At 37.4% G+C, this 288,358-nt stretch overlaps 5 protein-coding genes across 7 annotated transcripts; 3 read left to right on the plus strand and 2 right to left on the minus strand.

The window, feature by feature from the left end:
- Positions 1-32,335: 32,335 nt before the first annotated feature.
- Positions 32,336-40,201, plus strand: atp6v0b (ATPase H+ transporting V0 subunit b). The gene is made up of 8 exons (XM_083541891.1): positions 32,336-32,625; positions 35,317-35,365; positions 35,713-35,796; positions 36,350-36,427; positions 36,538-36,607; positions 36,759-36,810; positions 36,925-37,115; positions 38,576-40,201. Exons 1-8 carry the CDS (start codon positions 32,556-32,558, stop codon positions 38,600-38,602), a joined length of 621 nt encoding a protein of 206 aa, XP_083398017.1. The 5' UTR covers positions 32,336-32,555; the 3' UTR covers positions 38,603-40,201.
- Positions 40,202-50,591: 10,390 nt separating this feature from the next.
- On the plus strand, positions 50,592-196,073 carry b4galt2 (UDP-Gal:betaGlcNAc beta 1,4- galactosyltransferase, polypeptide 2). 3 transcript variants are annotated; one of them, XR_014533697.1, is made up of 9 exons: positions 50,592-51,150; positions 71,706-72,148; positions 111,286-111,521; positions 160,073-160,260; positions 167,959-168,081; positions 181,362-181,466; positions 192,516-192,677; positions 192,884-194,303; positions 194,453-196,073. XR_014533697.1 is itself a non-coding variant. In XM_083541814.1 (7 exons), exons 2-7 carry the CDS (start codon positions 71,812-71,814, stop codon positions 192,664-192,666), a joined length of 1,140 nt encoding a protein of 379 aa, XP_083397940.1. In that variant the 5' UTR covers positions 50,592-51,150; positions 71,706-71,811; the 3' UTR covers positions 192,667-194,312. The 3 variants fall into 3 exon arrangements, 2 of the variants coding, with proteins under 2 accessions (XP_083397940.1, XP_083397941.1); XM_083541814.1 differs by lacking the exon at positions 194,453-196,073 and having other exon boundaries at positions 192,516-194,312; XM_083541815.1 differs by lacking the exons at positions 192,516-192,677; positions 192,884-194,303; positions 194,453-196,073 and adding an exon at positions 181,713-181,905.
- A 2,859-nt stretch (positions 196,074-198,932) lies between these two features.
- On the minus strand, positions 198,933-209,308 carry LOC310726369 (von Willebrand factor C domain-containing protein 2-like). Its single transcript, XM_083541889.1, has 3 exons — positions 208,762-209,308; positions 201,203-201,332; positions 198,933-200,223 (listed from the first exon to the last, which is right to left on the minus strand). The coding sequence occupies exons 1-3, from the start codon at positions 209,095-209,097 to the stop codon at positions 200,042-200,044; spliced, it is 648 nt and encodes a 215-aa protein (XP_083398015.1). The 5' UTR covers positions 209,098-209,308; the 3' UTR covers positions 198,933-200,041.
- Positions 209,309-209,355: 47 nt separating this feature from the next.
- ccdc24 (coiled-coil domain containing 24) lies at positions 209,356-228,541 on the plus strand. Its single transcript, XM_083541808.1, has 11 exons — positions 209,356-209,787; positions 209,949-210,022; positions 210,182-210,371; positions 211,255-211,412; positions 219,166-219,291; positions 219,808-219,912; positions 221,884-221,938; positions 226,007-226,064; positions 227,570-227,669; positions 227,787-228,277; positions 228,354-228,541. Exons 3-10 carry the CDS (start codon positions 210,219-210,221, stop codon positions 228,232-228,234), a joined length of 1,203 nt encoding a protein of 400 aa, XP_083397934.1. The 5' UTR covers positions 209,356-209,787; positions 209,949-210,022; positions 210,182-210,218; the 3' UTR covers positions 228,235-228,277; positions 228,354-228,541.
- Positions 228,542-228,672: 131 nt separating this feature from the next.
- On the minus strand, positions 228,673-267,439 carry slc6a9 (solute carrier family 6 member 9). The gene is made up of 13 exons (XM_083541743.1): positions 267,075-267,439; positions 251,123-251,279; positions 249,587-249,718; positions 248,843-249,116; positions 245,900-246,032; positions 244,014-244,148; positions 243,810-243,913; positions 243,154-243,391; positions 242,859-242,993; positions 240,558-240,657; positions 240,369-240,469; positions 240,069-240,239; positions 228,673-233,668 (listed from the first exon to the last, which is right to left on the minus strand). The coding sequence occupies exons 1-13, from the start codon at positions 267,114-267,116 to the stop codon at positions 233,456-233,458; spliced, it is 1,935 nt and encodes a 644-aa protein (XP_083397869.1). The 5' UTR covers positions 267,117-267,439; the 3' UTR covers positions 228,673-233,455.
- Between the last annotated feature and the right edge of the window lie 20,919 nt (positions 267,440-288,358).

Here is a 288,358-nt window from a genome sequence, read left to right on the forward strand (position 1 = left end):
CTTGTGGACCATGTTTGTTCAGTGACTATTCCATTAAAAATAATGTTGAATGTATATTTTATTAGCAAATAATATGTAAATAAAATATGTTTTATGTTTATGCCCATCATTGAAATTGTAATAAATATTAACAATCAAATTAAAAATTTACAAAATGCTGAGACTGATTTATTTCTAAGACATAGAGTCGATTTATATGTTCATTCGTATCTACATGCATGGACTATAATTACAGTAAAACACTTTCTAGATTTCACGTACATTGTGGCCGTCATTTGGATTTTGTTACACATGATCAGCAGTCACTGTGAAATATAGTAACAGATGTAATAATGGGAAGGTCATGGGTTCTAATCCCACCACCACCAAGCTGCCATTGCTGGGCTCTTGAGCAAGGCCCTTAACCTTGATAAGGACATCTTCCAAATGAAAAAAAAGTAATGTAATGACAATGGAAGTGTTGTATTATTTGCTTGAACACATATTTTATGTTTTTGTAATTAGCAGAGGTGGACAGTAACAAAGTAAATGTAATTGGTAACTAGTCTTAAGTAGCTTTTTTTTTTTTTTTTCTTTTTTTTTTTTTTTACACGTGTCTGTATTTCACTGAAGTATTTCCTTTTGTAGAGATTTTTACTCAAACTTCACTACATTTTAAAGTCAAATACTGTATCTTTTTACTCAACTACATTTTGCGAAATCCGATTTATTAGTGGATAAAAACTTGAGCAGGGTACCAATCAGGGTAAAGCGCCCCCTCTGTTTTAAACTTGTTTTGATTGCCGCTTGGTGGTATCTACTTATCATGAACATACACTTCAGCATTAGTTCAACAGCAAGCAGATAATTTTTGGTAGAAAAACAAAATGACAAGTATTTCTTGGCTCCAACTTACCACAACACCTGTGGCCTTATTTGTGCAATTTTTTTTAAGTAGTTAAAAAGAATGTTTTGGGCTCATTAAGATTTTAAAAGACATCAGTGTTTTAATATCATTCTATTAATAGATTGGTGTGCTAAGAGTAACATTAGAGTATTTTCACATAAACTAAGTTGAATAATTAAGAGTCTTGTGACAAAAATGATAATAAGAACATTATAGCCATAATAAATCATAGTACTTAAAAATAAATATACGTTATTGTAAAAGTACATAAATGCAAATACATTTGTGCTTTTAATCAAGTCAAAGTTTAAAGGGAGCACTTTTACTGAAGTAATATTTTACAGAGTGTATCTCTACTTTAACTCAAGTGCATAGTTTATATTCTTCATCCACCAGTAATTAGATACTAAAATGAAATAGACTTAAGCACACACTGTCCAGAAAAGGTTTAGTGCCCATGTTTAATGAAAGGATTACAGGTGTCCTTATCACCATGTTTGTCATTTAAAGGAAAGATGGCATGAACATGCATGGCATGGTACATTAGGTACTTTGAACAAAGAGAATTTTAATTGTGCCATATAAAAGACATTTTTGCCTTTGGGAATTTCTTGTCCTCTAAAATTAATTTCTATCTCTATTTATACAAAAGCACTGGAAATCCAACAATTATATGCTATTCATTTTTCAGCAAAAACATAACTGAAAGCTGCCTGGGGCTGTTCGGCCTTAAACATGCTGCATTTCCCACAAGCATTGAAAGGTCAAATAAGCAATACACATGCTGCATTTTTGCATTTTAAAAGATCTACCCCTGTTATTAGATTTTTTTTAACCTTTAAAAAAGCATGTTTTCCTTTGCTGCACTTGTTGTGTTTGCAATGGGGAATGTTATTTTTACTGCTGTTGTGTGCAAGTTTTGTCATCAGATAGTAAAGAGGTTAAATCTGTCAAGTGAACCCTTAGTGATAACAGCCAAGTCCAAAAACTCAACTTTTATAACACAAAGAAACCTGGTAAGAGTTATACTTGTTAAAAATACTTGCTTTTTGCACCATCCTTAACTCACATTTGCACTACTGAACATTCTACCTATATTTATACTGTATATACTGTATCATACATACTGTACACTCATACTTGTACATAACTATCATCATGTAATCTGAGTACATTACATGTCTGTCTATGCATAATCTTTGCACAATGTATTATATATTGCATAGTACTATATATATATCATATATATTTCCTACTGCACTCTTCTGTACATTAATCACCCTCATCCCTGTATATATGGATCTCATACCCTATTTATCTACTGTTATTTATTGTAAATAGGCCACTATGCGCTTCTGGTTAGATGCTAACAGCATTTCATTGGCTCTGTACATGTACCTTGCACAATGACAATAAAGTAGAATCTAATCTAAAAAGCATTAGTTTGTTTCAGTACACAGTAATTGACCTGATTGAACTGCCGTTTTATTGCCATGGCCAAAATGTGATCCAGCATTTTCTATCTCACACACAAACACACACACACACACACACACACACACACACACACACGCATATGCACATGCACTGTCCCAGAATGCCTGAACAACCGCTCTGCCCTCGGCAGCGTGCAGCTGGCGCTCCACATCACCTGAGCACTGACACCTGCAGCTTATTTCCTGTATTTTAGGAGTTTTTTAAGAAACACCAGCCATCGTACCATTTTACCACGACACAGAATTTTCCTCTCTTACATTTATCACTTAATATTGATCGTTTTCTTGCTCTCTCTGTCGCTTTGCCGTTTCTTGTTTCTGTTGCCTGCAGTGCTAAATCTTTTTTTATTTTTATGATAAAATGATGAATCATTTTCAGGCTACAAAATATCAAGCCTAGAATCTCAATCAAGCATGCCGGAGGCTGTACTGAGCTGTGAGTTTTATTCGAATACACCACGGGGCAAAACAAATTCAGAGAATTGAAAATAGGTCAAACATTCATGTGTGCTGATGGTCCCTACAGGTTTGAACTGTGTCATGCCTGAAATGCATTACAAAATTTTCATTTAGAAAAAAAAATCATGTCAGCTGTCCAATGCAAATCTATTCTTATAGTATACAGTCCAATTCAAACCAGTTCAAACTCGTTTAGACCCCTTGCCATCAGTTATAATGGAGCAGTGAAGTGGTGCACACACAAGTGTTTGCCCTAAAATCCTTTGATAAGAATTACCAGTTAGGACGTCATGATTGTGTCCCGTCATCACAACGATGACCCGTGTTGTCGACAGGAGCAGTGAGGGCTCCGCATGATGTCAGCTTGAACAGCCTCAATAATCTCTGTGGTACAGGCCATTCAAACACAACCTGAGGACTTATTTTTATATAGCTGAACCCGTTTCTTCCAAATTAGCAGACAGGACACCATCATGACATCCTAACTGGTAATAATGCCAAAATTCCCTTTGTGCAGCACTCACACTACCACCAGTCCTATAAACACTTATTAACACAATTATACATTAACAATCGTTAATGTCTTCTCAAACTTTAATACTTAATTTTTATTATATTTTTCAGATAGTCGTTAATAATGGCGTGAAAAAAAAAATTCTTATTGCTGGTGTAGCAGGGATATGTTGTTACACCAGATTATACTTTTTTTTGTTAATTTTTTTTATTATATTATTTGTTTTTATTACCATCTGTTTTGGAGTATTTTATTTTGAAAACGTTACGGGCTTTTATTAACTATAGTATGTACGCCAGCTCACGTCATACGTAGTGAGCGGTTTAACTGGCAGCGCAATTAGAAGTTCGTCCTCTTTCCTGCAATGGCACTAGAGGAGAGAGGTACGATTTCATGAGCCCTGTTTATCTGGTGTTAAACAGTGTTATAAGTGTTTGTCATGTTTAAATGTGAGGGAATAGTCTATGTGATGTTATGTTTGACCATTAGTTCAAGTTATTAATGTGGTAAATGTAGTTTATTTGAGTATTGTAATAAGTGAACGGAGCATTGTGTGAGATTGCAATGAGGAGTGTGCGTTGCACGTGTGAGAGATGTATTAGCAGCTAAGCGGCTAACATCTCAAATAAGTACTGCTTACGTGTATTTTCGGGGCACACTAACGATAAATCCTAGTGTATTGATATCTATTATACTCTGCATTTATTGTGAGTTCTGTTGGTAATTATCTGTTGTACTTAATATATATTTTGTATACATTGCGGATAACAGTGCCTGTCTGGTTATATGTTTTGCTACACAGGTATTTATAAGACAATAATACTGTTGTGTTTCTACATAATAATTATAATGCTGTTGCATATTTCTTTATGATAATTATAAGGTTGTGAATTATTTTTATATAATGTGTTTTGTAAAGTGTGAGTGGTTGTGTTACTCTGCGCTCTTTCCTGCAATGGCACTAGAGGAGAGAGGCAGACTAAATGAGCATTGCGGATAACAGTGCCTGTCTGGTTATATGTTTTGCTACACAGGTTTTGCAACACAGGAGAGAGGTACAGAGAATAAATCTCCCCGTAAAACCAGCTTTTGTGTGGAAGATCCCTATTTATTTACCATCAAAAATTAACACAACGCAGAGGAACAGCCGCTACAAAACTGGTGCCGTGACCCGTCGACTGGTTGATCGTTGTTGACCGCCGGGTTTGTTGATGTGGAGTGTGACTGCTAATGGGATGCTGGAGATATTAAACGTTAAAGGTGCAGTTAGATGAATTATAGACTGTTGGACTGGTGAGTGGTGACCGAGCTAGATCGAGTGAGCAGCGGACCGGATGGTCGAGGAGAGTCACCATCTAACTGTTTTAACAGTACTGTGTGTTGAAGGTACCTCACTTCATAAGTTGATTTTTTTTGGAGGACTAAGAAAAATAAAAAGAATAAAGTGGACTGCGTCTTATATAGGGTTAAAGGACAATTGATTTTTTTATTTTTTATTTTTTTATTTTATTTTATTCCATTGTGAGTCTAAAAGGTTTCTTTAAATATTAAGTTTTGTTAATATTTTTGTGTTTTGAGAGTATTCTGATGCCTGAGCAGAATGGCTGACAAACGAAGTGATTCGGGGTGGGACAATGCATTTACAGCGGGTAGAGGGCGGGGCAGTCTTGTAAATACGCCTAACAAAACAAGGCCATTTGAAGATCCTGAGTACTGTAGTACAGGACGGGGTAGGACAGTCAATGTTTCTGCCAGTGAGAGAGCTGAAATGTGTGGTAGTCCAGTCCAGGCTGCAGCCAGTAACTGAGTTCTGCCCTAATGAGTCAGAAATGTCTGGACAAATGAGTAACCTCATAAATCAAAATGGTATTGAGATTGGGCAATCAATTAGAAAAAGTATGATGATGACTGAATTTTCTAATCATACATCTGCTAGTGTGTTTCAGGAGGGTGTCGGTTCGCAGGGGACTGACCCATCAAATACTACGGTCATTGATGCGTCAAAAATGAACTTGATCCTGAGAGCTGAGGTGTCCGCACCACCACACTTTAGAGGAGATAGTTCAGACAAATACTCAGTCATGGAATGGGAAGACATGATGAGGGTGTATTTGAACAAACTTGATATGACAGATTCTAAACTTGTTGATGAGATAATGAACAGAGTTATGGGGCGGGCCAGAGATGTAATGAGAGTATGGCTGCGTAATGGTTCAACAACTGCTACTGTTGACTCGGTATTTTCTGTTTAGAAGCAGCACTTCGGGGACCAGAGCAGTTCTGGTATTCCATTGGCTGACTTCTACTCTGTGAGACCACATCCCAAAGAGAATGCTTGGGACTTTTGGATAAGACTTAACAAGGCGGCAGATGTAGCTGAGCAAAGTTTAAAATGGGAAGGCAGAACTCTGGATAACCGAAGCAAAGAGGTAGCGGTTATGTTCATTCGTAACTGCCCTGACAAAGAGTTAGCTTTTGTTTTCAAGAGTAAGCCTGTACAGTCGTGGAACGCATCTGAGGTGCAAGAGCAGCTTGATGAGTTGTTAAGAGAACGGAAGTTGACAAATCACACTGTCAAACAATTCACCACGGTTGTCTCAGAGCCAGACGTTGATGTCTCTGTCTCGTGTTCTAAGTCTGAACAGGGTGTGGGCGTAACTGGTGGGAACGCATTGGATAAAGTTCTGTCTTTGCTTGAAAAAACGTTGTTGTGCAATACTCAGTCTGCGCGGGGCCCCTGGCCTAAACGAACGGGCAATAAGATTCGAGAATGCAGAGTGTGTCAGAGCAGTGACCACAGCACGACTGCTCATTGTAAAATGTATAATTTGTGTTTCAAGTGTTTTGCAGCTGGACACGCGAGCTACAACTGCGAAGGTCAAAGAGTAACATCCAGGGTGGGTTCCGGTCAGCATGACGGTCATGCCTCAGGGAAACTAGATAGCTCCCTTCGGACAGAGGGCGAGGTGGGGCTGTGTAGTAATTCCTCTGAAAATGATTTTGAGTCTGTTTATTCCTTCTTCTGTGAGAGTATTGACAAATCAAAAAGTCATTTTTTCAGAACAGTATGCAGGTTGATCAAAGTAACAAATTATTTTATGCAAGTGTGTTATTACAGGACAAGGTTGAGATTCAGGGGATGTTGGACAGTGGCTCCATGGCGACCACTCTGAGTGCAGAAGTACTTCCCCAACTTAGGGATGCTGGGGTGCTGGACGAGAATATCCTGTGCCCTTCTGATATTGTATTGGTGGGTTGTGGTGGTAAACAGACTACTCCGGATGGAGTGTGCAATCTGAAGCTTGAAGTGTACGGGGTCAGTTTCATTGTCCCAGTTCTGATTGTGAGGGGTCAAACAGACCCAATCATACTTGGCACAAATGTCTTGAAACCTCTAATAAGTCAGATGAAGCATACAGACCAATTTTGGAAGGTGGTAAAGAGACCAGATTCGACTGTGCATTCTGAAAATGGCCAATTTTTGTGCATGCTGTCATGTATAGAGAGAGAGAGGGGTGATTCGATTCCGGACAGGGTGGGTACTCTGAGACTGAGGTCAGCTGTAACACTCCAGCCAAGAAGCGAACACCTTGTTTGGGGTCGTTTGCCTCCAGGGTCAGTACTGTCAGTAGGGAGCACAGTAGTCATAGAACCGAGTACTTCACGGTGCGTGCATCGAAATGTGCTGGTTGGGAGGGTTGTTTCACCTTTGTGGGGCGATCGTTGGCTGCCAGTAAAGATGATTAACCTGACCAACAATGAAATTGTGTTGAGGAAAAATGCGAAGGTGGCTGATGTGTATCCTTGCGTCGCCTTAGAGGACCTTGATCAAACCACTGACAGAGTGATTAGCCAAAATGCAGGTGTAGTACATTCGGACAGGTCATGTGGCAGTCTAACGGTGGGTGGCTCTAGATCTGGAGCAAGTTTGATAGGTGACAGCAGGTTGGATGTCCTGGGGCTAAGCGACCTGAATGTCAATGATTGTGAAGTGTCTCCGTTTTGGAAGAACAAACTGGTAGATCTCATTGAGAACTATGAGTGTGTTTTTTCCAGGCACAGTTTGGACTGTGGCGAAGCAAAAGGTTTTTGTCATCGTATCAGAGTTACCGATGACAGGCCATTTCGTCTTCCATACCGGCGTCTTTCTCCTACTCATTATTTGAAGTTGAAAGAGACTTTAGATGAAATGGAGAACAAGGAGATCATTAGGAAGTCGAGCAGTGAGTATGCGTCACCATTGGTCTTAGTGTGGAAAAAAAATGGTGACTTAAGGATATGCACTGATTTCCGGTGGTTGAACGCACGCACGGTGAGGGATGCTCATCCCCTTCCTCACCAAGCGGATGTTCTTGCAGCGCTAGGTGGGAACGCATACTTTAGTACTATGGATCTGACTTCTGGCTACTATAACATCCCGTTACATGAAGATGACAAGAGGTTCACGGCGTTCTGTTCACCAATGGGGCTTCATGAATACAATCGTTTACCTCAGGGCCTCTGCAACAGCCCAGCAACATATATGAGAATGATGTTGACTGTGTTTGGTGACCAGAACTTCCTGAGCATTCTTTGTTATTTAGATGATTTGTTAGTTTTTGGAAAGACAGAACAGGAGTGCTTAGACAGGCTTGAGATGGTGTTTCGCCGACTAAAAGAACACAATTTGAAATTGTCTCCTTCAAAATGTAGGTTTTTGAGGAAGTCTGTAAAATTCTTGGGTCATATTGTGTCTGAAGAGGGGGTGGCCAGTGATCCATCAAAAATTGAGGCAATTGTGAAAATATCTGAGCAGGACTTGATGGAGAGTGATTGTGTTACACCATCGGCAAGCAAGATCAGGTCATTTTTAGGCATGGTGGTGTACTACCAGCATTTCATAGAAAATTGTTCTATGTTGGCTAAACCTTTGTTTCAGCTGTTGACAGGACAGAAAAGACCTAGAGTAGGGTGACTACAGGACAGCCCTGGAGAGTTTAAAGTTTGCCTTGGTGAGTCAGGTTCTGCTTGCGCACCCAGATTTTTCTAAACCGTTTCTGCTGTCTGTGGATGCCTCCACTTGTGGGCTTGGGGCTGTTTTGTCACAGGTTCAGGAGGGATGTGCCGTGGCAAGGCCTATTGCCTTCGCGTCCAAGTCTTTAAATCATGCACAGTCGAAGTACCCTGCACACAGACTTGAGTTTTTGTCGATGAAGTGGGCTATTTGTGATAAATTCAGTCACTGGCTGCGGGGGGACAGATTTACTGTGTGGACCGATAATAACCCACTCAAGTACATTCTCACAAAGCCCAAGCTGGATGCATGTGAACAACGGTGGGTAGCGAAACTGGCGCCTTATGATTTTGACATTCAGTACATCCCCGGACCGAGAAATATAGTGGCAGATGCATTAAGCAGGGAACCGTTTGCAAACTTGAGAATTTTGCACAGGTTGACGAGGATACCTTACGACATTTTGCTGCATGAGGCTGAGTCTGTTGCCGTCGAGCAGGTGCAGGGCATGTTCCATCTTTCTTGTAGTCGTGCTGATGGTGAAACGAAAGATGGGCTATCAGAGCCTATAAATGTAAGAGAAGAAGTTTATGTAGGGACCACTCACTTTACAGGGAAAATCTCACATCAAGAGTTGTCAGCTGTTCTTCGCTCTCACAGTGACTGGGAGCATGGTGCGGCTGTTAGAAGCATGTCTTATGTGCAGCATTTAGAGAGTCTGGCAGACGTGGAGCAACGTGAGCTCTGTAGCCTCACTCATGATGAATTGCTGGAAAAACAAAGTCAGGATCCCGTCATTGACAGAGTGAAATTCTTCGTTGAAAGAGGGAGACGTCCTTCTCGCAGAGAAAAAGTGTTTGAGTCTAAAAGAACTGTGAAGATTCTACGTCAATGGGGTAAACTTACCTTAAAGTTGGGTGTTTTATACAGAGTTTCTAAGAACCCAGTGTCTAAGACAAAAACTTACCAGTTTGTGGTGCCCACAGCTCTTCGGGGTACTGTTCTAAAGGGGGTGCATGATAACGCTGGTCATCAGGGTCAGCATCGCACACTGTGGTTGGCTAGGCAGCGGTTCTTCTGGGAGTCTATGGAGGAAGACATTAAAACGTACGTCAATGAGTGTAAGAGGTGTATTTTGAGTAAGAGGCCTGAGCCAGAGGCAAGAGCCCCACTCGTGTCAATACACACAAGTGCCCCCCTTGAAATGGTTTGTATTGACTTTTGGTCAGCGGAGGATTCTAACAACAAGACGGTTGATGTGTTGGTGGTCACTGACCATTTCACTAAGCTTGCTTGTGCTTATGTGTGCCCAAATCAGACTGCGGAAGCTGTTGCACGTGTCTTGTGGAACAAATTTTTCTGTATCTATGGGTTTCCAAAGCGGATACACTCTGACAGGGGTGCAAACTTTGAGAGCTCGCTTATGGTAGAGTTGTTGAGATTGTCAGGTGTGAGAAAATCACACACAACCCCAAATCATCCCATGGGTAACGGACAAACAGAGAGATTTAACCGCACCCTGGGTGATATGATTCGTTCGCTGCCTTCGAGATCTAAAGTCAAATGGCCTCAAATGTTGAACACACTTACTTTTGCGTACAATTGTACAAGACACGAGACCACTGGGTTTCCACCATTTTTCTTGATGTTCGGCCGAACACCAAGATTGCCAGTGGATATTATGTTCGAAACTGTCATGTTGAACAATGAGACTGTTGATGTTAACAGGTATGTGCAGTCTCTTGAGAGAGATTTGAGGGAAGCTATGATGATTGCTCAAGAGCATGCTAAAAGACAGCAAGCCAAACAAGCTGAGTACTATGATCGAAAGGGTAAAGGTCATTCCCTTGAGTTGGGTAATGGAGTACTCCTTGCGAATAAGGGTGAACGGGGGTAAAAGAAGTTAGCAGACCGATGGGAAAAGGTTGTGTATGTTGTTGTGGGGAAAAGGGGTGTGCTGAACACTTACCAGATAAGGAATCCTGGGACAGGTCGTACCAAGACAGTACATCGTAATCTATTGATGCCTGTTAACTTTCTGCCAGTGCCGGCTTGGAAAGAAGGTAGTGATTGTGTTGATGTCGAGGATTCCACTGTCTGTGTATCGTGTGATGGAGATGATCAAACTCAGAGTGTTGATCGAACCTCTCGCTGGGTTGCAGATCTTAATGTTGCCACAGATGAGACACAAATAGAGTCTGTGGAGTTGCCCTATTGCTGATCAGAGTGAGGCTATTGGAGATACAGTCGTGAATTGTGAGTCTGAAATAACTGAAACTCCTGTGTGTAAGGCGAATTCGGACAATTCGCCCCACTCATATTTATCTGTACCTCCATTGGTGTCTGATAATTCTTCTGTTTTGCCGGTTCCAAATGATGGTTGTACTTCTGAGGTTGATGAGTGTATGTCAACTGTTACAGAAATTCCTATAACAGTGTCAATTGTGCAAGATCAGAGGAATGGGAGTGTCTCTGGTCTACGAGATGGCTTTAGGTCAAGATTTGGGAGATTGCTTAAGCCAGTTAACAGACTTATACAAACAATGTCTACTCAGCGAGTGTATGCAATTAATGATGTTTGTACTGTTTAACTAAGGAAAGAGAAAGGCTTGTTGAAGTGCTAAAAAAAAAAAAAAAAAAAATTATTTTTTTTTTTCGTTTCAATTAATTTTTCTTTATTTTTCAAGTGTACTGAGTATATTTACAGTAACTGACACTTTCTTGATGTCATGTGTTGAACTATGTACAAGGCATGGTTTTCTATGGGTAATTTGGGGATTAGCTACCCCTGGGTTTCCTTAATCTCGAAAGAGATGGTTGAGAACTGAACGAATCTAATGTGATTTGAGACAAAAGTGACATCCATCATTAATGGTGAAAGACTTTGTATCTAATGCATAATCTGGTGTAAAACAGTGGGAGTGGATGTAGCAGGGATATGTTGATACACCAGATTACACTTTTTTTGTTAATTTTTTTTTATTATATTATTTGTTTTTATTACCATCTGTTTTGGAGTATTTTATTTTGAAAACGTTACGGGCTTTTATTAACTATAGTATGTACGCCAGCTCACGTCATACGTAGTGAGCGGTTTAACTGGCAGCGCAATTAGAAGTTCGTCCTCTTTCCTGCAATGGCACTAGAGGAGAGAGGTACGATTTCATGAGCCCTGTTTATCTGGTGTTAAACAGTGTTATAAGTGTTTGTCATGTTTAAATGTGAGGGAATAGTCTATGTGATGTTATGTTTGACCATTAGTTCAAGTTATTAATGTGGTAAATGTAGTTTATTTGAGTATTGTAATAAGTGAACGGAGCATTGTGTGAGATTGCAATGAGGAGTGTGCGTTGCACGTGTGAGAGATGTATTAGCAGCTAAGCGGCTAACATCTCAAATAAGTACTGCTTACGTGTATTTTCGGGGCACACTAACGATAAATCCTAGTGTATTGATATCTATTATACTCTGCATTTATTGTGAGTTCTGTTGGTAATTATCTGTTGTACTTAATATATATTTTGTATACATTGCGGATAACAGTGCCTGTCTGGTTATATGTTTTGCTACACAGGTATTTATAAGACAATAATACTGTTGTGTTTCTACATAATAATTATAATGCTGTTGCATATTTCTTTATGATAATTATAAGGTTGTGAATTATTTTTATATAATGTGTTTTGTAAAGTGTGAGTGGTTGTGTTACTCTGCGCTCTTTCCTGCAATGGCACTAGAGGAGAGAGGCAGACTAAATGAGCATTGCGGAGAACAGTGCCTGTCTGGTTATATGTTTTGCTACACAGGTTTTGCAACACAGGAGAGAGGTACAGAGAATAAATCTCCCCGTAAAACCAGCTTTTGTGTGGAAGATCCCTATTTATTTACCATCAAAAATTAACACAACGCAGAGGAACAGCCGCTACACTGGCTTGTGAAGAAGATGATGCAAGATAGCAATGGTATTTAACAGTAAACAAGGCAAGCATGGACGTGTTGCTAAAAAGCAAAGAAGTGGACATCCATGAACATCTACTGATGATAGTACAACCAAAATGGACCTGCCTTACAGTGCATAATACCATATGATGTCTCTGACAACCTTAAATAATATAAGGATTTGTTTTAAATCTGCAATGCATGTCACCTCAAAGCAGCTTTACACAAACGTTTTAATCCCTACTGAGCACCAAGGACACCTTTCCCTTACTACAATCTTAGTAGCTAAAAGGATATCTCTGATTTTTTTTTTTGTGTGAAAAAAAATCTTTTATGGGGACAAGCCTTATATTCCACAAGAACAGATAGCCTTTTTTACCCAATCAGCTTGATAAATGGAGCTGGACTTTATCCTATCTACCTTGACTAAAATCTCTGTCCTGGGTGGAGAGAAGCAGCCCCAGAGCATGATGCTGCTGCTTGTTGCTTGCTGATTGTTGAAAGATTTATGATCAAACTCTTGATGTCACCCAAATGAGGATGGGTTCCCCTTTTGAGTCTGGTTCTTCTCAAGGTTTTTCCTCATTACATCTAAGGGAGTTTTTCCTTGCCACAGTCGCCACGGCTGCTCATCAGGGATAAATGCACACCATTCACCCTGACTGTTGATTTCTGTAAAGCTGCTTTGAAACAATGTCTGTTGTGAAAAGTGCTATAGAAATAAACTTGACTTGACTTGACTGCTAACCAGTCACTCACATATGTATAGGTTTCCACTATACTATATGAGTGTACTTCACTACTTCACAAGGACTTTTGAAGTTTCTCTCAGTGGTCACTGTCAAAAGTTTAAATGAAATAGGTATTGACTTCTAAAACCTGCAGTGCTTATAGGAATTGTTGATTCCTGCTTGCTTACAGAAAAATACTTTTATTATTATTATTATTATTATGAATGTGTCATTATATTATTAGACTGTATATGAATGTGTTAGAACTAATTAGTTGGATATTAAAGGAGTATTATCTTACATAAGAATTTCTTAATTATCAATCTTGCTAAGTTAAACAAATCGTGTGGCCTGTGAAATTTATGGATTTAAGCAACTCTCTACTGCTGAACTAGTTTCAGTGTTTTTCACAGTCTTACATAAATGTTCACTTCCATTTTGTACATCTTTTCTCATAACTATGAACATCCATTAATATGAATATGCATGTAAATATGTAAATATTCACTCACAATCTTTCTTCTTTATTAAACTCCGAACCTGGGAATGTGACATTTGAAGTATGCGCCCCATTTAGTTACTGTGAGTGAAACTAGACGGCTAACATGCATTACTCACAGTTCAATTACACCGAATATTCACCCAGAGCGAAGTGCTTGAAAGAACTCTTGCGGGTGCACTTACCTTGCTTTTAGAGTGCTTCATACTTTTAAAACCAGAGAATGCATCAGGCATTTTTGGCAAATATGTATGGAAATGCTAAATAAATTGCATAAAATGCTGAGCAAATGATGTGAAAGTAGCTTATGTTTGCATCGAGCCAAATTTGAAATGGCATCTTTCAGCATGTCTCTTCGGTTTTTAATGGCATATGAGGTGTGCCGAGAGCCAGTGATATGCAAAACAAAATTTGTTAAGTCGCTGAAATGGGACACATCACAACTGCTTTGTGCATTTGATTGAATTACCTCAGGCATGCTTAGGAGACAGACAGGTATATTAAACAACAAACTGGTCAGAGCTGAAATAGCAAGATATTATTTATGTCCTGCTGTTCAAAGAGCGAATCGGGGGCTGCAATGTTAGATTTAATATAAGGACCTGCAACCAGATAACACATAAACAGCCACTGTCCATTATATTAGGAATAGATCTGTACACCTGCTCATTTTTGCAGTTATCCAATCTACTAATCCTCTCACAGCAGCACGATGTACAGAATCATGCAAATGCAAATGATATTCAATGTTCACATTAAACATGAGAATGGGGACAAGTCTATATCAATAAGTAATTTTTCAAGTTAAGCAGAAAACAAAACATCAGAATGCACAATGCATCAAAGCTTGACGAGGTAGACCACATCAGGGGTCACTCTTTTCCGCCAAAAAACAAAAATCTGAGGCTATAGTGTTCATAAACTAGACAAGACCTGCACATTTTTCACTAAAAAATACCCAGCTTTAGTTTTTCCGATTACTGTTTATGCAGTAATTTGTGCATGCTGAGATGATTTTCTGCTCAACATGTTTGTAAAATGTTATTTGAATAATATTTTTGGCAGGTTGAAACAATCTGGACATTTTCCTCTGACCTCTCAGAGCAACAAGGCATTTCCACCCACAAAACTCTCACTCACGAAATGTCAGTGGTGGACAAATACCATGTACTTGAGTTAAAGTAGAGACGCACTAGATAAATTAATTCTCGAGTAAAAGTAAAAGTGCTCCCTTTAAACTTTAATTTGAGTAAAAGTACACAAGTTTTTGGCTTCAAATATACTTATGTATCCAAAATACTATATTTTATTATTGCTATAATGTTCTATCATTTTTGTCACAAGATTATTTAATTATTTTATTTTAATAATTTAATCAGGTTTATGTGAAAGACTGTTACTGCGCATCAATCTATTAATGATAATAATGAGTGATATTAATTAATCAAACATTTATTGATATCTTTTAAAATTATAATGAGGCCAAAACCTTCTTTTTAATAATAAAATAAAAAATCATGCAAATGAGGTCATGGGTGTTATGGCAATTTAGAGTCAGGAGTTTCTTTCATCATTTATTAATCAAAATGTTATGTTTGCTGTTAAACTGATGCTAAACAGTAAAAGCCTTCCCAAATGAAAATACTTCAGTAAATTACAGATATGCAAAAAAGATACTTAAGTATAGTAACAAATTCCTTTTACTTCATATCTGTCCACACTGCACAACCAAAACGCAGGCTGAGACAAGTTTGAGATGTGAAACGTGAAATGAAAGGGTGGATCCATAAGACTTTGGGGAGTTTAGTCGGAAGCCGACAAAATTCCCCACAGAATTTAGCTGTGAATTGGGGTCCATGGTCAGACACAATATTGCACAGGAGGCCATGTTGGGAGAACACATGTTGGAGCAGGACCTGGGCGGGTTCCTTTGCGGATGGTAGTTTGGCAAAGGGAGTGAAGTGAGCTATCTTCAAAAAGCGCTCAGTGACGGTAAAAATAGTTTTGTGTTTGGCCGAGGTAGGGAGCTGGTGACAAAGTCCAGTGCAATATGAGACCGGGAATGTCTGAGAATCAGGAGAGGGCAGAGCAGCCCTGCTGGGAAGCCTTTGGGGCTCTTGTGTGAAGAACAGCTGGGGCAGGAAGCAACAAACTCACAGGCATCTCTTAGAGCAGTGGGCCACCAGAAACGCTTTTCAAGCAGGGCCAGGTTGTGAGAAAGGCCGGCGTGTCAGAAAATGGCGGAGTTGTGGCACCACTGGAGCACCTGGGAGCACAGCTGATCAGGCACAAAGAGTCTCTGGCATAGAAAACCCTCAGGGACTGGCTGACCCGAAGTGGCCTGCAGGACCTTGCTTTCAATGTACAGGCGGAGAGCACAGGCGGTTAAGGAAGGTGGGAGAATGCGCTTGGATGGTGGGGTGTCCTTTTATCCAGGAGAGTGTAGTCAGGGGAGAGGGCATCCGGTTTACCATTCTTGACCACGCCCAAAAGTCCCCAGCGAGCCTGATGGGCAGTCAGGCGTTTGGCCGACTGCAGGTACTCCAGAGATTCCACAGAGACGGCCCTTTTGGCTGTTTCTGAGAAACTGCATGCTGCTCGGTCAGCTAAGCTGTCATCTGTACTTATCTTCCTGGACCTTTCAGCAGCATTTGACACAGTCAACCAAAAGACACTTTTGTCAACCCTCAAAAACCTTGGTATCTGCGTAACAGCATGGGAATGGTTTGCTTCCTACCTGGAAGGTCGCTCATACCAGGTAACATGGAGGGGATCCACATCTGCCCCGTGCAGACTCACCACTGGTGTCCCACAAGGCTCTGTACTTGGTCCCCTCCTTTTCTCCCTCTATACCCACTCCATTGGTGAAGTCATATCCTCACATGGGTTTTCTTATCACTGCTATGCAGATGACACTCAACTCATCTTTTCTTTCCCTCCATCAGATACCACAGCTTCCGCTCGGATCTCAGCAGGCTTGTCAGACATATCTTCATTAGTGAGTGCTCACCAACTAAAACTTAACCCCAGCAAAACAAAACTGCTGGTCATCCCAGGTGATTCATCTCCAGGTCAAGATCTCCACTTAACGACTCTCTGCTCTCCCCTTCAGCCACTGCTCGTAACCTTGGGGTAACTATGGACAATGAACTGTCTTTCTTCCCACATGTCGCTAATGTTGCTCGTTCTTTTAAGTCAAGTCAAGTCAAGTTTATTTGTATAGCGCTTTACACAAATCAACAGTTAAGGTGAATGGTGTGAATTTGTCCCTGATGAGCATCCGTGGCGACTGTGGCAAGGAAAAACTCTCTTAGATGTTATGAGGAAGAAACCTTGAGAGGAACCAGACTCAAAAGGGGAACCCATCCTCATTTGGGTGACATCAAGAGTTTGATCATAAATCTTTCAACAATACAGAACACTGGAGAGTGAGAACTAACATGATTACTGGAGTATAAGATTATAAGTGATGTTCTTTCTGCAGTCTTATACAGTCTATATGGTTAGTAGCTCCTAGTTTTATAAGCTCAGCATTTGTGATCATCACAGATCCAGCATCAGCTTCTCCATGCCAGAGCCTTTAAACACTTCAGGAGGTCCAATGTCAAACTCCACACATGTAGCGGGATCCAAATGGCACTAGTACGTCTCTAGATGGTTCGGGATGTTTGCGAGTTCGGCATCTACTTCTTCAAAGGTCCGTAATCATCACAAGGTGGGAGGTGACTGGAGCTGGCCAAACCTCAGGGTGTCTCGGGATGGGGAGAGAAAGAGAAGCAGTGGAGAGGAATTAGCGTAGCTGCTGTTCATGATATTACCAGCACAAGTTGATAATGTGCATGGGATCAGATGTTCTGGAGCACAAAGTTATGATATGTAATGTGTGTTATGTGTAGGCTTTGCTAAAAAGATATGTTTTTAATCTACACTTAAACTGGGTGAGTGTGTCTGAGCCCCGAACACTGTCAGGAAGACTATTCCAGAGTTCAGGAGCTAAATGTGAAAATGCTCTACCACCTTTAGTGGACTTTGCTACTCTAGGAATTACTAGAAGCCCAGAGTTTTGAGATCTCAGGGAGCGTGGCGGATTGTAGCGTGTTAAAAGAATGGATAGATACATAAGGAGCCAAACCATTTAGTGCTTTATAAGTGAGAAGTAATAGTTTGTAGTCTATTCGAAACTTAACCAGAAGCCAATGTAGGGACGATAAGATTGGGGTTATGTGATCATATTTTCTTGACCTTGTGAGAACTCTGGCTGCTGCATTCTGGACTAACTGAAGCTTGTTTGTTAATGATGCAGGACATCCACCTAGTAACGCATTACAGTAGATTTTTTTAAGATTTCTTCTCTATAACATCCGAAGGATTCGACCATTTCTGTCCATACAGGCTGCCCAGGTGCTTGTTCATTTCAAGACTTGACTACTGCAACTCTCTGCTGGCAGGTCTTCCCCTGAACACTATTTGTCCACTGCAAATGATTCAAAACGCAGCTGCACGACTTGTGTTCAATCAGCCCAAGTTTTCCCACACTACCCCACTGCTGCGCTCCCTTCACTTGCTTCCAGTAGCCACACGTATCAGATTCAAAACACTGATGCTTGCCTACAAGGCCAAAAATGGACCAGCACCATCTTACCTCAGTGACCTCATCACATCTCGCACTGCACCACGCTGTCTGAGATCCTCAGCACTGCTCGACTGGTACCACCTTCTCTCAGAATGAGAGGTAAGTACACTTCAAGGCTCTTCTCTGTTCTGGCACCGAGGTGGTGGAATGAACTTCCCCTAGATGTCCGTACAGCAGAGTCCCTGATTATCTTCAAGCGACGACTGAAGACCTACCTCTTCCTGAAATACCTAATTTAGCACTTTCCAAGTTTGTAAAATTCGAGTTATATTTATATTAATTTTGTAATCTTGCATGTAGATTTATGAATTACTAGAGATTAAAAGCACTTTTGTACGTCGCTCTGGATAAGGGCGTCTGCAAATGCAGCAAATGTAAATGTAACAATAATCATTATTCATTCTAATTATTAAAGCCCCTTGTTATGAATGGTGTTGCCACGGCTGGAGTTTTGTATAAATCCACTGGCATATCTTTCACATGACAATACTGGTTTATAAAGCAGATGTAGAAGTTATATGTTCTAGTATTAAGAATGCAAGAAGCTTCACTTATAATTGCCATATTTCATAAAGTCTGAAGAGGGTTTCTTTTTAAATGAAATCTATGAAAAGTGCTTTCAAAGACACTGTCATTTGTTATAGCACCAGACCAGGGATCTGCAAGAAAGATTTCTCATTCATCTTCATTTCATACAGCACTGGAGCAAATCACATAGTCCTAGAGGTGTCTCAAAAGCAAAAGATTAGACACCAGAGCACTTAGACCTCAATGCATTTCCTTACTATTCAGTCTGTAAGTACCTGGTTGTGCCTGTCTCCATTTAATAATAAAGAATGGTTTGAATGTTAGGGCAAATGTATTGTATAATAAAAAAAATATATTTTTTAATGCCAGGTTAAGGAGGAAGAAGCAAGGACAGATTTACATGAAGCCTGACAGAAAAATCTGAACCAATATAGAGTTCAGTTTCTAAACCCTCCATAGTTCGTGGGAATTGTATCCTACTATCTGCTTCCAATTCTAAATTTTAATAATAATAATAATAATCATCCTCTTCATCATCATTTGTGAAGCAGATATAAGCAAGATTGTGAAGCCATTTTGAATGTACACTATTCCTGATTCTGCTAGTGTAATTGTTCTTTTGAAAAAGTTTTCATATTTACTGGTACAGCAGACTTTTAATAATATAACCTCATTAACATTAGGCACATTTTGTGTTACCACACTTTTGTTGTTTTTCACAGGTTCTTTGATTTTTCTCACACTCCCCAAAACAAGTAGATTTGACTGACTCTGCCTGATTGCTCCTAGATGTGAATGAGTGTGTGTGTGCTGCTCTGTGAAGGACTGATGTTTCTTTCATGTGATGTATTACCAAAAAATAAATGAATGAACAAAGGAACAAATGAATGACAAATGAATGTGTTTTCATTGTACCATTGTGTTAATTCCGTGTGGAATATTTATGTTCGAAAGTGGAATTAAGGCAATATTATAAACGGTAAATGAAGAAAATACAATAACAATAGACATTTTAATATATTTTAGTCTAAAAGTACAAAACATGTCATATTTGACATTATAAAACGTTGACAAATAAATGAAACTTTACATTTTATATCAATTACATGAAGACTAGTTTCTTTCAGCATGCATGACCTAAAAGTCATGAAAATTTTAATCACTATTTCACTTGGAGGAACAAAACGAAGAACAACATCTGAACTGAAATGATCACGGATTGAAATTATGCTAGAAAAAGAGAAATAACAAGGACTGCACAAATAAAATATTTACGTTAAGAGGAAAATACAAGACTTTCAGCTATCAATAAAGCCTTCAATTAATCAATAAAGTTCAGCCTTCACATAGCTGCTTCTGCATGCTGTTTAGTCACGTCTGCTTGACTTCAGATTGATGTTGCTGTGGTGATGGAACATGCACAGTGAAAGTAAAGGCAATTTCTCATTATATAAGTGAACTATATGTATTCATACGGTTTGCCCTTGGCTTTTCAACAGAGGTGTGTTAGTAAATGAAAACAGCAGTAATTTTATTATATCCACTGCATTGTGTCCTTCTGGAAAACAAAGTATTTTTAATGAAGAGAATACAATAATACACACAGACTAATTAATATAAATCATTATATATTATATGACTAACAAAGGTGTAAGTAATACTTAGTCATACTTTATGGGATGAAAGATTGGGTGTGTTGGCCTAATGGTGCAGAATTCAAGACAAAACATGCACTAAATGTAAAATAAATCACATGCTGTTTCTTCAGCATGTGAGCATATGACTTTCAGAATAACTTTGCCATGTTTACCTTTTCTAAAAAAAGAAACTTGTTTACTGCAATCACACTTGTAATGGAAATCTGAAAGCAGGTGTTTATGGCAGACAATAAAGATTTATTAATTTTTTTTTTGCTAAATACACTTCTGTGAAAATCTTTCATAATTGCATGATTCAAAGTAGGTTTTTGTCATTGTCATTTAAGATCTGCGTGGTCTAATCTTTCAAAGAGAAGATTTTTTTTTGCGATTATGTGTTACAGAGGCAGATATGTTAGCACAAAAATGCCTCAGATTTTGAGTAATCATGCATGGATACCACACAGCCTTAAAGATAACGATCTAAATTACTTTTTACTGTACTGCTCAAGCATATGAACAAATGTGATAAGATGTTTTCTCAAGTGTGTAGCATATTAATAGGTTATGAGTGTAGCAGTTATAGTTTGGGATTTCTTACAGAAAACCATGTATTTATTAACTGCTTCAGCAACTACATTCAGGACGATATCATATGTGAGTTACAGGTAAAAGCATCCTTTATTCCAGGATGATACGTCATTCATACGCAGTGGTACACAAGATAGATTTGACATTTATTTTAAGAAAAATCATTATTTCATTGTTAACCAGACTACTGCATATAAATACATATACAGTACCAGGTTTGCACACACCTTCTCTTTTAGTGTTTTTTTCAATATTATTAGTATTTTCAACATTAGTACACCAATGCTGTAAATTAATATTGCACATTTTTGTTGACTACATAATTTACATATTTGCGCTGTCGTAATTTTAATGTATTCATGTATTTATGTACTATGGTAAAAACAAGAAAAATAAAGAAAAATAACTGAATAAGAAGGTGTGTCCAAACGTTTGAGTGATAATGTACATATTATTCCACTACTGCTAATATAACACTCATCAAGTCCATCATTGATTGTTCCTGTGCGGATTAATCAAATTAAAGTCATAAGAAACTACCGTTTGAAGCTGTTGTTTGCTAATAAGTAGATTTAAGAAATTGTGTACATGCTTTCAATGCTACAGTAATCCCCCGTTTATCGCAGAGGTTACATTCCAAAACCGCCCTCGATAAACGCCAACCCAAAAATGCTATTTTATGTATACAGTACTGTACTGTATTAACATTTTACTTAACATGTTATAATAAATAATTATATTTTTATTAATAAATTTCATTATTTCAACATAAAATGCCATAAAAACTAAGTTTTTTGGTCTATGGTGATATCCGCGAGTGACCGGGAAAATTAGCCAAACATATTAGTTATGTCCTCTCAGCACCGGTCCCTTACGGTCCCTCCTGCAGGTGGTGAGCCCACGGGAAGGCAGCCCCACGTCGCTCCGACGTCACTGGTCGGTGCTGAGAGGATTGGGCAGCAGTCGAAGGCGGGGGCCTTGACAGCCCGATCCCTAGACACGGAGAAGTGTCTGGGGAATCTGCTTTGACCCCGCGACCCGAATTACGGATAAGCGGGAGAAGATGAAATTAAATGAAATATTATGAATTTTCATTATTTTGTTGCCCATGAGAAATTGTTCTACTGTATAAACCTCACTAAACAAAAACATTCAGCACTATACCCAAATAACTTTCTGCTGCTGTACTGCTGAGGTGTGCTCATTCTGCAGAGTAAAAATAAACTTCTTACCTTTTGATCTATAGGGTAGTCTTCTGGTTTGTATTTGGGGAATTTGGGAATTTCTCCATCTATTTCCTTGCTGTTCTTCAGATGCAGCAATACAAAAGGTCATCCTCAAGCACACAAGGTAAATGAATATATTGGAGTGAAACTCTGAATTTCATGTAGAAGTTTTCAACCCAAAACAGAGGGTCACATTTACTGATTTTGTAAGCCAAGTGGGTTCCATGGCTTCTTAAAGGCCATGCAAAGAAAGTGACCAGATGTTGGCTTGGCATCTGTTTTTTCATTGTGCTGAATCCTCATATGCAAATGGGACCCAGTGGAGTATCAGGCATGAATGACAGCCTGCAAGATGCCAATTTCCCTCTCCCTTGCATCAGAGATGGCAGACTAATTGGACCTTTTTCTTGCAGTGACCTACATTTCAAAGGTTTATTACAGCTGATCTGAATTGGCAATGTTCTGCCTGGATCTCAATAGATACAAATGCTGTATTTTAGCATTTTGATCTGCGTACAATACATTCACGAGAAAACATAAAGGCACCCTCTTCAATTCTATGTTTTGATTTATTAGAGCAATTGGGTAGTCCTCACAATCTTCTATAAACAGGTAGTGTGTCTACCTCATTAAAAGCATGAGTTTTGACAGTTAGATTTTTCTGGAGCACTCAGTGTGTGTTTACATCAGCCATGACCTCTATGAAGCAATTATTGCTTCTCATTAATGTGTGATGGGTTTCAAGGCCATCACCAAGCAATTTTAAAATACACTATTTTACAATGTTTACAAATGGAGAGCTTTCAAAACAGTTTCTTATTCCCAAGAGTGGGCATCCTGGCAAAGTCAGTCCAAGACCATACCATTCGAAGCTCAAAGGTAAAAGGAAAAGGTCTATTATTAAAGTTGGAAATTGAACAATTGTTATTTACACCCTGAGAGAGAGAAATGTAGAGCTTGCATCTCTGATCGTATGGGGCTGCATTTGTGTCTATGAAAAAATAATTCTGAGGATGGAGCTGCCAGGCAGGGGGAATAGAGGAATCCCAAGAAAAAGGTTTATGGATGTGGTGAGGTAACACATGCAGGTGGTTGGTTTGAAAGAATCAAATGTAAAGACAGCATGCTTTCTATTTTTCTATGTTTTCTATGTTTTCTACTGTGAATAAAATGTGAGTTTGATTGAATTAAATGATTGAATTCATTGCATTCTGTTTTATTTTACACAGCTTTCCATTTATTTTGGAATTGGGTTTGTACAGTGGCAACCCAGGAAAACTAATTTAAAAATTGTAAAATCTTTGATTCTCTCTGTATATTCATATTGAACCGTATACATAGCTGAATATATAGATGGTACCCAGGGATGTTTTTTTTATAAATACTTTGAAACAACTTTTTTATTTATATAGGGGGCATCTATGTAAATATAAATGTTAACATTAATATTATTCAAGTAAGGCATGGAGAAATAAGACATTTCTCTGCTTCGCCAAGACTCTAACAACACAAAGAGTGTGTGACTATTCAGTGTGTGACATGAATTCAGAATTGATTTCTTTTTGTTTTGCTGGCATGAGAAAATACATTTCTGAACATATAACATAACCTATTAGCTTCAGATTTCTCTAAGGACTAGCTATAAATATAAGCAATTACGAATAATTCAAAACAATACCAGACCTCATTCTGTTCCCACTGGTGGAGTATGGCAGCACATAAAAGGGTTAAACAAACTGGCTTAACATTGAAAAAGAACAGACCACAAGCTGACTATCTAATCATGGATCCCTAATGGCATCTGAAGTAAAGATTTTTTGTAAATTTGCTTGCTGAGTATTGGCACCATATTAGAGAGCTCACACTGGACAGCTTATTTGGCAAAGTTTCCAGCTATGGAAACGACATGTAACAATGCCAACAAATTTATAAATCACAGCTAATTTCATGTATTTTTCTGTGTTCTATATAAATCACACAGCTGCACTGATCATTTGAGTAATATTGCACTCAGAGCGCTTGGAAAAACAAATCATTCATCAGCCCTCTCAGTACACATCCTCATGTGTATATCGACCATCCATTAATAACAATCACTATATGCCCATGTGGCTTCTTTATGACTTGGCAATTACACAGGAAAAGCGTGTAACGTGTTAATGAACCTCTCTCTTTGTTCTCAACAAAAACAAACTGTTGTCCTACTGTGATGTCCTGAATTCAAGATGAAAGGACATTTTAGAGGGAGGTAATGGGTAGACTTATTTGCTTTACAACTCCAGGGTCTGTAGTTTGATCTCTGCGTAGAGTTTTGAATGCGTTTCCTTCTGAGTCTCTGTTTTTTTTTGACACTATATATCCTACAGCATATAATATGTTTAAAGGAAAGTGTTAATGTGCTCTGGTGTCTAATTAAGTGTGTTCCTACCCAGAATCCAGCGTTTCAAGGATCGGCTCTGGTTCCACCACAACTTCGATGACTGCCAGTGTTAGGGAGTAGCCATCTAAACACAATATCAAATAATGATGGCAAAAACAGATGCAATTACAAGTTAGTCAGACGAATCCAATCGGTAAAGCTGGTCGAATGTCAAAACCAATTAATAGATCAACGGGTTCAGGAAACAGGACGAACTTCAAACTGGGCAAAACAAAGAATGATCTTGGTATTATCAGGTGGACTAAGACAAACCTAAACGTATACTTTACAAACATAAAACGACTGAGAGTATCTTTTCAAGAGAGTGTAAGTGTGTGTATAATTAAGCACAGGTGTGCTCAAATAGAAACTCTGAGATTGCAAGCAATGGTTTTTGTGTGAGTAATGGGGATTGTTGTCCTTTAAGGTCTTGTTTAAAGGCTGTGGTCAGGGCTTGTGATTGAAGTTCGAATTGTGTTGTGACCATTTTCGGTAACCCTGTACTTTTTTTTTTCTAAATCAATTCACAGTATAGCGTTTTGTTGCACTACACAGCTACTCTCTCTTTATTCATATACAGAATATTTTTTTTTTTTAATATCAATAATATTTCTGCATACAGTTCTGCCTGCAGTATACCAGGACAGCAACAGAAACTGTTAAAATAAAAGGGTGAACATAAGCAATAGATTTTGATGCTTGTTGTGCAATACAATATCAATTCCGAAAAAAAATTATATAATAAATATAAATAATATCACAATGTACCATTTTAAGGAATAATGAGGTTATTATAAATTTGATGGCTGTAACATATTTCAAAAAGTAGCTCACTGGTTAATTCTCTGGGCTACTGATTGGAAGGTCAGGAGTTCAAGCCCTGGTATCATCAAACTGCCACTCATGGGGCCCTTGAGCAAGGCCCCTGCTAGTGGGGCACTATATAATGGCTGACCCTGTGTTCTGACCCCAGCTTTTTTACTAGAATATGTAAAGAAATAATTTTATTGTGCTGTAAAGTACATGTGACAAGCATAAAGAACCTTTCTTTCTTTCAAGAAAGTTGTGACAGTGCTATGTTAATCACTGTGTACCAGAGTTTTGGGAGAGGATCTTTGTCCTATTTGTGCATAATACATGTTGGCAATTAGTGTGGTAAATAACCAAAAGGTAAGTTGTCTACTACTGGCTGCCTGCTAGGAGACCTTCACCACTTTGAAAACATATAGAAGTGGGGTCGGAAACGCGTTCTTGCTCGACGTGAGTTAAGTAGAATAGCTTGCTACATTTTCCATAAGGGCACGATGATGGGCTTAATAATGCTGTTTTAAATCGTTTGCTCTCTTTGTTGAAAGAACTTGCTTAAAAAACTCTGTGTTTCAGGATAATTTGATCTCATGTGGGAAGTGCGGCTCCATGGTGATTTCTCTTCAATTCGTGTCAGTTGGCTTTGTGTAGCCATGACGGTATTGAAAGACCGGGTTGCTGACAAATTGGCTAAAGTGAAAAAAAAAAAAAAAAAAGGATTTTCTTCCACTTTGCTTGCCATTTCAATAGAAAAGCGTTTCTTTCGTCTTGGATCTCTTCTGATCAATAGCCGTTAATGGTAGAAGATTTCTTCTTCTTTTTGATGATTATAGCTACTAATATAACAGTTATCATATTGTATTACAGGTGTGCACCAAACAGCACTTCAGTGTGCTTTTCTTCTGAAACTGTGTAAAAGAACCTGACATTCGATTTCAATTATTTGTATTAATTCAATATATTTAATTTTACATGGCTTTTGTATATACAGTATGCTGAGAAATATGAAATGAAATGAAATCCCAAATGTTCTTTTGCTTTCACCTTTCAGCAGGCGAAATAAATGAATTATCGTGAACACATTAAAGAATTGTGAAGCGCTTTATAAATAATGTGTGTGCCGGGAATTCGGATTCTCAAGGATTCTCAAGATACGGGTTGATCGAAGCATTATGTGCAACCGGCCTCAGATGGAGAATAATTCAATTATTTATTAAGGTGCCATGCAGAATCTCATATATAAATAAATCAAGTTATTATTGGTCATGAAGGCACATGGGAGCAGGTATTTGTGCACTGTCCATCAGCAACTATAAACAGCCAGAGAAACAAAAATTATTCTTGATGAACTGGAGCAGCATATTATGTATGCAATTGCTTTATGTTTCCTTATTTATTTCCACATTGTGCCTTGTTGCTACAGTTACCATCATACATGACATCCTTCTTGTCACGATATCAGTGCCATGGTCTGACGATGCTCATTAACTTACATTTTATACATCAATTAAGCTTTTTTTTTTATTGCTCTCCAGTTTGATGCTATGGAAAGTGTTTGGAATCTATAAAAAAATGTTATCAAATGAATCCTAATTGTTTTTGTCTATACAAAGAAAGATTTTTCATGAATAAAACACTCTGATGGATAGAATCTGGGGAAATTCTGGGAAAAATATTGATATAAAGTATGGACTGAAAGTTAAGGGGGGAAAAGAGAGAATAAAGTTAACCCCACAAGAGAATATAAACTATAATAATATATCTTTTCTCTGGGCAGTTGAGCTGAGACAGAGCCTGGAACAAAAACACTATCGCTACTAGGCCAAGCAAAAGACATGCTGTGAAAACATAAAAGCAAGTATGGATTTTAAACAATAGTGTTTCAAAGTTTAAAGTCAGCCTGAAGGTCAAAGGTATTGAAAAATGCCAAGGACTGTTTGGACCTGAATTCAGAAAGCTTGTAATGTTTTGCCATATACGCCCTCGGTTTACTCATATGTACACAGACTGGAAGTTTATCTACACAATTATGCATCACATGCAGCAACAGCACATCACCGAGCCACATTATGCAAATCCTATGCTTTCATTCTATGCTTTTTAGTGCTGCTCTTGTGTCTTTGCCTTTTATTCCACTGAAGAAAAACCACTTTCAAATATTGTTTCTGTTCCCTTTCATTTTTGTCATGAACAAGATCTTTCTCAAGATCTATACTTTACCCAATTCCTGATGTTGTATACAATATGTGTAAACAAATCCTGATTTCTGTGTATGAATTGAATATATAGACTCTGGCTGCTACTATATACTAGCAGGTATAATACACAGCCAAGCTGCAAACCTGAGGGCAAATTAAAGAATGCATGCAGAGGTTTCACTGGTGGGGCATTAGCTTCAGAAAAGCAAAAAAATCCATCTCTCTGTCATTGTTATTATTTTATTTAGGAATTTAATTGAATTTTGGAAATAAAAGACTATGAAACAAAAAGATTGAAACAATAAATTTTAAAAGAACTTTGGCGCCATCATGTGTCTGACGAGGCAAATTGCAATCGTAATGCTCTGATACATGTAATTTTGAATCCACAATAAAGTGATTAATCATTATAACACATATAGATTTTTCAGTCACACATGGCAAAATAACTTATATGTCTGAAATAATACTTTAAATATCTGATCAAGCCAATCGAATTTTAATAAGGAAAAAAGAAAACCACATGATACAAGAGAATTTTTAGTCTTTTTTTTTTTTTTGCCTGACTATAAATTCATAAATAGGGTTTAAATGCTGGAGCCATTTTCTGGTAATTATATATGGTTGTATAATAAAGCCCCCCACCACCACCAAATGACATGCTTTGTTAATTTGTTAAAGTGAAAAGTAAATAAAACCTCAGTGTCAAAGTTAATACACAAATGCATATTTATATTTTATAAGCTTAAAAAGGGGAAAATAGAATCTTTCAACTACTACTCCTTTCTAGTTATGAGACCTTGTGCCATTTCGCAAGGACAAAATGACAGAGAAATAACAATCATTTTGCCTTGCTTAAAGTAGCTCTTGGTCTCTTGATTAACTCTGTCACATTGGCATCCACTATATGCAGATATTCACTGGAATCCGTTCTCCCATTTGCATGTACAGTGTTTCTTGTGCCACTGGCCCCATACACCCTCAAAATATCCACCCTATACATAATAATTGGCAAAGCCCAGGACCACACTGATGTCAATGGGGGACAGATTTTTTTACTGCAATAATCCCCAAACCATAAAACACTGCTACAGTACCTTTTGTTATTATACTTCTTTCTCTAATTTCAAACATTGAATTAGGACATACCTTTTCTTCAAACCCTTCCCTTTCTTATTTCCATTGGTCTTTGTTTTGTTTTTTCCACATTGCCCTTAGAATTTTTGGTTCAAATCTTAAAGTCTTGGCTGTTCCAAGGGCATCTCCTGTGCCCAGACTGCTTCAAGTAATTTTAAAGGTTTAGATCTGGGCTCTGACTGGGCCATTCCATAATTTTCCTTTGTTGCTTTGGAATTGTGCTTTGAGGCTTCCACCATCATGCTTCACTATAGGTGACATTTAGTGCCAAATATGTCTTTTAGAACTATGCCCAAATGTTTAACTATGATCTTCCAAAAACTCCAAAAATAGAGATCAGACCTCTATAGCAGACCATTCAAGATGTTCCTCTCCGATCCATGTAAAGCATATCTATATGGAGCTGGATTTGTGCACATGGGCATTGCCATGCAGGAACAGGTTCAGGTTTAAGAGTTCTAGTGAGTGCAAAATTTTATTATTCCGCATCCAAAGACATCCGATACAATTGTGTGCCTCCAGTTTTGTGGCACCGGCTTGAAAAAACCCCACATATGACAAGAAAAGGTCAGGTGTCCCAATACTTTTGTCCATATAGTGTATTTTATGTCCAATTGCATAAATGAACAAGTGATCTGAAGGGTCAAACAGTTCACACAGTGAGTTGTTATAAGATTTCATACTGGAGAAGTCTTATTTTTAGTACAATCAGCAAAATCTACTCAGGGCAAAAGTTTAATTTCTATAAGTACTACATTTAATTCAGTTTTAAATGTATGGCACATTTAACAGGACATGTCACAAAGTTGCTTTGTGCATGTTTGTTTCTTATGCAGTAAAGTGGTAACATTGAAAAACAAATTTTATTTTACAGATAAGAATCTATAGATGATAATAAAAATAATTGTGAGGTTGGAAAGGGATGTCAAACAATGGTAGACGGCATTGGCATAGTTTAGTGAGGATGCTGCACATTTTTTAATGAGGAAAAAGGTTGATAGAACCATCATTTTCTTGTTCATTTATTCCCTAACAGTAAACTTCATTGCTAGAAAATGAGTAAATACATTATACATATGGATACTGTGTGCATTTTATGTCATTTTCATCAACTAGAGCTGAATGTTGATGTTACAGATTCCTAAAGACAAATGTCATTAAACACACAATTAATTTATTACAATAAAGTATCAATACTAAATATACAAAAAATATATCAGTGCAGTGTAAAAAAAAGAAAAAGATACAGACGTTCTTTTTCCTGTTGTGTCTCTAAAAAGATGCAGCTCTACCTCTGCCATGTTAATCTATATTCAATGTGACTTTCAGGACATGCCTTGGTCTCTGTAGTGTTGTGATACGTAATTTTCACATAGCAGTGGTGGTGCTGAGAGAATGCGTTTGAGAAACAGGTTAGCAAGGAGAAATCAATATACATATAAAAATATTTTTCGCAAATTATTGGTCATTTTTGTTGTGCTCCTTTTACTTCCTTTGGCTGCTCCTATAAGTGGTCGCCATAGCGGATCATCCGTCTCCATACAACCCTGTCCTCTACATCTGCCTGTTTCAAACCAACTACCTGAATGTCTTCCTTCACTACATCCTTCACTCCTCTGAACAAGTCCAAACCATCTCAATCTCGCCTCCATCACCTTGTCTCCAAAACGTCCTACATGCGCTGTCCCTCTGATAAACTTGTTTCTAATCCTGTCCATCGTCGTCACTCCCAACGGAAACCTTTACATCTTCAACTCTGCTACCTCTCTCTAAATCAGAGAGGCTGAACAGGGCCATTCCTGGATGATGCTCCTCAGTAAGGTAAAGTGGGTTTAGTTAGTGAGGTGTTGGTGAGTTTCTGCTTCAGCAATTGTAGCTGTTCTGTATTTAATGTCAGATGAGAGCTTTAAAGCAGTTCTTGGACTTTCCCTGATAGGAAAAAAAAACAAAAATAAAATAAGCATATCTATTTATCAACTCTGTTTACAGTCTAAACTTAGTCGATAAATAGATATGCTTATTTTTGTTTTGTTTTTTCAACAGTAGCTCTGAGGTAAATGGAGGGAAACACATTCTTGATCTGCTAAACTAGAGCAATTGTACTCTCACTATATTGGAGTAGAAGGTATCAAGTCGACCTTGCAGCTAAAAAAAACCTCTTATCCAGCAACAGGGCTGTTCAGGTATATAAGTTAATATACATCATCTTTTTTTTAACTGAGTACTTAAAGATTTTCAAGTGGGAAGGAGCAAAAATAGACAAATACATTTTAATTGATTCAGCAAAAATTACATCTGCTTAATGCAAACTAGCTGTAAAGTGGTTTGTTTATGCGGGGATAAGAAACATGAAAGAGGCTATTTACCTGTTTGTCATCTTCCTTAAAATGTCCTGCATATACAGTCCCAAGGGCTCTTAAACAGAATCATTCAGTTAGGTGGAAATGGGAAATAACAGGTGGTCAAAAAGAGAATATGGTCAAGTGATATAAATAAGTAAAACAGGTCAATTAACAAAAGGTAAATCAGAGAAAGAAGGCTTGATAATGTCAAGTACACAAGTACAAGAACTGAGAAAATATTTTTCAGTTGGATAAGAAAGAAGTTCGAAACAAAGTGGCTACAATTTGGTCGTCTAAAACAATCGTTAAAGTTTCCTTTAATCCTAGACTAAAATCTGTATTCTTTGATCGATGGTTTGACACCGACAGCCGATTAATGATCACTTTTCACTTTATACAGCAAAAAGAAACTTATTGAGATATGGATGGAAAAGGAGTGTTTGTATGATGTTTTTATTATCAAAGCATGTCATGAACAATATTAACAATACACATTGTTGTTGTATTTTTTTTTGCTGCTATAGCTACCATTAGCAAGAGAAGGCTGGTCTAAATGTATCATGGATTGATGACATAAAAAACGTCTGACAAATCCTTTTGACTGTCGTACAGTCGGACATTATGACAACTGAGATTCTACTTAGGATCATGTTGGTACAGTCTGACAAGCAACAATCGCAAAGGACTATTTAAAATTGCACAGTGTGTGCCTGGCATTACACCTGATAGAAATGTTTTTACATTAAGAGAATAGACTATTATAATTTTTATAATTTATAATTATAAACTGTCTGTCTGCCTTTCTGTCTGCCTGCCTCTCTACTTGCCCAACTGCCTGTCTGGCTGCCTGTCTACCTGCCTGCCTGTCTGTCGATCTGCTTGTCTTTCTGCCATTCTGTCTGCCTGCCTGTCTACCTACCTGCCTGCCTGTTTGTTAACCTGCCTGTTTACCTGCCTAACTGCCTGTCTACCTGCCTGCCTCTCTGTTAATCTGCCTGTCTACCTGCCTGTTTGTCTGTCTACCTGCCTAACTGCCTGTCTGTCTGTTTGTCTGCCTGTCTGCCTGTCTGTCAATCTGCCTGTCTGTCTATCTGTCTATCTGCCTGTCTACCTGCCTAACTGCCTGTCTGTCTGTTTGTCTGCCTGTCTGCCTGTCTGTCAATCTGCCTGTCTGTCTATCTGTCTATCTGCCTGTCTACCTGCCTAACTGGCTGTCTGTCTGTCTGTCTGATTGGATATTCCAACATGGTGAAACACACATTACCCATTTTAGCGCACGCGCGTCTTCCGTGTGAACATGAGTCACGTGCTACAGTGGTGCTCATCACATGATCAGCTGATCTTCGCTTCCTCTCTGCATGGCTGCAGGACTGTCAGGCTCCTCCGGGTTAGCGCTAGGAAAAGGAGCCGCATCTCTCGTGTCGATTTTAATCTAAAAGCTCTTCTTTGCCACGATCGGCAGTGGATTTATCCTCGGACGCACGTTTAAGGTCGCAAACCTGGCGCTTTTGGTCGAGTGGATGATGAACGGCCACGCAATTCTCTACACTGGGGTCACTTTGGCCTTCTGGAGCACCATCCTCATCGTCGGTATGTTCAGAATGCACCGATATTCCTGTTCGTCTTTCCATTTCCTCGTGCTGCCAGTAATTTTATCGGGTAAATGTCGTGAAAGCGTGTGTTTGTAAGATCCTCGACACTACAGCTTTCTATTTCCGATGTGTTCAATCCTATACGGTTAGCATTAGCATTGCTAATCTTTGCAGCTAGCCTGTGGAAATGCTAGTCGAGCTACTGTCATCTGTCACACCGTGCATGAAGGCTTCATTGTGATAGAGATACTGCTGAATCAATATAATTAATATCGGTGTAATTATTAGATTATATAATAGATCTTTTGAGATACTTGATATGTTGCTACCTAGCACATAGCTAAACGGCTAGTTAGCGGCGGCCGCCTTATTGGTAGCGTTGGATAGTGTTTTGTTTTCATTATTTCCACAAACTGACAGGGTCACGGTCTTAAATGTCTAAAAACAAGAGCACTTTATATATAAAAATGTATTTTTCTGACACACATTTTCAGGGTTTACACTCAATATTCCCTCAACATGAGACTGAACTTCCTTCCTTTTGTGTGTGTGTGTATATATATTATACTTTCTCAAATTATCATAGAGATGTTTAAATTGTTTACTCATATAATATATTCATCCTACACCAGTTTATCACGTCATTCAATCTGCCTATAGTCAGAAATGATGCACATTATTAAATAAAGTAGTGGTTTTGCACACACAGCAGTAATGTGCTGAAATCTACTGTTTTATATTGAAGTTGATAAACTGAGAGTCTGTATCTTGGTCATGGTGATGATGGATCTGGGAATAGTGGGTGCAAGGACTTTCTTTCACACCTAAGGTCAATTTCGATCTTCTGGCATGTTTTGGGGAATCCAGAGAAGATATGATGTGTGTGTGGAAAGTGATTTTTACCTTAGCTCTGGGAGACAAACATTTTTTCAAATGCCTTTTTGTTCTGTCTAAAACAATATTTTCCGCAAATGCCCTTTTTTTCTTCTTTTGGATTCACGAAGTTTCCTCCAAAACGCTCCACACAAAATTGACCCTTAGTGTGAATGAAAGTTTCCCCCAAAAGACTGGAGTCAGAGTTCGGAGTTGCACCCACTATTCCCAAAACAGACCTCAGATCCACCATCCAGTGTTGTAAAAACGGCATTCGTGGAAAACCTTTTTTACCTCAACTCTGGGAGACATGAACTTCAGATATTCCATTTTAAACATAACGATATTTTCTTGCTCGAAATGTTTAAAAATATCTTGAGATACTTAAACTGTGTATATACACTGTAACGCATATACAGTGGAACCTCGATACACGCGAGTTCTCGCGAGGAACTCATGAGAAAAAAATCTAATTGTTCGCGAGAAGCCGCGAGAGGCTCAAAAGTTCGGATTTCAAAACAGTTTGTACTCATAAATTACATAAATGTTTGAAAAACTATTTTATTATTCATTTAAAGTAGTAAATAAAACATTTATGAGAAGTTATTCACAATTTTTGTTGTTTTTACAGAACAGTACATGTACAATTCCTTTTGAAAAAGGAACCATCAAAAAAAAGTCAAAACCTTGCGATTTTTTTGTTATTCAATTCAATTCAATTCATTTTTATTTGTATAGCGCTTTTAACAATGAACATTGTCTCAAAGCAGCTTTACACAGATAATGCGGTGATTAAAAATGAATATGTTCTTTATGAGTAAGTTTGTCCCTGATGAGCAAGCCGGTGGCGACTGGCGACTGTGGCAAGGAAAAACTCCCCGAGATGGCATAAGGAAGAAACCTTGAGAGGAACCAGACTCAAGAGGGAACCCATCCTCATCTGGGTTACACCGAATGTTATGAGTCATGGATTCATTATTCAGCCTACACAGTCAGAAGAGATCCACAATATCAAATAAAATAGTGGTTTTACAAACAAGGCAGTTGTTATATACTGAAACTGTCATGCCTTCATTCATTTTCCATAACCACTGTATCCTGAACAGGGTGTTGATGGATCTGAAGTCTGTCCTGTGAATAGTGGGTGACTGGTTGGGAATAGTGGGACACCAGTCCTCTCATGGGACACTTTCATTCACACCTAGGGTCAATTTCGAGTAGCCACTCCATCTAGCTCCATATTATTTTTTAAATCTGTAGAGAAAATTTATACAGGATGCTACCCAGAATAATACTTAAACCTTGGAGTCGTGAAGCCGTAGATGTACAACGATGCGAAATATATTTAGGGTTTCATGTAATTAATATGTATAATATAATATAATGTTCAAAATGTTGGTGTATGGGATTATATGCAACTCCCAGCACACATTGTGTGGTTGGTTATAATGAGGTACTTTGTATTCATTAGTTATTTGTAGCTGTTGAAGCATCTGATGTCTTCAGAGTATTTGTAACTTGTGAATGAGGAAGGAAGGATTCTCATGTGAGTGTGAGTTTCACACATCCTCCATGGAACACACACTTTGTCGCAGCCCTCTTTCTACTCGTGGAAAATGTGCATTAATCAAGTTAAATATATTAAACTTTGTTTATGCGGTTGCTAATGTGAACGCAGAAAGACGTGTCGGTAGGATTTTATTAGCGTGAAACTTCCCGCCTGCTTTAGCTGACTAGCTTTGGGTGCTTTTTTTTTTTTTTTTTTTTTTTTTTCAGATTTAGTTTTGAATAATTCATGTTTCTTGTTTCTCATCAGGACTCTGCTATACAATCTTTGACCTCGGATTCAGGTTCGACGTGGCATGGTGAGTGTAAATAGATAAATTTCCCCAAACAATGAGTGTTTAAGGTGTTACTGGGTTACTGATCCAAAGCTCGGGCTTTCAAGCCCACTGTATCGCCAAGCTACCACTCTTTGGCTCTTGAGTGAGGCCCTTAACTCTCTGTGCTCCAAGGGCACTATATCATATTTGACCCTGCACTCTGACCTCTGACATAAGATGGGTTATGGGAAGAAAATAATTTCACTGTTCTGTAATGTATACAGTATGTGACAAATAAAGGCTAGAATTTGGATGTTATTTACATGTATACAGCATTATAATTTGGGATTTATATCTTATCTAATCTATATTTATTTATCTTTTGGTAGGTTTTTAACAGAGACTTCTCCGTATATGTGGGCTAACCTTGGAATCGGCCTGGCGATCTCTCTGTCTGTGGTTGGAGCGGCCTGGTAAGAGCTCATGCTATTTCCTCTTTTCTCCCTCTTTCACAAGAGAGCAGTTCACACTGAAGGCAGTGGGGAATTTTACGATGTGGAAAAAGTTGAAATGTCCATATTTGTGCTAATCTGAATGCCTTCTGAAAATTTATGTAAAAAAAAACCCCAAAATGTAATAAAAATCACTGGCTTGTAAACCAGAGGTCACCTGGCACTCCTGACACTGCTATAAACATCAGGTGCTGCAGTAGAGACAAGAATTAGCAGTGGAAAAAATCAGTTTGTCAGATCACATACTGTGGCCAGTTAGTGCTTTTGTCCAGCACACCAAAATGATGATAAATTAAATGTTTTTTATTGATAGCACATACAAAACCTGAAAAGAACTGTTTTGGATCTTCAAAATTGTAAAAAGAATAATTATATGCCCAGCAAATGAGGGTTTATTGCTACTCTTAAACCATTTGCATTCTATATAAACAAAAAAATAGAATGTACTGTGTGTATATAAGCATTTTAAAAATAATATTATTATTAAGCATGTTGTTTATTCTCATACCTGCAGGGGAATTTATATCACTGGCTCCAGCATCATCGGTGGAGGTGTCAAGGCTCCAAGAATTAAGACCAAGAATCTTGTCAGGTGTGTGTGTGTGTGTGTGTGTGTGTGTGTGTGTGCGCGCGTGTGTGTTTGGGGGTTATTAATTTCATTGTAATATTACTGACCTTGTTCTCTCTCTTACTTCTCTACAGTATAATCTTTTGTGAAGCTGTTGCCATTTATGGGATCATCATGGCAATTGTCATAAGTAACTTGGCAGAGGTGAGCGATGGATGGATGGATGGATGGATGGATGGATGGATGGATGGATGGATGGATATGCATTTGAATGAATCATTAGAATTTCTGTAATTTGTTCATAGCTGTTTTGTAGAGAAAATCTTTTCACTCCAAGCTTTCTCCTCTGACTTAGATGTTCAGCGGTACAACTCCAGAGACAATCGGAGCAAAGAACTACCATGCAGGTATAAAGCAGCAGAAATGAAAGGAGATTTGACTTAACATGCATCTCTGAAATTTTAACTTTTCCATTCTGTTCAGTAAGTGAATAACATTATTTAATGGTGTGATTATTCCAGGCTTCTCCATGTTCGGGGCAGGCCTCACTGTTGGCTTTTCCAATCTCTTCTGTGGCATCTGCGTTGGCATCGTGGGAAGTGGGGCTGCTTTGGCTGATGCCCAGAATGGCAGCCTCTTTGTTAAGATTCTGATTGTGGAAATCTTTGGCAGTGCCATCGGGCTGTTCGGAGTCATTGTAGCCATCTTGCAGGTGGGTAGTTCTTTACACATAAATCTCTTTATAAAGAGAATATGGTTTATACTCATTAGGTAAAATGGTGATACTTAAATTTCTTTCACGCCTCCAGAAAGAGGAAGTTGTTCTAATCCTCATGTTCCTTTTTTTACTGTTGCAACATTCTGAGTGGCATTTTATTTTCTGTAACTGAGTTTTGGGTGTGACAATCTTGGTTAATAACTGAGAATGTAGACAATTCCTTTTTCATTCGAATAGCGCATTTAACAGTGGACATTGTCTCAAAGCAGCTTTACAGATATAAAGTGGGTATGATGTTGGAATGTGTAAGTTTATTCATAATGACGAGCCAGAGGTGACATGGCATCTCCCTGAGATGGTATGATGAAGAAACCTTGAGAGAAACCAGACTCAAAGGGAACCTATCCTCATCTGGGTGGCACCGAATGTCTATGTTCATTAGTTTTTTTTTTTTTTTTTTTTTTTTTTTTTTTTTTTTTTTTTTTTTTTTATACTTAGTCTTAAGCTACTGGATAAAAATAACAAAAAAGTGCTGAATCATGAAAATGTGCAGAATTAAATAAATATGAATATATTAATTTAATCAATAAATTATAAATAATACATTTAATCCCGCACAAAGAGCACGTGGTGTCAGTGATTTCCCTCTAGATGTCGCACTCGTAATGACAGCAGACATGGAAGCTGGAAAAATCAATTTATCAATTTCAGTATAAATTTAAATACATATCACCAACAATGGTTGTTTGGATGTTACTGGAGGAAACTAAAGTGGGTTTGTTGTTATAACATTTGACACATCCAATATAGGTAACAGCTAATGTGAAGTTTTCAGATTTTTCATTAAATCGGTTCTCTTTCAATCCGGCCACAACAAACAATTTATATGCGGTGTAATCATAATTTTTCACCCCCTGTAGATGGATTGGACATGTTCAATTTGTATTAGGGATGCGCAGTATACTGGTACTGGGAAAAATACAGGTATATATTATATTTCAAATCGTACAATAATCATAACTTTGCTGAATTTGGTATTTCATATGCTGCTGTACCGAAATTCACCTGTAGGGAGCAGTGCTTCCCAAACCAGTAAACTTGCCCAAGTCCAGATAAATGGGGAGGGTTGTGTTAGGAAGGGCATCCAGTAAAAAAACATGCCAAATCGAACATGCGGATCATGAATATGGATGATTCGCTGTGGCGACCCCTCATGGGAGAAGCCGAAAGAACGTGTTTTTTTTTTTTTTTTTTTTTTTTTTTTTTTTTTTTTTTTTTATATTTAATTCCTAGAAAAGTGTGTATATGTGTGTGTATTGGGACACACTGTGAATTTGTATGACATCTGCTTTACCCCACAGGTGCAGTTGTTAAACTAAATTCTCCTAACACCTTCGTTCTTGAATATTAATATTGTCTGTGATTTTTTTTTTTTTTTTCTCATCTGTTTGCAGACGTCGAAAGTAAAAATGGGAGATTAGAGAACACGCCGTCTGCGAGACAACAACAAAGAAGAACGACGCTGCGTCGGATACGCAGCTTGACTATGTAAATACATAGTAAATTATTTAAATGTATTGCTTTTTCTTCCTTTTTTTTTCTTCCGTGTGTCTGGTTTTAATCGTCGTTTACCGGAGAGTGAAACATTTGCACCAGGTTTGGCTTAAAGGAATGCATGTTGACAAGTCAAACACAGATCTTTTAAGACATGTTTCACACAAGTGACCCTCAGGGGAGGAAATGGCCCCATTATAAGTATACGATGTATGAGAGTTGTGCTGACTAATAGAAGTTATTTTATTTGAAATGTTATGAATACATGTGTAAAGAATATACATATATAAATATAAGTAGATAGACTATTCTGTAGAGTAGAATTAAATCAAGACCGGACTTCAGACATCTAAACTTCCTCAAAGATTATGTGGTACTGTGGTGAAAGTTTGGACCTTCTCTAGGGCTGTGTAGCTTGCTGTGATTTGCTGTTCTGTAAACACAAAAGAAAAAAAAGTGAACTGATGTTCTTTGTATGTGGTATGGCTGTCTGAAGTGTTTATTATCCCATGGTATGGAGATGCATTTCTAGTGTCAATCCTGTAGACAGGACAGTTCTGGGCACTCTCAATATCGTAAATTTTTACGTGTCACGTTCATTCATGTGCATTAACAGACACAGCTAATCTGTCGTTTTTTCCCAGCTGATGGACAAATGCAGCTAATTTAATGACTAGTATTGTTTGTATTTGCTTTGGCGCCACCCACAGGTTCAGAATAAGAGGATTTTGTAAGAATATCTTAAAACAATGTGAGGCATGAGAAGATTTAGCATTCCATATTTCTTCTACTGTATGTGGATTTATTTTTTGCGTGTGTGTTTGTTTACTGTAGACTACTGAGATACACCGGTAACTTTTTAAAGCTCCCTATTCAAATACATTTTTTCAGGCAGCTACTCTCTGTAGGTACGCCTGAAAAATACATTTCTCCTGCAACGGATTTTGTGTTGCAGTCCAATAGTTTGAGGTAGCTTTAATCGGTCTGTTTAGATGGTGAAAATGTCGCATGCAGTTACAGCTCTTGATTGTATCATTTCTGTGCGTTTCTTTCGTTTATTTCCGTAATTATGTATCTCTGTAGTCCTGGTTCATGCAATACAAAGCACTTGAACTTTAGTAAATTTACTGCTCCAAAATATCTCATTCAGCTCATTCAGAGATTTTTTTTTTTTATCATGCTGGAGAAAACAATCTTTTACAAAAAAAAATTAATTAAAGATCCCTAATGTCATTTGGTGTATACACATTTAATTCCAAGCATTCCAGTACTTTATCTCAATGTCAGCTCTCTGAGTTCTCTGGAGGTAAAGAAGGCCACTTTAGCAACGTGGCCACTTTTCCTTGCTGACGCGGCGTGTCCACATCTTTACCGAACTGTCTGTAATTCTTGATTCTCTCTAGACCAGGCATCCAGTGATTTTGTGTTTATGTTCCTGTGGTGATTTCCATTGTTTTGAAATGTAAAAGTGGATGCTGTTGACTTTCATAAATGGTCCTTGAACAAATAAATACATCAAACTTGTAGTGATGTCCATCTTTTATTATTTTTTTCCTCATTGTCTATAATCAAGTCTGTATTTGATCATGCCAACATGTACTAAACATAAGGTTCTAAACTTCTTACTAAATCTAGAAATGTAATTATTTGTAGAGCACAAGATCTTCATTGTCCCCAAGCAGCTTTACAGAGAAACTTTTGAATTTACAGTATAAGCTTAACACCTATAAGACTATCCCACAAAGGAACCCATCCTCATCCGAATGTCTATTCACTATAGTTCCATTATTGTTGAGGTGTACTGTTCAGTAATGGGTGATTTAAATGCAAACTACAGTCCTAAGCCATTCTCATAGTGCTTAAGTTGCTCTGTAACTTCATGGATCTTCAGGCTGTTCATGTGGAACGACCCTCAGCTGCACAGAGTGGTCTCCAATTAAATTAAAGAACTTCATCCAGAGTTAGGGAGTCAGGATAAATCACTGGTACCTCAATGTATTAAATATATGAATGTATTCCTGCACATTCTTGTACTTAATGCTGCTTTCTGTATGAATACTATGATTAATTTTACTGATGTGTAATAATTTTGGGGCAGGATTCACACTGCCCCATGCTCCAGCTCGTGATTGTGTTTTATAGCGAATCATTACAAATGAATTCTATAACGTCCAAACTGTACTGACTACCAGGTAAAAAATGATTAAATTTTCAAGATAAAACGCAGAGATCGCTGGAGTAAAAGTAATGAATGACGTCTTTGCCTGTTTATTTTGCATGAGACTATGCTATTGATTGATTATGCCATCGCACCCTAGTACAACCTATAGTCGTTGCTTTCATGTCGTGTCAGAATGTTTGACATGCACTCCTCCGGTTCCCTGTTTGTGTGTTGACACGGTCCCATAAGGAAAATTGGGTGATGTGGTTGATCTTTCTGTGTCTTTTCTGTCTCAAGAGGAGTGAGTCTGTCTCCCTTTTCTGTCTCCCTAGAATGACTGATACGCCTGCAACTGGTAGCTCGGTGCGCACAGCTACCTTCACTAGCCTGGAAAGATTCTCCATAATAATAGTTTATAATAAATATGAATGTAAAAAATCACCAATGTTTGCATACACACAGTACAGACCAAACGTTTGGACACACCTTCTCATTCAAAGAGTTTTCTTTATTTTCATGACTATGAAAATTGTAGAGTCACACTGAAGGCATCAAGGGCTATTTGACCAAGAAGGAGACTGATGGGGTGCTGCGCCAGATGACCTGGCCTCCACAGTCACCGGACCTGAACCCAATCGAGATGGTTTAGGGGTGAGCTGGACCGCAGAGTGAAGGCAAAAGGGCCAACAAGTGCCAAGCATCTCTCGGGGAAATCCTTCAAGGCTGTTGGAAGACCATTTCAGGTGACTACCTCTTGAAGCTCATCAAGAGAATGCCAAGAGTGTGCAAAGCAGTAATCAAAGCAAAAGGTGGCTACTTTGAAGAACCTAGAATATGACATTTTTCAGTTGTTTCACACTTTTTTGTTATGTATATAATTCCATATATAATTCCACATGTGTTCATTCATAGTTTTGATGCCTTCAGTGTGAATCTACAATTTTCATAGTCATGAAAATAAAGAAAACTCTCTGAATGAGAAGGTGTGTCCAAACTTTTGGTCTGTACTGTACCTTATATACAATATATATTCAAATCTCTAGGCTTGTCAGGTGATTCAAAATTTGCTCAGTCAAGCAAATGCAATTTTTGACATCTTTAAAATGAGAAAGAGATATGCCGGACTATTACAGTTAGCGTTGATATTATCCAAATGATAAATTAAGAAATACTAGGTGTTTTATCATATGTTTAGCAGAAAATAGTGAGTATTTACCCCTTTATTGTGGTATTATCTCCTAGTTACCACTAGATGGCAGCAGAGTGAATGAAATGACTCCAAAGTTTCTTCATGCAATACTGTTTGCATGCAGTACTTTTCTTCTTCTACTTCTTTCGGCTTCTCCCATTAGGGGTCGCCACAGCGGATCATCTGTCTCCATACCCACCTGTCCTCTACATCTGCCTCTTTCAAACCAACTAACTGCATGTCTTCCCTCACCACATCCATAAACCTCCTCCTTGGTCTTCCTCTTTTCCTCCTTCCTGGTGGCTCCATCCTCAGCATTCTTCTACCAATATATCCCATGTCTTTCCTCTGCACATGTCCAATCCATCTCAATTTCACCTCCCTCACCTTGTCCCAAAACTTCCTACATGCGCTGTCCCTGTAATAAACTCATTTCTAATCCTGTCCATCCTCATCACTCCCAACGAAAACCTCAACATCTTCAGCTCTGCTACCTCCAGCTCCACCTCCTGTCTTTTACTCAATGCCATTGTCTCTAAACCATACAACATCGCAGGTCTCACCACAGTCCTATAAACTTTCCCTTTCATGTTTGCAGATACCCTTCTATCACAAATCACTCTTGCTATCACTTTTCTCCACCCACTCCACCCTGCCTGCACTCTTTTCTTCACTTCTCTAACACACTCTCCATTACTTTGCACTGTTGATCACAGGTACCTGAACTCCTCCACCTTCTCCACCTCTTCTCCCTGCAACCGCACCACTCCACTGTCCTCCCTCTCATGCACACACATGTACTCTGTCTTACTCCTACTGACTTTCATTCCTCTTCTCTCCAGCATGTACCTCCACCTCTTCAGGCTCTTCTTAACCTGCTCCCTACTCTCACCACAAATCACAATATCAACTGTTAGCTTTGCTTAATTCTTAACATTGTTTGTATTAAGAATTATATTTGATTTTTTCTTTTAGAGAATCCTCTTGGTGAACATCCTAGCACCATTTGTGCTTTTCAATACATTTGTTCAAGTATAGTTTAAAGGATGATGTATTTGAGATTTTACTCAACATTATTGTGGACTTGAGAGAAAAAATAAGTGTTTTATGTTCAAAATGTGGAGCTAATTACTCTGTCTTCTTATGATAGCTGATAACAGCTGAAAGAAATGTATTGCTTTGCATTATTCAGCTCCTGAACTGACTTTGACTTCAAATCATTTACTGTGTTAGCAAATGAGCATACATGCTTATTTGCTAATTGGTTATTAAAAGTCTTCTGAAAATTCTTCCCTCAAGTTCATTTTCTCATTGATACCAGTTCATAAAGCTCGCTCTGCTCCTGAAGTCCAACTAAATAGAAACCCTTGTAGAATTTGTAATGGATTTATTGATTAGAATGGGAATCGTATTGTCTTTATCGAAACGCTAATGGTCTTTGTGGGTCTCTACTGGTAATTTCGTTTGCCATTTATTAAAGGCATGTTATACCTAGTATATTACATGTTGGTATATCCACTGGAACCAATTAGGATAACATAAAACAGATTCTACAATGTTTCTACAATGATTTCATTGGTTGCATGATAATTTAATGATGTTCACAAACACACGGTGTAATGGAAACGATTTTGTATTGGTTTTAATGATTAACAGCTGAAAGTTTGTAATGTATTTTAGTGAAAACCATTGAAATCTCCTAATAGGTTACTCAAAGCAGGCTACCCCTTCCATTAATATGTACTTGAGTGTGAAATCCTGTTAACAAATCGGTCAAATTGTATTGGATTATGACTAATTTATAAATTTTCTGCATTTAATGCAATCTAAAATGTTTTGTTGTTGTTGCTTTAAACTTGAATCACCATTTAATGAGGAAAAGCCATCCAACCCATATGGCTACACAACCGAGTCAAAGATACTTAATGTAAGCACATCATTTTAAATATGCTTTAGTAACTATAAAAGACCACGTTTCTATTAGTTCCCAATTCAATTGATTGACTTTTACAAGTCGTTTATCCATCCATTAAACAGATGGTGGAATGATTTGACTGTTTTGTAAACAATATTTTTAAATTAATGTGTTTCCATATGAACTACCAGGTGTTATTTTCAACCAATCATATATTACAAATACAGATTGTTCAGAAAAGCATATCAAGTTATTAATTAGACTCACAAACCAAAAGCTATCTGTAGCAATCAAAACTGGTTGTGATCCAGTTGCCTGTCATTTGGATAGTAATGAAATAAAATATGAGGAGGAACAGAATCTGATCTCACTGTTACTCTGGTATAATTTGGTGTCACAGTGTGAGGAATTGCTGGAAAATCTCTGACACTTCATTGTTCTCTATTGTTAGCAGTGTGCAGAGGACCACAGGGGACTAAAATATATGCTTGTTATCCTGGAACCACTGGGATACAGTCTAAGTCTCCAATTCTATAGCTAAAAAAGTGGAAGAAATCTGAATTAAATAAACCAACCACAAACACACAGTGATTCACACAAGTACATACAGCTTTGCCACAGGGCTATGAATGTTTTGGAGCAAAAAGTCACCAGTAGTTTTTTTACCAGTAGTAAGTAGTTTTTTAAATATGTGTGTGCAAATTAAAAATTATTTTATTGTTTATTATGTAAATTGTTTTGGCTGATTTTTATTCAGGGTGCCAACACTAATGAAAGCATAGACAAGCAGTCTTTCTCAAGGATTTACTTTTTTATCTGACTCTGCTAAACAAAATGCACAGTATGCATTTTAAGTAAAAACTGGCAAATATTTCACTGGCTGCTTACCAAAGTGGTGCATTTCACCTGAGCAGCCCAGCTCTACCCTGTCCACAGTGTATATAACCTTTTTTTTTTTTGTCTGAGCAATATGTGAATACTGAATCTGAAAAACTTTTGAACCTAAGTGAGTGCACCCCTCACATTTCAGCAACCATTTTAGTAGATCTTTCCAAGGGACAATACTATAGAAATGAGCCTTGGATATATTTTAGAAAAATCGATGTACCGTTTCTATAGCAGTACATATTTAGTGTCCTCTAAAAATAACTCAACATACAGCTAATATTGTCAAAAAAGCTAGCAACAATAGTCCATCAGAGAAATTGAGTCCTCGTGCTGTGCGCCAGGTGCAGAGGCTGGCTTAAAAAACAAGCGCATGAGTGCAGCCAGCATTGCTTTAGAGGTTGCAGAAGCAGAAAAACTGCTTGTCAGTGTTTAAACCATACACCACACACTCCAACAAGTCAGTTTGTAGGTAACCTCTTCTGAAGATGGCTTACAAGAAAACCTGCAAACAGTTTGCTGAAGACGACCTGTTCAAGAGCATAAATCACTGGAACCATGTCCTGTAGTCTGATGAGAATAAGATAAACTTGTTTGACTCAGATGGTGTCTAGCATGTGTGGTGATGCACTGGCTAGGAGTACCAAGAAAATTGTGTCTTGCCTACAGTCAAGCATGGTGGTGGCAGCATCATGGTCTGGGGCTGCATGAGTGCTGCTGGTACTGGGGAGCTGCGGCTCATTGAGGAAAATATAGATTTAAAAATGTATTTTGACATTCTAAAGCAGAACATGACGCCCTCATTTAGATTGCCAAGATGTCAACTGTCTTGCTGAGGAAGCTGAAGGTAATGGAGTGGCCAAGTATGTATCCAAACCTGAACCCTATTGAGCACCTGTGGTGCAGAAGGTGGAGAAGTGCCATGTATCTAACATTCAGCAGCTCTGTGATGTCATTATAGCAGGAGTGGAAGAGGATCCCAGCAACAACCTATGAGATACTGTACATACTGCTTGGTATTGCCTTCCCTTATATTCTGGATATCATAATTTATTGTGGACATTGACAAGCACTTGTCCAAATGCATAGATATATTTCCATGTTAAGTGGTATTTTATTATGCCAAAGCAGCATCTCCATAAGCTGTGCAATGCTTGCTGGAATTTTCACATAAACATGTAGATGCAGTCTTATTAGTTAAAATGTCTCGTATAAAATTTTCATAGAGTAATAGCAGATCATTCACATGACTTTTACACAGTATATTTTGCCAAGAAGCCTTAGTATATCCTATGTGGCACTGTGAAATATTTTTGTGGCTAATGCATAGGGAATGTTGAACACACGTTCCATTCCGTCTCGTCTTGTCTCGTTGTATAGTTCTTTTAACAATGGACGTTGTCCCAAAACAGCTTTACAAAAATAGATAGAATGTCAATTCATTACAGTTTCATCATTGTTCAGGTTATCAAATGTTCACTATTCGACACTTGAATGTAAAAACTGTTCATGGCAATTGAAGAGGTTTATATACATTTATAGTGTGTATTAATACATGGATATTCATTTGAAAATGTGTGTAACATGATTCAAGTATTGAATGAAATATAATGAAAGAATTATTTTATTCACTCATTGTGATCCACATAGAATATTCATGAGGAAAATATGTAATTAATTTATAGGAAACAAAGAAGTAGTCCATTCACAGCTAATTGACACCCGTGCTAATAGAAAGCCCTTTTCAAGAAAATCACAAGTGTGTTTTGGCTAATCAAAACAAATTTGTAATAGAGAAGCTGAACAGTTTTTTTTAGAGCATTGCCAGTAGGCAAAAAGGTTGATTAAAGAAAAAAAAAAGCTCTTTGGCTCATGCTGATGACCGGATTATGAGACATTTTCAATTTCCGCTGGGCATCCTCTTGGAAGCATATTCTGAATCTGAGCCAGCACTGGAGAGATCATAATGAAGAAATCGATTGTTTGGATTGCATCCTGTCTCAATTGCAAGTCACACTGGGTATGATATCGTATTTCTTCCAAATAAATAAGTGATGTAAAATGTAATTATACAATGCCAGCACTCCTACAACTTTTAGGTACCTGTTGTATTTCTCAATAGGTACTTCGATTTGGGAACTCTCACTCACCTCTGTGGCTCGTCATGTCAGCTGTATGGGAGAGCTTCATTCTCAGCTGAATTTTCACAAACCTAATTGGCAAAAAATTACTTCACCCATGCGAAAATAAAGGCATCAATAGACTAACCATTATCATTGCTTTAATCTGTAAGTGATGTGTATTGGTCTGATTGATAGAATTTCCAGACAGATGAATATTCATACAGGTAATATAATTGCACTTTATTAGGATAAGCACACTCGCATTTGTTTCTCTTTTTGTTCCTCTTTTTTCAAACATTGTTTTAAATTATTTGACCCCATTAAGGGGTTCTGTAACTGAGCACATATGACTGCATGATGCAAATTGTATTACATGCAATGCTAAAACCTTTTCACTCAACTATAACCAGGATGAAACAGTTATTAAAGATGACAAATTATTAAATTGGTATATATAATAAATACTGAAACCATTTTAGTTTTGCTAACCTTCATTGTTAGATATTTTGGGAGTTAATATGTTCTGTCTATTTCTGTCAAAATCACCACTGCTGTCTGATGCAAATCCAAGATCCTGACATAATTCAGCGGCTGTGTCTCTTCTTACCCTCCAGAAATGCTTCATTTGTCTTAATATGTCTAGATGTCTAATTTGGCTCCCTTTCTGATGTAAAACGTCCTACATGGATACCTGAATGATGAATGGTGTAATCTCGAACATTGTTCTGTTCTCATTCCCGGACTCATATTCAAAATATTTCAATACCGAACATGTTTTTAATCTACTTATACTTCAAAGTGCACAATTTTAGAAGAGTAATGACACCCAGAAGTGGAAAGGTTTTCTTTTGAGGGTGGTTCCTCTTAAGGTTTTTCAATCATGTTTAGTCAGAATGTTAAGAGGTTAAGGCCTCTATCGCCTCTGTTCATTAGAGACCCAAATCTACATCTGGACTTCTGTAGAGCTGCATTTTATTGATTATTTTTTTAATGTGACCTCTGTCACACTGTATAATCAATAAATAAATTATAACCATTATAACACATTATAAAAACAAGTAAGTTTTTCACATTGTCACATGCAAATACAAAATTCACCACACAAACCCTGGTGAAATGGAGGCTTTCTTCCTTAACCTTGTAGTGATTCTGTAAACTGCCATCTGACTCTCTGTACTGAAGATGCTGAAGCAAAAACATTTGTGTGATGTGTGTCAGTGCTTTTTTTTGTTTTTCCTGCTTTGCTCCGCACTGAAGGTGCTTGTTTTGTTTCATTGTGTACTGTAATGTATAATGGTTGGAATGACAATAAACGCCTGCTTGACTTGACACCAATGAAACTAAGATTGCTGCACAACATCAAGAAAACTGGGGGTGCAAAGCAGCCAAAGTGACTCATCTTAGTTCGGAAGTTTAAAAAGTGTACCAATCCCAATGGTGGGCTGTGCATTTCACACCTTGGCCTTCAGTGGTGCCCTACCTGAGTTAATCCACCTCTTAATACCATCATTATGATGCCAAAGCTAGAGACACATTAATATTATACAGAAACTCAGTGTAACAGAGCACTGCATCACAGACAAGTATCCCATACAATGAGAATGAATGCAATTAGTAAAGCAGGAAACCCAAATAACAAATAATTTCTCTTTTCACTGCAGCCACAGCTGCACTGCCCGCATACATTATCTCTCGCAGAAGCATCAATATTAACCTCATAAAATGAGCCTGTTTTTTCTGTTTATTTTTGTCCGTGCATTGCACTTTTCCTGGGAATCTGAAATGAAGGCAAGTTGTGTGTTTTTGTGCAAATTGTCAGGAAAGAAAAAAATACAAAAATATACATCAAGAGTTAAGAGTCAAGAGGCTTTTGGTTCATTAAAGAGCTTAACAACTGTTTTGGCTGACCTATTCCCCCAATGTCCATCTTTTCTTTAAAAGTCTAGTGTATCTGGGACCAAATCTATTTTTTCTCCTCTGCTAGCCATTGTGAAATGAGAAAACAGCAATTAAATCAACACAAATATATTTGAGCTTGTGCAGATGCGGGTTGTTAGCTCCGACTAGTGCGCTCTCTGAACATTCAACCAAAGGATGTGAAAATGTTGATGTGTTCGGACGCCTTCTAGAGGGCTCCCGAGTAGGCATGCCCAAGTAAACATGTCAAAGTCTTTTTAAACCAATCAACAGCATTAAGCAACATGCAGTTTAGGCTAGGGAAGGTTGCAGGCACTGACTCTAAAGGCCTTATGGCAGACAGTACATTTGACCCTGGCAATACATAATATGAAGGCTAAAATTTGATTGGATAGAAATTTTAAGCTAAATTACACCCAACCAGAAAAAACGCTATGAAATGAATAGAATTGACTATTGGAAATTATTTAATGCATATTCATGGACAAAAATATATTCAAATGTATGTCAGTGATTCTGCAAAATATTATCCCTGACTTACAAACATTTGAGTTATGCTTCGCAAATGAAACTTTCATAGATGTGATTAAATCACAGAAGTAGCTTATGTGTTTACTGGACACTGGTGCAAGTGGTTGTACAGTAGTACAGTGCTCGATCAAAGCCCAGGATGTCCGGAAACAAGCAGAAAAGAAGCTGTGATGTGGAGGGGACTGTTAAAAATGTGCAAAAACAATAACAGTGGGAAAAAAAGAGATTGGACCAAAGCAAAAAGATGGTAGACTTCACTCATTCTTATATCATGAATCATTCAACCATCGACACAATTCTAAAGAACAAGGACAAGATCATAGAACGTGTGAAGTCTGCTGTGCCAATGAGGTCAACAGAGGCAAACAGACTTGCGAACGTGATGAAACGGAACAAAGACAAAGCAAAAACAATTGCTAGTATTCCAGGAAAAGGTAGGTCTACACCCATCATTTGTAGATAGGCAGTGACTAAGCTGTTTGGACACCGAGGGGAATTTGATTCCAGTCTGTTTGTGCTACAACAGAGAAGAATTTTGATGTTCTGTATACCTACCTCTTCCCCTGAGAGAAGGTGGGACCAGTCGAAAAGTGCTGGTAGATCTGAGGGAGCAGAGCTTTGAGGTAAGAGGGTGCTGGTCCATTTTTGACTTTGTAAGCAAGCATCATGGTTTTAAATTTGATGCTTGCAGCTACTGGAACTCAAGTCGCACAGCTGCGTTTTGGATCATTTGCAGTGGGCGGATTGTGTTCAGAGGTAGACCTACCAGCAGAGCGTTGCAGTAGTACAATGTTGAAATGACAAGAGATTAAACAAGCATCTGAGAAGCCTGTGTGGCTAAAAATGGTCGAATCCTTCTGTAGAGAAGGAACCGACAAGAGCGTGTCACATTAGCAACGTGAGGAAAAGGACAGTGGATTGTCCATGGTTATGTCCATGGAGATGAATCACTTGATATGACCAGCAGTTCAGTTTTGCTGGGATTGAGTTTCATTTGACCACTCATCCATGATGATATGTCTGCCAGACATGCTAGGATCTGGACAGAAGCTGTGGTATCTGAGGAAGGGAGTAAGAAAACCCATGTGATGATATAACTTCACCAGGAGAGTGTACTCCATACATCAAAATACAACATGTAAAAAAACAAACCCAAGTGAAATGCAGGCTCTCTTCTTCCACCTAGTGGCGGTTCAGTGATTTGCAGTTTGAACCTTCTGCCTCTCCGTAGTGAAGATGCTGAAGCTGAAACCTGTGTGTGTGTAGTGTGTGTGTCAGTGCTTTTTTTTTGTTATTCCAGCTTTGCTGCGTGCAAACACGGAAGATTTCTTTTTGTGTTTTTTTTTTTCTTGGAAACGCGACGTGCACGAAGCCGCACGAGCGTCACGGAATAGCGGCCGAAATGCTCTTTGTGCCGACATGCACGCGCGGTATCCTGCTCCATTTCGGCGTCACCGCGCTGTGCTCGCGCTCCGGGCTGCACATCCTGAATTAACAGACCAGGAGGAAATAACGGCGAGCGGCTGCACGCCACATTGCATTGCGTTTCCTCTGGATATGATGCGCATTTCATCACAACCTGCTCCCATGCACGCTTTATAAAATCAGTATTTGTGGTGGAATGGACGCTTCTTCTAAAAAATAACACGATTAATACAAACCCCTCCAGGCTGCTCTGCTAGTCAGCGGCTGAACTGCTTAAACAAAGAAATGCATTCTTAAAGAAGGCGGCACAGGCTGGTTTTGCCATTAAGGTAACAAAATATATGTCTAGTTATACATATGAACATTGTTTTCATCATCATTTCCAACGAATGCATGCATGTAGTGCTGATATTACAACCCTTTTTTCCTCCTTTTTGTTTGTTTGTTTTTATTTAAAGCCATCCTATAAGCCTGCCATCTTGCTGAGATGGAGCTTATTTCAGATCAGAAAGCACAAGCTTTGGATTATGTTATTATTCTGAGCTGCAACACGACTAATACTCTACCTGGAGCTGATTTGTTATCAAACATGCACTTATTATTGGAAAGAAAGAAAGAAAGAAAGAAAGAAAGAAAGAAAGAAAGAAAGAAAGAAAGAGGAACGGTACCACAGCTGTTTACAATCTCTTCTTGTGTCACATCTGCAGTGTCTTGACTTGGCCAACTGGCAAGCAATGCATCCTACCACACAGCTACACAAGTTTATCACCATATGCTTCAATGATACTCCTGTGTTCAATTATTAAAAAATGTTTTAAGTAGGGTTTTATTTTTAATTTTTTTTCATATTACGTTCCAAAAAACTTGTTACGGCACCTAACACCTGATTTGAGTTTGCAAAAATAAAATGCACCCAAGTTTTTTTAATTATTATGAATTATTATGAATTATTGTTATTTGTTCTCACAATAAAGTGTTGGTCCGGAGCACTAAGCAGGTGAGTTGTACCGGTTTAAAAGCTTTTGCATGCAGAACGGTGGCTGTGTGCCGATATGAATGATTTATACAGTACACCGTGGTATTCAGCTTGCACTTTACTCACTATTAAATCCCTCTAGAAGAAAGAAAGCTGCCTTTTTGGCTGGAGATGAAGGCGGTCTCATTTAGAAGTCAGGATCGGACAAACTCCCTTAAGATGGTCTTATTTTAATACAAACTGAATTAAAATAAAGTTAAAATTTTTTTAAACGTCATCCTTTGAAGTAAACATGTTTTAATGAACTTACATGTTGCTCCAAATAATTGATGTTACTGGTGTGTTATTATATTTTCTAATATAAAGCAATGAAGTAAGCAATAAAACACAATCTAGCATGCTGTTTCGGAAAAATAAACTGTTTTATACATATTATACAGGATTAATTCTTCCTATGTTGTAACAATTATTTTTGCAAACAAACGTCATGCTTTTAATTTGTTTAGAGTTTTGAAATTGTTATGGAATATCTGTAAATGTAAGATAGATATCACTTATGCTATTAAAGAAAACAAAAACAACAGTCATTACCTCACTTTTTTTCTTAATAATACTAAGAAGCTTGTCAGGTTACAGAGAACCTTTAGTCCTCAGTCATAAAGAATTTCCTGTGGTGGAAAAATGACAAAAACAAACAAAAAAAACCTGATTGCTACTTGATACTGATACTATTGACTCCATTGAATTGAATATCCTACAGATATTCTACCTATGAGAAAATATTGTATCTGTATGAGCATATTAATAAACGCCTGTACATACACCTGCACTCAGAAAATTAATCAACATCTAACCAATCAGCACTGCAATGCAAGTTTTAATGCTTGATCATGCAAAATCATCAAAAAATCAAGCATTACAATGCGCTTGTAATCGAACATGAGCATGTTGGCACATGGCCTGCAGAACAAGGATCTTCAAGGATAATTCCTCATATGGAACCTTCTCGTGTATCGTTCTACTTGGAACATGTTTTTTCCTTGTAGGGAAGCCAACAAACCTATGGATCCTCAAAACACTTTCACTGTTTTCTTTTAAATTGTGAAGTATAAAGCATTATAGTGTGCACAAATATCGAGCAATTTTAAATGAAAACAAATTTTTTTCCTACATTCTCAGCCAAAAAGGCTGTTGAAGGGCTCTTTGGATAATCAAGAGTCCTCAGCTTTCTGAAGAGGTTCTGAATTGTAGGCCTCTTTGATAGAAAACACTGTTGTAGACAGCATAGAACCATTCTCTGCCTCTCTATTCAAAATTAAAATATTGTTTAAGATGCTGCACTTGGTTTGGGGGGGAGCAGACTATGTAGGCAGTATATATAGGCAGTATTGTGCTCCTGAAACAAACACTGTTCTGTACAGACGGCAGCTTTGTGAAAGCAGAACAGATTGGGTGGCAGGATTGCGTTGATCCTTCAGAGCAGCAAGTGAAAGTCAGTTTCTCTAAAGAACCCTGACATTCCATATACAGCAGATAAACAAGCAGACAATTGTAAAGTGAATGTGCGATATTGCACCGTTGTAACATCTTGCACGGGGACTTGATTGGCGAAAATTTCACATAAATGCGTTTCGAGTGAGGTTGATCCAGAGGAGGACCCCCTTAAAGAGAGGTTTGTAAGGAGTGTCCAGTTTTAATGGTTTAACATTTAGCAGTAGAGATGTAGGTTTTTCTGATGGGAGAGCCTTTACTGTTTTTTTGGGGGCGTTTAAAGCTTAACTAACCAGTTTAGTAACTAAAAAACGTGCAGCGTCATCCGTTATTGAATAAAAGATCGAAATTGTCAGTGGCTACACTCTGTGGTTTTGTTTTACGCTGTTATCTTGAGTAAAACCCAACTTCTAAATGGATCATTAATGTGATGTTAGTCAGCTGTGAGACATTTCTTTTGTGCTTCAAACATCTATTTCTATGTTTTTCTTTCTTCTTTTTTCTTTTAAGTCCGCTTGTATTCAATTCTGTCACTTTGAAATAGCTCAGGGCGTTGCCTGTACTTGAGTTGTGGTGAGAAATTCGACCACAGGTTTGACGTTGCGTGCGCTGTGAAGATACAGGAGGTCCGATCTCTAATTTCTGAGGTACTGAAGGAGCCGGTTTCTGGTATGCCTGTTGCCTTTCAGGTTCTCCTACTGTCTTCTTCCTCGCTTATTTATGTATCTTTACATTTACATGTTCTTGTTTCATTTTTATTTAATTACTTCTGCTTGAATTGTCCCTAGTTTTCACTGCGTATGTGAATTTGTGTGCATTGATCCCTGTGGTTGACTGGTACTGTGGTGTATTCTTACCTTGTGCACAGTGTTTGCAGGATAGGCTTTAGTTCTACCTTTAGGTCTTATGGGGAAAAAGCACTGTTAACTGCTATTTCAGTTCCTCCTTCACTTCTACTATGGATGGATAGATTAAATTTGATTGATAGATTGAGGTACGTACCAAACCGTAAATCTTGTGTACCGTTAGACCCCTTGTGATGTCATTATGGAGAGGTGGAAGAGGATCCTAGTGCAACCTGTGCAGTGAATTTCATGCCCAGGAGGTTTAAGACAGTGCTAGATAACAATGGTGCTCACACAAAATCTTGACACCTTAGACACAGTTTTGACATGTTCACTCAGGGTGTACTCACTTTTGTTTGTTATTTTGGCAATAACAGCTGTATGTTGAGTTATTTTCAATGGACAGTAAATCTATACTGCTATATAAGCTGTACATTGACTAATATATCCAAGTTTGATTTCTATAGTATTGTCCCCTGAGAAGATCTACTATAATGGTTGCTGAAATGTGAGGGGTGTACTCACTTTTTGTAATATTTATTTTTTTTTTTTAGCCCAGTTAATATGAACTTTTAATATATTCAACAAGTCTTGGCTTACTACTACTACTACTACATTGTGCCACTCATCCAAGAAACGCCTATTTGCCGACTTCCCAATATTATATTCCAGCAAATTAATTTGCTGGGACGTGGAAAGATCAATTAGTAACCAGGGCTTGTTGTCATGGGAACAGTAAGAGCCCTTGTTGGATGGCTTCATTTAGTACAGTGATCATTTTCTCCTACCCTCGGTTCAGTTATAGTGCTACACATATTTTATTTGAGACGTTAGTGTACACACCCAAAAAAAGTATTTACACCATCAGGACATGTCTGTGGGTTGCGGCCAAATTTTTCCATTGTGTAGGTGTTTAATGAGATGACTAAGGAAATAAATGTATTTTTTAGTGCACCTGATAGCTACGACATGAAGGTGGGCTGAAATGGGCTGCAAGCCGCTGAACAAGAGAAGCTGCTTCTACTTTGTCTTTAAACATTTCATAAGGACCAACTGGTTATGAACTGCATCTGCTGATTTTATGACCAACTTTATAGAGTCAACACTTAGCATCAGGTCGGGAAGATCGACAGGACCCTTGTCACCTCCTCAGTCACTGTTTTTTGGGTTTGGAGCAAACGTTCTACAGTGATGACATTATTTTGTGTAGAGCTGATTATAGCTGCAGAATTTTAGGTATTCGGTCTGTTTTACTGTGGCTTTTTATTCTTCTGTCTTTGCTCGGAAACTTTTTTATGTGGCTCGTTTTGAAGAAGGGTAGGGTCACACTTTTTTTTTTTTTGTTGCCATATTTGTGTATGTGGGATTTGGACTTATAACTCACAAAGCTCTTGAACACTTTCACAGTGCTTTTAAAATCTAAGTATTTGTTTCAAAGTTTTTTTTGTACCTGCCTGTTAATCCTGTGGATAACATATCATGGTCTAGAATAGTTCTTAGTTGATCAATTATTTAAAAATGTTTCCTTTTTTTTATGTGTCATCATGGGCAAGGCCTGTGCTTGTCCATATAAAAGCTCTTCAGATGGTAAAGTCTTGTTCTACAGTGAGAGCTCATTAGCAATAATCCGGGGTTGTTTTTGTGTTTGTAATGGTGCATCGTCTTGCTTCTCTCGCATTACCTTTTTCAACCATGCCTAGTTTTTTGCAAAAAGAAAAAAAGCCATAAATAGAAGCAAAAATTTGCAGTTATTTTACTCACTTTTTCAGATGACCTTTTTCTAAATGAAAACATGGTTGTTTAATGTCTTTGCTTCCTCGAACTGATTGAGAACGATATTTCTTTTTATGTAACACAGTCAGGGGTTCTTCATCATCAACAGTAAACAATATCATTTTATCAAGTCGCATAATAGTTAGAATTGATTATAACGCTAAAAAATCTGATATCAGATATGACTCTTTGGATCTCTGACACCATCTGTGCCTCTGATGTTCAACCTCTGCTCAAACGAGTGTAGAATAACTCTGAAAACACATGCCATTTTGTCTAGATCATTATCCTGATTGAATACAACAGGCATGGGTGAAGGCGGTGATGTGAAATTCAGCACTGTTAAAAAACAGTCACTTGTTCGTCTCCTGGCTGTTTTACATGTTTAGCATACAAAGCTACTGTCATATTAGTTTAGTAAGGATAGGGACTGAGGGATACCGTGTTTTAGGAGGAACTGCACTTTATACTGCACTGTAGTAAAGTCAGGTACTGCTGTAGGGTGAGGAGGCCTGGGGTGCAGTCAACAGTCCAATTCATCTCAAAGGTGTTCAATAGGGTTGAGGTGAGACCTCTTTAGCAGGCCACTCATGATGTTCCACTCCAACCCATGCAAACTATATTTTAATAGAGTTTGCTTTGTGCGCAAGGGCATCGGAGCTGGAACAGATTTGGGCCTCCTAGTTCGAGTGAGGGGGGAAATGTAACGCTATCAAACATTCTATACAATTGTGTGCCTCAATCTTGAAAGTAGCAGTTTGTGAACAGTTTTATGGTCATATGTGAAGAACCACAAGTCAAGTATTCCAATACTTTTGTCCATATAATGTCAGTGTATATATATATATATATATATATATATATATATATATATATATATATGTCAAATCATGTCTTCCATTTTGTGTAGATTTTAAAGCCCCCGCCTGTTGCTTCAAATAGAAAAATAAACCAAATCACTTTAGCACCAATGATTTGTTTATCTATATTTACAATAAATATAATTCTATAATTAAAAAAGCCTATACAGTAAGTCCTCGCCACATTGCGGTTCAAAAATTATAATTTAAAATAAAAAAAAAATCCACTGGTGAGTACCCATATAGAATTTTTTATGTTACAATTACATAGGTTTAAGGATCTTAAAAGTGCAGAGCAGAGGAATGGTTTATAAGAGTGTCGGGACGGTTTATAAAGATATACTTGTATTCTGTATAATGGACTGTATAGATATTCGGTTGCCACCTCGTGGATTACTGTATTCTTAATTGCAAATACATGTTAGTGTTTATTTCCAGGTACAACAATTAGAATAAAAATACATATTTTACCTCAATATTAAGACTTTTAGATCAGATAACGATTGTCAGTGGTGTTTTTCCAATGAGATTGACACTGAAGAGTTGAATCATTTCTAAATACTAAATTAAAATAGCAAAAATGTCTAAGGTGGTGGTTAGTTTGCTTCACATCTTCAAGCTGATTTTAGGGACATTACCACAACAGTGTCTTGGATTGGTGCAAAAGCAGTCTAGTTAGCACTTCAGGTTTAAAACAAGCATTAAAATTCACAAATGCTTGCTTGTATTTTGGTCTATACAGGCTCATTATGGAAAGGCACTAGGCAGTGCGACCTCTAAGAAAAAAAAAGAATTTACTATAATCTAGCTGCTGTCTAGTTTTCTTTGTTAATTCCTTTTTTAAACATTTTCCACTAGATTTAATTTTGGTGCTTTAAAAAAATAATAATAATAAAAAAAAACCTTGTGGAACTATTTAACAAGAACACACATAACTTAACAAAAATAGTCTGTGTACCTTATGTAATGGTGTAACATCCTTATATAAAAGCCTGATAAATGATGCAGTATACTGACTTTGAGATCTAAAATAAATTAAAAAAAGAAACTAAAGAATTTTCTTTTGGATCTTTTTCTACTTACAATAAATTTGTATAAGGCTGTGAAACAGAGTGGACTTAAGTGTAAAAAAAAAGAAAACGCAAACTAAACACACCATGGTGGTATGGTGAGATATTTTTAGCTTCAAGACATTTATTTATGCATTTATTTAATGCTCATAAGAGCATGTGCTTCCCTTTTCTTATATACCTTATATAACTATCTTATTTATACGCCAATGAGTTTTTTTTTTATTTTTTTAAGTTGAAGAATGTCACGTTTCATCTATTTAGAGTTGTACTAGATTTTCTGTAACATCCATAAAACAGGCTTTTGTCAAGCAGCATCTCCATAGAGAAAACTTAACAATAATAATTTCTAAAAATAATATTATGTTAAAAAAATCTCAGAAGGTTTTAAATCAAATTTTGTTGGGCATGTAAGGTGTATAGGCTTTACATAAATTTTTGGTATACGTTATTGATTTTTTATTTTTTATTTGAGCATTTCTCCAGAGGTGCATGATGTCAAAAATTCAACATATTAGGATTGAATATTCAAGATATTCAACATTGACATAGACGAAGGACCTTCAAATCATGTTGCCTTTTATTAAAACAGTAGCAGCTTTATGGAAACATAGCTTGTATGTATGAACATGTTAGGGTAGCAGAGCCACAGCAAATATATATATATATATATATATATATATATATATATATATATATATATATATATATATATATATATATATATATATATATATATATATTAGTAAATTGTGATATGTGCTCTGAACTGTGTTCTCTTTTGTTTCATGATATACCTTGTTATAAATCGGCAATATGCATTTTTAAATAGGCATCATATATCAGAAGGTTTGCGTACACGTGCAGTTATGTATTCAGCCAATCCTGTGGCAGCATTGAAATGCAAAAAAAAAAGAGTGGTCAAAGGAAAATGCCTAGATTGCTTCTTATTGCCATTGCCAGTAGGGATATAGTAACTCAAATAATTCCTCTTTACAACCATGGAATGTAGTAAAGCATCTCAACACGTACAAAACATCAAACTTCGAGGTAGTTGGGCTACAAAAGCAGAAGATCAAATCAGGGTCCATATCTGTCAGCTAAGAAGAGGAATCTGAGCGTATCATTGGTACAGACTTTTTTTTAAAAAAACACCACAAAACATAATCTGGTCTTTTTCCTGTCTGTAACTGTTCAGTTTTAAAGATTTGTGCTCATTCCGCTACATGGGCTTCAGTAAAGTCAGGTACTGATGTTGGATGAGTAGCCTTGGGGTACAGTCAGCATTCCAATCATCCAAAAGGTGTCCGACAGGCTTGAGATGACCATTCCAGATCTTCCCTCCCAACCCATGTAATCCTGGTGGAACAGCATTGAATCTCCTTTGAATATTAATGCTACAATTTAATGACAAGACCTTTTCTATAGGATGTCCAAAAACATCCTATAGAATTGTGTGTCTCCAACTTTGTGGTAACAGTTTAAGGAAGAACCACATATGACAGGAAAAGGCAGAAGTCCCAATACGTTTGTTCATATATTGTGTAACATACTACATAATGCAGGATATAAGCTCATAAGTTTTGTATATTAAATGCATTTGCTATTTTAAATTGTATTTACTGCTTTGACAAGACCTTTTGCAGCTGTAGAACATGTTACAATACCTTCTTCTCTATTAAACATCTGGGATTTGGGCTAAATGAGGAGCAAGAGTCTTTAGTCAGAGACCTTTATCTGTGAACAAAAATGAATGACACAGACATCAAAGCTCAACCTGGCAGGATGATGTTCTGACAAAATCGAAGCTTTTATCCGTGTCGCGGAAGTGAAAATCTCTGTTATTTTAAAGTCGTGAGCACGCAGTGCAGTTCCTGCCGTGCCTGAAATGTCAGCGTACAAGTTCTGACTTCTTGGTTATTACAAAAGTGTACCTGTTTTACAAAACTAACGCTGGCAAGTCTGTGATGGGGCTGAAGTGATGAATTTATTGCGATATTCTTACGTCCTGTTGACTTTCTGCAGCTTGTTCTAAGTGTGAATTTTCTCCTTGAACTAACCTGTAAAAGCTGTTTGTGGTGCAGTCTTGTGAAATGAAACGCTGTTTCATGTCTTGCAGCGGAGCTTGGAGTAGGGCCAATCTAAAAGCAAACTTTATGAAATTATAAACAAGGAAATGGAAGAGTGCATGGATATTAGTGTCCACAGATAAGAAATATGATTATGAAAGATGCATTTGTCTGATCATTAGCAAACATTTTTTTTTTTAACATGATCAGGAGGCATATGGTAGCTTCGTTTTCTTCCTTAACACATTGTGCAAATAGGACTTTTTGCAATGAAAGAAGTCCAAAGTGCTTTAAAAGCCACTATAAGTTTCTTTCATTTTTGTGTGAAGGTTGTGGAGGTTATGTCCGTATCGAGATGTGGTCTCTGTTAAAGCGTTTTCAAGAAGGTAGATATATTTGTAATCTATTATGCAGCAAATACTTGTTATCGGAACACACTGTGTGTATGCTCTGGTGGGGAGGTTGCAAAAGGTTAGCAAAAAATATGGCTTTTTACGGCTGTTTCACCTTGCTCAGATTTGTGAGGTAGCATTAATTGATCTTTCTCAGTAAAAGCAATATTATATTTGAGAATTGCCTAAAGACAAGCATGGAAAGAACAGTTTCTAGGATACATTTGCAAACTATTCACTCTTTACATGCTGAGTTAAAGCATGTGAAAGTATGTTGAACAATTTCATATCAGCCAAGAGTGCCGTTAAAGGGAATATTAAAATGACTCTGGAACAAGGCTACAGGTAATAGTTTTCTTCAGAAGTAAAAACATTGACATTTTACGTGCAATAGGGGCAAATATTTTATTCATTTTTTTTGCAGGCCAATACTTTCAGGCATGTAGTATACTTATACTACCTGAAAGTATTGGAACACCTGACATTTCCAGCCATATGTGCTTTTCCCCCAAACTGATTCTGTAATATTGGATATGCACAATTGTATTGGATGTAATTGAATGAGGTAGCATTAATTTTTTTCTTTTACTTGGAGACCCTGTTCCAGCATGATAATTCCCCTGTGCACAAAATGAGTGCCATGAAGATGCTTTATCTGGGTTGGGCTTCACCTTTACCGGAATCAACTGTTACAATCAAAAGTATACCAGAGACTAGTAAATGACTATAGTACAGAAAGTACACAAATATTCTTTATAATTGAAAGAATGCAATTGATTTTTTTGTGAGCACAGTGTTGGGACAACAACAGTCTTGAGTAAAATACTTTTGAAGTAATTATCCGAATTTAGCACATTAATTTGTGAAATTGTCCAGCACTAGCCCACAGTTTACCAACTCCTTGCCAACTGTTGCTTTTCTCACTGTCACAGATCTTCTTGTGTTTTTTTGGCTCAAAATGTATGGTTGCAAGTGACTGTGGTACATTTTAAAGCAACAAAAAAAATGTATCCATCGAGTCGTTTCTTTCGCTTCGATTTCGCTTCGATTGCAACGATTGCGTTAAAGCATATTCATTGCATGTTTGTTCTAGCCAGCTGTCTCGCTTCCTTACCATACAATCATCTAGTAAGAATTTCTTCTTCGACCCAAAATATCCACTGTAATGGTTGCAGTTTTTTAAAGTTTGCACCCACTTCTGAGATACGTACTCTGGTAGAGATTTCCTCCTCCTCCAGTATTCTAACCAGGAAACTTTTCTATACAGCCAACTATGTTGTCACTGTATGAATGAATAGAAATGCTGTATCAATGTATTGTTAGAATTTTATTTTATTTTTTATTTTTTTATTAACCAAACATTTTGTAGTTGCTGTGGTACCAAAAAAAAAAGAAAACAACCTCCATATTCGAGCATATTTTTGCAATTTTCTTTTTATCGTGAATGAATTTCGTGTCACAGAGAGCATGGAACAAGGTGCAGGTTAATATATTAGGCCTAATATAAAAGGGCTGTTCATTCATAATCCTTTTTAATAATGACCGACTTTGATAATGGCTTTAATAAAGTATTCGATTTTGGGCATGCTTAGGTGGTTTTAGATTGATTGGACTGATGTGGAGTGGAGATAGAACTGTGTGTGCGTGTGTGTGCGCGTGTGTGTGTGCGTGCGTGTGTGCACGGTGTAGGATGTGTGCCAGTGTGAGAAGAGCAGCATCGCTGTGTAATGGGGAAGCAGTCAGGAGTCAGTAATGCTCACCTTTGCTTTCTTTACCTGCTGCCATTACTGCTTATTTGCTCTGTACTTTCCTCGAGATCTGACGAGTTATGGCCCTGACCCACTCTCACCTCAGAGGAGCCATGCTGGAAAAGCTTCTGTTTGCCACTGCCACTTATGTGTTTAATTTCATATTGTCCAAACTGTTTAAGGGATTTAATTTCGCCTTCACCCGCTAATTTTGTAGAGCGTTACTTTTCTTTGTTAGATCTGATTATGAAGCTGCTTATAGTGAAGGACAGAGTTACACTCAATTCAATGATTTGTTTATTTAACCTGGTTATATGTGAGTAGCAAATTGCTTAGAGGGTTCGAGGTAGCGGAAATAGAATAGAACGTTTTCTCGAATTACAAGGTCATTAATGATTAGTGTGCATGTATGAATAAAGAGCATGTGTATCGTGAAAATTTTTTATTTAATTAAATCTACACTTTTTCTGTGTATGGAATGTGCAAATTAATAAACTATACCACGGTGTGCTTGTTATAGGGAAGTACTATACAAAATGGTGGTCTGATGCAGCCCAATGTGAAGCTTAGGTACAGCTACGACTCCAAAGTTGATTATTTCCCAACATATCCTGAAGTGATATATTTCACTCCCTTTTTCCCCAGAGTTGTCGTCGTCTTCTTCTTTCAGCTGCTCCCATTAGGGGTTCAGCGGATCATCCGTCTCCATACTACTCTGTCCTTTACATCTGCCTCTTTTAAACCAACTACCTGCATGTCTTCCCTCACCACATCCATAAACCTTCTCGTTGGTCTAACTCTTTTCCTTCTTCCTGGTGTCTCCATCCTCAGCATTCTCCTACCGATATACCCCATGTCCCCAAGTCCCTCTCAATCTCGCCTCTCACACTTTGTCTCCAAAACAAAACGCTGTCCCTCTAATAAACTCATTTCTAATACTGTCCATCCTTTTTCCTTCCAACGAAAACCTCAACATTTTCAGCTCTGCTACTTCCAGCTCCACCTCCTGTCTTTTAGTCAATGCCACTGTCTCTAAACCATACAACATCGCAGGTCTCACCACAGTCCTATAAACTTTCTCTTTCATTCTTGCAGATACTCTTCTATCAAAAACCATCGCCAATTTGACACTGGAGACTTTCACTAAATGCTGAATAAATCCCTCCACCCAGAAATCTTTACCATACCAGTGATGATGCACATTAAAAAGATTATTTAAACAGCTGCTTTTATTCAAACCAGTAAAAAGTCTTACAGTCTGCAATATTGTCTGAGCTGCTGTTATATAAAATTACTCATTTGAGATTGGTATAATGGTGGTATGAGGGAAAATTATGACATGGCATACATAATGTGCATCGCAATATTTGGTTTTATTATTAATCTTTTGCTTAAAACAAATAGTTATTGTAAATTGGTCAGGGTTGTAAACCTTTAAAGTTTTTAAACCTATGTACTGGTGTTATTTATTCTCTCCAGCTCCACTCCATCTGTATATTTCTTTGCATCTATGCACATTAATGCCCTGTCAGCGGTGGTACAACACAGGGCGGATCAAATATTACAGGCTTGTTAATTTAAATCGACTCCAAAATTACCATATGTGAATCTGTTACACCGTCCTTCTCTCATAGGTACCAATTATCTGTCTCTTTAGATGTATCGCAAGATGTCACATACCGCTTGTAATCTGACATAAGTAATTTAATCCGAGTAACCTTGATAAGATCCAATGATAATCCTTAAGACATGCTCTGTATCAAAGTAAGATGGGTTTGATGAGAATCCAAGGGAAATCGAATCAGCCCCTCATAAATGTTTAAACTCCTTGCATGTGAACTATGTACAACTATAATACAGCTACCATCCTGCATATGAATGTAGCACACTGCTGAAGATGCTTTAACTTGTTTGTGGACTGAGTTACATTAATGCCATTCGATCGACACCCTTACCCAGAGCGACTTTCAGACATGCTCTGATGTCTCTAGCAATAAATATGTCCTGAGACTGTTTTAGTAGGCCACTCAACTTTTTTGAATAGGTAATACAGTTAGAAATGCATATATACTAATAATAGTAGCACTACTAATTGCACACCATTTGAAGACTCTGGTGCACATATCCAAATCATCTTAATCGAGCCTCCCTCACCTTGTCTTCAAAACATCCTACATGCGCTGTCCCTCTAATAAACTTGTTTCTAATCCTGTTCATCCTCGTCACTCCCAATGAAAACCTCAACATCTTCAGCTCTGCTACCTCCAGCTCCACCTCCTGTCTTTTACTCAATGCCACTGTCTCTAAACCATACAACATAGCAGGTCTTACCACCGTCCTATAAACTTTCCCTTTCACTCTCACAGATACCCTTCTATCACAAATTACTCCTGCCACTCTTCTCCACTCTTCTGCACTGTTGATCCCAGGTACCTGAACTCCTCCACCTCTTCTCCCTGCAACCGCACCACTCCACTGCTCTCCCTCTCATTCACACACATGTACTCTGTCTTACTCCTACTGACTTTCATTCCCCTTTTCTCCAGCGCATACCTCCACCTCTCCAGGCTCTTCTCAACCTGCTCCCTACTCTCACCACAAATAACAGTATCATCCGCAAACATCATGGTCCATGGAGACTACTGTCGTCTGTCAATCTGTCCATCACCGCTGCAAACAGGAAAGGGCTCAGAGCCGATCCTTGATGCAATCCAACCTTCACTTTAAACCAGTCTGTCATTCCTACTGTACACTTTACTGCTGTCACACTGTCCTCATACATGTCCTGCACCACTCTCACATACTTTTCTGACACACCTGACTTCCTCATACAATACCACAACTCCTCTCTCGGCACCCTGTCGTACGCTTCCTCTAAATCCACAACAATGCAACTCCTTCTGACCTTCTCTATACTTCTCATCAACATTCTTAAAGCAAATAATGCGTCTGTGGTGCTCTTCCTTGGCATGAAACCATACTGTTGCTCACAGATGGTCACCTCTTCTCTCAGCCTGGATTCCACTATTCTTTCCCATAACTTCATGCTGCCTACTTTTCTCATCACTCTGACGATCCCAATTTTGTTTTGCCAACCTCTTTCTCCTTATGCTCTCCTGCACTTCCTCATTACACCACCACGTCTCTGTCTTCCTTTCTTTTTCCGGATTTCACACCAAGTACCTTTCTAGCTGTCTCCCTTATCACTTCTGCAGTAGTTGCCCAATCATTCAGCACCTCTTCACCACCGCCCCTGTCTGATCTCTTCCCTGAATCTCATAGTACAGTCTTCCTCCTTTGGTTTCCACCATCTAATTCTTCTTTCAGGCCTCACTCTCCTCCTCTTCTTCTTCACCTCCAAAACCAGCCTAAAGACCACCATCCGATGCTGTCTAGCTACACTGTCCCCTGCCAACACCTTACAGTCTCCAATCTCCTTCAGGTTGCATCTCCTGCATAGAATGTAGTCCACCTGTGTGCACCTTCCTCCACTCTTATACGTCACTCTGTGCTTCTCTTTTTTCTTAAAATAAGTGTTCACCACTGCCATTTCCATCCTTTTAGTAAAATCTACCACCATCTGCCCTTCCACATTTCACTGCTTAACGCCATACCTACCCATCACCTCTGTTCCCTTCACCTCCAGAATTTTTCCTTCTCCTCCATCTCACAACCCACTTATGGAGCATACGCACTGATGATATTTATAATCACCCCTTCAACTTCCAGCTTCACCCTATCAGAAACTCTTTTCACCTTCACTACACTCTTACTGTACTCTTCCTTCAGAATCACCCCTACACCATTTCTCTTTCCATCCACACCATGATAGAACAGTTTAAACCCACCGCCAATGTTCCTGGCCTTACTCCTTTTCCACTTGGTCTCCTGAACACCCAACATATCTACCTTTCTCCTCTCCATCATATCAGATACCTCTTTCCCTTTACCAGTCATAGTGGCAACATTTAATGTACAAACCCGAACCTCCACTTTCCTCCACTTCTCTATTTTCTGCTGTCTCTGTAGATGTCTTGCTCCTCTCCCTCTCCTCCTTCTGCCAACAGTATTCCAATTTCCACCGGTACCGTGTTGGCTAACAATACCTTTGGCGGTCATTGGTAACCCGGGCCTCGACCGATCCGGTATGAAATTCTGATTCCTGAGAGAAAATGAGAATAAATGGAATGTAATTTGTGGACATCGTATTCCGTATTCGGAAGATTTGTGCTCATACAGTAAATAAAGTGTATTAATAAAGTATAACAAATTGATGTAGGGTGAGGAGGCCTCGGATGCATTCCATGTCCCATTTAATCCAAAGGGAGCCATGTAGCTGACCACTCAAGATCTTCTGCTTCCAACCATGTAAACCATGGAGCTCACTGCGTGCACAGGGGCTTTACCACGATGGAACATGTTTAAGTCTCCTAGTTAATTCTGTCACATCCAAAAATATCCTGTACAACTGTGTGCCTCCAACTTTGTGGTAACAGTTTGGGAAAGAACTACATATGGCTGGAAAAGTTACTTATCCCAATACTTTTGTCCATATAGTCTATGTGAAATGTGTTTGCGAAGGAGCGGGTACAATTAAAAACACAGAATATGTGATTGCATGTTGCTGTCAGAAATCTAGGACTCTTGTAAATGAGATAATATTGCATCTACTGTACATATATCCTGAATAATATGTGACTGCCGAAACAAGCCGATTTCATCAATTTTGGATTAGACCCTAAGGGTATGGCTATGGGACTTTTTAGGTTTAAGACTGGAGAGGGGAAAATGCCTCCAGGAAACATCCAGCCTTCTGTACTGAAACGGAGCTCCTGAATTATGGAGCTGTGAATGAGAAGCACAGGAAGTCTTCTACTTCTAAAAAAGAAACAACAGTTGCAGTTGAGTATTGTTATTCACCTGTGATGCTGTTGTTGTATTGCTGTTTTTAATTCCTATACCTTCATCAGCTTTGTGTTGTGTACCATACTACACATGGCATGTTTATCTTTAATAAATTCGTGTAGGTAGTCGGTATCAACTCTGAAATACATCCACATCTGAAGGGGAATACACTGAAACTAATGATCGCATGAGGTAAGAGACTGATTGATTTCAGCCCGATCCAACAATCTGGTGTCTGCAAGACAGTCCTCCTGCTCAGACAGATGTTTATCTGCAAAACAGTATCAAAATTCCACCTGCAAGTGATCTAACTTCCACCTGATGTTTTGCTTGACACAACCTATAAAGCATCAGATCATTGTTTTATCAGCTAATGCCTTTGCCAATACTATAAAGAGCCTCGGCTGATTAATGCTGCCCACATCAATAACGTCTTCATCTTGTGCATGTGTGTTTTAGCCATAGCCTGTTGTTCTTGCTTGCACTATATTTTTTATTTCGGGAGCTATTATTACCTTATACCGAATACACTTTTACAAGTCGTAGCCAAGTCTCGAGTCTCTGAGCTGCAAGTATGATGTAACAAATATAACACGTTTTAAGCTCCGCGAAAACATAAGATCTTTTTTTCCAATGTCGGGCTGAAGAACATATTTCTGTGTTTTTTTTCTCTTTTTTGTCCTATTAAATTTATGCTTATGTGGCCATTGTATTAGAAACACATTTAGCAGAATGATTTAAATTCATGCAGATACAAGCTAGCTTTCTGTCAGCTCCTCTGAACTTCAGTTACTTTTCACATCAAACAGCAGAATTGGGAGGAATGTTACAGAGGTGTCTTCTGACCATCTTATGATTGTTGGTGGCATGCGGAGTATTTCAAATACTGATAATCTTTTGTGATTTTTACACATAAATAGAGTTTTATTAGGTATGCGCTGGGGTGCTTATTGGGGAACCGTTCAGCGAGCAGCATTTCTGTGGGTGAAAAGGAGACAGCTGATAGGCTACAGTGTCTCAAATAATCACTGTTTGCACCAGTGTTGTACAGAAAGTAAAAAAAAAAAAAAAACACTTTGATCCCTGAGGTGGATCGTTTACATTGTGTTAGCTAAGTTTACAAATGGCAGCTAAGACCGTGAGTGTGGGGCTACAGTGGCACAGGTCCAATGAAACTGGAACGTTGAAGATTAAATATGCATCTCATCTGATGATGATTTCTGCTGTGACATGAAGATGTCATAGGTTAGGGATAGATTTTGGCATATACAGCATGAATCCAATGATCCATCTTGCCTTGTTTCAGGATGGTGGTAGTGGTGTAATGGTGTGGGGAATGTTTACTAGGCCTAAATAAACCTTGTACAACCTGTAGGCGTCATTTGATTGCCGCAGCGTAGCCCACCTTTGGGATGTGATACAGTGGGTGATTTGCAGCATGAATGTGCTGCAATCGGCAACAATTTCGTAATGCAAGCTGTAATGTCAAGCTCTGACCAGAATCTTAAAGAAATGTGGCTTTTCTGAGAGTGAAAAGGGCTCCTGATTATTACTAGTTATGATGCGCCTAATTAAGTGGCCAATAAATGCATATTTTGTTTTTGTGTCCTTTATTTCAATGCTGCATTAATAGCACTTTCTTATAGCACATGACATGACAAAAACATAGTTTTGTTTGGTTTTTTTTGTTCTCAAGACTCATATTTCATTTAAGATCCTCATTCTGAATGCTGACTTTAAATTTCCAATTAATATGTTGTATCAGCTATTAGTGCTATTAAGACTTCAGCTTTCTGCCAGTTTTGTAGCCATTTTGGGAGGACTTTCTAGGATATCTAAAACATCATGTAAATTAATAACTCATAAGTTTGACATGAGTTTCACTTTTTTTGTTTGTCAGTATGACCTTTGAAAATGGATTTAGTTCTAGGGCAAATTTTGTAATAACCATTGCAACGCTCCTTATTTGTTAAAAATAGGTGGGAACTATTATTTGATTTTTACAATAACACCAAACTGAAATTATACTAATCTCCAATAATACAAATATATAGTTATTTTTTAACTAAGAGCATATTGCAAAATTAAATGATTAAATTGGGTAAGTGCAGTAGCATTATCTAAACACCATATAAATCTTTTTTATCTTATCATTTTATATGGTTACACATTCATGTTAACAATAAAAAAAAAACCCTTTGCTTTTGCATATGCTTTTGCTCAACATCAGTTTCATGTCACTGCAATCTACATTGCCCAAGAATGAGCCTGTGGAGTCTGCATTTTAGCTGACTTTTTTTTTTTTTTTTAGTTAAAATAATGTTTCTGGCACTGCTTTATGGCTAATTAAGTTTCATTTAATCATAATTTTTTTCTTCCCGGTCAGAGACTTTATTCAGTTAAAGTAATGTGCAAATGTATTCATTTATTTTTTTATTTTTGCTACATAGTGAACATGCGCTCTTAGTTTACAATATTATAATGATTGATTTTGTTTTATACTGACATAAATGCGTATGCGTAAATGTGTATGATCTGGAAATAAGTCATCAAAATTTTTCTTCATCTAAATTTTGGTAAAAATATTTTGGGAATTACATCAAATCAACAGTGTGTATAACATACGTAGATCATTGTGTATTCTTTTCTGATTTTATTTAGATTTTCTTGACAGAAAAACGACAATGACATAGTATAATCGTAAAGGGATGTATATTAAGCCCTACTGCACAATGTCTTAGTTTGTTTCTTACAATAATTTGCAGGTCACCAAACCTGAACTTTGGGGCAAAGCAACATGAAAAACGTTGCCGCAGTGAGCTTGCGTTTCTGGTCTCCGCCATATGCATGCGGTGAATAGGAGTCAATGAAGCGAAAAGTGTAGTGTGACTGCAGCTTAACTCGTCCATAATGATATGAGGAACTGCATCTGCGCTTCTCTTGCTCTCTTGTATCTTGGATGCTCGTTATATTGTTGCATCACAGCAATGTTATGTTTGCATTCAGATTAAAGAATTATATTGCTACTATTACACTAAAACCCTTGACATAACCCATGCAAGAGGTGGCACAATGTTATTTTCTAGATGCATCAGTTCAACCAATATGAGTTTTTGTGAAGACTGGTTGATGCGCACAGTATTACTGGTATATACAACATACATGACATGCAATACTTAGCCATAAACAGCTTTTCTTAGTTGCCATGCAAATGTGCTTTAACAACAGAGTTGATTTAAAGTCATCTTTCTCTCTCTCTTTCTCTCTCTCTCTCTCTCTCTCTCTCTCTCTCTCTCTCTCTCTCTCTCTCTCTCTTTCTCTCTCTCTCTCTCTCTCTCTCTCTCTCTCTCTCTCTCTATTTCTCTCTCTCTCTCTCTCACTCACTCACTCACTCACTCATCCTTGGTTCATGTGGCGTTGGAAAAAACAACAATCCATTATGAAATCATTGTATTGAGGCTCCCAGATGAGCCGAAACCCTGAAACAGTGAACAGCGTCTGAAGTTTTCCCCAGGAAGGGATCATTAAATATAAGACTGCATTTTAATATTCAATATAGTCTGGAATCTCAGGGCGGCTGTAAGTAGACGGCTCAAACCATATCTTCCTGTCCATCCTGCATTTAAAAGCCTGAAGAGATCTTGCAAGGAAATTCGGTCCTTTATTGTCTGTAGACTGTGATTCATTATGGGGTAAAAAAAAAAGAAAGTAGGGCAGGGAAGGCAGCTCGTGAAGGAGAGCTGCTGTTCCTGCAGATATGCAGTGTTCCCAGATGGAGCTCATTGCAGGCTCTGTACAAGAGCTATGATTTACTCCACCTGCTGAAGAAAGAATAGACATGAGAACAGTCTTTGCATAGCTGCAAGCACATTTGAGCATATCATTCCTGGACCACCCTGGTATGCTGCAAGTCTCTAGCAAAGGGTGTCCTACCTGAAGCTTTCCACTTGGGAATTCCCACCAGGCAGCCAAATGTAAAATCATGAGACATTTACTTGTGTTTTCACCAATGATCACTTCAGAAGAGGGGAGATAAAATTGGCTCTAGGCCTCCCAGCCTTCTGTTTATTTCTCTCCTCATCCCCTGGTTCTGCTTGATTGGAAAAAGCCATCAGTCCTGCAGTGAGGCTTCAGTGGCCACTCCTGTTGGTCCCAGGCCAAGGAGCTCAAGAATACAGAAAGCTATTTTCTTACAATCTCTGAGAAAATGACTTAAAATGGAATCAGATCAGAAGTTTGTTTGTTTGCAGCATGTGGTTCTTTGCTTCTGAAAGTGCTTTCGGTCTTTTGTTCTTAGCACAGAGCCAGAAAGATGCGAATGAAAGACAGACATTAATTAATTTGATCCCTTGGAGTTCAGATGTGTAATAATATACAAGCGAGCTCCATGGTAAATCAGGGCTGTCAAATTAATGGCTGCAAGAAAGTGTTGACATAAGGAAAGCGTGTTGTAGCCCACGTGTCAGTTACAAAACTCTATGAAATACATGACTAAGCTGGCAAAAATCCAGGCATTCATACAGTAGTTAGCTAGTTATCTGAACAGCCATCGAGAGTCTTTTGAGTAGCAGTAGCAATTTTTCCGAACACACAACCCTTTATGTGTAGAGGCTTTGTGTATAATTTGAACAGCTTCATCAAAATGCCCCTTGTTTGACCGAGATCGTGCAATTACTCCAGACTGTCAACTTGTCATTCACTTTTTGAGCATCATTATATTAAAAAAAAGCACTTTTGTGCTTTTGTCTCCTGCAGGTAATTTCTCCGTGTTGCTGCAAAGGAGAGGCAAGGCAGTGTGGAGCGAGGCAGGGGGAGCTGCTGAGCGGATGCCTGTAGCGGCAGGCGCCGCGTGCCCTCGACAATGAGCCGGCTGATGCTGGGCCGCACTCTGGAGCGGGTCTGTAAGGCTGTGCTGCTGCTCTGCCTCGTGCACTTCCTTATCATGATGATCCTCTACTTTGACGTCTACAGTCAGCGCTTTGACATCTTCAGCCGTTTTAACAACGGCCGCGGCGCCAACGCTTCACGCTGGCCTCACCATTCCTACTACAACTACTCCGGTGCCAGGCCCAATGCCACCTTTGCCAGCTATGTACCCTCTTCAGAACAGCTGCCACCCAGTGGCAAGCCAGAGCCCAACCACACACACACAACCCCCAAGCCTATTCCTCCCTGCCCAGAGGTACCACCTGGACTGGGTAAGTTTTTTTTTTTTGTTTCTTTTTTTTACTTTATATTCTTGCTGTTGCATTTTATGTTCATATATGGTATCAGGTCTGTCTTATATTGCCTTTGATGATGAGCCTGACAGTTTTCCAGCAAGATAATTGAATGCATACATCAACACTGCAGTGTTGTACATCATCTTGTATTCTTTAAAAAGAATCATTTACAACCAGCTGAAATGTACTAAATCTGTGAGATAAGATCGTACTTCTTTGGTTCTTAGCAATGTTTTGCGGCAAATGCTTGTGACAGTTTTGTGAGTCTGTTTAGTCAGCTCTGTTGTTTTGTATCTCGAGAATGGGACAGTGAGCTAATGACTCAGGAAAGGCCTGGGGCCTCATAGTGACTAAATAAATAGAACAAATTGTTCATAAGGATTATAATGGCAGCTCTGGGGTTGTCATACACACCAGCCTGTAATTATTGGCAGCTTAAGGGAAGAGATTAAAATGAAGTGAAGAATTGTAGCAGGTAATAAGACCAGGAGCCTTTTTTTAACAACAAGAAAAACAAGAAAAAACATTTGTTTATAAGTACGGTTTGATGAGCCAGTCAAGCAGCTCGATGTGCGAGGGAATTTGCAAATGAACAAAAAGGATGGCAGATATCTTCACAATCATGTCCAGAAACTCTTAATTAGTATGCAGCAGATATAAACGAAGCATTGAGTGTTTGTTGTGTTTGTGTGTCAGTGATGTTTGTGTGTCTGGCTGCCTGGCTCGCGAAAGTGCCTTGAATTCTCTGTAGATTCTAATTAGTCTAAAAGCTTTCTATACGGTGAGGGGAATCAAGAAGGGATTTAGTGTCAGCATTTTTCTCGGTAGGACCCATTTCATCTGAGATGCTGAGCCTCTTCACTTACTTCCACTAAATTATCATAAACCCTGGTGGCTAAATGCTAAATCTTTTTCATGGAATCTGGGGGCATGTACCCTATGGTGAAAATCTGACAACTTTGAGGATCAGGTCAGAGTCCTGTAAATGGAAAAGTAAACCACTAGATTAATGTGCTCAATCATGAGACAGTCACATTATTAAAATAATTTACAGAGCCCATATTTGAATCCTAGTTCTAATTAGAATCTATTCATTATCAGGTATCTTGCTTGCGGAAGTAATGAAAGTGCATTTCCTTAAATAGATGACCACTGTTCCTCTTTTGCCATGTCCATGCACAATAGACTTTGTACCACACGACCTTATGCACCTGTAGTCTGTTGAGTCCACAGAAGAAAAATTGTGAAAGACTATGGGCCTCATTTATCAAGACGAATACAGGGCTGCAACTAACGTATATTTTGAGCGTTTAAATCTGCATTTGTATTGTTTTTAATGATAATTGCAGATGGCATGTTGACGACCATGCTTTAAAAAATTGTTCTGTTGTGAAGATATAAGCATCTGGAATATAATTAATAAAAAATTTTATAATAACTAAATGATATCTGCATAAATAAGATGTACAAACATTGAAATCAAGCATTTAAACGTAGTAAAGCCACAATGAATCACATTTGAAAACAGATAAGTTACTGTTGTAGTAGACAAATGCTATAAAAAGGGAAAGGAACAGAGAAACGCAGCAAGCTAACAGTCTTGATTTAAAAAAAGAAAGGGAGAAAAAAATGCATTGGTGTACAAATGCATAATCATTCGCTGAAAATCACAACAGTGATTACAGATGTAATCGTTTACTGCTGCTGTTATTTACTGTTTTTAGATGCAGTGTTTGTTCGCACCGCTTTAATCGAATCCATCACTATGTTGTGACCGAGGTGATTGCGCAACCTGATGCTCGTGAGTCACGCCGGAACAGATCCAGTGCGACTGTCCCAAAGTTATCAGTTTACACAACAGCACTTCATTAAACTATACCATTTTCACATGATGATGATTGCATAGTTTTTGCTTACCATGACACTAGTGTGTTTACTTTTCCTGCTGCCGGTTGCAAGCGGCTGTTATCTTGAAGGCACGCTAACCCATAACTTGAGCAGATCAACTAATCGATAACGGCATCCCTTGATAACGGATTTCATTATTGATAATTATCGATTTTATTGATTAATTGATGCAGCCATAGACAGATATAAACAAACTTGTGCGAATGTGTTCATATGAGTTCATATGAGCCATCAATAAGGCTGGTTAGGTTAATATGCAATATTGGGATTAATAAGTAGAACTTTGTTTCCAGCTGTCAGTGAAAATCAGTGGACTCTAGATCTAGGGTCAGTACAGTATATATTTACACATCGGTATGTTTTTTTCTTTTTTTTTTTTCTTGAATCCATTTAAAAAAGGTTTTGGATTGGATTGGGCTCTTTTGGTAGCACAGAAGTTTTATTAATCAGCAGTAATACTTTTTCAAACTTAGTTAGTTAGTTAAACATAGACTTTTATTTTGTCTTTGCTCATATTAAACATGATAAATGACATCATATCCACCTCCATTTCTTTCTTTCTTAACATTGTTAGTGTTTTAAAAAATGTTTTATACATGTTGTGGCCTTAGATTCTATGCTAAATAATAATCTTAATTTCTTACATGGAAATCAAAGTACTTTTAACTTCTTTCTTTCTTCTTTATTTGTCCAGTTTGGTTCTTGCTCTGTAAACTTGTTTTTTTTTTTATAGAGTTTTGTAAGTGTCACATCATTAATGGGTGATCTTTATCAACTTATACTTTTGTAAATCTAACATTAATTCTTTGTTGGTTTGACTTACGCAATCCTTTACACACAACTTTACTCAAAGATAAAATGAATAAAGCTTAGCGTTAGAAATCTGTGGATTGTAGTGAGAAGGAACAAATTTGCCTTAAACAAATGTTTAATATGTAATAAAAGTGTATACAGTGCATCTAGAACGTATTCACAGCGCTTCACTTTTTCCACATTTTATGTTACAACCTTATTTCAAAATGTATTAGTATTGTATAACTCATTATTTTCTCAGAAATTCTACAAACAATACCCATTATGACAAGGTAAAAGGAGTTTGATTTGAAGTCTTTGCAAATTTATTACAAATAAAAAAAACAAAAAAAAAATCATATACATAAGAATTCACAGCCTTTGTCCTTACGATCAAAATTGAGCTCAGATGCATTCTGTTCCCACCGATCATCCTTGAGATGTTTCTACAACTTGATTGGACTCCATCTGTGGTACTTACAACAGTATTTACCATCAGTTTATTGGACATGAGTTGGAAAAGCACACACCTGTCTATATAAGGTCCCACAGTTAACAGGTTAGAGCACAAACCAAGACATGAAGACCCAGGAATTGTTAGTAGACCTCCGAGACAGTATTGTATCGTGGAACTGATCTGGAGAAGGGTACAGAAACATTTTCTGCAGCATTGGAGGTCCCAATGAGCACAGTGATGTCCATCATCTGTAAATGGAAGAAGTTTGGAAAAACCAGGACTCTTCCTAGAGCAGGCCTAAACAATCGGGGAGAAGGGCCCTAGTCAGAGAGGTAACCAAGAACCCGATGGTCACTCTAAAAAAGCTCCAGCGTTTCTCTGGAGAGAGGAGACCCATCCGGAAGAGCAACCATCTCTGCAGCACGCCACCAATCAGGCCTGTATATGAGAGTGGCAGAGTGGCCAGACAGAAGCCACTTTTTAGTAAAAGGCACAAGACAGCTTGCCTGGTGTTCGCCAAAATGCACCTGAAGGACTCTCAGGCAATGAGAAACAAGGATTGAACTCTTTATGTCATGTCTGGAAGAAAACAGGGACCGCCTGGCCAACACCATAAAGCATGGTGGTGGCAGCATTATGCTGTGGGGAGGTTTTTCAGCAGCAGGAACTGGGAGACTAGTCAGGATTGCGAAAAAATATAAATGCTGCAATGTACAGAGACAATCCTTGATAAAAACCTGCTCCAGAGCGATCTGGACCTCAAACTGGGGCGACGGATCATCTTCCAACAGGACAATGACCCTAAGCACAAACCCAAGATAACAGAAGTTGTTGCTACAGGGCGACTTTGTGAATGTCCTTGAGCAGCCCAGCCAAAGCCCAGACTTGAGCCTGATATAACACAAACACAAAGTTTTGCAAACAGAAACAATTTTTAAAAAACCTCTACTAATTTTCACTACTATTGGAGGATGCACTGTGCTCATGACACGCTTATCATAACAAGAATAAAGTCATAAAAAAAGAATAAATATCTTCTAACTGGCAACAAAATTGTATTTCTATGCAGTATATCAATAATGATAATGGTAAGGGGAATCAAGAAGCGATTTAGTGTCAGCATTTTCATCGGTACGACCCATTTCATCTTCACTCACTCCCACTGAATTATCACAAACCCCTTTGCTCAATGCGAAATCTTTCTCAGGGAATCTGTGAATAGAAACAACTAACTAATAAACCCTCCAGAAATATTGCTTTCAATGCTATTGGATGATGCATTGTGTTCCTGAGATTATCCTCATAACAAGAAAAATGTTGTACTAATTGCCAACAAAATTGTTTTTGCAGAGCAGTATATCAATATTGAAAAACTTCAACAAGCTATTATTCAGAAACATCTGGTAGGAAAATATGTCTACTATCCTTTGCTGCAGTAAATATAAGCACAAATTTGTTGCACAAAATTGGTCAGTTGAAAGTGAATGAAAATTGCGATCCCTCAATTTTTCTCTTTCATCAAGAATTGAAATAATCATGCAATCTCGTATCACAAATAAACAACTTTTCAACTTCTACAATTGCTGCAGTGCTTGTATTTTATATATATATATATATATATATATATATATATATATATATATATATATATATATATATATATATATATATATATATATAAAATACAAGCACTGCAGCAATTGTAGAAGTTGAAAAGTGTGTGTGTATATAATATAAAAAAAAAAAAAAAATATATATATATATATATATATATATATATATATATATATATATATATATATATATATATATATATATATATAAACCTTTTTTTTTTTTTTTATAGTGGAGCACTTTGTGCAACAGGGAGCAACTGATGTTTGCAAATTGCACAATCATCTGGAGACCGAGCACGTCTCATGCCCAGGCTCTCTCATTTAAACACATACAATAAATAAGTGAATGGAAACTGGAGAGCAAAAGCAGTTCAAGTTGTCTGTTTGATCATTTGTGCAGACAAAAAAAATAAAACATGGAAGTGTGAACAATTGTGGAGACACTGGCAGTAAACACAGGAGGAAAAGCTTATTCAGACGTTTGCACACTAGCTGTTTCGAAATGATGAAACCAACAAAATATGAAATGAAAAGTTTTACAGACATTCTTTTATTTTCTCTTTCATTATTGCAAATTTTTGCCATTTTCTTTGTTGCCTTTCACGGTTTAATTGTGTCTTTTGTGCTTAAGCTTATTCTGGTCTGAGTCATGTAGACACCTGAATAGAGCCTATTTGAAAAAAAGAGAGAAAAATAAAAAAGAAAGAAAGAAAGAAAGGAGGTCACTGGCTATGCATCCTTATGAGCTAATTATTAATGATGAAAAGGTTCAGATTCTGCTGCTTTTATATTTTATATTTTTTTATAAAAATTCACATTGGAGTCTATGTAAATTTGACCAAAATGAAATTGGAAATTAGGCGGGGGTCCATACTTATCATCATTATAAAACTGTTTTTTGCATGCTATTGCCATGTGCATTTATTTATTATTTTTTTTGTAAGTCCTCTATATCAGCGATCCCCAACCATTTTTGCGCCACCGGCCTTTAAGGTGTGGTGGATAAATACTACAAAATAAAATGACACGACTGACATAAAAACTGGTATTTTCCAAATATAATAATAAACGTGAATCCACTGTGTTGTTTTTTGTTCATTTGGTTTGAATTTTGCGGTGATGTATTATGTGTTAGAGGTCGGAGCAGCTCCTTTAAGAAGGTAGAGGATGGAGGTAAGACATGTGACCGAGGCATCATGACACATGCATCAAGAGTGAGTTATAGACAGATGTGGCGAAGAGAATCCGGTAATTTTACGAAATAAAACATTGTTCAGAATCAGATAATAAATAAAATGGAAATAATGTAAGTTATGTATTCTTTCTGTGCGGCCCGGTACCAATTGACCCACGGACCGGTGCCGGTCCACGGCCCAGGGGTTGGGGACCACTGCTCTATAGTCTATATACTGAAGCATTTACTGCCTCAGACAGAAGGTTTAACTGATGCTGTAGGTGGAGCTCTTATATTCAGTGGAAAATACCTGATTACTTCATATTTAATCTGCTCTCCCACCCCTGCCAGCGGTTAACAGAATAACCATTATTTAACCTTAATAGATACCCGCATAATACAATTAGGCAGAATGAGCATCCCTAGCAAGCATGTGCGCACACATTGAGATGGGGTTCATCCGGGACGCAATGCAATGAGCAGACTGATGAAAAGAGACAATGCTACAGGGCACACGGTTGATTTTTATTTTCTCAACGCTGTGAAATTATGACAGCAGAAGGTAAACTGTGGAAGTCAGGGGCGGTTTACCTATTAGGATCTGATAAGAGGCAATTTGCAGCCATTTTTGCTTTCAGGTTTTATACTTGGTGGACTATTTAATTCTCTCGGGATGAGACACAATATTAGAAATTGTAGAAAATGATCCCCTTTGCAAGTCGTCACATGACGTTAACACGACTTTGTATATCCTTGAGAACAACTAAAAACTGATAATTGACTGTATGATTACTGCCTGTGGAAGATACTGAACTGAGTCTTAAAATAGCGTAGACCTTTAAGGTTGGATGCATTTAAAGAAAAATATTACCACCCTAATGTTTGTTATAGACATCAAATATGATGATGTCATAACCAAAACCAGTGGTCTGAATAAATAGTTTATATCATTCTTTATTGTAATTCCTATCAGCTCTTCCAAAGTGTGAAATAATCCAAGACAAGAATGGCACTAATACCTATTATGGTATGGGTATAAAAAAAAAAGACAGATCAGCTGCAGCTGTGGTTATGCAACCGGAACCTGGACCTCACCTACAGGCAGAACTGCTTCTCTCTGAGCAATGCATGTCATCATTGGGGGTAAAAAATACTCATTAGTTACAATGTCATTGTGCTGCATTTTTATGGCTATAATGAGGCAGCCTATAGTAACAAATGCACCGGATCACCATTTGATATGCCTGCGAGCAGTGAGCCTTTACCACCCGTACACTTCTAATGAGTTTTCACTAGGGCTTTTCAGCTGTTGAGTTGTGCTGTGTCATGCGACCCGCATGTATTAGCTTTCCTCTTCTCTTCCTCTTACCCACGCTTTAGCTCCTGACCTTATATGTTTAAATAATTAAATAGGTTCAAGTTCTGATAATTTAATTCCTTTTGCATTTTGCACAAGAGCGACGCATTTTAACATTATCACTCAAAAATATGCTCTTCTTATATTCCAATACAAGTAGCAGATGAGCCAAACGACATATGAATTTCAATGACCGAGCCTTGTGAATGTGTTTTAAACTCTCCTATATGAACTGAGCATACATACAGTCAGGTCTATAAATATAAGGATGTTGTAGTTATTGAGTTATTGAAACGAAAGAAACTCAAATTACAGGATTTTAGCTTTATTTAAAATACATACAAGCCAGGTGAGTGGAGCAGGAATTACAGAACTCTTTGTCATTCTCATTGTTTTATGGCCAAATTTAATCGGACAGTAATTATCTGATAGGTATGTGTCATTACTTTATTATTTTACTTACAATTAAGCCAATAAAAAGTCTCGAATGAATTTCAATATGGCAATTGCATTTGGACTTTGTTGCTATTAACTGAAGTCCTGAACACACTGGTGCGTGAGGCTGAAAGTACGTAGAAGGCACTTGTGGTGGAAGACGTTAGAATAGTTTTTCTGGTGAAATAAAGCGTCACAGTTCAAGTAGGTTCAGAAAAGAAGGATATGGAGAAGAAAAGGAGCTCTTCATGATCGGAAGCATCTGCTTTGAAAACCTCATTATTACATGGGCATGTATTGCTACCAGTGTGTTTATTGATTGTGTTATGGCTGAGAAATGCAACAGTATGAATTCTGAAGTACAGTACAGACCAAAAGTTTGGACACACCTTCTCATTCAAAGAGTTTTCTTTATTTTCATGACTATGAAAATTGTAGATTCACACTGAAGTCATCAAAACTATGAATTAACACATGTGGAATTATATATGGAATTATATACATAACAAAAAAGTGTAAAACAACTGAAAAATGTCATATTCTAGGTTCTTCAAAGTAGCCACCTTTTGCTTTGATTACTGCTTTGCACACTCTTGGCATTCTCTTGATGAGCTTCAAGAGATAGTCACCTGAAATGGTCTTCCAACAGTCTTGAAGGAGTTCCCCGAGAGATGCTTGGCATTTGTTGGCCCTTTTGCCATCACTCTGCGGTCCAGCTCACCCCTAAACCATCTCGATTGGGTTCAGGTCCGGTGACTGTGGAGGCCAGGTCATCTGGCGCAGCACCCCATCACTCTCCTTCTTGGTCAAATAGGTCAAAGAAATCTCTTTGAATGAGAAGGTGTGTCCAAACTTTTGGTCTGTACTGTATATGGAGCTATATTATTAGCTCAAATTCAGCCAAGTGCTTTAAAACATATTCAATTGCACTTTGCTGTGCAGATGGTCAATAGAAACCCAAGACTTTTTTACTGCTAAGAAGAGGAATATTCTGCAGTATACACACACACACACACACACACACACATTCATATATATATATATATATATATATATATATATATATATATATATATATATATATATATATATATATATATATATATATATATATATATACAGTATATGCCAGTTATTTGGTCTAATTTTACTTCCTGAAGGCAAAACAAGTAGGAATTCAAGACAGTAAAGACCATAAGCAGGGAAGAAACCCAGTATCTGGTGATCCTTAGGTCTTTCGGGTTCAAAGGTACAGGCAGCCTGCATAGGATTTGCAACCAAGAAATAAACATAACTAGGGCTGAAAAAAATCCATTTAACTACACAAGGAGCACTGTGTTTCCCCACGGACAATTTTTAATGCCGCACCACCAACTAAACTCTGGACTGCTCTGGGGTCTGATTTATAAATGTGGCGTAAAGGTTGTGTCACCAATTCCCCTTCTCGCCTTCTGTGTTTCTATGTTGTGAGTACGCAGGGCTCAGAGTTTAGTCACAGGTGCCCACTTTCTACCGTCAAGTTTGTTTTTTTATAAATCACAATCTTTGTGTGGAAAGTGCCGCACGCAGGTTTTCAGCCTCGTTTTTTAAAACACATTTTAAAGTAATTTGAAATACATTTTTATATTTTTATCTATTTAATTTTTTTTTATTTCTATTTTTGTATTTGCATTTTGATGTATATGCTAAATGGGTTTAGTTTTCACAGATTGCAATTTCAGCAATACAATTTTTTCATTTTTTTAAAAGTAAATTGTTTTTAGATACCTGACTTATTTTCTCTTGTATATTTAGTATTGCTCTTCAATGAAGAAAAAGTACATCATATACGATTACTTGAGTACTAAAATAAATAGCTTCAGCCCTAAACATAAATTAGTTTAAGTGTAGTTAGCTTGTCTGATACAAGTATAAAACGTGCAACAGTTTTCATTTCTCAGCATGTGCCTGATTTAGATGTATGTACTTTCAAATTAAATCCAATTCCAATGTGTTTGCAATTTGCAGGCATTTCATCCCTAATACTTCATATCTAAAAACAGGTTTTTTTTTGTTTTGTTTTTTATCCTTGAGAGCCTGGAGCTTTTTATAAAACTCTAAACACTGTATGTACTACTTTAGATGAGTGATTAGTGATTGTATAAATCCCCACATCCCAATGGGGGGACTGCAGTTTCTCTTTATGCTTAATGCCAGGATCAACAATAAATTATTCAATAGCTACCATGAAACTCCATAAAGGTGTGTAGTAACACTTGGATTGAACTGGTGGCTAAAGCTGCTTTCTACAGCTCCCAAACAAGTGACTGACTGAATTTCTATTCCGAAACGAATAATTTATAATCAACAAGCAAACTGCAAAGAGTTATGTTTTAAGCTGAAAGAATGAGTAAATATACAAAGGTAGAAAGTTCCATTTGTTTTGGGATCATGACATTTTACTATAATCCATCAAACAGGATACATCAGCAAAATGCAGCACATCAGTTTTTGGCTCTGTGCTTTTCATCTTCCTCTCTGCAAATGAAAGGGAGACTGTGAAGATGGAATGAGGAGGAGGAGGGAGGAGGTTGTTTTAAAGGGTAAAAGGAAGCTGTTCATGAGAGTGAAAACTGTGATTCAGCTCCCTATTTGGATGGACAAATCAGCACTACAAGACTGTGTTGAAAGTTGGATTCTGGCTGCTAAGACAAGACAAGAGGGTCCGAGGCAACAGCTTAGGGGAATGCCAGATGGCTTTGATTAGAACACTGCCAAACATTTTGGGATATGATCTTAATTAGGCCACAAACACACAAGAAAAATTTCTTTATTAAATACAATACAATACAAAAAATACAATTGTGTAGGGTCTCTTTGGATGCGGTAGCATGAAATTTTCCCTTTACTTGACCCAAAACTGACCCAGCATGACAATACCCCTTTGCACAAAGCAAACTCCATGAAGATATGCTTTGCATAGGTTGGCGTGGAAGATCTCGTGCTATAGAGCTCTGAACCCAACCCTATTGAACACCTTTGGGATGAATGTGAATGCTGACTCCACTTCAGACCTCCTTACCTCAGCTACATCCATTTGAAGAAATCTGATGCTCATCCAAGTGAACCCTGGTTCAGTTTGTTATGGTGAGAAGAGTTTTATGATGGTTCATACAAAATGAATGTGAAATGGATTGAAGTGCGTATGACCACGGTCAACTTTCATATATTGACATTTGTCTTTTTGGCTCTACTAGTTTTTTTTTTTTTTTTTTTTTTTTATACTCTGTGGAAGCTGCTGGTGATCTGCATTTTGCAACATTCTGGGAACCGAGGATTCAAGAGCTATATGTACATGACCCCTTTGTGAGTTCACATAACCTACATTTATGGCATTTGGCAGACACCCTTATCCAGAGAGACTTAGTTATCTCATTTGTTTAACTGAGCAGTTAAAAGTTGAAGACCATGCTCAAGTGTTTAGGAGTGGAGGCTTAGTGGTTTTGGGATTTGAACTTTCTGATCAGAAGTCCAACATCTTAACCACTGAGCTACCCCTTCATTTCTGTGGTTAAAAAGTGATCCTGTTTTCCACCTGACTTAAACAGCATTCTGACTATATACACCTACGTGATACAAGTATACCAGTTATAGTAAGTGTTTTTGTGGGAGTGGGGTGTCTGTTCTGAAAAGCATAATTTGCAGCTTAGACATACGCACTTCTAATTCATCTTCACTGAAATACATTTCCACTCAGTCTACTCGTTTACTTAGAGCTTGTCTAACTGTCGTCTGCTGTGAACACTATTCTTTTATACCCTACTAACATTAATTGGGGTGTGTTTTATGTAAATATGTATATGTGGGTGATTTGTAGCATCATAGGCATGCAACATAAATAAATAAAGCATTTGGACAGTATAAGATGCAGATTTGTTCATAGGTTATTCTCTGTGCTCAAGATGTAGTTTGGATGAATGTGAGATGATAAACAAACAAAAAAAAACATACTCTGTATGGAATCAGTATACATACAGCCTAAGCATGATAACCCTAGATCCATAAGTGATTTCCTTATATACAGATGGTTACGATGGTTCGATGACTATAGTGATACGTATAACAAAAGTGAGTACACCCTTTAAATTTCAGCAACTATTTTAGTATATCTTCTTAAGGGGCAATACATAGAATAGAAATGAATCTTGAATATATTTCAGAATAGTCAATGTGCAGCTTGTATAGCAGGATAGATTTACTGTGCTCTGAAAATAACTTAACATACAGACATTATTGTCTAAATAACTTCAACAAAAGTGATAACAGCTGTACGTCGTGTAACAATGCAAAGCCATGTTTTTGTTTTTGCTTGTCCGGTCCATACAAATTTGTGTATTTTCTATTTGAGCAGTTGAAATTTGGTGCTTTGAGTACAATTCTCTCATACTGACCACTGGATGTTCAACATGGCACCTCATGGCAACAAACTCTGAATTTTTTAAAATTAGAATTTTTGCTCTCCACAAAGATGGCCCAACCTATAAGATTGGTAGCACCCTGAAACTGAGTTACAGTACAGTGGCCAGGGTCATACAGAGGTTTTCCCAAATGATTTCCACACGGAACAGGCCTGGCAAGGGTGAATCAAAGAAGTTGAGTCTCTATTCTGTGCATCAGGTGCAGAAGCTGGTTTAAAAAAAACAGATGCATGCAAGCGGTTTGCTGAAGACCACCTGTCCAAGAGCATGAACTACTGGAACCATGTCTTGTGGTCTGATGAGACTAAGATAAACTTGTTTGACTCAGATGGTGTCCAGCATGTGTTAGGATACCATGGTGACTAGTACCAAGAAAATTGTGTCTTGTCTACAGTCAAGCATGGTGGTGGTAGAATCATGGTCTGGGGCTGCATGAGTGCTTTTGGTACTGGGGGAGCTGCGGTTCATTATGGAAAACATAGATTCCTCATAAAAACATGTACTGTGACCTTCTGAAGCAGAACATGATGCAACTCCCTTCAGAAACTGGGCTGAACAGCAGTCCTCCAACATAAAAAATGATGCCAAACACACCACCAGAATCATAACATTCAGCAGCTCTGGTGAATTCCATGCCCAGGAGGATTAAGGCAGATATAAATGGTGCTCACACAAAATATTGACACTTTGGATACAGTTTTGACATGTTTACTTTTTTTGTTGCCAGATTTTTAGACAATAATGGCTGTATGTTGAGTTATTTTCAGAAAACAGTAAATCTGTACTGCTATTGAAGCTGTAAAATATATCCAAGTTTTTTTTCTATAGTATTGTCCCGTGAGAAGGTCTTCTAAAATGGTTACTGTAATGTGAAGGGTGTACAAAATCTTGTGTGATACTGTATATATACTGTTTAGTTTATTCAGTACAATATTGTAAACTGTTCTGGTTTGCTAAATTATTTACTGCAATTTGTTAAATAATTTACAAATTACAGTACACTACCGGATACTGATCATTCTTTGAGACTCCTGGGTAGGCTAGTCCATGTCTTGACTTACGATTAGTTACAATGGGTCCATCGGAAGGCATCTCCATCGTAAGAATTGGACTTCCTGTGGTATGTCTGAATCAGAGACTCCTTGTATCTGATGAAGGTTATATTTATTTAAAACATATATGTTTACTTCATCAGGCTTGAGGTAATGCATGGAGTACTCAATTGCTTCATATGTGTGGTGGCATCCATTTTCTGAATCCCATTGTCTCCCAGGCTTTAGTCATTGGCAGTTCCCATTAGTTATTTCTCAATGTTGACAACTATCAACTTGGACGATTGAAGGTAAACAGATGCTTCCTCTGAGAAAAATAAATCTACGACATGTTTTCAAAATGCTGCTCATGCCACATCATAGGGCATAACACACTAAGAGGAAATCTTCGACACCCCCTTCGACATACAAGCTCACAGATGCCGAAGATTCTGATTGACAAAAGAGAGAGAGCTCCCACCCAACAAGCATTCCAGTTTAGCATTTTATTCAGCTCTGTCATCAGCAGAAGTCAAACTTGTGATGTCTGCTTTTTGCAGGAAGCGTAGATCTCGCCAAAAACTTCACACTGTGACAAGTGTAAATACCACTACAGAATTGACATTGATCATCCCCCATCCTAAATCTCCTTCTGGCCTCGACTAAAACAGCATCAAAGCATCATCAAGCATCCAGAACATCCCAACTCATCTTTGTCACGGCTTCCATGTGATACACTTGATTAGCAGGCTAAGAGAGCAAGTAAAGGTTTTTTTGTTTGGCCATGCTGCAGCAAACTTCACACAGTCAAGAGACTTGCACTTGGCATAGCAAGCGAGATGGATCATTTCCTCTGGGACGATGCCATTATTCTCCTTCTGAGAAAAATGTTGCAGTGATGGTGCAAAAGACTGGCTGAGGAGCAGGAGAGATACAAGTAGAAAAAAAGAGGTTTATTCTATTTGATGATGCTTTCAAAAATAATTTTGCTTAGCTCTTTATTGATCTTAGATATAATTTAAACCAAATAACAGACTATGCACCTGCTTAGTGTAAAAGCTATACTTTTAATGCACACTTACACTGGTAGCTTGTTTTTTCCATCTCAAGTCAATCAGCGTTGATTGCTCGTGGGCGTGTGCTGTATTTTCATTTTATAATGCCCGGCTAACGTACTTACATACATAAATAGCAACATGACATACAAAACGACTCTTAAGTGGTGTACTTAGTTTTCTGTTTTCATTTGACTAAAATATGATTAAAGTACACTAATTGAAACATAATACTGTAATAAGGCAGTGTGTGCCATAGACTTCATGTGATCCATTTGGATTCTTAGCAGCATATAATGAAACAAAAGCTGTTCATGAATATGTAACAAAATTAAACATAGCACTTTAAACATTAGCTCTCTGGCCAAGCTTTCATTGAGGTAATTCTTCAGTTGTGTGTGAAATAGGATTTATTTTTTTCTCATGTTTTCACATGTGTATTTTTTAAATCCTGCACTCTCCAAAATACTGAGCAGAGTCTCATGTTTGCAGCTTGGACGTAAAAAACGTCGCAGTGATTTCTTGAATCTGAATTGAGCTCAGAAATGTTCCTTCAAGTTTTTGTTTAGAGCTATTGAAAGACTGTACCACATGGCATCTTACCAAGAAACCAAAATTCACCAGTACACCAGAACAAAACAAGGTTTTCGAGTAATTCCCCATTTTTTCTTTGTTGCTTATAAAAGAGAATATTGCTATTTTTTCCCAAGTGCTAATGTATTGATATGCAACATAATAATAATACATTAGCATGCTAATACATGTACATACTAATACACATACAATTTCACACGCCAACACAATTCTTCCATTCTTTGCAATTTTGAGCATTCTTTCACAAAATGGTTCTACAGATATTGTAAACAAATTGTTGCTAAACAATACGTCAAGTAGCATCTACAATGTTTTTGGTTTTTTTTTGTAATATCTTTGCACTTGACTCCTCATTAGCTTTGTGTATTGTGTCTTGTGCTGTTTGCACAATTGCAGTTGATGCTTTTAGCTAGCTCTGTGTTGTTTTGGAGAAATGTTGTTCCCTTTCCTTGTTGATTGTACCAGCTGTTAATGGCTAAAACGACAGACTTTATATTAGTTCATAAACAGAAAGCCTGCTTTTCATCCAGCGTGGTCTGGCCTAATTCAATATAAAGAGCTACTTTTTTGTTTATAAAGGGAGCATGAGATTAATAAATTTTACATGTTACACTTCACATAATATAATGACAAACTGTAATATAAGTAAAATGATACTGCATAATAAAACTTTAAATATCGGGAACATAAAAAATCCTAGATATGTGTCATGGATAAGGGAATGAGGGGGGTAGTACAAGGTTGGTTCTTTGGTTGCATCAGCTCTATCAGCAGCGATTCCACTTGGAATCCCCTCACACAACTTTCAAGGGTATTGAGAAACTCCCAGTATATAGAACCTAATTAGCATGATATACACTGTTCTAGTAGCTTAGTCATAATTTGCATCTTATCTTGTTTTTGTGCCAAGCCTTGCTTGAATCTAGATAGAAATATAACAAAAATATGCAAGGCAAGATGCCTGGCACTTTTTGTGTGACATTTGAGATCATATTCAGGAGTCCATATTTTTTTATGCTTTAGTTTCTTGCACACGGTTGTCATCTGTTGCAGTTTGTTTTTAGAGAGTGTTTGGGGGAAAAAGAAATCTTCGGCTGTAGCAACTTTGTTTTCACCGAATGTGAATTAATGACTGCACAAGAAAAAAAACTGCAGAACATTTGTGAAGTAAAATGCCCTGGAGGCTTTGGGTCACATGTGAATAACATGGTAATGGTGGGAAAATTGGTTGCTTATTGCCCTTCGAACCTCTGAATAGTACAGAGTTGGATAGCACATGCCTTTTCAGTAGCGCTAGAGCTTCAGTTGGTAAAGCATACAAAATAACTCTAATGAAGACAGCCGATGAGCGCTTATAGGCACTATAACTGTGTTTAATTGAAGCTGTTTCCTGTGGGGCCACACATTTCTGCAGGACTGTCTTGTCTTGATGACCTGGCTGCCTTTCCGTTCTGTGTCCTCAGTGGGTTCACTTTACCACCACTCTATGGTTAATGGGTTTGCAGGATTAATTCTGTCTTATTGTGGAATCGTAGCTGCTGCAAGATTCTGGACATGGAATCATTGAATGCTAAACATGACATGTGTTTGCACAGGTGGCTATTAGGGCGTCCATGCATTAACTAGCCCGAACAGGCAAATCTCTCTAAATGATGAATGACAAAACAGGTGCATGTTATTGGCAGCTGGAAGGGACGAACAAAATAGCAAATTTCAGCTAAATGAGCTGTGAAGGAAGGTGGATATGTGGCTACACAGATAAGCAAGAAGCTGTTCTTGGACACTTGTTTTTGTTATTTAATATATTTCTATTGCATTTAATTACATTCAAATTTGTGTACACATTTTTTTTTTCTTTGGACAAAAAAATTATGAAAACGATGTGTTTTACTTTTCACAACATTGTGGTTCAATTTTGGAAAATCAGTCATCTTTAATTCTACAGGGTTATGCAGGATGATGGAACCAATTTAAAATCTTTTATAGCTTTTTCAGTAGAATTCAAATCAGACCTTTTACATTGTAAAAGGTTCTACGAGAGCCTCAGGCTTTCTGATTACAGATCCAGATTTGTAGAGAAGTGAAGTTATTTGTATTTCTTTTTGCATTTATTACATCAACTGGACGTAAAAGCAAAATAGAGAAGGTTAAATAGAAAAACACAGGGTTAGGTCTACTTTTGGTGCCACAGAACTGCATGTATTGTACATAAGATACCTGAACACAAGATCTTTATGTGCTCTTTGCACATCCTATTCCACATTTTGTCCCAATTTGTTATCATCATTACCTTTACTCTTTTGGGAAGATTTTCTACTAGATTTTGGAGTGTGCTTGTTGAGCGTTGTCCTCATTTAGACACACTGGCATTAGTAAAGTCAGGTACTGATGTAGGGTATGTTCCACAACATTGTGGTGCAATTTTGGAAAATCTGTAATCTTCAATTCTACAGGGTTATGCAGGATGATGAAACCAATTTAAAATCTTCTATAGCTTTTTCAGTAGAATTCAAATCAGACCTTTTCAAGTTATTTAGAATGTATGATTTGGATTATTGTAGAAGCGTCTGTCTTTTCCCGCAGATTAAATTTCTTGGTTAATGAGATTAAAATCTCCAATAATATGCCCTGCTAAATCAATTCATGTTTTCTTTGAATAAGTGTAACGCCTCGTTTCCGTTGGTGAAAATGCAGACCCACATGATGATGCTTTTTCCTCTCGAATATACTGTGGGTGTCGTGTTTCTGGATTATATGCATAGCTTTTCTTTCTACGGAAATGACGAGATGAATTATTCCCAAAAATTCATATTTAATTTAAGACCATATTGTAATACTCAAAAATTATAAATTTTATCCACTTTGTGTTAATTTCACTCACATTAGTTTATCACGTCCATGACGATACATTTAATTAGGAGTTCATAGTTGAAAAACAAAAAACAAACAAACAAACCCTGCGAGTCATGCCCCCTGCGGCCTGTCACAATAAAGTCTAAAAAAAATCCTGGGTCATGACTGACACTAGCACATTTAAGAGGATTATGTTGTAACAGGAAAAAAAAACCCTCTCAGGCTTTTTACTGCTTCCAGGAATAAGAAGCATTAGAGCGTTTCTTCATTAAATGCGTTCCCTAGTGAATGCGTGTGTTTATTGGTGGTTTATAATGGCTCGTCTTTTTACTCTTGAAAAAACAAAATAGCTTTTAACATTAGCAATATTACAGAAATTATGGATTGCCTATTTTTTTTGTTAGATGCTACACCGATTAGCCTTTACTCAGAAACAGTGAGGCAAAAATCACAGGTCACTTTGGGTCACTAAAGGATGTTTACTTATCAATTTGTTTTCTTATGTGTCTTCGTATCAGTTGAGTGGTAGCTGAAGAAGTGGGGGGCTAGTGAAGGGCCACGCGCCTAGCTGCCGCTTCCCTACTTCTTCGGCTGCAGAAAAAAAATGGCTTTTTTTTTCTGAGAATAAAATAAATGTCTGACTTGATTAAGAAAGAAAGATCCTTTGTAAGCCTTCAGGAGTAATAGTATATAAATTGATCTCCTTTCAGGGAAATGGAAGCACCTGAATATTGATACAGTGATTCCGATACATGATGAGTATTGTTTTCCTTGCCTTTCTTCAAGGATGGCTGAATGTCTAGAAAATTAGATGTTTGGTAAAAATAAAGCAATTACTGAGAATCTACAGAGTGCTGCTGATGACCTTGACCTCAATAGCCGATGTCTTTACAAGCCATTACATTACTTTTGTTAAAAAAAAAAAATGCATTCAGTGCACAGAAAAAGGTGCAGAATTACAGAGAAACACTAATAGAAATGTGTCCTTCATAGGTGCAAGTGAGTAGTTACATTGTTGGTCTGTCAGAGGAGCTTTTGTTCATTAGGCTTTTATTGCATTTGTAAAAGGTTCTACGAGAGCCTCAGGCTTTCTGATTACAGATCCAGATTTGTAGAGGAGTGAAGTTATTGGTATTGCTTTTTGCATTTATTACATCAACTGGATGTAAAAGCAAAATAGAGAAGGTTGGATTGAAAAACACAGGGTTAGGTCTACTTTTGGTGCCACAGTACTGCATGTACTGTACATAAGATACCTGACCTTAAGATCTTAAGATCTGTGCTTTTTGCGCATCCCATTTCACATTTAGTCTCCATTTGCTATCATAATGACCTTTACTCTTTTAGGAAGATTTTCTACTAGATTTTGGAGTGTGCTTGTTGAGCGTTGTCCTCATTCAGACACACTGGCATTAGTAAAGTCAGGTACTGATGTAGGGTGAGTAGGACTGGGGTGGAGTCTTAATTTATTCCAAAGGTGTTCAGTAGGGTTGATGTTAGATTTCTATAGCAGGTCACTCAAGATGTTCCAGTCTAATACATGTAAACCATATATTCATAAATATCGCTTTGACCTTTGTGGTTTTGTTTTGGGGGAAAAAATCACATGTAGCTGGAAATCAGCGGCTCCACTTTTGTTCATGCATAATAAATACTGATAGGGGAGTGGTAGCTCAGTGGTTAAGGCACTGGGTATGGCCGGTATCGCTAAGCTGCCACTCTTGGGCCCTTGTGCAAGGCCCTTAACCCTCTGTGCTCCAGGGGCGCCATATTATGGCTGACCCTGCGCTCTGACCCCAGCTTCTGAGCAAGCTGGGATATGTGAAGAACCAATTTCACTGTGCTGTGATGTATATGTGTCAAATAAAGGCTATTCTATTCTATTCTATTCTATTCTATTCTATTCTATTCTATTCTATTCTATTCTATTCTGATGGTCAGATATTTTGACTTAGATTCACATTGTTTGGGACCTTAACTGTGCACTACTGCTGTTATTTGTTAACCCTAAGATGTTTTATGCTGATTGACTTTGTGCTTGGTTCATTTAAATTCCTTCTGAGAAAAAAACATCAGAGAAATGCAAATATAATGTATTTCTAAAGGGTGACCATTTACTACTGTTTATTTAGTGTGCCTTTATGCTGTTAAGTGAAAAACAGTTTAATGAATAAAGATATTTCTCTAGTTCTTTCACAAACTTTTAGAAAGTTATTTAAAACCTATTCGAATAAGAACTTTTGACCAGGATAACTCCAGAATGATTGTCAGCGCCTGTGGTATATCTCTCACTGAGCATCCTACTTCATTTTTATGTCCCAATTATTTTACTGTATTATGATGCCCTTAAAACAATGTCGTAAACCACATGGCTGCTGACTGTTGTTTGTCCTTAATAATTTTGATAGGTGCCCCCATCTGACTATAAGGAGGCAGATAAACATTACTAATTATTCAGCTTTCTCTCAATTACAGTGCACATTTAGAGGATATCCGCAGGAAGTTCCCTTTTTATGATTTATCACGTTTAATCACTAAGCTGTGAGGCAGTGTATCATAGTCGCATGATCCGTTTTTGTCTCGCATATTTGAAACGATTTGGCTTTGTTTTTCTCTGTGTTTACTTGAAAGAGAACAGTCTTTGTTGTGTCTCATTCCATCAGGACTCAGCTCAGATAGCTTTGTGTTGGCAGCACTATGATATTGTCAGAGTTGGATATTTTAAGGCACAGATGAGCAGCTGGTGGTAATTTGGTTTAGGCAAAGTAGTGAAAAGTATTTGCTAGTTTCTGACCTGATCGTGAATCATGAGGAGTTTAGATACAGTGGCATGGTTCTGGTGAAGGTCATACCTGGCTTGCTAACTTAAGACACACAGGAAAGTGTATAAAATCTGTTACCTTTGCTGCTTCATTGGTAATGCTAGAGTGATGGCAGGAGTGGTGAAAAAAAATCTCATACTTATTAGCATAAATTCTGTCAAATAGCACTGACACCGCTCTCATATTCAGTTGCATAGACACGGCTGTAATTGCCGTCATAGAGCTCAGACACTGCCATAATTGCATCATGTTTCACGGTGGAACAGCACTGCAGGCACAAATAGGAAATTTGATTGACTCGAGTCAATAAATCAATTATCTGGGCGTTTTTCATTATTTCAAGAAATGTACTCAGTATACGACTTGCCTTAAAGCTACAAAAAGGGATTTTTGTTCATAAGGAAAATTTCATAAGGATATTTTTTTTTCATTCTGCTAAAATGCATGTGTACAGAGCAATACAAATATTGTTTATTATATAGAATACTTTGCAAAAAAAAAATTGAAGCAATATTGAGGTCTATAGTAACATATGTTTCTGGAGATGTGCATAATGGAAGACACTGATTTTTCTTTTAATGAACAAACTAGTCTGGTTTTGTTTGTACTCCTGTACTGGCATGGGCAGTAATTGCTTAGAATAATTGCCTAGGCAATTATTGTTTTGCTTCTAACTGCTATTTAAATTCAGTTCAAGTTTTTGTGAAACAGTCAGTACCAGAGGTGGTGATTTTTATTAAATGGAAGTGCTTCTCGTTTTCAGCTCATTCTGCTCTCACATAGCTCTCTCTTCTGTGGACACAAATCTGAGCTCCTTGGTACCAGAGGTTTTTGGAGCTTTCAGTCAAATTCTTCTACTACACGAGGCCCTCTGCTCTCATATCCCTCCAGTTGGCAGGCACAAGCAGTGCATGTAGTTCAGCTAAACCCCAGACATTAGAACAGTTACCAACTATAATGATTTCACCAGAGGGAAATGAAACCTTTAGACTGTGGGGCTCTATGATCAACTTTCCTGGACCCTGCTATCCAAACTCCAGCTTTTATCTATGCCATTACAGTACTGCTGTTCCCTAATGGTCATTACCTCAGTCCAGAACAAACATGGCTGAAACAGCCTTTTGTGTTGATCTGTTGTATTTGAGCATGCATTGATTTAAATTTATAAACCTATAAAAGGTAACAGAAGTTTTTTTTTTGCAGTGTTTGTTAGTGCTACTGGCAGGCAACGCTGATGGCAGCACACATTCTAATAACCGAGTTTTATGCGTAATTTACAGATTCTAAATATTTCTGTGACTTGATTTTCTGCAAGAGGAGCCAATTTTGGAATTATGTTTTTCAGCTGGTTCATTTGCCGCAAAGTCGAGGAAACGTAAAGAGAACCGTGAGCGTAATGAAACCTAGGAACAAAAATGTTGGTTGATCCATGGAAAAACAGCAGATGCCGAGAAAGCCATTATGGAACCTATTGGGAGCAGAGACAGCAGTTGTAGAGTTGATCTTTGCCAGAATTCTAGTCACTAATTATTAATTAAAATTCTGTGCCTGGCAATAAGGACAAAATGTAAAACGTTCAGATAAAATACTAATGTTACACAACCAAAACTTTTTGTCTGGCTGGTGTTTCAGTCTTTTTTATTTTCTTATGTTTAAGGTATTATAATGCATTTCTATTACCATGAAGATTTCCATATCTTCAAGTTTTTCTGCTGGCCATGTTTGGTTTTAATGTACTAGAGATGCTTTTTGGTCGCTATATACTGTACACTATATGGACAAAAGCTTGTGGACACTTGATTTGCTTTTTGAACATTCAATTCCACATAGAGCTCCAATTTGCTGTTACTGGGTGTGGAGATTTGTGCTAATTCAACCACAAGGGTGTTAGTGAAGTCAGGTTGATGTAGGGTGAGGAATCCTGTGGTGTTCCATTTCATCCCAAAGGTTTTCAATAGAGTTTATGTCTGAGTTATTTAGCAGGGTCCATAAAATCTTAAGACATTATGTACATTCCTGTAAAGCTTTTTATTTGTTATTATTTAAGCTCATTCACTGAAGAGGCCTAAGCATGTGCCAGCATGATAATACCCTGGGCACAAAGTGAGCTTCATGAAGACATGTTTAACTAAGTTTGAAGTGGAAGACCTTGTCCTCTACAGAGGTCTGACCTCAGCACCACTTAACACTTTTGTGATGAATTGTATCGCTGAGTGCATTCCAGGCCTTTTTTGCATTACATTAGTGTCTAACTTCACTATTGTCATAATGCTCCTATGGGTGATTGAGCAAAATCTATACAGCCACTCTCAAAAATCGAGTGAAAAGTTTTATAAGAATGAATCTTAATAACAGCAAATTGGGACTAAGTTTGGAATGGAATGCTGAAAAAGCACATCTCAGGTGTCCACAAAAGTTTGGTCATATTGCATAGAATGTAACATAACATAAGTGATGGTTGAGCAGCATATGGATAATATTTTGTTGTTCGGCTTCCAAATTGTAATTTATGTATTACAGTAGTTATTTGTGGTATTAGTATACCATTTCATTGTTTGTCATCTTAAAGTATTTGAATACTAAATTATTTGACTGGTGGTCATATTCATAGAATTTTAGTGGTCTTGAAAAAGTAAAGCTGCTTCTGGCAATTAGAGTCACAGTGTGCAAATTAGAAGGGGATGAAAAAGACAGCAGTAGCGGTCATTTTTACCCTCATGTGGAAGGGAGAAGGCAGACATATATGAAGCTCATGGGACAAAAAGAGATGATACATTCACAGTAAAATTTAATGCTATTAAAGGTCTTAAATGTCACTGGACTCAAATCGGTTACCTCGGGTTTGCAAATTAAGCCAATTTTACTTTATTAATGATTCTGCAGTCAGGGCTTTCCTCAAAACCACGGTCTGGTCTCCTTTTAAAATGTCTGTGCTTTAATTCATGTGTAAATAGAATTTGCAAATACTGATAGACTGATTAATATAAGTAAAGCATTGTTTGTAATTAAAATGCATTGCCACTAAGTTTCAGTCCTGCACTCTGTGACATTTTAGTCAGGCACTCTGTGACATTTAACTTCTGCACATTGTGTGAGTGAGTTTTGTCCAGCATTAAAAATAATACAATAAAACTTCATTATGCCTAAAGACTTGTATATAAGCATTTACATGTATACACACACTATAAATAAGAAATATTGAAGTCCAGATATCTGTGAGCAGAATATCTGAGGTTGAGACCTCAGGACCTCATAGTACATTCAGACCAGTCTCCATCAATTGGGCAAGGTTTTTGGATGTTTTTTCAGAGACCGCAAATTATGTTTTCAGATGTAATATTAGAGTTCATAGAGGTTTAAAAAATCTTTTCTCTAGTACAGTGGATTTACTTGGGAAAATATACTGTAGATTTAGATTTTGACTTTATTCTGTGCTTTCAGGACAGTTTAACTAAACTTGAGGTTTTACAAAAAGTAAAGCTTTTGCTATATAGCTACAATCTCCACATTCATACAGTTTCATGTAAATTATTGTATTTTTCAGAGTTTGGCAGATGCCCTTATCCAGAGCGACTTACATTTAATTTATTTATACAACTGAGGGTTAAAGGCCTTGCTTAGGAACCCAGTAGTAAAAATTTGGTGGTGCTGAAATTTCGATCAGAAGTCCAATACCTCAACCACTGAGCTACATATTTATAATGACATATGAGAAGAAAAAGGCAAAATCAGCCTTAGACTTGTGCATATGGCAAAGAAAGAATTCGGATGCATCATGTCATATAACAGTTCTTAATACCAAATCCTTACATATAGTGTTGTAAGTTATTTAAATCACGGGTTAGGTTTTAACTCATTAGCAAAACTATTTTGAAGGAATACTTTATTTTTGCTGAACAACATTCCATACATTATTGAGGACAAGGTTATTTTTACTGTTCACATTTGTATTGCAATAGTGGTAATTTTCTAACAGATAATAGCATAGCCTCTAATTTAACAAAATCTAGTGCCTACAATCATTATGTGAATTAAATTCCATGTCCTGAGTTAAACTGGTGTCGTCATGTGTTCGAGAGCAGATGCTGATGCTGACTGGAACAAAAATAACTAAATAGTAGCATTGAATTTTCATGAGCCCGTGACAGGTGCTGCTGATAGCTGGATCAAGGCTGAAAGGGCAGCGCATTGAATTTCATTCACCCGGGTGTAGAATAAAGGGGTGGATTCACAGTTTTTTCCTCGAAAAATTGCTTGTTGTGTTTCTCAGCCTCCATTTGTGCCCAATTACTCAGCTGCTGTGTTTACGTGAACTTCATGCTGTTTTTATTTATTTATTTTTTCTTCCCCTGAAGATGCAGAAAGGCTTTAACCGTGTTACACACTGACAGTGGGGCTGAGCTACGAGTTGGCTGCAGTCACTTTTTTAGTTTCTTGAAAATAAACACACTTGTACATCTGAAGTGGAATTCAAGAAGTGCACTCTATGTATAAATAAAAAATTTCAGTATACAAGGTTTTTGTGAAACAGGAAACATTGTATGCACATATTAAAGGACTTTTGACTGAAAACTGATATTGTTGGGTATAAGTTTTAAGAGCTTGCATTATATACAGTATCTTATAAAAGTGAGTACTCGCCTCATATCTTAAGGAAAAGTACTATAGAAATGAAACTTGTATATAACTTGTATAGAGAGTAGTCAATGTGCAGCTTGTACAACAGTACAGATTTACAGTCCTCAGAAAATAACTCAACATACAGCCATTATAGTTATTTTTTTTTTTTTTTTTGAGCACCATTCTCATCTAGCATTGCCTTAATACTCCTGGGCATGGAATTTACCAGATCTGCACAGGTTGTTGCTGGGATCCCTTTTTTACTCCTCCATAATGACATCAGAGATCTTCTGGATGTTAAACACATGGCGCTTCTACACCTTCCACTTGAGGAAGCCCCACAGGTGCACAATAGGGTTCAGGTCTGAAAACATACTTGGCCACTTCATCACCTTCAGCTTCCTCAGCAAGGCAGTTGTCATCTTGGCAGTGTGTTTGTGGTCGTTATCAAGTTAGGAATCTGCCATTCTGCCCAGTTTGTCACAGTGCATGTAGGAATCCATGTTTCTCTCAATTAACCACAGCTTTCCAGTACCAGCAGCATTAATGCAGCCCCAGACCATGATTCTACCACCACCATTCTTGACTTTAGGCAAGAGATCTTCTTGGTACTCCTAACCTGGGCATCCCCACAAATGCTGGACACCACCTAAGCTAAACAAGATTATCTTAGTCTCAAAAGACCACAGGACATCATTCCACTAATACATGCTATTGGACAGGTTTTCCTCAGCAAATTGTTTGCAGGCCTTCTTGTAAACCAGCTTTAGAAGAGGCTACCTTCTGGGATGATGGCCATGCAGACCAACCTGTTGCAGCAGTCTGAGCACTGACATGCGGACCTTCCACACTTCTGCAACCTCTAAAGCAATGCTGCAGCACTCATGCGTCTGTTTTTGAGGACAGCACGAGGACTTGACTTTTTTTGATTGACTCTTGCGAGGCCTGTTTCGAGTGGAAGCCGTCTTAGAAAACCTCTGTATGACCCTGGCCACTGTACTGTAACTCAGTTTCAGGGTTTTATCATCTTCTTATGGCCTCGGCCATCTTTGTGAAGAGCAGCAATACTAATTCTCATCCAGTGTTCAGTATGAGAGAATTGTAGTAGAAACACTCTGCTCGAATACAAGAAACACAAATTTGTATGTTATTTTCAAGTAGACAAAAACATGAAAATGATGAATAGGGCATTTGGATTTGCATAGTTAAACAAGCTGTACAGCTGGAGTATACTTACTTGTGTGTGGGTGTATATACTCACTCGTGTATATCTTATATATATATATATATATATATATATATATATATATATATTTATATTTATATTTATATATATATATATATATATATATATATATATATATATATATATATATATATATATATATATATATATTATATATATATATATATATATATATATATATATATATATATATATATATATATATATATATATATATATATAATATATATATTTTATTTATATATATATATATATATATATATATATATATATATATATATATAATACAACTTTACTTAGATTAGTAGAACTAAGCATTTCTACAAAATACTATCCTGTCGTTTATCCTGTTATTTTTCACACTGATTGAAGAAGTTTGATTTTAGTTTTTGCTCATATATTACATAAAAACTATTTAATACTTCAGATGAAGCCCATCAGTCATAGCTGCTTACCACTAAAGTATATTTGTAGATCAGTTTGATAAAAGTTTTCTTTGCATTTAATATCCACTCAGTGTATCCACACAGTAAACATTATTAGGTCATTTCCTGTCTCATAAAAACAAAATTGCATTCAGTATCTAAGAATGGTTATCTTGCACTTTCACATACCTGATACCAACAATATTATATACACAGTGAGAAGTTTTCATTTACTGCATTACCATAATGCAAACTACAGCCCCTGGGAACAATCGGCACATGGTATGTGGACATTTGCAGATTTTCATTTGGCTATTTTATGCTTGGATAAATGTACCTAACTGTTAGTATGTAATGTTTAATGAACACCTGCTCATTGTTCTGTATTTATTCAATCATGTGGCAGCAGTGCAATGCATAAAATCACACAGATCCATGTCAAGAGCATTAGTTAATGTTTGAATCAAACAGACTAATAAAATGTAAGCCTTGTGACCTCAACCATTGACTGGATGTTGGTGCCCAATGGGCTAGTTTCAGAAATATTTAAACCTGCTGGTCTTCTGGGATTTTCACACACAATCTCTGTAGTCTACACAGGGTAGAAAACAAAAAGAACACCTTGTGAGCTGATGGGCTGAATTGCACCTCGCTGAAATGGCATTTAAATGTAGTTAAAATTTGTTTTGTGATTTTAATTCGACAGCACATAAGGTCAAGTTAGGCGAGATTACAACTCTACGGTCTGTACCTTTTAAGGGGCTTTTAATATCTTATGAGTTGTGGGAACAGTATTGATAAAACCTTTTTTTGGGTACTGCACAAGGAATATTGCATTTAAGCAGAACTGACACAAAGAGGTCTGAGTCATTTTGCATTACGTTCCTGCCATAAGGATCGCAGACGTTAACCATCAGGGGACAGTACTGACTTCTTATATGTATGTGCAGTGATAGGAGGGTGTTATAAAAGCAATTATGGAATAACAATCCCCCCACGGGAGCTATTTTTGTGTAATGCTGATAAAAATTTTAAATGATTGGAAGATCAGTATAAAAGATGCCTAATGTACATAAGACATGGTAAAGGTAGAGCTTTTTTGTATCCTACTTTACGCTAGTTGTACTTTATTAAATATAATTTAGCTATAATATGTTCATACGTCATTTTCCCAACTCTATATATTGCTGTATATAGTGTCTCGACAACAACTCTTACTTTGAGTACATTTAAGTCTGGCTTTGCCTTTAAGGTAGGAAGTGAAGAGGACTGTGAAAGAGAGAGCAGTGCAAAACACTCAAGAGTGCAAAAACGACAAGAGGAAACTGCTTAATTTTACAGCACTTTGCCCCTCAGTTAAAGAGACTGCTGCACATTGCAAGCCATAGATACTGTATCAATGTTTTAGACTGTGCTGCACTTATCTTTGATCACTCATCTAGGACAGGTATTCTCCATCAACACAGCAAAGGCTGGATTTGATGACCACTCTGCTTTATGTACATTTTTCTCATGACTGATAGCCTGATTCGTTTCCAGCACACTTTTTTTTTTTAGGATCCTGGAGGAGTGGCACAGCATGCATTCTTTGGCATGGGAACACTCACTTTGCCTCCGGTCGCTGCTTCCGACTCCTTTTTTGCTATCTTAAAGCTTTGGCTGAGCTTCCATGGCTCAACATGAAAGGTTGGGTTTGACTGGGAGGAGATGGCAGGTGGCAGACCTGGACAAAAGAAGCCTTTCTTTCCTCCCTCGAGTCGCTTTCAGCTGGTCCTTTTGTATGGCAGGACTCCGGTTTACTCAGGAATTGGCTAGGGTGAGAACAGATTCCTGTCCCCTCGGCTTTGGAAGGGAGCAGCGCAAAAAACTCCTTGCTTGATTACAGCAACAAAGTGCTAAATGAAGTCCACTCTAAAATCTTCCCAGAATGCGCCTGATGAACTGCTGTTTTATTTGATGCACATTTCTCCAAACATTTGATAGCCATTGCTACTTATTCAGTAGTATTCAGTTTTTCCCGTATTCTGGAAATATTTGTGTAATAATGGTTATTGCATTCATTTTACATTTCTGCATGTGTTTTTCAGTCATATTATCTAGTATAAGTCTAGGCTCATGTATTTTCTTGTTCACAGTGTGAGTGTTGCACATATTCATGCTACCTATGCTTCTATTTGTCGCTTTCTCTCACTAAGTAATTCGTAAAACGCTGACAGGACCACTTTAGTCACTTTTTCCCCAGCTCCATCTTGCCACAACTTTTTTGCTGCGTTTTAATGTGTCTGATATAGCATGCATTGATTGCATCCATTTTTTGGCAATTTTCAATTAATTTGCGTTTGTTAGATCCATACTGCAATCAAGCTAACGTTGCACTTTGACTGTGTTTTTAATAAGCTCCCTTTTCATTGCCTGAAATCAGTCAATGTTTACAACTCTGGGCAAATCTCAGAAGTCATTAATTTTTCACACTCTCAGTGGATGAATGATCCTCCTCAAGCATTGAGCCAAGAGTGAAGGATCTGAATTACAACCGTGCCTGCATCTGTGATAATCATGACTTCAAGAAGACATTGGTCTTCCTCATAACTTCTGTAGATGTATGTATTTGTTTGATCAAAGTAAATCTGCATACCATTAAGTTACTTTGTTTTTATTTTGCATATGAACATTAAAAATAATAAAAGACAAGCGTATCCAACCTAATGTAATGTATCTATCCAATCTATTGGAAGCTGTTGGTGTTTGACTTCACTAAGATGCCGTATTTATATGTAATACACCAAAACATTGAATGTTGAGTGAAATATTTTATATTATCCAATTTTATATTATACATATACTATAACACTCTCCAGTGTTCTTTATTGTTTAAAGACTATAATCACAATCTTGATGTCACACAAATGAGGATGGGTTCCCCTTTTGAGTCTGGTTCCTCTCAAGGTTTCTTCCTCATAACATCTAAGGAAGTTTTTCCTTGCCACAGTCGCCACGGCTGCTCATCAGGGATAAATACAAACTATACACCTTAACTGTTAGAATTCTGTAAAGCTGTTTGAGACAATGTCTGTTGTGAAAAGCGCTATAGAAATGAACTTGACTTGACTATAACTGTTTTTTTGCACACCTACTCGATTAATGCTTTTGCGTTTTTGCACAACATTTTGTGTTTATGTTTACAAGTACATTTTTTTTTCAAGTACTTTTTTTGCACATTGTACTGTATAACACATTATACAGTTGTTTTACTGATCAGTGCTTTTTTGTGTTTTGTGTATCTGTCTGCACTGCGTTGTCTGTTTGCACCAGGTTGCAAACGATGCACTTTATGTAGCCAGGACAACTTACTTTAGTATTTAGCTCTGTGTTCTGTATGTAGCTCTATGTTGTGTGATGTAGCTCTGTTGTTTAATGTAGCACCAGGGTTCTGTAAAAAAAAGGCACATTTCACTGTGAACCACGCCAGCTAAATTTGATTGAAAAAAGAAAGCATTTGTTCAAAGTAAACAAACACTGTATTGATTTGTTTACTTACATTGTCAACTTACTTTAGTATTTAGCTCTGTGTTCTGTATGTAGCTCTATGTTGTATGATGTAGCTCTGTTGTTTAATGTAGCACCAGGGTTCTGTAAAAAAAAGTCACATTTCACTGTGAACCACGCCAGCTAAATGTGATTGAAAAAAGAAAGCATTTGTTCAAAGTAAACAAACACTGTATTGATTTGATTAGCACAGTTTCACTTCTAGTTCTTCATTTCACTGCTAGTTTTTAGTTTCACTGCTAGTTTTTTATTTCACTGCTAGTTTTTCATTTCACTGCTAGTTTTTTATTTCACTGCTAGTTTGTTTAATCTTGGAAAAAAAAAGATGGATATTTGGATACAGCCCCAGGAAAACATTGCCATAATTCTTTATGGACTTTATTATTGTATTTACAGCATTGTGCACCTAAAGTAGGACATTGTGGCTGTTGTGGTCGTGTATGAGCAGTAGTGTAGCTTCACTTGCTTTGGTCTGAAGTGCAGATTAGGAGGTGGTTATGCTCTCCCACTTGCTCCTGCCCTAAGGCACTGACACTATCGTGGCCCAGTAAAGTGAAAATCCTCGTTCGCTGCTTCTAAATCACATCCGCTCTGTCTGGTATATTAAATCTCCAATTCATGATTTGCTTTAGTTTTTGTTTTTTGTTCCTTGTTATCAATTAAAGCTCTTTTTCTCACACAGTCCTCTGCTTTCTCTCTTTTCATGGTACTTTGCATGTAGCATTTTGTCAACTACTCCTCCATCTGCAGAATTCTTTTTTCTTTCCCCTCACACCCTCATGGTTCAATGGTCACACTTATGGTGGCTGGTGCCACTGCATAATTCTCTGACTTCAGAATGAAAATGAAAGGACTGGACACAGCCCATGGTGCTGTAGCAATTTGAAATCATGCAGTAAAAAATTACTGACAGGGTGTTAAGAGCTAATTGCTGTGCTACCATGTTTTTTGACAGCGCATCTGCTAAGCAAGTGTAAAGTGTTTGGCAAATGAACTGATGCAAACTGAAGCATATGTTGCTGCTGCTGCTGCTGTGGAGAGGTGACTCCACAGTTTGGCTTAATTTGAAAAGTATATATAGGTGCATTGCTAATTAATATAAAGTGAAAGGTGTCATTTAAACTATTTTAATAGCATGGTTCTGCTTGCATATGTAGTTATATTTGTTTTTTTGGGTATTGTGATAATAGGATGTTGTCAGATATAGCACAAGCCATGTAGTTACTTGGCTGGGTGACTTGAGTTGATCTTAGCAGTGCTTTCCAAGTCCTACCAGTTGGCCTCTCCTAAAACCATAGCTAATTTTTTAAATATTTCAAGCAGTCTTTTCCCATGATCACACATTCATAAGCTGGTGAGCAGTATGTGGCTGGAGTGGGCTTGTGGTTCCTCAGTATAACTTTGGAACCTGTTACCCAGTTTGATTGATTGGCAATCCACTGGCCTTTATGCGCCTCTTTTGAATTCTGGAATTGCTTAACATTGTCAGGATGACACATGGTCGATTGCCGTTCTCTGCCTTGCATGGAGGTTTCACAAATAGGCCTAACCATAGTAAGCTTCATGAGACCAGCTCATCTTCCAGAGCTTTACTATAGTAGTACAATAAAAAGTATTGCCTTTTTTACGTGAGTGGCTGCTGCTTCCTGAAATTGAGGTGGCAAAATTGCTGACGAGAAAAATCCTAGCAGGCACAGGAACACCTGCATAGATGTTGACATATTAAACGCCAAACCATGAATTGGTTGAAATGATATTCAGCTGCATGCTGCAGGAATTGTTTGTTTTTTTTAACCAAGTAGCTGCGAGTATAAGCATAGCACAGTCCACTTAGATGTTTAGAGCTTTACAGAGATATATTAATACATGTATACAGGTCATTCTCTCCAGAGATTATCCAGGGTACAGAGAAACTCCAGCTTTTAATAGTAAACATTTTTTTATTAAGTAAGAGGTGAAAAGAGTAAAATGTAATCACTATGCTTTATCAAACCCCACAGAGCCCGATATGTGTTTTTATTTCCAGACTAAGCATGTAGTCTTTACTCCAGTGGTCAAAATCAGAGCCAGATAAGAGCTTTACTCACTGATTGGATCTAAACACTTTAGCTACTTAACATGGGATGAGTTGATTGGATTAGCCTTCTCCTCCTGCATTTAAGTAGATTTTCTGAGCTTCCTAATCTCCTTTTGCTCCAGAAGAGCTTTGTTCTCTTACTAAAATGTGAGTGAGCTTTGTTATTCATACAGTGTGTCCTTCTATTATGCTCTTACTCTATTTGTTGTGCTTTTTTTCCCTTTTTTTTCCCTTGACTTCCTGGCAGCCCTCATAATGTGCATTGTGCTTGAGTACTGTAGCTCACTTTTGGACAGAGAAAGCCAGAGATGTCTCAGAAGGTCATAGGGAAACAGGTAATAAACACACTTTGTAATCAATACCTGCCGGTCGACCTTAGTGCACCAGTCACGAATAATTACTTACTGATCCCACAGGTACTCAGATATTATTACACCAGCACCTCGTCTCTCTGAACTTGACTTCAGCTGCTGCTTGGTCTTAAAGCTGCTGTAATAACCTGGCAAAATCATCAAACATTTGTCAGCTCTTTGTCACACTTCAGAATAGTAAGACTAGAGAGAGCATGACATAGAGAAACACAGAGACTGCAGTAGATGTTCAGGATAACTTTCACTGTGCATACAAGCAGAATCATTAAGACTTCAGGTTTGAATGTGTGTGTGGGGGCCTGGAAACCCTTATTTTAACATTTAATACTATAGGCTATGTAATACCAAAAACGACATGGATTTACGAAATGAAATCGTTTCCTTTTTCTATGTATCTTAAACAACAATATAGTTTTAGCATTTTAATTACTTGCAGAGGAGCATTGGGGGATATTCTGGTATCTTACAAACAATAACTTATTTGGCTTAATTCCACTTCTCCACAGCACATGACTATACAACAATCAATTTGTGACAACTATTTTGCAAGGAAAAACACATTTAGCTTGGACACCACTTTGGGCAGACCTCATTACTCACCCCTAGGCTTGTGTGATAGAACAATTTATTTGTCTCTACACCATCCTAATCTAGCACAATGTGCGTTAATGCGTACATTGATTCAATTATATTCCCAAATTGTGTAGCTTATCATTGATACGATCTATCACTCAAAAAACATGTCTTTATTTGGCAATACATGTTTTAGGTTCATTATTAGGAAATGTTATTTATCACTGTATGTACATTGATTTATGCAGGCAACATAAGATATACAATATGTATTTATATATACTATTTTTATTTGCAATTGTGTCTGCCAACAAGCAGTTCCTGACTGCAAAGCAGTGTTATATTAAAGCATTGCCAAAAAATGTTTAAACCTGAAATAGTGAAGAATTTTAATCCTGTCACGAGTTTTATAAGGGATGAACCCCTGCGGTTTTATTAAAACTTGTTATTATTAGCTATTATTAATTATTATATTATAATATATTATGATATTTGTTATATAATTTTTGGCTGTTGGTTCTTGGCAGTTAAACCCTTTTGAAATAATATCGCACAATCCTGTTTTCTGTTGTGTTTATTTCAAATGACTTTTTTCCCCCCCTCCGAACTAAAAGCCAAAGTTATGTTAGTATCTAGTTGTATCTAGTTAAAAACATTGAGGTTGTTTGGGTGAAATCATTTGCTTTAGGTGAGAGAAGGAACGCCAAGGTTATTTGAACTAACACAACCAGATCAAATCTGACGTGTTTTTCCCCAAACAACACATACAGTTTATTGATGAAAAAATTAAAGCTAACACCTAAGACATAGACTGAAATGTCAGCGTTAGCGCATTACTAATTGGCCCCGCAGGTAATCTGATGTTAAGCAAGTGAAGCGTTAGCAAGAACACAACAATTATCCATGTGAAGGCTCTACTGTTGACCTTCAGGGAGTCTCTGACTCTGACTCATCAAGCCCATGTGCAGCTGTGGTGTATTGCGATTTCTTGAAGGGCAACAGCATGAAGCCTGTTGTTCATAGTCCTGAGAGCCATGTGGGTATTGCGTCTGCTCGGAGTTTGAATAGTATGGATTGCATAACTGAAAGTAGCTCTCAGAGGGCCCGGCAGATATGTAGGTCCTGGCTCTTCTAGAGTCTTGTCTGCAGTATGGAAACTGGTTTTTACTCCACATTGGCTGACAAGGGCACTGCTTGCTTTGCTTGCCTGAAACATGAATATTTATTTTGCTTGCCTCTTCTAAAGTCATTCCCAAATGTACAGTAATAAGACAAAGACTACTAGGCATGGATTTCTAATTTGATTAAATCTTGTTCCTGATGGATGGCATTAAAAAAAAAGGTGCTCTAATGGCATAAACTCGATCATTTTTCATTGTTTACAAAGAATTAGAAAAGAGCCTTACTTTAGAATTTAAAGGTTTGTGACACTATGGGTGAAACAAATTATACAAAAAAAGAGAACTAAACTTATTCTTAAGCCCAATTTCTCTAAAGAAAAAGCTTACATGTTAGATGAGGCGTTGAATGTGGGGGAAAAATAGGCAAGCATGAATAGCTGAGTGACCTGATGATCAAACGATAATAGCCAGATAAGTAAATCAGAGCAATACTGTACTGTAAATGCAGGTTTGTGGGATGTTCTTGGGCACCGTGTTCAATACACTTGAGTGTTGCAGTCTGAGATGGGACTGACTGCGATCCAACGACAAGATTGGCAAGGGATTTATTGTTTGCTCTGAACCAGCGTGCTCTGAGGCCTTCTGTGGCATTGGTCACAGAACGTTTTATTGATGGTGTAATAACAATGATGTGTCACAACACACCATACATTGTAACCTGCTATGTATAGGGTTGTGCAGCTGTATAGAGTATAAATTCTGTCCACTTCTCCAACATTGCAAGTGGCTACAATAGGAATTACTAAATAGATAGACAGGTGGACAGACAGATAGATGTTTCAGGTGGAAATGTTGGTTATTGTGGGTTCATGTTTACATTTCTATAGACAAATTGCCTAAAATATGGTATTTTCTTGATAAAGCCATAGAAAAACAAGATTAAGCTATTTCTGAAGAAAGTCAAATCATTTATTAAATCTTACAACACAAAAGGGGTAGATGTTTGGTTTATTTAAGCCACCCGAATATCAGCAATCAGCAGAGATTCATTGTTATATCTGTTATTTTAAACATTATTTAAGAGGTGTTAGGTGTTCAACAGTACAGCAGTAGATATTTCAGCATATAGTCACTGTGCTGTGCATACGTTTTTATTGTAAGTGGCCTATTTATGCACAAAGGCAGTTCATGCCTTTGGTCTTTTTGTATTTTTGTTGTTTAAATCGCTGAAGGATTTCAAAATAATTTACAATCGTCCATTGCTTATCGAACTCTATCGTGATTTTTATCTTCGGTGTAGTTAGTGTGGGCAGGGGTGGATGAAAAAAATCACACGAAGCTTTGATGAACAAGGGGCTTCTGATCTGCTTCCAAGCAAACGATTGCAATGAAAGTGTTCGACCATGATTCAAATGCTCCATTATGTAAGGTATCTATCCTGACCCACACTGCAAAGTGATGTTAACACTAAGCTATACAGCCAAATATATGTAAAGTATAAAGCATCTCATGTAAAACCATGGACATTGATAAAATCATGGAGAAATGCTAAACGTATTGATTCTGCCATACACAGTAGTTTAAAGTTTACAAACCAACTATGTTTTTTTTATTTTATTATTATGTTATGGTTGTGTTTGCACTTTTGTATTTTTGTGCACTGTTCTGTTTTACACCATGACCCTGGAGAAATGACATTTTGCGCTACAGTAAACAGTTCCACTCCAAAATCCACTTGACTTCACAATTCTGATAAGGTTTGTTTATGTATTTTTGAGTGTGACTGTGGGTTTAGACACAAAAGAAACAAAAGTGTAAGAGGTCGGGCACTGGTGTTTGGGGAGGAGGCTTGTCACACTGCCATTTCCAGTTTATCCCAGAGTGTTCCGTGGGGTTGTGGTAAAGGGTTCTGTACATTTCACTCAAGCAGGCAAAGCTTATGTTCCTAGAGTATACAAAGACAACCTTTACAATTGTGTTCATCCAACTTCATTGCAACAGTGTGACAAATCAGATGTGCACATACATATGGTTGTATATATATATATATATATATATATATATATATATATATATATATATATATATATATATATATATATATATATGTATAAATATGTTTTTTGCTCGTTTGCACGGTCACGTCAATCATTATAACGTGTCATGGTCAATGAACCTCTTCAGGGCTTAAAGTGTGCACCCACCGCCCGGAGAAATGCCTCTAGTCAAACTCACTAAGGAGTGACAGGGGTTGGGTGACGTCACATCAGTAAGAAAAGCTGAATCCAAATTAAAATTTTGGAGGAAAAAAAAGGTCTAAACCCTGAAGAGCCCAATATAAATAATAGTACTTGGATATTTAAGTACATTTGAAGGCAAATACTTTTGTACTTATACTCAAGTGAAAGTTTAAAGGAACACTTTTATTGGAGTGATCTTAATGTATACATAAATCTGCACGTTTGCCACATGTTCATGATGTCATAACCCATTTTTGATTATACCTTTATGTTTGGCTATCTGTTTCCAGTTCCACAATTGCTTCCTCATCTTTATATTCCTTTCCTCTTTGGTGCTTTTTTTTTATTCTAAAGGTGTTAATTAAAGGTAGCCCGGTCCAATCAGCTTTTGTAGAAGGATCACTTCACAGGGGGCTTTTGAATGACCGGGAACAGAGCACAGTAGAGCTACACGCTGGATTTATTGAGAGAAAGAAGAAAAAGACTGTAATTGGGTTGGAGGCTGCCACTTCCCATAAGAAAGTAGACACAACAGTTTATTTGTCTTTTATTCTATCTTGTCAGGTTTGTAAAAAAAAAGTAATAAAAAAGACCATTACACTGTTTGTTATAAGCTGGAGGGGAATCGATGACACAACTTAAAGATTTATAAACACTGGATTGTGAGAGAAAGAGTTGACCTAAGAAGAAGCCTATCATGAAAAGCTGAATTATTTCGCTCCAGAGAGCCAAATAGCACACACACACACACACACACACACACACACACACACACACCCACATATACACACACTGCCCTGGTTGCCCTGCTACTGCTTATTTAACAATTTGGAAACAAAAAAATGCTCAAACAAATCAGTCTTTACTCATGCAACTTCATTAAGCATGTTTTTTTTTATTCCAAACTCTGTGTGTGTGTTTGTAATCCATCTGCTGTATTTAGATCAATAGCTCTGTGATGTTTGGATGGGTTTCAGTCAGCATTGTTGTGTTTGACTCAAGGCCTGGCACAGAGGAGCTTTGTTTCATTTTTGATTCAGGATGGTGGATTGTGCATTTCTTGGACACGCACTCGTCCCCCCCGAGTGTTAGTCTCGCACATAACGAAGACTGCTTTATGTTTGATCATTTTGAGCTGAAAAGTGGCCCATACCTGCTCCAAAAGCTGTCCATCATTAGTGTGTTCTCATTTTGTGGGCTTGTGGCTCAGCATGTATCCCTCCTTATACACATCCCTTCATGAGTGGTTTAACTGTGATGTGAAGCTAAGTCTTGATCATGCCCCTGTTAGGAAATAATGGCTGAGCCACGCAACTGCAACCTGTCTTCACTATGAATATTTAACGGCTAAGACACCTTCGCTAATGAGAACATGAGAAGCCCAGAGGCTCCCTGGGAAAAGGAGGAGGGAATTGATGAACAGGTTTTAGGTCTACTGATTGGTTCAGCTGAGATGGACTCTTACTCAGCTTCTCACACAATCCTAAATCATCACAGTAGAACGTGTGAAAATGGCATCTGCAGCGTTTAAGCGAAGTCTATCTGCAAGTCTGCAGTCAATATGTAATTCTGCACAATTCTTGGTTTAGGTCTATTGATTATCAGTTTCTACGCTCTAAAGAGGGCAGCTGGTAACCGCCTCACACCTTCAAGGTTTCGGGTTTGATCCTGAGCTTGCTTTATTATCTCTACCGAGTTCTGAAATGTTCTCTTCAACACTTGAATGTTTGTGTACATGGTGTCTCATCTGGGTTGAATGTCTTGCGCCCAGTGACTGCCTGGGTAGACTTTGGAGCTAATGCAGCCCTGACCAGAATAAAGTGTTTACTAAAAATGAATCAATCAATGTATTTCATTGATGGGAAAAGATTGAGCATGCCTTCTTTTGGTCACATGACTAGGCATTATGCAATGTACCTATATTGCATAGTACATTTGAATAAGGGGATTTGCCAAATGCTATAAATGTAAGAGAGATTTACAGTTATCTCATTTATAGAACTGATCATTTAAGGGTTTTAGGCCTTACTCAAGGTCCCAGCAGTGGCAGCTTGATGAAATCATGACCTTCCAAACAAAAGTCTAACACTTGTCTAACCGATGAGCTACTTCGATTGTATCTACAGTATTTTTTGGTCTTAGTATCTATTATATTGTTGTCAAGACAATAAAGGGTTATTTAATACAGTAGTTGTATTATGTTGTAACACTATTTATTGTAATTGAGTGTTTACCTGAATTAAACTTTTATATATTTTATTAATCCATTTTAAATAGTTTAATAATGTAATTAATGTGTATAGTGATTTTTTTCCTGATAGTGGTTGTGTTGTGTGTGTGCAGTGGGACGTCTCCTGATTGAATTCAGCTCTCTGATGAGCATGGAGAGGGTACAAAGGGAGAACCCTAATGTGACAGAAGGGGGCAAGTACACACCACGGGACTGTCGGCCGAGGCAAAAAGTAGCCATTATCATTCCGTTCCGGCACAGAGAACACCATCTTAAATACTGGCTCCACTACCTGCACCCCATCCTCCGGCGGCAGAAGATCGACTACGGGATCTACATCATTAACCAGGTATGTGTATGTGTGTCATTGAGTGCTGTGTGTGTTCTTAAATTCCCACCCAAACCTCCTGATGATAATGTTATTAAATTACAGGTTTGAGGAAATATTACTCATCATACGGTGTTGCAAAGAAAAAGTATTATCTGTATTATTCAGATGTTTTTTTTTCCATTTTTGTTATTTCGAGGAGAAAATGGTATACACTGAGGCTGGACTCTGTAAGCACTATTATCAGTAGTAGGGTTCTAATGGATGGAGCCGGGAGTGAACTGTAGATTAAAGAGCATCTCTTGTGGGTTTATGTGCAGAGTCAGATTACTGAAAGTGGACCAGCACTGAGGCAGTGTGTTCTTTTTGCTTTTTTTGTTGCATTTGTTATTTTAAAGGTCTCAGTTGCCTCCACATATAGGTAGCAAATGTAAAGTAATACAATAATGTTGAAAAAAGCTCTCTGTGTGTTTATAGACTTTGGAGATGGTCTCCGAGTTCGGAGGCTTGATTTAGGATTTTTCAAGCTTACGATGGCAATACGACAAAATTGTACAAATATTTTAAGTACATTTGCATTTGCGACATTTAGCAGATATATACTGTATAGTTTATACAGTACGGTACTGTTAATTGCTTTGTTTTGCTAAATTATGTACTACCCCATACTGATCACCATTCTTAAGACGAGTCCATATTTGATTTGCAATATTTTTTAAATAGAGCGATGGATAAATAGATATGCACAAAAACAATTTATTGGATAGAGAGATGGATAAATATATATCTACTAACTGTACAGAATAGAAAGCATTTCAAGGAACTGTTTCCTATAGATTTATGTTATTACTTTATTTATCTTTTCTTTTTTTCTTTCAATGACCAGAAGAAATATTAAACTGATTGAGCTGTGAGTATTTGTACAAATTGTGAGTCATAGCATTTGAAAATGCTTCATACACCAGTGGGATACACGTAATAATTTCTCGTCAGTCTGTACGCTAGCTTGCTTTATGAAGGGCTGTCACACCCCATCTGCGAACCATCTGTGTGTGGTAATGTTAAAAGAAAAAGTTATTTTTTTCTTTTTTTCACACCTCCCTGAATTTAGAAACACAAGTTAGCAAATCAGTGAGACGAGTTTTCTAAAATGCAATTAAACGCTTATAGTATGCTAATGTAGTAGATTGACGTCTGTTGTACAACATGTGGGACTTGATCGTACTGTGATCTTTTCCGAGTCTGTTTGTTTGTGTGTGCAGGCACTTTTTTGCACACTAAGCATATATTGTATTTAATGAGCTCTGGTTAGTAACGTATAAGCACACCTACATACATACAGTGTATACACACACACACACACACAAGTAGGTATTCTATGCAATCACTAGCTGCCACTGTGTGACATAGAAAGAGGACAGCACCATGTGGGAGTTATTAGCATTGTCCTTCTTTACTGTTTTCCATGGCCATTATTAGGCTAGTTAAGTCTACAGAGCTGTGAGGTGTAAAAACACACACTTCACACCACAGTGCTTGTTTTTAAGCTTTAGAGAACAAAATGATCTTTTTCCTATGAAAAGAATCTCCAAACTTTGCTTCTTTTATTTGTTAATTTTGTCATCTCATATTTGAAAATGCGCCATTTTTTGCACAGTCCTATCTCACATGCGAGCTCAGAAATGTGGAACTTCAACCACAGCACAAATAATACTGCCAAATTTCCTCATACAAAACACTGAGAAGATAAAGAAGAAAATTTTACACCCCAGATCACTGCTTAATTCATGCAGTAAGCTTATTAGCCTTGCTTCTCTTTCCCAATTAGAACTCCCAATCAGTTTCCAAGTATGCTTGCTTGCAGAATGTGTCTCCTGCCTTATTGCTATGCTTTGTATTAATGAGGAGTCTTGTTAGGTTAATAATTGGCGAACGTTTAGAATTTTAAAGCATTCATAAAGAAAAGAGGTTCACTATTACAAATCTACCCTGTATTCGGAAATTCCCCTTGCACTCATCTGTACGAGTGTGTTGAGACACCCGGCTCCTTTAAAAGCATTAGACAACCTGAATCGCATTACAGCCAAGCACTTTTTCTTCTCCAAAGGCCATGTGGTTTGAAAACAATGAGATCTGGCAGATGCTGCACAAAAATCTGTTTAAAACAAAGTCTGTCCAAAACAAGACCGTCTGTGCCATCCTTTCTCCAACTTCTCTCTCGCCCTATTGTTCTTTTCCAGAACATGGCAGCTTTGTCCAGCTTTCCCTATTTAAATACTGTTGGAATGCTAATTGGAAAAAGGCTAATTAAAACATGGGTTTACAGATGCATGTCGGTTATTAAAGGTCTAATTCCTAACTGCATTAGCCATTTGGCATTTTTGTGCATAGCAATATACAGTGGAAGTACAATTTAAATGGACATTGGTTTTAATTGTGTCTGGAATTTTTCATGTTCTCACTGCATCCACATGCATTGAATCTGGGTTTAACTGCTTCCTTCTTCTCCCTATCTCTAGGTTTGAATGAGTGTGTGAGCATGTGTGGCTGGTGCTCTGTGAACGATTGGCAACACATTCAGGGTTTATTCTCACATGTTCCCAGAACTGGCTATGGCTCCAACCATGACCTTGACCAAAATAAAGTGTCTATTAGGAAGAAATGACAGGAATAAGTGTGATTCTATCATATTTAATAGCAACTCTTTAATTTGTGATTGCATGTTTCACATCCTTGTTAGGACTAGATAAAAATTAAAATGGCGTTTTCACTGTTAGTGAGGTACAAAATCTAGTTCAAGCCCCCTTAGATTTAAAACCCCTGACAATACCAAACTCCATCTCTGGATTTTTTCAGATTTGAAACCCCCTTACATACCTAAAATACACTTCATGCCCACTCCAAAACCTAGAAACGCTAAACCACATTCCAGCTCAAACCACTCAGCACAAGACTTCTTCAGACCTGAAAACCCTGATCATTTGCAAACTTAAGACCCTCAAGACTAAGCACAAACTCAAGCTTAAGCCCCCTCTGGACTTCAAATCATCAAACTTTCTATTCTTATCTTTTTGGTCAGAGTCTGATGAGATTGCAGGGTAGCACCAGCTGAGCTGCCAGGAACACAAGCCAATGTTTCTCTGTCCCTCATCATGCTCATCATGTCAGCTGGCTAATGGCCCAGAGGTTTGGGCTGAACTGACGAGCAGTTAATGTGCTGAGATGTGAACCTGCACTTGCTAATGAGGCTCTGCACTGGGGTTCAGCCTGAGCTCCACAGCCAGCCGTTTAAACATTGATAACTTTGTCAATATTTGGCTATCATTATTGTTCATCATTAACGCTATGGCACCCTGCCACTGAAATAAAATACAATAGCCTGAATATGTGCATTGAGTATTACCCCATCCTACTAGCACTTCTTAACACGTGAGCTTCTTCTATGCTTGGTAATAGGTATGTATTCAAGATTTGATTAAATTATTACTGCAGATCTTTTGAAGGAATAAAAAGTGTAACAAGAACAAGTTTCATCTTTGTATTGGTTAAATGTGACTTGTTATTAAGTACAACATTTATAGCTAACAGACTACACCAGAGTAATTTCATCTGATATTTGTTGTCATTTCCTTTTATTTGTGATTGTGGTAATTGGTCAGATAGTTTAAAGCATTTGTGTAGGACCTAGTCCTGAATGGTTCTCAAAGTGGAGGCCAGGTGCCAGCCATACATTAAACCCAGTGGTCTATGATTTGTTGTTGTTGTTATAAAAGTGTAATCTCTCAGAACTCTACTGTTTGTACTTATTGTAGCCAATAATGATGATACAAAAAATCAGCTGTAAGGCTCAGTGAATCACCAGAATAATTTTGTGCACATTTGAATAATCTGCCTAATATTTGACTCTGTTTATAAAATAAAATCTGTACTAAGGGTGTCCATGAATATATTTAACAGTCATCCTATAGTAAATGCACACTGAAAAGAAGGATTTAAGCTTCATTTGAGCTTCATTTCCCTTTTTTCTTTATTGATATACAACTTTGGCTTTATTTTTTTAATGGATTGTTTGAACATTGACAGTTTTTCGGGATTGTCCTGCCTACTTGAGTCAAGCATTAACCTTGTACTCGGTCTCCTTCAATAATATAGACAAAATATGAGCAAAAAACACTGAGGAATTGTCTTTATTGTTTAACCTCTTGATTTTCTGTTTAACAAGTTCTCATGGAAATCACATTTTTGCCAACACAACACAGCTTGATCTAAAAATATATAAATTATAATTTCTGCCATGTATTCCCATTGATATTTTATATTTTTAGTACCCCTGTGTGACTAAGAACAGGAAGTTGTCCAAACATGACTTTTCACAGGGGTATGAATATACCTTGGCACATAGACCCAATTCCCTTAGTCATTTATCAAATGGCTAAGCTGTAACTGTGATGTGTGGCGAATGTTTTGGCGCATTACAAAATGAGAAGTGGCTTTAAGAAAGTAGGACGTGCATTGAAAATGTTCCACTTTCCACCATACGGGCAATAATTAAGAAGGAAAAGGGCTTTCACTTGTCACATATACATTATAGCACAGTGAAATAATTTCTTAACATATTTTTCATATTACCATTCTTAACAAAGGGGCAGAACATTTCTGGTGAGTTTCCTTGAACTTTCCGGAAACGTTTAATGTGAAGTTCATCTGGGGAATTTTGGAAATATTCCGAATTGGAATATATCGGAATGAATAAAAATATTGTGGACATTTATATTAACTGTATCATATACAAACATAAATATAAACATTTTGTTTGGTCATAAGCTGACATGCATGCCATCTAATTTAGATTTTTTTTAAATTACACGTTTGATTTAATAAAATGTAATAATTTATGTGAATATTTACCAAGATGGAAATTATTTTAACTCAATTTTTTTGAGTAATGCTCAGTACATGTAGGGGGTAGGGCATGTATTGTGCTGTGTGCATGTGATTACTGTGCAGTGTAGAAATTGCATTAAATCTGGTTGTTTTAACCAAGATTACCCTGCAAGGTTTCTTTTTTTCAACTACATTTAAGTTCCGTGTTATAGCCTGACCTGCAATTTTGTAAATTCCCAATTCATTCTGATTAATTCTTGTTAATTCCCATGCAGTATATTCCCATTAATTCCCTTGGAAAGCTTACTGTATTAAAAATTCCCGTTATCTGAAAATGTTATGAATCAACCTGGTAAAGGGGGTCAAATAGGATCGGATTTTATGGTCATATAAAACCAAAATAGAACTTTCTGGAATTAAACCCCGGAGGTAGGTTTGGCCCACACAGAGATTGGCACCAATTGGAAAATATCTCACGTCCACAGTTAAAAGTGGTGTTTTTTGAATGTTTTAGGGCTGGATTTCTGCAAATACGAGCAGGACATTTTGTTAGGGTACATAACACCATAGACACCTGACTGTCTCTTCCAGAAAGCTTTAAATGGGCCATGGTTGGCTCTTTCAGCAACACAATGATAGAAAACATACTTCAAAACCAACAAAAAAATGGTTTACTGATCATAAAATATAGTTTTTCTATGGCCATCCCAACCCCCTAAAGTGATCTGGAAAGATTATGTAAGGAAGAATGGTGTCCGATCTCTTCGCATGTATTTTCCAACCGCATCAGACTTTATAGAAGAAGACTCAGAGCTGTTATCATGGTGAAGGGAGGTAGCTCAATTATTTACTAAACGGGGGGACAATTATACTAGATACAACTGTGTCGTGTTTGCATTTATTTGATTTTCATGAAAGCATTTTTGTCCTTTTTTTTTTTTTTAAAGCAAAAGATCCAATATTTGAACAATAAGGAAATTTTTTTACAAACTTAACTAGGGACCAATAATAGTAGAGGGCATTGTTTGCATTGCAGTGCTCAAAAGTTTGCTTTCCTGCTGAGAGCGAAACACTGAAGAGAAGAAATTGCGACCAATAAGATCCTCAAGGTTATGGTCATAAAGCAGTATGACAGGATGAAGAAAGGAGAGAGGAAAGAGAGGAGCAGAAGAACATGTGGGAAACAGGAGATGAGGACACCGCAGAGGAGAAATAATAGAGAAGAAAAAAAAGGTAGAATAGAATCAGGTCAGTGGATGACTTTGCTCCGGAGCTTTCTGTGCAGACGTCAATCTGTGGACCAACAGGTACATGACTTTAGGAGAGAGCTCTCAGGGAAACAATGCCTGATGTTTCATAGGATGTCTCTCTGACTGCACTCTGCTGTCATCTCTTTCTTTTAGTAAAAGCCTAGCTGTTACTCTAGAGTTACATTGATTAGTTTCTCAATCAGTGTCCTTTTTGTTGAGGGAATAATTTACAGTTGTATCCCTTCATGTTTTACGCTAATAACGTGCATAATGCATGAAGACCGAAGCAAAAAAAATGTGTCAGGAACAGAAATGATCCTTGTTGCATTATCCTTGCTATAACTCTAATTAAAATTATTTGAATTCATTTTCCCAGAGGAAAATAGGCATCTCTATGACTTTATTTCTTATGTCTGCTAAGTTTTGAGTATTTTTTGCACACTTTGGTGTGGTACTAATAGAGATTGTTAGTTTCTGGAAGAGCTGAAGTTATTATCCTAACCCTGATTTGAGAACCTGCAGGGATTTACAATGTGGCAGTTCTCAACACTCTGACCTTTACTTATGATGACATTACACCAGCACCTGATAACCCCCAACCCCTACCACTGTCAATACATCTTTCCTGCCCCCCTCGCTGTCTGCAGCAAGAGGAGAAATAAAAGAGGACCCCTTAATTCCATTCTTATTTTTTCTGCTTGATAGAACTAAGCTCAGGCCAAGCTGATGAGGAAAGCAGCAGGAAATGTCTGTTTCTTGATTTCCAGGCAACAGCTTTGCCCAGGCATGTCGCATCACCAAATGGCATCAGCCCCTCTAATTTGTGAGGATGGGAGCGTGCATCAAATATAGACCAATCATTTCTCTCCAGCAAATCAAGTCACGCTAGCATGATGAGGCTAAATGTAACGCTGTCGCTCACATCTATTTCTGCCGATTCTGCTGAGTGGCTCCAGTCAGTTTTAATCCGTTGTGTTCTACAGCAAATTCAAACCATGTGCCGGCAATTTTGCATTATTTTAGCTGTCAGTAATCAGCGGTGTGTTTGAAGATACAGAGATCGTGCATGTCACAGAACTGAATCCTGTAGCACTGGCACTTATTTTAAGATGGCAGAAATATCGCGTTTTCCAGGAAAAAGTCAACCAAGTCAAGGATTAGAATGAAGGAAACCTGTGTGGCACGGTATTGTGAACTCTACTATAGGACTCTTATTAGGTGTATTGAATCAATACACGTTTTTAACCTGGCATGCATCAGTTTCAAGTCGAGTCATCAGTATCTCTGAATTCAAATTAAATAGACTAGTAGGATTATTCAGGAGTGGCACAATAGGCTTGTTGTATCACAGCTTCATGAAACCTTATTTGATCCTGAAATCTGGTTACTATCAGTGTGTAGTTTCTCTGGATGTTTGATTTTTGTCCACATGAGTTTCTTTCTCCCAATAGCAGCCCATTAGGTATATCAGTAATGATAAATAAAGATGTATCAGAATGGGAGGTGCTTTAAAGGTAAGCCACACCCACTTGATTAACATTTATGCTCATTTTGACATGATTGAAAAAACAAAACCAAGTGCTCAGCAGTAGAGAAAACTGTATTTGCACTAGAAAGTTGACTAAAATAAATATAGGTGTAAATGCATTAATGCATTAAGCCACACAGCCATACAGTTTCCCTGCTGCGGAGCACTTGGCCAATTGCACTATTGTGACTAACTTTTACAGCAGCTTCTATTAAAAATCAATTGATGCAATCAAGATTTAAGGGAATGACTACTTTTAAGTAATACACTTAAAACACCTGGGGAAAAAAGGAAGAAAAATCTGAAAAAAAACCCCACACAAAAAAGTGAGTGTGTCAATCTGAAGTTGTTGTTTTTTTTTTTGTTTCGTTTTTACATTTTCATGCTTAATAATGTGGATTTTAGTCATTAATTTGAAACTTTTGGTACAAGACTAACTCTGCTAACAAACTTACTCTCATTTTTACTTACCTAACATTCACCAAGTGTTTACCCAGGACAAGTTCTAGATCTACTGCAGTCATGCTGACAGGATACAGCGGTTAAATGAAAACGCAGAGCAGTTTGAGACATATTTAATTCTGGCAGTGAGAGTTTGGAAAGGATTTATCTCAGAAGCACTTAAGGACTTTGTATCACTTCAATGTCACTGTTTCTTTCTTTACACTTGACTGCAGATCCTTCCAGTCACTACAACTTAATGAGCACAGATCCAGATCACAGCACTTTATCATAGACTAAACTATGTGTGTGTGTGTGTGTCAAGTCAAGTCAAGTCAAGTTTATTTGTATAGCGCTTTTCACAACAGACATTGTCTCAAAGCAGCTTTACAGAAAACAACAGTGAAGGTGAATGGTGTGCGTTTGTCCCTGATGAGCAGCCGTGGCGACAGTGGCAAGGAAAAACTCCCTTAGATGATATGAGGAAGAAACCTTGAGAGGAACCAGACTCAAAGGGGAACCCATCCTCATATGGGTGACATCAAGAGTTTGGTCATAAATCTTTCAACAATACAGAACAATTTGTGATCATCATAGATCCAGCATCAGCTTCTCCATGCCAGGGCCTTTAAACACTCGGCATCTACTTCTCCATGATCATCCATAGGTCCATAATCTTCACGAGGTGGGACGTGACTGGAGCTGGCCAAACCTCAGGATGCCTCGGGATGGGGAGAGAAAGAGAAGCCGTGGAGAGGAATTAGCGTAGCTGCTGTTCATGATATTAACAGCACAAGTTGATAATTTGCATGTAATCATATATTTTGGAGCACAAGGTTGTGATGTGATGTGTGTGATGTGTGTTATGTGTAGGCTTTGCTAAAAAGATATGTTTTTAATCTACACTTAAACTGGGAGAGTGTATCTGAACCCCGAACACTGTCAGGAAGACTATTCCAGAGTTTAGGAGCTAAATGTGAATATGCTCTACCGCCTTTAGTGGACTTTGCTATTCTAGGAACTACTAGAAGCCCAGAGTTTTGAGATCTCAGGGAGCGTGACGGATTGTAGCGTGTTAAAAGACTGGAGAGATACATGGGAGCCAAACCATTTAGTGCCTTAGTGCATTTAGTGTGTGTGTGTGTGTGTGTATACATGTGTGTGTGTGAGTGTGTGTGTGTGTTTTTTTGCATGTTTGTCACACTTTACAGTTTCAGCTCATCAAACTAATTAAAATATTAGTTAAAGATAACATGTGAACACAACATGCAGTTTTTAAATGAAGTTTTTTATTATTGAGGGAAAACAAAATTCCAAACTACATGGCCCTGTGTGAAAAAGTGTTTGCCCCTAAACCTATTAACTGGTTGGACCACCCTTAGCAGCAACAACTGCAATCAAGCGTTTGGATAACTTGCAATATGTCTGTTACAGCGCTGTGGAGGAATTTTAATCCACTCATCTATGCAGAATTGTTGTAATTCAGACACATTGGAGGGTTTTTAAGCATTAACCGCTTTTTTAAGGACATGCCACAGCATCTCAGTAGGATTCAGGTCAGGACTTGACTAGGCCACTCCAAAGACTTCATTTTGTTTTTCTTCAGCCATTCAAAGGTGGACTTGCTGGTGTGTTTTTTTAACATTGTCCTGCTGCAGAACCCAAGTTCGCTTCAGCTTGAGGTCACGAACAGATGGCCGGACATTCTGCTTCAGGATCTTTTGGTAAACAGCTGAATTCCTGGTTCCATTTATCACAGCAAGTCTTCCAGGTCCTGAAGCAGCAAAACAAACAAAAGTCCCAGACCATCACACTACCACCACCATATTTTACTGTTGGTATGATGTTCTTTTTCTGGAATGCGATGTTACTTTTACACGTAATGGCACACACACCTTCCAAAAAGTCAACTTTTGTCTTGTCAGTCCACAGAGTTTTTCCCCAAAAGTCTTGGGAATCATCAAGATGTTTTCTGGTGGAGTCATGAACACTGACCTTAACTGAGACAAGTGAGGCCTGCAGATCTTTGGGTGTTGTTGCAGAGTCTTTTGTGACCTCTTGGAGTCGTCACTGTGCTCTTGGGGTAATTTTGGTCGGCCGGCCTCTCCTGGGAAGGTTCTCCACTGTTCCATGTTTTTGCCATTTGTGAATAAAGACTCTCACTGTGGTTCGCTGGAGTCCCAAAACTGTAGAAATCGTTTTTGCACCTTTTCCAGACTGATAGATCTCAATTACTTTCTTTCTCATTTGTTTCTGAATTTCTTTGGATCTCGGCATAATGTCAAGCTTTTGTGGATCTTTTGGTGTACTTTACTTCGTCAGGTAGGTCCTATTCAAGAGATGTCTTGATTGTGAACAGGTGTGGCAGTAATCAGGTCTGGGTGTGGCTAGAGAAATGTAAATCAGGTGTGATAAACCACAGTGTTAACAGGGGGGCAAACACTTTTTCACACAGGGCCATGTAGTTTTGGATTTAGTTTTCCCCCTAATAATAAAAACCTTCATGTTGTGTTATCTTTTACTAATATTTAAATTAGTTTCATGATCGGAGACATTAAAGTGTGACAAACATGCAAAACAATATGATTTTTTTTTATTTTAGAAGCACTTTAGAACACTTTTTTACACCACTGTATATATTGGTTTAAGTTTTTTATTTTATTTGGTAAATTTAAAGTAGTTAACTTGCTCTTGTACTTCTATGTTTTTTTTTTCCCCAGTAGTTATTTTCTTTCTCCTATGGTGGATGTTGAGAATCAGGCAGATGATGTTATAGTTTCATGTACCATGCAAGATGCAGTGCACAGGCTGTACAAAAGCCCTCAAGCCACACAAACTTTCAGCATAATCAATTCCATTAGCACAGATCTCCATATCGAGATTCTTTAGAGACAACAGCTGCACTAGTTCAGTGGTTGTTCATGATAAGAGTTATTGGATCTGAGAAACAGGTCAGAGCTGTACGAAAGGTTGCAGGCTATGCGTCTGATGTGTGGGCAGACAACACACGCCTTTCGCAAAACCACTTTAAACCATTGTGAAGTGTGTTTATCAGGCCCATTAGAGTTAAAACTAACCAGTTTGCCTCATTCTTTTTTTCTGACTTTCTTTTGCGCCTACTTTTACATTCACAACTAAGACAATTGATTACTTGTGTTCCTTTTTGTCTTGCTTTATCCTGCATTTTATTTAAGGTGCCTATAGGAACATAAAAGTTCGAGCATGCGGATTCTTGGTAGAGAGTTTTCTTTTGAAGCAATAAAACACCTGGAGTGAATAACCGTATCTGAAGTCAGCTCTGTTTTATTCCGAATGCAATATACGCAGCAGAAAGGTCACTGACCACAGAATTTTAATGGTTTAGAAACGATGACAGAACAATATATTTGGTGGAGTCTAATGACAGTAGCTATGTTTCAGTAGTTGCTTATACAATGTTAATATTTTTTTTAGGAATAGTGGAAAAAATAAGAAATATGACAAAAAAGATGTTTCAGTTTCTGCCATCCAATTGTGGTGCCTCTGGCAAACAATGCTATGTTCTAGTGTTTATTCTGGCTTCTTTTTTAGTCCTGCCTCTGTCCCAATATAGTCATTGCTGTGTTTGCCAAAATGTATCCACCTGTCCTGAGGTTTTTTTTGGACTAATTTGTCTGCATAGCATTGTTTTCCTTGTCCATGTTTTGTGTTTCCCATTTTTGAGTCCTCCCTTTGTTGCCTGCACATGAGAATATCGATGTATAGTACTATTTATTTGTCATATATAAACGCATACTGAGTGTTTGGAAGCTTCACTTGCTAGGGAATGAAACACAAAACTTATGTTCGAACATTCTGTTTGATGGTTCTGTATTTTATAATCGCCGAGACACAAGTATTTTGACATTTGAGTAGGTATGTTAGTGATGATGAATAACAAAGTGGGAGGTGCTCTAAATGTTAACCACACCCACTCAATTAATGTTTAAGTTGCTTTTAACATGGTGGATTAAGGAGAGCTGAGTGCTCAGCAGTAAGGGGGAAATGTATTTGCAATATAATGTTGGATGTGATAGATGTGAATGCATTTACAAACAATTCAGCAGCTATGCATATTTTTTCAGCCTTTTAATGGAGCTACATTACAGACTCCCTGCTACTGAGCACTTGGCCATTTCTACAATGTCCTAGTCACAAAGTACTAGTTGTTTCCAAACTTTGACAGGCAGTATACATTTGCATATATACAGTGCATCCGGAAAGTATTCACAGCGCTTTACTTTTTTTTTTTACATTTTGTTATGTTACTGCCTTATTCCAAAATGGATTCAATTGATATTTTTCTCAAAATTCTACAAAAAAAAACAAACAATGATGACAACGAGAAAGAAGTTTGTTTGAAATCTTTGTAAATGTATTAAAAATATAAAATAATATTTACAGCTGTTGCTCAATACTTTGTTGAATCACCTTTGTCACCAATTACAGCCTCACGTCTTTTTGAGTATAATGCTGCAAGCTTGGTACACCTATTTTTGGGCAGGTTCTCCTATTCGTCTTTGCAGAACCTCTCAAGCTCGTTCAGGTTGAATAAGGAGCATCTGTGCACAGACATTTTCAGATCTCTCCAGAGATGTCCAATCGGGTTCAGGTCTGGGCTCTGGCTAGTTCACTCAAGGACATTTACAGAGTCGCCCTGTAGCCACTCCTTTGTTATCTCTGCCTTGTTTTTAGGGTTGGTGTCCTGTTGGAAGATGAATCGTTGCCCAGTCTGAGGTCTACAGCGCTCTGTAGCAGGTTTTAATCAAGGATGTCTGTATATTGCTGCTTTCATCTTTCCCTCGATCCTAACTAGTCTCCAAGTTTCTGCCACTGAAAAACATCCCCAAAGCATGATGCTGTCACCACCAACTCTAGATATGTTATTAACCAGGTGCTGCCTGTGTCCTCCAGACATGACATTTGGCATTTAGGCCCAAGAGTTCAATCTTTGATTCTTATCGTCTGAGAGTCCTTCAGGTGCCTTTCTTCAAACTCCAGACTAGCTGTCATGTGCCTTTTACTGAGGAGTGGCATCCATCTGGCCACTCTGTCATACAGGCCTGATTGGTGAAGTGCCGCAAATCTGGTTGTCCTTCTGGAAGGGTCTCCTCTCTCCACAGAGAAATGCTAGAGCTCTTTTAGAGTGACCATCTGGGTTCTTGGTTGCCTCGCTGACTAAGGCCCTTCACCCCCTATCACTCAGTTTGGCCGCGTGGCTCGCTCTAGGAAGAGTCCTGGTGGTTCCAAATTTCTTTCATTTTTGGATGATGGAGGGCGCTGTGCTCATTGGGACTTTTCATGTTGCAAAAAGATTTCTGTACCCTTCCCCAGATCTGTGCCTTGATATAATCCTGTCTCGGAGGTCTACAGACAATTCCTTGGACTTCATGGCTTGGTTTGTGCTCTTTGGGACATTATATAGAGGGGTATGCCTTTCCAAATCATGTGCATTCAACTGAATTAACCACAGGTAAACTTCAATCAAGTTGTAGAAACCTCTCAAGGATGATCAGTGGAAACAGAATGCTCCTGAGCTAAATTTTGAGTGTCATAGCAAAGGCTGAGAATTCTTATGTACATGTGATTTATTATTATGATTTTTATTTTTTTTGTAAATTTCCAAAGATCTCAAACAAACTTTTTCCATGTTGTCATTATGGGGTATATTTTGGAATAAGGCTGTAACATAACAAAATGTGGAAAAAGTGAGGCGCTGTGAATACTTTCCGGATACACTGTTAATATACAAAATATTTCATACATGTAGGATGTAGTGCTCAATGCTATAGTAATAATTGAAAAAGCCATCAGTCATTTTTATACTTTCATGTATAAAAGGTAGAATTATACTATAAACATCACAACTACACATTAGGCTTGTTTAAATCATGCTTTAGGCTTTGTTTTACTTACTGTTTAAATGTGGAGACATGAACAATCTTATACTCAGAACTGAACGAATGACAACAGTTGCACCAATGAATTCGTTCAAACCCACATTTCCCACAATTTGTCCCAGTTTGTCCACAAATGACAATTACCAGTTTTATTACTATTGAACTATTTGTGAACGGAAAAGGAAAAACACTTCCTTCTGTCTGAGAAAAAGTGTAAGACTTTTGTATTAAGTGTAATGAACAAAAATGAATTTTTCCCTTTGTATTTTTTTGGGGTAAAAAAGAAAGGTCCAGAAGTTCAGTACGTCATGTTTAGGCTGTATTTTGTTTAAGATGGCACATTGTGACAGCAGCTCCGAATCCTATCATTCAGCTTGAGAGGAAGTGTAGGTGAATGTCAACGCTGATCTATTTTTGGGTGCACCTCTCTGAGATGGTAGAACATGGTGTATTTGGACAGATTGGAGGGCTCAGTAGGAGGAAGCTCATGTTGTGGTGCAGGAACAGTTTTTTAAAGGTCTGTTTGCTTTGGACTCTTTCCTGCGCTCAGTTCCTCGTCTGCATCTCATTGCAACGAAAGTTACGAAATGCCCCGCAACTTTCATTTTTCCAGCTTGAATTTTCCGAAGGAGACTAACAAAACTATAGACATTGTTTACATTGCATAGGATTGCTCAGCCTTCAGTCACCAGCTTAAGTGGCACATTATATGTATCGCATACCTTTATAAGTAATATTGAAAGTTCAACAAATCTATCAGTGAATTGGATTTAATAGTTAATACTCCATGCATTTTTTTAAACTCAAATTCCAGGTGTGATTAAAGTACATTAATATGCTCAAATAGACTCCTATTAGCCTTTAAGCATGCTTAAGACTATGTAGAAAAATATATATTTTTTTCTTTTTGGTCATTAATGACTTTGGATTATATATATTTTAGGGGTGATGTTAAAAAATTTTATAAAACATGATAGGAGTGTTGGAACAAACAACCAATTACTGGGTCGTTTGGTATCTTATTGCATTATTATTTTCATATAGCACCACATTATTACCTTTTTGCATCAGATTCCCTTCAAACTCTCATGAGAACCATGGGGTTACGCTTGTGGTCTTGAGACCGGTTTTTATTTAATGCAATTTATGCATTTACTTCAGAGTAGTGAGGAACTCCAAGTTTTTATTTTTTATTTTTAGTAGTAATAATAAAAGAAGATAATGCATATATTAGCTGATCATGTATATCGTGTGACTGAGGGCTAATTCTCTTTGAAAGACTATGCCACAGCAGGTAGGTAAACTTTAGAAGTGTTACTGTAAGTGACGAGCGCCAGACAAAAGGTACTGTTTTAATAAATAGCCTATTTTATGCTTCACATTTGTCCTTACGCTTGATGCCTTTAAGTGTAAAGCTAAGATGAAGTGAATTTGATCTGTTCATGCTAAATCAAACTCTGACAATGCAGGTAAAATGTAGGCTAAGCCTTCTCCAGGAAACTCTGCCCTACTGCTCTATCGTTAGCATTCATTTACGGCATTTTATTTTTTTTTACTGTAAGTGACGTGCGCCAGACAAAAGGTACTGTTTTAATAAATAGCCTATTTTATGCTTCACATTTGTCCTTACGCTTGATGCCTTTAAGTGTAAAGCTAAGATGAAGTGAATTTGATCTGTTCATGCTAAATCAAACTCTGACAATGCAGGTAAAATGTAGGCTAAGCCTTCTCCAGGAAACTCTGCCCTACTGCTCTATCGTTAGCATTAATTTACGGCTTTTCAGCTTTTTCTACATTGACTATTCGTCAGTGTTTGGTCCTATTCATTCTACTTAAGCGTGGCAAGAAGGGTTTTGTGTCAAAAAAGACAATAGACCAGTATTTAAAATGCTGACAAACACCAATATATGCAGTTTTGCAGACATTCTTTATTCTCGACACCTGATAATACTTCCTGACTTCAGTTTTGTAATATTAACATAGCTGGAGTCGCTTCCATCATGGCGAATAAGATCCCGGTACGAGTTACCAGGGTTACAGCAGCATACCAAAGATCAACACCGGTTTTTAGAGTGCCGTGTCGGCTCAGGGACTCAGCTAATGAGTTTTATAATAAGCTTCTGAATCTCTCTGTTGTCTCAGTATTTGTTGTATAAAGCCTCCATGAATTCCCCAGCTGAGTTGCTCTATTATGTTGCCGAAACAAATTTCATGACTCAAAGATAGAGAAAAGCAAATGCTATCATGGTGCCAATGAGCCGATGAGGATACAGGAAAGGTAGGAATTTTAAATGTTCCCAGAGAAACAGTTTCTGATATATCTCTATACTACCTACTGAATTGAGTTAAATTTTTTACTGTTTGCTTTATAGGGGCTTATAATAATAATTATTATAAATTAAGATTTGGTGTTACTTAACCATGAATGTGCCACTGAACCATCTGATCTGTTGTATCATTTGCAAAATAAACAGTTTATCTTTTATTTATATTAATTATTAAGCACCAGGAGCAGTGTATTTATGGCAAGGGCCAATAAATCAAATATGGACCGATGTGATTTAAACGATTGCAGTGCAAAACATACGATCATGCAGATACAGATCAAGAGCTTCAGTTAATGTTTACATCAAACATGAGAATGTTGAAAAGTGTGATCTAAGTGACTTTGACCAAGGCACAGTTATTTGTGCCAGACAGGCTGGTTTGTATATTTTTAGAAACTGCTGCTCTTCTGGGATTTTCACACAAAATCGTTTATGGAGTTGAACAGAAAAAAAACACAAAATGCATCAAAGTGGGTGAGAGTTCTGTGTGCAAAAATGTTTTGTTGATGAGTGAGGTCATTACAAAATAATCAGAATGGTTGATCTGAGAGGAAGTAACTCAAAAGCCATAACCATGGTGGCACAGAAAATGGGCCGTTACATGTATATGACTATAGAACATCAAAACTCGTAGCCCAAACATAAACAACTTGCTGAGGTTTTCTTAAGGGCACGATGACAAAAAAAATAAGCTTGAAGAAGTAAATAATCAAATACTTATTCATTTTCTTTACTCTGTTTTAATGCTTTTAAATTGCAAAAAATCTTTCCATATGCATATGTTATTATTATTATTATGTGAACTACCATTGTTTAGCTTGGTCTTTTAGATTTTTAGACAGCCACAGTAATTTAATCTGACTAAATATAACCACTGTTTACAAGCACGGTGATCTTGTAACTCACAAAATGAATATGAGCTACAATACCGAAGAAAAATGATATGGGCGCATTTTTGCCCAAATATAGTTAATGGGTTTACAGAGCTGTTACCTCAAGTGGTTTATTAAGCTGTTAAGTTCCTAGCACAGTTTAAATCAAACATGTAAGCTTACTGTACTACTACATTTTGCTTAATGCAGCTTTTAGTCTAGAAATCTTGTGCCTTTTGATAAAATCTCACACTGGACACACACTCCATTAACAAGTGTCCCGGGCCGTACATTATTGAATTCTTTTACCAGTATGTCATTCACATGTTACTCTGGATATGTCAGTTCTTTCAAACAAGGCCTATAGTCTACATATTGATTATGTCTCTGAGCCCTCTCTTTCTCATTAATGAACCCAGGAGAGCCTGTTTCTAAGAAACCGGACTTGCCATATCGATCGAGTGGCTACTGGATATAGTTCATCTCAAGGACATTTTATTCCATTCTTCTATTGGTAAAACTCTTGGAACAAGTAAGGCCCACACAGTACACTGTTAAAGCAAAAAAAAAAAAAAAACCATATATATATGGCAAGAATAAAACCACAAACTGACTAAAGCAGTTGATTTTTCAAGCTTTTGCTGGAGGTTTGTTAGAACACTTATAGATTATGATGCGTAACACGATTTATAGAAATGTTACCAAGTATTACAAGTATTTTTTACTTTTTAATTTTATATTTAGTTTAGTTTTGTTGTTGCTGTTTAGGTGGAGGCTTTAAATAAGCCCTTTGGGTTTTTATGCCTCTCCCTGCACAATATTTGGATTGTATTCTTGTATATTGTATATTGTTTATATTTGTGCAAATAAATAAAAAAAAATAAAGAGTAGTGAGGATAGTCTCCCCTATAGTCTCTCTAGCACATCATCCAATGTGGTTAGTCATGCAGAGTCAGCACAATCCTACCACCCGCACACACACATAGTACTTCTAAACCCTTACCAGTTTATAGGCTGTCCATCTGTTAAAAAAAAATAATAATTGTGTACCAGCATAGGCTTATTAAAATATAAACAAAAAAGCTAATTTTTGCGAGAGGTCAAACAAAATATTTGTTTTATTATTAATTTTAAATATATTCATATTTTTTATTTAGCACATTTTCATAAATTTTTTTTTTTTTCATGTTTGTGATATGGTTAAGTAATTTTACATGGGATGTTTGTATGTTTCTTTGGTACAGAAGCATTTTTAAAACTTAAACCAAAAACAATCGGGTGATTAATTGGTTATTGGCAAATACAATCCAACTAAGCTATCGGTAAAATCCATTATCGTTCGACTTCTACAGATTATACACACATTGTAATCTATCTATCTATCTATCTATCTATCTATCTATCTATCTATCTATCTATCTATCTATCTATCTATCTATCTATCTATCTATCTATCTATCTATCTATCTATCTATCTATCTATCTATCCATCCATCCATCCATCCATCCATCCATCCATCCATCCATCCATCCATCCATCCATCCATCCATCCATCCATCCATCCATCCATCCATCCATCCATCCATCCATCCATCCATCCATCCATCCATCCATCCATCCATCCATCCATCCATCCATCCACATTTGTCTGTTTGCTTGAATGTCCGTCGGTCCATCCATCCAACCAACCAACCAACTTTTTGTTTTGACTCTCTCCTTTTAAAGGTTCCTTTTTCAAGGGGAATTGTACTGCAAACTCAACCAAATTGTGAATTAGTTGTCATAAATGTTTTATTTACTGAATAATACATTCATTAAAATAGTTTTTCACAGATTTTTACGTAATTTATTAGGTACAAACTCTGTTTTGAAATGTTACTCTAAACTTTCAAGGCACTCGCAGCTTCTCGCGAACTGTCAGATTTTTCAAGAGTTACTTTTAGTCCGGTTCCAAATGAAAAGTCGCGAACTATTAAGGTCGTTTGTGAGTATCTATTAGGGTTGTGAGTATAGAGGTTTCCACTGTATGTATATGTATGTATGTATATAGTGTATATACTGTATATACAGTACAGACCAAAAGTTGGACACACCTTCTCATTCAAAGAGTTTTCTTTATTTTCATGACTATGAAAATTGTAGAGTCACACTGAAGGCATCAAGGGCTATTTGACCAAGAAGGAGAGTGATGGGGTGCTGCGCCAGATGACCTGGCCTCCACAGTCACCGGACCTGAACCCAATCGAGATGGTTTAGGGGTGAGCTGGACCGCAGAGTGAAGGCAAAAGGGCCAACAAGTGCCAAGCATCTCTCGGGGAACTCCTTCAAGACTGTTGGAAGACCATTTCAGGTGACTACCTCTTGAAGCTCATCGAGAATGCCAAGAGTGTGCAAAGCAGTAATCAAAGCAAAAGGTGGCTAATTTGAAGAACCTAGAATATGACATTTTTCAGTTGTTTCACACTTTTTTGTTATGTATATAATTCCATATATAATTCCACATGTGTTAATTCATAGTTTTGATGCCTTCAGTTTGAATCTACAATTTTCATAGTCATGAAAATAAAGAAAACTCTTTGAATGAGAAGATGTGTCCAAACTTTTGGTCTGTACTGTATATACCAATGAAGCAGCTCAAATTTATCATTCACACACACATACTCTTGGACGTATTCTCCTCCACTACTGCAGACATTGTCTTTACTTTTTAAAATGTTTTATAAAATAAACATAAAGCTCAGATTAAATTTGAAAAGAAAGTAAATATTGTATTATAATAGTGGAATGTGGAGTAGTGAGGAGAAGTACCGACTTATAATGCTGTAAGTTTGTTTGTTCCTGCATCTTGCATTGTTAATATAAACATGTGACAAACAGTAGCTGTAATCTAGCACACAGGTTAAGAGAACATCAAAATATTAGAATGTTGTAGGTACATAATGTCCTACAGTGTTAAATACATTTAAAGAAGCTCACTGCAGGAAGAGATTTAACTCCTTAGTGCAAAACAATATGGTCACTTCTATAGCAAATATTTATATTTTCTGTAGGAAATTGCACTTTATACACTTCACTGGGATGCAATCTTGCTTTATGCTTGCTTGAAGCACAATATCTGCAATAGCTCACACCACCTACTGAAGTACACACATTAGTCATGTGTATTATGTGTAAATGATGGACACCCCTTTTCAGAATGAGCAACATGCATGTACAGTACACAGGGACACAAATGAAACTAAGTTGAAAAGGTTAGATGCTAGACTCCAAACATTTTTGCATAAATGATAGACACGTAAGAAAGCCAAGTTCTCCACAATGTCCACTGTTTGTTTACTTCAAGGCTCACCGATGCAATAGAAAATGTCTTATAAATAATATCAACCCGAGTTTGTATTTCTATAAAGCAAAACCATGGGACTGAGTAGTTTTCTGAGATTTGTGATTATTCAGCCACAAGTATGTTATTACAGTCAGGTATTACTGTATACTGTGGAGGCCTGGGGTGCATTCAGCAAACCATTTCATCCCAAAGGTGTTTAGTTGGGTTGAGTTCAGAGCTCTATAGCAGGCCAGTGAAGATCTTCCAAGCCAAACCCATCTTCACCATATCTTCATTTAGCTCTCTTGTGCACAGAAGAATAGTCATGCTGGAACATGATGTCTCCTAGTTTAAGTAAAGGGAAAATTGAATGCCACTGCATCCACAGTTATCCTATACAATTGTGTGCCTCCTACAGTTTGGGGAACCATGCCTGGAAATGTCAGTTGTCCCAATAGATCTGTCCATATAGTGTATTTGTGGCAGTTCTGTGTTGAAATGATATTCAGTTTAAGTATATTGTAAATAGGAGTTCTGGAATAAGTACACAGCAGTTTTGAAAGGACATATCTACATTATTCAGGAGAAATGATCTGCTGAACCAAGGCTGAGAAATTGTATTATTTGAATAACTACAGTCTTTAGGACATCCACATGGGACCAGTCACAAGTGCAGAAAGCAAGTCTATATCAGTTTAGAATATATGATCAGCCAATACACAGGTCCCAGTATGGTTTCAGCATTAGATTAAAAAAAGGGATGGAAACGCATGGTCAGTTCAACTTGTATTTAATTTAGTAGCATAGCTTTTAAGTTTCTTAAGTCTGTTACTGTACACATGTATGAGTAAAGTGAACAATTAAATATTAATCTGCATTTAGGAAGTTTTTTCCTCATAGTGGCTCACATAGTCTTTTTTCTTTGGCAGATAGGAGGGGGCTTGTCAGTCCGGTCTTTTTAATGTTGTCTCGCGCATTCTGTGCCATTTGGAAGTCATTTTAAACTACTATTTAAAAAAAAATACAATTTATAATTCAAGACATTTGCCACTCTTCCCAGTAAATTTTGCCCAATCTTAGACTGTGCAATGCTCAAACAAATTGCCATAAAAAGAAAAAAAATAACATCTCAGACTTTACAGGCCTTGATTAGCATTTTAAATGTTAAAGTTCATGAGGATAGAACACTTGTAAAAAAAAATAATAATAATAATTATTGTTAGTTTGAAAGGGCTGCCTGCCAAGAGAACATGTCTTCCCTCTAAAAAGAACATGGCAACATGACTTAGGTTTCCAAAGTTGCATCTGAAAAAAAACACAACACTTCTGAAACAGTGTTCTTCAGACAAACCATAGGGATATTTGGCCATAATGCACAGTGCCAAAAATCAAACACAGTATATCAGCAGCACAAACATATTATATACCAACTGTCAAGAATGGTGGTGGAGGAGTGATTATTTGGGCTCGTTTTGCAGTCACAGGATCTGGGCAACTTGCAGTCATTGAGTTGATCATGGACTTCTTTGTATACCAAAGTATTCTAGAGTCAAGAATGAATTCATCTCTCTGACAGCTAAAGCTTGGATGAAATTAAGTCATGCGACAAGACACTGATCCCAAGCACAGTACAATCTACAGTACAATAGAATGGCTGAAAAAGACAAGAATCAAGTTGTTGCAATTGCCAAGTCAAAGACCTCAATCTGATTGAACTATTGTGGTGGGACCTTAGCTGTGCCAAAACAATGCCTGCAAGCATCAATGAACTGAAGCTATGTTGTAAAGAAAAGCGAACCAGAATTCCTCCACAATGATGAGTCACCGTTCATCATGCAGAACACGATTACTTTGTTATTGCTGTAAAATGTGGTTCTCCATTTCAGCTAGATTTTTTGTCAAATGAATAACAACACTGTGTAATGTGTGTTTTTGTTTATATGAGGTTGTATTTACCTAATTCTATAATATAAATGTATATATAATTATACAAATTCAATTATAATTAATATCATATTATAATTTTATAATTTTATAATAATACAATTTAAAGAGGGTGTACTTTCTTTCTCACATGACTGTATACAATAAATAGACAAACTATTTGGAAATCGGACTTTTCTAACTATATGTGGTTCGTTGGAGGCACATCATTGTAAAGGATGTCTTTGGATGCAGTGGCATTTACCCTTTACTTCAACTAGGTGACCCAAATCTGTGTACAAAGCAAACTCCATGAAGACATGTTTTACCATATTTGGAGTGGAGGATCTTGAGTGGAAAAAAATGACACACACACACACACACACACACACACACACACACACACACACACACACACACACACACACACACACACACACCTTAAATAAATACTTTTCAAATGTTTAATACTCTAATCAACATGGGCATGGACAAATATTGTTGCTTTATGTAAATTTATGTTTATTATTATTGAAACCAAATTTAAAATCGAGCATAAAGAAAAAATATTCCTGTAAATGTTTTAAAGTAATTATGGTGTTTTAAATTACATAAATTATAAATGCACCAAACGGAACATTTGCTATGTTTCCACACGGACGGTTTTAATTGCCGGATGTTTGCTCAAAACGAATTTTTGTGCTTGATATGAGACTTGGCGCATCAGAAAAACATATGTTTAGTGATTACGAATTATTTTTATATATAAGTAAAGAAAGGATGTTGTGAAAAATAATTGTGTATTGCTTTAATGGTTTTAATTTTGCTTTTTATATAATGTTTTATAAACTTTTAAGAAAAATGGTTAAACAGAAATGCACACTGCATTAATCGCGTGTTAATACAATTAGTGCCATTAAATACACCCCTCACATTTCAGCAACAATTTTAGTATATCTTCTCAAGGGACAATTCTATAGAAATGAAACTTGGATATATTTTAGAGTAGCAGCTTGTATAGCAGTACAGATTTACTGTCCGCTAAAACTAACTAAATAACACCCTAAGTGATAACAGCTGTATATCGTGTAACGATGCAAAGCCACATGCCCTATTCATCATGTTGCTGTTTTTGTCCCATACTGACCACTGGATGTTCAACATGGCACCTCATGGTAAAGACTCTCTGAGGATTTGAGAATTAGTATTGTTGCTCTCCACAAAGATGCCGAGGCTATAAGAAGATCTGTAACACCCTAAAACTGAGTTACAGTACAGTGGCCAGGGTCATACAAAGTTTTTCCAAGACTGGTTCCACTTGGCTCAGACCTCACAAGGGTTGATCAAAGACTTTGAGTCCTCATGCTGTGTGTCAGGTGCAGAAACTGGCTTCAAAAAAAAAGATGTATGAGTGGTGCCAGCATTGCTTTAGAGGTTGCAGGAATGGGAGGTTCACTTGTCAGTGCTCAGACCATACGCTGCACACTGCATCAAGTTGGTTTGCATGGCCGTCGTCAATGAAGGAAGCCTCTTCTGAAGCTGGCTCACAAAAAAGCCTGCAAACAGTTTGTTTAACAACCTGTCCAAGAGCATGAATTATCATGGTGTTGGGCTGCATGAGTGCTGCTGGTACTGGGGAGCTACAGTTGAGGGAAACATGGATTCAAACATGTGCTGTGACATTCTGAAGCAGAACATGATGCCCTCCCTTCAGAAACTGAGCCGAACAGCAGGTCTCCATCATAATAACGACCCCAAACCTCGATAAGATGACAATCGCCTTGTTGAAGGTGAAGGTGATGGAGTGGCCAACTATTGAGCACCTGTCGGGCTTCCTTAAGTGGAAGGTGGAGAAGCATCATGTGTCTAACATCCAGCAGCTCTGTGATGCCAATATAGAGGAGCGGAAGAGGATCCCACAACAACCTGTGCAGCTATGGTAAATTCTATGCCCCGGAGTATTAAGGCAGTGTTATGTAACAGTGGTGCTCACATATAATCCTGACACTTTGGACAGTTTTGACATGTTTACTTACAATGTAATAATTTTTGTTGCCAGTTATTTAGGCAATTATGGCTGTATGTGAAGTTATTTTCAAAAGACAGTAAATCTATACTGCTATACAAGCTGCACGTTGACTATTCTCAAATATAGTAGTATGGAACGTAGAAACGCAGCAAGCTAACAGGTTTGATTAAAAAGAAAGGAAAATATATGCATTGGCATACAAATGCATAAGCATTCAGTGAAAACCACAACAGTGACTAAAAATGTAAATTTTGTTATAAATACAAACTTAAATGTATTTTATTGGGATTTTTTGTGATAGACCAACACAAAATATCACATAATCATAAAGTGAAAGACGTATGTCTCTACCAGCTTTGCACATCAAGAGACTGTAATTTTTGCCCGTTCTTCTTTGCAAAACAGCTCCAGTTAAATCAGATTGGATGGAGAATGTCTGTGAACAGCAATTTTCAAGTCTTGCCAAAGATTCCCAGTAGGATTTGGGTCTGGACTTAGACTGGGCCTTTCTAACACATAAATAAACTTTGATCTCAACCATTTCATTGTAGTTCTGGCTGTATGTTTAGGGTTGTTGAAGAAGAAGTTCTGCTGGAAGGTAACCCTCCACCCCAGTCTCAAATGTTTTGCAGCCTCTAATAGGTTTTCTTCTAGGATTGCCCTGTATTTAGCTTCATCCATCTTCCCATCAACTCTGACCAGCCTCCCTGTCCCTGCTGAAGAAAAGCGTCCCCACAGCATGATGCTGCCACCATCATGTTTCACGATGGGGATGCTGTGTTCAGGCTGATGTGCAGTGTAAGGTTTCCGCCCACATAGCGTTTTGCATGTAGGCCAAAAAGATACATTTTGGTCTCATCTGACCACAGCATCTGACCACTGTGTCCCCTAAATGGCTTGTGGCAAACTGCAATCGGGACTTTTTATTCTTTTTTGTCAACAATGTCCTTCTTTCAGCCACTCTTCCATAATAGCCAGATTGGTGGAGTGCACGACTAATAGTTGTCCATGTGGACAGACACTCCCACCTAAGCTGTGGATTTCTGCAGCTCCTCCAGATTTACCATGGGCCTTCTGGCTGCTTCTCAGATCAATGCTCTCCTTGCCCGGCCTGTCAGTTTAGGTGGATGGCCATGTCTTGGTAGGTTAGCAATTGTGCCATACTCTTTCCATTTTCGGATGATGGATTAAACAGTGCTTCGTGAGATGTTCAAAGCTTGGAAAATGTTTTTATAACCTAACCCTACTTTAAACTTCTTCACAACAATCTGGTGTGTTCTTTAGTCTTCATGATGCTGTTTGCTCCATAATGTTCTCTAACAAACCTCTGAGGCCTTCACAGAACAGCTGTAATTATACTGGGATTTAAGTACACACAGGTAGATTCTAATTACTAATTAGGTGACTTCTGAAGGCAGTTGATTACACTGGATTTTATTTAGGGGTATCAGAGTAAAAGGGGCTGAATACATATGCACACACACTTTTCAGATTTTTATTTGTAAAAAAAAAAAAAAAAATCCTTAAAAGCATGTTTCATTTTTCTTCCACTTTACAATGATGTGAGTCTTTGTGTTGGTCTGTCACATAAAATCCCAATAAAATACATTTAAGTTTGTGGTTATAACATGACAGAATGTGGAAAAATTCAAAGATTCTATACTTTTACTATGCATATATATATATATATATATATATATATATATATATATATATATATATATATATATACACACACACACACACACACACACACACACACACACACACACACACACACACACACAGTGTATGCGCGCACACACACTCATGCTGACCTTGTAAAGACTGAATACAAAGTTATTCATTGCGTTTGCTCTCATCATTTTTAAAACATTATTGGATTAAATTTCCAGTACCAACTCCTTCACAGTAAAGTGTGCTTTTTTGTACAGTGTTGTTTTTGTTTTTTTAAGTGGGCCTTTATGTCCCCAAACTTTAAATATTGTGTGTTTTTATGGTTTAAGAAGCTGCCACAGGGAAATATAAAGTAAAAGGTAAGGCCTGCCTTAGAGCTCAACAATATTGTCAGTGCTCTCAGGATAGACCCCTTCAATGTTTGTAAAGAAAAGAGATATACTCACAGATGATACACTTGTGAAAGACACAAGTATTATAGCAACCACACTGAAGAATCTATTAATAAATTTATTGTTATAAAGAAATGTGTTTAATCTTTTTACTAGTTTGGATTCAAGCACTGTGAGTGTTAACACTTTCAAACTAACTCACGAAGACCCTTATGGCTTTGTGTCCTTTAAAAGTTAAATCAAGGTGATCATTGAATCATCCTGCAATAACATGATTTATTCATAACTTAAGGAAACTCTAATCTTTTAGATTAGACATTAATTTAGGCATACAATTCTTTTGATGATTCCATCATTGACATTTGTGGGCGTGTTTAACATGTTTTACAAGTACGGGATTGAGGATGACCTTGTGACACTAAAAGCCTAGCTTTAGCTAGCTAATCATGGCCAACTCCAGCAAGACTAAAAACTAGATATCTAGCATTATATATCTCATTTCCTGATCAAGATTTCTTTCCCCAGCAAAGTAGTTTTTTTTTAAAGCAGTATAACTAACTTAAAAAAAAAAAAAAAATTCAAATTAAGTCTAACCTTCTTAGTTAGCAAGTTAACTTCACAGGTAGAGTACAAATTCTACATATATTTCATCTAATTGCCTGTAACCACCACCAAATCATTATCTGTTGCCCTAAAAAGGTATTTAATTTAATAGTGCAGAGTAAAAAAAAAAAAACAAGTGTCTTTATGAACCCTTTCCAGTTTTGACACCCAGCAGCACAAGCTGACATTTTTGAAAACAGATTACTTGCTACCACTATATCTTGCTGTTTTTGCAACCGGTTGGCTCAGCCGATGCTCGAGTGACGTGCCTCACTCAGGGATTTATGCGCTGAGATGATTTTTTTTGGTGGATAGCTTTCAGCAGAGCAGCGACATTGACACGGCTGTGACATCTTGGATGTGGATTTTGTACTACTTCGTGTGTTGATCATTGCCCTATCCAGTGTTGCCCAGATGAGTATCGTGTTTCCTTTTGTGGCTGAAGATTTCTTCATGTCTCTTAAGGTAGTTTTTATTTTGTCAGCATCACATCTGGCTTTCTCAGATGTATAAATTATAAAATTACATAGCCGGCATTTCTATCGTTTTTTTAATTTTAATTGATTTGACTGTGTATTAGGCATAGCAGTGATGAGGCCTTAAACAGTGCCACTGCTCAGATACACCAACTAAATATATCCAGATATGCTGTCAGAAACTGGCACTGATAAATTAACAGAGAACAATGTAGATGCAGTGCATTGAAAATAGAAGCTTTAGTTTCTAATTGTAAATATGAAAGGTGGAACAACAGGGTGCATTTGTCTAGTAAAGTGACTGGTAAGTATATAAACCCCAGCAATGCTGCTGTGTCTAATCCACACATTAAAATATACCAAATACAACAAACAAGTACTACCATGTCAGTGTTATTTCTATATTCACCCAAATTATACCTGGTCAGTGATAATCTTTCTACTGATACACTGATGAGACTACAGTCAGTAATTAAGTTGCCCCTTGAGAAATTATATATACATACCGAGAAGCATTTGTTCAAATGATATAAGCTGAAGCTAATGATTGCGATAATACTGTACTTATAAAGCAGGCAAATATTGTAGAGTCTATTTGCTGATGTGTTCAGTTTGAAAGGGCAATAGTGAAGGTGAATAAAATGAAGGTAATTATTCGGGCCACATTCAGAGTGAGACAGTTTGAGAAGGAGGAGGCATACCATCTGGTTATCAAACCACTGGCTTTATTCCCTGTTTTTAAGATGAATAGGCTTGGTAATTAATGTTCAGTGTCTGCAGTACAGAGTGTAAATCCTTCAAAGGAGAGCACACACCTGGGTTTAACAGTATTAGCAAAACTGTCTGTTAAAACAGAAATAATTTTTTAAGCTTATTTTTTTTAATTGCTTACTCTTATGTTTGAGTTAAACTCAGTGAAAATGTTCTCCAATATTGAAAAGAAGATTCAGTGCACTTTAGAAAGGAGTTATAGTTTTAATTTCTCTGAATACATACAGCGTTTATTGCTACTTTTTAAGTGTAACGCACTTGCACTTTTGGGTTGGTTATGTTTTGCAAGCCTTACCAACATTGTAAAGTTAAACATTGGAGGAAAAAAAGGTAAATAGATCTATTCATTTAGACATTTGGGCTGAGATTTCCAGTTCATTTAGTATTGCGTAAAAGAACACCTATAATCAACCCCATAGCAACATAGCCAGTGTAACCAGATCCTAAATTTGTCCACGCTCAAATTTGTCCTTTGGATTTTTTTTTTGTCTCCCTTCTAATTGGGTTTGTCTAAAAAAAGCTGCCAAATGTAATGTACCATAATGCCAAGTGTAAATCGAATCAGCCTGTCAGCTAAATGTCAGAAAATCTTTAACAAAGATTTGAATTTAGCTTTAACTATTGCTTCTGAATAACGACTGTATTCTAGTTAACCAAATGTGAATGTATAATTGATTTTTTTTTTTCCAGTCTGTTCTTTTGCCCTCGCTGAACTTCTGTATATTACCATAGAGATCTACGTCTTTATGCTCGACCTTTTAAGCGGCGAGAAATTGAGGTCATTTACTGTGGCAGTCCAATTATAGCTTATCCCTAGTTACATTCACCACAACAGTCTCACAGAGGGTTCAAAGTCACAAGATGAATGAGACCAATGACCAAGAAATGTTGACACTGGCTTGAAAGTAAAGTATTTATAAAAGTTTCTTCTTAGATTTATCAAAAAAGCAGACATTGGTGTCTGTCTGTCTGTCTGTCTGTCTGTCTGTCTGTCTGTCTGTCTGTCTGTCTGTCTGTCTGTCTGTCTGTCTGTCTATCTATCTATCTATCTATCTATCTATCTATCTATCTATCTATCTATCTATCTATCTATCTATCTATCCATCCATCCATCCATCCATCCATCCATCCATCCATCCATCCATCCATCCATCCATCCATCCATCCATCCATCCATCCATCCATCCATCCATCCATCCATCCAACTAAATATGAAAACTTCAGAAATCTTCAGTTAAAAGCAACAGAGCTCTTTAACATTTATAAATATTACTTTGTCATGTCAGAAATCTACTTACAAATTCCAGATTTTTTGTAATTTTCTAAGTCTGAAATCACAAATGAACAAATTGCTAAAATAGCTTCAAGTGGCAGTAAGGGTCATGGACATTTATAAGTATGAATTGATTACGAAATTTCCGTAATATTATCCATTTTGATGCAGTGTTACACTGTGATCTCAATATTTTACGTTTTCATTACAAAAGGTTCTAAATTGCCAAATGCCTATATATTTCCCTTTTTAGCAGATTAAAACAGTTAATACAGTAATTAAAACTAAAAAGACTAAAAAAGTGTTTGTGTGATCCTTACAGACGTAGCATCATGTAAAATTAAATGATTTAAAATTACTGCTCTGATGAAGCTTTGAATAGCAAAAAGTATAATGCAGAAAATGCCACTGAAAAACAAAGTCTTTTTAACCTATACCAACTTAATATTTTGACCCACAAAGTTATTCCAATTTAATGTGAAAAAAACATGACTCCCTGCTGGTGTGACTCAAGGGGTGTCATTCTAGCAGCATTCAACTCTGAAGCTAAAATGGCTTATTGAATCCTTGCATTTCTTTCTATAATGAGTAGAATCCCTTGTATGCCGCTATGCACTTCCCAGTCGCCACAGTGCTCTCTGTAATCCGATTTGAGTCTGCTGGGAAATGCTGTCTTAATGCAGAGAGAGGGAGTGAGGGTCTATTTGTGTTTTCCTCTATCTTATTTTGTTGTTGCAGATGCAATGAAATTAGTGATGGCTAGTGGGGGAAGCCCTAGGCTGTTTTTTTTCTGCTAGGTGGTAAATTTATGATAGCCCTGGTATAGAATTATAGGAAACAATGTTACAGCTAGCTGATTAACAAAGTCTGTGATAGTGGCCACCTTCTTCTTACTTGCAGGCATCTATATATGGTCTTAAAGACACCATTTCCATTTATAGTTTTAAAATAATGGTCATTCAGTCCTCATTTGCATATATACAAGTCTGGCTCACTGATGATCACATTTCCATACACTGTGGGTTCAGAAAGCATTAAATCCCTGTTCACTTTATGTGCATGTTATTGATTTATACTGAAGATTCAGTTCAAAATAGATTAAATGTATTTTATGTCTATCCATTTACACATAGTAATCCAAATGACCAAGTGGGAAAAATAAATTAAAATGTCACGTGTCATTAAACGAAAATTCAGACATTTGGCTTTGACATGATATTGAGCTCAGGTGCATCATGTCTTTTTTTTTATTATTTTATGATATCTTAACGATTTTACCTGTGACAATTTCTGCTGATTAGACATGATTTAGAAAGGCATGAACATTCAGATCTCTTTCTCTGAGACTATAGTGATTAACTTTGGCGAGACATACAGTACAGCACTGTGCAAAAATGTTAGGCCAACATTAGAATTGTAGTCAGCAATGGTATAATGACCGTACATAGTTATTTCTTGGCTTCTTAAATAAAATAGCACATTTGTTTGCAGTATTAACAAACCAAACAAACCACTTAAGTAATATCAAGAACGTGGCTTTTCTAAACCCAATAAAATGGAACACTAAGACGTTTGCATAGTTTGTCATCTTACCAAACTCAGTAACTGAGCAAGAAATGGTGGTCAGGGACCTGAATAAGAACCCAGACTCCACTCTAACAATGTTCTCCATAAAATATAGACAACCCTCTCAGAAATACTATCAATCAGGTCTTTATGTTAGAGAGGGAAGATGAAAGCCGCTCATGAGTAAATGCTATGTGACCGGCACTTGAAAGACTCAAGAGCACGAGAGAGAAGATTCTGTGGTCTGATAAGACTGAAATTGAACTCTTTAGGGGTTGGGTCTGGTGAAAACTAGGTGCTTCTCTTCAACTGGCTATTACATGTTTATAATGAAGAATGTTGGTGGGCTGCTTCTGGCAGAGACTGAGACTAAAATTGAACTCTTTAGGTGTTAGGTCTGGTGAAAACTAGGTGCTTCTCTTCAACTGGCTATTACATGTCTATAATTAAGAATGTTGGTGGGCTGCTTCTGACAGAGACAGCAAGACTGGTCAAGATTAAAGGTGGAAAAATAGAGCAAGGTTCTGCTCCAAAATGGCCAAAACCTCAGGCAAAGGGTCATCTTTCAGCACAACAGTGATCTGAATCATACATTCAGATCAGTACTGGAGGCATTGCTGTGACTTTGAGCCAAGTCTTTTAATGTCCTTGAGTTTACAATCAAATCTAGATCTACTGTATACAGTAATAGAAATGCATCATGCAGTGTGCATTTGGTTGACCATTAATACCTAGACATCATTTCAGCTTGATATTAAGTGAAACACTTCAGAAGAATTAATAATGGTACCCAGCTTTACACTAAAGCAATTTTCTCATCCTCAATTTAACGTTCTGTTACATGCTCAGTGAAAAATCAGTACTTTCCATAAAGTCACCCATGATAACTTTGACACCTCTGACTTCACAGGAGAGTCTCATTTCATGCTACTAAAACGCTTTTCTCAATTTCCACTGAAAGCTTTAAAAATTTCAACAAATTATCATATTTATTAACACTGGCCTTATTGGTCAATGGTGTCCATTTGCATTAGCATCTCGTGGCATTAGCATTCGGTCAGTCTTCCTGAAACCTTTCTTCCTCAGGCTAATTTTTGGCATTTTTTTTCAGGCTGTGAGATTTGCATAGTGTCAGATCAGACTCCTATGTTTTATCATGGCATGAACCAGATCAGCACCGAGAATACCAACTTCCGGAGTGGCACTCAAAACCATTATTCACGCTGTTCTTTGCATTTTGGATTTGTTGACTTGTGCAGCACAGGGGCAGATGTTTGGGAGCTAACGAGTTGCTTGATCACGTTCCAGCACTGCATTGCGGGACCGAGTGCTCATTTGCATTGGCCAAATCCTTATTTTTGTCTGCCCTATGAACACGACACAGCAGACCGTCAGAACCACACTTCTTGTTCGGATCTCAAAACGTACCATAATCCCACTTTACTCACCTAATGATGCTTCATAAGCCTCTAAAATCGAACACTTATGTGTTAAATACTACTAGTATTACGACTAGTTCGCTCTTTCTCCTTTTCTAACTGGATGAATATTCTGATGAAATCTTTACTTCAAAAAATAAGTGAAAATAAAATATTTTTATCAATAAATCAGCAAACCAAGAAAAGCACTGTGAAACAAGTCAGGTATAAAGCAATTAATTATTGACAAGCAGGTGCTTCCTATTTGTTTTTTGATTAGACTGTACCTTTTAATTGTCTTTAATGACAAAATAGCTGCATTAATGGCACATTTAATAGCTTATACCTATTTATTCTTTTTACAGCTTTTTACATTACTCCAGTGCTTACTTCCAGCTTTAGCATTGCGTAATGATTGTTGTTCAGGTCCTAGTGCTATATGACTATACAAGATTATATATCACATATATCAAGATTTATTTATATCAAATAAATCTTCATAAATGCTTAAATCCGATTGGTTGAAAAGTTGTACGGTATTTTTGTATAACAGCACAGTTTTATATTTAAGTTTGGCAGTAATATGAAAGATATATTAATATTAACGCACTTCTGATGTGTCATTGTTGCTATCGTAACAGCTCATGCACAAGGATAGCTCAACTTCGTAAGATGTAAGATGAAAAAAGAAAAGTAGTTTTTAAAAAAAATAAAGATTTTTTGATGTGATGAATTTTCTTGTTATATCATACTATATATGGCCAAAATCTGGTTTTGTGAAAGGGAAAAAGAGACTTTGAGACATTGTCATAATCATTGTCATTGCTGTGGTATAAGTGAAATAAGCATGCTGTTATATGAAAATAATACACTTTGGTTAAGGTAGAGGTTGCGGGGTGCTTCCGTTTGCGCATTGTTCTACATAACACCCCCACCAGCATGCTTTATTTTTGTGTAATGTCATTCAAACCAGTGCAGAAACAAACATTTCAAACACTAAGACCATTACCAACCAGTTACTAAAACATTTTTAAGTTAATGAACTAGAATCATGGGCTTCAACCCCTCACTCACACATGTGAAAATGAAGAATATTTATGTGTTGTGTACTATGGAATCCTAATCCCGATGCACATAGAGCCAGAAGCCTATAAGCATTCATTAAGAAGAAGAAAAAACAGTAATCACCTTCTAATTATAATATATTTATTTAATTTAAATTTAAATGCATACCTAATGTGTGTAGTCCTTTTTGCATGCTATTTTATTTTATTCATGTTCTCATCAAATTTTAGAATGTCATGAATTATGGGAGCAGGAATAACGAGCGCTTGGCATTATCACTGTGTATCTACAAACGGAAAGGCCACGCTGAATAAATGCACCGCCTATTTCTCTTTCCCTCTCTCTCTTTCTCTCTCTTCATCTTGATGACTTTTTAATTAAATTAATCGTGTGCTTTATTGGTAAAGACTCCCATTTTCCTAAAGCAATTATAAGATGGTAACAAATTTATAACGCAAAAAAATAGCCTGTACCGCTCGTAAAATTTTTTTTTTTTGTAAATATTGGCCTTTTAAATTTTTTGCAGACCCATAGTGCAGCCAGCAAACAGAAAGCAGCTTGTTGTGTGGTGTGTCGTTCTGACTATGGACACTATTTGTGATTTCGTGATGGAGAGCAGCAGCGTGTTAGAACATTATAAAATACGGGGAACCGAATGCCTGGAGCAGAATAGCAGATCTTTCTCTCACTCACACACACACACACACACACACACACACACACACACACACACACACACACACCAGTGTATGGTTGGAAAAACAACATACTTTAGGGAAGGAGGACTTTATTAATTTTATATGGTGAATTAATTTTGGTACACACTTGCTGCGATGTTTTCCTGTTCACCCCGTTGGTGTTTGTTATTAAAAAGAAGATAATTCTATCTGGAAGAAAATGATTGCAGAACCATCAGGGACCTCTTCGCACCTGATGTCAGAGTCCATTCCAGGCATATCTGTATCATCTGCAACATCAGCACATTTCTCTCAAGTTTTTTCCCCTCTTCTCAAAGTACTCCCACATGCCTCAAGCGATAAGTCAGGAGATGTGTGTAATCCAGGCCATGTTTCTGTATGAATTGTAAATGTCGCTGTAGACTGATCTGATCAGTGCTTGTTCCTGTTGAGTGGAGGTCAGGGGGTTACGTCCTGAATGAGATCCGGCAGACCCTGCAGGTGAAGACGCTGTTTCTTTCTGTTTACTGTGTTTGCCACCTGTCAGCGACGCCTGTGAGAGCACTCCTGTACAGATCATCTCAGCCTAGCCTGGTTCCAACAGGAGCAAATTAAGAGTGGAAATAGTCAATCCTTGGTCTAAGGTCAGTTTCTTGATGCTGTGGTAATTGTAATTGCTGTGAAATTATCTAGGGCAGCTGGTTCTTTTATGGGACTTGTGTAACAACAGGACCTTGATGGGATGTAGGAACAAAATACACATTTTGAGCTGTAATTAACCTTGGCTGTTATGCTTAGGTGCCAGGTTTTACACAACTACTAAAACCAAAACACTCAGGAACAGACAGGCAATCAAATGCGAGCACGTTAAAGCCGTTTCCCATGATGACATTTTCTCCCTGATTACAGAACGACATCCACAACTTCAACAATGTCCGGTGATCCTGTTAGGCAGCAGACAAAGCACAGCTTTCACACCCTAATATATCTTGCTCCTATCCCCTTTAGCATTCGACCTGAAGCAAGAATGCTGAAAAGGCTGATTTATGGGCTCTCATTATGCGGAGAGGTTCTTATCTGGAATCCCTGCCGGCTGACGGCTGAGTTTGGGTTAATCAGGCTCTGATGAGACACTGCCTTCACCCATCCTGCGATGCTGCCTTTACCTGCACGATTTAGACCAAAAAGCAGGTCAGCCACTTTATTGCTACATATTAGCATTCCTTTAACGTATCATACTCCACTTTCAGCCTACTTAAATCACACTGATCTGTCTGAAGATTTGTGCGTGATTGATATTATTTATAAGCCACGAACTTTCCAGATCTTTAGAAATGCTTGTCAGTAACTTGTTACATAGTTTTATAAAGGACTAAATATTAGTTAGGAGCAGATGAGGAATGTTCTATCTGCAGAAATTGGGGAAACTAGCATGCCGTTGTCTATTTTGAAGAACTGCTGGGTCTGACACAAGACTGTCTGTCATCAAATATTCAATCGACCCTCTGTTTTTACTTCCGATGGTATCATATGCGATTTTAAATTGAATGCATAACACAAAGATTACAAGTGACAAGCAATACAGCCTGAAATTGCTTTTCCCTATGCAGCCGTTTAAATCATTTGAAAGTGCTGTTTTACAAAAAAGAAATGCAACGCTATCGTGCATCCTCATGGACAAACCTGATCGCTATTGTCGCTTATTAAAAAAGTCAGCAATGTGTTCAGAAGGGAGTTTGATGCATTTAAGCAGGCCATTAACACAATAGTTTTATCTTTTAGAGCTCATTGCGTAAAGCCATGTGGGGTTTGATTGGCAGATTATCGCTGGGATGTGTCCATACCTTGCTCTGTGTCAGGTAATTAGGGCTGCAGACTGTGGAAGTAAAGTGATATAAGATATACCTTTATTCATCCAGTGGGAAAATTTCTGTGGGGTTTAAAATATATGGGGTAAATATGTAAATATGGGGGTAAAGAAATATGGCGATAAGTTGTTCTTGATATTGCAGTAAAGAGATGCTATTAATCTAATAACAATTTAGATTTATAGCATATGGCAGGTGCCCTCATCCAGAGTGACTTACAACTGAGCAGTTGAGGGATAAGGGTCTCAGCGGTGGCAGTTTGGTGTTGGGATTTGAAATACTGAGCTACCACCTCCACACAATATTTATATTCAGATCATTCGGAAAGTATTCAGAACCCTTTCACTTTTTTCAGGATTTTATGTTGCTGCCTGGTACTACAATTGTTCAAATTAATTATTTTTTGTTCTTTTAATAATCTGCACTTAGTACCCTATAACGACAGTGTGGAAACAGAATTCTATTCTTTGTTAACAAAATACAAATATTTCGTTATTGTACATAAGTAGATATTTCTGCTATCAGTTTTTTACTTTACTATTTATTTTTCGGACAACTTTGACTTTAGTCAAAATCTCAAGGTTGATGTGTGTGCGTGGGTCGCTTACCTGAGATAGCACCAGGATGCTCTATGGGAAGAAAACCAGCTGGAGCTTGGAAATGTTCTGCTGGGAAAGCTTGGGTTTTGACATTCTTGTAGATGTTACTTTGTCACATACCGCCTACCTAAACATTGTTGAAGACCAAGCAATCCACTTTACGATAACGACATTCCCTAGTGTCTGTGGCTTTTTTCAGCAGGATAATGCTTTGAGGAACATGACAAAAGTGTTGACTTGTCCTACATATTCCTTAGATCTTAGTTGTATCTATAATCTGTGGAATGTAATAGACAAACTTGTCCAATCTTTGAAAACGCCACTGCACACTGGAGTCCATGCTTTGATGAGTCTGTGTCTACACCACACTACATTAAGCATGTAGTTTTAATGTCATGGTTGATTGGTGCATCTTGCACCATTCTAATTAGAAGTCTAAAAAAGCTAGTGGTAGAAAAGCAGAAAATTCTGGAAGACATCTCACAATGCCTTGGTCTGGATCAAAGGAATGTGAATTGGCAGCCTTTACCTGCTTTCAGAGTGCAAAAGAAGTATGATCTGTCTGTTTTGCCTATAATATAGAGTGTGATATACAGTGAGGAAAATAAGTATTTGAACACCTTGCTATTTTGCAAGTTCTCCCACTTAGAAATCATGGAGGGGTCTGAAATTGTCATCGTAGGTGCATGTCCACTGTGAGAGACATAATCTAAAAAAAAAAAATCCAGAAATTACAATGTATGATTTTTTAACTATTTATTTGTATGATACAGCTGCAAATAAGTATTTGAACACCTGAGAAAGTCAATGTTAATATTTGGTACAGTAGCCTTGGTTTGCAATTACAGAGGTCAAACGTGTCCTGTAGTTTTTCACCAGGTTTGCACACACTGCAGGAGGGATTTTGGCCCACTCCTCCACACAGATATTCTCTAGATCAGTCAGGTTTCTGGCCTGTCGCTGAGAAACACGGAGTTTGAGATCCCTCCAAAGATTCTCTATTGGATTTAGGTCTGGAGACTGGCTAGGCGACGGCAGAACCTTGATATGCTTCTTACAGAGCCACTCCTTGGTTATCCTGCCTGTGTGCTTCGGGTCATTGTCATGTTGGAAGACCCAGCCTCGACTCATCTTCTATGCTCTAACTGAGGGAAGGAGGTTGTTCCCCAAAATCTCGCAATACATGGCCCCGGTCATCCTCTCCTTAATACAGTGCAGTCGCCCTGACCCATGTGCAGAAAAACACCCCCAAAGCATGATGCTACCACCCCCATGCTTCACAGTAGGGACGGTGTTCTTGGGATGGTACTCATCATTCTTCTTCCTCCAAACACGTTTAGTGGAATTATGACTTAAATGTTCTATTTTGGTCTCATCTGACCACATGACTTTCTCCCATGACTCCTCTGGATCATCCAAATGGTCATTGGCAAACTTAAGACGTGCCTGGACATGTGCTGGTTTAAGCAGGGGAACCTTCTGTGCCATGCATGATTTCAGACCATGACGTCTTAGTGTATTACTAACAGTAACCTTGGAAACGGTGGTCCCAGCTCTTTTCAGGTCATTGACCAGCTCCTCCCGTGTAGTTCTGGGCTGATTTCTCACTTTCCTTAGGATCATTGAGACAACACGAGGTGAGATCTTGCATGGAGCCCCAGTCCGAGGGAGATTGACAGTCATGTTTAGCTTCTTCCATTTTCTAATGATTGCTCCAACAGTGGATCTTTTTTCACCAAGCTGCTTGGCAATTTCCCCGTAGCCCTTTCCAGCCTTGTGGAGGTGTACAATTTTGTCTCGGGTGTCTTTGGACAGCTCTTTGGTCTTGGCCATGTTAGTAGTTGGATTTTTACTGATTGTATGGGGTGGACAGGTGTCTTTATGCAGCTAACGACCTCAAACAGGTGCATCTAATTTAGGATAATAAATTTAGTGGAGGTGGACATTTTAAAGGCAGACTAACAGGTCTTTGAGGGTCGGAATTCTAGCTTATAGACAGGTGTTCAAATACTTATTTGCAGCTGTATCATACAAATAAATAGTTTAAAAATCATATAGTGTGATTTCTTGATTTTTTTTTTTAGATTATGACTCTCACAGTGGACATGCACCTACGATGACAATTTCAGACCCCTCCATGATTTCTAAGTGGGAGAACTTGCAAAATAGCAAGGTGTTCAAATACTTATTTTCCTCACTGTATATGCAGCAGGGCAGCCTGTGAAAACCTGGGCGTCTGTCACTAAGCTTGATTGACAGACGGTGCCTGGCTGCATGATGGCTGCCATCAAAATCAAGCTTCCTGCCAAGCAACTCTAACCTCTGTGAAATTCTCAACACACCGTCATACTTGTTTATTCCGCATATGCCAAGTGCAGCAAGAGTTTTTTTTGTTGTTCTTTTGTTATGTAGTGAGAACTGTTCCGATAAGCCTTTAAATACCTGAGAGCTTTTTTTTATGGAAAAGTAAATTTATTTCACATTTAATACACTTTTCATTGGGTCTCAATGGTGATGTTTATACGTGTACATCTTTGTTACAGCAGTGCTGATAATGAAAAAAAGATTGCTTACATTTTATGAGATCAGAAAAACTTCCGAACGAGAAGTAGATGCTTTCAGAGTGATAAAGATGGTAGTTGCTACCTATCTAATTAGCTTAACAGGAATTAATTTAACAGGAAGTCAGCAATTTCAGTACAACATTAAACCTTTAGATGTACATACATATTTACATTGTTTATTAATGTAATAAATATTATTTATTTTCTCATTTAGTAAATATATCTGTTTCCCAGTTCAGTTTATAGACTGACTTCATGTTGAACCATTATGGAAGTGTCTACTTTACACACAGAATTTAATCAAATAATTTTTTTAAATAAAAAACAAACAAACTTATAATTATAACCTGTAGTTTAAAAAGTCTATGCTTTTAAAATACAAAAGCATGGGCAAATACTTTGACCACCACAGACAAACAATAAATTAGATGTGTATAATTCCAATATACAGTGGGTACGGAAAGTATTCAGACCCCCTTAAATTTTTCACTCTTTGTTATATTGCAGCCATTTGCTAAAATCATTTAAGTTCATTCTTCTTCCTCATGAATGTACACACAGCTCCCCATATTGACAGAAAAACACAGAATTGTTGACATGAAAAACTGAAATATCACATGGTCCTAAGTATTCAGACCCTTTGCTGTGACACTCATTTATTTAACTCAGGTGCTTTCCATTTCTTCTGATCATCCTTGAGATGGTTCTAAACCTTCATTTGACTCCAGCTGTGTTTGATTATACTGATTGGACTTGATTAGGAAAGCCACACACCTGTCTATATAAGACCTTCCAGATCACAATGCATGTCAGAGCAAATGAGAATCATGAGGTCAAAGGAACTGCCTGAAGAGTTCAGAGACAGAATTGTGGCAAGGCACAGATCTGGCCAAGGTTACAAAAAGATTTCTGCTGCACTTAAGGTTCCTAAGAGCACAGTGGCCTCCATAATCCTCAAATGGAAGACGTTTGGGACGACCAGAACCCTTCCTAGAGCTGGCCGTTCGGCCAAACTGAGCTATCGGGGGAGAAGAACCTTTTTGAGAGAGGTAAAGAAGAACCCAAAGATCACTGTGGCTGAGCTCCAGAGATGCAGTCAGGAGATGGGAGAAAGTTGTAGAAAGTCAACCATCACTGCAGCCCTCCACCAGTCAGGGCTTTATGGCAGAGTGGCCCGACGGAAGCCTCTCCTCAGTGTAAGACACATAAAAGCCCTCATGGAGTTTGCTAAAAAAACACCTGAAGGACTCCAAGATGGTGAGAAATAAGATTCTCTGGTCTGATGAGACCAAGATAGAACTTTTTGGCCTTAATTCTAAGCGGTATGTGTGGAGAAAACCAGGCACTGCTCATCACCTGTCCAATACAGTCCCAACAGTGAAGCATGGTGGTGGCAGCATCATGCTGTGGGGGTGTTTTTCAGCTGCAGGGACAGGACGACTGGTTGCAATCGAGGGAAAGATGAATGCGGCCAAGTACAGGGATATCCTGGACAAAAACCTTCTCCAGAGTGCTCTGGACCTCAGACTGGGCCGAAGGTTTACCTTCCAACAAGACAATGACCCTAAGCACACAGCTAAAATAACGAAGGAGTGGCTTCACAACAACTCCGTGACTGTTCTTGAATGGCCCAGCCAGAGCAATGACTTAAACCCAATTGAGCATCTCTGGAGAGACCTAAAAATGGCTGTCCACCAACGTTTACCATCCAACCTGACAGAACTGGAGAGGATCTGCAAGGAGGAATGGCAGAGGATCCCCAAATCCAGGTGTGAAAGACTTGTTGCATCTTTCCCAAAAAGACTCCTGGCTGTATTAGATCAAAAGGGGGCTTCTACTAAATACTGAGCAAAGGGTCTGAATACTTAGGACCATGTGATATTTCAGTTTTTCTTTTTTAATAAATCTGCAACAATGTCAACAATTCTGTGTTTTTATGTCAGTATGGGGTGCTATGTGTACATTCATGAGGAAGAAGAATGTACCTAAATGATTTAGCAAAGGCTGCAATATAACAAAGAGTGAAAAGTTTAAGGGGGTCTGAATACTTTCCGTACCCACTGTACATCATGTTTATTCAGCTCTATACACCTGTATCAGTTTGAGATACGAGATAGTATCAAAAAGTTTCGAGGCTAATGGTGTAACTGGTGGCTATTCTTACCACGTGTCTGCAATTTCATAATGGACAGCAGGTTTAAGCAAAGAGCATACGGGAAATTCTGCATGAAACTGGGCACACCTGCCACAGAGATGTTTGACGTTCTACGTCTGACATACAACGATTCTGCAATAAGTGGAAGAACATCACTGGAAGACGACGACAGATCCGCAACACCTTCAACGAGCTCAACCCCTGAAAATGTCGAAACCATTCAACTTGTGCATGATGATAATCTCAGAACAATCCACATGATCTCACTTCCACACCCACCCTACTTGCCAGATTTGGCTCTTGCAGACTTCATCTTCTTCCAAAAGATAAAGATCCAGCTCAAAGGTCGCCGTTTTGACACCATTGTGGAGATCCATCGCGAATAGTGGCAGGAATGCCCGGAGCGCTGTATTGCTGTACAAGGGGACTATTTTGAAGGTGATGGTCTGTAAACGTAGATAAAATAAAGTACTTTTCTAGTAAACAAAGCTAGTCCCATATCTTTTGATACCACCTCGTGTAGTCAAGTCAAGTCAAGAAGTCAAGAAGCTTTTATTGTCATTTCAACCATATATAGCTGATGCAGTACACAGTGAAATGAAACAACGTTCCTCCTGAACCCAGGTGCTACATAGAACAGCATAAAACAAACAGTACAGAACAAAAAAACACAGGGCCGAGAACTAAGATCCTCGCCACATAAAGTGCATGTGTGCAGCTGGTGCAAACAGTGCAAAAGACAACACAAGACAGTGCAAGACAACACAGGACAGTGCAGGACAATACACAATACACAAAATATAAAAATAAAAATGGAAATAGCTCTGCCAGTAAAACCTGTCATAACAGAATAAGGTGCAGTGTAAACAGAAAGATGTAAACAGAATTTGTGCAATTCAGCAGTAACAGCAATCAAAAATAAAGTTAACAGTGACCAAAGGATTTGGACAGAATATTGTGCAAAATAACAAGTCCCGGAATCAGCAACAGACAGCATGTAAACATTTTGCGATAGTGAAAAGTGTGATTGGTATTGAAACCTGGGTGAGCGAAGTGTATGATGGGTGTTGAGTCCGGTTTGTGCAGATCAGTCACACAGTGTGTGTAAGTGTGTGTGTGTGTGTGTGTGTGTGTGTGTGTGTGTGTGTGTGTGTGTGTGTGTGTGAGAGAGAGTTCAGTTCAGTGTACTCTGTGTTTTTATAAATTCAACTGGAGCTCTTTTAGTGTTTAGATAGATAGATAGATAGATAGATAGATAGATAGATAGATAGATAGATAGATAGATAGATAGATAGATAGATAGATAGATAGATAGACAGACAGACAGACAGACAGACAGACAGACAGACAGACAGACAGACAGACAGAAAGAAAGAAAGAAAGAAAGAAAGAAAGAAAGAAAGAAAGAAAGAAAGAAAGAAAGAAAGAAAGAAAGAAAGAAGTTTGTCATTGCATAGTACAGGTACACAGCAAGGAAATGCAGTTTGGCATCTACCAGAAGTGCAAAAAGTAGCAATTGTGCACATATATATATATATATATATATATATATATATATATATATATATATATATATATATATATATATAAAATCACTGTTGTGAAGGAACAACAAGTAGAAGGTTATAAGGTTATGGCATTAAAAAATGTGCAAGGTGAATAAACAATTCCACTATATATTTTATATATATATATATATATATATATATATATATATATATATATATACACACAAATAAAATAATGCAGATGTATGTACAGCACAATATTTGTAGAGTGAGAATGAGGCGTCTAAAAAATAATGGGGCCAATATCATCACAGTTTCTCTATAGCTATATTGTTGATGAAACAGAAACCCCGATGGCTGCCTTTGATGACAGTAAATCATTTCATCTGGCCTGCTGCCAGTAATGTCTCATATGTCCACTGTGAATATCCCACATATCCTTTGATGACCCATAAAAGCTTGTGTGTTGTTTATATGTTTATATGTTTATATATATATATATATATATATATATATATATATATATATATATATATATATATATATATATATATATATATATATATATATATATATAAACATAAGGAATTAGCTGATAGCAATACATTTTTCTGGCAATCTCTGTGGAATCAAAGAAACTTGAACAATAGCTTCCAATAATAGCGCCACATGCAGCCGTTTGATAGGCACCCTGCTAAACAAAAACAGCTTGGGCTGGATGCCCTAAATCAGCCATGTTAGTTAGACCATGTTATTGAAGGTGTAAGCCATTTTAATGGAGCTTTTTGATAGTTAGCCCAAAATGACCCCTAAAACTAGCATCACATCATATTCAGGATTAACCAGTATGGAAGCCAGTTCTTTGCCTTGATGAACATGAATTAATTTGTATTTTTTTTTGGTTGGTACTCGATTTGGGCTTTCATTAACCAAGCACTCTTATTTCCTCTGAGCATTTTTCCCATCTCAGAGATTGAACTTTAATACAGTAACAAGCGGAGGAAACTAGGACACCACTCGGCACGCAATTCTATAGTGGGGCTCATTAGCAAGACAAACCAGGTAAAGCCTCCCACACAGCCGTTAGTGTGCTTTGGGTTTTTATCACGGCTGTGCCACATACGCTGTCCTCATTTAAGTCTTGTAATATATCATCCACAACCATATGATTTGCTGGCTTGGCTTTGTTCGTCTCTTCTTTGTTGTTTTTTTTTTCCACAAAAGCTTTTAAAAGCTTAATCGGCTCTGTGCTGTTTCATTTTTTTCCCTTTTCATCTACACATACTGATTTTTAAGCTCACTTTGTTTGTCTCGGCCACATCTTTGGACCTAGCATCAATAGCTCTGCTGGGTGATAAGGTCAGCCTGCTGGGAGGTGATAAAGCAGATGCTCTCTCACACACACATACACGCACATCACACACATACACGAACACACGATGGAAGACAGCCCTGTGTGTAATCACTCAGTCTGAGACCTGACCTAATCAGTTTCTATAGCAACCGGAGCAGGTAGGCCAGACTCCCCTGACTGTCTCTGTGTGAGCGAACCAGAGGGAGAAGTCTGTCTCAAGCAGCCATCTCTCTGATGATCAGGTGAAACCTAATGGGGTTAACTGCTTTTCAAAGGCCAAGGATTGAGCGAGTGACATTGCTGCAAGGAGCCAAAAGCAAAGCCTAATTCTCAGCTCCGTAGCGCCGAGTCTCTGCCACTTCTGCTTCAGTGGCTTTCCGTGTGGTCTTTTGCATATGTTGCCATCACTTCTTCCTGTCAAAGAAGTTTTAAAGTTTTGTCTACACAGTGTGGGCTCAAAAGGACTTCTTTCTCAGCCAGTTGGCGGCAATTAGCTTGACAGTAGAAGAAAAATGAAGTGTGGGGCAGGTACGAAATAAACTCCACAACTGCCCCCTCCCCGTCCTGAAACACAGAGCTGCCGATCCAGGAGCCACCATTGAATCTAATTAATGCAGATTGCAGGCACTTTTTTTATTTATTTATTTATTTATTTTCCCATTAGGCAATTTGGTTCAATGAGCGCATCAGCTTTTAATGCTTCCCAGACGAGCCATTGTCTCTGTTTAGAGCAGCCGCTTGAAACGAACGTTGGCTTTATTGAGATGTTTTTTTGCAGTTTTACGGCCCTGAAATAAAACATAAGTCACCAAGTTCGCAGTATTGTGCTTTTTCATTTAGGATGTAAAAAAGAGTTTCTAAAGCTCCTAAAAAAAATTTTATGTAAGGCTGCAACACCGAATTGATGAAATCGATAATAATCAATAATGAAATTCGTTGTCAACGAATGCCGTTGTCGATTAGTCGGGCTGCTCAAGTTACGGGTTTGCGTTACGGTAAGATAACACAGCAAAAACAATTCAAATGAAAGTGTGGGTTAATGAAGCGCTATTGTGTCAACTGTTTGCTAACTTTGGTACAGTAACACTGGATCCGTTCTGTCGTGTTTCGTGAGCATCAGGTTGCGCGATCACCTCGCTCACAACATAGCGATGGATTCACATAAAACGGTGTGAACAAACACTGCATCTACAAACCGTAAATAACAGCAGCAGTGAACGATTACATTTTAGTCACTGTTGTGGTTTTCATCTAATGCCTATGCATTTATACACTAATGCATGTTTTTTTCCTTCTGTTTAATTCTCTCTCTCTCTCTTTCTCTCTCTCTCTCTCTCTCTCTCTCTCTCTCTCTCTCTCTCTCTCTGATAAAGGTGCACACTGAAGTGTTACGTTCTTGTCTCTGTGCCTCAGAGATACCACGGATTAAAAGCAGGAGTTAAAAGAATTCTGTATGATACGCCCTTGGCTTTGTATCTCATAATATTCAGAGCACATTTTCTTGTTAGCTTTTTGATGAAAGATGTTTGGATCAGCCTTTCAAAATAATGGTAAAGACCAGCAGCAGCACATATCCATGATCTGTGAGGTAGTCCGCATATCGGGGTAACTTTGGGGGTGTAATATTGATTTCAACCATTGAAAGTATTTGCCAGTTCAAAATATCTTGATTACCTGTCATATGTCACACATGCATTTTGTTACTATATTTAATGTAATTCGTGCACATTACTACAGCACAGGCATTGAGAACTACATCAGCAAACAGCATGTACACATCAGTACAGCACAGAGCATTGATGTCAGTATTTTAATATTTAGACGTCACACATTTTGTTTTGTCTATTAGCGTTTTGCTTGTCGTTTTTCTTTTTCCTCAGATTTGTTTAGCGTTTTGTTTTTTTAATTCACATTTTGTTTGTTTATTGTTATTTTTTTTGTGTAATAATATTTTGTGTAAGCACTTTTTGTTTTAGTTTTTGTATAATTCGTTTTTACATTTTTGTTTATGTAATCAATTTTATTTGTATTCTTTACACATTTTTTTACATTCGGTTTGTGTAACCACATTTTGTTTGTTCAGCACTTTTTCTTTGATCACATTTTTGGCAACATTAGTTGACAGTGAATTAAAATAACAAATTAGGGTCGTCACCACACTTCTACCTGTCTGGCATATACCCAAGATGCAAAAGCACATCACACTTAATCAGTATAACTCCAGACATCACTGATTGATTTAATATAGTGTATCTCCTCACCTCACACAAAGCCTGCATGCACAATGCCAAGGCAAAAATTTGTTCACATAATGATCTGAAATGTGTAATATTTGCTCAAAGTAGGAATGCTAAAATCCTGACAGTTGATTTGCAAAACTGTTAGCATTGTGTGTTAAGCTTTAAAATACCTACTGTAAGTTTACTATTTCCCAGCTTTCTATTAAAGCTTTCTGAAGAAGGCACTTGTAAAACTTGCTGTTATATGCAGCAACACTATTCGTCCGTAGATTGGCTTGGTTCAAACTATAATCAAAATATCCATGGATTTGTAACATCTATTCTCAGTGTAAGATCTCTTCTCAAATCTCAGATATGCAGGATTACATTTTATTCGTTGTTATTAGATTAGTTCAGTGGTGTTTGGTGAAAATAGGTTTTAAAATGCTAAAAGCTATGAGTCTTGTTCAGAATGACCTAAAGTGAAAGTCAAATTGCATTGATCTCCATTAGGCTGTAATAGATTTTATTGGAAATCGTGTTATGTAAAAGCTCATAGTTTTACATATTGTAATTTACACATTACAGCTTATGCTCACAATTATGTATCAGAAGAAAGGACTTAATAAATAAAAGCTAACTGAAGCACCCACAAAACAAACTCATCAAGGTATTAAAGTTAGTAGATTTACCACATTCAATAAATTAATAAAAGAAAACAGCTGGATTTTTCTTTAAAGTAGAAATGTCCTCTTTATGAAAACCAAATTCTGTAAGATTAATAACCATGACAAGCATGGAGGGGAAAAAAAGCATGTTATTTAAATATAATTTGCATAGTTAAAACAAAACATGTTTTATGCATGTCTTGGCTATTACAGTTTGCAAAGTCTTTTCTTCTCTTATCAGTAGCATCTAATAGTTTAGTTTTTACAACTCATGGAATGATCAGTTAAATATTCAGAGACCATATGAAGTTATTTAAAAAACAAAATGTCGGCATTTAAATAAGACGAGGAATTAGGCACTTAATAACTTGTATAGAAGTTTTGTGATGCCCAGCAAGGTTTTATTATAATATTTGTTTTTCATTTTGTGTTGATTAATATTTTGTAAAGCAGCTCTGACAGTAAAGTCTTCTGTAAGGAGACATTTACTTAACGGTCAAGAAAGGAGTCTCCAGGGTCAGCCTTCTGTAATTGGGAGCCATTTTACGCTTTTTAGTTTCAAGGAGAATGCTTATGTAGTTTATTTTATGGCTGTTATAACATAAATGATAAGAACTGAGTTGTCCCAGTGTTCCAAGATGTTCCACAACATTAAATATAACTAAAAACAAATCACACAGCTTCACTGTGGATATCATTGTTTTTCTATAACAGCATGCCCTATAATGTTTTGGTCATTATTTAAAATAGTGACACTGGGTTCGTTGAAGTGGGTAAATCTTGCGCTGCTTGATCACAAAAAAAGTGTGAATGCAGCAGCAGTCTGTTCTGTACTGCAATCCCGAGCTCTTTGAACAGAAGTTTTAACGTTGGAGCTTGTTACTCTGAACATGTTACTCTGAACACGTTCAAACGAAACGAACGATTTCCTGTATATTTTCAACCCTGGCTAAGGTCTCAGCAAATTTCAAATGTATATAATATGCAATGGAAATGAACCCTAATGACACGGATTGAGAAAGGCTTAGAACGCTTGCAAGGCAGAAATGAGTTGGTTTAGGCGATAGTTTTGCCCAGAGAGTCTTATAATAGCTAAAATTATAGACAAGAAAGGTTCAGGTCTGCTCCAATGACCATATGCTATCAGCTAGAATAAAATGCCAAGCCCTAACCACTTTCCCTAGCCCGATTTCTTAACAAGCTCTGCTTTTATGTGTCTTCCAGCTGGGCGAGGACACTTTCAACCGGGCCAAGCTGCTAAACGTCGGCTATACAGAAGCTCTTAAGGATGCTGAATACGACTGCTTCATATTTAGCGACGTGGATCTGATCCCCATGGATGACCGCAACCTGTACCACTGCTACGACCAGCCGCGCCACTTCGCCATCGCCATGGACAAGTTCGGCTTCAGGTAACAGCCATGTACAGTATATAAGAGTTCTTGAGTCTTGGGGCGTGTCAAAAACAGCTTAAGTCTTTGCAAGAAACAGAGTAAAAATTTGTTATATGTATTTGAGTATTAATAGGCTTTTTTTCCAGAGAAAGTGTTGAAATAAAATAAATCGTTCATTTTTCCCTTCAGCGCATAGTTAAAGTACATCTAACATCAATTGACATTGATAGGACCGGGTTCCAGTCAGAGTTCCAGAGAACATTTGGGCGATAACTTTTGTGCTAAAATATTGCTCAGAGTTTTAGGGGAAGCAAATTGTAAAAACTTGATGGCGAAGTTTTAACTTTGCAGAAGAAAGCTGTTTGAATGATTGTCATTTGGGATCTTTAAAACATTTATTGATTCAGTTAGTCAGGGCTTGGTGAAGCCCACAGCTTTCCAGAGATAAAGAATTTATAAAGTTGGACTGTAAAAGTGTAGCGCCTATAAGTGTCAGGGTTTCGGAGAGACGGAAACAGAAACCGGAGTAGTGGAATGGAGGTTTTAATGATGGAGCTTAGAATCCATACAACAAACCTTAAACGAGCAATAGTTACTGGTACAGTCACTATGATGCAGAGTGTCCTTAGGAAAGGCTAGGTCTGTGCGGTCTCGGACAGTTCGAGATCGCAACAGTGCGCACGGGTAGGAAGTAATCCACGACGAGAAGTCCTGGAATGTTCTCCCACTAAAGCAAGTAGAACGGACACTGACTGTGAGAAAGGCAGGGGTAGATATAGATATAGTTCCCTGACAATAAGTTTGTATCGCTTATCCCATTCCATCGTGCAGCAATAATTTGAAGTCGGAATGATCAGAATGACATAATCTTTTTTAGTTATTCTATTTTATTCCAGAATGACGATATTTATCAGACTCAAGTTATGAAACAATAGTTCAGAGAGCCTGATTAAATCATTTGTCTTGACTCAAATTCCATTGATTGTCTTTAGAATGTGCTGGAAAGATGAGTGGTTTGACTTTCCCATCCAGTCACCCCAGTCTGATGTCCAGGTTTTTAATCAAGGATCTCTCTGTACATTTCTGCATTCATCTTTCCCTTAATAATGACTAGTCTCCCAGTCCCTTCTGCTGAAAAGCAACCCCACAGCATGATGCTGCTGCCACCACCATGCTTCACTGTAGGGATGGTATTGGCCAGGTGATGAGCGGTGCCTGGTTTCCTTCAGACACGATGCTTGAAATTCAGGCCAAAGAGTTCAGTCTTTGCTTCTCATGGTCTGAGAGTCCTTCAGGTGCCTTTTGGCAAACTCCAGGTGGTTTGTCATGTGCCTTTTACTGAGGAAAGGCTTCCATCTGGCCACTCTACCATACAGGCTTGATTGGTGGAGTGCTGCAGAGATGGTTGTTCTTCTGGAAAGTTCTCCTCTCTTTACAGAGAAACGAAAATGTAATCCATTTTGGAATAAGGCTGTAACATAAAATGTGAAAGAAATAAAGAATACTATGAATACCTTTTGTATGCACTGTAGACTGCCTAACATTAGCAAAAAAATTCTAAATGTCTATTTAAAAAAAATATATTTTATGTGATAATGTATGGTGCCACCATATAAATATTAAAAGGTCACCCCTTTGTCACTCGGTAAGAGGTATAGTAAAGCTTTGTGTGAGGCCTAAAATCAGTAACAATTCCTGAACACTAATAAAAAATGTATCTTATGATATGATGATCTTTACCTCTGAGGGTGTCGTGTCTGTTTTATAGGCACAATAAGTAAAAACTTGATGGATCATAGTGCAGTCTGAAGATTTAATATTATGTGAAGGTATGCATTTTGAAAAAAAAGCTTTAGCTTAAATGCACACAATGCACTGCTGACCACAGATGGATAATTCAGTTAGGTTTATTATTATTATTATTATTATTATTATTATTATTATTATTATTCCAGTACATACAGTGATTTGTGTCAGTACAGAGGTGGCCTTCACAGTCTTTTGTGTTAATTAATGCAGCTGAAGGAAGCAATGAAACTTATTAACTTGTAGATAGGGTGCTTGTGTAAGCCTTAATAACCTGGGATAATAAAGCACTCAGGAAGGGTTTCTGAAACTTGCATTTCAAGGGCTGATAAATACTTAACAGCATGCCATTTCCCTTTAGCTGTGGAAACCTGCCGGTCATGTTTCGCTAAATTCTCTCAATGTTCATTTCTTGTTAAGGGATCTGATTTGAGCTCTGTGAAATTGTTCTATTTTATTATTAGTTATTATGAGAAGATTTGTATATAATTTGGGCTGAATTCTGTAACAGATTGTCATTATGCATTTAGTTGATGAAGGTACTCAAGAGCTGTGCATGTGATTAAGGAAACCTGCTACATTTAGCTTCTGATTGTGGTTCGTGTAGAAAATGGGGTCACGTAAACAATTATTTATTAAAGACTTGCAGCGATGAAGGTATTTACAATTGCCACTACTTAATTTGTAGCTTTCTTATTATGGTTACCGATATTTCGTGTCAGATCAATGTTTTTACTCTTAAGATATTGATGAAAAAATCCTGACACTGCCAAAACTTTATCAACCACACTTAATCGGCCTCTGTTCAGCAAATAATCTTATACGATAGGGGACAGTGCTGTGAGGATTGGGCAACAGTCGAAGGAGGGGGCCTGCTTAGACTGCTGCCCCCGCGACCCGAATTACGGATAAGCGGGAGAAAATGAATGAATGAAGGATGAATAAAATTTTTGCAAGCAAAAGCACAATTGTACCGTGCAAATCCGGCAAATCACATCACTATGCCGCTGGATTTCGGGTCTTTGTTTATATGTGCTCATAGCACGGAGAGTTCTCCTAGAGCAGATGCTCATCCATTATGTCAGAGTAGATTCTAGACTCAGATTCCTGCTGTGATTATAGCAGGCTTGTCAGTTTTGAGTCCTGAAGGGCCTCTGCATTGCAGAGTTTTGTGTTCACCAGGAACAGTGCAGTGAAAGAAAAAAAGAATAATTTAATCACAATCATTATATGTAACACTACTTTAAGATCTAGGTGACCATGGTGCTTTTTTTTTATAGCAATGTGAACGTTGGTCCATGGCTGCTCGTCTGCCTGCTCTAACAGTTTCTCCCTAGCACAGGATTTTCCAAGTTTGCAAGTTTGTACCTGCTCTGGGTCACATTTCCTATTTGACTGCAGTTTATGTTGAGAAGGTTGACCCTTCAAGCCACCTGACAAGGTTAGGATCTGGCACTCATTAATAAGTCAGGCATCTTTTTCAAGAGCCCATGTGCAGAAGCTGAAATGTGACTCTGAAGCCTTCGATTGCACCATTTTGCCCGCTGCAGCAGATGGACTCATTAATATCATCTTGTCCTCTTTGTGTGTGCGTGTTTTTTTGTTTTTTTTTGCATTTTTGTTCTTGCTGTTGGCAGTTTTGTGTGGATGGATATGTTTTGCTGTCATTTTCTCAGCTATTTAGACACACAGTGATATACGCACACACATGCACACGCGCACACACACACACACACACACACACACCAAAGGTGTGTTTTAGCCCCAGGCGAACCCCAGGCATCTACCCATCCTGTCCTCAGTGTGTCTCTTCAGGAGATGCTCGCTTCATGGTTTTATCATGAAGCCTTAACCCAAGATTCTTTGCTTTGCCTTTCTCTTTCCAACATGCCTTCATAACAGTGCAAGACCTTTTTCGATCATGATCGCTATGTAAACAAGTACAAAACACACCATTCACTTAATTTTAAAATCAAAATTTTACTTTAAAAGATCTTAAAATTGTGGTTCTAGATTCTAAATAATTTTAAACAAGTATTAATTTTCAATTGTTCATGTAACGCTACCTCTAAGGCTCGTTGAAATGCTCCCGCAGCACTTTAGAATGTTTTTTTGTTTGTTTCTGTGGTGTTGTAGTTCCTTTTTCACTAGTCCAAATATTATTCGCTGTCTACAAATGAGACCAACATGCAACAGCCAATCAGCTTTCTGTTATTGACACAAGTCTCTCCTGGATTGTACCACAGCCGTAATACGGATTTTATTTTTTAGTTATGGGGAAGTGCAGTTTAAGCAATACTTGGCTTGAAAGAATGTATTTAGGGCTTGGTTAAGGCCAACTGCAAACAATGTTTGTTGTAATATACAGTGAGGAAAATAAGTATTTGAACACCCTGCTATTTTGCAAGTTCTCCCACTTAGAAATCATGGAGGGGTCTCAAATTGTTATCGTAGGTGCATGTCCACTGTGAGAGACATAATCTAAAAAAAAAAATCCGGAAATCACTATGTATGATTTTTTTAATTATTTTTTTGTATGATACAGCTGCAAATAAGTATTTGAACACCTGAGAAAGTCAATGTTAATATTTGGTACAGTAGCCTTTGTTTGCAATTACTGAGGTCAAATGTTTCCTGTAGTTTTTCACCAGGTTTGCACACACTGCAGAAGGGATTTTGGCCCACTCCTCCACACAGATCTTCTCTAGATCAGTCAGGTTAAGTCAGGTTTCTGGCCTGTCGCTGAGAAACACGGAGTTTGAGCTCCCGCCAAAGATTCTCTATTGGGTTTGGGTCTGGAGACTGGCTAGGCCACGCCAGAACCTTGATATGCTTCTTACAGAGCCACTCCTTGGTTATCCAGGCTGTGTGCTTCGGGTCATTGTGATGTTGGAAGACCCAGCCTCGACCCATCTTCATCTTCAGCTCTTTTCTCACCTTCTTCAGGATCATTGAGACCCCACGAGGTGAGATCTTGCATGGAGCCCCAGTCCGAGGGAGATTGACAGTCATGTTTAGCTTCTTCCATTTTCTAATGATTGCTCCAACAGTGGACCTTTTTTCACCAAGCTGCTTGGCAATTTCCCCGTAGCCCTTTCCAGCCTTGTGGAGGTGTACAATTTTGTCTCTAGTGTCTTTGGACAGCTCTTTGGTCTTGGCCATGTTAGTACTTGGATTCTTACTGATTGTATGGGGTGGACAGGTGTCTTTATGCAGCTAACGACCTCAAACAGGTGCATCTAATTTAGGATAATAAATGTAGTGGAGGTGGACATTTTAAAGGCAGACTAACAGGTCTTTGAGGGTCAGAATTCTAGCTGATAGACAGGTGTTCAAATACTTATTTGCAGCTGTATCATACAAATAAATAGTTTAAAAATCATATATTGTGATTTCTGGATTTTTTTTTTTAGATTATGTCTCTCACAGTGGACATGCACCTACGATGACAATTTCAGACCCTTCCATGATTTCTAAGTGGGAGAACTTGCAAAATAGCAGGGTGTTCAAATACTTATTTTCCTCACTGTATGTTTTATATTTAATTCTCAATGGTCTTAAAAAAAAAAACTTTAAAAAGGCTTCAATTTGACTTGGTGAAACCTGCAAAAACCCTGTTTTTGCATATTTTCAACTAGATTTTGGAGTGTGCTTGTGGAGGTTTGTGATCATTAAGCCACAATGGCTTTAGTAAAGTCAGGTACTGATGTAGGATCAGGAGACCTGGGGTGCGGTCAGTGTTTCAATTCATCCCAAAGGTGTTTAATAGGGGTGAGGTCAGAGCTCTATAGCAGACAACTCAAGATCATTTAAATGGAAAGCATAGATCTTCATGAAGCTCGCTTTGTGCACAGGGGCAATGTCATGCTGGAACGAGCTTGGGTATCAGTCTTTGTTGTAATAGTTTGGGGATAAACTACACTAAGGCTGGAAAGGCAGGTGTCCCTGTTCTTTGGTCCATATGATGTATAAAGTATAAACATATTACTACGCAGATCTGCTTAGATTTATTAATTTTGTATGCACACTCTGCATCAACATTAGAGCGCAATTTATCATTCAGTACTACTCAAAAAGAACAAAATGTCTTTATTTTCTCATTTATTAGCTAATTAGCACATGAATCTGGAATGCCTTTAAAACGTATTTTAAACTCAATATTAATATTAATATTAGTACCCTGGGAGCCCCGCCTCCTTGAATCCATACCACAATAGTAATTCCTCTTTCAATTATCCTGCTTGAAATATGATGCACTGATGCAACACATGTTCTTTCTGTCATTCTAAATGAAGAAAGTTAAAATTATCTATTTGAATGGAAAACAAGAAGTATTCATATTTGTTTTAGCTGCCATTAGACATTTGGAAAATATCATTAACTAAGGATGACATGGAAAACGTGAGAAAAATTTGGCCTACACACACAAACACACACACACACACACACACACACACACACACACACACACACACACACACACACACACACACACACACACACACACACACACACACACTCTCTCTCTCTCTCTTCACTGGCCAATCATTGTGTGTATGTGTGCTCGTGTATGTAAAAGAGGGCCAATAGTGTTTTCCTGCCGGCCCCTTACCCTCCCTGCATTCTTTTCTAGTGTCTCTTCATCTTAAGTAAAAAAAATTAAATTAAATAAAAATAAAAAAGACAAGCTTTTTTACAACCTGGTGGTTATTGCAGATTTTGTAGATACACATACTGGAGTTTAGAAAACTACTTTAGGGAAGTGATTGGTAAAATTAATCTGTATTGAAAATGCCTTGCGATTCCTTCAGTGCATAAACACATTAATATGCGACATGTCATTATACATGTCGTTAGAGTTGGCAGGTATATAATGACATAACATACAAAAACGTGCTATGTTGCTAATTACAAAAGAACCCAGATTTGTTAGTAAATCAGTTAGAACTCAGATGAAAGTGAAATGTATATTCCTTTCTCAAAATCTAGTACCTGTCTAACTTTTCCAGACTTCAAGTCATATCGAAATTTCTTTAGTTTTGAACCTAAAGCGGAAGAACAAAATTTAAAACATCCAAGACTCGTCAGCTCTGCTCCGAATTTTCGCCTCCATTACTTTTCCAACTGTTTGACCTTAATAACTGAAAAGTCCTTTGGAGCTCAGTGGAAGTGTTTGGTGGTAATAGTGCTTCAGCTTGCAGGAGAACATGTCAGATATACTGTTAGATCTAGGAGAGAGAATAGGATGTAGGAAGTTTAGTGCAGGATGGGGAAAAAAAAGGTCAAGAGGGGAATCAGATGTCATTTCAGACGCAAGGATTCCTCAGAGGGTGAATTCTATCTCTTAGCTCACTCGTGCAAGACGGAATTGTGTCAAGTTCAAACGCCTTAGTTGGCAGCTGAAGTCAGTTCCTTTTGTTTTAAATCTAGGGAGGGACTTAAAGGATTATTGCATTACATCTAATGTGAGCTCAGTGTGGAGATTTGGTGCTTAATAAACCTTAGAAATGCTAGCAACTGCTATGCAAGAAATTGGTGTTCAGAATATCAAGCTAACTTGTAGTTCCATGTTCTTCTATGGGATGAAGAATGGATGTTTAAATAGTAATTTAAGTATAATAAATCCAGACACAAATTAGTCCTTTTTTTTTTTTTTTTTTTTTAAGTATTTAATAATTCATCTTTACTCTTTTCATTCCCTAATTTGAAAGTTTTTTCCCTCTGGAGCCGTGATTCTACAGTGCTACTCACTTCTGAAATGCTAGCACTGTCATGGTCCTTTTTAATTGTAGACCTTGTACCTTTAAAAATAGTCATTTTGCCCAAAATCGCCAGGATGTGGATTAAAGCTAGAATGACTGTGTAACTGGTGTGAGCAGTCTGTGGCTGACTGCTTTCTTTCTTTTTTAGGTTACCGTATGCTGGGTATTTTGGTGGCGTTTCTGGCTTAAGCAAGAAGCAGTTCCTCAAAATCAATGGCTTCCCCAATGAGTATTGGGGATGGGGAGGAGAGGATGATGACATCTACAACAGGTAACATTATTATATGTACAATCTCTTTCACTCTCTGTCTTTTCACTAATGAAGAAATTAATATTGAGTCGCAGAAGCTTTATGTATTATGAGCACTTTAATCAAGGGTTTTAAAATCTGTGGAAAGTTACCCAGTGTTGTGTGAGTAAACATGTGTTATGCACAATGGCCACCCCTTAAACTTTTTTTACATTTACTGTCATTCTGCTTGCCTGCGGTTTCCACGTCTCTTCAGAGCACTGTTGCTCTTGTAGCATGACCTGTAGACGTTTGCTGTTTTTAAATGCATGCTGGCTTGGGCCAAAGCATGGAGGCAGGAGAGGAGAACTGAGGAGGAGGAGAAGGCAGAAGGTTTTTTTTGTTTGTTTGTTTGTTTTTGTTTTTTTTAAGTTGTACTGTAACAAACAGCAGTGTAACAAATGGCTTTGTCTTAGTATAACAAATAACTGCCTCTGTAGCACCTCCTGCCTTTCACCCTGGTCAGGTGATTGGTGGGTTTCTTCCTGCTCAATTAGTGCAGCTCAGACAAAAGACAACAGCACGAACCACACAGAGAGACAGAAAGATATACAGAGAGACAGATCGATAGATTGACAGACAGACAGACAGGCAGGCAGGCAGGCAGGCAGGCAGGCAGACAGACAGACAGGCAGACAGGCAGACAGACAGACAGACAGGAGTCTGTTTAATGTGTCTGTTTACCTATTAACAGAGAGAGAAACAAAGAGAGAGAAACAAACACATGGACAGACACACTAAGCCTAATGTGTCTATGTAGACAGACAAAAACACAGATGGTAGCTAGACACATAAACAAAGGATAGACAGAAATAAATATATTAACAGGCCTGTACAATCACCTCTGGAAGTATTAGCATGGAAAAATGCAATTTCCTTTGCTCTATTTTGTAGATTTGGGTTTAAGTAAAAAAAAAAAAAAAAATTAAATAATAAAAATAAAATATTGAAAAGATAGATCAGAATTTCATCTTTCATTTCTTGGTATCTACAGCTAAATCTGTTACATAATTTTAATAGCAGACCACCCAAGTTTGAGGTAAGCAATGATATAGAAACAGATAGTAAACAGGAACTTAAAGTTAAAAACAATATTTGGCTGATATTTTTTCTCCTTTGCAATAACTGGAACAAGCCAGTGACCCATTGATATCACAAAACTGCAGCATTCCAGGATTAAGCAGCAGCTTTTTTCAGCTGTGGTAGGCTTTGGGGCTTTATTTTTTGCCAGTCTCTTCTTCAAGAGATTTCTCTATGATGTTTAATAATCTTGTATGCTTTTGTCCATAAGCAGATCATTTCTTTTTTTCCATCTTTTCACTTATTTGCAAAAGGTTAATCTTAAGCATAACTGTTGTGGCCCATTGTTGTGGATTTTATTTGTTGTTTTTTTTGTCTGGACTTTTTACTACAACTTGGAGGTTGATAGTAAGACCAATGACTGTACTTGTGAGATTTTACTTCACAGATTTCACAATGTTTCATAATACACTTGGTTTCTAAATGTTAAACTTTTTGAGGGAGAAAAACTGACTACATTTTGATATCTGTGCTTCTTTTTTTTTTAAGTCACCTGAAGGTATCTCTTTGTACATAGGCATTGACGAGGACCACACAAAGTTAATTTCTATACTTGACAAAGGAGGGTATACTTGACTGTACACCAACAGACTCACCGACAGACAGACAGACTGGCAGATAGCAGGTATACATGCGTATAGAGCTCTCGACAGACAGAGATGAGCAGAGACACTCTGATGATACAGCTGCAAATAAGTATTTGAACACCTGAGAAAGTCAATGTTAATATTTGGTACAGTAGCCTTTGTTTGCAATTACAGAGGTCAAACGTTTCCTGTAGTTTTTCACCAGGTTTGCACACACTGCAGAAGGGATTTTGGCCCACTCCTCCACACAGATCTTCTCTAGATCAGTCAGGTTTCTGGCCTGTTGCTGAGAAACACAGAGTTTGAGCTCCCTCCAAAGATTCTCTATTGGGTTTAGGTCTGGAGACTGGCTAGGCCACGCCAGAACCTTGATATGCTTCTTACAGAGCCACTCCTTGGTTATCCTGGCTGTGTGCTTCGGGTCATTGTCATGTTGGAAGACCCAGCCTCGACCCATCCTTAATGCTCTAACTGAGGGCAGGAGGTTGTTCCCCAAAATCTCGCAATACATGGCCCCGGTCATCCTCTCCTTAAGACAGTGCAGTCGCCCTGTCCCATGTGCAGAAAAACACCCCCAAAGCATAATGCTACCACCCCCATGCTTCACAGTAGGGATGGTGTTCTTGGGATGGTACTCATCATTCTTCTTCCTCCAAACACGTTTAGTGGAATTATGACCCAAAAGTTCTATTTTGGTCTCATCTGACCACATGACTTTCTCCCATGACTCCTCTGGATCATCCAAATGGTCATTTGCAAACTTAAGACGTGCCTGGAAATGTGCTGGTTTAGGCAGGGGAACCTTCCGTGCCATGCATGATTTCAAACAATGACGTCTTAGTGTATTACCAACAGTAACCTTGGAAACGGTGGTCCCAGCTCTTTTCAGGTCATTGACCAGCTCCTCCCGTGTAGTTCTGGGCTGATTTCTCACCTTCCTTAGGATCATTGAGACCCCACGAGGTGAGATCTTGCATGGAGCCCCAGTCCAAGGGACATGTTTAGCTTCTTCCATTTTCTAATGATTGCTCCAACAGTGGACCTTTTTTCACCAAGCTGCTTGGCAATTTCCCCGTAGCCCTTTACAGCCTTGTGGAGGTGTACAATTTTGTCTCTAGTGTCTTTGGACAGCTCTTTGGTCTTGGCCATGTTAGTGGTTGGATTTTTACTGATTGTAAGGGGTGGACAGGTGTCTTTATGCAGCTAACAACCTTAAACAGGTGCATCTAATTTAGGATAATAAATGTAGTGGAGGTGGACATTTTAAAGGCAGACTAACAGGTCTTTGAGGGTCAGAATTCTAGCTGATAGACAGGTGTTCAAATACTTATTTGCAGCTGTATCATACCAATAAATAGTTTAAAAATCATCTCCTCACTTTGTTGCTTAAAAAATGTTTATAAAAGTTACTGTAGTACTGTAGTAGCTTTGATGGATAATAACAGCATTAGGATTTCCCTAGAGTGTGTTTGTATATAAGAGCTATTTTTATAGCTGATGATAAGATGGCCAACTGTTTTAAGTCTTTCTTATAGGAGTGTTAATCGTGCATGAGGATGCACTGGGCCCCTTAGGTCTAGTAAATTCATATTTTTTTATGATTTTATGATTCTGTCCCCAGAGCATTGCACTTTAACTTTTTTTTTTTTTTTTTTCTTTTCAATGTAAAATCAATCCTTGATTCTCATTTTTCATGGCTATTGACCGTGTATCAAGAGACGGATCACTTCTCAACACTGGTGAAATGCAATAAGATTGGACTCCAGGGTGCTCACTCTGCCTTCCCTCTCTCCTTGCTCATTCTCTTCACGTGCACTGTTCCCCTCCATTGCTTCCCTTCAGAAACTAGCTGGTTTGGCAGCTCATGGCTAAAAACTGGGATCATCTGTCACTCTGAGGAGTGCCTCTGCTTCTTAAAGGCCTGCAGCCACACACTACTTAACGTATCACCCAAGGCATGTGTTTCACTATTTTATACAGTTATTTGTAAACTGTGTGTCATTTTTACATGAGCATCACCCAGATGCTAAAAAAAATTATAAATAAAATGTAAGGGTTGAGTCTTGAGGGAAATCTTTATGATTAAACATTATAACTCTCTCTCTCTCTCTCTCTCTCTCTCTCTCTCTCTCTCTCTCTCTCTCTCTCTCTCTCTCTCTCTCTCTCTATATATATATATATATATATATATATATATATATATATATATATATATATATATATATATATATATATATATATATTTCTGCATTTAAGTGCCTACTGAATAGCACACCTCTAAAATGATAGAACTGTAATGAATGGACATCCGGTGAGATGAGGATGGGTTTTCTTTTGAGTCTGGTTCCTCTCAAGTTTTCTTTCTCATGACATCTCAGGGACTTTTTCCCTGCACAGTTGCCACTGGCTCACTCATTAACAATTAATTTAAAATTTTAGGAAACACTTGTAGGCACTAAACTTATACAATCTAAATTTAGAACCTCTTTATTTCTATAAAGATGCTTTGGAAGACATTGTCCAATGAGAGGCAATGTCTATTGTTAAAAGCTATATATATTAAACAGGGGTGTAACGAAGTGTACCAAAATTGTTCGGCATGCGGAATATAATTAAAATCGGAGTTTCCTTAGGAACGTATAAAGCGGCGGACCGCAAGTTTGGTCTCCGCCTTGCAGGTTGAGTGCTTTAAGCATTTTATTTTTATAATTTCAAACTTTGAAACATATAGAACACTGCCAGGGGTATAAAAAATTAAACTAGAATGATTGTTGTGTCATTGTGGCTACACAAATACCAGAAATAAGATTTAAGAAATAAGAAATTATGCTGGCACTACAGATTCTTTAGTATTTTATTCAAAGCTTCAAGAATTTCTCTTTAAAAGGTACAATCCTAAAAGTTCTGCATTTTGAGGGAGTGAATGAATAAAGGATGGAAGAAATAAAGACATTTGTTAAAGTATGCTGAAAGAAGTTGAACAGTTAATTAAAAAATATCTTTAAAAAAAAATATTTTTTTCATATAAAACACAAACACTTACATACACATCTGTATTACACACACATTACCTAAATGGGGTCTAAGAAATTTAAACTATTTAATTAAAATGTTTCCATTTATTAAATTTTATTTGATTAATTTAATTTGTCAATTTAATTGTTTGCTCAATTTGATCTATATAATAAAAAAGTGTATTGTATTGATTTGATTTTTTTTTTAAAAACTATCTATTTAAACCAGCAGGCATTTTATTTAAAATTGTTTTTAAAATGTTGATGATCACAAATATTAATAATAATAAACTGCGTTAATAAAAAATCAACTCAGCCATTAGGGTTGCACAAGCCAGTGCACTCTTGGTGCCGGTCCTAATAAAAAATCACAAGCATTTCTTCCCCTGACCGTACCGAAATGTAACCGAACCGTGACTTAAAGACCAAGGTACGTACCAAACCGTAAATCTTGTGTACCGTTAGACGCCTTGTGATGTCATTATGGAGAGGTGAAAGAGGATCCTAGTGCAACCTGTGCGACTCTGGTGAATTCAATGCCCATTATATATATATATATACACACACACATACATACATACATACATACATACATACATACATACATATGTGTGTGTGTGTGTGTGTGTGTGTGTGTGTGTGTGTGTGTGTGTGTGTGTGTGTGTGTGTGTGTGTGTGTGTGTGAGAGAGATCAGAGTAATAACCCAGATTATGTTTTCTATTTTTTCTTCAAAGTAGCTGTATTTTGCTTTGATGACAACTTTGCACACTCTTAGCATTCTTTCAGTAAGCCTCATGAGATAATGACAGACTTGAGGAGACTTCTCTGTTCCAACTCATCCCAAACCATCTTAACTGGATTGAGATTGGCTGATTGTGGAGGCCAGATCATCTGATGCAGCACTCAATCCTCTCCTTTTTAAACAAATATATTTTGGTGTTTGGGGTCATTGTCCCATTGGAAAACAACTGATGGTCCAAACCAGTGGCAGGTTTCTGCAAAATACTGTGGTAATCATGCTGAGGGTGAACTGTATATAAATAAAAATCAGGACAGAGAGAAAGACTGAGTAATGTTTTTCTGCAGAGATGTCTGATAACGCATGGCATCAGCAGAGCGTTGAGCTTTTGTAAGTTTGTAAAATCCCCTGCTAGCAAATCTTTGAGGCCTGAGTGAGAGAGAGAGAGAGAGAGAGAGAGAGAGAGAGAGAGAGAGAGAGAGAGAGAGAGAGAGAGATGAAAGCTCTCTTGTGCTTAGAATGTTATATAATAGCCAAAGTTTGGGAGGACTGTATATTATATACACTACAGTATGCTTCTTTATGGCAAGTTTTCACACTTCTAAACTTGTGTATTCACTCAAGCCACAGTTGATTCATTGACCGCACTCATAAAATTCTATTTATTTATTTTACACGAAGCACTGTGTCTGCTTCTGGTCAAAACTATTTCATTTTCAATTTTACCTCCAGGGCTTCAACAAACACCTGACATTTGTATAAAGACTGCAGTACACTTTATACCACATTCACAAGGTTTGTTAACAATAACAAAGTCTTCTCCACAAAGACACATGCAGTGTCCTTGGGGTGATTTCTTTCTTTCTTTCACCTGCATAACACAATAAGGCACAGCTTTCTGGCTCATTCGTTTTTCTTTTTTTTCTTTTTTTTTTTTTTTTTTGGTAAATATTGTGGGCAGAAATAGTTTTCTTCCTAGACCCTGTACACCAAAATAGCTTTGAGAGAGATTTGTGGAGATGCAGGACACAGATTACTGCCCAGAAAACCTGGCCTTTGGCATGCGTTGGAGCACAGAGTTGTAAGGAAATAAGAGAATACATTTTTTCCCTGGCGAGTTCACATATTTCCTCTGGCCACATGCATCAAAAACCACGATCGTCTCAGATGTACCTGCATCTTGAGGAAGAGGACAGAGGCCCTGGAGGGACATTTCCCTTTCTCCTTTTTCACAAGAGAATAGTGAAAGTGGCACTTGGCAGCAGTGTACCAGAGTTTAAATCGAGTGGCTGAGGACAGGAGACAGGAGACTTCTCAAGAAATTTGTGGTTGTCAGTGTGATAGAGACAGTTGAGTATTTCTTGCTGGGCTTCACATACTGGTACACATAGTGCATTTGTTTTTGAGGCACACAGTAAGATTTTATAGCTCCACCCTAATTCCAAGTATTAGAAATTGTGCAGTAATTATTGTGAATGTATTCATTATTGATTTGTGTACTGTTGAGAGGATCTGTTTCTTTTTTTTCTTTAGACCACTGAGACGGACAGCTTACAAAAGACATATTAACACACTGAATGACTCACTGATTTGTCATTGTGAAGCGTAGGAGTCCCCCAGGACATCCCTATACCATGTGGACAAGGAATTTCACTTATATAATTTTCCTTTCCCATATTCTTGTATGAGAATTATAGCCAACTTTTACAGTTGGGCTTTTGAGAAGCCAGTAAGAAAGCTTTGTCTATAAAGATCCATAACCTAAGGTTTCTCCTTTACTGGTGATTGCTTTTGCATTGAAATTCCTCTTTAAGTCTGGATGATATTCTTCTTGTCACCCAAAATGTAACTTTAATGAGCAAACCAATTCCTGGGTTAAACACAATTATATGAGTGACGCCTACATCTCTGAAGGCAGACTGTAATCTGCCATAGTATAGACACTGTACTTTAGTGTATTCTGAGTCCCAAAAGATTCACCCAGGGCGATGCAGAGTGTGTGAAGGTTTTGGTGTACTTTTCCGGCCAAAAACTTCAAAATGTTGACAGTTGTATTGTGATTCATTCTCTCCACTTTACCATGCCATGTGCTGATTTTCACTGAGATACCAAACACTGCATGTTTTGTAGAGGAAGTTATAGTCTAAAAGCTTGAATTCTTTACAATTCTTTACAGTTTGTGGACTTGAATAACAGACATTGCCCAAGCAGCTTAACAGACATCTAGGTGTTGAGTCAGATCTCTAATGAGCAGGCCAAAGAGAGGCACAAAAAAAAAAAACACAAACAGGAACCCATCCTCTTTTGTAAACATTGGACATTGTGTTTATATATTGACTGTCAGGTTGATAAGGATCTCTCTAAGATTTTAACTTGCAAATGTGTTTTTGTCAGATGGCATGCTTTGAGCATTTCAGGATTTTATTTTTTTTTTTTACACATAAACATTCTCTAGAGTTTAGTCAGATACCTTGTGAATGTCTATTCTGGTTTGAGCTGCCAGGAAGTGTACAGTATGTAAAATTAGCCATTTTTACAAAAGTGGTGAGAAGAAAAACACAGAACACAAGAACACACATTAATAGATTACAAGAGCCTTAGACCACATCAGATTCCACTTTTGTCAGAGGCTGTAACCTCTTCTCAGGTTCCTGTCTTTAAATGCCATTAAAAATGTTGTTTGAAGAACTTGGTTAGTAAACAAGAAAGTAGGTTGGATGTGTTTTCCATGATTTTGTGGTCTGTGTTAGTATGATGACTCTTTCCAAACTGATAGTTTCAACAGTCCCATTTCTATATAACAGGAAGGTGTGCTTTCAGGCTGTCGATGTCATTTGAAAATATTGAATATGGAGATTTTGAGAAAGGCACAATTAAATGAATTTCACGAGCTGGCAAAGTCGTCATATTTGTTAAATTGTGTTAAGTTGTGAAGAAGTTGTTTTCTTGATAATCCATGACTGTGGTAAGGAAAAACTCCCTGAAATGGTATGAGGTAGAAATGTGCATTTATTACAGTTCCATGCTTGTAAAGGTGTTCAGTTATACAGTAGGCGATGTGGTCATGAGTCATTGTAGTCAAATCCATTCTCAAAGTTCTTGAGTTGCTCAGTAATTTAATGGATCTTGAAGCTGCTGATATGGGACCATCCCCGGTTATGTTGCGAATTTGCCAGCATTTTATTAGAAGCACTTTTTACAGTAACATACATAATATGAGCAAGCTAGCCAGCTAGCTGATGTCCTGTAAAGTGGGTGTGGTTTGGAAAGGATGTGTCCAAAAGTAGAGCCATATTGTGATGCTTGACTTTTTTCTCAATAGCTCTGTCATATACAGAAAAATCAATTTTACACTCACAATCGTGTGTTCAGCCTAATTAGTATATAGTATAACTGCACACATGTACAGTTTAATTGAATAACCCTTTTGTGTTTTTTACATTTGCGTTACAATCTTGTAGTAGGGTCTAAAAGGCAAACGAAAAAGTTTTTAGGTTTTGATAAATGGTTGTTCTTCATAAGGTCTCTTATTACTCTACTGTTTTTCTCACAAACTGCTATAAAGTTCTTGGGGGCAAAAGCAATTTAAATATCACTTGCATTTATATGTTTGCTAATTGTCAGGCAAAACTTTGTAATCATGACAAGTGTGTGTGTGTGTGTGTGTGTGTGTGTGTGTGTGTGTGTGTGTGTGTGTGTGTGTGTGTGTGTGTGTGTGTGTGTGTGTGTGTGTGTGATTTAATACTATCCCAGCATTAGTGTGCACATTTTCAGTGTTTGTGTATAAAATATGGGGCTGCATTTATCAGCTTGTTTGTCACCCAGTATCTGTGAACTAGTTACAGCACAAGTGCTGATTTACACAGACGCACACCTCTGAAGCTCTCTCTGTCTGTCTCTATCACACGTACACACACACTGCCAGGTTCACTACAGTTGAGAGAGATAAAGGTATCAAAAGCAGCAGTTCTATTCCAGACTCGTATATCATGCTTCCTGTGGGATATACCGGATACACGCACGCACATCACACAAATTCTACACAGTCAGCATCCCGCTAACAGAAGGGCTGCTCAATTTAACATGACCTCTCGCGCTCTTTCCTGCTCTCTTCCTCGCTCTTTGTCTCTGTGATCTCTCTCTTTCTCTCTCTCTCTCTCTCTCTCTCTCTCTCTCTCTCTCTCTGTGTCCATTTCCACTCTGCTTTCATTTCAGCTTTGGCAGAGGAGACATGAATCAGTTCTAATGATTCCAATTCCCTCTGACTCCATGGGTCTAATGCAATTAAGTGAACAGCGGAGCAGAGTGAGAGAGACGACGTACAGAAATACACCACTAATCCAATCAGAGAGAGAGAGAGAGAGAGAGAGAGAGAGAGAGAGAGAGAGAGAGAGAGAGAGAGAGAGAGAGAGAGAGAGAGAGAGAGAGAGAGAGAGAGAGAGAGAGAGAGAGAGAGAGAGAGAGAGAGAGAGAGAGAGAGAGAGAGAGAGAGAGAGAGAGAGAGAGAGAGAGAGAGAGCGCGCGCATTTTAGAGCTCAGAACGAATATCCAGTCAACAATATTCATTATAAATCTATATTCATTGGGAAATCTCAGTCTTCTCATTTCTGAAATAAAGCATCTTTAGCTATTAAAGCAGCTCCGAATAATGCAATTGTGGTGTTAGTGTTGACATTTCGTAATTGCTGGGTGCTCTTTTTCCCTTTTCTCGTTTTTTTTTGTACACTAATTGCTCTTCACCACATTTTTAAATATGTGTGATAAATACAGATAACATTTCTGCTATTGGCCCTGCTGAGAGAAGATTGGAAAATGTGTACAAATACACTTTTAATGGAGCAAACGTCTTCGATAAACGGTATAATATGTTTGCCAGCCGACACATCATTAATTTTATTCTTTTGTAATTACATTTAATGTACTGTAAAGAAGCATATTCAAGTTGATGCACACATTTTTGTTAAACAGGTTATTTTTTTTAAAGCGCGAAAGAGAAGTTTGGGGTTTCAGTAAACTTGTTTAATATGCATTTAACAATATTGAATGTAATTAAAAAAAAAAAAAAAAAGGATAGATAGACAAAGAGTATAATGTCACATTTTTATAATTATCAATAAAACTTTCCAAAGCATAAAAGCAGTCATATCAGGTTACCCTATTGTGGATTGAAGTCCTATAACACCATGCTTTTCCGTGTTTTATTCCTTAGATGCTCTTAATTATAAAAGTCAAGAAATGAGAATGACACAAAAAAAAATCTGTTCTTAAGTAAACTTTTTTTTTTTTTCTTTTTTCTTTTTTACTTTACAGAAAGAAGTGATTCTCCTTTTGTGGTATCCATAAATACATGAGTCATCAAGTGGAAAATGATTCCTGGAATATGAGAAAAAAAAAAAAGATTTCGCAGTTCTGAATGCTGAAAGCATTAGAGATGTCTACAAAATGTAGACACAGAAATCTTTGCAAAAAATTTTTTAAACATAGGTTTTCTAAAAACATTATTTTTCTCAACAAAAGCATCTATCTATCTATCTATCTATCTATCTATCTATCTATCTATCTATCTATCTATCTATCTATCTATCTATCTATCTATCTGTCTGTCTGTCTGTCTGTCTGTCTGTCTGTCTGTCTGTCTGTCTGTCTGTCTGTCTGTCTCTCTGTCTGTCTGTCTCTCTGTCTGTTGGTTTTAATAAAAAATTTTACTTTTAAGCTTTAATGTGGATTATTTTTAAGATGGAATTTAGTTACTCTAAAATAACACAATGCATCAACTCCAGCCTTCAGAAAAGAGACAGACAGATAATACAATAAACAAATAGATTAATATTTTCTCTGTTTTACAAACCACAAATTGTATCCTTCCACCTTTCTTGTTTGTCTGTCTGTCTGTCTGTCTGTCTGTCTGTCTGTCTGATAATTTAATTAGACTAGCACTTTTTTAACATGACTGAGCCAGTGACTCTGTCATTACTTTTTGTATGGGGTTTTAAAGTGTCATTTAATTATTTCAATAACCTCTTAAGACAGAACTCACATAGTAAAACTACAAAACATCCAGCTTTACCAAGATTACCTGGTACAATTTAAAATGAGCTCATTATTGATTCATAGGATGCAACCTGAAGTATAATAATTATAAATAAAAAATAATTGTAGCTAAAGCCATGACAGTTTTGAGAGACACATGGCATGTTCAGACATAAGTTGTTCATCAGCATTGTGTTTCTGGAGCTTCCTCAATTCACTGACACACTGGTGTGATGTCCTGTATCTGTATGAGATGCATTCAGCATTTTCTCCTTAAGCATTTCTTAGACAGCTTAACAATGATGGGAAATAATAACATTTACACATCTTCACAATATCTCTTTACACCATAAAACCTTTTTACAATAACATTAATCATAATCAGCTAGTTTTACGATCATTTGTTTTCACTAGCATTTGTTAAAAAAAGGCCTTGTTTAATGGGAAAAATGTACTTTATTACAGCTTCATAACACTTACTATTGTTATTAAAGCACACTACAGTCAGTGATTATTAACAATCCACTCTGTGAATATAATATGAACTGTTGTTTTGTTGGGTTAGACAATACTTTCTGGAAATGGATCCTCATTGCTACCCTCTGGTTTTCTGTACAAATAAACACTGTATGAAAAGCAGTGTGATTCCTGGAGAGAAGCCAGGCTGAGAGAGCATCATTTAAGCAGTTTCTGCTGACTCTGTGCTTTCTGTAATAAAAAAAACAAAACAGGACTGAGCTCCATCTTGGCAGAAAAACTCCAAAAGTGGACATGATGACCATATGGCATGTTCTGATTCTTTTTTTTTTCCATATTTGGTTCTGTTTACCGTGTGTGGGTGTGTGTGTGTGTGTGTGCAAGGTAAATAAGATTTGAATGAGGTTTTAGTTTGACAATCAATAAAAGCATTGAAACATTGAATAAAAGTGATATCCAGTTTTACAACACTTATAAGATAAGCGCTAATTAACCTCCAGATTTGAAATGTAAAAGAAAAGGCTTTTAATTTTATATGAGTTCCATATGCACTTCTTTTAAATAGCTGTTCAACATTTGGATTAAATATACACTGTATGAACAAAAGTATTGGGACTCTTTTCTTTTTCAAATATATGTGACACAAACTGCCAAAAGCACATTCCATAATTTAGTCAAGCATCTTCCAAGAAGAGTGGATGTTATTACAAAAGAAAATGGGAAATAAATGTGGAATGGGAGTTAAAAAAACAAAGGAATATTAGGGTCAGACCTTATAGTCTAGGAAAAAATTATGATAGGGCACGTAATGTCTTAGAGCAACAAAAAATGTCGAAGTGAGGGATGTGCCTTGTGCCTTCTTTTAACTGGGAGAAATGTGATGATTTGTCTTGCTTTCTTAAAAAATAAATATACAGTCAACCCCCGATAATTTGCGGTTCGGAACTCGGGGACTCGGAAAATTAGCAGATTCTCATTTAGAAAACTAACAGCAAGTTGCGGATTATCTTAACATTTGCGGGAATCTGCAGCGGGACCGAATGTTCAAGAATTTTAGGAATAACATTAAACTGTTTTTGTTAACAAATTTTATAAAAAAATTTAAAAACACTATTGTATCATTCATTTTAAGTGATAAAGCATTTATTTCCATTACTTCACCTTTTCTGTTGAGTCTGCAAAAAGGAACTTATGAATTCACTAAGGTACCATAGTGGCTGCGGGGATGCGTCCAAAATATGCGGATTTTCTGAATTGATTTACGTTCTAAGAACCCCCACAAGTTCCGGGGGACCACTGTATCTAATATTTCGCTTCGTAATTTTCTCTCCTAGGATTACACTGAACGGGATGAAGGTGTCTCGGCCAGATGTGAGGATCGGCCGCTACAGGATGATCAAGCACGAAAGGGACAAGCACAACGAGCCCAATCCCCAGAGGTGAGCTCTGTCCTTCTAACATGCCAAAGAATTAACACACCCTGCCTCATGGCATCCTCGCTTAACACCGGCTCCATGTGGATCCATCCTATTCACTCCCGTTCTTTCATTTCTAATATATAGATCCGAAATGTCCCAAAGCAGGTCATATAAATTTTGCATTTTACAGTCGTTTTATGTGAAGAATGGCAGTAGTTTCACTGTGCTGTATCCAAGGAGCTGCTGCATGTTTAATTCCCTTTGCAGAAGGTAAAACAGTGCCTGTAGACTTAAAGGTGCTTCTTTGTGTAATTAGCTCGATGCAGAATGCAGCGTCTGGCAACAAACATGGCTGCACTCCTGAGTGAAGAGATTAGTGGTTTTAAAATAAATAAATTGTACTTGTAAACAAAGCTTTGTTGTGGATTATTTTTAAGATGGAATTTAACTAATCTTAAGTAACACATCATTGTCCCCTAACTTCAACATTCAAACAAAAAGGGAGACCTATCTATATTTATCTATATCCATCTATCTATCTATCTATCTATCTATCTATCTATCTGTCTGTCTGTCTGTCTGTCTGTCTGTCTGTCTGTCTGTCTGTCTGTCTGTCTGTCTGTCTGTCTGTCTGTCTGTCTGTCTGTCGGTCGGTCGGTCGGTCGGTCGGTCGGTCATATTTTATAGATAGGTAGATAGATATTTTACTTTTCTCATTACAGATCAAATCAAATTAATGAGTAAGAGAGAAACAATATTATTAAGATAATCTAACAAAATATATTTCTATATATAGTTTTTTTTCAGTGTTAAAAAATATTAATAATAGTATTCTTTTAGATATTTTTTTTTAGCTATGTAACTATTTATTAATTTGTTGGTTTTCTGATTTAACGACAAAAATGTCAATAGTCGCTAAATACGAGAGCCTGAATATGATAAAGAGAGAAGGATTACTGTCATTTTATGCAGCAATAAAATATTTTGCGTTGGTAACAATAACATAGTGGCCACTTCAACACTGTTTTCATTTTGTTTTGAACTTGTACAATGTGCTACAGTAGTTGAGAAGCATTAACCTTGCATTGTGAATAAATTAGGGCTGCAACAACTAATCGATAAAATCTCTAATAATCGATAATGAAATTCGCTGTCAACAAATGCTGTTATCGATTAGTTGGGCTGCTCAAGTTACAGGTTAGCGTGATGGCAAGATAATACAGCGGAGAGTACAGGGTCAACTGGCAGTAGGAAAAAGTGTACGTCCCAAGTCACAGATGAAGTCGAAACATCAGCACGGTAAGCAAAAACTGTATAATGTACAGTTTAATGAAATGCTATTGTGTGAACTGTTTGCTAAATTTTATCTACTACAACTTCAAATGTGATTTACTGCAACTTTACTATACTTTCAAATGCTTGTTTACAATGTTTATATGTTTACTTTATGCATATATTGTTTAATTATTATGCAAAATGTTATTCATTATATATTCTAGATGCTTCTATCTTAACAACTGAACAAATTGTCTAATCTTTTTACCTAGAAATGTTACAACAATGTTGTATTATATATATATATATATATATATATATATATATATATATATATATATATATATATATATATATATATATATATATATATATAATTTTTTTGCATGGTTGTCAACTTGCCATCTGCGTTTTTTTTTTTACACAATACAAATGTTTATTTACACAAATTGCTTCACCTTGCATACTCAAATTCTGTTTTGTTCTGTTTTACAGATAGAAACAACCCAGCATGAGGAAATTTGTTTAAGGAGAAATCCCCCATGCACTCCTCAACAAGCAGCCACTATAAGCTTTATAAAATGTCAAAATTAAAGATAGTTATTTTCAATAATTGGCTTTTGCAATTTTTTTAAGTACACTTTTACACATAAATATACCCAGATTTAGGTTTTTTATATTTTAATTATGTATAATTTATAATAAGTATATATTATTTATATAACTATAATTATATAGTTATAATAACTAAATAAATATTTTTGCTTGTTTGATTTTATCCGAGTAATCGGTTAATAATAATAAAAAATAATAATAATAATAGTAATAATCAAAATAATCATTGGTTGCAGCCTTAGATTAAATTCACATACGTCCAACCCGCAGTCAGACACTTGATTGTGCGTGTTTATGCTGAGCTAAGTGCATTCTGTACCTGAATAGTCTGCGTATGAATGGATATTGATGAATACAAAAAAAAAAAAAAAAAAAGGCAAATCAATAGCTCTGAGGTTGAATGTTGTGTTGCAGAGATGGATTGTTCCCAGGAAAAGAGAATGCGCCGTAGAGCAGCAAATTGCAAAACAATTCCAGCGGCTGCCACGGGCAGTCAAAGGTTTGCTCGGCCCTTATCAATCCTTAGATGGAGCTGTGGCTAAGAAAGCAAGACGAAAGTGTGGGGCAGCCATTAAAAGTTGGCATTGGGCTTTTCTCCACTCCAAAAATTCACTGCTGACACTCATGCTCTTTCTCTTTATTTTTCATTCTTGTTGCATCCATCCTCTCGACTATCCTTCTACTTTCTTACTCTTCTACTATAACTAAACATTATTAAAAGATTCTGTTTTTTGTATTTTTTTTTTTTGCCGAACAGCTGCAATGAACAATATGTTAATACGAATCACCAAACTAATAATATCTATTAAGCCATTCTCTTGCTTCCTTTTTATCCAAATGAGTTAATGGAAATAACGAGCACATCCACTCCATTAGCTGCATGCTAATTTCGCATGTGCACTGACACTAATGAACTCGAGCCACCGGTTCTGCTTTCACATTTGTTTCGGCTCCATGATGCTCTATATACACCGCTGCCACCATTACCCATCCATACACACAAACAATAAGCCTTTGTGTTCTTAGTAACCTTTGACCCATTCCTCTTTAGGAATGTACAATAAAATGGTTAACAGGATGTGTCGAGCAGGGTGATGCAGCATTACAGGCCTTTTTAATAATCAGTATTATATTCAGCCCCAATGGTAACTCACTCTTTTGTGAGTGTCAGAGCACATTGTAATTGCAGCTGCTTTCATATTCCCAAGACAAGTGGAATAAGCTCAGTGTGAGGCTATTAAGTGCTGCGTGAGACAAACCCCACCATACAAATGAGCACAATCATCTATTGAGAGGTAATAGTCAATGGAAATTGCTCATCATTTGGTGTAATTTTCCTAGTGCTCCCACTTCGCATGGTCAATTATACAGCTTCATCATTCTGTTGTTCTCAGCAGATGGAAAAATGCTGATTGATGTCACATTCACCACTTCTAAATTTACTTTTAAGGTTAGAGTTTGAGCATTGTTAAATTTATGAGCACTTTATAATAGCATGTATCAAAATACACTGTAATATAATTTGCAGAAAAAGTTTTTTTGTTTGGCCCTAAAGTTATGCCTGGTTTATATGGACACACCGACCAGGCATAATACACCAAAAATTGTCATTTCGAATGGAAAACTATTACAAAACTATTAAAGTAAATACTTCTACAACAACTAAATTACTATTACAACAACTACTACAATAACTACTGCTATAATAATAACAACTACAACAAATATTCATGCAGGTACTGCTACAAAAATATCTACTATTATTTTGACTACTACTAATACTACAATGACAACTAACTACTATTGCAACAGTGACTACTGCAACAGCTAATACTATTATTACAACTACTAGTACAGATACAACTATGAAAACATTTACTGCCACTACTTTAATGACTACTACTACTACTATTTAATTTAATTAGGGTCCCTGGTGGTCTAGTGGATAGGATGCGGCGCTCTCACAGCTGCGGCCCGGGTTCGATCCCTGGTCAGGGAACCAACCCCAGCCACTCTTTGTGCCGGTCCCAAGCCCGGATAAATGGGGAGGGTTGCTTTAGGAACGTTAGGGCATCCAGCGTAAAAACGTGCCAAATCAAACATGCAGATGATCCGCTGTGGAGACCCCTAACGGGAGAAGCCGAAAGAAAGTGTTTTTACTGCTATTTAATTTAATTAAGTTCGATTTGTATAATTTAAATCTAATTATGGCATGTGTTATTCAAACCCATTGTAGTAATGTTTGTATTAATTGCAGTACAAAAGCCATGTTCATGGATTCTAATGGATACCATCCACATTAATGTCATCATCTCGTATCATAGAAAACAGTTAACCATAGTGAAAATATACCAACAAATCCATAAAAAAATCATCAATCCACCAATTCAGAATGTCATTTAAAAATAAATCTTACACACTGCTGTGTTAATGTGTTAAACAAAAAAAAAATACTATACATGTCTTTTTGGTGTATTATTCCAAAAACAAAGTGAATTTAGTATTTTAACCATACATACATATATACATCTAACACTAACCCGTTACTTCGTCTTGACTCATGCACTCAGAATGTGTCATTTTTGTCCATCACATGATTGCACACACTGTGAGTCCTAATGGTGTTACACCTGATGGTGTTTTGATGTTTATGTACTTGTGCCAGGAGTTTTGCCATTTGGAGTTGCTTTGGAGCAATTACAATGTGCAGATAAGAATTAGTCAGCATATTATAAGACAAATGCAAAACACCCTTTATTAGCACATTTTAAAATGTCTTATTCTGCACTATAAGAGCTTTAGTTTTATATAAAAGGATTAAGGGATGCTTGTCTTTTTGATTAGCTCACGTTGGTCCTTTTTATGTCTGACTTCCTATGTTTAGACCTGCAGTTTGATTTGGTTAAGAGCCTTTGCCTGATTAGGGCTGGTTGTCTCGTGTATAAGAGCGCTGCATCATACCTTAAACGTGGATTAATTCGGAGGCTAATCTTGTATGAAAAAAAGCACAATTTATATTTTGTAATTTGTATTTGCTTTAAGCACAAATCCCTTTTCTAAAGCACTTAATAGCAACCTAATTCTGTTCACCTGTAAATGAACGAGTAAGCATAAAGTGAGTGAACTCAGAAGACTTTCACTGTGAATGTGCAGTCATGGGTAAGGATAACAGTGACTTGTCCTTAGATAAAATCCAAAGAGGCAAAGAGAGATTGGGTTCTCCAAGCATGTTTACCTGCTGATGAATGTTTGCCCTCTTTTACCACTCGATCACTGCCATCGCTGCCTTTGTTTTGGTCACTCCAGCAAAAGAGTTGCAGTCTCAGTAATGAGACACCGCTCTTGCCCGAGGTAGACAGCATGCTATTTATCAACATTGCACTGATTAGTTAACATCGCTGCCTCCTGAATATTAACTCCGGTTTAGCTTGAGCCCTCTTATAGACGATGAAGCCGCTCCACCTGAGGACATAAATCGTCAGCTTTGGCCACGGCTCTAATAGGCTTTGTAGCTTGTCTGATGAGATGAAAGCTGATAGCAGGGTATAAATCATGCCAGGCTTTATGAGGACTTGTTTAAAAGTGCACCCTGGTGATTCAGCTTCTATATGAAATGTTCATGATCATTTAGGAAGAAAATATTCAAGAAAATGTCCTTTGGTTTGAACTTTTCTAGCACTAAAAATAAAATAAAAAAAACTAGGACATAGTGTTCAGGACTGAAGTGTTAAGAACTCAAGTCTTTGAGTACAAAGTTATTACAAATCTTATAGCTATCATCAGATAACACCAACATTAGCTAGCTACATACAGTGTTCTTAATATACTGAGTATTCTGATGTAGCACAACCACCCCCCCCCCCCCACACCCCTTTCAAATCTCAGAAGTGCTGTACTGCTAAAACTGCACTATATTATCAATCATAATCAATTGTTTTGCAATTGCAATTCCTGTGCATGTGATCTTTCACCTAAAAAATAAACTTTGCAGCTGCCTTATCTGCGGTTTTCTGATGTAAGAGCATATGATTGGGGTGCTATGGGCAGCAAAGTTTGTCTGTGCTACAAAGAGAACTGGAGGTATTGTGTAAGGAATTAGCACATTTTTGTATCATGTGGCATGTATTGTATCGTGATATTATTTAATTTTAAGTCAAGTGACTTTTAATGTCATTTCAACTAAAAACAATAGAGTACACTCAATGTCTTGAAGAAGTACTTTCAGTTGGTTTTTGGCTTTCCCACACAAAAGGATGGATAATAACCTGGTTTCAGGGATCTGCCACGCATGACAGTTTGTTTACCAATCAGGCTTTCACTTTTCCCTCAGTGTTTTTATTGCTTCTTGTCTTAGAGGGTCTCAAAATACAAGATTCGGTATAAAGAATATCAGACTTACTTGAAAATATTGAAGCAACCAAAGCTTGCTGTTAAGGTTTACATTGTGTGGTGGAAGAGTCGTGAAATTTGAATAATGTTTGTGCAATAAAATGTTTAAAAATATAAGTGATTATTTCACTTTTTGTGATAATCACTGCAAATTACAAAATTGAGTGGCTCCTAGACCTTACATTAGAACAGGGGTCACCAACATGGTGACACGCAAAGACCACATGAGTCGCCCCCGTGGGCCTTTTCTAAAAATAGCTTACCATAGATGCAGCTCACTGATAAGTGTCGCTAATTTTTTTTGTTGCTATTCTTTTTCTATCTGTCACAGATAGACCAAGAGTCAGAAACCGGAGTATGGTTAAACACCTTGCCTTTATTTAGTCTGAACATATACAAGGCAGAGGCTAAAGGAGAAGTACGAACCAGAGAGCTGGTGTAATCAGTAAAGCAGGTAGAATCCGTAATGATCGCCAATGTGAACCGTTAAAGGAAAACCTTTCGAGCTATTCCTCCGAAGCCGAAGAAGGAGCATAGAAGTCCGGTAGATCTCTCATGGCAACAAGTAGATCCGACTGTAAATGAGGTGGAATCGGGACCTTTTAAAGGTAATGGGGAACAGGTGTAGGTGAGAGGCTGAGTGAGAGTTAGAGCCTTGGAGGGAGGCGTGGCTGGTGGTTCCCTGACAAAATCACACTTGCATTAGTGTGAATTTAAAAATGACGATATCAAAATATAGATGACTAGATATAGATGAATATTATTAATTATTAATAATAACATATAATTAAAGGTAAATTGATAAAATGTGATCTTTCAGAAGTGTGTATCAAACTGGTAGCCCTTCACATTAATCAGTACCCAAGAAGTAGCTCTCAGTTTAAAAAATGTTGATGACCCCTGCATAAGAATATACATTTAGACAAATGAAACTGCAATGTATTTTGCTGCAAAGTGTACTAGAACATTTTGCATGTTTTGCCTCCAGGACTGTCAAAATACCATTGCTGCCATATATCTTTATAAAGTGTTTTGCCTGGATAAAACAATAATCATACTCTGTGCTAAATATGTCATCGCCATAATCCTATGTCCTCAAGGTATTGTTTATAAGGGTGTAAATGTACTAAATTGCTGTCTCTGCAAGAAAAAAAGAAAGAAAAAAAAGGACAAGGACTTGATAAAAAAAAAAAAAAAAAAACACCTTGGTAAATTTAAATGAAGATTTTAGTAACACTTTATTTGAACCTTATTATAAATGTGTGATATTTTGTTTCATTGATATCATGTCCAGGTGTTTAGTAGTCATTTAGTATTTTTAGTAGTGATCATTATGATAGCTACATCTCCCATGCTAGCTGTGTTGTTGTGCTTGATGTGACATGTATTTTAACCTCACATGAAAAGTTACTTTATGTGCTCAATGTATTGCACAAAAGCAGGAAAAAACTAGTATTTGCCTGATATTTAGCACTATATTTCTTTTATACCATAAGTCTACATGTTTTTTAATTTACATCACATAACTGTCACTTGTTACTAATCACTTATGCATGTTCCTCGTTGCACCCAATTGGCACACATTAAATTTTTTCAGTGTGGGTGAATCAATGTGTCGTTTCGTCTGACAGCTTTTTTTTTCCTTTCTATGTTCATGTGTTTTTCTGTGTATCTCAGATTCATTCTTAGTCATTATCTACTTTTGCTTAGTATCCATGTTTATGTTGTTGGCTTTCATAGGGTTTGGTAGATTTAGTTGTTTGTATCCACCTTCGCTTTTTTTTACGTGACCAGAAGCTTGACAGTGAGAAATACATTAATGTGAGACAGGCCATGCTTTGTTCAGTTGCTGATGGGTAGTATAGTTATTTTGTCGATTTCAGCATTGTCATCTTCACACTGCATGTTTAAACTCTTTCCATCGAAGATCAATAGGATTCAGACCATGTATCATAGAAACTACATGCTTTGAGTCATTATCCTATTTGGAGGACTAATGCGATGGACTAAGATTGAGCTTGAGATGGACACTGGGTAGAAAGTTTCTTTCCAGAATGGCACAGATTCAAGGATTCCTATGCCAGACATAACAAAACCATTTCAAAACATAATCAAGCCTTCATGTTTCACAGTATTGTGTTCTTTTCTTTAGGGGCTTCATTGTTTTGTCTGTGAACATACAGCTGATGTGCCTCGCCTAAAAGCTCCAAAGTTTCATCTGTCTAAAGCACATTCTCCCATTAGAATTGTGACTTGTCGGTATGCATTTTAGCAATTTTTAAGTAAAGAAAACAATGTATTTTAAAATGTTACTAGAATGTCTAAAATGTTAGACTGTAAATATTTATACCAACAAGTATTACAAATTTGTCCATGGCTCTATCTTCTATGACACATGGTTACATTAGTCAGATCTAAAAACGAATAAATTCTGCATATGCCATTAGTAAGGTATTATAAATAAGATATAATGGGGTTGGTGGTGTGTATAATGGGATTGTTAGTTTTGTATAGCATGGCCTTTTCTGTTATGCAGAAATAATCACAGGATTATATTGTCAAATTTTTATATTGTCACATCAATTCTGTTGCAAAATGCAAATCCACAGGTAAATACTACTCAATACTAGCTACAATACAACCATTCATTATGTGTTGTTATTTAACAGAGACTAAAATGTATACATTAATATGATGACATTCATGGAAGGAGTCTCTAATTTCAGCACTCATATATACATGTCAAAATTATAGATTGTCAATATTTTTTTTTCTATATGTGAGGCTTCAGAACAGAAGGACTGCATATGTTGATGTTTGTTAGTCACAAGCTGCACTTCTTTTCTGTTCTTTTGTTCAGCACAAAGTATACAAAGCTATACAAAGCTAATTTTTGGAGCATTTGACATTTGAGCATTGATTGGGGAAGCAGGTAAAGTACAGTCATTTCAAATCATTACTAATGTCCACAGGGGGCTGTTCTAGGACCATTACTTTTTGTTTTATTCATCAGTAAAGAAATCATTCTATTTCTATTTTTGGATACTGATGCATTTGACATTTTGGTTATAAGAAACAAAGGTAAAAATGTAAGAAATGTGTGGTTGAATAGGTTCCCAGAGTCTATCTAGCTGCTGTAGTAAAGGAATATTTGTTAGACATGGTGTATGCAGGGCTATACTGTCTCTGTTATGTGATTATGGCTGTGTCACATGGTACAATATCATTACGGATAAAGCCAAAAGCCAGGTTACACAAGAAACAGTTTTATAGGCATTATAGCGTGGTTTGAAGACCAACGAACTAGGACAGGTCAAAGAATTAAGTTAAGAATAGTGCTAAGCTCCATAGTGTTCTAGAACTGTATCCACATAATTTCTCTGCCACTTGGGTTATTGAGTTTGTTTTCTCGTGGCAAGTCTTTTCCTGTGTGTACTGTCTTTGTAACTTTAATGTCATGTGACCTTGTGTCACAGAACCTAAGAGACACCTTGTATACTATGTTACAAAACACACTGCGTACTTTGCATAGTTATTGCATCATTACTATGCAGATCCTGTACATTGCTGCTTAATTTCGAATGAAAATGGCATGTGCATGCTGCATAAATCTGAAGTAATTTATGAGAGCAGCAAAAAATCACTCAAATATGCACAACTAAGTGCAATTTATGTAATGCACTCTAATTTTTCCCCCCGGATACAGTTGGCCTTGTTCCTATGCCACTGCCAGGAAGCTTTTGAATTACTGGCATGAATGTATCAGTGATGGAAATGAAAAATTATATAAAGACACCCAGGCCTAGCCTAATAATAACTGCCTTCTGTGAGTATTATTACTTCAGTCATCTCAAGACGACAATGTAGAAGTGACAATGTAGAAGAGGTTGGCAAATGAATATATCCTCTGTGCACAGCTCGAGAGCCTGCTGTACTTCAAGGCCAGGGGGATGCTTGAGGATGTTACACAAGTGCCGTTAGATTTAACGTTTGAATCAGTAAGTCAAGCACAGGATACTTTTCGACGACTTTGCACTGCTTGCTCCACTGCTGGAATTGTGATTGATGAAGAGGTGCATCCAAACACAAGAATTCTGGACAGAAAGTCGTTTTGAATGCTCTTTCTTAGCAACTTTGTTAGCTTTTGTTTAGGTGACATCATTTTTTGGAGAGTAATGACTCATGGTTGAAAGAGGCTTATTTCAGTCTTCGCATGAATGGAAAGCTTGTAGGTTTGAGAACTATATATGGTGTTTCCCAGTGCACCACACTAATGTGTGCAATAGTTTGCTGGAGTGTATGTGTATGAGTGCAGAAGAAACTGAATTCAAAAAGGAGGGACGACTTCTCTGTTATCGCTTTGCCAGTTCTGCCATCTACTGGCTGAGGGTGTTATAACAATGGAATATTGGATCTTTTTGATGTTCAGGATGAATTTCCTCAGAGTGGTGAAGTTGATGAAAAGTGCACAAATGTAAAGGGTAATTGTTCCTAGCATGACAGTTTTTTTTATTTCTGATGTTTTAGGCCATAGATCTGACATTTTCATCATTGTAAATGTATTATTTAGCATTGGAATGGTTGCATGTTGTTTTGTTGGTTTTCCCTTAAGCTGTTAATTATGTCAATTAATGATGACATACAGGTAACCAGGAAAGCGTTCATGTACTATTTAAACGTCATCTTGTGAGGCCTCTTCAGAATACCCTCAACAGTAGAAATTGAAAGCAATCCGCATTTCTTTTGTGAATCCCCTTAAAATGTGATCTCTTGCTTTTTTGTTCTTGACAGGTTCAATAAAATTCAGAATACAAAGAACACCATGAGGAAGGACGGCATCAGCTCGCTGACATATCGCCTGGTCTCGATTAAAAAGTACCCGCTGTACACCAACATCTCAGTGGAGATTGGTAAACCACCCCCCAGACCACTCAGAGGATAGACCACGGCCAGGTCCACACAAACACACACACACACACACACACACACACACACACACACACACACACACACACACACACACACACACACACATACATACATACACCGGCCATGGCTGTGTGCCTCTGTGTGCAGCACTGGAATGCTGAACAGGTTAGTTCTCAGGAATACACTGAACTTGTTGTGGATTTAAAAACCATGAATCCTCTTCATTTCAGAGCTCGGACAAGCCATAGCGATATGAACGATGCTCTAATCGACCTTTCCGGTCAAACCTGGATGACTCAAATAAAACTTTATTTCTGGGCACAATCTCAAAGGAGAACCCTGTTCACTTGATGTACATCAGTCAGAACGTTTGAGAATCGAATGTCTGTTTTCTACCTGCAGCTGCTGCAGCGTCTAACTCTTTCGCTCATCATATCTGCGAAGCTGGAGATGATAAAGACACTTAATCTGTGCTTGACAAAGCATCTGAAGCATCTTCTCTATCGTTTTTTTTTTTTTCTGTTCTTTCTTATTTTGTATTTCTACTTCTACTTCCTGCTCTGTGACTTCAACCATGGAAGCACTGATTACGCTGAAAACTTTCGGCGAACGGATTTGCATAGAGGGTGCACAGGTGCCTCGGCAACCTTTTATTTGCCCTGACTGGAGCCCTGCCTTTTGTGGTCCAGAATGGGACTGACTGGGAACTCTTACTTGGAGACCATGGGAATTCTGGAAAATGTGTACATGGTCACCACCATCATATTCTTTAGAAGCTATGTGGAGTTTCTTTTTTTTATTAATTGCAAATTTTTGCATAAAGTAGGTATTTCTTTTTTTAACTTTATGCACCTTAATATTAATTACTTTGTGTGTGTGAAAGAGAGAGAGAGGTCATGCTCAGAGAACACCACAGTGAACTATTCTTTAACACTGGAATGATTATTTTGCAATCATGCTTTGTCCTCACGCTTCTTTTTCTTTTTTCTTTCCTTTTTTTTTTTTTTTTTACTTACGCTTTGATCGTTTTCATTTTCTGCCTATGCACACCATACTGATGCCTTCAGACGTCTTAGGAGGTGCTCGTGTGTTCTACTTTAGAGGTCTGTGTTAAGTTTAATCCAGCCACCCAATTCTTTTCCTCTGTCATTCCTTTTCATTTCATTCCTTGCCTTCTGTTTGACTCCTAGTCGTTTAGTTTTAATGTGCCATGCTTTTCTTCCACGTCTGCATCAGTGGTGAGTAAGGTTGTTTTTAACGTCCTACCTTTTAGGGAACACTTCTCTCAACCGCTAATTGCATCTCGGAAATGTACAAAGCTGCCCTGTTTTTGCATTTACAGCTTAAAAGTTTCGTAGAGAAATTTCTAGTTCAGCAAACTTTGTTGGCAGGGACAGTAAATTCAAGCAGGTTATTATGCTTTTATATTTATAATATACTACAACAGCGTTGTGGGATTTTTTGATTTCGATTGGTCAAAAGGTAGAGGCGCAAGCTACAAGACAAATCATAGGATAATATGTACACAAGTATTAGTTCATGCAGGAGTGCACAAATAATCTGTTATTGCTAAAATGGTAATGCTTTGTATATGGTGACAGTGATGTATCATTGCTGAAAGGAGACTTTAGTGTTAGCTTTCGTAAGCTAGTAGTTCAAATATTCATTCATTCATTCATTTTCTCCCGCTTATCCGTAATTCGGGTCGCGGGGGCAGCAGTCTAAGCAGACCCCCGCCTTCGACTGCTGCCCAATCCTCACAGCACCATCCCTCCTGCAGGTGGTGAGCCCACGGGAAGGGTAGTTCAAATATTCAGAAGAAATTAGCTCGGCGAGCACTGTGGCAAAAAAAGGTAGAAAGGAAGGAAAGCTGGTGAGGGACCAACGGTTATAGCTGCCATAACATAAGTGATAACAGACTTTTGCAAGCATTTCCAAAAGTTTTAAACATAACTACAAATACATGTATAGGTACGACTGTTGTTCTTTAATAAATCAACAAGTCCAGCTTGCTCTCGTTTAAGAGGAACAAAAAACATACTTCAGGACGTGCTGAATATAGTCTTTGCATTAACACCTCACAAATGTTTTTCTCACTAACGACACATCATGTCCTGGTTTTATTCCATATTTATTATAATATATTATATTTCTAATACTATACTTATGATTATACAAAAAAACTGTATACAGTAATACCAAAGCATATCAACCATTTTGCTTGTCGACCGTGGTGCACATGTAGCTGATACCCCCCATGCAAAACCTGTTATATAGTGCAGAATCCTTCATGTGACACAAAATCATTATAGTATATTAAAAGTAACCATTATATCAGCAGTAATGGCCACAATGGCATTGTAGTCACCTGGGACTTTTTAACATATATTCCAAAGTAAGATTATTTCCTTTCTGGTTCTTCTTGATGATGTATTCTGAACAGAAAGAAAAAGAGTGGTACATTGCGCACATCATCTTTTACATTTTTATTTCCCACAGCAGAAATGTGTGAGTTTTATGAGATGTGAAGGGCGTATTTTTTTTCCTCTCCTCTTCCCTTCATCGAGTCTGGCTTATGAACCGCAGTGTACTGCAGCAGCCTTGTTCTTTTCTTTGTGTCGTTCTTTCTATTTTCTGTTGTTTTGTTTGAATTGCTGTGAATTTGTACATATGCGACATACGACATACGAGGAAAATAACAAGCTCTGTTTGTGAGTTAGAATAGTGCTGTTGAATTGAATCTACAGTGTAGATGTGAAGGTGCACTTTTTTTTTTTTTGTCAGTCCCAAGAAGGAGAAACATGTTGTTGGAACATAATCTAACTGGTTTCTGAATGGATACCAGATTTTTGTAATCATCTACCTACATATCGTCGCTGCTATATCATGACGCTAGTCAGGAAGTCGTCTCGTTCCATGTTTTGCACAATACAAGAAAGAAAGATGATTGGTCCTTATCAGTGACTATACATACTACAGAACTACTGCATACTGTAGGATCAGCTTAAGCACATTCCGGTATGATAACATTACTGTCGGGAGATTTTATGCTGTATATCCTCCCCAAAGAAATAGCGCACTGTGTGTAGCTCTCTTTTGATGTTTATGCTCCCTTATGCTCCTCTTTCCTCTCCTCCCCTTTGTTCTCCTCATCCATTCCATTCCTTCATCCTTGTCAAGAAAAAGTAAAAAGTGAAATATATGAGAAAAGGGCAGGGGGCGCTCTGACTTATCACACATGAAATAAACTCTGGCCTTCGAACTTGGAGTGGCTTTTTGAAAACCTACTGAATCTACCTTTTTCTTTTTTTTTTTTTTGGTACATTGAATGTCAACATTTGGTTCTATGTAGAATGCATTATGTCATAACAAACATACTTTTTGTATACAATAAAATAAAGAAGAGCTGTTGCTTGGAAACCTGCGTCTTAATTGTCATACTCATGTTTGCTGTGGATAAGAGAGAGCTCGCGCGCGCGCGCGCGTGTGTGTGTGTGTGTGTGTGTGTGTGTGTGTGTGTGTGTGTGTGCGTGCGTGTGTGCACATGTGAGACAGCTACAGGGCCTCAGACTGTCACGGTGTTGACAGTATCACACATTAAGAGGACTTGCTAAACCAATAAGCAGTTATCCCAGAAGAACTTCTCAAAGCACGAGCCAAAGCATGAAAGTACACAGTCTCATATTCGCACCATGTGATTAAGATGAATCCAACATATTTTCGACATCACACCCTATTAACACGCTGTACACCCTGTTAACACATCAGCGACAAAGGTGCGTCTATATACGATGAGCAGTTGTGACATCCCATAATATGCATCACAACAGGCTATTGTATCAGTCAGTACAACAGTGCTGTACAGTACACGGTGGATTCTCAAACATTTTGTTGCCAGGGGTTTTAGAAATAAACTGTAAAAATAAACTTCACAGACACTCAATATTCAGTAGATTTGTTTCAAGAACGTAATTCATGAAATTTTAGTTTCAGTATTTCACATTTCTGGTTTTTGGAGTTAAATTTTCCGTATTGGAGTTAAAGCGCATTTAATTTAAGAACATGTATGGAATGATGTACACAAAAAAGTGTTAAACAACCCAGAAAAGGTTTTATATTTTAGATTGATGACAGCAATTCACAGGTGTGCCTTTTCAAGTGTTCATTTGTGACACATGTTGCCTCCTTAATGTGCTTTAGACCAGCAGTTGTCTTGGGCAGAGAAAATGGTGAGTAACCTAGCACCATTAATGCTACAACTAATGTACAAATCCATATTATGGCAAGAAACAGAAGTAAAGAAAAAAAGACAGTCAATCATTACTTTAATAAATAAAGGTCAGTCAATACGAAAAATCTCAAGAACTTTAAATGTATCCCATGTGCAGTCATCGAATGCCAAGAGCTACCAATGCTGCAAAATATATACGTTTAATAGATTCACTAACCCCAAAAACCAGCCGATTTTCATAAATTTTTAACATCCACTGTTACAGTAGACTGTAAGTCAGAGATTCATTGTCGATTTGCAGCAAAGAAAGCATTATTTTGGAAGAACAGCAAGCAGAAGAGACATGCTTTGAGCCAAGAAACACAAGGATCTAATGAATATTACATAATCCTTTACATAATAAACAGCAAGTTTGGACACACCTTCTCATTTAATGTTTTTTTTTTATTATTATTATTATTATTGTTTTCAATATTGTATATTAATAGTGGAGACATTCAAACTTCTTAGACAAATCTCTCCTCCATAAATTAAAGGTGTGTTGGGGTCATTGTCCTGTTTAAAAAAAAAAAAAAATGAATGATGGTCCAACTAAGTGCAAGCCAGATGGGATGTCACTCGAAATCCTTTGGTAGGCATGCTGAATAAATGTGCCCTCAACAGTTTTACCAGTAAATCATCCCCACACGATCGTACCTCCACACATTCAGGAACCGTCTGTTCAAACTCTGTACGTCTATCGAAGAAGCAACAGAAGCAGAAGCAAAATTTTTACATTTGGACTCATCAGGCCAAAGGTTTCCACTAATGTCCGTTCTTCTGTGGTTTCTTTGCTGCCAAATCGTGTATAATGTGTACAGGGTGTAATGTGAACATCCAAAATCCTGCAGACGTTGATTAGTTCCATGATGTTATTCATATTTTGTTTGGGGGTGTATGTGTAATATGTGTATGTGTGCATGCAAAGTATTCAGAAGTAGTCTGTAGTGTGTGCGTGTAGGAAATATAAAGTAGTGCTTCATGCATTTTTCAAGTATCTACTTTATCAGTCTTATCATTTTAGGAATTTCAACATATTGGGGGGGGGTGTTTACTCACTACTTTGAAGTGAATACATACTGTAAATTGCATTAAATGAGAAGCTGTCAGGAGTTCACAAGTGTAACTGTGTGTAATTACAGAAAACTCTCTTTTCATTAAAGTTGAGTTCTCATAGATCAGGTTTACTTGTGATACTTGGGTACAGTACATTCAAAAGTATTTTTACAGAAGCAGAAATGTGAACGAGGATACTTTTACTGGAGTAATTATTAATCAGGAAATTTGAATATAAGTAACAGAAGCAGGGTTTGTTGTCCACCAACTAGTTCCTTCACAGTGTCATATTACTGTATAAGTACTGAACTGATTCGAATGCATAGTTACCAAAGCTAAACAGTTGATCATTTAATTGGTACTGTAGATTTACACAATAATGGATAAGGAATTTGTGTATTCTGTTGAATATGAACATTTTAAGAAACACAGTAAAATTTTTAGCTAGTTGAAGTAGCAATTTGGAAATTCCCAAATGTCTGCTATGTGTGTTGTTAAATGTTATGCTAGCTACAACTTTAATGTTTAGTGGAAAATACTTTTTAAAAAATGCAGATTTCTTAAGATATTAGTCTGAGATTATCCATGTAAACGTGTTAATTTCATTCTCACAGGACTCAAGACATGCCTTCTGACATTTCCCGTAACTGCAGGCTGTAATTTAAAATTCGGCATCGATGGGGTAATATTTTTACCATTGAAAGAGCAGACCATCTGCCGGTTTAATTTACATCCATTATTAGAATTATAAAAGGTCAGATGCTTATGGCTGCAGGCTTATTAGAGTTATAATAAACAATCGGGGAAAACTTCGATTTCCTTTAAAGACAAATTTTCCATCAGCAATTTGTTTAAAATTTTTTTGCAGATTTCCACATTTTAAATCAAGACTTAATATAAGGAAAGAACGACAAAAGGAAATAAAACATTCTGATAATCAAGACAAAACATCATTTGCTCAAAATAGTTGATTTATTTTTGTGAACCTCTGTTTAGCTCAGTATTAGGATAGACCATACCAAACCAATGCTGAGTTACATTATCTTATTTAAAAAAAAAAAAAGCATATATTTAAGAAGAAATAATATAATAAATGATATTTAAAAAAATTCTAATAAAAATGGTAACTTCATTAGTTGCTGCCATGCCTGCATGGGATTTTTTTATTTTTCAGAACCCCCTTGCTTGAAATTATTTTTCAGATTATACTCAAGTGATAATGTATTCTATAAGTTAAATGTTATTGTTATATAAACAAAAATATGTGCATCAGCTCTGTTGAACATTTGTACATATTGTACAGTCTTATGCAAAATCTGTGATAAAAAAAAATAAATAAAAGCCGTTTATCGATTGGCTCATAGTTAAAGGCACAGGTTGAATCATGTTCGGAATAATTTTTAGTTTCTCGAATATTGCTCTGATTTTTATTTTTTTCCCCTGTAAATATTTAAAAAATGTATTTGTATGTAACCATTAACAGGCATAAAACATCACCTGATGTGATGCAGGGAATACAGGACAGTATACTGTATAATACAAACCAATAACAGCTTTATATACGGTATATATGCATTGTTTAAAGTATTGTACAGATCTGTACCTGAGTCTACACAATATTCCAAAAAAATAAGACTTATTTTACATGTATAGCACCCAATACATACATCTTACATCTAATAGTTACTAAACAATGTGTAAAACCTACAGAAGGCCAGAAATTATTTTTTATATATTTACTAACTAATCAACAACAAATACTGTGCAACAAAGCTATTCCTGTTGGTTTTGTATTTGCATGTATAGTCGTTTAAATAGGCCCTCAATGCAGCCTACATACTAGGGCTTAATTTGAGAACATCATATAGAAGGCCAATGTGACATTCAGCCATGTCATTTAACATCTAACCTCAAACTTGGGCACGTTACTAAAGACAGACTTCGGTATGTAATCGTACAGGCTACAAGAGGATACAATCAGCTACAGGGGTACAAGCTGTCTTCAGCTTGCTCTGCAGGCCCTTCTGTGCTTCATGTTCTGCTTCTGGAGAGTGTAAGAGTTTTAGTTTTGCCCCTCGCTGACTGTGCAGTTGCGAAGGTGGGTGCATGTGGCCACTCGGTTGCCCTCCCAATAGCCAGCATCCTGTCCGTCATGGCATCGGCATTTGGTGCAGGAATCAACCCACACTGAATCGCCTCCGGGGATTATCTGTGTCCGAGATTCGTCCACATAGCAATTGGGGCCTAAAAGAAATTACACACACTAAGTGGACTGGAAATGACATTAGCATGCCGAATATTATGCCAAGGGCTATGATAATATAGCATGATGTACAAATCTGAACGTTTGCTCGATTCTTATTCTGAGGAACAGTAATGTAGGCGCCTTACAATCAACAATTAAAAGTATTCGCCACTTCCAATAAATAAAATTAACCACACCAAACTTGGTAAAAGATGGTAAAATGGATTTTAGATTTCTGGGTCTCTCTCTTTTAGAGTTGCTTTCCCTGTGTTATTGTAGGTTTCATCGGACTTTTCTGGTTTCCTCCCACCTCCCAAAACATGGATCCCAGACTCATGCCCAGTGTTCCCCAAATAGTCTCCGGATCACCACAAGCCAGAGTAGAATAAAGTGCTCACTGAAAGAGTGAATGCCTGTATTTTATTAAGAATAATACGTGATGAAGATTATTAACACAGAATGATCAGCACCCCCACAAATAATAACTTATAAGGCTAGAGAGAATCACAGCATCAAGCCTCTGCCTGTAAACACCCAGTTAAAACTGCAGGCTTTAAATCTGTAGGAGGGTCAATACACTTAAGCATCCTGGAATGCTTCAAAATCTTTGGTTATTTTTAACCATTTTAAAGTATGGTATTATATATAAATGGACTAAACATATTTTCCCCATATCTTTTACTTGAACTGTGTACAAGCTGGTATACAATGCAAACCTGGATTCATTTCAGAAGGGGGGAAATTAAATTTTTTGTCGATAAGACTAGAAAATGGCACAGTCATGTTCCTGCTTGAGTATTACACTAGGGTTAATACATTGCCAAGAGAAACGAATTGCAGATAAAAGCTGGATGTTTCATTGCCTGGGGTGTCCTATGTTCAGAATAGTAGGATTAGTAATGCGTTTTGAAGTCGGTGCTTGAATAAAGGGTGTTCTCCCCTAAATCGGGTCTATCTACGCTGTTTAAAGCAGCTTACCATCTTTGCAGTCTGGGCAGCACTTCCCACTTTGAAACACCGGGTTCACACATGCAGGGGGGGCACAGTCCGCCACTAGGCACCTGGCGATGCCATCGTTGTCACAGGTGCACTGCTCACATTCGGATGGCTGTAAAAAATATTCACATGCGTTTGTTGTTGTCAGTAGTACCTAATCTCGCCTCTCGAAATATAACATAGAACGCATAATTTATCATAGAGAAAATCCTCTTCCCCCCAGCTGACAATGTGTAAAGCTCTTACACCTAAAATTCACAGGGTTAACCTTTAATTTGACATTTTTACACAATGTCCTCCTAGACAAATGCATACAATATCGTCCTCGCCTCCAGGATAAAGAAATCACAGGGCAGCACAGCCACCTGCTGTTTAAACTGTGACAGCATGCCACCTACAGTTCCAAAATAGGTCCAAAAAAACAAAAAACAAAAGAGACATCAGCTGCAAAAAAAAGCACCCACCTGCAAACCTGTCACAGTGCTTTGATCACCACCTTAGGATTCTTCCATTCCCTATAATAATTTTAATAACTATAATAACTAAATGAGCAAGATAACAAGGCATATCCAGAGCTGATCTGTACCATATGCATCCAATGCTGCAGCTCCTTTATTTAATTTATTATTCTGTTTTTATTTCTCAATGGAGAAGTGCTATTCTACTATAGAGTTTTTATTATAGATAAAAGAAGGCGGTAGAACTCAGGTTTCAGGAGTCTTAGAAAAGACTGAACTGTAGAGCAAACAAGACAAGATATAAATATCTGAACAAATTGTTTTTTTTTATTTTATATAAAAGGGACACCTTTAATAAAATGTAATTAAAATTACAATCTTCTTCTTCTTCTGCTCCCATTAGGGGTCGCCACAGCGGCTCATCCGTCTCCAGTTATTAAAAATGCAATAACGAAATAAAAATATGTCGTCACACAACATTTAAAACATTTCGAGAGGTATAATGCGCCATTTTAATGCAGACCATCCGATAAAACATTTTGTACAACCTTTAAACGTTTGTGGATTCTGTAGAAAATGCTTTATGAACACGACACAATAATATGGGGAAGTTATGCCAATACTATAGTCGACGTCATATTCCTATTGAAGGGATAGTGAAATGTGGTTGTATGAAGTATATATATACCTGCAGTAGTCAGCACTCAGCACTCTCCCTGTTTGGAGAAGCAAAGAGATACACTGCTGAGAACAGGGACAGCAACACAACAACAAAACACATATCTTATCCTCTTCAAAGAATTCTCGTTTGATGCTGAGTTGTTGTTTCTGTGCTCAGCAGTGGATCTCTCTGGTTTTGTCCCTGCACTGTGCTTTGCTCATGCAAACTGGAAGAATGCTCTGAGCTGTCTAGTATAGGAAATGCACTTACTATGCATACAAATCACATACAACCCCACTTCAGTATTACTGTAATATGAATATTACATTGACTATAGTTAAAAGAAAATAGAAAATAGAAAATAACAAAAACAACCCCAGGTTCCTTTTCAGTACAGTCGCTAAATTAACAACAAATCAGGGATCTGAAAAATGTGTTCCATCACAGTTTAGTAGTGAGGACTTTATGAATTTCTTCACTGAAAAAATAGATAACATTAGAAAAACAATTGTGGCAGTTCAACCTCTGACAGCATCTCCCGACACAATCGTACTTACAACCCCACAACTACACTGTTTTACATGTATAGGACAGGAAGAGCTGTATGATGCTATTATGAAAGCTAAATCAACAACATGTCAGTTAGATCCAATTCCCACTAAACTACTGAAGGAAGTGTTATATACAGCTGGTGAGCCTCTTTTAAATATTATTAACTCCTCACTATCGTTAGGTCATGTCCCTAAATCCCTCAAGTTAGCAGTTATTAAGCCCCTCATTAAAAAACCTAATCTGGATCCAAACACACTATCGAATTACAGACCAATTTCAAATCTCCCATTTATGTCTAAGATTTTAGAAAAGATTGTCGCTGCCCAGTTATGTAACCACTTGCAGGAGAACAATATCTTTGAAGAGTTTCAGTCAGGTTTTAGGCCCCATCATAGCACAGAAACTGCTCTAGTTAAAATCACTAACGACCTGTTTTTAGCTTCAGACCAAGGCTACATCTCCCTATTAGTTTTACTAGATCTTAGTGCTGCGTTCGACACTATAGATCATGATCTTCTCCTCGATCGCTTACAGAATTACATCGGTATTCAGGGACAGGCATTAAGCTGGTTTAAATCCTACCTGTCCAATCGTTACCATTTCGTAGATTTAAATGGAGAGCTATCCAGGATAATGCTAGTAAATTATGGCGTGCCACAAGGGTCAGTTCTGGGACCCCTGCTTTTTACAATATACATGCTTCCATTAGGAAATATTATTAGAAGGCATGGAATTAGCTTCCATTGTTATGCTGATGATACCCAGCTATATATTTCATCCAAACCAGGCGATACAGCTCAATTAGCTCGCATAACTGAGTGTGTTGAAGAAATAAGAGATTGGATGACCCATAACTTTCTGCTATTAAATTCTGATAAAACGGAGATTTTGCTCATCGGCCCAAAAAATAGTACACAGAAGCTCCGGCATCTCAGCCTGCATTTAGACGGTTGTTCTGTAACTACTAGTTCAACGGTAAAAGACCTGGGAGTTATTTTAGACAGCAACTTATCTTTCAAAAATCACATCAATCAAGTTACAAAAACAGCCTTCTTTCACCTTAGAAATATTTCTAAGCTAAGAAATATGTTATCTATATCTGATGCAGAGAAGCTCGTCCATGCGTTTATGACCTCTAGAATAGACTACTGTAATGCATTACTAGGTGGATGTCCTGCATCATTAATAAACAAGCTTCAGTTAGTTCAGAATGCCGCAGCAAGAGTTCTTACTAGGTCAAGAAAATACGATCATATAACCCCAATCTTATCGTCCCTACATTGGCTTCCTATTAAGTTTCGAATAGACTACAAACTACTGCTACTCACTTATAAAGCACTAAATGGTTTGGCTCCCATGTATCTATCCAGTCTTTTAACACGCTACAATCCGTCACGCTCCCTGAGATCTCAAAACTCTGGGCTTCTAGTAGTTCCTAGAATAGCAAAGTCCACTAAAGGCGGTAGAGCATTTTCACATTTAGCTCCTAAACTCTGGAATAGTCTTCCTGACAGTGTTCGGGGTTCAGATACACTCTCCCAGTTTAAGTGCAGATTAAAAACATATCTTTTTAGCAAAGCCTACACATAACACACATCACACACATCACATCACAACCTTGTGCTCCAGAACATCTGATCACATGCACATTATCAACTTGTGCTGTTAATATCATGAACAGCAGCTACGCTAATTCCTCTCCACTGCTTCTCTTTCTCTCCCCATCCCGAGGCATCCTGAGGTTTGGCCAGCTCCAGTCACGTCCCACCTCGTGAAGATTATGGACCTATGGATGATCATGGAGAAGTAGATGCCGAGTGTTTAAAGGCCCTGGCATGGAGAAGCTGATGCTGGATCTATGATGATCACAAATTGTTCTGTATTGTTGAAAGATTTATGACCAAACTTTTGATGTCACCCATATGAGGATGGGTTCCCCTTTGAGTCTGGTTCCTCTCAAGGTTTCTTCCTCATATCATCTAAGGGAGTTTTTCCTTGCCACTGTCGCCACGGCTTGCTCATCAGGGACAAACGCACACCATTCACCTTCACTGTTGTTTTCTGTAAAGCTGCTTTGAGACAATGTCTGTTGTGAAAAGCGCTATACAAATAAACTTGACTTGACTTGACTTGACTTAAAAGCGTACCTTTACTTTTTTTTTTATTTATGTATTTTTTTCTTTTTCCCTTCTTCTTCCCCAAGAACACTGCTGTCAACCACTGCTGTATGTCTCTGCCATCTCCATCTTTCTTGCAATTTAAATTCCAGGAAATGAAATTTCCAAGCACTCCCTAAGTTCCTAAGTTTGAATAAAACTTCAAACAAAGCATATACTTAAGTGAAAATAAAATTACAGATTTTAAATAACACTTTAAAAAAAAGTACTAATTCACAGTAGCAGTTTCTAACTAACAATATGCCAATATATTTTTATGTAAACACAAACACAGTGGTGTCTAGAATTGACACAAAATGGTCCAAAAAACATCCATTTAACAGCAGGTCTGTGGGCAGAAAGCACTTATTAGTGAGAGATGTAAAAAAAAAAGAACAGTCAGATTGGTTCAATCTAAAAAGAAGTTTATGATAAAACAAATAACCACTCTTTATAACTGTGGTGAGCAGACAAACAATTCAGAATGCACAGCATGGATGGGCTACATAAGACTGCACAAGACTGCATCAAGTTACACTCACCAGCCCAGTACAGGACTCTGAGTATGTAGTGGGTACAGAATCACCAAAACATACATAGCTGAAGCCTGGAAAAACCGTGTTTGTTCTTTCCCAGCCTTAAACTGTGTCCATTGTAAGTCTAGTGGAGAATCCATTATTTCATAACCTTATTGGTGCACTTATATAGAAAGTAGGAAAGTAGAGACGTTAAGAAGTTGTAGATAAAAATAAAAGAAAACTGTTTGTATTTTACCAGGGATGTAACTAACGATTATTTTGATAATCGATTCATAGGACGATTTTTTTTTAATTGGATAAATTAGATGCTTTGCTTATAATTCATTTATCAGCATTCATTAACCATCCATTTATCCTACCTAACAACCTACCTACCTACATTTCACATCCATCCATCCATCCATCAATCCTTGCTACCTACTTACCTACCTACCTACCCATTCATCCATTTTCCGTCCTTCCATCCGTCAACCATCCATCCAAACTATAATAACTATATAAACATCTAATTCAGGGTATTTATGTATAGAAGTGTACTTTAGAAATGCAAAAGCCACATATTGAGTTTAACTATCGTTAACATCGACATTTTAAAGCTCATAGTGGCTGCTTTTTTGAGAAGCGTATGGGGGATTTCTCCTTTGAACAAATTCACTCATGCAGGTGTTGCTTCCTTCTTTAAAAATTTAAGCAAAAACAGACATTTTGTTCAGTTATAAAGATATAAGCATCTAAAATATATAATGAATTACATTTTGCATAATAATAAAATGATCGATGCATAAATATACAAATATTGAAAACAAGCATGTGAACGTAGTTCGGCATATTTCAAAGTAACAAATGCTATAAAAAGAGAACGGAACCGAAAAACGCAGCAGGCTAACAGGGTTCATTCGGAAAAAAAAAGAAAAAATATGCATGGTGTACAAATGCATAAGCATTCGCTGAAAACCACAACAGTGACTAAAAATGTGATCATTTACTCTGTGATTGTTTCCTCTCCATCTATGACACAAGTGTGTTTACTTTTCATGTGCTGGTGCATCACTGTAGTACTTCCATTCCACACAAGCTCCACTTTCCAATAACTTGCAGGTTACAGTCTTCTTTATTGTGTTTAATATAAAATGCTGCCATGCATTGGATGACTTGGGATACACTTTTTCCAGCTGCAGATTAACCTGTACTTCAGCAACTTCAGCAGCCCAACTAATCGATAATGGTATTCGTTTAATTTCATTATTGATTATTATCGATTTCATCAATTAGTTGTTGCAGCCCTATATGTAACAAATAAACACTCAAGTATTTGAATTTTTTAGGTCAGTCCTATTGCATCCATTTATTAAAAAAAAAAAATTACTCAGCTTGAGTCATAATGCATATCAAATGTCTCATGTCATCAGAAGATGTCTGTGGTCGAGTCCCTTGTCACCCTTTTCCTTTACAGCAGACAGTGGACCTGCATGTCCAGAGACAGGTACTGGCAATTTCCTTGTTCAGAGACATCTATTTCACCTTGTAACTACATTGCCAGGTTTTTCTATTATGCAGGATCATATTTAGACCTTCAAACTCTAATAAATAATATTCTAATAAACCAAAGTGGTTATGGCCTGCAGAAGTACATACACTGTAAATTGCTGTACGAAATAACTCTTGATCAGTCGTCACCAATCATCCTTATACCAAACAGAATTCATTATAAAACCAGATCTACCCATTACCCTGTCCAATGTCCTCTGAAAGTGATTAATTGCACTACAATATGTCTCAGTATGTGCAAGAAGGTAAATATTCAGGTGATGGAGTAGTGGTCACTGATATCCGAAAACACTTCTGTTATTTTGTATATACTAAGGTATACTGACTTGCCTGACTTTAACCAGCTAGCTTGATATTATCAGTGGTACAGAGGGGGGCTTTTATCACCTTGAGCTTCTGGGAACCATCATAAAGACTGACAGATTGTTTATGAGCCACATGATCTTCATGCTGGTGAAGATGTATGTAGGTGAAGCAATCATTTTTGTATGAAGGCTGAATTACCAGTGGAAGTACCATTCAGAGATCTACTGTACAGTGGGACAACCACATGGTGGCAGTGAACTTTCCAAAAGAAATATTATCTTGGCTGGCTTTGTGCCCAGATTTCTTGAAGCAGATTGAACCAATTTACTAGGTTACTGTGTTTTGGAACCAGTGGTCTACACTACAGTTGGCCTGAGTAAGTGCAGATAACATTTAACATATGTTGAGATGAGACCAGAAGATAAAATACTTGCGTTTCAAAGCCATTTTCAGTTGTGTAACCTCTGTAAGTATTTGTGAAGAAGGCTGTGAACACTGATTGAACAAGAATAATAAATCCGGTAAAAAATGCTTATGTTCATACCACAAGCTACTAATATATAAATATAAAATATATAAAAATCGCCAAAATAAAAAGAGAAAAAGGAATGAGTAAAAATATAAAACAGACTCATAGAGCCATATCTTACACAGTATCTATCTATCTATCTATCTATCTATCTATCTATCTATCTATCTATCTATCTATCTATCTATCTATCTATCTATCCATTCATTTATCCATCCGTCAACAATCCATCTATCCTACCTACTGACCTACCTAGCCATCTATCCATCCTTTCATTCATCAACCATCCATTTATCCTACCTAACAACCTACCTACCTACATTTCACATCCATCCATCCATCCATCCATCCATCCATCCATCCATCCATCCATCCATCCATCAATCCTTGCTACCTACTTACCTACCTACCTACCCATTCATCCATTTTTCCGTCCTTCCATCTGTCAACCATCCATCCAAACAACTACCTTCTCGATCTTTCCATCCATTCATCTGTCAACAATCCATCCATCCTACCTACTAAACTACCTACCTTCCCCATCCCATCCATCCATCTATCTATCCTTCCTGTCGACCTACTTATCCATCCATCCATCCTTTCATCCATCCAACAATCCATCCATCCATCCATCCTTGCTACCTATTTACCTACCTACCTACCTACCTACCTACCTACCCACCTACCCATTCATCCATTTTTCTGTCACCCACCCATCCAAACACTACCTTCTCCATCTTTTCATCCATCCATCCATCCACCCTAAAGGAAGGGGTGTTTGGAAGCGCTCACCTGGAACTTCTGCCCGAGGTCGTACACCTCACCGCGGTACTCACAGCCGATCCTCTCGCAGCGCGCGCAGCAGTCGCTCGGGTAGCGGCTCACGTGGATGCAGGCGGCGGGCAGCGCGGTGCACTCGGTGCGCGCGCACGCCGCTCCCTCGGCCGTGCACTCGCACTGCGTGCAGTGTTCCGAGTCCAAGAAGTACCACTCACCCACGTAGTACACCGAGCCGTTCGCCTCGCATGTGCCCTCCTGCCCCGCCACTGAGAAGCTGAAGACGCTGCGCACGCAGAGCAGAAAAGCGCCCACTCCGAGCCACGCGGTCAGCCGCCCCATCGCCGCCATGGCCCCTGGCTTATTATTATAGGGGGGGTAAATAAATATATAAATATATATTAATTAATAAATGGTAGCAATAATTGGCTGTAGTTTTGCGATTTAAAAAAAGTTAGAAAGTTAGAAACGGGCGCTGTTGCACTGTAGGCTGGTTCCACATTCGTGCGCGCGCTCTGACGGACTCGGGAGGCACGAGAAACTTTGCACGCCTCTCGGATTTGGTTACGGTGCGCACGTGACAGCGGAATATTAACGGTGCTGTACTGTAGTGCGCCGCTCAATATTCATTACATCGGCATATACAGTATGCACGTTATTGTGCGCATGCGTGCGGAGATCAAAAATCATTTAGCCATTAAAATCCTATTTTTTTATTTTTTTATTTTTGGACCAAGAAGCAGTTGCACGCAAGACACGTTTTCCACGGACGTTTATTTTTAAATATAACGTGCATATTTTATTATTATACATCCTATATGAGTATATATATATTTTTTTAGATGTACATGTTGAATTATTCATTTTAATGGTTGCATATGGAACTCAACTCACCAGGATGGAGAACCAGTGCGAGCTTCATTTAATGATACATAGAAAATTAAAAACAAAAGAAAATGCGACTCAAATTGCTGATGGACTCGGGAATGGTCATATTTTATAAACTAAAAACAACCAAATAAAAATACCCCCTAACATTATGTGAGTTGAATCACAAAAAAGTGCCAAACTCTTCAGTGCATTAATAACATGCATTTATTTCATGGCATCGATGCAACAATTTGTGTTTGCTTTCCTTTTGGAGTGAGAAAATGTGTGTGTATGTGTGCTTTCCCATGCAATTTCACTGTTCTCGTTTGCAGCTCTGTAATCTCGCGAGACTTTGTGCCTAGCAACGCAATGTATACATGGATACAGGAAGAGGCAAGAGAACAAGGTAAGAATCCAACTAACGCACGAATTAATAATAATTGTTTAGCTGCAAATGTTTGGAAAGGGTTTTAACCAGATGTTTGAACATTTTCACATGCTCATGTTGTATCTGATTCTATAAATAAGCTTATTTACTGACATCTACAACTGTATTTAATTATAGACTAGCTCATACTACAGTGGGACCACAATGGTGTTAAATGAATGATGCAGGTGGTTTAATGGAACCTGTTGAGCGTGAGCAGTGTGTGTGGAGCCTGATAAAGGAGTGTGTGCCTGACTCTGAGATTCCTGAGATAAGGGCTATACTTGGGGATGCACTCATCGACATGTACACAGAAATCTACTCAGAGGTAAGCCAAACTGTAACTTACACAGTCACCAAAAATAATGATACAAAATAAAAAAAATACCTGCTTTCACAAAAGTGCCAAAATGTGTTTTGGCATGGTTTGAAGTGGGTCAAGCCAGACAAAATACTACTTTTCCTGTGTTGGAACTATTCATTATTTCTGTCATAATAACATTTGTGGTTAAGACACAAGTCTACTCAGACTGCCAGCTTCATGCCTACTTATCACTTCATTAGGTTTGTGGCGAATGCCATTTTTTTCTAAGGCAAAACCCCCAAAATACTGGAGCTTTAATAGTCATAACTGTCCGTATTCATTTAAACAATACTCCAAACTACTTCTAGAAAGGGAGGAAGTAAAACCAGGTGATGAAAAGAAGCTTTGCATGTCAGTATAAGGTAATTTAAGCTCCCAAAGGTGCTCCGTCACACATGGCTCAAATATGTGGAATGCATTCACGTACATGACATGGATTCATTTTGCAGGCTAGTGAGGCACAATCCAAGCATGTACTGTCTTCAAGTACTTATGGTTTAAAGGCTTTGTTTAAGAATCCTAGAGGAACTTCCTGTTAGCCCTGGTATTTAAAATCACAATGTTATACCTGCTAGAATAGATCATGCGATATTTATTTCTCTCTTGCTTGCATTTAGCCGAGGATAAGAGCCTCATTAGTCCTCATGTACACTAGATAATGACAGCATTGACCTCTAAGAGACCATTCTCGGCAGGATCAATGTCCCATTACCATCTCATAATATCAATAATAGTAATAACAATAATTAATTATTATTATTTATAAAACTGTCTTTATTAATATAAGAATTGGTATTTGTGTGTGCGTGCGCTGATTATTGCATTTTCCCATGTTGGCTCACTCTAGGTGCAGATGTGGCAGCAGATGTTTCATGAGGTGCATGATGGGAAATCCCAGATGCCTCATTCCCCCCTTGCTGACCCTCCAGCTGTTAAAGAGCTGCTACGTTCTGAGCTCCAGCTGCTGCTACTCAATCTGAGACAGCAAGCAGCCACATTGGGCAGGTGAGGAGAAATTTTAACTTTTGGACCATTACATACACAATAACTAGCACAGGTGAAGTGCTGTGATGCTCCAAAAAGTAAAACCTTTTTCCTTTGCATGCTTGTGTGTGTGTGTGTGTGTGTGTGTGTGTGTGTGTGTGTGTGTGTGTGTGGGTGGTGTGTGTGGGCGGTGTGTGTGTTGGGGGGCTATGTCTGTGTTGTTTTTATTAAGGTGATTTTTGGATCCTGATACACTATATGGACAAATGTTCTGAGTTGCAAATTGTTAAAGCAAATTGTTAAACTTTCCCTTTACTTAAACTAGGAGACCCAAACCTGTTCTAGCATCACAATGTCTCTGTGCACAATGTAAGCTTTGTGAATATATATTTTACATCCTAACCCTACATCAGCACCTGATTTCACTAAAGCACTTGACAATGAGAGAAAGACTCCATTATGTCCATTATGAAAAGTGCTATAGAAATAAACTTGACTTGACTTGTGGCTAAATAAGCAGTAATCTCTACAAGCACACTCTACGGCTTAGTGAAACAACCTCAGAGAAGAATCGAGGTTATTATAACAGCAGATGGGTCAGGTATCCACAACCTTTTGTCCATAATATGTCTTTTTTTAATACACTGATATGAAATGTAATTTCCCGTTAAACAGGTGGCTAACCCAATGGTAGCACAAATGTATTATTGTAATTTTAATATTCTAGTGTTCATAAACGTATCTTTTACCACAGTATGGAGATCAGTATAAAAACCAGACTTGCAATTTTTCTTATCTACCAGACTTCCAAATTTAGAATGACCTAAAGGACATAACGCACTTTGTGTTTCTGTTTGTGATATTAATAAGGTATACGGTAATATTGCAGCCATGAGTTGCTAAACTCAAGCCACACTAAGTAAATAATGCTTTTATTGCCCTTTTTTTTGCAAAAAATATATAAAATAAGATAAGATATACCTTTATTTGTCCCACAGTGGTGTTACAACAGCAAAGGAAAATAAATGCAAATATATAAAAGAATAGAGGCATAATATAGTATACAGTATATACACAACACAATGCATAAAAACAAAAGAAGGAAATAAATAAATAAATATGGCTCTACTTCTGTGTACAATTCGTAGTATATATTATTAAGTTTCTATCGAAGGTCTTCCTGTTTAGTGGGTGTGGGAGACTATTGGCTTTTAATTTCATACAAATTTACTTAAAAGATTTACAATTGAAATTCATTACATTTGTAATAAAACCATACCATTGGTCTGTTGTTTGCTTGTACTAGAACCTTGAAAGTGCAATGATGTCCATAACTTCTAATCTAGTTTGAACAAAGGGTGAATTTTAAAAAGGTTTTTTTTATCATTTTATTTGTGTGTCTTTTAAAGGGTTAAAATGGACTTGGCTTGACCATTTGGTCTGCATTAACCAGACTGATTCTTGTCTGGCCTCAGTGAACAGCCATGCATGAAATTTCCGGAAACAGGAACTAATACATCCTGCAGTTTAACAAAGAATCAATTTAGATCGGTTTTTGTGATAACAGCGGGAAGAAACGGGCGAAATTTCGTAAGGCCTTTCGTGTGAATGAATGCGTTCATCTTTGCACTAATCCAGCCTTCATTTCTCCTTTCAGCTTTCATTTGGCCTTTAGATTCACTCCCTTCCCATAAATAAATGTGCTGATAAATGTGCTGAGACTACACTGGTCTCTGAGGTATGGGAAAGGGTCAGGACCCCAATTTGTCAAGTACGGACAAAAGCTCTAAAAGAACAAGTGCTGCATTTTAAATCATGTATTTGTCGGAGCAGAGACTAAACTGAACCCAGTGTTTAAGTGTGAAGGCATCGCTGCTACTAATTGTTTTCACAAAGCATTTCTATAGCATTGTTCACTCCTTGTTTACTTAAGTCTTTTTGAATTATTGCGTTTTATGATAACATTTCAATCAGTTGCTTGGTTACAGGCATTATAGAGGATGCCATGTGGCAAAATAGCAGGCTTTTGGGTGGCCTCGCTTTTCAGTGCAACAATGCATCCGGATGACCGTTTAACTCTTTCTGAAAGAAGTTATTTACAGGTACTACTAGAACAGAACGAGTGATCGTGTCCAAGTAGTGAAACGATGGTGGAAAGAATGCTATGTCTGCCAAAGCACTTCCTTCCAAATAGCAGTTTTATGTGTTAGTCCTATAGAATTTTTTTATTTTTTTTAAGACGTTGATGTCAAACATCACTTGACTTTGCATGCATTGTAGCTACAAACCGACAGTTAAGATTAGAGGCCTGGTTTCCCAGACATGACTAAAGCCTAATTGTAGATTAAAAGGCTTTTTAAATGCAGAATACCAACCGACTGTTATTTGGTCCATCCACGGTTTAATCCGCGTCCGGAAAAGCGTTCATTAAATCTTTGTTTGGTGCGCTACACCTTATTGTTGGGAGCAGGTGCACAGCAAACAGCGAGACACTTCATCAGGAGAGCACTTCGAATGTTTACAAGGAGTCTTAAAGCATAAATTTGTGATCTCTTTCGAGCTGTGTTGAGATAAATCACCCCAAACGACATTAGCAGAAGCCGGCTATACGATGTCCTCACAGTTTCTCAGTCCTGTTTGTTTTGTTCGTCATGCCTCGTCTCTCTCTTTGCTTGTATAATTAAGTCTCACACTGTAAGTCAGTTGCTTTCAGATGGGGTGTTGATCTTTGCCCACTGGTTTTGCTCCAGGCTTGTGTTTTTTTTTTCCCAGCACAGAACAGGAAACCTTTGACTCAGTGCCACTTTGGTGAGGACGGACTCACCTTTTAAACAGAGCCTGATTTACAGGAGTGGACTGACAGCATTTTTTCTCCCTCTTTTTCTCTTTGGGTTTCACCAGCTTCCCTCCCCTCTTGTGTGGTCAGCCTCCGTACATTGTTTGTGTGATTTGTTATGGGTGAAGGCAACGGAGCTGCACCTGTCCCTTTCCACTGAATGCCCATTGATTCAGCGCATTAACGTGGCCATGAGAACTGCAACCGGCGTAGGCCCTCAAAGCTCCCTAAATCTCCACAGTCAAGCAGAATAGCAAATGCAGCAAGCCTGGAAGGCTGCAAAAGCTGTGTGCATGCAGTATTTTATGTTTGAACGGAGGCAACATTTTCAGCCTAAAGGAAACAAATGAGGCATTAGGAATCCTCTCACTGGGAGCAGCTCTGTGCTAGTCCCCAATCTATTCTTGTGATCTGTGCACAATGTAGCCTCTGTTCTCCACTTTCACCACAAGCACACATAGTAAGGAGTATGATGATGCTGGCTATCATACTTGGGTCCTCTTTTTGAAAAATAGGGTAAAATACTATACATATATATATATATATATATATATATATATATATATATATATATATATATATATATATATATATATATATATATATATATGCATGGTTATGTAAATGTGTTAGCTTTTCATAAATGGCACAGAATGTAAAAAAAAGGTCAGTGTCTTTCTTTACTAAAGACAAGTTCGGTATAATACACAAACCCTACATATTTTGGACAGAAGTTTTTTTTTTTTTCTTCATAAGGTTGTGTAGTGACCTTGTACCAATGTGCCTTACACATAGTCTCAAAATAACCAAATGGAACAGTGTTTAAGCAGCACCCACTGCTAAGAAGTGCATAGAAGCAGACATATGATACATCTCAATTGACAAACTCTGGGCGAATTCTGGATCGTGTGACTGTAAACATTGCACTGTCATAGGATACCACCTTTGCAATTTTCATTCTGTCAGATCTGTCCCAGTCCACTGTATGTAAGTGCTTTGGATCAAACTCACAGTGCTGAAGTGCATCTACAAATCACCCCATTTTCTATTCTATCGCTGAAAACAGAGTTTTCCAGAGGTAAATACTGTACCTCTGGATGAAGCATCACCGGATGAACTGTGCATTGGGAGTTTAGAGATATGGTCTTCCATGGGCGAGCAGCTGCACGCAAGCATATTTTCACTATGCACAGCTTGCGGGGGAACTCGATTGTAATATTTACAATTTTGGAATGGGATGTCCAAAAGCTATTGTAGGTGAAATAGTCCGGTGTGGATATAATGCCATTTATTGTCAGAATCAGCATCAGAATCATCTTTACTGTCAAGTATCTTGGGTTGCATGTAAAACGGAATTTGCATGGTGTGCTGGTGCTATAAAAATATAAAAAACTATTCAAGAACTAGAAAAAATAAATAAAGATTAAGCTATTACTATACCGTTTGTGCAGGGTATGTAAAATGAGGCAGTGCAAATAATAATAAAAGTGAGACAGTGCAATGATATTTTTTTTTTTTATATATAAATCCAAGTTGCAGGGTTGCAATATACTGTAGTAGCCCTTGTTGATTGTGTTAATGTAATACATGTGAAATGAACAGTGTGGGATTTACATTACTTTAATGTTAATGGATGCAGGTCAGGAATGATGGTGGGTCTTTGATATTATTGATGAGGTCGGTTGCAGATGTGGGGAAAAAATATTTTTGTGGCGTGAGTTTTTGGTCCTGATGGTCAGCAGCCTCCTGTAAGAGGAAAGTGATTTAAAAGTGATTCAAAATGTGTAATTGTCATGACAAAGCCATGGTATTAAATACACTATACGATGAAGACTATTGGGACACTTAACTTTTACAGCTATCTGTGGTTTTTCAAGGAACTTTTACCGCAAAAATGGCTTAAAGTGGTCGCAAAAAATTTTCCCCTCACTTGCACTAGGAGACCCAAGTCTGTTTGAGCATGACAGTGCCTCTGTTCCAATGCTCCATAAAAATATGGTTTTCATTGGTTGAAGTGAAGATGTTGAGTGGCCAGCTACACAGATTTGACCTCAACCCTATTGAACACCTTTGGGATAAATTGGAATGCACCCCGAGCCTCCTCACCCTACATTAGTAACTGACTTGACTTGTAGATAAATGAGCACAAATCTACAGAATCACACTGTACAATCAAGTGGAACATCTTCTCAGAAGCTAGATTTTTTTGTCCATAGTATAGACCCCATTTGGGTAATAAAGATATTTTCTACATAACTGTTTTACTTATTTCAACATAATTTAACAAATGTATTAATTCCATTCTTTATTAATAATCAAAATTGTCTGTTTTTATGAGAAATTTTTAAAGCAAACACAAAAAAAAAAATACATATCGCTAGACAGACATCGATTATGCTCATGTGCCAAGAAACAATGCACTTAATATATATATATATATATAAGTGCATATAATATATATATATGCATATATAACAATGCATATCATATAATATATATATATATATATATATATATATATATATATATATATATATATATATATATATATATATATATATATATATATATATATATACATACCCCCGGCATTGTTTTGTATGTTTGTGTGAGGCGGAGACTAATCTAACATGCGGTCCGCCACTAAATATGTTCTTGAAAGTAGTCAGATTTGAGATATGTTCTGCACATTAAAAGGATTGAATGAACCGAAAGCCCTGTACTGAAAAAGTTTGATGCGAAAACGTGTGCCATTATAATCCTAATATAGTATATAAGTGCTGTTTTCCTAATCTATATTCATCACTTTCATGCAACAATGAGTTGCAAATCAGTGGTCTTGACTTTTTAAAGTATATTTGTTTAGAGAGTATCATAACAGGTCTGTGTAACTGGGGAAAAAAAAACCCTAGTATTTAGTAGACGTCATGTATCGAAATTAATTGTCATTATAATTTTTTTCGAGAAACGTCATCAATAGCTTTATAGGCATATATTTGCTAAGAAGCAGTGTAAAACACAAACACTCAGTATACAGTGGGTTCTGTATCTAATTCCCAGTGGGTACTGTAATGCCTCACACATGTTCAAACTTGTCTTTTAGGCCGGCAGGGTTTATTTCAAAGCAGCAGAATTGGCTAGAGATAAAAAGATGCACTCCTGCAGCCTTGTTCCAAATCCCCTGACTTAGTCTCTGTTTTCCCTCTCTCTGTCTCTTTCTCACTGGAACTCAGACAAGAAGAAAAAATGGAAAGGATCCTCTTTTTCTTCTTGCCTGTGAGTCAGTTCTGCATGGGGAGCAAAAGATTACAGCACAGAGCTTCAGAAAAACAGAGCAGATTAAAGGAAGAGGTAGAGTGTTCACACTGAGGCCATGATTTTGGAAACATACATAAACTGCAGATTTGCAGAATGTGCTTAACATGATGGACTTATTTTTTATGTCAGAAAATTCACGTTTGCTTAGTGTAAGATATGTTACTTCTATAGCGGTAACAACCCTGAATTTAATATAATTGTATTTGTATACCAGTGGGACACTGCCACAAAGCAGCGTCAACAAAACGAGTAGCCATGGTGACACAAATTTCCCTCTTTTTTCAGGTCATTGGGGATGATTTTTATTGTAATGTATTATATTTGAAAGCATTTTTGGGGACTTTCCTTCTGCTACTTGATACCACAGACACTGTGTGTTTTTTTTTCTAGTTTGTTATAATTTTTTAAATCTTTAAGCACTATTACTTAACATTTAAGCAGAAATTGTATCCTTGTTTTTATTGCTTCATATTTGGGAAACTACTCGCTATTATAAACCATCTTCAGTGGTTCCTTCCAGTCAAAACACAATAAATATATTATTTTCGTTAATTAAGGAGATTGCGTTCATTAGAGAGACACACATTTATTACAGTATAATCCCAACCCTAACCGTATATTTTCTGCCTTATTTTCTGATAAAAATAGGGAAAGAGATTATCTTTGGCATTTCTGTCAGCATTAACCATGATTCGTTGCTATGGAGATGAAGCCAGAAAAAGGCAGTCGTGCTGAGTCACACGAAAAAAAGAGGGAAATTTATGTCCATGAACATAAATCAATAGATTAAAGTTTGTGACTATATTACAAAATGCCATGAGACTGTAAAAAGATAGATAGATAGATAGATAGATAGATAGATAGATAGATAGATAGATAGATAGATAGATAGATAGATAGATAGATAGATAGATAGATAGATAGATAGATAGATAGATAGATAGATAGATAGATAGATAGATAGAACTTTATTGTCATTGCATAGTACAGGTACACAGCAACGAAATGCATGTATTGGGTAGTAATGAAAATTTCACTGAAATGATATAAGGAGGAAACCTTGAGAGGAATCACACTTAAAAAGGAACCCATTTTTCATTTAGGTGGCACCAAATTAAAGTTATTAACTTCTTACTGATGGACATTCGAGTTTGCTTAGATTATTATTTCTTTTTTATAACATTTTTTTTTTGCTTACATGCAGCAGGTATTTCAGGGGAAATTCTTTTTATGTTAATTCAAATTTAAATGTTAATAAATTGTGCATTTAAGATGCTCTATAACTGAATTACATGACAAGCCTGTGTGTGTCATTATGAGGAATAGGAATGTTTAGAACATTTCTCAGTACATTTTTAATGTAGAACAAATAAGTAAAATCTTCCAGCATTGTTTTATTAATATTTCTGGAGATGTTCTGAAGACCCAAATAAGCATAATTTGGTCTAAAATGAACAACAGTAGTGTATAATTCTGCAACCACAAATGCATCTTACTTCATTGTTGACACATGAATGACGGTTATACAATTTATTATTAATCTTATTGTTATTAAATTCTGATCATCTTTTGTTCTGAACTGTTTCTTGTAAAAAGATCTTTGTCCTCTGTGTGTTGCAGAGGTGGAGATGAAGTCATGTCCCGGTACAGTCCCAGAGTAGTCAGTTATGCGCTCTGCACAGAGAGACAGCAAAGTCCAGACAACATTGATCGTCTAACACCATCTAGCAGGCCTGAGTCCAGCAGGTCAGTGTTGCACAAGCGTTGTATGCCGTAATGTAATGCCAATCCAATTGAACTGCAGTCGTTTCATCATCTCATCTAAAAAATCTAGACCATTTCCCAAAAATATATTACGACCATAATGTCACAATATTTGAGTACAGGCAGATGCAAATGCATTAAAACAGTTTTAATTGGAAGCCAGACGAATATTTAAATGTGGTCGGAAAACAGGCAAAGTTTGGGGCGTTTAGGGGGGGGGGGGGGGGTTAATATCATCATTTATCATTTCATTTTATCAATACATCATATGGGATGCAAAATAAAAAAATTTAATAATAAATGTAAAAGTTTAATCAGTTCTTTAATAATGGAATAACTTTGAAATGTTAATTTGTTTTAATTTAGCCAAAAAAAAATTAAAAATGTAAAAAGGAGTTTCAGTACAGCATATAGTTTGATCACATTTTTTTAGAAGCAGCTAAGATATTTGATTTATATTTTAGGTTTAGTAATTCTAATGTATTTTTTTTTTTACAGGTCAAGTTCAAGGCTCTCGTCTCACTCCAGCATCAAAGATGAAATTGAAGCGCTGCAACAAAAACTGAACATCACCCATATAAACGAAGTTGTGTCCCATTTACAGTGAGTTGAAATGAGCGAAATAATTCAATGGGTTGCTGAAAGACAGGCATTAATGTAAAAATTGTTTATTCAGAGATAACTTATATACTTTTTAAATTCTATTGAACCAATGATTACCTCTGGGATTTATACCTTTTGATTAACAACAGGATTGCATTTTTTTTTTTATTTAATTTTAAATTATTATTATTATTATTATTATTATTAGTAGTAGTAGTAGTAGTAGTAGTAGTAGTAGTAGTAGTAGTAGTAGTAGTTGTATTGACTTAGTGGTGAAAACGGGAACTGCAGGAAATTGCAAATCAATAAAAGCATCTCTGCCTCATGGTTAGAGGAATAGCAGCAGATTAAACAGTTAAGGACACGTCATATATGGATTTTATAACAGTCTCTGGCTGTCAAGTCTTGTTTGGTAGCAAATATTCACAGTTTTGAATTAATTCTACAAACAATGTATAAGTCCAGACAGTGTGTCTATGAAGTACAGAAGCTTTTCTATTATATCACAAAGATGAGAAGAAATTGGATTATGGAGTGGATAACGTGTGTAGATAAGAAAGGTGTGTGCGCCGTGGTAAACTTGTTTTTACCTCAAAGGCTGAGGCTCCTGTTTCCAATTCCTTATTGTATTTATTTAGCTGATGGATTATTATATATAGTTGACTATTTAGGGTTAACTTTCAAAAATCACTACTCGTTCTATTTCATAATTTATATGCAAAAATCACTTGTGGAAATAATGGATGCAAAGCTTGACACTAGGTTGCACAGTTCTTTGTAACTGTATTGTAATATACAATATATGATTCACTTGCATGCAGCAGAACAATCTGTGATGCACCACAATAAAAGGATTCATTTTACAACCACATCCTTGCTGTCTAAGTCCAGGCTCACGGTGGTAAATAGCGGCCAATAGGAGTGACTTAGAGCTTCTAATTACTTACAGCACACTTGTGGTAGAGATACTGTATAATGCTATACACTGCTTCGTAATAATACAATGAAACCATGAATGTATATACAAATTATTAACCATTTATTAAATCACATGATATGTGATTTTTAAAGATCTTAAGCCAGATTTGTATTTAACACAAAACACAGAAATCTCTTGGTGTGGCCTTCCACTTAATTCTGTGTCAAACCGGTGAGGTAAATGTTCCAGAATGATTGTTCATTCACAGATGGTTCTTTACCCACTAGTCCTGTTTGTGGACACAGAGCAGATATATGTGCAGATGTGCTATTTAAAGACTAAGCACTCTCCGTTTCTCACTCTCCACTGTTACCCCTTAAAGTGACACTCCCTGTCTAGACTCCAAACCGTCTGCATAACTTCTACAGTACATGGCCTGATGTTTGTAAGACATCAGATGTTTGTAAGACATTTACTGGCTCTGAACTCTTGTAAAGTCATAATTATCCTTTATCAGCATTTTATTAAGAAGCATGAATTGTTATCAACAAAAAGAACTGTTTAACTTTTGTAAATAATATCCTGGGCTCTTTTTGGCAGACGGTTGAGTAGTGGAGAGTGGAGAGGAAGTGGGCCAGCTCAGTCCACCAGAACAGAAACCCCCTTTGTGAGCAAATGAATAGCAGACCCAGGCATATGTAAGATTCCTGAGCCCTAAAAAAGGGGAACGCAATTAAGAGTGTTCAATGTTTATGTAACAGGGAAAGACTAGCCCCTTTCTTTCACCCCTTTCCTGCCTTTAAAAAAGATTGAATCTTTAGTTTTTTTGCCTTTGCCATATGTGCAAATTGTCTGAACTGGACATAAACATTGCAATAAGAGGAATCATAAGAGGAATGTTGGGGCAAACTCAATGACCCCAAAATACTGTATGCTAATCCTGAAATCATGTTTCTGCCGCTCTATTATTAAGTGATCATTTGTATCCCTATATAGTCAAGCTTTTTTTCATAAAATGTGATGTTTGTGTTATCTGATTGCTTGCTTGACAGATCGGTTCTTATCGAGGAATATGAAGCGCTGAAAAATGATTTACACATGCTGCAGGTACGATTCTGCTTTGTTGTCTATCTATTAATCACACGCATTGATTTTTGTTTTTACATACATTTTGCTGAAAAATGTAAAAAATAAAGCAATGCTTGGCCATGGGGAGTTGGAGCTGGAGCTTTAATTTCAGTTTTAAGAATTTTTGTGTTGAAAATTGTGAGTTGAAGACACAATGCTTTATTAGTGTGGATGCCTGGGTAAAGGTCATCACTCTGTCATATCAACCCTGACTACAGGAGGTTGTTGTATTAGTTTAACATAAGCTCATGCTAGTTTCAGAACTGCCAGATTTGCTTCACTCTACTTAAGAATGCAACATCATACTATATACTACCTACTATTAGAAGTGTAATGGACAGGCTTGATGGTCAGGATTGCCAGGTTTAGATCTAACTTGACAGACCCTTGACAGTTTTTGAGCATGAACAAGCCTAAAATGCAGTATGTTGTCCTATAATGTTTGCTCTAGATTCTTTGGATAGATAATTCATGAATATAATCTGGTTTATTTCACATCTCTGCTGATGATACACAGTTCTACCAATGAGTTCGACCAGAGCACCCAAGCTTTAGATGAAGAGAAATTCTATTTTCCCAAGCTGTAATAAACAGAAATGCTGACTCTGGATAGTAAAGTTTTAGCCCTAGAGTTCGATAGATGTTATTTGAAAGCCTTGTAGTACTGTATGATGTCCCATAAGATGTTGTCTTTATTATTTATCTTTCATATAGCCCATTAGATATATAATTCACAAATTTATTGTAGGCTTTCAGTTTTATGACGATGACGCACTTATGCGTTAGGCCAAGTTCAACAACACCGCTACACACAATGGAAGAATGCTGTAACAAAATAAAATGCTGATACTATTTGGTACTAAAATGGCCACTATATTACTTATTAACAATATAGGTTATATGACCACAGCGAGAATTTTGGGAAAAAATCACTAAATACAAAATAGGAATAATATTCCAATCCTTTATAAAACTGTACTTGTATATTTATTTGAGGCTATCCAGTGAGGCACTGTACTTTTAATCCTTGGCCATCATCCATTTATTAAACAAGATCAAGAACATTTTGCTAGTTTAAACTGTGTGGGCTAACACATAAAATAATCTTCATAACAGTGTAAGAAACAGTTCTCTCCAAAACTATTGGAACTGCAAATTAGGTTCTTTTTATTTTATTTTATTTTATTTTTTTGCTTTACTTGTATCCTGAAAGCATTTGGGATTGAATGATGATTGAATGATTGAATGATGAATGAAGAGAGTTTAAGATTTCTATTTTGATTGTGATTTTTTTGGTATGTGTAGATGTGTGAAACCACATAAAACAGAACTTTTTGCATCAGCCTATCAAAATCTTCAAGCAAAAGAATAGGAACAGATCTTAAATGTAATCAAAGTAAGTAACACTTAAAATTTGGCTTCATATTCCTTTCTAGCAATAACTGCACCCACCCCGTGACTCAAAGACACCACCAAACTGTTGCTTGTTATGTGTGTGTGCATGAGGGGTCTCTCTTCAGAAGGTAAATGCTAGACAATTGGGTTAAGGTCTGATGATTGGCTTGTCCGGTTTAAAACCTTCCACAATTCCCCACGACCAAATCCTTAGTTGAATTGGAGGTGTGTTTTGGATTACCGTCTGCATAATTAAATTCCTTCTGATTAATCTGGATGATTCATTTCTGTACATTTTTGTGAATTCATTCATTCATCCACCATGAGTTACATAGATGAACTTGTATATTTTGCATCATGAGCAGATCCTTTGTATTTTTTGTGTTTCTTTGATGTTGCCTCTAAAAGTTTGCTTTAAATCCACTTTGAATCCAGTGGATTCACTTCACTTCTGCCCTGTGGAGGTTGTTTGCTGTGTCACTAACTATCATCAAAGCTTTTTTGTTTTTTGTCAAAGCTCTCACAATGTTTCTGTCATCAACTGTTGTTCTCCTTGGCCAACTCACTTAATGTCTGTTGCTCAATACACCAGTGTTTTTTTTTTTTCTCTTTCAGGATATTTCAAATTGTTGTATTGACTTTGCTCAATGACTCTGATTGATTTTCACCCATTTTCTCAGCTTCAAAATGTCTAGCTTTAATCCCATAGAAGGCTTTCTGAACATCATGCTGTCTTGTCCTTTTTTAACAACAAGCACAGTCTACACATGGAAACCGAAGACTAAAAGAGTAGAGTAGATCAGTCTAACAGGACCCACCTGTAAGTCATATGTTCCAGTATTTTAACTTGCTTAAAAATTTAGTGGTCTGATACAAAGGGGTAGTGGTAATTATAACCAGTGGTAACTAGTGGTTAGAACAATAGATCATAAGTTCCAAATACAACAACACCAACCTGGCAAGGCTCACAGACCCAGGAGCTTCTAGAAAACTAGAAAGGTTAAAAGAATAATAATAAATAATAATAATAATTAAAATCTTTCTTCCCATTTGAGTTCTGAAATCCTGAATAATATTTTTTTTTCTATAACAGTGGTTCAGATTGTATTTTTAAATTGTTGTTGGCTATAACAAAGGAAATCACACAGTTGTTTAAAAGTTAAAGCTTATTTATCATCTCAAGAACTTTGAGTAATGATCTGGACTGTAATTAATACCAAAAGTCTGCAAAAACGGCTCAGAACACAGGTAGCATGAACAGTTTTGCATTTAAGTGCCCATCACTGAAAAACTCAACAATGATTAAACTGTAATAAATGGACATTTGGTGCCACCCAGATGAGGATGGGTTTCCTCTTTGAGTTTTGTTCCTCAAAAGGTTTCTTCCTCATGCCATCTCAGGGAGTTTTTTCTTGCCACAGTCACCACATGCTCACTCATTAGGGATAAACATACAATTATAAGGAACAAACTTATAGGCACTAAACTTCTGCATTCCTTTCTATGACTTTATAACCGCTTTATCCGTGTAAAGCTGCTTTAAGACAATGTCCATTGTTAAATGTGCATTGTTAATGTCGAGAGAGAGAGAGAGAGAGAGAGAGAGAGAGAGAGAGAGAGAGAGAGAGAGAGAGAGAGAGAGAAGACTGATGGGGAAAATTGATTATTGCTATAATGTGATAACAGGAACTAACTTATCTCATGGACATTTTTTACCATTATGCATGAATCTATATGGTTAACAACAAATAACAAAATTTTTTTAACCTTAAATCTTACCTCTCTCCCTCTCTCTCTCTCTCTCTCTCTCTCTCTCTCTCTCTCTCTCTCTCTCTCTCTCTCTCTCTCTCTCTCTCTCTCTATCTATCTCTCTTATATAAACACACACTTCCTTTACTTTATGTTGGCACAACAGTGAACACAGTTCCAGATGTGGCACTTCTTAACCCAATCAGATGGGAAAACCACACATTCCCCTTCCCTACATTCATACTGTACTACCAACATAGCACTCTGCTTCTCCATCCTCTCTATACTATGATTTATAGTATATGAATTATAATAAAATAACAAGTTTTAAGAAGGTACACTCACTATTACTGAGCTGTTTGGAAAGTATTTACATGTATGACTTCAAATTCAAAGCAACACCCAGTGAGAGACCCCTATTCCAAAAAAACTGCACAGTTATTATATATTTTCCTCTTGAGGGTTCGTTTCAGATGGCTTTTCTCCACACTGGGCATGCCGACAGGGCCATCTGCTTCAGCCGAACTGTGGAGGGACAACTAGCACACACTTAACACAAACAGCTGTGTCCGCCCCGCTAGAATATTTAGCTGTTTAATTCATGTCAGAGCAATAAGCTCAGAGCACATAAAGAGGTTTTGATGGGTCTCACAGTGCTCCTTCACCGCCAGCTGCTGGATACCACATGCACTAATGCGAGAGCATATCTTGTGACAGCTGTGGCTTTCCAAGCAGGGATGTAATAGGTGTCTAGTCACTTAACCAAAAAAACATGACTAAGAAGTTGTGGGGTACAGCATTACTCTAACATTTAATTTTGCTTTGGTGTGCTGTTTCATCATTTATCATATATTCGCAGTGGAGCTTAAACCTTACATGAAACCTTGTTTGTGTGTGTTTCAGGAGAGTGTGGAGTTGATATATATGAAGCCGAGCAGCTTCCATGAACCCACTCTAATAGGTTAGTAGGCAGCCCTATATTTTGACTGTATTCACTGGGTTTTTTTTATTTATTCAGTATCCATTTCATATTAGTTATGGTAAGTATATGGGACTCACTGACTCAGCATTTTCGAGGCTGGGATTTGTGCTCACAGCTACCTTTTAGCAACTGATGTATAATTTAGATAGTCTCAGTTGCTTTCAGGTATTATTTGTGCTCAATTACTGAGTTTTACTGAAAAGTTATTTCAATTACTGAAAATGAACGAAGAAAGAAAAAATGATATTTTTAGCTGAACTAAATGATCAGCAAAGTATATAATTTTTTCTTTCTTTGTTCATTGTTTAACTTAGAATAATGTATACTTTTTTTTCCTCCTTAAAAAAAAAGGGAAGATGAAAATAAAGACTTCATTTACAACTGCAAAGTCTTGTTCATCAGCCAATTATCAAAAAATGTTTGGAAATGTTTCAAAGGTGACTGTATCAGGGTTAAGGCAGATTTAATAATGTAGGTAACAGAATACTCAGCTGGAATAAACAGCCGAAGCAGCATGAGCAAGAGCACTTTAAAGTAAATGAAAGAATAAAAGGAGACGAGAAAAAAAGGAGACCAGTTTTTCTGGAAAACAGCTTTAATATATTAAACAGAATGTGTGTATGATTAATTTCGTAAAAAAAATCGGAATGTCACCAAAAAAGGTCTCTTGATGAACCAAATGAATTTGCGAACGTTGTGTTTTTGCAATTATGTAGCAATGGAAAAATGACCTGAGGCGTTTAGGAATCAAAAAAGGAGGTATGCGATAATTTACTTGAGCATGTTGATAATATCGATTTAGAAATGTGGGAGACTATAAAGGTTCTTTGTAGGACCTAATTAATTATTAAATGGACATTTAGCACCACCCAGATGAGGACGGGTTCCCTTTCAAGTCTGGTTCCTCTCAAGGTTTCTTCCTCATGCCATCTCAGGGAGTTTTTTGCCTTGCCACAGTTGCGCCTGACTCGCTCATAATGAACAAACGTATACTTTTTATAATCATCTTTTATAATTCTTTATCTCTGTAAATGCTTTGAGACAAATACTTTAAAATACATTGCTAAATGAATGTGTCTGAATTCAAAATATGGACATTCAAGACAAGTCAAGAAGGTAATAGAAATAAAGGATTTTAAATAACTTCAAGGAACATTTTAAACTATCATGTTATCTATTTTCAGACACGCAAGCAGGAGCCGCTGAATTGGGTTTCACTACCATCTAGTGGTTTTGTGATGAATTTATATCCAACTTTAATGTTCTTTCACTCTCTAAAAGGATCAGTGGTATGCAGAGCACAAAGAAATATATACTTGATTAGAATTTTTAAATGCTTAAACTGTGAGATCAGTCAGTGTGTCCTGCCTCAGCACTTTGACGCAGTGACAATGAATCGATATTTTAATTCATAGAATGGAAGGAACATGTTTGTGGGGTGAAAGTCTTTAATGCCAATTTTCCTGATCCCTATTTCTTCCCAGAGCTGAAAAGGGAACGGCGTCTTATCCAGCAAGACTTGAATTTGATGAAGGAATCCACAGGCACAAATCTAAAGTCTGCTGTCGCCCAGATTTCCCGCAGGTTTGATTTTGTTTTCTCCATTCAATCATTTTTATATTTTTTACTATAAAACCACTGTATGTTATTTCGCTCTGTTAGATACTGAAAATATTTCCATAATACTGCATCATTTTTCAGGGAAATGAAAATGACTGCTTTGGCAAATGATTCAGAGAAAAAGCAGCCGGTCTCACCCATCTCACCTCGAACAGATTTTCTTCAACCAATGCCTCCTCCAGCTTCATATAAGAACAGAGCTGCTTCCCTGGGCCAAACCAGGCACAGAATTCCGCTTAAGGCTACACAGCTTTCACGGTCAACCATGGATCTTCCACAGCTTCACAAACCGGATTTGGAGAACTACCGTATCCAACCAGTGGCACAAATGAGCTCTGCATGTTCAACCACTCTACAGAGTTCTTCAAGCGAGTCAGAAATTGCGTATGTAGGATCAGCAACTTGTAGACTTGGCGATATCGGAGCTGAAGCTGTCCTAACACCGCTGATACCAGTCCCACCTGCAGGGCAGAGAGGCAGCAGCAGGGGGCAACGGATGGGCAGACACCTTGTACTTCATCACACATAAAACCTCCTCAGTGCTACTGAACTCAATATTTTCTGGGATCACAGTGCATTATCTGGACTAAGATCACAGTGCATTATCTGGACTAAGATCACAGTGCATTATCTGGACTAAGATCACAGTGTATTATCTGGACTAAGATCACAATGTATTATCTGGAAGCCAGATAGATATACTATTTACATGATAAACTATGATGTAGAGGTTTTATGATAGACAGAACATGTTCACACATTCCATACATGCAAACTCAATACATTGAAAAAGTTTAATGTATTTATGTATTGAAAAAAGAAATACATTTGTGCAATTTTTTTCTCCCGATAGATTTTTAGGCTGATGGTATCCTAAGTCTGCAGCCTAGTGACCAAGCGTTGCTGTATTCAAAGCCGTAAATGTAACTGTAAACAGCTGTTATTTCATAAAAAGATGCACAAACAGTTGATCTTTAAAATAAACTTTATTTTATCATTCGAAATTGAACCATTTAAGATACACAGCTGACGTGACTAAGACAATGTTTGATGCAATTTGGCCCTCAAATTCCAAAGACATGGCTAGAGATGTTTGATAGAACGTTCTGAGTTTGTTTTTGTACAAGTGCTTTACTCTCCCTCCTTGCCGTTGCACCAGTTTCAGCAGGATGTGACAGTAGTGGAGATTTAAAGTAGTCGAGAGGTTTATTTTATACAATATGCTCCTATTAAACATCATAAAAGTGAGATTTGTAAAGTGCAGAAAAGACAGGAAAATGCCACCTGATGCATTCTGTTCGTAAATAAAAAGGACTACGATGACAGAAAAAAAAGCACAGCTTTAGTTATTTTGCTTGTATTTTAAATTATATAATGATATACTGTCACTGTCCAAATAAAATCTAGTGTGCATTAATACATGGCAAACCCCCAAAAATATAAACTATGCTATATTTGTAGTGGAACTCAATAACAGATATGTGAGCAGCACAGACATTCAAACCAGAAGTACAATATCTCTATTGGAAGACCCCACAGTGCACTGTGATATTTCAGTTAAATCTGCAGCGTATTAAAAGGACTAATAATTGCACAGTGACAGATTTAGTTGAAACGTCAGTGAACCCTCTGAAACTTTACAGACCATCTCCGTTCTAAGTAAATTATAATTAATTGCCTTGTTTTGAGAAGGTTGTTGAAGCTAATCTGTTATAGGCATTTTATTTCAAACATGACTTAGAGGATGGAGATGGAGATAAACGTCCTGTAAAGTTCCAGTGTCCACTGACATTTCATAGTGGATGATCACCCCCTAACCGCCTACTATGATTAGTCCTCTCAATGCAATGCCATTTACAAATTTGGCATTTGGCAGATGCCCTTATCCAGAGTGACCTACATTTATCTCATTCATACAACTGAGCAGCTATGAGGTTAAGGGTCTTGTTTAGGGGCCAAGGAGTTTCAGCTTGGTGTGGTTGGGATTTAAACTAAAGTCAAATGGCGAAACCACTAAGCTACAAAGTCCCATTTAAACCGAAATGTCACAATCCAATAGAGATAGCTAGACTAGATCCTGTGTATGTTTTTTTCCCCCCAGATGGCTGATTGAGGTTACTATCTTGCCAAACCAGAAGCTATTATAATTTAGGCCAGCTGCTGATATTGTTCACTTTTTAAAAGTCTCTTCTCTGTATCAGTACTCCTCTACTAAGAACTTTTCTATCAAACATGTCAACAGATTTTGGAATATAGTTTTAGTTGGACCAGAGTATGTAGAGTCATATTTTCCTAAAGGAGACTACAGCATGCTTTAGAGAACATGGTTCAGGCAGAACGTATTACACTGTGGTGAAAAAAAAGAAACTGTTTAAATCTGTGTTTGTACTGTGCACTGTAAAAGAGGTGAATATTCATTCTTAGTTGAGCACTGTGAAAATCATTCCTCGGTGCTTCAAGTTTCAGTCCAGAGTGTTAGTTTGGCAATATTTTTTGATATCAGCTGGTTTAAGGAGCTTAAGATAAAATAAAACGGTGTCACTGCATATAGGAAAAAAAAATGGTACAACTTTAGGATAACACACAGTTTTAGTACTATAAAAATAAACCAAAAGCGACTCTCTTAAAAAGGTAAACTCTTTCTGTTAAACGACCACATGGCTAGTTACATACGCATTTCAAATGACATCAATACTGATATTATTCTGCACTAGGTAAAGACTGTGCCGAGTACACAGAAACGACGGCTAACAAAAAGAAAAACAAATTTAAAAGAGCTATAATATGTTCCCCAATTTCAAAGAAAAAAATGCACATGCACACAAGTCCGCTTCTTTAATTATGTTTGAAAGCACTGAAATACAAAACAGTACAGGACCAGAGTGCACTTGCATTAGACCAAGTCTCGTCATCGCTAGCATAGACAAGAATTAACCGAATTCTACACACTAATAATTTTCATTTCAGAGGAAGAGGTTCAGAACATCAAGTTAAATGCTAAAACAGACCCAGTTTGTGGGCTATGATTCACCGTGTGAACAGGTCCGTCATGCATCAACACCGTGCAGAAATGATTACTCGAAGGAGATTCATATACTTCTTCGTATACTTTTGTGTATCGTGATCATTGTTAAACAATTTTTATACATCGCCATGTGCTCTCTCTCCTATTGCAGGATAGCTACCGATCATGCAAAGGCCAGTTTCAGTCTCACAGACTGATGCCACTTCAGAATCATTCGCTTTTGCAGGCTGACTGGTCCCACAATCCTGTTCACTGCTTTTTAGATCTAAACACAGTGGTTCAAAGGAAGTGATTCAAAGCAAAATATAGACACGCCAATTCTTTTAAAGTTAGTTGAAAATTCAAACAATGTCGGATCAACATGGTCAGCCATTTACATCGTCATTTTAACGCCTTTTGACAAAAAATAGTACCTGACTGTTCCTATCATTGGGATATTCTGATTTAAAACTGGACTTTCATAGAACATAAAAATGCATAGAAGTGCTAGCACTGTTACCTTCCAAGCAGGATGTCAGGTAAGAGCTGCACAGGTCTCAGAGGAATATCTGTTTATGGGGTGAGAGTGGGAAAACTGGCAGGGAGTTGAAATCTAAAAATTGTCCAAGCTGACAGAAAACTTACAAGTTGTCTACAAGAGGACATTAATCTTTGTAATAAATAAATCTCATGTCCTGGTCAGAATAGTGAATTTCCTATAAATGACTTGATGCTTATTACTAATACTGGAGCAGGGACAGGCTTCTAAACTGTGCAGGACACCGACATGGCATCATGGCATCATGGCACCATTTTATTTATTGCAAAACATCAATTATTGCAGTATGAGTACATGCTTTTTTTGAACTGTTAAGTCAAGTAATGTAAAACCATTGCACTGACCAGGTTTATGCTTGTGCCTATCATTTCCTTAAATGCATTAAAGGATTGCACTGTGCTGTGCCCAAACTGAGCGTCCGATACCTCTCACCTCCCTACTTCTTTTTTTTTCCCTATAATTTTCTATTGCTGTTTGTTAGTTTGTACCTTATTTCTACACGTTCTGTGGGACAAGAGTATAATCTTATCATTTTTCAATCAAGAGGTTATTCAAACAAAAAAGAGAACTACAGACAAAATAAAAAGGACTTGTACAGCAAATATGACACAGTGATATATTGTTAAAAGATAGATAAAAAAAAAAAAAAAAAAAAAAAAAAAAAAAACAGAAATACAACCCAGGAGTTTGTTCCATTGCATCATAAAATGCACTTATAGCAGCTACATTGCTAGACCACTGCCTTCCTCTGGCACTGTCTGGCAATATCTCTAACACACTGTATACAAGTGTCCAACACACTGTGACACTAGACTAGACAGGCCTTGGTGACTTTGTGTATCTGGAATTTCTGTAAACTGACAATTCCAGTAAAGAGCTCACAGCAAGACCCCCCTCCACCCCAAAAAACTTATCTGAAAAGAAAAGAAAAAAAAAATAACTAAAAATAAGTTTACAATTGAGGAATGGTAAACGTTTACAGGTTATCACACATAATCCTCTAGTATCTTTACGAAATAAACGCACAATGATTTAGTACCATGATATACAATAAAGGTCAGTAAGTAAAGCTCTATTCTATGTATTACAAATGCTATGCAATTCAGTGAGGTCAGTAAAAAGGACTGATTTCTTTCCCATAATCAGAATCCATCATATCTCCAGCATTAAATCTCTGTCTCCACCTTACCACTTCTCATTCTCTATCAGTGTGGTGAGGACAGATGATCCTAAACACAAATATATAAACAAAAAGACACACAAACACTTGCACTCCAGCAGTGCCCTCAGGAAATAGGAGGTTTGTGCATATCACAATTTCTTTTTTTGCCTTGTGTGTGTACACTACAGTACTGAGTCTATGGCAGCAACCTCTCAAGCCTTTTTTTCCTCAATGATCCGCTCATTCACCACGTATTTCTATTCAGAATGGAACACTAGTCAAAGCCAATGAGATGTCTCTTAAGTTTAAAATGTTAGCATGATTACAAACACTTTATAGAGAAAAAAAAAAATTATAGGAAATTGTGCACAACCCTGAGAATGGGTTTGGGAACTTAATGTGCTTAGATCGAGGGAATTTCCATTAGTAGCTGTTCTAAAAGCTGAAGGCAAAATATCCTTTGTGCTTTGTCTCATGCATCTCTTTAGCCCAAGTGTAAAAAGTGTTGGTTCTGTAAAAAGAAAAAAAAAATAGAAGAATCACTGATAAAATACTACAAGCAAACATGGGGCAGTGGGTAACATAAAGAGAAATCCCAATCTAAAGATTGAACACGGCTGCGTTTCGATAATAGATGGTGTCTATAATCACTACAGTCAAAGAACATTTGGTCTTCAGCTTTTAACCCAACCAGCACTGTCACCACTGTACACACAACAAGCCGAAACCTACAGCTGCAGCAACAGTAGTCACATTTCCAGATAAATTTTTACATGGAAGGAGAAAGAAAACCAATATAATCCCACGCTGCACTATATATACACACACGATCAAGATGCATAAAAGACTTCCTGTGTATGCATATGAACACATTTTTGTACTTACAAAAACAGCATTATTAAATTAAAAAGAACCCAAAAAAAAAAAAAAAATCGAGGGGTTGGGATGAGAACCGATTCTCTCTAGAGGTTAGGTGTAATAAAGCCCTTACAATATGTAAAGGTTCAGCAGGTGTGGTCTTGCGTCTATACACTGGGTGTGGGGTTGAGTGTGGAGCCGTTGCTGCCCTTTATGGTGAGCCCGATCTCTTCCTTCTTGTCTTTATCCTGATCTTTCTCTTCATCTTTAAGAGAACGCACCTCCACGGATTCGGGGCCGGCCATGGCGTAGCGGCCCTTGCGGTGCTCTTGCAGCGCCGGGCCCCAGCTGGGATGTGGCTTTATCGAGTTCTTAAACCTCTGCAAGCAAAGCACAGAGTTTGAAAATAGATTATGAAGTGAAACACAGACGCATCTTTTCCACCTGGTGTGTTCGCTTATCGTGCTTTCAAAGCGGGGTGGAATTCATCAGAATTAGCTGAGTCAGCTGAAATAATGGAGCGGATTTAAACGAGCAGCATGCTGATGTAGATAAGTAATAGAAAACGTGCTCGGTTAAAAAGAAACATTCTAGATTAACGGCCTTCATGTGACTTCTTTCGTCCAAAGCATGAGGGTTTTTGCCCTCAGCTGTATAAAACACTTATTTTAACTTTTTCAAGCAAAATTCTTTAGCAATTTTCAGTCATTAACTGCATCATGAGTTAGTTTTAATTTCGGTATGGTAAGGGGGGAAGACATGCAAAGCATAAAATTGCTTGGTTTTTTTATTTTATTTTTTTATTAACAAAGTTTATTTTTATTAATATTTGTGATCTAAACATTTAAACAGTTTACATTGAAACAAAAATGTAATTTTATTCCTGCTTGGTTAAATAAAATCTAAACTGATATTTCATAAAAAATAAAAAAGAATAAATCAAATGAATGTTTATCAAATTCATTCACTACCTCGATATGCGGAATTGTCGGGATATTCTCCTCTTAAGAAAAACACTTTTGTTTCCTGGTTAGCGGCTAACGGTAGCGATTTGCATTCTTTAGCGTTTTCATGCGTGCGCAAAAAACAAATCTTATTTTCCGGTACGGAGTGAGTAGCCACAGTGACACTGCGCTAGCTTTAGTTTCCTTTTTATACTCCTGGCAGTGTTGTGTATGTTTTCACGTATAATAATAATCAGAGGTGGCAAAAGTACACGCATCCTTTACTTAAGTAGAAGATGTTTACTCGGGTAAAAGTTGAAGTACTGATTAAACTTTTTTACTTAAGTGAAAGTAAAGAAGTCTTGGCTCTGACATGTACTTAAGTAAAAAGTAGTTATTACTGCTACCTGTTTTAGCTGTTAACAAGACCTCTTATCATAGATAGATAGATAGATAGATAGATAGATAGATAGATAGATAGATAGATAGATAGATAGATAGATAGATAGATAGATAGATAGATAGATAGATAGATAGATAGATGGATGGATGGATGGATGGATGGATGGGATAGCCTAGTGGGTTAAGTCAGAGTCCCCACGAGGATGAGTTTGAGAGTTTGATTCCTGGTCGAGCTGGTTGCTGTGTTGGTAAATAAAACTTCTGGACCTTGTCCACTCTGAAAACATTTCAATTAAAAAAAAAATTAAAAAAAATAATGCACTTCAGTGGTAGCTCAGTGGGTTAAGGCTTGTGCCTGAACATGGTCCTTAATATAGTCCACGCTGGTGATAAGGTTTCAAAGCCAGTCCTACATGCCTTCTTTCTTACGGCGCTGGCATGAAGCAAAAGGAGGAACCCTCCAAAAAGCACATGCTTTTCAGCAGTGGTCGCTCAGTGGTTTAAGGCTTGTGCCTCATCTAAACATGCTTCCCAGTCTGATCTCTTCCATGGTTCAGTGGGTTAAGGCTGGTGCCTTGCTGATGGTGAGGATCAGGGTTTGAATCCTGCTTTCTGCCTGCTAGTTGTGATGTAGGTTATGTTCCTAATCTTACTTACATCTGTATTCGCTTCCTAAATCTTTCTTTAGCGTTAAATTATTGTGTTGATGGTTTGAAAAGAATGATAAACCTGCTCTAATCAAGCTTCCCATCCAGTTTTTTTCTGATGGCTTAGTGGGTTAAGGCTGGTACTTTGCTAATGTTGGTGGTCAGGGTTCAAACATGGGGTAGGTTAAATTCCTGATTCCTACATCTTCATATTCTTGTTTTGATGGGTTAAAAAGAAAGATAGACCTGCTCTAAACAACCTTCCCAGCTTGTCCTTCCTGATGGTTCAGTGGGTTAATGCTGTTGCCTTGGTAATGGTGTGAATCAGGGTTCGAATCCTGCTTTGTCCCTGCTAGTCACGTTATGGGTTTGCTTCCTATGTCTGTCTTTAGCATTATATTCTTGTGTTGATGGTTTGAAAGAAAAGATAGACCTGCTCTAGACAATCGTCGCAGCCGGTCCTTCCCGATGGTTCAGTGGGTTAAGACTGGGATTTCGCTGTTGGTGGGGTTCAGGGTTCGAATCCTGCATTCTGTGTTTCTGTCTGGTCTGAATTTCTAGTTTTGAAGCATGAAACGAAGGATAAACCCCCCAAAAAAAGAAGGTGTGTTGTGGGACTTGATGGCTTTGTGGTAAAAGCCTCGCCTCTGAGCTCAGAGGTTGCTGGTTCAAATCTGGCTTCTCCCTGCACTGGGTAAGCTGTGTGGAAAGTACTCTGTGGTGAGCAATGGAGTGGTTGACTGTGAACAAAGGCTGTGAAGACCTGCTGCTTCACAGCCTCAGAAAAAGTGAGGGTGATAGGTTTTTGGCAGAACTTTTCCCTATATATGCAAAACTAAGTCGATACTTTTTTGGACGTTTTTGCTTCATAACCCCCTGTTTTCAGCTTCTCAGACACTGGGGGGGGCAGATGCCCGGATATTGCCCCCCTGTTTCAGGATACTCCCTCCGAAACCATCCACATCCAACCTTCCACGCAGCCATTCCTGACACCTTCCTTACTACAGCCACCGGAACCTTCCACACTCTTAACTTTGAGCCCTGGCCGGGGTTTGAACCAGCAACCTCTCAACCCAGAGGTAAAGCTCTTCCAATTGAGCCACAGGATCTCCTGCAAGAACCTGATTTTTAGGACCTTTTATAGTTCTTTATTAAAACTTTTTAAACAATTTAAGGGAAAGCTAAGCGGTAGGAATCGAACCGAGTGAGTCAGATAGCAGAGACCGCATCACTAACCACTACACTATCACTGGGGTGGCAAACAAGGCTTTGCTTATTGGACTCTTGGTTTTCGATAGTTAAGAGACCAGTGTTTTCTTTTAGATCATGATTTTAGAGGGTCAAAATTCCTTCTTCCTGTTCATTCTCTTAGTAGCTCGAAGTCTATGAGAAGTGACTCAGGTACAAGAACCACATCTCCAACACCTGCACCACTGTTATATCATGATTTACCAGCAACCAATTTTAATGATCTTTCATTCATTGTTATTAATGTTCAATATAAAACTAAAGATAAGAATCGAACCAGGGAAGTCTTTCATCATAGATCGCTAATGGCATTACTTCAAAACTCAAAATTTTGTTAGACATGTAAATAAGCAGGAAAGACAGAGACAAAGACAAAGAGACACAGACACAGCTTTAAAAAGAGTGAGAAACAAATAGAGAGACAGCAAGAGAGAGACATATACAGTGAGACAGAGACATTTACTAAAAGAGACACAGAGACAAAGATAGAGAGATATAGCCACTTCCTGTTGGAAGTGTTTATCCCAAGCGACTTTTAATAATCTCATTTACTAAATGAGCAGTAGTGAGTTAAGGGCTTGCTCAGGTGCTCAAAACTGGCAGCTTGGAGGTGTTAAACATGTATCATATTTACAGCATGTGATATATATGTAAGCATATGTACAGTGATTAAATATAAAGGCTATATCAGTGCAGAGACGTGTGGACATCATTCAGAGCCTTTGCTATGTTTCCACACGGACAGTTAATGAGGTGATACCAGAGAAAATGCACCTCTTAGTTATAGACATTTTACAGATTTGAATGATGTATTGTTTTTATCTGTACGATCATTAAAGACAGTAATTTAAGTTTGTGTCTCCATTATGAGGGAAAAACCCACAAAACGCCACCCAGAGGGTAAATTGTGAGAATCATGGCGGATTTTGGTGTTTGATTTGAGACTCAGAAATAAAACAAAAGTTTACTGATTAAAGATATTTTTATCTGGAGTTAATTTATTTATTTTATATCTAAGTAAAGAAAGAAAAAAAAATTTCGTGCCATTTAAAATAATTTTAATTTTGACGGCTAAATATATATATATATATATATATATATATATATATATATATATATATATATATATATATATATATATATATATATATATATATTTTTTTTTTTTTATACAAAACTAATTAAAAGTGTTGTTACCTAATGAATGTGTCCAGGCTGAAGATCCACATATAAAACACAAGCAGAGAAAAGATGATGATGATCAGGAATGTGTCTGTTCTCAGTCATGTTTAATCACTGACTTCCTCTGTCTCATCCACATTAACCCCAAACTTCTTACTGCCTTCTGTGGTGAGTGAGAGTCAGGACTTTATACACCAGTGGATTGAAAAAGATGCGCAGTAACAGGAAATCGGTTGTTCGGCTGAAAATTAAAAATATATATTTCACCAAATCAATGGATTAAAACTAAAGTAATGAGTCTGTTTTGAAAATGTAAGAAGTAAAAAGTACAGATATTTGTGTAAAAATGTAATGAGTAAAAGTAAAAATTTGTCTAAAAAATACTGATACCAGAAAAATCTACTTAAGTACAGTAACGAAGTATTTGTACTTCATTACTTCCCACCTCTGATAATAATTATATATAATGCTCCAAGTGTGAGGCGAAGACTAAATAAACTGGCGGTCCACCACTTAATACTTTAATTAGGGGGAAATCAGATTTTACTGTTCTGCATGTAAAAAGGATTGCATTCGGTTAACATGTGTACCGAACCGAAAGCCCTGTACCACAGAATTTTGGTACGAATACGTGCACGGTTACACCCCTAGTGCAAATAGTATAAAAATAGCTAATTTTTTTTAACCCTTAGCATTTCAGGACTATTTGGACTACAGGCAAACAAATGTCTTACTCTCTAGCACTCGTTATCTTCTGATTAGAGGTGGTCCAGAGGTGGGAAGTAACGGAGTACTTAAGTAGATTTTTCTGGTATCAGTACTTTACTCCACTATTTATTTTTCAGACAACTTTTTACTTTTACTCATTACATTTTTAAATTTTTTTTTAATATCTGTACTTTTTACTTCTTACATTTTTAAAACAGACTCGCTACTTTGGTTTTAATCCATTGATTTGGTGAAATATATATTTTTAATTTTCACGCGCTGATTTCAGCTGAACAACTGATTTCCTGTTACTGTGTGTCTTTTTCAATCCACTGGTGTATAAAGTCCTGACTCTCACTCTTTACGAAGATAAGAATCAGCAGGCAGAAGGCAGTAAGAGGTTTGGGGTTAATGTGGATGAGACAGAGGGAGTCAGTGATTAAACATGACTGAGAACAGACACATTCATCATCATCATCTTTTCTCTTTTCTATATGTGGATCTTCAGCCTGGATACATTCATTAGGTAACAAAATTTTTAATTGGTTTTGTATTCATATATATATATGGCTGTCAAAATTCAAATGATTGTAAACGGCACTAGATGTTATTAACGATATCAATTCAGCGCGCATTTCTGTTTGTACCATTTTTATAAAAAGTATAAATACATAAATAAAGAACTAAATATAAAAGAGGCGAAATTAAAACCTCCAGCAAAACATACACTTATTCACGACGTCCCTTTTTTTTACTTAGATATAAAAGAAATAAATAAACTCCACCGAAAAATATTTTTAATCAGTAAACTTTTGTTTTATTTTTGCACAAAGTCTCAAATCAAACACCAAATCCGCCATGTTGTACACAATTAATCCTCTGGGTGGCGTTTTGTGGGTTTTTCCCTCATAATGGCGACACGAACATAAATGACTGTGTTTACTGATCGTACAGATAAAAACAATACAACATTTAAATCTGTAAAATGTCTATAATTTTATATATATAAGCTTCCTGACTTGACTTGAAGAGGTGCAGTCTCTCCGGTATCACCTCAATAACTGTCCGTGTGGAAACATAGCAAAGGCTCTTAATGATGTCCACACATCTCTGCACTGTTATAGCCTTTATATTTAATCACTGTACATATGCTTACATATATATCACATGCTGTATATATGATACATGTTTATCTGCACTATTTGCACGATTGCTACTTTTTGCACTCCTGGTAGATGCCAAACTGCATTTCGTTGCTGTGTACCTGTACTGTACAATGACAATGTTCTATCTATCTATCTATCTATCTATCTATCTATCTATCTATCTGTCTGTCTGTCTGTCTGTCTGTCTGTCTGTCTGTCTGTCTGATATTAATATGATATGAAGTCTAGTTAACAGCTAAAACGGGGAGAAGTAATAACTACTTTTCACTTAAGTACATGTGAGAGCCAAGACTTCTTTACTTTCACTTAAGTATCACTGGACACCAGGCCTAAATACACTCTATCCAGATTCATTCACAGGTTTAGTCACAACTACAGGCATTTAAGTGTAGCCAAATTCTACCTACTGCCTTGTTTTTATGAAGCAGAACAACAGAGAGAAAACAACAGATGCTTAGGCTTAATACCATCATACCATCTCACCTCCAAAAATGTGGTTCCATCAGACATGGAGATCTTGAAAAGAGCGTAGACAGGAATGCAGATTACTGAGGACAGGGCCATGCAGAAGCCGATGACCAGAGACCAGTCTGGGTACACGTAATCATTGTAGGTAATAGGTTTGTACTGGATTACCGTGAAGATCAGGATGAACTGGACACAAAGATGACGGGAGAGTGTTAATGCTAGTTGAGAACATAGTTAAACTCTAGGGAATTTTTTTTTTTTACAAATGACACAAAAAAATGACTTTAAACATTTACTCCAAAATTCCACACTTACAGAGATAATGAGTGGAGAGATGAACCTCCAGCAGACCCTGAAGAACACAGGTGGAGGGAAACCCAGCATCATCTCCACATCCTTGAAGTAGTTTTTATGGCCTATCAGAGAGAAATAAAAACGCACTGAGCACCGCAGCCCTTTCCACACAATCAGCAGATAAATAGGACGTCGAGGTGGCTAACTTACCGTAAACATACATGATGCAGATGCACATGATGCACGAGATGATGACGAGAGAGAAGCTGGCAGCGTAGTTATCCATCAGAAGCAGCCAGTATATTCCCGCCTGCGACCACAAGAGGGCAATATAACATGAGGCACAGCATGGCTTACTGGCTTTTACAGTTTGTCTGAGTTGCTTTGAAGCATTTCTCAAGTCAAGTTTATTTCTATAGGGCTTTTCACAACAGACATTGTCTCAAAGCAGCTTTACAGAATTTGCCCTGATGAGCAAGCCATTGCGATTTCTCAGATCAGAGATGAAATGATAAAACTACTTGTTCAACCTCCACATCATGCAGTCACTTGTAAAACCATTTCTCGTTACCTTGAACAAATTGCGAATGCTTTGGTACCATTTTCGAATTGATTGTGTACAATTGAGTTTCTTACATTATCCACTGTTTATGTTGATCAAAATATATTATACTGGCTCTCACCTCAAAAGTTCTAAGTTGCTTTGGAGTGTTTTTTAAATCATCCTTAATATTTGCAAACCAGGTAAATGCTTTTCTCAAAACAATTTGTACAATTTGACATTGGATTTCTTGCCTGTACCTTTCCCAAAATCCTTATTTATCTCTCAAAAGAAAGTATTTGTATCAATGAACATCATATTGCTATCAGAATGACAAGTCCTTTTGTCACTGTTCAAACAAGATATTCAAAATGTTAAGTCATGTTATCAGTGTGAGTGCACAGTTTCAGTATTTCCAGATATAAACTACAGTTTGGATTACAGTGATTGAAAATTCACCATTTTGCATTCAGTTGCATCACTTCATTGCATAACTCACTGAATGCAAACGGGTTAAACCAGTTGTCAGAATCCATCAAGCTTAAATTTCTATTTAACACGTTTTTTTTCCAAATGTTTCCTGAATTGATGAATTGTGCACATTGTGTATGATATCAAGATCAACCAATTATCAACTAGTTCTCTAAAACAGGTCAAAAGTGAATCTCGTGAACCTTCGATCGGCGACAGACAGAGCAATCCACAGAATTACAATTTCAGAAAATGGATGCACAACCAGGAAACGAACAGACGCTATTACAGGAGGGTAAAATTGTGAATCAATTGCAATCATGTAAATGAATGTGTGCTGTTGAAATACATAGATGCCGTACAGGAGAAATTCAGCCTTGTGCATTTTCAATCCCTGTAATCCAAACTGTAGTTTATATCAGGAAATACTGAAACTGTGCACTCATACTGACAGCATGACCAAACAATTTGACTATTTTGTTTGTGAACAATGTCAAAAGGACTTTCAGATGGCAAAGATTTGTTTATTGACACAAATACTTACTTATTAATGCTGATTCGAAGAAAAGCTCCAAAGCAACTGAAAAAAACTGTAAGACTATTCAGGTGAAACCACTATAATATATTTTGATCAACATGAAATAATTAAGTGATAATGTCACAAAAAAGCAGACAATTGTGTAAAAATCAATTAAATGAATGTACCCAAACATTGGCAATTTGGTCAAAGCAACAGGAATTGCTTTTATGATTTTTACAAGTGACTTCATGATGTGTAGATAAATGTTCCGAAGCAACTGAGATAAAACTGTAACCCCCAAAACATCCAGGCATCAGTTTGTTACATACATTTACATTTACATTTGCACCATTTAGCAGACGCCCTTATCCAGAGCGACGTACAAACGTGCTTTGAGTCTCTAGCAAAGCAATGCATAAATCTTTGAATGCAAAATGGTTAAACCAACTGTCATAATCTATCAAGCTAATCTTTTTCACATTACTATTTAACTTTTTTTTTTTTTTTATATTTATATTTTGAATTTATAAATTGTGGAGATGAATCTTGAATGGCACTAATTAAGGGGCATCAAGATCAACCAATAATAAACTAGTTCTCTAAAATCGGTCAAAGGGTGAATCTCGTGAACCTTCAATTTGCAAGCATAAAGTATATAAACAGAGCAAAACTCAAAATGACAATTTCGAAAATGGATGAACAAATAGGAGATGAACAAACACTAGTACAGTACGGAATCCTGTCCGGTCTCTTGCAATCAATATCTCACATACAGCAATGTGTAAATTTAAATTGATATCTTCTATACAGATTTTGACGATCTCATTTTGCCTTTTTGCCAGAAATCCATTGTGTGGTTTCTGTGTGAACAAATTGTTTTAGGAAATGCATTTACCGGTTTGCAAATATTAGGTGATTCGAGAAATGCTCTAAACAACTAAACCCCCCCCTGTAATTATTAGGTGTGAGCACGACTCACCCGTGTGGTCAGTGGCACTCCCAAGAGAAACCCAAGGACGGCCACTCCGAGCGTGATGTAGGTTTTGTTGCGGATGATCCAGTCGGTGCCGATCTCGTCCACTACGGCTGTCACCAGCGTCTCCAGAAGACAGAACTGTCCAAACCCACACACAAAATTAGATGGTACTGCACTCTTCATACATTCCTTGCTTATGAATAAACAGTACAAAAGTGCATTACTGAATTCTTCATTCTGATTTTCTGCGGGTGTTTTTTTAAAGCGTGTTTGTTGAAACTACAGAAGCCAAGTTTACCTGTGTGCCGAGACCCAGCAGGATGAGCATGAAGAAGAAAAGCAGCGACCAGAGTGGTGAGATGGGCAGCAGCGTCAGGGCTTCTGGGTAGGCGACGAAAGCCAGGCCCGGGCCGTGATCAGCCACCTCGGACACGTCCACCCCCAGGTGCTGTGCCATGAAGCCCAGGATGGAGAAGATGACAAAGCCGGCGTACACGCTTGTTGCACAGTTCGTCACACTGATAATGATGCTGTCTCTGTTCAGCGAAATTTAAAAAGAAAGTGGATTTTATTTATGAGTTTGATTAATTTGATACACCTTAACCTAAAATTCAAATCATATGCATTCATATACATACAGTAAATGTGCTATAAAATGTCCTATAATAATTATTTACTGTATATACAATTTTATTGTGATTGTGGTTTGTTTAATAAGATAAACATTCCAGATTATACTGTAAGCAATCGTTTATAGATTTTGCTGGACAAAAGCAAAATCTAAAAGCAGGCAGGTAATATTTAATTGTATAAAAAACACCCAATATATCTAAATATGAATGTAAAGGGAATTATTTCACATCTTAATATTCGAGACAAAGGCCATTTCATTTCATATTCCTTTCATATTTTACAAAATGCTCTAAAATTTGAAGTCTTCAAGACAAGCTGTACCTGAAACAGTTGTTGTGAAATTTGTTATAGGAAGCCATGGTGATGAGTCCACCCCAGGCACAACCCAGAGAGTAGAAAATCTGAGAAGCAGCGTCACCCCACACCTACAGGACAACAAAACAGAAACTGTTTTATACTGGTACTGAATATAAACATTGCTGCTTCTCAATGTTAACCTGTGTTCAAGGTTGGTGGTGTGCTGACCTTGGCATCCAGAATTTTCTCCCACTGTGGAGTGAGGTAGTATTGGATTCCACTGATAGCACCATCTAACGTGATGCCTCGAATGAAGAGAATGGTCAGTACCACATAGGGGAAGGTTGCTGTAAAGTACACCACCTGAGAAACATCCAAAACATCAAAATTAGTACATTTACCCAATAAATGATTCTATTCTCTATTTTAGGGGCAGATTGTGGCCTGGATAAAAAAGCAGCAAAGAATTCCAGCGGCTTTCTCTAAGCATTTCGTACGGAAATGTAACAGAGGCTAGAGTCCATATGTCGGTCTTCCCATATTTTCGTTGATTTATTTTGATCATTAACCTTTGATATTTTTATATCTCCTCTCTACAGTCTGATTAATCAACTGCATAGAAGTATTTTCTTCATGCATTCATTTCAAGACAGGCATACAGTAGTAGCCAAAAATAATAATGTGAGTCCATTTAATGTCAAACAGATGAGGATGGGTTGCCATTTAAGTCTGTTTTTTCTTAAGGTTCCTTCCTTATAAGGAGTTTCAGGGAGTCTTTCTTTGCCATCACTGGCTTTCCTCATTAGGGAAATTTTTTTATGTATTTATGATGCTAAAATGTATATTTCTTTCTTTCGGCTTCTCCCGTTAGGGGGCGCCACAGCGGATCCTCAGCATGTTTGATTTGGCACATGTTTTTATGCTGGACACCCTTCCTAACGCAACCCCCCCCCCATTTATCCGGGCTTGGGACCGGCACTAAGAGTGGCTGGGGTTGGTTCCCTGACCGGGGATCGAACCCGGGCCGCAGCGCTGAGAGCGCCGCATCCTAACCACTAGACCACCAGGGAACCTGCTAAAATGTATATTTGTAATTGATTTATCACTGTAACACTTCTTTAGGACCATGTAGATAATCAAAAGCACTATACAAATCAGTGGTGTAAAGTATTTGAGAAAATGCACTTTGTTACTGTACTTAAGTATTTTTTTGGGCTATTTTCTTACTGAGTATCAAAGATTTAAGCAGCTTTTACTCTCTACTCAATTACATTTATGATTTAATATATGTACTTTTTACGCCACTCTATTTTAATTGACAATTACATTTACCAACGTTTTATCGTATTACATTCTGTTAACAATTGCATGCACCTCTGTTGAAGATGTCGTTAAGGTTCAACACTCCTCTACCTGCATCTGCTGCCTGTGAGCGACTTTTTAGCACTGCTGTTTTTATTTCCAAAAAGAGCGAGAATAAGTTTCAAAAACTTTGAGAACCAGCTTTTGTTGAAGTTTGAATAAAAATATTCTCCCCCTCTGAAACTGAGAGGTGCATCCAATCACAGTCAGCTCTGACTTTTTGTTTTTATTTTATCTAAAATTATTTACTTAAATGTACTTGTCCATTTAAGACCAATAGTTCTTTTACTTTGTGATATGATACTTTAAATTATATTTGTAAATTGAAGGTACCTTTTTGAAACGCTGCTTTACTACTTTGTCTTTTTTGTTTTTGACCGACTTGTTTAATCTTTGTTTCACTCTGACGTGTTGAAGAAGCTGTTGATCTGGTTAATGCTGTGTAGAAAACCTCACAAATTAACAGTTTTTTTGTTTTATTTAACATGTGTCTTGGTGTCTGGGTGCAGTATGACACAAAGCCACCACTTCACATGACCTATATACACCCTACATAGCCATGAACTCATCGTTAATGGTTAGGATATCTGTTGTCACCATTATGTCAATTTTAACCAATATTTCAAAAAAATCTTTGTAACTGAAAGAAAGTTTGTTTTCTCAATGTTCAGCATAATTTTCATAATGTTCAGTCATTTAAAATTTGCTTTAGTTTTATGTAGGGAGAACAGATGGAGAACAGTCTGGCTCACCTTGCCAGAGGACTTCACCCCACGGATAAGGCAAAGGAACACCACCACCCAAGAGACAGCCAGGCAGCCCAGGATGGGGAGACGCACTTCGCCAAAGTCCCCTATGCCGTCTGATATGTTCAGAACATAGTTCCTGAAAGGACATGACAAATTAATAATGAGTGTACATATTTCTGTAAAGCTGTTTTGTAAATTGTATAAACGCGTAATACGCGATTATTAAAGTATTGTAGATTTTATTTTCCACTGTAACAATTATATTTTTAATTATTCATTATTTTCATCAGTTATTATTAACAAAAACAAAAACATTTCTAGAAACATTTATTGGGAATCTTCCTAATGGAAGATTTCCTCGACTGGTTTCCTTGACTGGTACCACCTTCTCTCAGAATGAGAGGTAAGCACACTTCAAGGCTCTTCTCTGTTCTGGCCCCGAGGTGGTGGAATGAACTTCCCCTAGATGTCCGTACCGCAGAGGACGATTGAAGACCTTCCTCTTCCTGAAGCACTTTCCAAGTTTGCTTTGTAGAATTCAAGAGTTATATTTATATTAAGTTTGTAATCTTGCGTACCAGTGTAGATTTATTCATTGCTAGAGACTCAAAGCACTTTTGTACGTCGCTCTGGATAAAGGCGTCTGCTAAATGGCGCGAATGTAAATGTAAATGTAATGGCAGCGTCGGCTGACTAACATAAGGACATTAGCTTTATAAATGAATAGATATATTAGTTTTAATAAATGTCATTTTGTATATATACGGCTTCTAAAAAACAGCATACTCCTTACATTGATACAAAAGCAAGTCGCACAACTAAACAACTAAGAAACTAAAATTATTATGGCCAATATATTGACTAAGAAGATATACGCTCTCCTGCCTAATCTTTTGCTGTAGGTTTCCATTTACTGATAAAGCACCAATCACTCTGGACTGTGGGTTTAGTACACAGTGAAAAACAATCCAATATTTTGAAACCACTTATCAATCTGAACAAACCCTGCTCTCACGATGCTGGGACAGAACAACAGCAACAGAAACGTCTTTCATAGTACAATAACAAACACAACCGGTGGAGCTAGGCACAACCCATCTACAGGATGATTTAACACACACACACACACACACACACACACACACACCCCTCACTGTCAAAGCTCCCATTTTCCACACACTGACAGCAAAAAGTTGTATACAGAATGACTACACACATACACACATTCACGTGGGTGCACACGTACACACGCGCAAGCATCTGAAAAACATTATGCGCTGAACAAACGTATCTGTGAAGCCTAAATCCAAAACTTGCAGTGCATTTCCACAGCATAAGAAAACTGCAGAGACAGTACATTTCATACACTAATGAAAAACACAGTTTATCATAATAATTAGGGTGGTTCATTCATTTTTTGCACACACTGCAAGTTTAATTGTTACATGCAGGGCTGTTTTGGGTGCCTGAAGTGACATGGCAAAGAGAAAAAAAAACAAGCCCCATCATCTGGCACTTCACTAATTTTATGTCCATTCTTACATCAGTGGAAAAATCATCGTGGATCATTGCATTCCAGTGAGCTCGACCATGAACCAGGAATCATTGCATTCCTGGTTCATGGTTTTTATCAAGTCAATTAAATATCAGAAAACTTTGCTGTTGTAATGATGTGATGCTGCAGAAGCGAAGACATTTTATTTATCTTGTGTTTCATCTGTCCTTTCAACTGACTGGTTCCTTCTGCACCATGAGCATTGCAGATAGAAAGCTAAAGCAAAAATATAAATAAGCCAAAATAAAACATTTGGAATGTTAAAAACTTTTTTTTTGGAAAATAAACAAAGTGGAAGTTTAGTACTACAGTGGGGGAAATAATAGTTTGATCCACTGCTGGTTTTGTACATTTACCCCCTTACAAAGAAATGAACAGTCTAGAATTATTATGGTAGATTTATTTTAACGGAGTGAAACAGAAATAATAACGCAAATAAGACGCAAATAAATCCTGTCTTTTTAGTAAAGTACTCCTAATATCATCTCGCAATGTGTAAAACAGACACCAGTCACAGAATCAACCTCTTCCATTCAAACCTCTCCACCACCATGGGCAAGACCAAAGAGTTTTCAAAGGAAGTCAGGGACAAGATTATAGACCTGCACAAGGCCGAAATGGGCTACAAGACCATCATATTGTTGCCTCGGCCATATGTTTTTTAGTCATTGTCACACTGGAAGCCCCATCCCACCATCCATCTTCAGTGTTCTGGCTGAGGCCAGGAGGTTCTCATCCAAGATTCTACAGTGCATGGCCCCCGTTGTCTTCTTGTACCCTTAGCAAAGAAACAGTCCCAAAGCAGAATGTTTCCTTTGGATATTATGACTCTTTTTGTTAAAATAAACCTACCATAAAAATTCTAGACTGTTAATTTCTTTGTAAGGGGTAAACACAAAATCAGCAGGGAATCAAATAATTATTTCCCCCACTGTAACCAATATTTCTGTATTATATCTCGGGATGTTTTTAAGAATTCATCAATGGTATCAAGTGAGTTCTGCCAAAATAGCTTTTGCAGGCATAAAATATTATAATGGATGATGTGAGAAATGCATATTTACTGTATGTGCTTTTAACCTAAATTAAACCTACATTAGAATTATAATACATAAGAACAGATTTTTCTCTCAAAATATCTACTTAATTATTTTTAGGCATTATTTTATCTAAAGATGTTTAAACTGAGATCAGCTGGAGCTGCCTGGTGGAACTTATATAAGACATAGCAGTGAATACAGTGTATCTAGAACATATCTACTAGCAATCAGATGTTGAGAAGGAGGTATGGATGCAGCTATAGTAGGCCATAGAATAAAATAAAAAAATTAGAAAACAGTTTTAATACTGTATATTATATAAAACTACAAACTCATTGGTACTGTTCTAACCTCCAGTATTCCTCACTGGGACTCGTCCTCTTCGAGTGGCTGATCACCTCAGTAAGGCCTGACGCTACAGTAGCGGTGATATTAGCTAAGGTGCCGTTTGCTTGCGGTGTGCCCACTACGCCACTACAGTCAGGGGTGTTCCAGGGATTGTTGCAGTATGTCCATGGCAACAGATTGGTCATGGACATGAAAAAGTAGTAGATTGCGATGCAAATCACAACATTGTAATAGATGCCGATGTAAGTAGAGACCACCATCATTCCATAGCCGACACCTAAGAGGAAAAAAGTGCAAGAGCAGAATATAATTAAACCTGTTGACTTATGCTTTCATATCTGCTTTCATATTGCAACATTGAACATTTAACTTAAACTCCTCAAAATACTGTTTAGAAATATAAACAATATCAGGACCCTACTAATAGAAAATAGCACAGAACAAAGAGCAAATACGCGATGGAATGGAAAAATTATCATTTTGCTTCATACATTCTTTATTGTCTAGACTTTTATTTTAACTTGGTCATGTCAATGTAATCTATATGATCTGACTTTGTATGTTTGGCATTCCAACATTAAATACTTAGGTAGAAATCTTTTTCAAAATGTAGAATTTATAACCAAACAGAACTTGGTTAAAAGAAATGTTGAAATTTAGACTATAAACCATGGGCCCTACAATCAATCATTACTAAGTGACGTCTGGTTCTATATTTGACCTAAATGGTGCTATTTGGAGGCTCACCTTTGAACATGGGGCTGACCTTCCACACTCCCAGGCAGCCAAGTGATGTGAACTGACCAAAGGAGAGCTCCAAGAAAAACAGTGGGATGCCACAAAACACCAGCATGATAAAGTACGGGAACATGAAGGCGCCTAAGAAACACAACACACAGTAGTAAATCCCTTATTTATATTGTGATGTTTCATTGTTAAATAACAACTGAATTATATTGTGAGCTCATAAGAAGAAAAAACAATCCAGTATAACCCAACAAGGGGTTTCCTTTTCAGAAACAATTCTAAATTATAGGACCCTGTAAGTATTTGAAGAACCCTAAACTATACAAAATACCATTAAAACGCACACAAACACGTAGATTTTTGCTAATAAAACTTTCTTTCGGCTTCTCCCGTTAGGGGTCGCCACAGCGGATCCTCCGCACGTTTTTTGATTTGGCACATGTTTTACGCTGGATGCCCTTCCTAACGCAACCCTCCCCTATTTATCCGGGCTTGGGACCGGCACTAAGAGTGGCTGGGGATGGTTCCCTGACCGGGACCAGGAGAGCGCTGCATCTTAACCACTAGACCACCAGGGGACCACGTAGATTTTTGCTAATATTCAGCTAATAAACTAGACTAAAAACTAGTAGATGACGCAACAGAGTTATATGGTGAGCTAGATAGAAAACAACTAGCTAAAAACACTGATATAAAACAAACAAAATTTTTTTTTATATAATCAGGAAACATTGCATTTGCTCTTGTGGCAAAATGTCTATAATGTGTAGTGTTTTTACTTTTTCTGGTTGTTGAATCTACTGGTTAATGACTTATTCAAAATGATTTGCCTGGTATCATAATTTGCTTCATGTGTATTTTGAAGTAGCATAGGACAGAATACAAACAGGAGCATTCACAGTCAAACTTGAAATTTGCTAGATGTGCTAGAATATTTGGGAGAATATTTGGAGACAGAGCTTAAAAATGAGTTTATTAGAGGGACTGCGCAGGTAGGATGGAGGCAAGGTCAGAGAGAATCGATTGAGATGTTTTGGTCATGTGAAGAGGAGGAGGGACATGGGGTATATCGTCATAAGAAGGCTGAGGATGGAGCCGCCAGGCGGGAGGAACAGAGGACGGCCAAGGATGTGGTGAGGAAAGACGGTTGCAGGTTGTTGGTTTAAAAAAGACAGATGTAGAGGACAGAGTGATTCCCCTAATGGGAGAAGCCCAAAGAAGAAGAAGAAGAAGAAGAAGAGAAGAAGTAGAGGTCTAAATCAGTGGCTGATCTTTCAGTGGAAGAAGAATCAATACTACTTGTCACTATTCCAACATGCACAAGGATAACCAGTAAGTGAACTGATGCTATGACTGATGACTGGGCAACTGTTCAACACGTGTGAAATTGATCTGATTCATTATTCCTTACATAAGATGATTAAAGATAGGATATTTTTTTTTACAGACAATACAGATTGGTTTTTGAACAGTACAAATTCAATACAGACAATACAGATTAGCTGATACATTATAAGGGAAAAACAACATACTCACCTCCGCCATTCCTGTAACAGAGGTAGGGGAACCTCCAGACATTGCCAAGCCCCACTGCGTAGCCTACACTAGTCAGGACAAACTCAATCTGGTTCCCCCAGTTTCCTCGTCGAGAATTCTCATCCTTTTTCACTTGTTCTCCTGGAACCGCTCCATTCTAAACCACAAGCACACAGAAAGACACGGGGTCAAACATTTATTTAAAAAAGGAGAATACTCGTGGTTAACGCATTAAATTGCATTTAGTACAGTATTTAAACACACACAAATTTCTCACAAATATTTGCATATTATCAGCTTTCAAATCATGACGATCGATCTCTGTGAATATTACATGACCTCTGTTCCTTGACAGCATGTGAGCAAGGAGTGCAAATGATGTGAACCAAAATCACTGCTGTCTCCACAAAACTACCCTTTGGTCTTGTCAGCTCATTTCCTCCATCTGTTCCTGTCAGATGGTTGTTAGCGTGACCTCTAAAATGACCACTAGAGAGACACGATGAGAGTGTCTTGCCACAATCACAGTAGGAGTGGAACTCACAGTCAGTCTGCTTACACAACTGTCTGGGCTTTTTAAGATCCCATAAACAATAGAGGCAGAACAGTCAATATAAAAAAATAAATAAACTGGTCATAGAGAACACAGTGAATGGACTCAATACATTGTATGATAATTATATAAATAACTAGCTCAGATAATTTTTTTTTGCATGAAGACATTCTCTTTTTGTCCACTCTTTCAAATATCTAGCATCTTATTTCAGCAGCTCTACAACTACTAGGTCAGTTGTTGGTCATCAGAACAACAAAGCTCTCAAACAAAAAGTGTCATGCTTGGTTCATTAACTGCAGCTGGACAAGTTAAGGCTGGAATCACTTTGTTATTGTATTTAAACATTAGAGTTTCTACAGTATAATTGGTTCTGTATAGATGTATGAATTGGACCATTTTGAGCCTTATAGCCCCTATAAAACATTTGTTAGTAAGTTAGTACAGTATAACATTAGTATTCTCAATAACCTGTACACATATTATTTGCCTAGAGGACAAATAGCCTCATACCTCTTTAAATATCTTTCGAAATGAAACTAGCAGGAATTGATCAGATCAGAGATGTGTTGTTGTTGTTTTTTTTTGCTGCTTGATTTACTAGGTTTGAAATTTTGTCATTTTGCCATGTCTGAATTTGTTCCCTATTTACTGTACAGCCAATTGTGTAATTTCGAAATTGTTGGTGGATACATTTTAGTTGCCTAAATAATTAAACATATAATACAGATTACTGTAAACTGTGGACTGTACATAGAACTTTCTTTTGGCTGATATTTACCTGTAAGAATGAATTTAAAAGCAGCCAACATGTTGAAAGAAAATGGTGGATCATGACCTTGCTTTTCTTATATTTTAAGTATTAACTCCTACTGTTTTTTTATTTTTATTTTTAAAGTTTTTTTCAAGCTTTTGCATTAGCTTAATTCATTAGTTATCTTGTATCGAGTAGGGCTGCAGTGTAGTATGAGCACTTGTATTGCAGACTGGTGTCTCCATAACTGCTGCAGTAAATAGTTTATTTCTACAATTCATGTTCAATCACCATTCATCTTCAGTGACTGCTCAACTTAACTTAATTATTATGTACAACTCTGAGCAGCAGGGTTTATGGAATCTTTTTTCTTGTACTGCTGTAGCTTCTTTTGGTTAAACATTAAAATTTTTATTCTAATCCCAAGTGAGATTCACATGCACCTGAGCCAAATAGCTGATGGCAGTACAGGCCTGATGAAATGCCTTGTGTGTGGAAACAGCTGCGACACTTCAGAAATGTGTACTGTCTACAATTCCTCTAAAATGCATACAACTTTTCCTAATATTACATACCTACATGCAATAGCCCTTTCTTTTAAAGCACCCACTTTTAAAATGTTCTTTTTTTTTGTCTTAATTGACATCAATCATTATAAAATATGTCCATATCGAAGTTGTTTTGTCTTGTCTGTTGATTTGCACAGAAACATACAGAATAACAGGTTTTCAACACATAGCATCACCTGGTTGGCATATCCCTTATTGCTGTTTCTACAGTACAGAGTGCTCCATACAGAACTGCCTATATAGTTAACAGTTAATTCATTTATTCATTCATAGAGCTCCAGTAAGCACTTTAGTCTGATAGATCTGGAATCTTGAAACGCTCTAAATAGGACTTTATTCATGTCTTCATTTGTTCAAAACATGAATTTGTTTCCTTTTGATGAAATGCAAACAAATTTTTATTTCCCAAAAAAAATACAGAACAGAAAACTAAGAGAATGTATGTAACCATGGTTCCCTGAGCGAAAGAAACACTGCATCAACAACGCTTTGGGAATGAGTGTATAATACCGCCAGACTGACCAGTTCCTGCCTAGTGTGTAAGAGCACAGCTTGGTCGAAGAACAGAGGGGCCAGAGGATCAAGCCTTAGATGCCGCCACACTCCAAGTTGAGTGGGCGACCAGAGGACTCATAGTAGGATTAAATAGCATCCACAATTCATCTGCTAAGCATCTGCTTGTTCGCAGCAAGACCTTTCCTCGGAGGGCCATAGCAGATGAACAGTTGCTCAGACTTTCTCAACATACTTGTTCAGGCCAAGAGACCTTTCATGACTGTATCTCCCATGAGGAAAGCATCCATCTCCGGCATGTAGGGCTCGCCACATGACCTTGATTGTATGTAGTGGAGGGATCACAATGGCCTCCTTCCTCAGGAGAGTGTCTACTTCCTGTTCCATGACCAGAGCCTTATCTGATCCCACAAGGGTGGAACACGCACCGCTGAATGGTGGCGGATGAGACCCGAACTGAATCGTATATTCTCTGTCTACAGTACACCAGTACACAGGACCCACAGGTAGTCTTTTAAGGATATCAGTCCCTCAAAACTGACCTCTGGTAAGCCTAGAGCCGGAGCTACATGCTGGTGCAGCTCTAGGGGCCTCCTAGGAAACCAAGGAGCGTACTCATTGGGGTTGGCCGTGACCTGAAGCACTAAGCGTGGCAGGGACCAGCTCCCTGGGGGTGCCAGGGCGTGGTGGGCACCGTATAATTAGGAGCACAGCGCACCCTTCTGGCAAAATCACCAGAACATTCTGTGTCAGGATCATTTGGCCAAAGCCCTCTTATTGAAAATTATCCTCAAATCTGTAATTTCTCGGGGCTTTAGCCCAGAGCATCGCACAAGGTCCCTAGTCGCGACGCTCTATTTCTGAACCGCTGAAATACTGGCGACTGCTCCTGGAACCTCTCGACAACCGTATTAACAAATTTGCAGAATAGGCCAGTCAGTACCAGAGGGGCGTCAAGCAGCACGGCCCTATACCTATCGAAAAGATCCGACAGTGTGTGCCATAAGTGTCTCTCAGTCGACACAAGGGCGGCCATAGACAATGGCCACAGCGGTCTCTTTAGTTGCCCTAAAGGCCCAATCTGCTGTACAGCGGAGCTCCTGGACCTCTTCGCCGCCCGGGATGCCACTCACGTCCAGCTCTCGCAGCAGGTCAGCCTGATAGGCCTGCAACACTGCCATGGTGTGCAGGCACGCAGCGGCCGACGTATTTCGAAGGGGCTTGGTGGGCAGAGTCTGGGTTTTCAATGTTGGAGTACACGGAAGTCTTTAAGAAAGCGGGCCGAAAAAGGCTTAGCCCAGGACCTGGACACCCCAGGGCCCTGGGCAAAACCTGATGCGGAAGCTGAGATGCTGGTTGCAATTTATATCAAGTTTGGCTATGGTGCGGGTCATAACCTCCAATAGCTCCTCAAACCCCTGCTCGCGTGCTTCTGAGACTTGCGAGCGAGTGCTGGACCAGGCAGGTGAGGAAGGAGAAAGAGACAAACCAATCTCCAGACCCTTTGCCAGGTCCACCTGCAAGCCCCAGGAAATAGCGTGCCCCTCTGCCTCAGCAAGAGGGGGGCCAGTACCACGAGAAGCAGGGGCATCTTTGAAGAGTGTCGACCAGGAGCGGATATAGACATGCGAGCGCAATTTACCGATTTAGCATTCTCCACTCCCAGGAAAGCCACACACAGGTTGTGTGTATCCCCCCCATAATATAGCGGGGTCAGGGAGGAACACACAGCCGGAAAGTGTGCTTAGCTTTCTTGCTTGCCTTAATTTTTCTTTATATATAATTTTTCTGACATTTACCACTGACCATTCAGACAAACAGACAGAACAAACAAACAGAAGCTAGCGCCGGCTTTACTCCATGTGCTTTTTATAGCTTCCTGGTCGTGAAGTCACCCCGCCGGTGGTGCCGTGCCTTCCATTGGACTAAATACACGCGTTGTTGATGCAGCTCAAGTTCCTGAAAGGGAAATGTGGCTACAAACAGATTAATTGCTGAATGTCTAAGTACAGATTTGTGCAAACCTGGCTAGCCACCTATTCTCTGTGATGAAGAAATGAGAGCAAGGTTAGGTTCTGGTTGTGTGCTGGAGAAGCCATGAAGAAGATACACCTACACTGCTTTATGTATATGACCAGAAAAGCGAACAAGGACGAAGCACACAAACACAAAAATCCCTCTCGTCTACTTTTAAATGGGTTTATAGCAATAGCTCTTTTAACACACTACCAGGTTAAATAAATTACACTGCCCACATAAAGTTATATTTTTAGAAGATGTTTATTAACATTAGTTATCACAAATGTCGGCTTTTTTATTGCTAAGCTACTTGCTATTGTTTACTGGCTTGTTTTATGCAACGATACTGACTGCTGCTGTGCTGCAATTTTAGTCCAAAATGTTGCACAAATAGGTTCACTATAGTAAAAGAGAACCTAGAGCTACTCGGGCCTGTAACTTTAATGCATTTAAAAAAAGCTGTTTATAAGCTTTGCATCAGAGGTGGGAAGTAATGAAGTACAAATACATTTTTACCGTGCTTAAATATATTTTTCTGGTAACAGTACTTTTCATCACTATTTATTTTTACTTAACTTTTTTTTTATTAACTTTTTAATTTTACTCATTGCATTTTTACACAAATATATGTACTTTCTACTTCTTACATTTACAACCCAGGCTTGTTACTTTAGTTTTAAGTTATTATTTTGCTTAATGGTGACATTATCAATATTTGTCTTTTCATTGCACACCATTTTTAGCCCATCAACCTATTTTGTGTCATTGCACCACTTTTTCAATCTATTTAATTATTTCCTGGCTATCACGCACCACAGATGTAGGCTAGTCTATGAAGCTAACAACGAGCAAGGCAGAAGGCAACAAGAAGTATGACTAGCGTGGATAAGACAGAGTGAGTCAGCGATGTAAACATGAATAAGAACAGGGACATTTTTGATCACCTGATCATCATCATCTTTTCTCTGCTTGTGTTCTATATGGTGGTTGTTCAGCCTGTATACATTCATAAGGTAACAACATTTTAAATTCATTTACACTGCTCAAAAAAATAAAGGGAACACTTAAACAAAACAATGTAACTTCAAGTCAATCACCCTTCTGTAAAATTAAACTGCCCACTTAGGAAGCAACACTGATTGACAATCAATTTTACATGCTGTTGTTCAAATGGAATAGACAACAGGTGGAAATTATAAGCAATTAGCAAGACACCCCCAATAGAAGAGTGGTTCTGCAGGTGGTGACCACAGACCACTCATCAGTTCCTATGCTTTCAGGCTGATGTTTTGATCACTTTTGAATGCTGGCGGTGCTTTCACTCTAGTGGTAGCATTAAACGAAGTCTACAACCCACATAAGTGGATCAGGTAGTGCAGCTCATCCAGGATGGCACATCAATGCGAGCTGTGGCAAGAAGGTTTGCTGTGTCTGTCAGCGTAGTGTCCAGAGCATGGAGACGCTACCAGGAGACACTCCAGTACATCAGGAGACGTGGAGGAGGCCGTAGGGGGGCAACAACCCAGCAGCAGGACCGCTACCTCCGCCTTTGTGCAAGGAGGAACAGGAGGAGCACTGCCAGAGCCCTGCAAAATTACCTCCAGCAGGCCACAAATGTGCATGTGTCTCATCTAATGGTCAGAAACAGACTCCATGAGGGTGGTATGAGGGCCCGACGTCCACAGGTGGGGGTTGTGCTTACAGCCCAACACCGTGCAGAACGTTTGGCATTTGCCAGAGAACACCAACAATGGCAAATTTGCCACTGGCACCCTGTGCTCTTCACAGATGAAAGCAGGTTCACACTGGGGTGGCATTTCATTGGAGGGCCGCACAGCTCTCCATTTGCTCACCAGAGGTAGCCTGACTGCCATTAGGTACTGAGATAAGATCCTCAGACCCCTTGTGAGCCATATGCCGGTGCTGTTGGCCCTGGGTTCCTCCTAATGCAAGACAATGCTAGACCTCATGTGGCTGGAGTGTGTCAGCAGTTCCTGCAAAACGAAGGCATTGATGCTATGGACTGGCCTGGCCGTTCTCCAGACCTGAATCCAATTCAGCACATCTGGGACATCATGTCTCGCTCCATCCACCAATTCCACGTTGCACCACAGACTGTCCAGGCGTTGGCGGATGCTTTAGTCCAGGTCAGGAGCATGCCCAGGCATTGTAGGGAGGTCATACAGGCATGTGGATGCCACACACACTTCTGAGCCTCATTTTGACTTGTTTTAAAGACACTACATCAAAGTTGGATCAGCCTGTAGCGTGTTTTTCCACTTAAATTTTGTGTGTGACTCCAAGTCCAGACCTCCATGGGTTAATAAATTAGATTTTCATTGATAATTTTTGTGTGATTTTGTTGTCAGCACATTCATCTATGTAAAGAACAAAGTATTTAATAAGAATATTTCATTCATTCAGATCTAGGATGTGTTGTTTAAGTGTTCCCTTTATTTATTTGAGCAGTGTATGTCAATATATTAATATGATGTGAGGTGCAGTTACCAGCGTGACACTGAAACAGGTACTAGTAATAGCAACTTTTTACCTAAGTCAGAGCCCAAACTTCTTTACTTTAACTTGAGTGAAAAAGTGTAGTCAATACTTAAACTTTTACCAGAGTCTTTTAAAACATAAGGAACTGTACTTCTACTTGAGTGAAGGATGTGTGTAGTTTTGCCACCTCTGCTTTGCATGCGCTTACAGAGCAAAGAAACTGGCAGCATTCATATTCTTTTTCTCATTTTGCTTATAGGGATGTAACAAATTATATTACGTCACAAGTTACAAACAGTATTTGGCTTTTAAGTTTTTAACTTCAATCCCAAGAGAGATTCAAATGCAGCAGAGTCAAAATAGCTGAGGAGTATAAAAACCTGTTTCAGTGCCTCATGTTTTCATCCAGTATAAACAGAATACCTATTTTATAGTAGTATTTTACTTTTAAGTGCCTGCAATTAAATAACTGACCACAAGGTATCACTAATTTTTCGTCATTTACGTTTACAAAGTCTACTTGATAAAGTGACCTATTTACTCAAGTCACAGCAATGTTTAGTCTTAGACTGAATGTATTTTGTTCAGTCATGGGAACCACTATGCTGTTTTCGGTCTTGCTGTTTTTAAAACTGCACCCACTGAAAGAGACAAAAAAAACCCCCAAGAACAAAGGATCCCAGCTGGGATCATCTGCCCTGTTACACAAGTGTACACACATGTAAACATGGCCTCAGTAGGACCCTGTCTAAGCATGTGCCCCTTTGCAAGCACATGTGTATATGTACACGCATTATTTCGGAGAAAAAAAACTTGCGGAATGAAGATGGCTGGATGACAAAGAAATAAAACCTGGGAACTCTGCACATACAGGAAGAATAAGTCAACTATTGAATCTGATACAGGCAGGTGAGATATGGAATAGCTGGGTTTTTTAAATGAGGTGAATGTTTTAGGTCATTGGTCATGACTTTTTTGTAGAGAAAGTGATAGTAGACATTGACATTTTGAAAACATAGTGATAATAAGATGGTGTTGATTTGATTTTAATAACAAAACAGCCCTGATATTATTAGTTTTAGGTATATTTTTTGTTATATTAATATTGACAGAGCAATTATAATGTACTTTCAACCATCAACATTTTTTGGGACATAAATTATTCATTCAAATTCAAAAACAGTTAACTATTGTGTATTATGACATGTATATTTACCTTGAATTACATTATTACATTTTAAAACATTCAGTCATATCAAGTAAAATTATAGTATTGTCCCTAAAAATATGTACTTATTAACAGTTTTCTCTGAAGAATAAAACTCAGGTTTTCAGTTATTGGACAATAATCAACTCCTTATTTAACTCTAAATTAAAATCTGCTCAAGAGAACCTTTTTTGGGAAGGTTTCTTGGAGTATATGTGTGAAGATTAAACATCTAGTTGGTGCTAACCACAGCTTTCACCATGCAAGTATGTTCATGCAAAAAAAAAAAAAGGAGACGCATAGACATCCCTACACATCTCAATTCAACCTTCATATACAACCTCATGTTGTAACAAAGTTGCTTATTAAAAAGATCGATTTTACTTACTATTGTACAGGTTAAAGAGGTCTGAAGGTCTAAAGTCCTAACCTTTCATAAAGAGGCTCATTAAGTCTAGGTTTCTAATTAACAGATCACTTGACATCCAACTTCTAATACATGAGTAAAGACAGCAATATCTATGATTTAAATAGTGACCAATAGAGAAAAGTCTGAATATTTGATTTTTGGGACAAACAAGTAAAATATATAAAACAACAACCTTAAGGACAGTAAGAATTTTTTTTCTTCTCAGAATCAAAGCAACACATTTCGAAACAGCTGAAGCCATCTGTTCAAATACCTTGGTTATACAAGGTTCATCGATGATGGTGGGCTGACCTCCTGCCCAACCTTCTGAACTCAAACGACTCCTGGAGGCTGCATTTCTAACACCATGTTTACCGTCTTTCTCTCCTTGGGGAGAAATTCCTTCACCACAGGAGAGTAAAAGTCCCAGTTTGAAGAGAGTGAAGATTCAGGAAAAAGTTACAGGGCAATTAACACGGTTCAGCTGATATTAGGAATACAATAATATAAGCGTAATGAGAAGATTTTCAGAAAACTGCAACAAAGCTGCAAGGACTCCTTAGAGAACCTCCAATTTATATATATATATAAAAAAAGTAGCGCACTTGGCTAAAGCAACATGTCAAAAATACAACCTCAAAAAAAAAAAAAAATAATTATAATAATAATAATAGGTTAAGTTCATGATATCTGCATTAGCCAACAGTATTTTTTGGACCACCATCTGCTGAAGGCCCCTCAAATTTCCCTAAACTTCACTCAGGAGGTAAATAAGAGAGGCTTCATTCTCTTCCAGTGGGATTAGATAAAGTTGTGTGGACAAAGCTATTAAAGGGCCCATTATGCATTCTCTGTGAGGTGAAAGTAATTCTGCCACAGACACTAGGCTAAGGCTTTTCACCCTGGAAGTGGTGGGCCACAATTCTGCACACTCATTGGTTCCATAGCTTCTAAAAACAAAGTACATGTTTGATGAATAACTTGAAAGGACAACTGGGCTTGGGAAGGGCAACCTTGGAAAGCATTAGGTTGCTGGGTTAGGAAAGAGGGCATGGTAGGGGTCAGGTCATATCAATCAAAAACTGTGTTGATACATTTGTGTTGCATTGGGTTAAAGCTAGGTCTAGCTATTTCTGTAGCCTGGTATTTGAGCTGCAGGTTTAAATATACACACAAAGTCAAAGTCAAAATTAAAACCCATTAATAAACTTCCATTTGCAAAATAAAATAAAAAATCCAAATAACAGTTTTGCTAAGCTTCTATATCTATTATCAGTGTTGTAGTCAGGACTGTCTCTAGTCTAGACCAGAAATGTTAAATCCTGTCCAATCCACATCAGCATTTTTGTAAAACACAACTTAAGACTGTCACCGTTTTAAAAACACTTCTTTTCTTTTGATTTACACCACAATGTTTCTTGGAAAAAAGTAATGAATGTTTGGTTTGTAAATGCAACATACATGTCCTTTGTTTCCCCTATCTGTTGTTTTTGCACTTCTACAATTATTTTTTGTTTAACGTAATATAATTATATTTAAATTAATTATATTGTAAATTAATTATATTGTACAATACATTCATGGCAGCTGGAAGAGGCCCTTATACAGAGAAACTTAGATTTATCTCAATCATACGACTGAGCAGCTATGGGATTAAGGGCCTTGCTAAGGGCCCAGGAGCAGCAGCTTGGGATGACCTTTGAATCCAAAGCCTTAACAACTACAGTAAGCTACAACCTCCATTACTACATAGAGCACCTCTTGTCACTCATATACTGTACTTGCATTCTAATGGATAGAGACTAAGCAGATCTTAGTGTGATACATTTGAATTTTTTCCACCAAATAACTTTAAATTATTGTTAACCAGGACTATAAAGAGAAACAGCCTATGCAGTGGGCAGTGTAGCAGCTGACACTTATTATATATACAGTAAACTAGCATAGGTTTCTCCACAATACCCAGTTCATTCATTTGGTACTCAATAAATTATATCAAATTTTCTGAACTAGAAACCAGTCAAAGATGTGCTGATCGGTTTGTTCTCCTTGGTCCGAGGTTAGTACAAGCTTGAACGTGTACAAACCTCCCAAAACTGATCGGCATTAAGAGCGAGGTCTAGCCGTAGCTATGCACAGCATGTGCTTAACTAGATCATTTAATTAGTGCTCAGTGAGCATAGCTGTCAAGTGATGCAGGAATGTAGCCTGAGGAGATCTAAGCCAATGCAAGCTGTTCACCTGTCCTCTACACACAGACACACAGACACACTCACAGACACACACACAGACAGACACACAGACAGACACACAGACAGACACACACACACACACACACACACACACACACACACACACACACACACACACACACACACACACACTAGTTATTATAATCATAATATAATTATTCTATTATAATACAATAATCCGTTGTACTGAATCCGCTGTTTCCATCACTTGCAGTCAACTTAAATATGAATTTGTATAGTATATATATATATATATATATATATATATATATATATATATATATATATATATATATATATATATATATATATATATATATATGTGTGTGTGTGTGTGTGTGTGTGTCTGTGTATGTATGTATGTATGTATGTATGTATGTATGTATGAGGGCTGTCAATCGGTTAAATATCAGACATGATTAATCGCATGATTGACATGAGTTATTTATGTTAATCAGGATTAATCGCAACTTAATGCCACATTTTTGTCCACTTGTCATTTTCATAGTTTTAACTTAACACACAAACACACACACACACACACACACACACACACACACACACACACACACACACACACACACACAGTTTTTTGTTTAATAAAAAAAATTCTAATAATAAATATAAATGAACACAACTTACACGGACAAGGTGGCAAAATGTGGTCTGGGACGCATGTGTCCACATTGTATGTCTAGTCTGAACGCAAATACATCGGGTTACTGTATGAATCAAAGCTATAAAAGGTGATTTTTTCATTTATACCAATAAACCACATGTTATATTAACTATAGTAATTTTATAAACCTGTTTATATGAAACCTATGGTTTCTGTAAACCATAAACACATTTCTTAATTGTTCTTGACAATCCCAGATTTATCAATTTTCATCCACTGATCTGATCACCAATGACAATGCAGTACTAGAATTTGCTTTTGTCAAATTTGCAACCCTGCTCCTAAAGGAATGATATGACATATGATCGGTGGACACTTATGAAACGCATAAAATTACCAAGTGTACATGGCTAACAACCTCGACTGTCCACCGGTGACCAGGTCATGTAAAACGGAAGTTAAAACCAATACAAAATACTGACATATCTTTGGCCAAGTTATAACTTCCTGGCAGAGGCTAGTAGATGCCAGTCTTTGAGCAGTTTTATTAGGTTTATCAAATGGTAATAATATTATTTTAAAACTTCCTCTGAAAAATCTCTTTGATAAGAAATAATTTTTGCATTAGAAGAAGGTTAAGTAGTTTCTTTCAAATGTTTGAGTGGAATTTTTTGTTTTAAATTAAAGTGTAGATGTAGAGGACAGGGTGGTATGGAGACGGATGTCGACCCCTGTGGCGACAACTAATGGGAGCAGCCGAAAGAAGAAGAAGAAGAAGAAGAAGATAGTGTGTAATAGTTACTAGATTGTTAAGTGGCACCAAAACTCGCAGTGGAAAGTAATGAATTTATACACTGCAAAATGCCAAGAATCTGTTGACCTTACATATTCAAGCAATACTGTCTAGTCACAATTGGTTTTTGCATTTTCAGCAAACCTACAATATGATTTTTGCCATGTAAATGCTGTGGCTGGAGTCAATTAGCTTCCCTCTACTATCAAACATCCTCATATCTACATGTAAACAAGAAATAAATGACTGTCATAGGTCTATTATAGCAATATAATATACTTTGAAAATGCTAATCAATTTGCTAATAAACACTTTGCATTACAGGACAAACTTCTCCTTCCTCGTGGAATGTTTGGTTGGGAAACTCCCTCAGCATGTCACAAACAATATAAATCACCTGGAGGCTGTAAAAAAAAAAAAAACTAACCTTTAAAGAATCTTACAAGTTCTGCCTAAAAAGTAAAAGTAGCTTATTTATAACTAACCGTGAGTAACTATTACCAATAGTTTTCCCCAAAGGCATGTAAAAGAAACACCAGAAGATAGTGAAGTTATATTTTGATTATGGACACAAAATACAGATAAGCACATTTATTGCATAATCCAGACCTAGATTCATTCCATTGTGTTCTCACCGTTCACCACATTTTGGATAGTGCTTGTATGTAACAAGCTTTTCGCAGAGATCGCAAAGATTGGGGTATGAAAGAATTAGAACTGTGTGACAGGACACGAGTGTGAAGAAGGCAGACACGCTAGCATTCACTTCAGTTATCTCTGTCTTATTCCGACCTGCTCATCTCTGTCTTTCTCATAATACAAGAAAGACAAGTGATAACAATTGTGCTGTGAGGTGGCAATCTCTAGGTCATGGAAAATAAAACCGAAGCACACAACATTCTATTTTAAAATGTATAATTTTACTATACATGCAACTGCATTTATTTCTTTAACTGTCCAGTTGACAAAAGGTTGACGAAAGGTTGACGCTGTCTCCTGATGAGCTCTCTGTTGTAGCTCATCCACCTCAAGCATTAATAAGTGTTTTTGAAATGCTTTTCTGCTCATTACAGCTGTATAGATTGTTTGATTTTTTTAGCTACTGCAGATGTCCAGGTCAGGTTATTCTCCTCTGATCTCTCTCATCATCAAGGCATTTCTACCTAAAGAAGTAATGCGTTTGACTTTAATTGTATTTTTGCCATTTTTTTTAAGCCTACATGTCTGGCATTAACAATGAAGCAACATTTAAAATCGCAGAGATCACATTTTTCCCCAGTCTGATGTTTTTGTTAGCCTTAACCAAAGTGCTCGACTTACTTATTTTATGCATTGTGCTGTTGCCACATTATTGGATACAGATTACAATGTTACAGATTAGGTGTATCAGCAGCTGATGCGTGTTGCTTGATACATCTAGGATACAGACAGTTACAACACACAAAACAACCTAGAAAAGCCTTAAAAAATTATCAAAAAGAAACAGAACAAGAGAGTGCTTAGTACATCATATGCACTAGTGACTGGCAGCTGTATGCCTTGGAGGATAGTCAGAGGAGGATTCTGCACGGCGGCTGCCTTCAAAAGACCATATGGCTGTCCCTATGTCGCTCGCACTCTTGAGTGTACCTCTCTGATGGTACGTCCTTGTGTTGGGAATGACATAAGATGTCCATTTGTTGAACATACCAGATTACCACATGCAAAAAGTAAACATCACTTGTGAGATCATATAACCGACGCACAAGTTCTAGGACAAGATTATCATCATCTGTGCATTCCAGTGCATTGAATAAAACGTTTGACATATTTTTTTTTTTGTTACTGTATTAACAGTTAAATGCTGAATGTGTTGAGGAGAAGCATGATGCGACTACATGCTGACCTGTTCGCCAATCCTCTGCACACCTCATTTCATTTGTCCATGCTGTTAAAGCAAGTGAGGCTCCGTCAGAGAATATAGCTTCATGTAACCTCTTGCCTTATTAGTGCAATTATTACTGAACCATACGGTTTGCCTTTTAGCAATTCAGTACACAGGAGGACTGATTACATCAAATATTAGCAGCTTGTAAAGAAAATTTCATAGAAATAAAGTTGTAAATGTAATCTAACAATTTATTCCTTGCTTAAGCAAAATATACTTCCATGATGTACAGTTTATTCAGATTTATTTGACTAAGCTAACATTACACAAGTATATTTTGACAAACTTTATCATAAACTAATAATAAATAATATTACTTATATTAAAGTAAAAAAAGTGTGTTTCCATTTTAGATATTATACAACCATATATAATCTGTGGAAAAAAAATATTATATCAAAAAGTGTTCCTTTTTAATTAATTATAATTTTTTTTTTCTATCCACCAATTGCCACTGCCAACAAACAGCTCCTGACTGAACTGCTGGTACTATTAATATTAAGCTTTTTTCAACTCTCCTCAAACCTGAAATTGTGGAAAAATTATTATTACATACATTCATCTACAAGAGAAGGTACCTCAAATACATTCTTAGCCATTAGAGCCTTTACTATATTTCAAATTAGTTACATCAGTTAGCCTAAACAAAAAACTTGAATAAAATTTTTTTCATATCCTATGTTTCTTTTAAACTGATCTTCTTTTCCATTTTTATTTGCTTTGCATGTAAACTCAGAAGCACAGTGGCTCCACAGTGGCTCTTATTTCCGACAAATCTTCCTGGGGCTCAATGCTAATGTGTGTATGTAGTTTTGCACATATCAAATAAATAATTTTTTTTTTGTGTGTAGAGACGTCCAACAATGATCAAACCAATCAGACATCGGCTGGTGCAATGTACCATATATCCCTCCGCCAGTAAAAACATAATGTTCAATTATACTGTTTTTCCCTTTATGTACAGTGAATCAAAACTATATATGCATGTCCCTGGAATAAAAGACCAATAATATATTTAAGTTGAAGGCAACATTATATTGAAACAAATACAGTACACATATAAAATAAAACATATAAAACTGATGTCCATTCATAAATTTCTATTTCATTGACATTGTTGTTACATCTCCAGGCTCATTGAACAAAGTGGCAAATACACCACATGTAAATCTGGGACGTACAAAGTGGCTTAACGGATATCAGCGGCTCTTTTTCTCTGAGCAAATCTTACTGGGGATTGTTTAAGTGCCCTAGCGGGTAAAAGGGAAGCAGAAGAAGAAAGAAAGGCATAAATATGAGTCAGACTCCTTTTAAAAAAAAAGCCTGGACACTTTCCTTCTTCGCTCTGTCATTCAGTCACACAGTTCTCCTGCCCACTTCCTTAAAACTTTATCACACAGCCCTTCTGCTAGTGCGGCCCGAACTTCCCACTGCAATTAGTTATAAAAACGTTTCAGCCCGGCCCACACGTGGTTTGTTTTTTAAGGAGCTGCAGCTCCCTTCTCACGTGGTATATGGACTATTGAGTCGTCACAGGCCCCCTGAATGATGGCTGAAAAATAAGGCGGTGCAAACAATGCTTGGCCTTGATTAATTCAATTCTTTCAGGACCCTGCACCGTCGTCCGGGCAGCTTCACACAATTGCCGCTTTGATGCTTGGGATATGTACTCGTGCACTTAGTGAATTAAAAAAATTACATATTTTTTTATGTTCTGCCTTAATGATTTTTTTAATTGTAGCGAAGGTGTCAAACTTTTTGCATAAAAAAAAAGACGGAACTGTTTGTCATTGCAGTTCTAGACGTTCTACCAAAGACACAGGAAGAAAAACACTGACCTGATCGGCCTGAAACGCCACGGTGTTGGTGGACTCCGCCATGGTTTACCAGCACCTGCAGTTTCTCTAGGTTCCGATCTTGAGTTCTTCATTCACCTTTCCATTCGCTTTCACAGAAGGCGCGTGCACGAGGGGGGGAGGCGGGTACCCTCCTTTCGGCTAGGCTTGATTAATGCCTGAATTATTTTCACCTCATTTCATTTGAGGGAGTTCTGCTTCCTCTCCGCCTCTTTCAATCATTCGGTGTGGAAGCGTTCTCTCTTTTTCTCCCACCCTCCAGCAAACCCACACTGCCTCTCTCACATTCCCTCCTTCATCCATTCCCTTGCTTTACCTCATTTCCAGTCCCTTTTCTGCTCTATTATACTTTGGAGAAAATGCCCCCCCTGCCGTATTCGTCTACACTCGTAGGGGGGAGCTGAGCAGATCCACAGCCCTTGCCTCTACTTTTGCGATGAATAGATTCGTTGTCGTTCAAAGCACTTTGGGTGCATACTGAGTATCAGGAAACTGCTAGCTTAGCTGCCTGGAGTTTGCTAGATGAAAGGGCGAGAGGACTGTGCGCATCCACAAGATTCTGTTCCACAGTTTCTTCTACTTGTTTTCAGAGGAGCTGAACCCAGACCACCAACGCTTCCTATTCACAGATACTTGACTCTCAAATCCTCGTCCCTCAACATTGCCAAGCCTTCAGTAACGTCCTGCTAGAGGCCAGAAGAGGGACAGACGCTGTCCTCCTTCTGCGCTGCACCATACTCCCTGTAATTCATCTGCTTTTTCTCTAAAAGGCAACAGATTTCCTACTCTTTGTTGTTGCGGCCACAACCAGTCCATAGATCCATTGCTGGAAGGTGGTGCTTGCCGGAAAGAGGATAACTGCACCACAATGCATGGGAAAAAGATTGTAGAGAAGCTGAAATCTTCACACAAAAGAAAGCTTTCAATTGATGCTCTTGGCGGTGGCCTCAACCGAGTATCCTGTTAGTGGTGTCAGAAGTTGACAAGCTTTTGGCCATCAGCCTAATGAGCATTTAGTGAAGGTAAACAATGGGAGTAGGGTGTTCAATAAACAGGCCCTAAGTTAATATGGTGTGAGGATTGATGCAGCAGATTTCACACTGATTGAGACCTCAATTCTTACACAGGATCTCAGCGAAACATGAAGAGCTATCAAAGAGCACTTGCTTAGTGTGTTTTTAGCACAGTATCATCAAGAGATTCCAATAAAGTTGCATGCAATGTAACATTACAATGTTCCATACTCTAAAACAATGCAACAGCATTTTCTGGACTGATGGTCTACATTTCCTAGGGGTTCAATGATACAGCTTGTAGTAGCATACTGTTTTATTTGAGTCTGCACATGAACAATACATTTAATAAGGCATACAATAAAGTAGGCTACCACTTATTTTAAGATATATATACTTGATACTAATATTGAACCTTCAAGACTAACAAAAAATGAAGTCTATAATCTCAAATCTACACTAGCTTCCATTCTATTTCAAATCAGGAAAGACTACAATGTTTAAAAACCATTTCTCCTAAACACACTGTGTTCACAAACCAATGAGCTAGCATACAAGCAGCAATGGATTTAGTCCATTGGAAAAGTAGCAATGGATTCAGTCAACAAATATCCAGGTCTAGTGTATGGAGCACTTCGGCTTCCTAGTAGGTTACTGTTATTAGTGTAACATACATCCGCGTACAACTAGACAAAAACATGAAGCAGCAGCACACAAAACACACACACACACACACACACACACACACACACACACACACACACATGCACATCTCTCTTTGCTGTATTCAGTTAACATATCCTTGCTAATTCAAATAACAAAATAAAATCTGAGCAGCTAATGGGAAGCTAATAGCTACATATATAAGATTTTATGCATGTCCATGGCTACAGAGACCTGTGTAACTCTAATAGATAAAAAGCAATGTCCAACACTTCGGACACACCACCCCTGAGAGTCTTCTGTAAATAATGAAAGCTTGGCCGTAGATTTAATGTTTAATAAGCCATGTTTGATTGTGTTACATTCTATTGCACAGTTTCTTTGCTAAAAAAAAGTCAGAATGGATCTTGCAAAACTACCCTGAATCATTTTAAAGTTTCCATTATTGTACATTGAATGTTCTGAAACAAATAACAATAAAAACTGATGTAGATGGCGTTGCTTATTTTTGCTCTCCCAAAAATATCAAGCCATGTACATTTGGACTTTGGACTTTTGATCAAAAGGCAGTGAGTTAAAATCAAGCAATCCCTTTTTGCCAGTGCTGGGACCTTGAATAAGCATAAATGAAATAATATTGCAATATTAATTATTGTGATATTGTCGTTAAGGGCATCTGAAAAAATTAGTATAAGTTACCATATGCCTTTCTACAATACTACCAGGTGGTAAACCAATCGATTTATTCCAACTGATACCTGTATAGCAGATGCATATGTAGAAATAATAGTGCACAAGCTAATTTAACTTGATGAGTAAAATTTATTGAGTTTTGTATCAAGTATCAAAATCTAAATAGTAAAAAAAAGTCAAACACTTTAAGTGCACTGATATATATATTTTTTTTAGATGCATTGTTACGGATTTCCTTTTAGTTTCCACAATCAGTTTTTGATACAGGTCTTAGAAGACGATGTACTCTACACATGCAATGCCTAGTAATTAGCCAGAATATGGAAGAACAAGTCATTTGACCCCTTAGCCACACCCACTCAGTTACCCATTTTATCTCGCTTAGCATGGCAGAAATTCACCTAAGCAGCAATATTGTATAGGGTTAGGGTTAGGGTTAGGGTAATATATATTCTTGGACATGAAGCTTATATAGAGACTCCTAAAGGTTCTGTATGAGGGCCAAAGATCACAATGTGCATAATAATTAGTTGGTTCCTTTCTAGCAGATGTCAATACAAGTCTCTTCGCCATATCCATTTGGTTTAATACATTTTTAAACAAGTTATTTTCAACTTGTCATCAACTCATAACTCGAGACCCTTCTCAGATTAGGGATTGCGACTCAATACATTTAAATCACAAACTGAATATAAAGTTGAGATTTTAACTAAAAGCTTTGTACATTTTTTTGACCTTATTATGACTACTGCACATTTTCACAGGTGCCAGCACGGATAACAAGAAAATCCTAGGGAGAAAAAAAAAGAGAGAGAGAGAGAGAGAGAGAAAGAAACAGATTTCAACACAGAATCCCCCAGCGTATGTCGGGTATTTTTTAGCTGAACAGCGATCAAGAAAGCTGCAGTAATGTGTGGATTTATATGCAACCAGCACAGTGTAAAAACTTATGTTACACATTTGAATGAGCATAAGCATGTGTTTAGGCTGTTTATGATGATGTATATAGATTTTTTCTGTTGATTAACTGCATTAATTTTTGTATACTAAGCATTAGAATATAGTATTCAACTATTATCAGAATTACTAATAAACAATTAGTATATGATATACTGAGCATTAGAATATAGTATTCAACTATTATCAGAATTACTAATAAACAATTTCAGACAATTACAGACAGCCCTGAGCAGCAAATGACAAAAAAAACCCATGGCAAACATTTGGTGTGACTGCCACCAACCTTTTTAAAATTCTTCTTATTCGAAGATAGTGTCCCATGAATCTATATCTCACAGTTTATCTATTCAACATAAACAAATCCACTATCAAATGCAAATCCTTTCCTATTCATTGACCAGTTCTTTTTCAGATTTTTTGCCTCTCTCTGATTCAATGGTTTTGAGTTGCTTGTAATGTAAAGAATAAGAACAGTGCTGTAAATGACAATCAGCCACACTCTTAACAGGAGTTTTTAATTAGCCAGATTCTAAGGTTCTAAGTTTCACAGTTCTACAATTGCTAATAATGTTGTTGGTTTTAAAAGCTATTTGCAGCTCGGTGGCTAATAAGACTTCATATAACAGCTGTTTGAATGTCAATTAATGTTTGAATGTCACTTAATCAATGTGTGTTGATAACTGCCTAAAACACTGCGATAAACTAACAACATTAATGGAATAAAAGAATGCTGTCAGTGGCTCTAAACTATTGTAACTTCACTTGACATTTACTAATGAAAGCTGGATTTCCAGCTCCATCCTGCTTGATGAAGTGCTGAAGGACCAGCAGAATGTCCTCAAGATCTGGCTCATCCTCTCTAGATACAGTCTCCCAAGCAGGCTATGGAATATGTGTTTTATTTTGTTCCATCTTACATTCACAGACAGACAAACAGATACAGATACAGACAGACACAAACACACACACACACACACACACACACACACACACACACACACACACACACACACACACACACAGCTCCAGGCAGCGTGTTGCATCTGAGCCATGGGCCTGGCACGAAGAAAGTTTGACACCAGTGGTCATTAGAGTCTCCAGGGGCCGCAGCCAACTCCTATTAGTCAAAATGCAGCACGGGGTCTTGCCGCCTGCCGTACAATAGCGCGCTTCTAATGAGGATATGAAGACTGGCTATTTTGACAACTCAGCAGAATGGAAAGCTACAAGAAGAAGGAAAGAAAAAACAAAAAAAGAAAAAGCATACCCGAAGCAAGCATGTGTTGGGGCAATTAGCTCTGATAATTAGATGGTTATATTGGGTACTTAGTGCTCATTAGGGAACACAGATTTCAAACCGTTGACTAAGTCCCAAATGAGCAGTGGACATTCAACAGGACACTCTGAAAGAGACAAGCTACATTTTTTGGTTTATTTTGAATGAGAAATAAGGTTTGGAGTGTGGATTTAGCAGTTAGCATTGACCTCCCAAATCAACAACATCACTGACTGCAGGGAGTTAAATAAAGGGATACTTCACTTCATAGAAAAGTTGAAAGAGTATGTGGAAAGGTATATGCAGAAATGTAGTATGTCTAGATTTGCGATGAGCACATTGTGTATACTAGAAAACCACCTGTTCATCCTAAAGAAGAACCTCTACAACCAAGCGTTGCTAGATGCATAAATAGTCCTGTACTGCCAACACTTGAATGTCTTGCATAAGGCCATGGATACTCCCTGCAAACCAGCAGCAAGTTTATATTCAAGGAGGTTGAAGGTCTTCAAGTAATAATTAAAGAACATGGAGCTAATTCCAATAATTAGAAGGAATATGGTCCAACTATTTTTTCAATGTAGAATTTGGCACAAAATGGTTACAAAAAGCAAGCAGGGATGGAATGATACAAGATTAAATGTCAATATGATATGATATGATATGATATGATATGATATGATATGATATGATATGATATGATATGAAATATGACATAGTGGTGCCTTGGTATAATACATTTTCTATTGAAACTTGATCTGTTTAGCATTTAACCAAACATCAGGAACATAGACATGAAGTGCATTAGTTGCCATTGATTATCAGTTTAAAAAGGGTAACGTCATCTAATGACTCATGAGAAGTCTGCATCATTGGGTGTTAATTACTTATTCAATTGTTTTGTAATTCATGCATTGTGTGTAAATAATTCCATTGCATCTCCCTATTCCACACATAAAGAAAGTTACTCTTCAAAGAACTGATTGTATTTTTTGGAAGATTTAAGTTACTTATTTTTATATTTTTGTGATTGGTAGTTTATGACAGACTTTTTATGAGGCAATCTGTAAAACATATTGTTCTGCACCCAGACACATGGCATCAAGACCTTGTAATAGTACAAGACATTTTTGTATGCCTCATTTTATAATGTGTCATTGTATCTGCAAATAGGTAAGAGCATGGTTATTAGCCATTATTACCCGTTATTCCATTTTTTTTGCCTATTTACGTCATTTTCTGAAAGCAACCCCACCACACACACACACACACACACACACACACAGACACACAAAAGAGGAAACAAAAAATAAGGCACAACATAGGAGTGAATTGAGAATTTGTTCAAACTGGACTGGAAAACCAGAGGAAAGGACAAGCAGGCAGTAAATTTGCCAGAAAGGAAGTGCAGTTTCAAGCATCTCTGCTTAACCAGGTATTTCCTATTCGGGACACGTCTGTGCTATTGACAAGGCGAACAACAGAGCCTCAGTGAGCACTAAAATACTACTGCTGACTAAAAATGTCACTTTTTTTTTACTTACTGCACCTTTGATGCACCACCTCTTTCCGCCGCACTCTCAGTTTTTTTCCCCCCAATCTCAAGTGGCATGTCCGACACACACATAAAAACTAACACACACAAAGCAGGGGACTACGACATAAAGCAATCCTGCACGATTCTCAGCCAGGACAACAATGAGTCTGAAAACACTGCCTGGCCTACATAGCATGCGATGCTGGTAACAAACTGTCTGGTTGTATACACAACTTAAAAAGCCAAATGCTTAACACTAAATCTACCACTAGATCTAATTTAGCTCTGAATTAACTCATTGTGATACAATTATGTGCACACTTATAACCATTAACTGGGTTGTATTATAATCTCCAATATTCGTAACAGCTCAAGACACAAAAACCAAACTGTAAAACTTAAAATTAAGCTTTTTAAATGTTTACATATCCAATTACTGGCTTTTCTCAAAAGATAATCTCAAAATTCATTTGATTTATTTATTTGTTCATTTGAGAAAGGAAAAAAATTAAATAAAAATCACTCTGCTGCTGAGCATGAAATGCTTAAAGATCACTATTAGATAATGTTACATGTAATGCCTACAGAAACAATAAAGATGGCTGTGAATATACTTCCTTTTGACAGCCTTAGAATTGTAAATACATTTATATAATTTTCTAACATTTCTATTGAATTATAATATTTGCATTATTGTGTTTATATTTTCACTGGATTATGTATCAGTAAGATGCATGGTTTGATGTGTGGTACTGAAAGTGTTATTCTTCTTTTTAAACTTTTTTAATTAAGGTTGCCAAGTATAAGAAGACGCAGGTGCTCTGCAGTGGAGACAAGAGTCTTGGGAGTATTTTAATCCTGCTTGACCTGAGAACACTGATGGCGAACCATGAACCATTTCCAAGTCTGGGGCAAAAGAAACAGGAAAATCTAATCATTTGAAGCTGGAGTTAAAATTAACTTCCTGTGCCATATCTTTAGCTGGTTTGTGTAGTATATTTAAAGTATATAATCTGTGACAGGTTCAGCATTGCTCAGGAATACAAAGAAACGATTAACAGCGGCTGAGTAGATCCAAAGTTTTTATGATAATTTCCCCCTCCTGGAAGGGCCCCAGCTGCTAATTCTTTATAAATAGCGAGTCGCTCGCCTCTGGGGAAAATGAGGCTCAGCAGAAAGACAAGGACACAAATCGAACTGGAAAAAATAATTCACGTTTAGAGAAACATATGGGACCATCAGAATGGATGGGAGGTTGGTAGGAGTGTTGCATCAGTTTAATGAGTTCAGTAAGTAAAAACTGGAATGGTCGCACTTGTACTTTCAAGCTTTGGAGAGACACTAACACGTTGGCCCAGAGTGGTTCATGAAAGAACAGAAAGACCATGTGTTACTATGTTTGAAGCGAAACACTGTGGCGACCATATTTGTGCACATGTTTAAAGCAAACGTTCCAAAGGGAGGTCAGGGGACAGAGAAAAGGGCTTCTGAAGGGTCAAGGCTGTTTTTCGCAAGTCACAAAGAAATGTGCCAGGGAGCAGTCAAAGATACTTTTAATACACCAGTGAAGAACTTTGAGACACGGTAACATTGAGACATGGTAACCATGAACTTTACAGAAAGAAATAGTTCAGGTTTTTATTTATTATTTATTTATTTTATTTTTTTAAGAAACAAGAGAATTTGAAACTGTGTTGGAGGTCCTTTGACACGGATAGCTTCATAGTGATAAATAATAGCAAAGAGGGGCTGGCTGTGGGGAAAGACCCCTGAGAATTGTGAACCCCCCTTTATCCCATGCCTGTATCTCCTATTCAGCAAGGCAACCAGGGGAGCAGGTTGGATTCAAGCACAAAAAAATGACCTAAATATGGGGTGAAAAGCTGCTGAAGGCTTGCAATTCAACTTGTAAAAGAAATAATCATCCGAAGCCAGATGGAGCAATGGTGTGAAGACACATGGGTAGACTAAAACACAAAACAGCATCCTATTTTTGTAGTTGCTGTTGGCTTTGCTGTTGGTATTTTTGTTTAACTTCAGACCACCTCCATACATAAAAGGAGAAAGGAAGCAAAACAGAAAAACTAAATTTTCAGCTTGAGTGGTTTCTTCGAACAGAATCCAAAGGCTGAGCCTCAATGGGGCCTTTTGGCGCAGGGTAGCTGGATTTTTTTATTTTTTTGTTAAGGAAATGCAGCAGTGGACGTGTTTAGCATGTGGTGGCCCTTGTCCTCCCATTGTGGCTTCACCACAGTGACTGCCTGACCCAGGCTTGTTGCACTGTATTGCAAAGCAAAACAGACAGTGTGTTCGACTTCCCCTTTTCTCCGCCACATCTGTTTTCAGTCCCCTTAATGCAGCATGGTGCAAAGCCTCACAGTGTTACCAGTGTTAGAATAACCTAGAGGGCGAATCGCATCTCAATATGTTCCTTACGTAAGTCTGAAACATCTAGCAGAGACATGGCCTTGAGAAGAGCCTGAATAAATGTGCAAATAATGAAGGATGTCCAGAATGCAATGTAACTAAACTGACCTTAATTGACTCTTTGTTTAATAAAATTTAAATAAAAATGTATTTATTTTGTAATTGAGATAGGATAAAGAAGTCAATAAAAAGATAGGAGTATGAACATATCCCAGCCTTGCTCTGATTTGTTTAGAGTTTTTGCAGGTTGCTGACAGTAAAGGACGATATGCAGTTTGAGATGGTAAACAGCATGTGCACTGAACTGATATTTTATTGTCTACACAACAAGGGCCTCTTAAAGCTGAATAGCTCCTGTCTTGAGATAAGGAAAAGTCACAGTCTAGTCAAGCCCTTGGCACCAGCTTGCATGCCATTGTTTTGTATGACAGCACAAACAACATTTTTCATTACTATAGTAGACGTGGAGAAGTGTCCGCCGCTCAGATATTGTAAAGTACCTTAAATAAAGCGTTTGTATGGAAATAGGACAGATGCACCTTCAAGCAGGACACAGCAACAAAAGTGATCTGTCCATCAAAAAAGTAATTTCCTGCTGAATGCACTGCACTGTCCACAAAGTCCCTGATCATACAAAAGTTATACAAGGGCATACAGTAGAGAAGTTGTTTAGCAACAAAGACATAGGCCCCTCACTTAAAAAACAATAATGCTTAAAGTTTAAACAAATGTATGCAATTTACGAACCATCCTAAACAATGCATGTAGCTTACTGTGCATGTAATTGATCCCCCTGTGTAGCACGTGTAACATACTGTGAAATACATGGCACCCCTGTGCAGTTAATGGAAGCTATTGTGCAATACGTGTAACACCTTGTACAATATATGGAACCCCCTGTGTAATACATGTACAACACTGAAATACATGGAACCCCTATGCAAATAATGGAACCCATTGTGCTATACATGTAACAACCTGTACAATACATGAAACCCCCTGTGTAATACATGTAACCCCCTGTACAACACGTGTAACCCCCTGTACAATACGTGTAACAGCCTGTGCAATATGTGTACCCTACTGAGAAATACATGGAACTGCTGAGCAATTAATGGAACCCATTGTGCAATACGTGAAACACCCTGTCTAATACCTGTAATGCCCTGTCTAATACATGTAACAGCCTGTGAAATACGTTGTAGCATGTGCAATACATGCAACCTACTGTGAAATACATGTAACAAGTGAAACATTGAAAAAAATTTGTTTTCTTGATTTTCATTTTTATTTAAAAATTTGCAGTTATGCATCATTCTAAAAGTGCTATTACAAGTACAGTAATAAAGTATTTTTTTTTAACAGCTTTCTATGGGAGTTAATTTATGGTTTTATACTGCGCAAAGCACAAGTGATATTCTAGGGCTATGTTTTCTATAACATATAAGTTCTTTTTTTTAAGTTTGAAATACTACTTAATAATCACAAAGTGACATTTCAGCCTGTTCCACGGTTTCTGAACATAATTACATACAATTTTCCAGAGGCGTCACATCAGCAGCAATTTATAAAATGGACACTTATGGTGGATCAGCTGGACAATGTTCCGGGTGTGTAAATGCCGTACATGTAAATACATGTTAGTCTTTTCCCTTCACTTAACATGAATGACAAATAAAAGTGTGACATATTTATGACCATGGCTTGTATGCATGTGGGAGATATATATATTTTGATGCATGCAATTCAATAATAGTTTCTCAAATGTTCTATGCTGTAGGATACACTGATTTGGCAGTACACTGCATTTTGAGTTTAGTTTTTGAATTCTGACCCTGGAAATGTCTTGTTCTTTTGTTTATTTTGGCTTTATAGCATCACTAAGCATAATTCCTGAGAAGACTGAGAAAAACCCATCTCCCTCCCCCATCCTAACCATGTTCTTCAGAGGGACCATCGAGAGCATCTTTAGCAGCTGCATAACTGCCAGGTTTGGGAACTGCACCGTCTAGGATAGCAAGACCCTACAGAGGAAAATGAGGGCAGCTGAGAAGATCATCAGCGCCTTTCTCTCCTCTATCACAAACATTTATACCACACGCTGCATCCGCAAAGCCAACAGCATTGTGGACGACCCCACACACCCCTCATACACACTCTGCACTCTTCTACCATCAGGAAAGGAGGCATTCAAACCACACACACACACACACACACACACACACACACACACACACACACACACACACACACACACACACTCACTCAACTAACACTCAATGTGTTACTGAACTGTACAACCTGAACTCAACATCCTCATCTCAATCCATTCCACCACCATATTATATTTATATTTAATCATATTGTTTACATACTGTTTACATACAATTTACATACAGCTGTTTACATACTGTTTACATGCTGTTTTTTGCACCTCTCGACTGCTGCTACTGCAGTTTTTGCACCACATTGTGTTTATGTTTACAAATACTCTTACACTCGTGTATACAGTTCTATTTTGCACATTACTGTATAACATATTATACAATAGGTTTACTATTTTGTGTTTCGTGTATCTGTCCCACACTCTGTCTGTCTGTCTGCACTGTTTGCGCTCGATTGCACACGATGCACTTTATGTGGCGAGGACACTTACTTTAATCCTTAGCTCTGTGTTCTGATATGTAGCTTTATTTTGTGTGATGTAGCTCTATGTTGTTTAATGTAGCACCAGGGTTCTGGAGGAACATTGTCTCATTTCACTGTGTACTGCATCAGTTAGATATGATAGAAAATAAAATCTTCTTGACTTGACTTATCCATTCATCCTTCAAATTGGATGGGAGGCTCTTTCATGGATGATTTCGTTGATTATTTATTCAATCATATCGAAAAAGCTCCTAAAATTTCCTAAAAGTGATCCTTTTTTCCTTTAGTAAGAACACCACACACACACACACACACACACACACACACACACACACACACACACACACACACACACACAATAAATCTGAAGGATAATGCAGCACTGCAGCCATTCAGATGGAACTGTACTCAAAAAAAAAGCAGAAGTATTTAGCTGGGAATGCAACTTCATCTTGTGTACAGTTACTGAAAGTGCTACAGACATATAATCTCAACTGCATTTTTAAAAGAATACTCAAGAGCAGTTCAGTTTAGGATGGCACAGACAATGAGGAATTGATCTGATGAACATTTGGAGTCACTTTCAGGAATGAAGACATTTTGGGTACTAATGATCAACAGCTCTGCATACAAAAACAGTATATTACTTCCACATCCATTGGTTTATTGTTCTTTTAATGCCAATGCTAGCATCCATGGCTATTTTCATAGCAGGATCAAAGTAGATAAAGTGGGACAATACGGAATTAAATCTTACAGTTTTTCGACTGTGACAAAATTAAGTTTTAAATTCAGTTGTTTTAAATCCGTGGTTTTAATACTTTAAGAATTCCAGTATATCCTTTGGTGACACATCCAAATTAATGGACAAAAATGAATTTATGACAATAACCGAACCATGTCCGACTATCTATAATGGTTTAGCAATGATCCACCATGAAGAAAAAAAGTCTCTTATATAGAATGAGATTTTATATAGTCTAATAAAAGTTCTAACACTAAGCACAAACATAATGCACAGATCAACACAACAGCCAGATTTACACTAATGACATCCAAATAAATAAATTCACTATTTGTTTTCTTACTGAACAGTGTTAACAAATCTAATATACATTGTACTCCGTCACTAAAACCTAAGTCCTGATTCTTACTGCATGCATGAACAAGCCTGTTCTCCTCTCCTCTTCTACTACTGGATGACCTTTAGGCTGTAATTATTTATATTTCATGGTTTGTTTTTATGTCTTTGTACGTTTTAGCCAGTCTATTGGCATATATTACCAAGATTAAACAGTAGACCTATAATGTATTAAAAACTTTTGTGTTTTAAATGCTTCAGCCAAACTATTGCAAACCATCCCTGCAATACTGAATATCCCAAGTTAATGATGGTCAAAGGAAAGTTCCTCTTGGCTTAGGCCAATTTCTAATGTTGCATAACACACAGCACTCTGTTTGAGCTACAAAAAAAAGGTATAAACAGGACATGACACTGATTTATTGTAATGATGCTGAAGTACATCTTTGTAATTGAGAATTTGGATTGGAAATGGACATTTGTACATTGTGTATTGAGCAAATTCAACAGGAGTTTATTTCTCGTTTTCAAATGGCCCATTTGCTAGATTATTCACTGAAGGAGAAACTGCAAGAGTGGATTTATTGTGTAAATTCTTTTAAATATTTGACATTAAAAGTTGTGTTTGTGTGTGCGATGTCATTATAGTGAACAGTATTAGCATTCTATTAGCAATCTGACTATTTCAAAGTTACTGAGAGCACCATGCTGTTATAACGTTGCACCTGCAGTCAGATTTTTTTGTATATGCTATTTTCTTCTGTCTACTTGCCAAAAATATTCCTAAACTGATAGATTGGTGAGAGAACTTTTTAACTCAAAAACACACTTTTTTGTAATAGATATAAAAGTGGACACAAGCAAAATGAAAAAAAAATACAATACAGTATTAAATAAAAAGACTCACCAAGATGCCAGAAAACTGTTTTTCCTCCATATTGGCAAACTATGGTCCTCTTGCAGAAGGATGAAGGTCCTCTGCTCTCTGGGACTTGTCCTTGTGTTGCTTGATGTGTGTCTCTCCCACTGCGCTTTCTCTCTCTCGCTCTCTTTCTCCGACGCTGACTCTCTCACTCCTCTTGTTCACTTGCTGGCTACTTCGCAGAGCTGGGCTTTATGCTAATTCCACACTAATCCAGGAACTTTTCTATGCTGTGAAAGGGACATGTGACAGAAAGTGGGGCGGGAGGGACGGTACAAAATGGGAAGGAAAGCAATACTGTTTACTGCATTTTTCTTTTACAAACCATTTTATAAAACAAGCTCTGCATTTGTCCTAAAAGAAAAAATAAAGAAGTGTGAAATGTACAGTCAAGAAGGCTGATCTGTTTAAGCGCTAACCATGGCTTCTTCCACACCAAATGCTTTACCACAGTAAGAACCTCCAAGCGTATTCAAACCATATAGGTTTTTTTTCCCCACATCCTAGCTTGTAACTCAGCAAATCCATTATCACTCTATAAACAAATGGAGGCCCTTATCACTTAATGACACTTCTTCAGCTATCAGGTAGCCCCGGTGACAGCGCAGTAGCTCAAAAATTTTAGTGGGCTTCCTACTTGGTTTTAATCTCTGGAAATATAATTATCTGCTTAACGTTTTTAGGAGTCCCTAAGCAATTAAAACAGGTCGCTTTCATTACTCAGCTCACTGAAATCACTAAACGAGAACAGAGGGTTTCATGGACTAGAAATTGTTTAAACTCAGCAGTTTTGCTTTAGATTTGACAATGTGTTACTGTGACTTGTTTTGTGCATTTCATAAATTCTGGGTCTTTAGTAATAGAACAATAGTATTTTTATAAAACCTTTACAAAAACAAGAAATTGAAAAGTGGCTTTTTTTTTTTTTTAGAATGAGACTGTGTCAATCATTTGGAATAATATGCTAAAATCAATATAAAAATGTAGGACGTTTTCGTCTCAATCCTACACTAACCTCAAGAGCTTATATTTAGTCTCAGCACTGACAATCAAGATTCAGCAGAGACATATTCTATTACGGTTTTCACAGCAGAAATTTAGGGTGCGTGCAGTCAAAGGTGGATGCTGACGCAAACATATCAGCCCTTGGACAGCGACACATAACCGTTTTAGAATTCAATAAGTCATGAAAACATATCAGCAAAGAAAAGAATTTGCCTCCATAAATTCAACATTCATTAATCACTCACACTGTTGCCCCCTGGGAAAATGGTGAACAGAAAGGCTTCACAAAACCCAGTTAAAAACCAAGATTGGCCTCACTGGAATACTGACTTGCAGGTTTAATGAATTAGGTTGCTCAACTAGCACTTCTGTGAAAGTCTGACAAATGTCCTATCCCCCTCTTCCGACACAGCTCCTCAGTCACACAAAAAGAGGGTTAGAAATAGAAAAATAGAAAATAGAAAAGTTTCCTTCAAAAAAAATCATTATTTACATGTGCACATGAAGCCAAATCTAACCCTTAAATGTGCCCAAATGTTTTAAAAAGGAAGAGGATAGGCAGCAACTAAGGAAAAAAATCTCTGAAGAAGAAAAAACTAGAGAAATAATATGTTAGTCCCAAAGAAGACCCATTTGAAAAGAATATCAAGAAACAGTGGTTGGTGTAAAATCTTCTTTTGTTTAATGAATGGAAATGGTAACGTGTACATCTTCATATTATAAATATGTGATTTTTTTTTATTATATGAGTCAATCTATAGCATGGAACAAAAATGTACTAAAACAGAAACCAAGATGAACAGCTAAAAAGTCACATTTTAATAAATACATTTATTTATTTATTTATTTTCTGGAAGGAAATTATCTTCAAGACAACTGTGACATATGAGACAGAGTACGCAACACTGATACAACAGAAGATAAGCCTAAAGTGGAATCTGTCCACAATTGCTGGACATATTTACGCAAATTGTGCCCAGTAAGTTAATAAAAATAAATATTTATTATTATATATGGTTTCCTTACTTAGTCCAAAATTTAAAAAGTGCAGTTACTCTTAGGGCACTTAGTTGGTGTCTATTAGGTCTAAGAACACTTAGTTTCTAGGACACTAATTAGCTACTAGGACACATAGCTGCTTGTGTTGCATGCTAATTCTGTTAGCAAAGTTGTGGAAAACCAATTGTACAACATGCTCAGACGTGTCTTAAACTGTTAGTGAAAAACGCAGCATAGAGAAACAAAGGATGCACACACTAATATCCACACTTAAAAGATTCCACACTGGATGAACTCCAGTTTTTTAGGGCTTTTTTTTAGACATTATGTTTTAATCATAGATAATTTCTGATTAAACCATATAAACCATATCAAAGAAATTATGCTTAATATGATGTAGTAAGAAAAAAAGCTGTAAATAGGTCTTTGTGCATAATGAACATACAGTGATCTAATGTACCCTAATATACTCTAAGCTTCATATATGTATTATGATTTAGCTCTGAATTTTCCTAAAGTCTGTGCAAGGTTACTTTTTTGAGTACTGTTACAATTGACCTAAGCAAACCAAACTGACTTTTGGTTCCAGTGGAATTGTACAGTAATGACTGACAATATAGGTGAACTTGTAGTATGAAGTAAGCAAAGTGAAATGACAAAAAAAGAAAACAAATCTAACATTGTACCAACCTTTCATTTAATTTTAATTAATTCACTTTATTTTTATTGAAATTATCAGGACATGACATGAGTGTACTTTTCCACTGTGTCCGAAGGAATTGTTCCTGAAAAATTTAAGAAATTATCCGTTTGTAAATCTAGCCCTATCTCAAGTCTGAATTTTGATACACCGACATCAACAGTGGACTTTAATCCATGAAGACATAAAGACTAAAGCTCTTTAGGGTGCTTTTCCGCTGACTAGACTCAATGCGTAATCCTAAATTATTCTGTGTGCATCTACCACAAAAAAACCTGATTCCCTGCCAGCAAATTTGGTTATATTCTATATTATATATAGAAGGAATAGAATAGAAATTAATGCTGGTTGGCGCAAACTCCCATTGTGCTCTGTTAAATACATCCCATTCTACATTTAGTCCCTCTTTTACTGTTATAATAACCTGCACTCTTCTGGGATCATGTCCCACTAGATTTAAAATTGTGGTTCTGGAGATTTATGCTCATTCTTCAACAAAGGTTTAAGTAATGTCAGGTTTTGAAAAAGGGTGAGAAGATCTAGATTGCAGACAGCATTCCAATTTATACCAAAGGTGTTCAATAGGCTTGAGGTCAGAGCTCTACAGAAGGCCACTTAAGATCTTCCACTCCAACCCATGTAAACCATATCTTTATGGAGATCAAGATCATGAAAAAGATTTGGGTCTTCTAGTTGAAGTAAATGGAAAATGTAATGCTACCATATCCACAGACATCCTAATTTCCAACTGTGTGGTAACAGTTTGGGGAAAAATCACATGGATGGAAAAGTCAGGGGTTACATTACTTTTGTCCTTATAGTGACTATATAAAAAAGGCACATTTAATTTCCATTATTTAAAATTCACTAATTTAAATCAAGTGTGAAACACAAGCACAAAATGTGGATCTTAAAATTCTCACACCTAAAGGTGGCACCTACTAAATATGGCTTTCAGATGCAAAACCATGAACCCTGATTGAATAACAGGGTCTGAATTTATATTTTTTACATGAAGGTAGACAATACAGGACAGAATTCATGCACAATTCATATATATATATATACACATACTAATTCTGCACCCACAATAAGATGTACTAATTTATTTTAAGTTTTTAAAGTTCATCAAAATATTCTAATCTTAAATCACATCTTATCTTAAATTTATCTTAACTCTTTTGAGAAATTTAAACTCTCTGCATCAACTAATAGATATTAAGAATCTTAAATCTTAGAATGAAATATAAACCAAAAAAAAACGTATACTTGAAAATTTCATCTTACACCCTGTGCTTAGTTTTTGATTTAGAAGTTTGAAAAAGAAATGAGAATAACTGAAGCATTGGAATCTTGGATCTAATGAGTTATGATCTATGTTGGATTCATGACATTTTAGTTAGAGAGTAGAGCAAGAAGAATGGGGTCAGGATCCGATTTTGTTTTCAATGCTGAAATCTGGGAGATTACTCTTGACCTAACAACACGAATAAACACATTCCTTGTTTGCAATCATCCGAGAAACGGAATACAGCAAATATGGCCATCTAATCCTGTGGCCCCAGTGTAATGACAAAGGATAGGCCGATGGTCTGGATGGGAAATTCAGTGTTTGGGTTTTCTCTAATTGTGCCCAGAGGCATCAACGATACAAAAAGAGTTATGAACATCTGAGCTCTTCATGCAGCTAATCATGTTGAAGTAATTTGTAATTAGTGATCATGCCCAATTTAATATAGACATACCACCAGTGGTCTGTTATGCTAAATGTGCTGGTTTGCTGCTACAGAAAACAGGCACATAATGGTGCATTTTGATGATTCTTTTCAACTGGTGGAAAAAAATTGGGGGAAAATTAAAATGAGTGCATTTAGAGTCACATGACAAAATGAGTGGCTTGTTAAGAATGATTGCATCATGCTCTCTCAACACAAGAATAAAGCTCGCAGGCTTGGCTTTAAACTGCTGTGTTGCACTTAAAGCACTCCAAACTTTTTTACATGTCACATCAGCAAGGCAAAACCCACACAGATTAAGCCTGACAAGAGATTGTGGTAAAAAAGGAAATAAAACTTCCCGTCTGCAAGGGAAGGAAGTTTAGTGTTGACAGTGTGTGGTATACCGGATACCGGGCTCAGCGATGGCGATGATGCCCCCAAGAATGCTATCAAAGCCTAAACCTGGTAGAAAGCCTTGCTCCAAACATGTTAGTATCCTTATTACATCTTCTTATTGGTCTCCTAATTTTATAACCAGATTTAATTTAAGACAGTTAATGGACATTGGACATCATTTCCCATCTTTCCTTATGACCTTTTTCGTAACATATAAAATTACATACTACTAGTTGTAAAGCCAATGGGCAAAAATATATCACTGAAGTCAATGTAAAGGTGGTGGTGGTATAAAACAATACTAAAGTAATAACTAATAAGTATTACATTTAAACCACATATTCCAACATTAAATCCCAGAAACTCCCAGGTAGATTTTATTTTAGTTCCATATTTACCTCCAGTTCTAGATCTAAATAAACCGATCCCACTGTAGAGATAAATATCTCTATACAGAGGTTAGGAGAGCTTAAGCCTGAACTGAAAAAAATGCGGACTGGCTGGTTTTAGGGTGTAATGGCTACATATGCTATAGAATCTGTCAGTTTGGTGACTTCAATCATTTTAACTGTGTCCCATAAATACAAAAAAAAATGTAAAAATGTAAAAAGTTTTTTGACGGTGGCACGCAACACTGTAACCGACCCGCCTCCTGTATTATCATTAATACATAATAATACATTGTTATTATATTTAACACCAAATTACCCCATATAATAAATGATATAGATGGTATAAAATGAATGCATTTCGACTTCTAAATACATTAGACCTAAACAGAATTAAAGATTTTTAAAACCGGACTTTTAAAAGATCACTGTTTACAATGATCACTGTTTACAATTTACAATTCATTCATTGCTCTTACCATCACTCGGTCCCTTGTGTTCTACTGGTCAGAAATGAGAATTTCATTACAAAAGTGTAGTTTAAAAAAATGCACATATGATTTAGCACCAAATTCTCCGGCTAACATCTCAGCACCTCCCCAAGTCAGACCCTCCTTTTTTAGTCGAAACAGAATATTGAAGTAGCCGCGGTGGCGGTGTGGCGGTGGTGGTGGTGCGCCCCTCCTCCAGCCATGTGGCCAAACAGAAACAGCCGGCAGCTAAAAGTCATTCACCTTCACTCGATCCAACCGTCTGAGCCAATGGTGTCAAACATAATTATTAAAGGGGGGCAAAAACTAAATACTGGCTTTAAGTAAAGGGTCAAACACTGGCAACATTTATGAACAAGACAAACACGATATAAAATCAAGTGTGGAAATAAAACAGAACGTAAAAGCAGTTTGGGGGGATCCTTTTAAGTTTCCACCCTTTTGTATTTTTCTTTTTGTGTTTATCCCTGTTTTGACCACCAGATGTCACCATTTGTGTACTTGTGTCCCTAATTGGTCGCTTATTGTTTGCACCTGAGTCCTGTGTGCATTAAAGTTCCCCACTTTTGTCTCAGTTTCTTGCTTGATCTTTAGAGATGTGTGGTTTGTTTCCCTTGTTTGTTTTCATGATGTGAGGTCTCCTGATATAATTGTTTCTGAGTTAGTAAGTTCTTGAGAACATTATGATTTTGCTTTCTTGAGTTGTGGACTGATTTTTGCTCCGCCATTGTGTTTATTTTTTTAGACATGATTTAGATTTTTTACAATTTTTTTTATTTATTTCCGGGTTATAAACATTTTCTAATAAAAAACAATACATTTTCCAACATTTCTGAGTTTGTCCTTGCACTTGGGTTCACACACGCCCTTGTGGCAAACTCCTTAAACTCTCACCTTTTTACAAGGTTAACCACAGCTCAAAGCCCAAACCTGACACTTTTGTCTGAGCAGGATGGTTGGCATCATTTCTTGACTCTCAGTTCATCTATGTTTCAGGGTTAGGTGCTGTGGTGGAGAACAGATGGTGCGCATCAGTGAGAAGACTCCTGTGTGTCCTATTGTTCACCTTCATAATGGAGAAAAAGTCCTCACACAGGTATGTACTCTACTTTCCAAACATGCAGAGTGTTTGAGCAGCCTGTAGGCAGAGATGGGAAGTGTAGAAACTGTGCAGTGACCACAGAGTCAAGCTTTTATCAGTTGTAATAGAGAATAGAGAATCACTTCACAGGCTGGATATAATAGATTCTTGGGCCAGAAGTGATTTAGCTGATTCATTAAAGCCGTTTGTAAATATTGTGTAGAATGTAATTTCATTCCTAATTCCACATTAACTACAGCATGCAACCTAAATACATAATATATATTTATAACATTATATAATACACAATTTATGCAACTAACAAAATTTTATTTTGCTTGTCCTTTTAGTGTTTTCGAGAACATTAATGATTTACTACTAAAGGATGTCCTCGGGTTATAAAAAAAAAGGTTATTAGGACAAAAGTATGTAAATGAATATCCAATATATTTTATACTTATTAATACTTAATTACACTATTGTCCTGTGTAATTATTGCCCTGTATTGGCCTTTATTGTTTATTAATCTGTGTTCCACATTCCACATTAATCTATGTAGAAGAATGGCAATATGCATGTGCAAAATGTTTCTTTATTACATTTATATTTATTATTGATCATTTATAGGTATTAACTATTTTTCCTAGTGGCAGAAAGCCACAATGGATCTCTCAGAGTAAATATGAGAAATTACTGCATTATTCATCAGAGGACAAGAACAAAAACAATACCAGTAATCACCTTCTAGCTACTCTGCAGTATGTAAAGTAGGGCTAATGTCCCTGTAGAGCATAACATAAGTGCTATTAACTTAACTTATTCACGTTTGGTATTAAATGCGTAGAAATATTGATGGACATTTTGCCTTGTTTAGGGTCTGCAATCTCATGCTCTCATGCGTGCATATTTCTAAGCCTTTCACTTCTTCTTTTTTTATTTTTTTTTTATAAAACAGCTTACATTGTGAATTCTCTACCCAAAGGCAAGGTTTCTGCAGGACCTGCACATATTTCCATATTAATAGCAGCTTTAAGCCTGTTTTATACAGTCATTGGGCTTACTCTGTATGTACTGCAATGTGCCCACCCTTTATGCTAAATGTGAATGGAAGATCCGGCACAGCAGCAGGCTGTAAGGCATGCAGTCCTGGTTATGTTCAGTTCATTTGTATGCGTACACCACAGACAAGCCGCATTCCCTCAGCCTGAGCCCTGCAAAAAAAAAAAAAAACACCCTGTAGCCCTTACACCACTTCAGATGGATCTG

This window comes from Silurus aristotelis, assembly GCF_946808225.1.
Source record: "Silurus aristotelis genome assembly, chromosome: 5".
Taxonomy (NCBI): domain Eukaryota; kingdom Metazoa; phylum Chordata; class Actinopteri; order Siluriformes; family Siluridae; genus Silurus; species Silurus aristotelis.

Excerpts from the sequence above, each read along its gene's own strand:
- atp6v0b (XM_083541891.1), top strand. The coding sequence starts at position 32,556 with ATGATGAACGGCCACGCAATTCTCTACACTGGGGTCACTTTGGCCTTC. Across the intron at positions 36,428-36,537 it reads AAGACCAAGAATCTTGTCAG|TATAATCTTTTGTGAAGCTG; the intron begins GTGTGTGTGTGT and ends ACTTCTCTACAG. Across the intron at positions 37,116-38,575 it reads TCATTGTAGCCATCTTGCAG|ACGTCGAAAGTAAAAATGGG; the intron begins GTGGGTAGTTCT and ends ATCTGTTTGCAG.
- b4galt2 (XM_083541814.1), top strand. The coding sequence starts at position 71,812 with ATGAGCCGGCTGATGCTGGGCCGCACTCTGGAGCGGGTCTGTAAGGCT. Across the intron at positions 160,261-167,958 it reads ATGGACAAGTTCGGCTTCAG|GTTACCGTATGCTGGGTATT; the intron begins GTAACAGCCATG and ends TTTCTTTTTTAG. Across the intron at positions 168,082-181,361 it reads GATGATGACATCTACAACAG|GATTACACTGAACGGGATGA; the intron begins GTAACATTATTA and ends TTTCTCTCCTAG.
- LOC310726369 (XM_083541889.1), bottom strand. The coding sequence starts at position 209,097 with ATGGCGGCGATGGGGCGGCTGACCGCGTGGCTCGGAGTGGGCGCTTTT. Across the intron at positions 201,333-208,761 it reads ACCTCGGGCAGAAGTTCCAG|CCATCCGAATGTGAGCAGTG; the intron begins GTGAGCGCTTCC and ends TATTTTTTACAG. Across the intron at positions 200,224-201,202 it reads CTGCCCAGACTGCAAAGATG|GCCCCAATTGCTATGTGGAC; the intron begins GTAAGCTGCTTT and ends AATTTCTTTTAG.
- ccdc24 (XM_083541808.1), top strand. The coding sequence starts at position 210,219 with ATGAATGATGCAGGTGGTTTAATGGAACCTGTTGAGCGTGAGCAGTGT. Across the intron at positions 226,065-227,569 it reads CCATGAACCCACTCTAATAG|AGCTGAAAAGGGAACGGCGT; the intron begins GTTAGTAGGCAG and ends ATTTCTTCCCAG. Across the intron at positions 227,670-227,786 it reads GTCGCCCAGATTTCCCGCAG|GGAAATGAAAATGACTGCTT; the intron begins GTTTGATTTTGT and ends ATCATTTTTCAG.
- slc6a9 (XM_083541743.1), bottom strand. The coding sequence starts at position 267,116 with ATGGCGGAGTCCACCAACACCGTGGCGTTTCAGGCCGATCAG. Across the intron at positions 240,658-242,858 it reads GAGTGCCACTGACCACACGG|GCGGGAATATACTGGCTGCT; the intron begins GTGAGTCGTGCT and ends TTGTGGTCGCAG. Across the intron at positions 233,669-240,068 it reads ATGGAACCACATTTTTGGAG|AGGTTTAAGAACTCGATAAA; the intron begins GTGAGATGGTAT and ends CTTTGCTTGCAG.